Consider the following 275,200-nt stretch of genomic DNA (forward strand, 5'->3'; position numbering starts at 1 on the left):
GCTACGTATTCATTGCCTTTTTGTTCATATTTTTTATCTTTTTCTTCAAGAAGACCCTTCAACATTTCATATAATAATGGTTTGGTGGTGATGAACTCCTTTAGCTTTTCCTTGTCTGGGAAACTATATGGCCATCGATTCTAAGTGATAGCTTTGCAGGATAGAGTAATCTTGGTTGTAGGTTCTTGCTTTTCATCATTCTGAATATTTCTTGCCATTCCCTTCTGACCTGCAAAGTTTCTTTCGAGAAATCAGCTGACAGTCTAATGGGAACTCCCTTGTAGGTAACTAACTGCTTTTCTCTTGCTGCTTTTAACATTCTCTCTTTGGCCCTGACCAGTTTGGCTCAGCGGTTAGAGCATCGGCCTGCGGTCCAGAGAGACCCGGGTTTGGTGCTAAGGGCACATACCTCGGTCGCAGTTTGTCCCCAGCCCTGGTTGTGTCGTGTGGGTGGCAACCACTGGATGTGTTCCTTTCGCGTCTATGTCTCTCTCTCTCTCTCTCTCACTCTATCTGAACAAAAAATTAAAAAAAAAAAAAAAGTCCTCAGGTGAGGATAAAAAAAAAAAAAAGATTCTCTCTTTGTCTTGAACCTTTTGCATTTTGATGATGATGTGTCTTGGTGTGGGCCTCTTGGGGTTCATCTTGTTTGGGACTCTGTGCTTCCTGGACGTGTATGTCTGTTTTCTTCACCAAATTAGGGAAGTTTTCTGCCATTATTGTTTCAAATAGTTTTTGATTTCTACTTCCAGGACGTCATAAGAAAGACCTTTAAAATACTTCCTCATGTGCCACAGCAGGCACCCAAGTTTGTGTTGTAAGTGTGAAACAAGCTACAAAAGTGGGAGTCGTAATATAAAAGCACTGGAGTTAGGAAATGGGATGATGTAACCATAGTGTTTGAGGGGCACAGACCCCGAAGCTGGGCTGTGCGGGTGTGAGTCTGCGTAGCTGTGAAGGGAAGAGTTTCGACCTCAGGGTGCTGCACTCAAGTGTGTGGAGCCCGAAGCACAGTTTCTGGAGGGGCTGGAACCAGAGTGGCTGACTTTCAGGAGGCTGACGGTCCTGGGAAGAGATGGACTCCAGGCATTCAGAGATGGTAGACAGCCCTTGCCCATCAAAGAAGTTACAGATGCATAGCTGTAGAGTCCTATTTGTGAGTTTTTCTTTTCTTTTTAGGTTTTTTTATTTTTGAGAAAAAGATATTTGGTGCTTAAATGTTGACAATTAGACTGTATTTCAAACTCCTGAATATTTGTTGAAGACAAAGATTGAATGTGTGGGCCTTGGGGTGAGATCAAGGTTCAAATGATGGTGCCTCTACTTAAGAGCTATGTGACCTTGGGCAAAGTAGTGAACCGAACTGAGCCTTCTCATTTGCAAAGTGGAGGTTTTGGACAAGGCTGTACTGGTCAGAGGGGGCAAGTACAGTCAGTAGGAGGCATCAAGATGCATTGGTAGGAGTAAACGTGAATTTCTAAGTTCAGGTGTAACTGTGAAGACCAGCTAGGCCTCGGGGGAGGTACAAAACAACAATGTAGGATGGCCCCCACTCTTGGACCACTAAAGTGAGGGGTGCCAGAAACGTGGGCTCTTCACAGGTGCACTGCACACCCACTACTCCTGAAACTGGACTCCACTCCCACCCACCAATGAGACCACCCAGAAAACCACCAGTAAAGAAGTAGCCACTAGAGGCAGGGCCAGCCTTAGTCTGCACAGCTCCACTCGGGAGGTTCTGGGGAGTTTAGAGGGAGTCAAGAGGGAAAGGATTTGGATTATGTCCAAGTCTCTCACTTGTTTTGTGAGCATCTCCATTCGGAAGGAGCCGTGGGCTGAAGGAGGAGGAAGCCCTTTCCCTGGTATCCTGGACAAGCTGCTGTCTATGCAGAGACTAAATGTTCCCAGCAAGAGACTCCCAGCCCTCCTTGCAATTGAGACCACGTGCTTAACTTCTGGCCAGGAGTATGAATAGACATGGTGTGTGCACTTTGCAGGGAGCATCCTTTATTTTATTATTATTTTTTAAAGTTTTCTTTATTGATTTTAGAGAGAGAGGAAGGGAGAGGGAGAGAGAAATAGAAACATCGATGAGAGAGAACATTGATTGGCCACCTGCATGCCCTCCACTGGGGATCAGGGTCACAACCTGGACATGTGCCCTGACTGGGAATTGAACCAGCGACCTCTTGGTGAATGGGTGGACACTCAACCACTGAGCCACACTGGCTGGGTGGGAACATCCTTTAAAAGGAAACCGCCCTCATCCCTTTTCAGCCTTCATGGGGCTGGACTTGGTAATGGTGGTGAGTCCTGTTTGATGAGATGGGCTGGGACAGTGCCCTGGGATGTGGGTGGTTTGCACTCTGTTGGTGGGGCAGCAAGCTCATGAAAAGGTTTCACCCTTGGTCCTCTGCATGGGTGTCATTCTTGCTTCCCTAAGAACTGCGGAGTGATGGCCCTTTTGCACAATGCTTTCAGAGTCAGTTGTTCTCCCTGCTGCACTCCATTTACTCCTCTGGCTGTTCTCGAAAAGTGGCCTGGGGACTCTTTCAATAAGTCTGTGAGGTCAAAATTATTATTTTTTTCTCCAATTTTTTTTGGTATGTGCCCCTAGTGGGAACTGAACCCAGGACTCTCTGGTCCACACGCCAATGCTCCAACCGCTGAGCCAAACTGGCCAGGGCTTCCCTCCAATTTCTATTAATTTATTTTTGTTACAGATGTTTCTCCTTTTCCCTCCCTAGACCCCCTTCTCCCACTCCCACCCCCCCACCCCCCTAGCATTGTTGTCTATGTCCATTGGTTATGCATACATGCATATAAGTTCTTTGGTTCATCTAATCCATCCCCCGCCCCCCTACTCTGAGGTTTGTCAATCTGAACCATACTCCTTTCTATGTCTCTGGGTCTGTTTTGTTTATCCGCCCACCTTGTTCATTATATTCCAAAATTAAGTGAGATATGATATTTGTCTTTCTCTGATTGGTGTATTTCACTTAGCATAATACTCTCGAGGTCCCTCCATGTGGTCTCAAAGGATAAGAGATCTTTCTTTCTTACAGCTGCATAGTATTCCATTGTGTATATGTACCACTGCTTTTTTATCCACTCATCTATTGATGGACACTTGGGCTGTTTCCAGATCTTAGCTATTGTAAATAGTGCTGCTATGAACATGGGGGTACATATATTCTTCCTGATTGGTGTTTCAGACTTCTTAGGGAGTATTTCTAGAAGTGAGATCACTGGGTCAAAATGGTAGTTCAATTTTTAATTTTTTGAGGAAACACCATACTGTTTTCCACAGTAGCTGCACCAGTCTGCATTCCCACCAGCGGTGTACTAGAGTCCCCTTTTCTCCACACCCTCGCCAACACTTGTCTGATGATTTGTTGATGGGGCCATTCTGGCAGGTGTGAGGTGATACCTCATTGTTGTTTTAATTTGCATCTCTCTGATGATTAGTGACGTTGAGCATTTTTTCATGTCTCTTGGCCATTTGTATGTCCTATTTGGAGAGGTGTCTCTTTAGCTCCTCTGCCCATTTTTAATTGGGTTGTCTTCCTTTTGTTGAGTTGTATGAGTACTCTGTTTTGGAAATTAACCCCTTATCTGATGTATCATTGGCGATTATGCTCTCCCATACAGTGTTCCCTTTCCATTTTGATGGTTGTTTCTTTTTCTGTGCAGAAGATTTTAGTTTGATGTAGTCCCATGTGTTCATTTTTTCCTTTGTTTCTGTTGCCTTAGGTGATGTATCAGTGAAAATTCTGCTGTGTATGATGTCTGAAATTTTGTTACTTACTTTTTTTCTAAAACTATTTTCATCCTAGGGTATTATTTGCTTTTTCTCACTCTAGTCCTGTGAGTAGCACATGGTGGAATCTTCCAGAGACTACATAATGCGATATCAGTGGCAGTTAGTAGAATGTGTTTATTGGTATTTTAAAATTTCCTGTTGGAATTTCTAATATTGTGAATACTGACAGCTATCACTGACAAAACAGAACTCTTTGAGGTCCTCAGTAACGTTGAGGCGTGCAAAGGGGTCCCGAGGCCAAAGGGTTTGAGAACTGCTGGTTTTGTCGAACACCTGCCCGAGAGCCCACCTTCAGGTGTACTCACTGGTTCTTGGTTACTTTAAATCTTCGGTTTGCCTTAACAAAGCACCACAGGCTGGTGGTTAGTGACAGAGACTTACGGTCTTTTAGTTGTGGAGGCCAGATGTCTGAGACCCAGGTGTTGGCAAGGTTGGCTCCTTCTGCAGGAAGGACCTGCTCCCGACCCCTCTCCTTGGCTTGTAGCTGGCTGACTCCACATCCTCTTCTCTGAGTCTCGCTCTGTGTCCACATTTCCCTTTTATGGGGACACCAGTTATAGTGGATTAGGGCGCATCCTAATGACTTCATTTTAACTTGATTACGTCTGTAAAGAACCCATTTCCAGATAAGGTCATATACGGAGGTACTGAGGGTTAGGACTGCAAACTATCTTTTTGGGGAGATGTGGACACAATTCAACCCATAATAATGTCAAGAAAGAACAAGGGGGTTCAGTGATTCCTTTATTTATTAGGAGGTAAGGGGAGGGACGCAGAGGAAATCACCTGTGGGGAACGGGTTGGGAGGGGCTTGCGGGACGGAGCTAGAAAGCAGTAACACTGATCTATAGCGGAAGAGGAGTAGTGCACATCTGTAAGTACCTGGTGCGAGTTTGGTAATCAACCTACCTTATGAGTAAGTACAGTGGAATACTACTTAGTACATTCATACATGTTTCTACCATGTTGAGATTTTTTATATATACAGTATATGATCTGTTTTTATAAATGTACAGCTTGAAAAAAAAGGAGCCCCTTCTAGTAATAGGTACAGCATTAACACAAAACCAACATGGGCCAGCCACATTCCCACTGAAGGCCCAGAGAAAGCAAGGCCCCCAGCCCATCCCCCAGCCCCGCCCAGCCCAGCAGCCAGATGGTCCCAGCAAGTGTAAACCAGTGCCCCCAACCCCACGCCTATGGGTTCAGCAGGCCGCGCCAGCCCTTGACGGTTGCACAGGAAGTACCCAGTCGTGCCAAGCCCAGCCTGCAGAGAGCGGGTCCTCTGAGGGGAGGTGGCAGAGGGGAATGCTGTGTGTCAGGTAAGGAAAGAGGGATGAAAGAAATGTGCTCTTCAACTAAAGGCACTTGTCAGCGGCCGCCTACAGCCATTCCCCGGCCTGGTGAGTGAGCGGGGTGCTGTTTTGGTAGAGCCAACAGGTCTGAGGGGACCTCGCCTGTCCTCTCACCAGGTTTAAATAGAATAAATAAATCTTGGTGGGTGGTGGTTTGCCCTCCTGGGTTCCTATGAGTAGGCTATCTTGTAGGATCATTTATGGAGAGACACTCCCTTTCTCCAGCCCAGCTTTTCAATGTCCTGGGGAAGGTGCCAGAATAACTCCAGGCCTTGGAGAAGCAGTTGCTCGCTATAAATCAGAAGGAGAGCTCCAAATGTCCCCCTTGTCTGTGCCTGGAGCTCCCTCGCCCGTGCGCCAGAGTCTCTGTGCAACTCAGATCTTGGTCACGTAGTTGTTGGGGAACAGGCCCTGCTTGCCTCGTAGCCGGCCCGTCCACCAGCCAGAAGGATCTGTAGGGAGACAGATGGCAAAAGTGAGGGGAGCTAGGCCGTTCTACCCGCGGCCAAATACCCCGCTCCCTGCTGCATTCCAGGGGCAAGGGTGGCGCGGCTCCAGCCCCGCTCTATTTCCTTCTTTCTTTTCTTTTCAACAAAAGCATCTGGCCCTGGCTGGTTTGGCTCAGCGGTTAGACTGGAGAGTCTTGGGTTTGATTCCGGTTAAGGGCATGTACCTCGGTTGCAGTCGATGTTTCTCTCCCTTTCCCTCTCTCTACCTCCCTCCCACTCTATCTGAAGATAAATAGAAAAATATCCTCGGATGAGGATTAAAAAATAACAAATAAAGAAAGCTTGTGGTGAAAAGTAACCCCTCCCCTGTAGCAGACACAGATGGGCCCTCTTCAGGGAAGGGCCCGAGCCAGCCGAGGGGTTCTGACAGCCTCCAGCCATTGGCCCTTAGCACTGAGGGGAGGCAGACGGTTCTTCAGAGCAGCCTGGGCCCTCGCAGAGCCAGGGCCTCGGCATTTCGGGCTCTGCAACAAGAGTCCTCTCTCTGGAGCAGCTGGGCTGGCAGAGACTACCTGGTGTCCTGTCTCCTGGCCCAGTCCTCCTTCCTCCCCTTTCCTTCACACTCCTAACTCCATCTGAGAGTTCCGGGAGAACCCAGCCTGCAACACGGCCCATCCGCCTTCCCACCGGAACCCCAGGCCTTTCCCCAGTAATACGTGTTTGCTATATATTCTTCATGACCTTTTTCTCTGAAGTACGTTCATTTCAAACAGAAATGGGCTATTCTACATCTTACTACTTACTCTGTGTCTTGCTTTGTAATACTTCATAGATATAACCTTTCCATGTCTGCATCTCACTTTTTTAAGAGGCATTATTTAAAAAAATTTTTTCCCTTTATTGATTTATTTATTATTATTGTTTATCCTCACTTGAGGACTTTTTTTTGACATTTATCTTCAGATAGAGCAGGAAAGAGAGCGGGGGAAGAGAGAGAGAGAGAAACATGGATTGAGAGAGACACAGTGACTGGTCGCCACCCACACGACCCCAACTGGGGCTGGGGACAAACTGCAACCAAGGTACGTGCCCCTAGCGGGAACAGAACCTGGGACTCTCTGGTCTGTGGGCTGACGCTCTAACTGCTGAGCCAAACTAGCCAGGGCTCCTTTATTGGTTTTAGAGAGAGAGAAAGTGAGAGGGGGAGAGAGAGAGAGAAACATCCATGAGAGGGAACATTGATTGGCCACCTCCTGCATCCCCCCCCCCCCGCCCCCCGGGGATCGGGCCCACAACCAGGGCATGTGTCCTGACCAGGAATCAAACCAGTGACCTCTTGGTACATGGGTTGATGCTCAATCACTGAACCACACCGGTGGGGCTCTATCTCATTTTTTAACCACCTACACTGTATTCCAAAATTTATGTAGCCACACCCTTACCAGTGGACGTGTGTTCCCAATTTTCACTATTGCAATAAATGCCCATACATATCTTTTTTTTTTTTAATCCTCACCCGAGGACATTTTTCCATTTTTTGTTCAGATAGAGTAGGAGGGAAAGAGAGGAAGAGAGAGAGAGAGAGAAACATTGACGTGAAAGGGACACATCGAGTGGCTGCCTCCTGCACGACCCAGCGGGGGCCGGGGACAAACTGCAACCCAGGTATGTGCCCTTAGCGGGAACCGAACCCGGGTCTCTCTGGACCGCAGGCTGATGCTCCAACCGCTGAGCCAAACCGGCCAGGGCACATATATCTTTATGCCTATGTGCAAGTAGTTCTACATCAGAAATTCCTGGGTCAAAGAATGTGGACCTTTTATTATCCTTTGTAAGAAAAATATGTTATTTTTTGTAATAGGTAACACTTTCATACATACTTTCAAAAGTACAAAAGGATAAACGGTGGAAACGGCCACCCAGATGCCTCCTTTGAGGGCGAGCAGTGTTACCGATTTCTTGCATGTTCTTCCGGAGACGTTTCATGGACATGCAAGCAAGTATTTATAAGAATAACCCCCTTTTCTACACAATGGTAGCATGCCATGCATAATACATATTCTGCACTTTTAAAACCTTAAAAATACATACTAATGGCCTTTTCACATCAGTACATAAAGAGCTTCTGGATTCCAGAGCTGCTGTACGCCACTGTTCCTATCACTGGCCTCGTTTTCTACCGGTTGTCGACTAGGAGTTCTTAATCTTACGATGAGGAGTCCTTTATATATTGTTCTTTATGTATTTCTGAATTTGTCATATGAGTTGCAAATAGCCTTCTTCCTAGTTTTATTATATTGTACTATATTAGCTTTTTATGATATTTTAGTATTTGAGTAGTTGAATCAAATGATGTATTATTTTATGGTTTCTTGGTTCTCTATCGCATCTAAAATCCTCTCTCACACTGATATTATTAAAGAAAACTTGCCTCTACTTACTTATAGTACTTCTATGTTTATTTAGTACATTTAAATATTTATTTGAGATTTATCTTGGTGGAAGGGGTTAAATATAAATCCATGACATGGGGATTTAAAAATGGTGATAAATATTATTGAATTTCCTCCCAAAAGTCAATTTCAGCAAGAAACAGTGAAAAACAGTTACCTATGTCCCTCACCAATCACAGATATTATAGTCCACACTTTATTTTGCAATGACAAAATCCAGAATGTTCTGAAAATGAAGTTTTCTGTAACTCATCTGATGGCAAAACTTGACCTGACCTGACCTGCGTTTACGACGCCCCTTCGCACGGAGTGTGACTGCTCATGTCCACAGCCGGGACTCCGGCTTTGTCCAGGGTGCTGCCCTGCGACCCTCCAGGGTGTTATACACACACCCCGTTAATAACTTCCTAAAAGCTCCCATCTCTGATTTCTGAAACTCATTTAGCTCTAAGGATTTGGATAAGGGAATGGGTACGTGTCCCATTTTAATCTTCGCTGGTGTCACAGGTGAAATGTTTTGTGTTGCTTTTCATTGGTGACTTGGGAGGCTCTGCTACTTAATGCCTCCCTAGCCCTTGTCCACTGCCGGACTCAACTGCTTATCTTATTCCTGTGGAGGAGTTATTTACATGTGTAAAACAATTGTTCCTAGTCTGTTTTCTATAATTTAACTTTGCTCCTGGTGCTGTTCACCATACAGAGGTCTTAATCTAGCCTTTTTATGAGGTTAAACCCTGTATGGTTTGGGGCTTGATGTCTTCCATTGAGAGGTTTTTCCCACCCAAAGATTAATATAATAGTCTAGGTATCTTTCTAACACTTTTATAATTTAGTTACATAGTTTTAAATGTTTAATTCACTTGATTTTTTCTGTGTATGAGGTAGATATCTAATTTTATTTCTTATCAAAATATAAAGGAGTTGTCTATTGGTTCCCCTGATATCAAAGCGACATTGATCATATATGAATATATGTGAATACACACAGGGATGTTTCTGGATTATTCTCCCCCATTTATCTACATGTCTATTTCTGCACTCACACCGCACTGTTTCAGTTACAGTGGTAGCTTATGATATGTTTTGATAACATCTAGGCCTCTACTTTTTTTTTTTTTAATCCTTACCCGAGGATATATTTTTCCATTTATCTTCAGATAGAGTGGAGGGAGGGAGGAGGAGAGGGAGGGAGAGAGAGAGAGAGAGAGAGAGAGAGAAAGAGGAGAGGAGAGAGAAACATTGACATGAGAGAGACACATTGGACACACTGACTGGTTGCCTCCTGCACGACCCTGACCAGGGCCAGGGACCGAATTGCAACTGAAGTATGTGCCCTTGACCGGAGTCGAATCCTCGACTCTTTGGCCCACGGCTGATGCTCTAACCACAAAGCCAAACAAGGGCTAGAACTCTATATTTTATGTAAATATGCAATTGTTTTAATTATACTGTATACATGTCATTTCTTGAAAAATGTGAAAGTATTGAGAAATGAAAAGAAAGTAATACTTATTTAAAATTCAATTCAACATTTTCTATAATACCTCTATAATATATATACATACACACATATAACCATAACCTAACTTTTTCCTTTTCCCCATGAACATGTTTCCATTTCAATACTGTCTTTTTTATTTATTTATTTATTTTTTTATCCTCACCCGAGGATATTTTTCCATTTTTTGTACAGATAGAGTGGGAGGGAGAGAGAGGAAGGGAGAGAGAGAGAGAAACATCGATGTGAAGGGACACATCGAGTGGCTGCCACCCGCACGACCAACCAGGGCCGGGGACAAACTGCAACCGAAGTACGTGCCCTTAGCGGGAACCAAACCCGGGTCTCTCCGGACCGCAGGCCGACGCTCTAACCGCTGAGCCAAACTGGCCAGGGCTCAATACTGTCTTTTTATATCATCTTTTTCTTTTTTTTAATCTTCACCTGAGGATATTTTCCCATTTTTGTTCAGACAGAGTAGAAGGGAGAGAGAGGAACAGAGAGAGAGAGAGATAGATATTGACGTGAGAGGGACACATCGAGTGGTCGCCTCCTGCATGACCCCAATCAGGGCCGGGGACAAATCACAAGCGAGGCACCTGCCCTTGACGGGAATCGAACCTGTGACTCATTGGTCTGCGGGCTGACGCTCTACCGCTGAGCCAAACCTACCAGGGCTGTATCATTATCTTTAATAAAATAATTTGGCATCAAAATTCACTGAATGGATATAGCAAAGCTCTTTTTTAACCAGTTTCTTTACTGGATATTAGGTTATTTCCAATATTTTTGCTGAACAAAGCTGGTAATAAAAATCCTGTTTGTGCTTTACTAGAGTTTATTTCAACACTTATTTTTACTTCAACACTTTTGAAGAATACTAAATGGCTTAAAACTGTTAAAACCTATGGAAAACTAGATGGTTAAAAAAGATTAAAACAAACAAACAAAAAACCGCCAAGAGACCAGTTAGAAGGAGGATGGCCCAGGACCTAGACTTCTCCTGAGTGAGCCCATGTAGTGACGGGACCTGTTAAAGATACCATTCCTGGAACTGTCCTTGGCCATCTCCTCCTGAGAGCTAACCTCGCCAAGGACCGCCGTGCGCTCGGCTGTCTCGCTCTGGCCTCAGCCTTGGATGGTTCCGCGGTGTCTCCAGCAAGCAGTGCCCCTGAGCCTGACACTCAGGGCCTTCCATGAGCAGGCCAGTCCCGTGTCGTCTCGCCTCCCACGTCATCTCTTTGGGGATTCTGCTCCGCGGTTTTGCATCGACTCTTTTTCCCTAAAATGACCTGCTCTTTCCTAGCCTCGGTGGCTTCTCTCTCTGTCTGCCCACCCCTCACCACAAACGCCATTTCCTTCAGAGTGCTTTTCCTAACACCCTAAGCCAGGAGTTCTCTTTATTTTTTATGCTTCCATAGGCACTAACGTTTGATGATTTGTATATTATATTCTAACTTGTCTCTTCAGCCACTTTTATAGTGGGTGTTCCAGGCTGCCTCCCTGGCTTCCATTCCATCACCTTCATTAGGGGGAGGCCATGAAGTCTGGGTGGGATAGACCTAACTCCCATTTCTCGGCAGTCCCTGCTGTATCTAACCCACTCGGGTAAGCCTTTGTCTTACTGTAGAGATTGGTTCAGGGATGAGCACATGACCAATCTGACCCAATCCGAGTGAAACAGGACTGTGTCCAATGGCCACAGGAAGATGTCTCAAGGACAAAGCAGCTTTCAGATCTGGGTTGACCTGTTGGTACTGAGGCAGCCATTTTGCTACCAGGAGGAAAACCAGCCTGAGAAGGGAGCAGCTACAAAGAAGAGTTGAAAGAAGCTTTAAAAAAATGAAGCTGGAGTCTGGATCAAACTGAGCCTGAAATGTGGCTTACCTTGGCAAGTTTCAGAGGGGCCCATGCATTCCCTTCATATTTAAACTAGGTTTTAGAGCAATGTGAGTACCTGCTCCCAGGCAACCGGCCACGCACTTACCTTCTTTGATAATATCGATAATGTCATTGGCATTGAAGCTGAGTTCGTCCGTGTCCTGAGCATCATAGGCATACAGAGCCTTGCACTGCGGCACCTGAGGCTTGGGCTTGGGCTGGGGCTTGGGTCTGCCCCCTGCTGGGGTGGGCCTGCTGGTCGTTTGTCTCCGGACCCTGTGGAGAAGAGAGTGGAGGCAGATGAGAGAGGTTACCCAACAGGCGGCGGCAGCTCCATGTAGGGGTCTGGACCATGGCCTGTTCAAGTTCAAATCTGGCTCCACCCTTAAAAGGATATGCCACTCCCTAAACTTTCTCTGAGAATAAAATAGCCTCTTTGACAAGGTCCTCGCAAAACACAGCTCTTAGTAAACAGTAGCTGCCAATACTGCATCCCCAGCATATAGTGGAACAGATATAATCACATAAATGTTTATAAAGCGTGTATGTATACAATGATAATAAAACAGATCGTCACGAATCTACCCCTCCACCAACTTTGGAAACAGAACTTCTGCCCGTGCTGTAGAAACCTCTCCTCAGCTGCCATCCCTCCCAAATGAACCGTCCTTGCTCTTCGTATTAGTAATTCTGCTTTTCTTTGTCGTTTTACCACGCATCGCCCTAACCGGTCCACGTGGTTCGCCTGTCTTAATTGCATGAAAGGAATCCCATTCTACTACCACTCGCTCCGTTTTTTGAGATGTGCCCTGTTGGTGTACGAAGTTTTAGTTCATTCATTCTCATTGCTTTATACTATTCCACTGCACGAACATGCCACAGTGCACTCAGCCACTGCCATGATCATTTGGGAGGATTCCAGCTTTCTTACAGAAAATGCCACTGTAATGTTCCCGTGCAGGAGTTTATCCAGAGCAGCTTGTCCACATCCTCTCTACCGAGACTTGGGGCCACTTTTCTTTGTTGAGGGGCTGCCCTAGGCACTGTAGGGTGTTTGGCAACACCCTGGCCTATTTACTCACTGGATGCCAGTAGCTCCTCCTCCCCTTGGTCACGATCATCACAAATATCTCCAGCACTAGAACCCTACTCCAGGATGTATTCTTTCAACATCCTACACTGCCGCCTGTCACCGTGCACACAGTGTCTCAGGCACACAACTATGGCTTGTTCCGATGTAGTGAGATCTTCAAACTTGTATCTGAAACAACTGTTATTAAATAGGTTCATAGAAACATTAGACAAAAAGGAGATGGAGATATAGAAAACATTTCTCCCCTCTTTGCTTAAGGACAAAACAAAGCAAAACTTCAGATTTCTTCTAAGAGGGGCTGGGCTGAAGCCAGCACAGTGGGGCTGGCTGCTGGGTCAGGCTTGGTCTGTGAACACCGGCTAACACCCGTGGGAGGAAGGAGGAAAGGGAGGGTCTTCCCTGGGGCCCGAGTTCTGGAAGGAAAAAGCACTCCCAGTTTTGGGTCGTGCTCACAGGCCAGAGCTCCACAGTCCTCGCTGAGGTTCTGTGATGCTAGATGCTAACTGGGTGCTGAAGAGCACGTTGGATGATGAGGAGGTGGCTTGGTAGGGCTGTTCCCAGGAGGGGCAGGTGTTCCTTGGTGCTGCCTGCGGCTCCCGTCCTTCATGGGAGGGAGCCAGCCCCAAGGCTGTAAGGCTCCAATCTTCAGTCAGGTCAACCATGTCCCCACCCCCCACCCCCACCAAGCCCTTTTATCACTGATGAAAGGTGTTTGATAGATAGTTAGCATGACATCATTTCCTCCTGGTCTATTGGAAATCCCCAGTCTCTGCTGGAGAAGTGCTGGCTTCTCTGAAAGCTGGCCAGGCACACAGGCTTTTAATTAAGCAACCTATGTATTAGGGATGTCAGCATTTGGTTAATAAGAGCCTTTAGCCTGCATACCAGCAGTCAGCTGATTTCCCAGCAACAGGGAGTGGGGTGGAGGGGCGGGGTGTGTGTGTTACGACACCCTGTGAGGGAGGGAAGCCTCCAGCCTGGTAGTTCCAGGGAGCAAGGCTGGGAGGGACTGTGCACGCGCGCGTGCACACACACACACACACACACACGCACACTCCCCGAAGACTCACAGATGGAGATTTCGCCTCTTTCATGCCCAGGGGGAAACCTGCCATCAGAGTGGGTTGATGAGGTGTCTGGAGCCAAGAATATAGGGACTCAGGCGTGGTCCCCAGACCGGGGCCCCTGAGTGGAGGCAAAGCTGGATGACTCTGAAAGGTAGGATAATCCTCCGCAGCCGTCCCAGCAGTCACCCCTCCCTGGCTCCTGTGCCCATCCAGCTGTGACAGCCCCAGTTCCTCCTCCTTCATTTCTTCCCTACCAGCTGCATCCTTTCCGAGCTCCCTGAACATCACCCTAGCTCAGCACTAGTTCACCTCACGCCCGACTACAAACCCTTCTAATAGCTTCTCTCTGCTCTTGGGAACTGAACCAAAATCCTTCATGGGGGCCAAAAAAGTCCCTGCCAGGTGTAGCCCCTGCTGGCCCCCAGGCTCATGTCTTGCCACAGGCCACACTGGTGCCTCCCCACCTTTCATCGTGGAAGCCCCTGAGCCCTGATGGGGTGGGAGCCCGTCCACACGCTCCTGGTGAAAGACAGCGCCCTCTCCCTCAGATCCGGAACAAACAGGCTCCAGCTCTCCCCAGCTTTGCTCAGGATTGCTCTGGAAGCTCGAGGCAGAGCAACTGGTCAACAGTAAAAGGCACACAGGTGGGAAAAGGGAAAATACCTCTATTTGCACACGAGATAATCTGCACATAGAAAATCCAAAGGAAGCCTGGCTGGTGTGGCTCAATGTGAATGTCGTCCCATGGACGGAGAGGTCCTGGTTTGATTCCCGGTCAGGGCACATGCCCGAATCCCCAGTAGGGGGCATGCAGGAGGCAATCAATCAGTGTTTCTCACATTGATGTTTCTATCTTTCTCTCCCTTCCTCTCTCTAAATAATCAATAAAAACATATTTAAAACAAAAGAAAATCCTAAGGAATACACTAAAAAACTATTTGAACTAATAAACAAGTTTAGCAAATTATAGACTATGAGTCAGGCCAATCCATAAAAATCAGCTTTATCTCTATGCATTAGCAATGAAGCATGCAAATGAAACAAGATGTAAAAAAGAATGTGATACTGCCCTGGCCGGTTTGGCTCAGTGGTTTAGAGCGTCGGCCCGCAGACCAGCGACCAGGGTTCTGTTCCTGCTAAGGGCACGTACCTCAGTTGCAGTTTGTCCCTGGCCCTGGTTGGGTTGTGGGGGTGGCAGCCGCTTGATGTGTCCCTTTCACGTTGATGTTTTTCTCTCTCTCTCCCTTCCCTTCTCTCCCTCCCACTCTATCTGAAGATACATGCAAAAATGTCCTCGAATGAGGATAAAATAAAAAAAAGAATGTGATACTTAGGACTAACTTTAACAAAAAAAGGACGATTCTACTTATGTGAAATGTGCAGAAAAGGCTAGTTTATATTGACAGAAAGTTGATTAGTATGGATATCAAGGGCTGGGGGTGGGGAATGACTGCTAATGGCAAGAAGCTTTGTTTTGGGGATGATGAAATGTTAAAAAACTGCTGAATTGTACTTCCTTTTTTTTTAATCCTCACCCAAGGACATTTTTGCATTTATCTTCAGATAGAGCGGGAGGAAGAGGAAGAGAGAAACGTTGATGCAAGAGACACATCAAGTGGTTGCCACCCACACGACTCCAACTGGGGCCGGGGACAAACTACAACCGAGGTACGTGCCCTTAGCGGGAACCAAACCTGGGCCTCTCTGGTCTGTGGGCTGACGCTCTAACCACTGAGCAACCAGCTAGGGCTGTGGAATTATACTTTAAAATGGTGTTTTTTTTAAATATATATATCTCAAAAAAAAGGGCTGGTTTTAAAAAATACACCAAATGAGTACATTGCATGGGCCCCGGCAGGCAGTGCACTGCTACTAGTGACCCTGGTGGCCAGCTGTCTGTAGCAGCCGCTGGGTGTCCCAGGAACCAGAGTGAAGGGGGTGATGGAGGCAAGAGGACTGTTTAAACCAAACACCTGTGTGAGCATAGCCACTGCATGGTCTTTGATCCCAGGCATGGTGCTACTTCCTTGGGAAAGTCAAAGTCAAACCTTGGGGATTACAGGGCATTTGGGTTCCCAGACAGACCCTAGGTCTGACCGTCCCAGGCCCTGGACGGCTGCAAGTGGGGAGGGTCCAGGCGGCTTGGAGATGGGCGTTGTTGCTGGGGAAGAGAGTGTTTGATGGGGAATGGGTATGGAGAACAGCTCTGCACTATGCACAGGGAAGGGGTCTGTTTAGGGAACCCCGGGGTCACCATTGTCTGGCTCTTTCCTGTTTAAATGTCCTCTGTCAGCAGGAAGGGGTGGCACCACTCCAGTAAGGCAGCATCTTCCCAAAGAGCCGGATAAGTCAAGCCCTCCTCTCCTCACGTCACTCCCGCCTCATTGTCACATCTGGGCATGTCTCCACTCTTCTTGCAAGTGTCTAGAGATGGGATGCCATCTGGGACCCCTGCCTGTGGAAGTATGAGATGCAGATAAACCTGCCGGGCTCAGCCTGCTCTGGGCAAGGCACCAGACATCGTCCCCTAGCGTTTCGGACATCGCTTCATCTAACCTCACAACGCTTCCGTGAAATGACCAAGGCAGGGTGCTGGGCTTTCCTGCTGGTCTCATCAGTGATGACATGATGGCACGTGCGTAAGGCCCCGGAGCTCTAGCCACGCGACTCTTCTGGTCCCTCGCCTGCCCATGCTTCTCTGGACTTCCTCCAGCTGCCCCCAGTGCTGCCGATTCCCATTCAGCCTTCCTCTCGTTTCCAGCCCCTGCTCAGAGCAGGGGACCAGCGGAGTGGAGCGGGGGACTTGCGTCACGTTAGGCAGCAGGCCCCGGGGGGACGGGGCCTGGTGCGTGGCCTCGGCCCGCACGTTCCGATGGAGTGACAGTGTGCACGCTGGCTTAGTGCCTGGGAGGTGCCTCACTTCACCTCTTCAGGGGTCTTCATGTATTAAAAAGAGAGGCTCAGGCAATGGCCCAGTCCTTTTTCTAAGTCTAAGAGAGCTTTATAGAGCGCTCCCAACAGAATTTCTACGTCAGCTGTGGCATGGAACACAGGAAGTCAGTGCCCGGGAAACGACCCGGCTCTCCGTTTCACTGCACAGCGGGCTTGGAAACCACCATAGAAAAGGGTCAGCGAGAACGGCCCTTTTCCAGCTTTCTCCACAGACAAGCTCGGCCTTAAACCCAGGCGCTCCCCTTTGCATCACTAGGTGGCGATCCTGTGTAATCAATAATGAGGAGAGACAATGACTGTCTGGGAACTGCCAGACACTGATTAATGAAGGCTTTTAGGTGCTTGGAGCCCTCCACTGGCAGCCAAGAGCCAACGCAGTGAAGAAAGGGTTCAGACTTGCTCACACAGCAAACAAGACCGGCGCCCAGGGAGCTGGAGCTGGCTCAGTCCAGCCGTGAGGGCAGGTTGCTTTTGTGGGCCAGTTGTTAAACAGCCCGTACTCCAGTGAAATAGAACACACTTCTCATGCACTACATTATAATACAGCAAAGGTAATAAACGCTCATAACAACCCTTCTTAATTATATTACTACCGTTTACTTCTGTCCAGGCTCTTGCAGTTCTCATCCGTTGCTTGTGGATGGTGGCAATGCTACAGCACAATGGTGTGCGACTGGGCCGCTCTTCCAGCCGAGGCCGGTGTGGTCATGCTGGAAACGGGCCATGGCGAGGGGACAGGCACACGCGAGAGTCCAGACAGCCAGCTGCGCACCAGCCACCGCCGTCCCCATGCTGCCCTCGCGACAGCTCAGTCACTCATCCAAAGCAGTAAAAGTGACACAGCCTCGACTTTTGTAATGGAAAGGCAGAATTTAGATAATTTTGTCATGTCTGGGATTTTATAATATTTGCATTCCTAATAAACCTGACACAATGGGAAATTGTGTTGTTGGGATCATGAGGGTTGGAGCAAGCATTTCAGACTCACAATACCCAAATTCTTTTTCCCGTTGCCATTTCAGTAACAAAGGTTCGCTCCCTACACGTACTAGTTTATAGTTATAAAACTCCACATTGCTGAGCAAATCCAGTGTTTCATGGTATGTAATTGGCACAATGCAATTTAATTTTCCTATTACTAATTGACCCAAATCTTAGGCTAATTTGTACATATTTACTACTTTGTCATGCCTATTCCCCACTAAGAAAACAAACACAGGAAGGAGCTGAGCTACAACCACTTACTTGGACAGCGGGTGCTTTTTCTGAACAGGGCATTAGACCTCTAATGCCTTCACATTATAACCCACACAGTGGCCACCGGAGTGACCGAGCGCGCTGCGTCAGTTTGCTTTGTGAAGACTCGCCCTGCTGGAGAAGTCCTGTGGCGGCGATGGGGGGCAGAGCAAAGGGAGCCTTTGCCCTGAGACACTGGGATGCCGACTGACATTTGAACCCTTGTGGACAGCTGTCCAGTCTCACGAGACGCCAAAGGCCCGCAAAGAAACAAAACCCCAGATGACATCAGTGACAAGGAAGCTCTCTGCAGTGAGGGTTTGTTCACTTGCGCTCTCTGGGAATGCCCGTCACCTTCCTGGGGTGTGAGTTGTTTCGGTGATCGGAGCAAAGGATGTTTAACTAGAAGACGACTGGGGAAGAGTAGAGAGGGAGGAGTTTGGGGCTTTATTTACAGTGTCTGTTGCAATGTTACCTCACAGCTCCCTGCTCTGCTGTTGCTTTGAGCCTACAGACGGCAGTATAGCCATTGCGTGCGTGCGTGCGTGTGTGTGTGTGTGTGTGTGTGGCTGGGAGGGGGGGGTGGTTGTTTCCCTGCCTGGTCCCCTTGTTTTGGCTTCTGCAGGCTGTCCATTCCCCATTAAGGCTAGCAATGCCTAAAGCTCAGACCCTCCCGGAGTCCAGAGCTCTGTGCAGGTCAGAGACTGGAGTTCCTGTGAAAAAGCCACGGGACCAGGGGACACCCACTTTTCAGTCCTGGTAGAACATTACTATTTCCCTGCGAGATCAAAGCACATGAATAATAGTCATAAAACAAATACAAATACGTGTCCAAGCTGCAATGTGCTTTACCATTTACAAAGCCCTCATTTCATCTCCAAGAAACCCTGAGGTGTGAGTTTTAAAATGATAGTATCATCCCTCTTATACAGGTGAGGACACCAAGGTGTAGAAAGAGGGGGGCAGCGTGGCGGGTGATTAGCGAGATGACCCGTGCCCAGCGTGCGGCACACAGAAGGCACGTGGCCCCGTCTGTAGTCAGTGAAGCCATGAACCAATCACCGAGGGAACAAACACAGGAACCGGGACTCACACCCCGTCCCTGCAGCTGCTACACCTGTGGGGCAGCGGGCAACACCTGCTTTATGCCAGGGCTAGATATCACTTCTCTGTTCCGCAGATGTGAAAGTTATGTCTTGAAATTCCAAGAAGGAAAATAATGGCATTTCATTTCACTGGCTCTTTAAAATGTGGTCTGTTCCAAAAGGTTGAAACTGTAAACACTACTGGAGATGTGGGAACGGACGCCAGGAATTCCTGAGCTCCACGCTGCGGGGGCTGGGATGCGGCTGCAGCCCCTGTAGCCCACGGGTTGGGAAATATTGCCACTGGACACTTGGAAATTTTAAGCCCCTTGAAAATATGACTCTACTAGGAGAATCTTGTCAAGAGACACAGAGGCAGCATTTCAGTTTTTCTGTTGGTCCCTCCTTTTGGTTGTGGCCAGAAACCCCACCACTGAGCACTCCCAATATTTTCTTGTTTCTCTGACCACTAGTTAGACAAATCTCTGGAGTATCCTGACATCTCCTGAAGTTGTCCTCACATGAAATGGACCACCGGATGAAAAAGGCCAACAGAAACGACACCTCCAGTCTGGGTTTTGATACTCCCAGTGACGAGGCGCAGGCAGATTATGTGCATCTCAGCTGCAGGAGGGGAAGTAAAAAGCGCACCCGACGGGCACATCCCGTGTGCCCATGAAGTCAGAGCAAGGGCTGGTGAATGAGCTGCTTACACGACTCTTGCTTAACCTGTTCTCTTTCCCTGAGAATCAAAAAGAGCTCTCAGCCCTGGCCGGTTTGGCTCAGCGGTAGAGTGTCGACCCACGAATCAAAGAGTCGCGGGTTTAATTCCAGCCAAGGGCACACACCCTGGTTGTGGTTTTTCCCTGACCCTGGTCGGGGTCGTGCGGGAGGCAACCAGGTGATGTGTCTCTCTCTCACCCTTTCTCTCCCTCCCACTCTATCCGAAGATAAATGGAAAAATATCCTCAAGTGAGGATTAAAAAAAAAAAAAAAAAAAACAGAAAAAGAAAAAGAGCTTTCACCTACGCAGACTTTCCCCAAGGTGTGCTAGACTGTAGGATAACGAGCCCTCTCCGTCTCTCAGTTTTCTTGGACGAGGGTGACAATGACGATGAGACAGTGAGCAGGCCGCTCATGACAGGCAAGGGTAAAGAGTCCGGTTGGGGTGGTAATTAACTTAGTGAAGGCTTCATGCTCTCTGCCCCCCAAAACCTGACTGAACCCAAAAGAAAGTGACAAAGACTTTCTTGGGTTAACTTGAGGTGCTAATTACACCGTTTGATTTTCTCCACATTGCATGATCCAAAAGAAATGCTTGCTTCTGCTCAGTGTGTCTATAGGGAAAAGGGCCCTGGGCTGGGAGAGGGGAAGGAAGGTAAGCCCAAGGGCGGACAGCCCAGGGGAGAAGGACGGCTAGTCTTGTTTTTCTAGATTGGCAAAGCCAAGGCCACTGCCTGGAACTGTGACGTACACGCCAATGTTCGTGTTTATGGAAAGGCACAAGCTTGGGATCCCAGAGCTCCCTGCCGGCTCCAGCACCCTCCTGTGGAATAGAGCAGTTCATGTCTTTTGGCAAAGAGGAGCCATTAAATGCGTGGAACCACAAGGTTCCTGAGATGCACATCTAAGGTCTCTGGCCACATAAGAAATTATTTGCAACTTCACTTTTATGTGTCTAGAAAATTAATACAAAGAGAAAGCTCAGCTCTTTGACCAGAGTACAATCCTCGGTTAAGACACAATGTTCCTCAATTGCCTGCTTCTGGCTGGCTGGTGTGCAAACCTAAACTTGCAAAAGCAGGCTGGAGAGGTGGCTCTGCTGCCAGACCAAAGCGAGCAGGACGCCTGCAGGGAGCCCAGAGATTTGGTGCATTCTGTTCAATGGTTTCAACCCCCTGCCTTCTTTGGGACATCCACCGGGGCCCAGGAAGGGTTGCTTGATGACTTTAGTGATAGCCATCCCTCCGAACAGTGTAGGTCTGGATTACGGAGTAATCCTGTTGCCTCAACATCACCCTTTCAATTCGTCTTTACTCAGAGCCTTCCTGACTTGAGCAATCAGACTTTAGACCAGTGGTTTTCAAATGTGGCCCCTGGTTCAGCAGCGGCATCTGAGAACTTGGAAGAAACGCCAGTTCTTGGGTTCCACCCCCGACCTACTGAATCAGAAACTCTGGAAACAGGCCAGTAAGTTCTCTAGGGACTCCGGTGCTTTCAAGTTTGAGGACTACTGCTTTAGACCAAGCCAATCAGGTGGATCACGGCCATCAGAACTGATGGAATACAGCTGCTTATACAAGAGCTGGGGGAGGTGGGGAGAGAGATCTAATGAAGGGGTGGCATCCACTCTACCGATGGCCATCTGTATGAAACCCAGGGGCTTTCTTATCTCAAATGAGGTAAGACTTGCCAGAGAAAAGGGAACACCAGGAGAGAACATGGTCAAGTTCCTCAGAACTTTGTGGTCTTCTGAAGGAAGCTGCCGAGGCAGGGAAAACATCTCACCACGGGCACGGAGGTGAATGGGAGCTGCGTGCCCAGAGGGGGCGGCTGCTGTCTCTCTCCCAGCACCGCTCACCTTGTACACAAGTCTCCTGACCCCGTTAGAAACTTTTTCATCATTCTAGAGACAGTGGAAAACCGAGGAGGGCTTGAGAGAGGGGAAGGGGGTGCTGAAGCAGGCCCATCGTTGGGTTCAGCAGAGAGCGCTATCCCACTACTGAGAAGCACGCTGAGTTGGAAGATTCCTTAAAAGTCATGAGGTCGAGCCCGGCCGGTGTAGCTCAGTGGACTGGGGGTAGTCCCATGGACTGAGGGTTCCAATTCGATTCCCGGTCAGGGCACATGCCCGGGTTGTGGACTCGATCCCCAGTAGGGGGCGTGCAGGAGGCCGCTGATCGATGTTTCTCTCTCACATCAGTGTTTCTATCTCTCTCTCCCTAAAAAATCAATAAACATATTTTTTTAAAAAGTCACGCAGTCGACCACCATGAGATAATGGCTGTATCATCATCACCATTGTCAACACCATTGTCAGCAAGCTACAGTTGACTGAGCAGCCTCCTCCATGCCCGGTACCACGCCAGGCATTGGGCGTGTAACGCCGAGTCCTCCCAACCACCCTGCCAGCTCGGGGGCCTGACATCGGTGCACAGGTGAGGGCAATGAAGCTCAGAGAGGGGAGCGCAGGTCCAGTGTTACATAATCGGAGCTGAAATAGGGTTCTCATCCTTTTCTGCTATTAGACAACATCACTCTACAGTATTTCTGCCCGATTTCCATCCACCCTGCGCCTGAATAGTTCCAGGGACAAGGTGCTCCTTACATCCTGGGCGCTTGATCTTCAGGTGGTTTTCTGTTTCCTGGTTCTGATACCCACCTCCTGGCAGTGTTCACTCACTTGTCTTGAAGTTGGCCCTAGTCACAAGCCTGGACTCCACAGAACATATCCAACCCCCTTTCCACACGGATGACTCTGAATATCTACAGAATTTCAGGGATCTCCACTTCCTCTAGGTACAAAGACTGGGTTTCTTTTTGCTACTCTTCATGTTCTGTTCTAGGCAGAAAGGCTCTCATTTCAAGGCCCCAAAGCTCTGTGCTCGTCAACTAACATCCACATCGCACAGAATTCTGGATTCAGTCTCAGTGCTCCTGATGACTCTGAGCTGCTGTACTTACGCAACCGCAGGCACAGACATCCGTCAAAGCCCCATTATTCCTCAACCAGGCCACAGAGCAAACCGGTCTCGGAGTAACTGAATCTCAGGGCTGGAGGGGACCCCCTTCTGATGTTTCTAAGATAAGCCCTCTCTGGAGAATGAGTTGTGTGTTCTCAGGTTGGTCATACATTTAGAAATGCCAACCAAGGGCCTCCTGGCTTTCTTTGGGTTTTGGATTACAATGTGTGGGTGGAAAACCGAACTTTAGAATCACGCACGGACAGCCCACGGAGATCTGTGAGCCTCGGTGTGGTGGATGGAGATGAGGTCATGGGCTTTCCCCATAAGAGGTGGGCGTCTTACCCTGCAGCACCCTGGTCTGGGACCTTGAGGAAATCCAAGCTCTCCGGTGTCTGCGACACTCGATCCGAGCCTGTGGACTGTTGTCGTGGCAAGGGTGGCCGGGCCATGGAGGTGTACAGGCCTTTCTGATTTGACCTCTGGTTTCCAGGAGCGTGGTGGGGATGCGGCACAAACTGGTTTCTGATGGCTCCGTTCTGGTGGTATTCTGGAGAGAGGACAGGAGGACAAATACAGCTTCAGTTCTGTGATCCTTTGCCAAAAGGCTCTCCAAATGTCTTCCACTTATTAACCAAGAGCAACTTACTTACCATCTCAGGCCTCAGTTTCCCCATCTGAAAACAGCATGGGAAATAGAGCCAATACATTGCAAACTGCCCAGCAAGTGCCTGGAATATGGCAGACTCTCACGCGTGCTTGCTGAATTTAATGGCAGAACCATCAGATGGTCAGGGGTTCAAAGCCCACAGTCAAGGAAAGGTAAGCTCGAAACTACCTTTCAAGGGAGGAGGCAGGCACATTCTTGGGTCTAAGAAATATATGGTTATGATGCAAGACGGCTGGCAGGCAGCTGTAAACTGTTGGACACCCGCTTTCAAGGGGTCAGTCTTGGGTGTCCTCCGCAGGAACCGTTAGGAGAGGCGCAGGGAGCACCCCACATAGGCAGGGGAAGAGTGGCTGCTGCGGGGACCAATCGGGACAGAGCTCGCGCGCTCAGCCTCATGCCTGACCCTAGTCAAGAGCTCGCGACCGGGTGAGGAAGGGCTGTCTGGGGCGCTCCGGACCGCAGGCCCTGGCGGAAAGGGGCACTACCAGCTCATGCTGGGTGTGAAGAAGCCCCGATCACTTCTCCCACAGGCAGATCGGGGCAGCCGCGACGAACAAGACTCCTGCAGGCACACTTTGGGGAACCCACCATAAAGCCTCTTCCCACGGAATTAGGGAGAAGCTCTCGGTGCCAGCGGGATGATCTTAGTTTGTACGAGGGACTAGGGGTTCAGTTTTGGCTCTGCCTCTGATAGCTGCATTGACCTCGAGCAAGACACATGAGCCTTTAGAGTGTCAATTTCTTCATTAAAGAATCAAGGAGCTTGGTGAGGCCCCGACTGCAGCCGCGGTTGCCAAGGGCGGGCGTGGGGCACGCAGAGAGGGCTCTGCCAGCGCCCACAGGGGCGGGCTCGGGAGGCCTCTCCAGGCTGCTTGTAACCCACTCACCTGCCATAAATTCAGAAGTTAAGGATAAGCATTTAGAAGTATTCACAGCAGTTTCGTGCCCTGGCCGGTAGCTCAGTGGTTAGAGCACTGGTCCGCAGAGCAGAGTCGCGGGTTCGATTTCGGCCAAGGGCACGTACCTTGGCTGCGGTTTGTCCCGGGCCCTGGCCGGGTCGTGCGGGAGGCAACCAGTCGACGTGGTTCTATCATGTCAATGTTTCTCTGTCTCTGTCTCTCTGTCCCCCCCCCACACACTCTATCTGATGATAAATGGAAAAGTATCCTCGGATAAGGAATAAAAAATAATAATTTAGGAGTGATCATAGTAGTTTCACAGGCATATTTCATATCTGTTAAATCTAATAAGAAATGTTGAGATATCATTTTGAATGCTTTTAAAATTCTATTCTTCTAGTAATTATTTTACCTTAAAGAAAAAGAGTGACAACCACCACCCAGGCCTTTCACCACAGACAGTGAGGTGGGCTGAGCTCAGGGATTCGGGTCCAGCTGCCTCACTGTACTGATGAAGAAACTGTCACGTACAGAGGTTGGGTGCCATGCTCAAGGTCAGAGACTTGGTCTGAGGTGACTTTGGACAACCTCGCCGAGGCAAGTGAGCTTTCCGGGTGGCCTGGCCAGGATTTCACATGGGGGCTGGTGCATTTAGTAACACGACACGACACTGGTTCCCTTAGGTTACTGTGTGCTTGGATGTTCTTCAAGGATAAAGGCAGAGGCGAGGACAGACAGCTGGGCCGGCAGGATGGGGGCCCCAGGAAGTGAGAATTAGCTTCTCACAGCTGGGCACAGTGGCCATATTTTTAGCACAGGAAACTAAATAAATGCTTATTACTGCTTATCTCCCTGGTTTCCGTGGTGGTTTTCCTTCTTGAGTCTCTGCTCCAATAAGCCACGACCCCTGTGTTGGCCTGTGTGGCTCTCTGGTACTGGGGTCAGTGGTTTCCACTGTATCTTTGTCACTCATTTTTTGGTTAATCTTGAGGATTTTTTTCCCCATTGATTTTTAAAGAGAGTGGAAGGGAGTGAGAGGCAAAGGGGGTTGTTTAGTGAGAGAGAGACACACACACATCAACTGGTTGCCTCCTGTGTGCACCTCGACCAGGGCAGGGGATCGAACCTGCAACCCTTCGGTGCCCAGGCTGATGCTCTAACTACTGAGCCACATGAGCCTGAGTGGGGCAGTTTTATTATTAACTGAATTTGGTGAGAGATGGGAAAACATCTTTGTGAATTTTGAGAGTGCTCTTCAAACACTAAACAGATTATTAAGGGCAAAAATTCTCACATGTATTTGGGTTTGGATTTCATTGTCCTGCATATTATATTTTACCACAAAACTTGAGAAATATGAAACATAAAGTCTAAACATTTTTTTTTTTGGTATTAAAAAATAAAATAAAATTAAATTAATTTTCTATCAATTTTGTACCTCAGATATTACTTTATTTGGGAGCAGTTCTCCTAGAGCCTATGTGACTGAGAATAAACACTTTCAACTCCCTCATTAAGCTGTAAACTAGCTATTGTCATGGGTGATGATCATGAGGACGTACCCGGCGAACTCCTGTTTCTGTGCAGGCAGCATCCCACGACTTAAAAGCTGACAACATTCTGGTTGTCATGGACAAGGAACCCCTCCGCTCTTACTGATGGAGGAAGTCTTTCCTAAGGGAGTGATTAATGCCAGGTAATAAAATCCAGATCATTAACTCAGACACAGTTCAGTCTCCCCAGCTCATACTTCCCCAGGATTTTGGGGTCACAAGTAGCTCAATTGTGCTGGGAGTACACCTGCCGCCGAAAAGGCTCAGGGCTGGTGAACGTGCACTTATTTGCTAACAGTTTCTGCCCAAATATGTTTTACAAGTTATGGGTTGAGGTTAATGGTCCTAGTCTATGGCACATGCTGTGCTTACCCGGTGGGGGAGGGGCCGCTCTCATTGGGTAGTTGGCATTGTGAGTGTCACGGGAATAACCTCTGCTTTGAATGATGTTCCTCCTGGTAGGACCTGAAATAAACAAGCAAGACAGAGTTACAGTCAGTACTACTGGTTGGTTTTATGAGTCCTGATGGTTTTTTGCTAATGTAAAACTTGTGAGACGTTTGGAATCCAGGTCTCAGCTGGATCTGCAGGAGACTGGCTGTGGTGGAGGAGGGATTCGAGGGAAACACTGTCCTGGCAGCTGCTGGCCGAAGGGGTGGAGGACATGTGGATGGAGGTACGGTTTTGACATGTCAGAGACAATAACTGTGCAAAGAGGTATTCATCTTACAGAGGTGTTTCTCTTTCCAAAGACAGAGGGGACATTCTAACGTTCACACTCATGTTCTGAACAGAGCACAGGAGCTGAACACACAAGTGACACAGACATCGAGGTCCCTGGCGTGAGGCACATGCCGGCACTAACCGGACATCTGCATATGTCGAGAGCCCTGCACGAAGCGTTTGTGTTCTACGGTCTTCCCAGTAGGTGCAGAGACCACGAAGAGTAGAAGCAGACCTGTACCCTGGACCTGCAGAGTTAGAAATGAGCTGGTGCTAAATGGATCATTGCGGGCCAGCGCTGGGGCTGGAGCACCAAGGCCACGGTGGCCACAGGAGACACATGTACCAGAAAGGAAAACAAGCAGGAGGGCCTCAGAGGAGGGCGGGACTGAACCAGCCGGAAGCGGGGTGCAGAGGGGGTTCCTTGTCAGGAGAAGCGCAGGCAGTGGCAGGCAGGTAGAGCACGCAGCACAGGAGCTGGACGCCGGGTCCTGGGGCAGTGTCGCCGTGTGGGACGGAGGCAATGTTCCACTCTGGGGCCTACCGGACATCGCTCACACTCTTCCTGCTGTGCTCCGCAGCCCTCTTTGCCATCTCCGTGTCCTGGCATCTGAGCCCAGTGCCTCCTTCACCTGAGCCACTGGTCTCCGCATCCCAGCTGGGCCGGGCCAGCGGAGGCCCTGGCAGGGGGCTGGAGTGCCAGAGGGCAGAGAAGTTGGGGTACCCAGCCTGCTTCCTGCCTGCATCTTTCAGCCCAATCCTTTCCTCCTTCTGTCCCTTCGGGCTCGGGGGAGTGACAGCGTCCTGCTGTGCTTTGTCCCTGGTCCCCACTGTGCTCCCTCAACCTTGCCCACCTCTCTGCAAAGAATCCGTTTATTTAGAAATATCATCAAAACCCTCCCCTTGATATGCTGTCTGTTTTCTGCAGTGCTGAGTAATATACAGACACACACCGACGTTTTCTGATTGGCTCTTTATCTGTATTTATCTGTCCTGTATTAGTGAGTCCCAGGGCCTGTCAATGTGTACCTCTGTAGACAGGTTTCAGAAAGGCCTCTTCTATCCGGCGTACTCTCCACTGACCACACGTATGGACTGCATTTTACAGACCTAGCTCCTTTCCATATGATTGCTCTATGCTGTGCATTGTAAACATAGTTTTATAAATATCACTTACAGACAGCAAGGACTCAGGCAGTGAAGGTGTCAGACGGGGGTGTCAGTGCACACACCCCGCCCTCAGCAGAGGCGGGAGGGGCCGAGTGTGCCGCAGTAACAGCGGATCCACGCAGGGAGCGGGCCTGGGGCCAGTGTCTTCCACACTGACAGGAAGAGTAAGTTTTGTATTGTTGACAAGACCTGACTGGAAAGGGCTGGGACATTTGAAGCCAACGAAGTGATGTGTTTGAAACACGATTAATATCGTGATGCCAGGAGTACCAGACAGCACTACTAGGCCACTCAGAAAGGCTGACGCTGCATTTGCCTTGCCGTTGTTCAGTGTGAGATGTCCGAGGGAAGAAAACCCAGCACGGGGAGCAGGAGCCGCGCGGGCCGGCGGAGGGAGGCAGGCGGGAAGCCCGCAGCACACTTACGGGAGTTCTTGGGCAGCCCGGGTCCGATGCTGACCTGCAGCACCTTGTTACTGGGCTTGAGGATGGCCAGGTCACCGAAGCCTTGGTGGAACTGCACCTGCCGCGAGCCCCCAGCACTCCAGGGGCCCCAGTTCTCTTTTTTCAACTTGAGTTCAAGCCTGCGACAAGCACATTTGTTGGAGTTAACGAGTCAGAATGAGGCGGTGAGGACACGGAGCTCACGGGGCCCAGGCCAGGTAGACCGGCGCAGGCCCTGCGGTAAGTCTGCTGGCCACGTGGCCGGACGGGGTGGTGCGCCCTGTGAGGGACCAGGTGGTGAGAGGGGTACCCCATTCCAGGTGCCAACGTCACTCCGCAGGCGGACTCAGGTAGGACTGCCCCGGGGACAGACGGGGACAGCGCCAGCCACACCTGCTGTGGTGTGTCCCTGTGCCCCGCTCCGATATCCCTGGGTCTGTCTGCGGAGGACTGGGCGATGCCAGACGCAGGCTAGCCTGTCTTTAGCATAGAATGTGGTTATTATTTACCTACGTTCTGTTCCTCCACCATTACCCCGCCCCAGGGAGAGGAAAAGCCAACACTCAGCCACCAAAGTTGGGGGAGGTTTACCCCCAACTCCCAAACTGCCCACCTGGTTGCTAGTTCTCATATTGCCTATATGCCTATGGAATTCAATTCCATGTTCTGATTTTTAATGTATATTTTTTCATGCCGTCAGACTAAAAAAATCATAATTTTCTAAGTAGCTGCCTATAATTCTGCCAAGTGGCCTGGCTCTTCATAGTCTCCCTTGTTTTGTTATCCTCTTATTACAAATTCCCAGACAAAAATTACGGCGCTGGGTACTAATAGCCAAATGGACCCCTGGAAAAGCAGCTATGAGCCCACACGGTTACGGTGTCTATGTCCATGCAACCACAGCAGCCGTGACCGTGGTAATCTCCCCTCACCTGGGAAGTAAGGCTTTTCTTCCGCCTCATTCTCGTGGGCAGTTAGAGATGGGAGATAGCTCCATACTATAGATGGACGTTTAAGAAAAAATGTAACTCTCACTTGGCAAATATGAGATTAGAAGCTTGACAGGTTACCAGTATCTGGTCCATGACCCTGTCGTTAAAGCAAAGGAAGGTGAGCCAAGACCTAAGACTTGGGCCACCTGCCGCCCCAGTGCCCCACCTGTAGGCTTCGTTATGCATTGACTGGGGACTTAAGTTCCCACTCTGTTCACTTTCTTCTTCTGCTTCTGGCCGTTCTGCTAAATAAAGTCCTCTTTTATTGGGAATACACAAAAATCTGTCTTTTCCTGCCTCACTTTGGTGACCTTTGTCCAAATGACAAAACACACCCTTTGATGAAGTCATTGTTTCACAGAAATGCAAAAGTGACCTTTTCAAAGTCTGTGACTGCACAGGGGAAGAAGCTGAGGCAGCCAGAGCTGGGTGCTGCTGAAGCCACCGGAGTGAGCCAGATGCCCACCCCCCAACCAGGCCTCCCCTCCCAGCCTGGACCCCAGCAGTGAGCTCAAGGGCCCCAGATCCCAACTTACGTATTGCTAAATTTCAGAGGTAGTTGCTTCTGAGTTTTTTCCTCATAACGCTTTGCTAAGAGGCTTAAGAATTCAGTTTTGAAAACGGATTCAAGCAAACTGTCATACTCTTGCTCATGAAGAATAAAAATGTCATCTTGCATAGTACTGCAACGAAATAGAAAGACAATAAAAGTTACACTTTTGTTTATTCCATTCTTTTTTCATTCATTTTTAAAATTCTGTCAGACAGTGCTAGGTTTCTAGTCTTTCTTTCTGTGATAATCTTTAAAACACAGCACAGCAATGAATCACATGATAAAATCACAGAAATCCGCTTTTGAAGAAAGTGGACAGCCCACCAAAAACACACACAAACATACTTCTCCCACGTGACTTCTAAAACCAGGAGTTTACGGACGATCTAGTCTGTCTTTTAAAAAAAACCATTTTCAAATCCAATTTCTATGTTAAGATCATGTAAACCCAGAATGAGATGAGTAGAAAGTGGCTGAAAGGAACCAGTCCATGTAAGTCCAAGTTAGTAGGACTAATGACATGTTGCAGCTACTGTGATAAATCCTCATTTGAAGAATTAGAAGCTCGGCTACCAAAAGGGCAGCTGATGTCCTGGGCTTCCTATGCACCTAGTATGAGGAGTCCTGGGGTATTTGGTGCCCGGCTTGTAACGCGTGCCAGGCGCTGCTGAAGGTGCACCCCCGCAGCACGGAGATAAGCTGACGCGTGTACAGACAGCAAGCGCGCACGTCACGTTCAAGCCGACACATCTCGCGGGACCGGGAAAGACACGGCTGCGGGAACGCTCGGACAGGGCGCAGCCGGGGCAAACTCGTGTCTGGAGGGAGAGTGGAAACAAGAGGCTGCGGCCAAGGCAAACCCAGTCCCGGGGCAGAACCTCCTGGTAGTGGGGAACTGACTGTACATAGTTCCATCTCCAAGCCCTGCTAAACGTCGTGGAAATTACAACACACCTGTCACTGAGGATCTTTGTCCCCTTGCTGGTAGGTGTCCAGTTGAAGGAGAATACCACCCCAAAGGCTTCCTAATGTGTAGGTTTACAATGACTCCCCAACACCACTGTCAAATATATAAGACAACCCTCTAAAATGACATTTCATTAGAGATGGTGTTTTTCCAGGTGTTAAAAGCAAAGTGAACCCTCTTTGATGAATTGACCACAGAAATATTCCAATCCCTCCAAGCACAGGAAATGCCAACGACATGGCTTTTCAGTAAGCAGAGCTGCACTGTGTCACACGGGAGCCGTGACAAAGCCAGGTGGAGGCCAGTATGGAGGGCTGGGGTGTGGAGAATCTCTGCGATGGGAGATCCTTCTTCCAGGTGGAATCTGATCCACTTGCACTGCAACTCCTGCGGTCTCTGTGCTCAGTCCCATGAATGGAAGGTCAGGGTGGGCAGAGGTCTTGCTCGGGCAGACAGCCTTGTTGGACAATCCTAGGCGTGCCAGGAACCTGTTTTCTCCAGGCTGAGGCAGGGGGCGAAGGACCCGAACCTGATCAAGCCAGCAGCTGCAGCCACAGCCTCTCTCCCTGCAACCTCAGCCCCCAGTTTCCTACAGGAAAGGGTACCACAGCACAGGTGGAACCCTAAGGCACAGAGTGGCAGCGTAAACAACCCACAGGGAGAGTGGGGTAAACTGGATGGTATCCCAGGGGAACAGAGCTGGCCCCTCACAACCTGAGTATTAGACAAGTACCCTGAGGAGTTCTCCTTGGATGTGATGTCAGAATACTTTACAGGTACTTTTGGGCACATAATGGCCATCTGGTGGGGCACTTGGTGATTATTATCCCCTCAAGAGTTTATTTTCAAATATCCCTACATGGCAACCAGGCTTCCAGCACACTCTTGTGATAGTTGAGATATAGGTCTTTCTGTTGTGATGAAGGCCCTGACAACCAGTGGTTTAAATCACACAGCTTTTTCATCCATCACTCAACAGCATGTGCAAAATCGACATTCAGGGCCAACATGACGGTTCTACAGCGCCAGGGAGCCAAGCACCTGTCCCCTCCTTCCCTTTACAGACAGGCCCAGGAAGCCATACAAGTCGCTTCTCCTCACTGGCCAGCACGATGTCACATGGTTACACCTGGCTGCAAGGAAGCCTGGGAAATGTAGTCTTTGGGTAGCTGCCAGTCATTAATAGGTAGAGGAGAGAATGGGTATTGCAGGAGAGCTCACAATCTCCACTGCACCTCCTTGTTCACAAACTTTTCCAAACTAGGAATTGGAAACTTTCTTAAAGTTTGAGAAGAATATACCTCTGAGGATTGAGGCCATATAGCGACTATCGTCTTCCTATTTCTAGGAAAATTCTGGAACTGTCTTAATCACGTCAATTATAGCAATTCAAAACTCCAAAAGGCCCTTACGTAAAAGTTGCTCAGGACAGCTCTCCCAAGTCACCTGGAGTTGTGATCGGAGCCCCAGCACCCCAGCCAGGCACGAGGGGACTGCGGCACCAGGAAAGGAGCCCACGCAGTGGGGAAGGGCGCACACACGAAGCACCCCTTTCTGGTCTGTGGGGGAGACAGAACTCTCCTGCTGAGGAGTGTGATTCAAAGCATTCTTGGATATGTCTGGACGTGTCTGTTTGTCTGGCTGTACTGTAGGCGGGACTGACTATTCACAGGCTAAATGAGCCCAGCACAAGTAACCTTGAGTAATTTTATGTGCTTAGATTTATTACTATACAGAAAAAAAAACCCCAAAAAACAAGCAGGCCAAAACTTTAAGGTCAACTATCAGCATGAATCTGGAAATGAGAAGAGATTGTTTGGACACTTTGACTCCAACCATCAGATTCAAAAACCGCTCCCCCGCATGACCCAGGCATGGGAGTAGCGAATCCACCTTCGTCCAGGCCTGAGTTCCAGCTCATTCCTTTGCCTGCAGCCCATGCTCCTAGACCTGGAAACAAAGCTTTTACATTTATTTATTCTTCTTTTTAAAAAAATCAGACTTATCTTTGGATTTCACCCTTGTCTTGTTCATATGATCAAGCTGCAATTCCTTACAGATGTTTGTACCCTGTGTCGAAAGATCCCTTAGCAGTCCAGTCCCTGCTTTGGCTTTTTATTTGTTTTTATCCCCTCATCTTTGTGGCTTTCTGTGGTATTGCTGACAACACTAGAAAATCTCGTTTAACTCCCTTAACCAGAATCTTCTTAAAAAAATGTCAGTTATAAAACACTGAGTAAAGTCTTAAAGGAGTTTTTTTTCCCCTTAAAGCTGAAAAGGCAATTAGCTGGGACCGCCCTGCCTTTATAAAAATGTTTCCTGACTATGAAATATATGTTCCTTTTAGCAACCTAGAAAGTGCAGAGAGAAATCAAGAAGAAAATCAACCTTCTCGAGTCCTGCTGTGCAGGGAGACCAGTGGTGCCAGGCCGGGACCCTTTCCAATTGCTCTGCGGAAGGGCAGGTATAGGGGGACCAGGCCTCCTAACAGGCCTCCCAGGAGAATGTCACGGCTGCAGGTGCAAAGGCCCCCTCCCGTCTTCGCTAACCTGTGTGTCCCTCCCTCTCTGAACACTCGGAACCTGTGGCACATGTTGATTCAGGGGTCTGCTCCCCTTCCAGGTGGGGAGGGAGTTCCTTGAGGCAGTGACTATGTCTCTTTCACCTTTGAATCCCAGGGCTGAACACAAGGCCGGTGGTCAGTTCCAAAAAGCCGACGGTTCCCAAAGCTCAAAGGCCACAACACGTCCAGGTGTCAGTAGGCTTCAGGTCAGCCGAGCGGGGGGAAGCAGGCTGTTCTGACCACCAGAGGCACAGGGCGACGGGGCAACAAAGCTTCGAGGCGCGAATGCTGTGACCAAGGAAACCGGCGCCGCTGTCCAAAGCCCCTCTCCCAGGCAGCTTTTCCCACCGCACACAAAGACAGGCGAATCTGACCCACAGAGCAGCCACAGCTTTGGGTCTTAGGCTTCTGATGGTCAGCTACTGGAAGGAGAAGTACTCCCGGAAGCTTCATCAGAGAGAGCCCCAAAGAGGAGATTTTATGGTGCCAATCTCATCGCCTAAAAGCAGGAGAGGAAAGAGCACAGGCTATGACACCGTGTGGCCCCCCTTCCCACAAATCGAGCTTCTCAAATAAGAGCGAGGCCAGGTCAGTACTTGGACAAGAAGCAGCTCTTCAAGGATCCTTCAAAAACGGAGGCTTCTGTCAGCAGACTCCACGCCTCAGAAATCCAACATCTCAACTAGATACTGTGTGCCGTCTGCTGAGACTCAGCGTCCCCAGGGGAGGCAGAAACCAGGCATCAGGCTCTGTCTACGTCTCCTCAGATAGGGCTTTCCCTGTCCAAATGATGCTGAGTCCCTCTGGACCCCGCAGTCTTCGCATCCCTCCAAGCCTCGGGCCTATCCCATTTTTTCTTCTAAGTTAAATTTTTTTAAAAATTTCAATTATAATTCAACTATATATAGTTCAGTATATTTATAAATGGTAAAGACGTCTAGTGGAGGTTTAAAAACCTTTTTATTATGGAAAATTTCAAATACACATAGAATAGTAGAATGAACCTCCACACGTTCTATTACTTTACCCTTAAATATTTCAGTATCTGTGAAAGATAAAGCCTCTTTAAAAATTATTTTTTTGTTTATTGATTTTAGAGAGAGAGGAAGGAAGAGGGAGAGAGAGATAGAAACATGGATGAGAGAGAACATTGATTGGCCGCCTTCTGCACGCCCCCCGCTGGGGACCAGGCCCACAACCTGGGCATGTGCCCTGAGCGGGAATCGAACTGATGACCTTTTGGTGCATGGGTCGACGCTCAACCACTGAGCCACACCAGCTGGGTAATAAGGCCTCTTTAAATAAGAATAACCACAATACCATCATGACGCTTAAAGAAATGACCAATCAATCCTTCCTCTCAAATATTTAGTCAGGTTCACATTTCCCAAACTGTCTCATAATTGTTTTGAATGGTCCCTTTGTTTGAACAGGCAGCTGTGAGTCCATTTTGCTTTGACAGTAGTTACAAGACTTGAGAGATGTGCTGAAAGATCACGTCTGTGGGGCCCTTTGATGGTCTTAACTAGAGATCATTAGCTGGTCATTTCAGTCAACAGTCAAGTAGCAAGCCCTTCAAAACACACACACACACCTTACAACGGTTTTTCTGAAGTGTAAGACAACTGTTAAAATCTCTCTCTATCCCCGTATTAAAATAGTTTGAACACACACACACACGTTTGGTGGTCTGGTACCACAACCAATTTCTACTCTGGGTTTGATTCTATGCACAGCATCACCCATCTGGTTGAAGGCCTAACTTGGTTTAGATGACCGGTTAGCCCAGTGAATGGAGACAAGGGAACAGGACTAATGGTGGTGACTGTGAGGCTCAGTGACAACAACATGCCGAGATCACAAGTTGAAAGGCCTCGAGCTGCTTTCTCCCCATGGTGTCAGGCTGCGTCCAGACCGTGACCACCAGAGAGGAAGCAGAAAGAGAAGCTGGCTTCACCGTGAGCCCCTGGCCCCCAAAAGCTGTGAGAAGACAAAGACAGAGGAAGACAGCTGAGAGTGACTGTCCCACACCTTGATAAGCCTCAAGGACTTGCTTGACAATAAGGGTCACAGTGTGTGAAACAAAGGTAGGGACGGTCACCTATGATCAAGCACTCTTAGTGGTGCGATGTGAAGACAGCCCTGGGCGACCACCGGAAGAAGAACCATCATCCTCAGCCTAACGAGCACATGTGCTCCGGGCCTGGGACGCAAACCCAGCTCAGCCCAGGTCTGGCTGGTCCCCGTGCCAGAGAAAAAGAGAAACTTCGGCCGGGTTCCTCAGAACACCAAGGGCAGCCCCAGGTCCCAGCCAGCAGGAGTGCGGCCAGGCTGTGCCCCAGCCAGTGGGCCGAGTTCTCAGGAAAACCTGAAACCAGACAGCGTCTGAAGCTTTTCCTTGAAATTCACGCACCGAGACCTTTCCGAGGCGGGGCTGCCCAAAGGCTGCAGAGGGACTGGGCTGCTTAGAAGCCTTACCACATCCTGAGTGGAAACGCTTTCAACGCCTAACCTCACTGCACCCCCTGGTCCTGTATCGGGAAAACTGGGAGAGGCGGAGTCGGAAAGCAGGTGACACGGGCTGGAAGGGAGCGGCAGGCCATCTGCTTTGGATTATCACCGGAGCGGCTCTCCAGCCTGGCTGGTCGGGCGCCGAGCGTGCAGATCCCCGCTTTGTCCTGAGAGCAGCGGTGGTTTCTGTGTGGAGTAAGTGCTCAGAGGTGCGCCAGTTCCAGGGACACATGTTCACAAGCAACCGAAACGTCGCGATTTCGATGCAACGGAGCCCGAAGGCCGCCGGAGAGCAGTGGGACCCTCGGAAGGGCCCAGGGCTGCGACTCAAGGAGGAAGCCAGTGGCCTCAAAGGGGCCCTTCTTCCTCTTTTCTGAGCCTTCTGTGGACTCGGCGGATTTCCTCTGATCAGAGGGAACGGTCTGGGAGTCTCAGCATGGAGGGTTTAGGGAAGTCTCCCACGTGCAGAAGCCGCTCTGCCAAAACAAAGGCAGGGTGCTGACAGGAAGAGCGGCCCGGCCTGTGGACTTGGGAGCACTTGGCCATGGCTCCAGGGCTGCAGATCATAGAAGCCAATTTGTATTCCCTCCCTTGCAAGAACAGGCACAAAGAACCATAAGGAGTCCAAAGAAACTTCCCTTCCTGGACAATCAGAGGCCACAGCAAACTGAAAAACAGTATCGATGACCTAACGGCCATCTCTGCTTGGACTTTGCTGGTGAAACGGGGTACATCGTCCACGTGGGCGAGGTGGGCAGGGGACTGGGCTCTGGACCTGCGGCCCCGCTTCCGTAAGAGCAGTTACAGTTTGTTTCATATATTAGGTTTATTTCTCAGATTTCCTGGGAACAAAGGACCTGCTGAGAGGAGCGAACCAGAATGGGTCTTTTCCTTGGTATCATTCCTGTCATCTCAGGATCCCTGAGACCAATGATGATCAGGTCTTCTTAGGGAAGATGAAGAAATTCAATTTTCTTCATCAGTGATGGTGACAACTGGGGAACCTAACGAGGCCTGTCATCGGGCTGTTTGGAAAAGCAATGACAGTGCGGAGACATGGGCACCCCCACCTCCACCCCCACTCACCTGAGGGACACAGACAGGATCCTCTCCATCTCGACCCTCCGCTTCAGCACCTCCTTCACCAGGCCTTTGTCGGGGCCCTGCTTCACCTTTTCTCGGCCAATTAGGTACAAGCACTTCGGAGTGAGAAGCAAGTCTCGCTTTACACCCTGGAAGGAGAGGCGCTTTCAGAGGTGGACAGACACGTCCACGTGACAGCTGCCCACAGACGGGCATGTTACCCGAGAAGGGAGGCTGCCTTGGGAGGCAAATGGGGACATCGTTAATAATTATTAGGGTGGCCCTGGCCAGTTTGGCTCAGCAGTTAAAGCACTGGCTCGTGGACCACTGAGACCTGGGTTCGATTCTGGCCAAGGGCAGGTACCTCAGTTGCGGTTCGTCCCCAGCCCCGGTTGGGGTCATGCAGGAGGCAGCCAATGGATGTGTCTCTCTCACATCAACATTTCTCTCTCTCTCTTCCTCCTTTTCTCCCTCCCACTCTATCTGAAGATGAATGGAAAAATATCCTCAGATGAGGATTAAAAAAAAATAGTAATACTAAAATAATTATTAGGGTGACATATATGGAATAAATGACATTTGACTCTCTAACTCACAAAAATGGCAAACTCATATGGATCCACCGAAGGTACGGAGACAACAGGTGTACAGGGACAGTCCTGGGCAGGCCAATGCACACGGTGACCCTGCTGTTATTCGCTACAGAACGTTTCTCAAACAGGCCCCTCAAGTGTCTACCTATGCATGTTTTTGTGTCCATGACATTTTTACTTTTGAAAATGGATAAATTTTCATTTTAATGATAAGCCTTAAAAATCAAATATGAGGCCCTGGCCAGGAAGCTCAGTTGGTTAGAGTGTCGTCCCCATACGCCAAGGTTTCAGGTTTGATCCCCAGTCAGGGCACATACAAGAATCGACCAATGAATACATAAATAAGTGGAACAACAAATCGATGCCTTTCTCTCTCTCTCTCAAGAATCATTACAAAAATTGTTTTTAATTGGACATGAGCAGACTTTGGACCATATGGGTTACCAACCGCCACGGAGAGGCGTAAGCGCTCTGCCTGCACTCGTGCGGTGCCGGACGGCTGGCCATAGTCAGGGTGTAAGAGATGACTTGGCTTCAGCAAGACAGCATCCCTCTTGTTAAGCTAGCATTGTTATTTATTTCATCTTCTACCTGACCGAGAAACAAATAAACAACAACAACAAAACTCTCCGTGGATCCACGAGCGGCAGTGGCTTCAGGTTTCGCGTTTCGGGCCCCGGCTCTATGAGGCAGCAGGACGAGAGTGGAGGGAACAGGTGGAACATCGGCTGTGCCTCCAGTGGCTGCGGGAAGCCCTGCTGGCCACTCCCTCGGGAGGGTGAGTCAGGACGCCCTGCAGTGTGGCTCGATACTCTGCATCTTTTGACCCAACAATTCCATTCCCACAATTTGTTCTGAAAGCACCAGCAGACAGATGCAGAAAGATGTGCACGAGAGGGTGCTCACTGCACCCTTTCAAAAAGATAGTAAAAAATGGATTAATGAGAAATCGGCTAAAAATATAGCATCCGTTGAATGGAATACTATTTCATTATACACAAAACAAATTATAGCCCTGGCCAGTTTGGCTCAGCGGTTAGAGCGTCAGCCTGTGGTCCGGAGAGACCCGGGTTCGGTTCCCGCTAAGGGCATGTACTCGGTTGCAGTTTGTCCCCGGTCCTGGTTGGGTCATACGGGTGGCAGCCACTCGATGTGTCCCTTTCACATCGATGTTTCTCTCTCTCTCTCTCTCTCTCCCTCCCTCTCTATCTGAATAAAAAATGGAAAAATGTCCTCAGGTGAGGTTTAAAAAAAAAAATTGTAAATCAAATATTTATATTGACACATCTGTTAATCTGTAAAGTTCTCCCTACATATATATATATATATATATATATATATATATTTTAAATATATATATATTTAAATATATATATATTTTTTAAATTCTCACCTAGGGCTATTATTTCTATTTATCTTCAGATAGAGTGGAAGGGAGAGACAGAGCCAGACAGACATACATCGACTGGCTGTGTCTTGCATGACCCTGACCAGGGCCAGGGACCAAACTACAGCTGAGGTATGTGCCCTTGACTGGAATCAAACCCGCGACTCTTTGGTCTGCGGGCCGACACTCCAACTGCTGAGCCAAACTGGCCAGGGCCTCCCTGGCATGTTTTTTTAAAAAAAACCCGGAAAGATAAACCAGCATGTAATGTAGATCTCATTTTTATAAAACTAGATTTACAGACTTGTGTCTGGATAAGAAAGTTCTAAAGGACACACACAAAACATTAACATGGTGTCTGGGTATGAGTAGCTATTTGTCTTTTGGCTTCTCTGTATTTTCTAAAGTTACAATGAACACGTTCTGTTGTGGTAGTAAGAAAAGCAAAATTATGAGTTATTTTTACGACTAAGGGATCCGCTTAGTGACTCCGCGGTGGGCAGCCAGCATGTACCTTGAACCTCCTGTCGTACTTGGTCACCGTGTCTGCAAAATCGATCTTCTCCCTCTTGCCCACAAACTGCTGGAGTTCTGGGTGCTCCTCCATCCCGATGTAATCCCCAATGAAGTTCCTGTTAATGCTGTTTCTCCTCCTCTCCTTCTTGTTCAGCAGGAGGTCTGAGGCTGCAATTCCCGCAAAGGCAGAAAGGATTAGTCCTCCAGAGAAAGGAGGAAACTGCTTACACCGAGAACGTGAAAGGAATGCAAGATTTTCCACACACGACACTATATGCAAAGTAAAATAAACTCGTAACTTTCACCCAAGCACAACATGATTCTTGAGATTTGTTAAATGCACGAAACAAAATGACTAAATTACCTTCTTCCCTCATTTGGACATATTTCTTTCGGGCCACGAATTTCCTCCATGTTTTCTGTATCACTCGGGCGTACCCATCATACTTCCTCTCTCGCATTTCCTCCAGAAGAAACAGCTGTGGATGTAAAGAAGACACACGTGAAGCAGTTCAGAAGACCTGAGAGCATCACTTTTTTTTGTTATTTCAGGGGCACTTGGTTTAGTCTCGGCCACACATGGAAAGTGCTTCTCAGACTCAGGAACAAATGAAAAAATAATTAGTAGGGGATGTAGTTTATGATCACTATAACTTTTTTTTCTTTATTGAGTTTTAGAGAGAGAGGAAGGGAGAAGGAGAGAGATAGAAACATCTATGAGAAAGAACACTGACTGGCCACCTCCTGCATGCCCCCCTCTGGGGATCGGGCCCACAACCTGGGCATGTGCCCTGACCGGGAATCGAACCAGCAACCTCTTGATGCATGAGTCAATGCTCAATCACTGAGGCACACTGGCCAGGCTGATCACTATAACTTTCATCTCTATATTTTTTTTCTTTGAACAACAACAACAAAAATCCCCAACATAATGGACAATAGCTGGATCTGAGTGTATTTGGTGGACCTTCATACTGGTATCTGCTCCGAATCTCTGTGAGAGTCAAATGAATGACTCAGAATGTATCCCCTTCTTCCCCACCTTGATGCAAGAGGATGCCAGGTGGCTAGATCAGGTGAGTCGGTGGAGGCTGCTGCTGAGTGCTGCAGAGAGAGGACCGCCCTGCTTTGAGCTCCCTGCAGTGCAGACCCCCTGCCTCGCAGACCTGTCCAGGGGCAGAGGGTGATAGCCACAGCGATGAGCATGACTTATGAAGTGCTGGTTGGGATCTGAATTCAGCAAGAGGGACCAAAACTGTTCTGTCAAAGGGCCCATATCGGACACTGGCAGGTCTTGAGATGTGGGCATTTTTTTTTTTTTTTATCCTCACCCGAGGACATTTTTCCATTTTTTGCACAGATAGAATGGGAGGGAGAGAAAGGAAGAGAGAGAGAGAGAGAAACATTGATGTGAAAGGGACACATCGAGTGGCTGCCACCCGCACGACCAACCAGGGCCGGGGACAAACTGCAACCGAGGTACTTGCCCTTAGCGGGAACTGAACCCGGGTCTCTCCGGACCGCAGGTCGATGCTCTAACCGCTGAGCCAAACCGGCCAGGGCGAGACATGGGCATTTTAACAATTAATACTGATGGCTGTACCCCACTTAACGAAGCTCTGGAGCAACAAAGGTGACAACAATGAGCTGTGATGGACCGCGTGCCTGCCCTGGGTCAGGAATCATTCTAGAAGCTCTGCGTGCATTTCTTTCATTCAACCCCTCGACAACCACACGGACCACAGACTTCTGTCCTCTCATCTCGCAGATGCGCTTCCTCACTTCGACACAGGAGCCTTTCTCCGCAACCTGCACTTGATCAACTCGAACAATGGCGGGCGCTTTTGCATTTACCTAGGAAGTGGTTTACATGACTCTCTAGGAAAAAATAAATAAAATGCACCGATAAAAACTCAAAGTAAAAGATGATGAACAATCGCTGCAAAAATGTTCCAGAAGCAAATGGAGCAAATTTGGTTTGAAGGCAGCTGGGCTTGATTTGTTGTCTCTGTTTATCTGGATGATTTGTTGTCTCTGTTTATCTGGGTCTATACCCAGGAGCCACATCTACCCTCTCCTGTCACTCAACTCCTTCCCACAGCCCCAGCTGTGCACAAACCACGTCTCCAGTGAAACTCCGGAGGGAGGGGCCGCCGCCCCGCAGCCTACAGTGCCGCGCACAGCCGCGTGGGAAGCGTGTTTCCAGAACAGGAGGATACTTGGGTCACACCAGACACTACGTGTACAGTGTTGGCCTGCGGCTGCCTGTTGGAAGAACGTTCGTGTTTCTGATCTGTGTGCTGGGTGTTTGTGTAAGTCTTGATTTCTCCTTCTTTCCCAGCACTGTTTTGGGAGGGCCGTGGAAAAGACACCCGGGACTCAGAAAGGATGACGAGGCAACGGTTCCAAGCTCCCTATGGATGACCTCAGAGGTTAGCTAGGTCGTAGGTTCTCTTCAAAGGCCATGTGGGTTTGAAGGCCAGGGAGGTTGAAGAAAAAGAGAGAGAAAAAAACAAAACAAAAACAGAAACCCCAAATCATGGAACAGGAAAACCAAACTGTTTGGTGCCTGATGTCTAATGTGGGTTCTTAAAACAAATGGATTCTTTTGTATATTCCGCACGTTCACTATAAGAGTCAAGGCAAAAATCACCAAGTGGATTTTTAAAAACCAATTTTGTAAAAGTATTTGCAATGTCAGAGCTAAATGTGGATGGATGAGTGATGGGGGAGGAGACAGGAGATGGTGTGTGTGTGTTTGTGTGTGTGTGTGTTAAAAGATGGGGGAAAGGGCCCTGGCCAGTTTGGCTCAGCGGTTAGAGCATCGGCCTGCGGCCCAGAGAGACCCGGGTTCGGTTCCCACTAAAGGCATGTACCTCGGTTGCAGTTTGTCTCTGGCCCCGGTTGGGGTCGTGTGGGTGGCGGCCAATCGATGTGTCTCTCTCACATTGATGTTTTTCTCTCTTTCTCTTCCTCCCTCTCTCCCTAGATGTTCTTCTCTTTCTGTTCCTCCTTCTCTCTCTACAACTCTATCTGAAGATAAATGCAAAAATGTCCTTGGGTGAGGATAACAAAAAAAAGATGAGGGAAAGGAGTCAAGCGATGATGAAAGGAATTGGGAGGAAGACAAGGAAAAGAAAAACCAAAAATAAATCTTGATTTTGGCACTAAAACCCCAAAGTTCCACTAAATTAAAATAAAAAGTCTGCAAAATATTAAGGCTGTTTTAATTATAGGTGAAAAATTAACAAGTCAAAAAAGTAAGAGCGGGTGTGAACCACAGGAGCCCTGGTTGTACTGCTCAGTCACTCCATCCCGTTTTAGAAAGAACAGGAACTGTTCTGTGGGCTGCTTAATGGTGTATGACACAACATTTTCATTTTATATTTGGAAATGAAATCGTTGTGAAGCTACAAATAACTCCAAGTGGAAAATGCTACCACAAACTTTTCATAAACAGGTTCTATTGATATGTGCCATTTATTTATTTAATAGCCTCTACGGTCCAGAAAGCCATTCACTTACAGCTTCTGCCACCTGTGGGCGTCAGGCTGACCCCCTGGGGCCGGCAGAACAGCAGCTGCGGCCCCTTCTTCCAAAGAAGAAAACTCACTGCGAGACCAGGATTTGCCTAAGGTCAAGTGTTTCCGTTATTACCAACACTGCAAGTTCTCAAGTTATTTCCCCCTGACGGAATGACTCATTTTGCTAAGATCATAGACTCCTGACATGGAGTCTTGTGATTGTTATAGGAACCTCAAGAGATGACGATGCCGAACCCGGGGAGTTCCAGCAGTTCCTCCGACTTCAAGAGCAAGTGGGGCCCTCATTCCGCAGCCCCGGAGCCGGCGGAGGGCAGAGGGGCTGTGCTGGAGTCCTGCTCACCGGGGACTCCCTGCGGATCCCCATGGTGCTCACGGTGACCACACCCTGGTCAGCCGAGATAAAGAAGTTCCTCCAAATTGATCTGTGGAGGCTGAATAAGCTTGTGAATCGTAACATTTTTGAGTTCCTCACCGGCAAGTTTCTCCTCCTACCTAGTCACCTCTTCACTGCCTTTCCAGGCTCCCTCTTGGACTTCAAGGTCCATCCTGGGAATGCTCGTTCCTGAGCACGGCTCCCCCTTCAGGGAGGAACCTGGGCCTGGGTGGTGTCAACGGTTCACCCAAGCCTCCTCTGTGGGACAAAGAAGCCCCTTTAGCGCAGACACTGCTGGACACTAAACAACACTGGGCACCTCCCTGCTGTCTACTTGAGGCTCTGGGTACACAACGGCACACGAAACAGACAAGGGTCCCTGGCCTCAAGGAGACGACCATCGAGAATGAGAGAGAGACACTAAGAAAAAGCATTATAGGATGCCTTTTTTCATACATATCGAGTGCTCTGAAGGCCGAGGGAGCAGGGGTGAGGGAAGACCCACACTTAGACTGGAGCAGAGGAAACCCTCGGAGGAGGCGGCACCGAGGATGAACCAGAGGAGCAGGAGAAGCGGGTGGGGAGGGCTCGGCAGCACACTCACAGACTCGGGGGCTTTGATGAACACTTTGCTCCTCCCGAGCTGGAACTGGTCACTGTCCATGTTGACGGACTGCAGCAAGTGGAGGACACCTTGTTTCTCGTCTCCTCTCCACGAGGGCCAGGTGGCTTTGGTCAGAATGGCATACCTGTAGGACAATCGCAGAGAGAGGGATCAGGGCAGACTCGACCGCCACTCAGAGGCACCTGGTGTTGCTGGGTCCTGGCGACCCATTTGGATGGATCTCAATAAGCGCAAAGTCCATTGGGTCTGGGATGCCCCGTCCTCCCTCCCTGGCTGACCGTGTGCAGGTTAACACCCTCCTAAAACTCTGCCCTTCCTTCCTATCACCGTCTAAAAATAGCATTGCTGAAGGTCACCAGTGATACTCTTCAGGCAAAAACCAAATGGCCTTTTCTCAATACTGATTTCTTCAGAGCACTTAACAGTGACAGCAGAGTTTTATAAAACTCCCTCTAAGTAGCTGTCATTATGACAATGTATTCACCTTCCTCTTTGGAATTCTGTCATCGTGGGTCACAGGGCTGTTCTCTAGTCTATTCTCTCCGCTCGCCTGTCACTCACCATGTTCTTGGGAGGACGGGCCCTTTCTCAGGCACACTCAGCTCTCTCCTTCCTCAGAGCCTTTGCTCGCGCTGTTCCCTCTGCCAGGTGTGCTGTTCCCAAACTCCTCACGTGGCTGCTCCTGCTCAGGGGGACTCCCCTTCAGGGACACCTCCAGAGAGGCCTTTTTGGACTACCCATGCAAAAACACCCCCTTGCTACCACCCGTCATATAAAACCTTTTTCTTTCAGACCATGTATCATCATTTGTGTTATTTGGTTTGCGCTTATTTTGGTTTGTGCTTATTTGGTTAATGTATGCCTCCTCCATGAGGACTAGAGCTCTGTGAGTGGGTGTGCACACCCCGCACCTCACAGCACGCATGGCCCTCGGTGGCGGGGAGCACTGTCGCTAAGGGCTAACACTCAGGGGTGCTCGCTGCATCAGGTGCTGTTCGTGGTGCTTAAATGTATGATCTCATTAGATTCGTACAGCAACCTGATCAGGTTGGTCTTTCCACTTTGCAGAGTAGAAAGAGAAGGCAGATAAAGACTCGCCAAAGCTACTTAGTAGTAAGTGTCAGAGCTGGGATTTAATCCCAATCTGTTTCATTCATCAAGGCACTACATGTTAGCCATGAACTGGTTGATGTGTAAATGTTTCTTTTAAAGAATTATACACTTCTACACACGTCAATGTTAGGAACATCAGGCAGACATACGTGAGAGGCTGATATAACAAAGGAGAGAGAAGCACATTACAGGATGTCAATTACAGACGACACCAAAGACTTGAGATGGCAGAAGGGAGAGCAGGGTGGATGGAGAAATCGGAGGAGTTGGAGGCTGTGGTCTATATACAGGCACATCTAGAACACAGCCAGTAAATGAGCCCCAGGCCTCTAGAGAAGCTAGTTCTTCCTTTGTTCCCGGAAGCTACTGTGATCATACTGATTTGCGGCATCCAAGGGAGAAGGATGCTGGCGGGAAGAGTAGTCTGCCTTCAGGATCCAGGGCTCCGCAGAGGACAGAACCAGGAATCATTGTACCCTCAGGGCCAGCTGACTGGGAGGTGATTCTAGGGGCCCTCTCTGCTCCTCCCAGATACTCACATCTTGCTTGATAATGTTATAATAAATTTCCTGGAGGCACAAATCCTCCTATTCCATGATTAAAGACAAAACATTTAAAAATGAAAATGTCTAGTTAAAGCGACACATTAGCACAAATACATTTCATATATGGTGTAATAAAGTCAGTCAAACAACTGAAACCACATACAAATGACTGATAGCTGAGCCTTTCTAGATGCCACTGGGGGACCTGTTGGAAAAGAAGCAAAGTACCTGCAGTCTCAACGGATGAGGGAGAGAAGCCCATACAGAGTATGGGTGAGAAAGGAAACACTACACCTCCAAGATGACAAGTTTCTACGAGTGCAATTTTACCTGCATTGATCTAATAAAAAAAATAACAAACAACAAAATATCTTTATTGTGCAATTGCAAATAGAGAGCTCTTTGCAATTAACACCCTTAAAATGATGCTGTATTTCTCATTCGATTTACTTATTTTTATAGCAAGGGACTTGTTTTGCAGAGACTCTCTCTCCTTTTTCCCTGACAAGTCCCCCTACCAGTTTGGGTCTGGGTAAGACAAGACTACAGCCTGGCATTTCCGGGGCCCCCGACCATGGGCCACTGGTGGTGATGCCCTCTGCTTTCACCAAGCCCGGGGCAGCCTCCTCATTGCCTCTCCTTTCCTCTGGAGAGGACAGGGCATATAATTCTGGTTCAATGCTCTCCTACTGAGTAAGTGTGTCCTGTTCACCTGTTTATTTCAATACACACGCTGGTGGGGACAGGTTGCACACGGCAATGGTGCACTGCCTAATGGGTGCCTGTGCTCATTTGAGAGGTGAGCATAATAATTTATGCTCCTTTCATCAAGTATTTTCAGTTGAAGACTCAAATATGCCAATATTTCATATCAAGGCCGTTCTACCAGCTGTATTCTTTGCCTGGAGTTCTATTCGTTCCCTGCCCTTAGAGATGCCCTTGTTCTCTCTCAGACGACCAATGTAATGTGTCCTCCTCAGAGGAAATGCAGCCCAGACCCCAGGGACCTCTAGCTGCTGGCACTTGGAGTTAAGGAAGTTTCTGACCCCCATAGGACACAAAAGTCCTGGCAGCCAGTCAGAGGTGGTCTACCTTTCACGCTTTGCTGAGCTTCCTGTTCTGTCTTCTCTGTTGCCTATGACATGGAATGCCTCTGCTCCTAAGCATCCTTTCTCTGGCCCCATATTCTGAGGGGCAGGGTCAAGGTCAAGGGAAGTATGAGAAGAAGTTTAAATGGTGCTATCAGATAAATTTTGCAAATCTTTTATGTTTCTATCACATTTTCTTCCTAAGAATCAGAATCAACATTTAGGCTTATTTCTTCCAATCACAGCAAGGAGCACATGCTGCCCAGTTCATAAGGTGTTTTCTAAGGATTTACAGATACTTTCCCGATCTGAGACTCATAAAGTAGCTGCCATTTATCACAGCTTTTTGACACTTGGTGGGCATGAAAATTGTACTGGACAAGTGTTAAGTTGGGATCCTCCCTCTACTGCTTAAAGTAGAGAAGGATTTATTTCAAGAGCAAATGACCCACCAGTGGGAAAATTAAGGCATCTTTGATTAACAGTCTCTAATCTCAGTCAAGAGGGATGATTTTGATAAATGTAAAGGATTTTTAGCAAAATAATAAACACACACAAAAAGCCCCCATTTCCTATTTTTTAAGCTCTAGGTAGTGTCTGAACGACAAGTCTGTTTAGACCTGTGGGCTTTCTTCCCAGGGAGGAGTGTATGGTGCATGCATCTGTGGATAGTTGTGCTGGGTATTGATACATCCTTTCCCTTCAGATTGTTACTCCTGTTTCTCACTGGGCAGCCTTTCTGTGGACACCTAGAAAACAACTTTATAAACAAAGCCTTTTCTCTCAGCCATGGAGACAGTAAACATACGAGATGGTTCAGAGGCTTACATGTTGAGATAGTCAGGGGCAGACTCTGTTATGACCAAAATCCCAGACTCACACATCTATGGAAAACTGTGTTGACTCTGGAGAAATATTCCCTGCCCACTGACATATATGGCCTTCTAGCTATTTTTGAGTGGGAGACTAAAACTGTACTTTTTACTGAAAAATAAATTTCCTTCCAAATTTTATTATCCTCTCAGTCTTCTCAAATCACAGTAAGCATGACATCAAAAAAGCCTGCTTTTCATAAGACAGGACTGTCCACTTGTCTTTTTGGAATGAAAAAGCTCACAGCAGGAGAGCTAAGTAGGGAGGCATCTAGGATAGAATCATTTCAACGAATGTCCCTCAATATAAAGGGTATAAGAGGCATTCACTGTATGTTTACGCTGCGTAAGGTACAGAAGAAAGTGCCATGCATAGATTCATGACGCTAGCGTGGTACTTGAGAGAGGTCAGGATATTATAACCAACGAGGTCATCTCACAGCTCGTTTAAGGAGCTGCTGCAAATAGTAACGGCCTGCTCAGGGCACCTCAGACATTCCTGGGAGGAGAGCGTGGATTTCCTGCTCTTCCCGGTGCTGGGAGCTCACGGCATGGCTATGAAAGCCAGGTTAGAGCTTTGTTTTTAAATAATATGGAAGGAAGGAAGTCTTTCAGAATTGGTTTCTCAAAAATAAAAATCAAGGTTAGATGTTAAAAAAGATTTGATTATTCTTCAACAGTAATGCCAATCAGAGAGAACTTGCAAGGATCATATAAAGAGTTTTTAAGTACAGGAAAAATATTGGAGAACAAAATTATAAGTGTTGAGGAATTATTGTGGCAGACTTTTCTGAATTAGGAAAAGATGGAGGAAATATTATTTTTTCATACAATATTTTCTGCATTTTATTGTTTTCTCTTAAATGAAAAAAGGTATTTTAAAAAATGCAGTTTTGCAAAATTTTAAATAATTACATAAGCTGTCTCTTAACTGGCTTGCCTCCTCGCCCCCACCCTGGGACATTAGGTAATTGGCTATATTACTTGGGGGAGGAAGTAAGGCGTCTAGTGGTGAGAGGCCAAGGAGGTTGCTAAACATCCTACAACGCACAGGACAGCCCTCACAATGAAGACTCATTCAGCCCCAGATGTCAATAGCTGAGGCTGAGAAACCACGTGCTAAGATAGTGTTACTGATCTGATTAAAACGTCTTTCAGCCCTGGCCAGTTTGACTCAGTGTTTAGAGCATCGGCCCGTGGACTAGAGAGTCCCAGGTTCGGTTCCTGCTAAGGGTACGTACCTAGGTTGCAGTTTGTCCCCAGCCCTGGTTGGGGTCGTGTGGGTGGCAGCCAGTCGATGTGACTCTCTCACACCAATGTTTCTCTCTCTCTCTTCCTCCTGCTCTATCTGTAGATGCAAAAGTGTCCTCAGGTAAGGATAAAAAAAAGTCTTTCACAATTAACATCTCAGTTGCCCATCAAAGGGATGCTATTATAGCAAAGCAAGGGCTCTACAAATTCATTTTCTCAGCTTCCTACATACTTCTTTTCATACAGCTCTGCTTACATGATAGATGTAGTAGCCCCTTTAATTTAGAGAGCCATGAGGGTGAATTTATTCATAGTCTAATCCACTTCCAAAATTGTCAGGAATCTTGAAAGACTGCGATCTACCTTTGTGTTAGATCATTTCTGTTACCCCTCCTGGCCTTCCACATCAGTGACCTGCACAGACGACCGGTGGGTCTGCCATCTCAAGCTCACAGCCCAGGAAACAACAGCCCCAAAGGGAAAATTATTTTGTTAGATGCACTAGATTTCAAATACAACTAAGCTCTTCTTCAGCCTGCTACCTCTTTGATACAGAAAACTTGAATTAAAAAAATTCTAACCTCCTGCTCTTGTATCATAAGAAAAACATAATTATTTTCTGATTAAGATGCTAAAAATGGTTTCTTTCTTTCTTAAAGGAAGTTAAATAAATATACAAAATACAGTGAAACTCCACTAATTTAGAATCATTAGAAATTAGAATCATATAATATTTTAAGGACACTAAATTTTATCATTTTCAAAAACAAATATCACAAAATAAGAACAATATAAGTACAAGTCTGCCAAATAGACTCTAATGGCAATATAAAAATCAGTTTAAATTTATATACGAACTGTCCAAAAATTTTGAGGTTAAATACTTTAAGCTTCTCCTAGGAGACATAGCAACTCTACCTAATACATAGAAACAAACACAGAGAGGCAGCCAAAATGAGGAGACAGAGAAACAGGTCCCAAATGAAAGAACAGAACAAAACTCCAGGAAAAGAACTAAACAAAATGGAGATAAGCAATCTAACAGATGTAGAGTTCAAAACACTGGTTATAAGGATGCTCAATGATCTTAGAGAAGGCCTCAAGAGCATGAAAAAGGACAGTAAAAAATGAAGGATGTATAGTCAGAAATGAAGGAGGCACTAACTGAAATGAAAAATAATTTACAAGGAATCAAAAGTAGAGCAGGTAAAGCCAAGAAGCAAACCACTGATTTGGAATATAAGGAAGAAAGAAACACTCAATCAGAATGGCAAAAAGAAAAAAGAATCCAAAACAAAAAAAAATGAGGAAAGTGTAAGGAGCCTCTGGGACAACTTCAAGTGTACAACCATTTGCATCATGGGGGTGCCAGAAGAAGAGAGAGAATAAGAAATTGAAAACCTATTTGAAAAAATAATGACAGAAAACTTCTTTAACTTGGTGAAGGAAACAGACATACAAGTTCAGAAAGCACAGAGAGTCCCAAACAAGATGAATCCAAAGAGGCCCACACCAAGACACATCATCATCACAATGCAAAAGGTTCAAGACAAAGAGAGAATCTTAAAAGCAGCAAGAGAAAAGCAGTTTGTTACCTACAAAGGAGCTCCCATAAAACTGTTTCCTGATTTCTCAAAAGAAACTTTGCAGGCCAGAAGAGAGTGGCAAGAAATATTCAAAGTGATGAAAAGCAAGAACCTACAACCAAGATCACTCAATCCTGCAAAGCTATCATTTAGAATTGATGGACACATCAAGAGTTTCCCAGACAAGAAAAAGCTAAAGGAATTCATTATCACCTAACCAGTATTATATGAAATTTTGAAGGGTCTTCTTGAAGAAAAAGAAGATAAAAAATATGAACAATAAAATGGCAATAAATACATATCTACCAACAATGAAATCTACAAACAAAATGAGCAAACAGAACAGACACAGACACAGACATAGACAGAGAGAACTTTTTGTTGGCTGCCAGATGGGAGGGGTGTAGGGAGAATGGGTGAACAAGGTGAAGGCATTAAGAAGTACAACTTGGTTGTTAGGCGGATGAAACTCAAAGGGAAGGGGGGAGGGAGAGCGGGAAGAGATAAAACCAAAAAACTTCTATGCATATATGCATGACCAATGGACACTGACAATAGTGTGGGGAAAGCGGGAGGGGGGTGAGAATGGGGAGGAGGGGGTCAATAGGAAAAAAAGTAAGGACATCTGGAATATATTCAACAATAACGATAGGTTAAAAATTTTTCTGAATTCGTCTTCATACTATTAATTTGCACAGTTAAGTTAACCCTCAGCTCTTCCCGAGTCAAAATTTTCACGAATTCCTGAACTTGTGTGACTCTAAACAGACCAATTACTTAGGGCTACTGATTCATTCTACAATAAATGATGACAAAAAGAATTCTGCTACAAACTTAATAGTAAAAGAACAACTCAATTAAAAAATGGGAAAAGGACCTGAACACACATTTCCCTTATGGCCAATGCCACATGAAAAGATGCTCAATATCATTTCCCCTGAGGGAGCCACGATGATATACCACTTCCTACCCATTAGGATGGCCAGAATAAAAAAGTCAGATAATGACAAATGTTGGCAAGGGTGCAGACAAACTGGAACCCTCAAACACTGCTGGTGGGCATGAAAACATGGTATAGCTATTTTGGGGAAAAAAAATCTAGCAGTTCATCAAAAAAGGTTAAACATAGAGTTGCCACATGACCCAGCAATTCCATTTTTAGGTATGAAAGAAACAAAAACACATGTCCACACAAAAACGTGTGTGTGAATGTGGATAGCAGTATTATTTGTTATTCTTAACAGCCAAAATGTGGAAACAACTGATGTCTCTATCAACTGATGAATGAACAGCAAAATGTGGTCTACTGAAATACTGGTCCACTACTGGAATATTATTCAGCAATGAAAAGAAATGAAGTGCAGCCCTGACTGGTTTTGCTCAGTGGTTAGAGCATCCGCCCATGACCAACGAGTCACAGGTTTGATTCCCAGTCAAAGGCATGTATCTCGGTTTCAGGTTTGATCCCTGGCCTTGGTTGTTGGGGTCATGCTGGAGGCAACCAATCGATGTGTTCCTCTCACATCGATGTTTTTCTCTCTCTCCCTCCCTTGCATTCCATCTAAAAATCAATGGAAAATTGTCCTCCGGTGAGGATAAAAATAAATGAAGTGCAGACTTCGAAAACATGCTGAGTGGAAGAAGCCAGACACAAATGACACCTGTTGTGTGACTCTATTTATATGCAATGCCCAGAATGGGCAAATCTACAGAGACAGAAAGCAGTGTGTGCCTAACTGGGGGGTGACCACCAGAGAACTGGGATTTCTTCTTGGGGTGATGGAAATGTCCTAAAGTTAGTTGTGGTGACAGAGGCACAACTCTCTATATTAAAAGCCAACGAACTACATGCTTTACATGGGTGAATTGTACGATATTTGAATTCTATTTTGATAAACCTGTTTAAAGCAAAGTCGCCAGCTCATTACCTTTGCAGGAATTTTTGGAAGATGCGCCGATAGGCGTAACCAGCTCTTCTCACCCGAATGTTTTCCTTCAGACCCAGGTATTCTACTTGGTGCTTTACCCTGCGAAGGAGACAGGCACGACATGACTGGGGATTCTTTCACCCACTCTCTTCCCCAGCAGCCCACAACCCCTCAAGTCTAAGACGCAGGGAAACAGGCTGAGAAGACGACAACTTACAGTGTTCAAGTTCGAGCTGACCCTCAGGTTATACACTAGCTTTAAAAATATTTTATTATGGCCCTGGCCAGTTTGGCTCAGCGGTTAGAGCGTCGGCCTGCGGTCTGGAGAGACCCAGGTTCAGTTCCCGCTAAGGGCATGTACTTCGGTTGCAGTTTGTCCCCGGCCCTGGTTGGTCGTGCGGGTGGCAGCCACTCGATGTGTCCCTTTCACATCGATGTTTCTCTCTCTCTGTTCCCCTCTCTCCCTCCCACTCTACCTGAACAAAAAATGGAAAAATGTCCTCGGGTGAGGATAAAAATATATATATATATTTTATTATGAATTACAGCAATGACAGAAGAGACTTTACATGTCTATTTTAAAAGACTGTAAAACCAAAAGCCATATACTATCACCCAGATTGCGAACAAAAATATCAGTTTTTCAAAAGACTAAAGGCAAGAGCTGTAACTTTTTTTCAAAGATTTTTTTCTTTATGGATTTTAGAGAGAGAGGAAGAGAGACAGAGAGAGAGATAGAAACATCGATGAGAGAGAACATCGACTGGTCACCTCCTGCATGCCCCCCACTGGGGATTGGGCCCACAATCTGGGCATGTGTCCTGACCGGGAATCAAACCGGTGACCTCTTGGTGCATGGGTCGATGCTCAACCACTGAGCCACACCAGCTGGGCAAGAGCTGTAACTTTTGAATTAAACGATACTGGAGCTGGTTTCATTATCGACCTTAAGTTCGGTAGTGATTCTAGAGGTAATGAGATTACCCTTCGAGGTTTTTAAAATACAAGGCAAGAAAGGGCATATAAAACCATTCATTTCAAATGTCTAAGTTAAAAATGTTCTAAAAGTATGTACGTTATGGTTTGAGTTCGGGTTTGCAACAGTGGGACCTGGCAGTGTGGGCTGGCGAGCGGACGCAGGGCAGGACCGCACGGACGCTCTTACACAGGGACCTTCCCGACGGAGAAACGCCCGGGCCCTTTTCTGCACCCTGGGTTCTGTTTGTAGGCCTGAATGTTTGGGGTGGTGCATGAACACATGAACTGTGATCCCCTCCACCCCTGGAGCAGTGTCCTGCAAGCTGAGTGACAGATCCTGGACACCAGCTTCTGATCGTCCCCTCGGGGAGGTAAATAGGGCCTCGGCTGCGTACTCTGCAGACTGGTTGAATACAGACACTCGGAAACGTGACGAGAAATAAAGAGTAAGTTCCCTCGTTCTTTTGAGACGGATGACAGAACTGTGCTGTGACATCAAGGCCACTCCCCATTCCCCCCATTTAGTACATTTTGGATGAACTGTGCTACTGCTGATGAAGGGAACGGGCCCCTCATGAACCTGCCGTGCAGAGCGGCTGGTTAGCAGCGTGCTCCTTGCAACTGCACACAGGTTCCCCACAGCTGTCCCCCAGCAAGGCTCTCCTGAAACCCGCCCTTTCCAATCAGGCCGCGGGCCTGCTGACACCCACTCTGGGCCGCTCTGCACCACACTACGCAAGGCGCCAGGGACAGTTCCCGCTGAAGACCTCCCCGAAGACACAGTGGCCAGAGCCAGCTACACCCCGGGCTCTGCCACTGCCACTTCTCTGGCCTCAGTTTTCACTTCTGTGAAATGGGATGGTGATGTTGGTTCTTTCTCCTATTGGGTACCTTCCATGTAAAGCACACAGTCAGCTCCGGGCACGAGCCATGAAAAGCTGTTATTATTCTAACTTAGCCACAGCTACCACAAGTAAACCAGCAGAGGAGACTTGAGAGAAAAATATTTCTCACAGCGAGAGGATTCTCAGAAGTGGTGATGTGTTCCCGGGCCTGGGAGGCTGTGCTGAATTCACCCGGCACAGCGGAGGAGTGGGGACATCAAGCTGGAAGAGAGGGTGGAGCCCTGGCTGCCCTGGGAGGACGAGGTCACACAGGGAGGGGTATTTGAAATGTCTCAAGTCCAACTGGTCTTACTTGAACCAGCATCCAGCAATGTCAGCTCTCCAAGATAATTACTTAAAAAAAAACAAAAAACTTTATCTAAATAATCGATATTCAATATCCACATTTGATTGATGGCACATGTCTGGTTAACTAAGGGAGGGGGTGCTGATTCAGGAAAGTAGTTTTCCTTTGCCCATGCTCAGAACCTGAAACTCAGACTGGCCTTTCCCGCACTAAGTAAAATGCACACGAGGCTGCCAGTTCGAGACACGTGTTCATTTTAAGTACTTTACATAAATACTGGCGTCATCCCAGGCTTTGAGGCAGGGAATGCATCGCCCATTGATTCAAGTAGGAATGTTCCTTGCCCATGAATTGCCTCATGTTAAAACACGGTTTCCTTCCTTTTAACTTCCATCACCAGGAAATTTCTCATAGATATTTTTCTTTAATAGTACAATCCGTTCTGTAAATTTCATAATGTTTAAAATTTCGTCATGTTAAAACATTGTTTTCTTCATTATCATTTCCATCGTCAGAGAATTTCTCATGGAAATTTTCTTTAACAAGACAATCCGTTTAGGACATTTTTAAATGTTTAAAATGCCATGTAATCAAAGCATCCGCCTTCATTTCTGCAGTCTTGGATGCTATCATCTCTGCAGCCAACACCAGCCAGGCTGGCAATGCACACTAGTCGGTCGTTGTGCTAGCTCCGCCCCCCACAGGGAGGTAGGAAGTCCTCTTCCTGAGTGTCTTTGGCCATTCACACAAGTAGGTCAAGGCCTGAGAACCCTGCTTGGGCAGCAATTTAGAATCCAGGGCAGGCAACTTTGCAAGAGCCAAACAAAAACACATTTCCAACAGGAGAAGAAAAATAAACCACACTCCATAAACTTGCGGAATGAATAACCCTGTCCATCAAGAGTGTCAACTGACCATGTAATCTCCGCCAATTAAGCACACTTTCCTTTCATGGACCCCGCCGCTCCCCACTCACGGATGAATGGAACCATCTGTCACTGAATAAACCCGAACTAGGACTGGGGGGACGACCCCCAGAAGCAACCCTAGTGAAAATATAAATCAGCACCTGACCAACAAAAACCTTAGAGTTCTTAAAACCAGTTTACATGAATGTATGTAGTCAAATAAGGGATGTGATAAACAAACAAACAAACAAAAAACAGCTTGGGGAAGTTCTGTGGGGATTTAATGAATACATATACCACTGTTTTAACTTCTCCCTTTTCTGATCTTCCAATGCATCGGCTTGGATTTCATGAGAAGGTAGTTGCATCAGGGTTGGGGATCCTCCAACCAGTAGCTCTTGCAAAATCTCTATATTAGAGAGACTTTCAGCAGAGAATCTATGCATGGTAGGGGCTGGTATGCTGGGGAAGTATTGCATTTGAAGGGTGAGTGAGATTGTGATTCTGTGTGTTTAAGATCTATTTGTTGGGAAGGGAAGCTGGATGAAATCTGAAGTGGGGAACGGTGGACTAAAGCACCCATTAGTAATACCTCTGCTTCTAAGACTTGTACAATCTATCTCTGCGGTTGCCTGTGACACTACCTTCGTACCGCGTGCATATGTGCATGAGTGTGGTGTGTATTCGGCTGAACATGACGGGGAATGTAGGAGAGACAGGCAGAGGCAGGCTGACAGACACGGGGAACAGACCTGGGAGAGTTCATTCAGTCAGACTGAAGGATACCCCATTCTGGATGGACTCTCATCGTTGAAAGAGGAAGAAACCGAGGACGGAGATCAAGTATTTCACTTAGGTGAGGGGCCAGCACCAGGGCACAGTTCTTTAAAATCCCAGTCCAGTCCTTTGTTCTAGATCAGCTGCCCTCAAAATACAATGCCTGGATCAGCATCACCTGGGAGCTTCTTAAAAATGCGCATTCTTGGACTCCATCAAGGAAGCCAAGATATGATCTACCGGAGCTGGGCAGGGCCGTTGAAGACACGACCTGGTGGGTATCACTCATTCAAAGGGTCACCAGGAGCCAGAGCCGACGCCATGGCACGCGACATACACAGGGCTCGAGTATCAGCTATCTGCTGTGGGCCAGAAAGGGTCTTGCTGGCCGGGAGGGGAACAACCTCTCAGAGGAGGCCATTAGCAGCTATTAATTTTACTCCCGGTCTTCCTGTTCAAGTTTAACTTTAAGTCACTCGATACCTAAGAGTCTATCTACAAGAGAGTGAAGAAAAAAGGTATGTTCAAGTCCAGGGACTTGATTATCTGAGGACAGTGGTGGGGTCCACTTTCCAGTCCAACTCATCCACAAGGTCTGTCCCCAGTTCTGCTCCCCATGTCCCCATGGACATGGGATCAGGCCTCTTAGGAATGTGTGTCTGGGTCCCCCGTCTGGATGCAAAACTGTATTCTCTAGTTAGCATCTTAACATTTTCCGACTCAACACCCCGGTTCCATCCCGCACAGGCCACGCCCTACATGCCAGCTGTGGGAGGAGCCGTGATGAGCTTCCCCCAGCCAGGCTGGGCAGGGCCGCACCTGCGTGTTCCTCCTGTCTCCTTCCACTAGTTCCCTCCCAGAGGGTCAGCGTCACTCTGCTCATCAGCACAGTCGGGGGGGGAACAACACAAGCTGGAGCATGTCCCAGCATCCTCATGAGCAACAACAGTAAACGAGGGATTGCTTTTTAACCAGCACTTTGGACCTTCACTTTCAACCCCGAGCCAAGCATTCTAGGCCACATCCTGTGGGTGCCGATGAGGAGCCGAGTGCTAAGAATGTCTACACAGAGCCCCAAGCTAATTTAAAAACCATTCTGACTCTGCGGTATAAAGAGTTTTTTTTCCATCTGCCCCCAGACAAGCCAAGATAAACATTATAAATTGCTAATTCTGAACCGAATGGCACTGCTAACATTTTAGAAAAAGGCAAGGAGGGGAAAAAAACATATATATATATAGTCTTTGTCCTGAAAAAGTTAAAGACCCAGGGACATGAAACACATCTGACGGAAATTTAAACTGCTCTGCCTTTGGCGTCGGACAGCCTATCTCGAGAAGAGGGAAAAATGTGTGGGGGCCCTCGGGAACCGGTGGGGACCTCCTGGTCCACTGTCGCCACCGTACCTGCTTTCCTCCCAGTCCTTGGGCTTCTTGGTTTCGTTTGGTTTTATGCAGCGAATGTAGTGAGGGGTACATTTCATCAGGGTGCTCACGAGGTCATTGGCTTGTTTCTGGAAAGGAAGAATAACATCGGTTAAAAACAGGGAAATTTCCCTGAAGCACACCAGCTTTCCAAGGAGGACTGTGCAAATGTATAGCCAGAGAGTACTCTGGGACAGTTTGCTCCTCAGGCTCAACTCGGGTCTGCCATACTGTCTTAAAGCTCTCCTGACTTTTACGGTGATTTTAACTCTCGTATGGGTTTGAAATTAAGAGTTTTGAAAGCAACGCAGGCCTTTTTAGTACAGTTAATAAAACAAAACAAAACATAAACACTAAAATCCAGTAAACCTTCATATACAATTTTTTTGTTGTTGTTAATCCTCACCCAAGGATATTTTCCCATTGATTTTTAGACAAAGTGGGAGGGAGGGAGGGAAAGTGAGTGAAATATTGATGTGAGAGAGACACATTGATTGGTTGCCTCCTGCATGACCCAGACTGGGGCTGGGATCAAACCTGCAACCCAGGTATGTGCCCTTGACCGGGAATCAAACCGGTGAGCCTTCGGTCCACAAACTGACACTCTAACCGCTGAGCCAAAATGGCCAGGACTCCGCATACAATTTTTAAACTGAGAAATAAAGAAGCCTCCCAGTTACCAACAAATTAAGTAAATTTTACAAATACACTGTCCTCAAAAATTTTTGGACGGGTGGAGAGGCAAACTATTTTTAAGGATAAATCATCAAAATCCTCTGTACTTTCTTTTCTGGCAACACAATCAATAAAGCATCACCTATTAAAGTGATGTAAATTCATAGTTAAAATCTCGGAACTTATAAACCTTTTATATGCCATTTCATTCACCTTCCTTCTCAGCATGTCCTTTTACAAATCTGCAGCCTCTGAGCTCCTTCCGCCTGTAGGTAACGCCCACCTTCACAAAGCTCCGATTTTCAACATGAAATCATCTCTCCCACCCACGTACTGGGTACCCAGAGTGGAACTGGGTTTAAGCAGAAAAAGCCACATAACGCTGAAATTGCTGATGAAGTATTTCAAGTCATAAGAATCAGAAACATCATTTGCAGCAATAGGGGCAGAGCCCACATCAGCACCCACACCACCCCACGGCTGAGCACGCCCAAGGGTGCAAGGCCGGGCACACAGGCACACGCCCCTTCCAGGCACATCAGTGAGAAGAGAGAAAATCTCTGAAGGAAGGTGGAGAAAAGGGATCTCCGAAGCCAGAAAACCACCACAAAGTCAGCAGAAGGGATGTGCCTGCGACAACCCTCTCTCAATGAGGGCTTTTCTGTTCCCATGGGTTTGGGAAATCTGAAACCCTTGGGGAAAACTCTTGGGTGGATTCAAAGCAAGATGTTCGCCGGTGAATCGAGCTGTCTGTTTAGATGTGCAGAATATAGATTCTTGGCAATGCTGGGAGGCAAGGGCAAAGCTGCAGAGGTGACATGACCAAAGTCAAGCCCGAGGAGGAAGAAGTAAACCGACTCTTGTCTTCTGTGTTGACGCAGATTGTACTTGAGAACAAATCTGATGATCTTTGCAACACATAAGGTGAAGCTGGGGAGGGACTGCTTATAATGAAGCCTTTTTTTTAAAAGTCCCCAAACTCTTACTTTTTATTAAAATACATTTTTTCAATTTAATTTAAATTTTTTCATTTCCAAGAATAGCTTGGCAGACTCTTTAGTCCTAAGTATTTAACGGCATATATGTACTTTTCACCTTAGCGTAAGAAAACACAGGGGCAGGTATGACGTTAGGTTATGTGCCACCTGACATGGTTCTCTCTAGAGAGCCATGGGTGACATTACTGAATATGCATCACGGCTACACGCATGGATTTTCTCATTCATGCCTCACAATTCTAAGAGGCAGCTCCTGTTCTTCTTCTTCTCATTTCTTAGGTGAGAAAATGGGGCCTTAAAAAAATTGCCCTGGCCAATTGGCTCAGTGGTTAGGGCGTCGGCCCACAGACCAAAGAGTCGCAGGTTTGATTCCAGTCGAGGGCACGTACCTGGGTTGCAGTTAGGTCCCTGGCCCTGGTCGGGGTCGTGCAGGAAGCAACCAGTCGATGTGTCTCCCTCACATCGATGTTTCTTTCTCTTACTCTCCCTTCCACTCTATTAAAGATAAACAGAAAAATATGCCTGGGGGGGATTAAAAAAAAAAGTATTGCTCAAAATGACACAAGTAGTAAGCAACAGAATTGAGGCTTGAACCCAGGTTTGTGAGCTACCAAGTCTGATTCTTAACACATGCCGTCCTGCCTTCCTGAGGAAGACAGGGCATGATTTAGTGTGAGACAAAGGATTAGACAGAGCCTTTAGGTTGTAGGATAACCAGTTTTAGCAACCAGGAATACATCTTATTGTAATCAATAAAATTATCCTGAGTTTAGCTGTGAGTCAACTTTAGGTGCCCTGAGGTGGTTAGGTAGCAGTAGTTGGATTTGCCCTGACTCCAGGGGAGAAGAGTCCATGAGTCATGAACTACCAAAGGCACTTGCTCAACAAAAGTACAAGACAGGACAGTGAGAAAAGGCTAAGGTTTCCTTGTGCTCCTGCAACACAGACTACTAGCAAGACCGAGTTTGGTCCTGGCTTTGCTATTTGCAAGCTACATGACAGATCACTAAATTTCTCTGGGCCTCAGTTTCCCCATCTATAAACTAATTAGACTGAATTAGAAGACCTCTAACACCTTAACCTAAAGGTTGGAATAGATGGTAAAAGTCAAGCAGTCCAATCACCGCATGATGCTTGCATCTATCACATCCACTCCTTTACTTTTTGTTTTCCTCTATTGATTTTAGAGAGAGAGAAAGTGAGAGGGAGAGATAGAAACATCGATGAGAGAGAACATCGATTGGTTACCTCCTGCACGCCCCACACTGGGGATCGGGCCCACAACCTGGGCATATGTCCTGACCAGGAATCGAACCCGCAACCTCTTGGTGCATGGGTTGATGCTCAACCACTGAGCCACATCGACTGGACTCACATCCACTCCTTTAAAAGCCAAGTCTCACTTAGATACAGCTGCAGTTCAGTCTACATTGCCAGCTCTGAGCTCAATTATTTCCCTATAGCATCAATCTTTGGCTCTAATTTCAAAACTGGTCACTCCAGCCATGATGGAGAATTTAGTGAAGCCTCAACATCAAGTGTTATTAAATACAGAATACTTTGACTTATAAACAAGATAAGGAGACTTCTCACCAAATGCATATTCTATTAATCAAACCTTATAGATCAGTTTTATAGTTTGTTTGTTTTTTATCCTCACCCAAGGACATTTTTCCAATTTTTGTTCAGACAGAGCAGGAGGGAGAGAGAGGAAGAAAGAGAGAGAGAGAAACATCAACGTGAAAGGGACACATCAAGTGGCTGCCACCCACACGACCCAACCAGGGCCGGGGACAAACTGCAACCGAGGTACATGTCCTCAGCGGGAACCGAACCCGGGTCTCTCTGGACCGCAGGCCGACGCTCTAACCGCTGAGCCAAACCGGCCAGGGCTATAGATCAGTTTTAAATATTGAAGAATTAGAATACAATAAAATACCCAACACTAAAAGTACCTTACATTTAATTTTTCTTCCCAGGAACTCAGGATCCCTTTAAATGCTTACACCTCAGAGATATCATTAAAATGATAATGAACTTCTGCAAAATACTGTGGATATGCAAAGTATAAGAGATGGAGCCATGGCTGTGTATCTCCGAGGTGTCTCAGAGGGGACATATAAAACTCCTGTGTGGAGGCCGAGCGTCAGATAGACACAGGTCACACAGTCCACCACGGAGGGTACCACTGGGGGTGAGAATATGTACAGTAAAGTCCCCCAGGTAAGCTCGCTGACTTCCAGGTTGACCACCCCAGAGGACTGCAATCCTTGCGGGCCTTGAAAGCCTGAACATTGTGAGTCTATCCAGAAGGTGGCAATTTTGAGCATTCCACTAGACAAGAAAATGAAGGAAAAGGAGTCAAGTCTTCCAAGAAGAAAAAAGGCTCCTAACCCTGCCCTCCTTTTTTATAGGAAATAAGCTCCATGAGAATCCAGATCGCTGGAAAGTGAGTCACTGCAACCTTGATGATCTGGGCCCCTTGGATCTGAATGTGACAGTCTTATGACCAGATTTTCCAACCCAGAGCTAATCCTTATCCTTGAAGTGAAGGCATGAGTCAGAAGCTTCACGAGACATTAATATCTGGGGTCTCATGAGAATTGCATCTGCTCTCTGCTCTCAACGCTTTGCTCCAGGGAACTCAGTCCAGAAATTTAAATTTCTCTAGTTCTTTGAACATGATTGCCCCTAATCCCAGAGGACTGTACCCTTCAGCTCAAAGCCCAGCTTGTATCTGACTTCCTCCTCAAAACCCGAAGGCTCCCCTTGGCTGGAATCTTCTCATTGCTATGAGGTTTCAGAGATGGGTTCCTTTATCCCGGCCAGTGTTCTCGCCCTCCAGGGCACGGAAGGCAAGCTTCCACACACAAACACTCAGAAAAGAAAGAGCGAGTGAACAGAACAGTAGCAGTGACCACGGTGTCCATGAGGCTGGGGTCAATCCTGGAGGACACAGTGAGAGGGACACGTAGGAATGAACAGTCTAGGCAGGACCCAGCACATATATATAAGTGTCCACAAAATCAAGCAGAGAAGAATAAGCATGGCCTTTGGGGAGGGGATTGACAGAGCAGAATGTAGTAGGAGATAATATACATTCTGCGTTTATTGTTTCAGGCAGTGTGCTAAAGGCCCTACATGGATCATTATAATTATTATTTTTTAAATATGTTTTTATTGATTTTTTTAGAGGGAGAGGAAGGGAGAAACAGGAACATCAATGTGAGAGAGAAAGATCGATCACTGCCTCCTGCATGCCCCCTACTGGGGATCGAGCCTGCAACCCAGGAATCGAACCAGGACCTCTCGGTCCATGGGATGACGCTCAGTCCACTGAGCCACACTGGTTGGGTGCTACTTGGATTATTGAATTTAATCAACACAGTACCCCCTTGAGATAGGTACTAGGATCTCCGTCTTACAGATGAAGCAAGAGAGGCACTGAGAGTTTAGGCAACTTGCTGGTACCCACAGTGAGGAAGAGCCAAAGCCGGGATGTGAACACAGGCGATGGAACCCCAGAGTCCTACTGTTAATCACTCGCTGAGCCTGTCCATTATAAAATTGGGGTGGCCTTTCACTGGCATGATTTTTAAAAAAATGTTTTTAGCTGATATGATTTTTAAAAAACAGTGTAGTGACTATTTCTCGAAGAATCACATGACTAAGTGTGTTTGACAGCGTCTAAGTTTGTCACACAGCTGCTCAGGTAACAGTGCACTGTCCCCACGGGGCTCTCCAGAAACACTCAGAACTCCTCCTGCCCCGACACCCGGGCGGGTGTGCCTGTGCTCAGAAAGGAGGGGCCCTCTAGAGCCAGCAAGGAGGAAGAGGCACAGTTTGCCCCATAAGTCCCAGCAGAATATGAAGTACATATAGTTCCATAATTGGCAAGTTTAAGGTCTGGTCTGGAGAACGGTCATCAAAGTCCAAAATGTGGCTCAGAATCATAAAGTTTCTGATAGTTTAATGGGAATTCTTCCAAGTTTCGTTTAAAGCCGTTTCTTCTAAGAAAAGGAGCGGATTACCATCTGCTGACTGTTAAGCTCTGGGGTCCCTAACATCCATCTGGGGTTTCAGTGCGGCCAAGGCGAATTCAGCGAGCATCCTGCAGCTTGTGCTCACGGCGACCTTGCTTCTGGGCCCCGCGACGCACCGCTGATCGCACCGAGCTGTGGCGGGTGCCGCGCCCTCTCCTAGCAAACTCTGCCTCCTACGGGATCTACAAACGTCCTCGCACAGAACAAACCTTTATTTTGCTTCCGGCAGTAGTTGGGCGCCCTTTCTTGTCGGCTTGCAGATTTTCCGGAAATAAAGACTTTATAAAAGGTCTGGAAAAGGAGAAAGAATGGATTAGCATCGGAGGGGGAGGGCCGCTTCCGCAGAGCGAGGGGAGGGGCCGGGACGGCTGCGAGGACGCAGCCTCGCAGCACAGGCCACCGCGGGACGGGGACAAGAGCAGCAGACAGCAAAGCAAACCAAACACAAGCACAAAACGAAACAAGAAAAACAGGAACAATTCTAAGAGACATGCATTTTGGAGCTTCAACCTGAAAAATATTTTTTATTTTATTATTTATTTAGTTAGTTTTAAAATATTTTTTCTATATTGATTTTAGAGAGAGAGGAGGGAGAGGGAGAGAGAGATAGAAACATCGATGAGAGAGAACATCAACTGGCCGCCTCCTGCATGCCCCCCACTGGGGATCGGGCCCACAACCTGGGCATGTGCCCTGACTGGGAATCAAACCAGCGACCTCTTGGTGCTTGGGTCAAGGCTCAACCAGTGAGCCACACCAGCTGGGCTGAAAAATGTATTTTAAAACTCTGCTTTTGAATCCCCTACTCCTGGAATCGAGGTCCAGGACAATGGGACATGACACAGTGTGGGTTTGCTACCACGAGACAGACAGACCAGAGCTCAGGGACTTGTATGCACTGTTTGGTTCCAATGCAGGTTCTGCTTTGCTCTAAAGCAGGGTTTCTCCTCCTCAGCACTATCGCTATTTGGAATTTAGTCTTTGGACAAGTCTTTGTTGGGGGGTCACAGGGGGCTGCCCTACACATTGTAGGATATTTTATAGCATTAGTGACCTTTGCTCCCTAGATGCCAGTAGTAAGTACACTGCAGGGCAGGGACAATGCCCTAGACACCTTAGTGCCCCTTCTGTCTGGCACAGAGCCTGGTACACATTAGGTGCTCAATAAATATTTGCTGACTCACTGAATAAAGTGATTCATGTAAATGAGCAATCAAATTCAATTCCTCCTAAATGGCTCTTTGGGCATCTTGAATTTTCTAGAAATTCTATCCTGCAAGCTATTTTTAACTCAATCAGACACAATTATAGATTTTTGCACCAAATGTGTTTAGTAAACAATAAACCATGTCTATAGGATAGGCGTTTACACAGAAGCATTAATAGCTCTCAAACTTGGCAGTAATTTTAATACTTAAAAAAAAGAATCTCTGGAAGCATGTCTGCACCTGACTGTCATAAAACCTACCAGCCAGGGCTCGTGGCTTACCTGACCTTTGAAGAGAGAAATAAATAGATTTCATGTGTTTTCAAATGGAAAGACATTCAGAATGTCCAAAGTGGGGCGGTGTGAGTACAGGGACGTGCGCACATGTGCACATGAGGGCCCGGGAGGAGCGGGAGGTTGTGCGGAAAGGGGTAGAGCATTAAATGGAGCGGAACACGGCTGACCAGGGCCGGGAAAGGATACTCAGTTTTGCTTTCATTGTAGTTAGGCATTCCTTAGACAATTCAGACGTCCTGCTGTTGCTCACAGTAGTTACCCACGATATTATGACAGTTGAAGTAACAGAGACGAAAAGGGCAGTTATTTCTTGGAGGCAGCTCTAATATTGTAAATCTGGAAGACTGCAATATTGTACGTGCCTGGCCTGTACAGCCCTGAAATCATGTCCCTTACCTGTTACCCAGGATCTCGGGAACCTTCACAGGGAAGAGGGGAGGGAAGGACACCGCAGCGCTGGTCCTGAGAACTCCAGCAGCTTCCAAGGGGTGAGCCTTACTGCTGCCCCTCTGTGATTTCGACAGGGTCTTGGGCGTGGAAATGGCTCTCGGAGGCAATCCCTCTAGACTTGTCCCTCCCAGAGTTCTTGAGCCCTTTCTCAAGCCCTTCAGGGACTCAGGTTAACTTAGGTCTTTTTAAGCCATTAGCCATTAAAAAAAATTGAGTGACCACAAAAAATTCTCGGGATGATGTTCCAAGGGCAAAGTATCATAGAACCAGACTATTCCACTCTTAGGTGGTCAGACACGGCCATCCCAACCCAGCGCCAGGCTGGTCACCTCTCCCTGATGATACTGGAGAAGATGACGAAGCTAGGGGCCCGGAAAGGCATGCAGACTGCACTTGGAATGTGGGGCAGGAAGTGTTAGGGACTGAGATTGGAAAAAGAAAGGCTATTCTGAAAAAACCAAATTGTCCAATAACCCAGACCCAACAGCTCAAAGAAACAAAATGCTGAGCGCTCCACAAGTTTGTTTTAATACTGAAAACCTGACCAAACCCATATCCCATGTCAGAGAAGGCGAGGACACTTACAGCTCACTGCTCTGCATAAGCTCTATCAGATCCATGAAGAGCACATCACGGTTCCTTTCGCAAAAGCCGTCCATGTCATAGGACACCTGGCCAAGAATGGAAAGAAATCCACTTTTATCCTTTAAGTATTTTATTGAAGGAAAAACACCCAAGTAGACATGACTGTTCTGACCGGAATGTGTATATCTCCAGATTTCATCATGAACTGTCACAGTAGAGCTGTGCATATTTTACTTGTTAGCTTCTTAGTTGGTGATGGTCTGTGGATGCTGATGAATGGGCTTTGGCTGCCTACATGGCCCAGAGGACCTAGATCTCACGTACCCCTTCTTCAGTGGATTAACAGGCATGTCTAAGAAATAAACTGAATTATTTTCCTAAATTTTAGCTCAGCTGGAATAAAATAAAAAACTCCTGCCCTGGCCGGTTTGGCTCAGCGGTTAGAGCGTTGGCCTGCGGTCCAGAGAGACCCGGGTTCGGTTTCCACTAAGGGCACGTACTCGGTTGCAGTTTGTCCCCGGCCCTGGTCGGTCGTGCGGGTGGCAGCCACTCGATGTGTCCCTTTCACATCGATGTTTCTCTCTCTCTCTGTTCTTCTCCCTCCCTCCCACTCTACCTGAACAAAAAATGGAAAAATGTCCTCAGGTGAGGATAAAAAAATAAAAAAAAATAAAAAACTCCTTTTGCTCATTAATCCATTGCAATGGGCCTTGTCATCTGAGGCTTTGCAATTTCTCCTTACAGATGGTGTCAAAACGGCTAAAAACTCATGCTTGGTGATTTGGGTTAACAAAAGATTAGTTGGGATGAAAGGTGAGACCAGGGGATTTCCACAGGACTACGAAATCCCTAAATATCATGACCTCAACTTCCTTTTATCTTTGTATCACCAGCACCCACACAAAGCCAGAAGCCAGTACGCACCCCATAGTCATCTGTTTTAGGAGAACAAACACTAAATGCGAACCTTTGTCCTTATTTCTATCCCCAGTGGGCATGGCAGGTAAGGAATGAAGGCTTGTGAGCACAGCAAGAGGCAAGGCTAAAGTCCACTCCTTCAGCAGTTGCTCTCTGTACCAGGGTGATTCGTGATTAGAAAGTATGCAGTAGTGTATACTGCTTTTTGTATTGCCTCCCCAAATGCTTCGTAGGTCTCATGTTGTTGAGTGAATGAGTCAATGTTGAATGAATAAAACACGCTGAGGCAGATGAAACTATATGGACTATTGTTTTCAGTTGCCTCATGAGAAAACAGATGACAGACCCAGAGGTTTTAACAGGTAGACATTAAAAAGGATAACTGCCCCTTTCCTGTTGACCCGTTCCCCGGCCATACCTTCCCAGCATAATGGTGAATGATGAAGCCTTGGTTCCAGCTGTTGAAGTGCTCATGATTCCCGATCTGCATCTGGAGCTTCTGCAGCAGTGTCTGGTCCGCCCCCTCCCCCACCGCGTGCATGGTGGCACACACGTCATCCAGGATGCTCATGATCCCAGGAGGGTTCTGATGGGACCAAGAAGCCAAAGGCCCGATTCGGTGACTGTTCTCAAACACATATAATGCTTATCGGGTCTTTTCTTAAGGAAGGAAATAGCTCCCTAGATTCAAGATACCATCTTGAAAGTCAGTCTTGCCCTTTAAGCAAGAATGCCATGAATAATCCCTAATGGGAGTCACCACTTGGAATTAACGATAAAGGAGAAGTCCATTTTCCAAAAAAATTGTTTAACTCCCCAACGTTCTATTCAAAGTCATACCCAGATCATTATCTGCATAATCTTATTTGTACTAAGTTGATTTTAAAAACCCAAAAGAAAAAGTAAGCCATATTCCTTTGACTTTAGTTCATTTCTTAATGTTCACTTTGAGCCGATGACTCCGATAGGCATGGTTTACACAGTTCCACAGTGTACACATTCTATCATGCATTATTTTTTTCTACACAGCACTATTTTATAAACAATCCTCATATTTCATATAGTCTCCAGACTTATTATTTTAATGGCTGTATTTCCCTGCTCTGATATGCTCTAGTCTACAATGACTCTTGTCTATGGATGTTTTCAATGTTTCTAGTTTTGAGTTTTATTTTTTTAAAAAAATGGTACTGTAGAGATCTCTGTCTACATCCTTTTTGTTTTCTTCTGAATAATTTCAGGAATAATTTCTTCTGAATAATTTCAGTTTTATGTCTCTCTGTGCACTAGGCCATCAACACAAATGATAGCTGTCTTCTCTTATAATGAATTCAACCACAACTTCTATTTGTAAATTGACATTTTACTCATGTACACATGTTCGTATTTATAAAAATAAAGCCCTGCTGTCTGATTTTCTAATATACACAAATACACAAAATTAATGTCATTGCCAAAATTCTGTGCAAACTAGAGTTGTCACTTTGCCTATTCTAAAATAATGACCCAGAGGAGAAAAGACTCGCTTCGTTTGAACCTGTGAGCTGTGAGGAGACACACCAGACTGATACTTACAACTTTGTTCTCGATGAGGTCACACACGATTTTGTTATTAAAGTACTCAATGGGCGTCCATCGGATCCCCTCTTGAACATATTCTTCCTGTAGGACAGAAAGCGGCAACTCACATGATTACCCAGTGAAGACGAGCCAAACTCTGCATATACGCACATCAAAGGCACGTAAATCACCATGAAAGAAAAACTTGAATGCCCTTTGACAAAAACTTGGAACTTTAATTGCTTTTTTCCCCCTAAGAGGGATAGAAAAGGAACATTCCGTTGCTTGGTAATGTAATTTTTTATTCAGTTTGAACCGTATTGTTACCACATAGTCATTTCTAATGACCACTGAATATGGCTTACACGACAGAACCTCTGACTTCCACACAGGACAGTAGCACCGGCGGCCATCGAGGCACTGGCCAGGAAGGGCCCTCACTCATCAAGTCCGATGAGCTCACACGCTCCTGCTTTGCCTCCTTCCTCCCCAGTCTCGCTTTGTTAGCTTCTTTCCAGATCTTTCCAGGATGCAGAACCTTAGGGCTCAGTCTTCCAGCCTTCTCATTTCCTCAGCCCTCCTTCTCTAGGTGATTTCAATTAACCCCAAGGCTTTAAATAGCACCTATAGGCTAGTGACCTCTGAATTAACTTCTCTCCTCGAGACCTCCCCACTGAGTTCCAGACTCACGTATGCCTGATTTGGAATCTGCATGTGGATGTACCACGAGCCTCTCCAATGTAACTTTTCAGGAGTTCTGACTCTCTATTCCCCGCTGTCTCCAACCAACTGCTCGCCTAATCGTACCTTCAGTAAAGAGTCTACCATGCCCTGTTACTCAACTACAAAGGTAGAAATCATCCTTAATTCCCTTTCCTTCTCAGATTATTGCTAATTACTTTGAGTAATCATGCTGACTCAGTCTCCAAAATACACCTGACTCTGACCTTGGCGCCACGCCTCTGATGGTCCACGCTCCCACCATTTCGTGCCCAGTTTCCTGCGGTCGTCTGCTAACTGGTTTCTCAACTTCCATTCCTGTTTGCTTTCCCAGTTTCACCCCACTCCGTATGTCTATAAAGCCAGAGCAGTAACCTTTTCAAAAACACAGCACATGCCTGGCAGGTGTGGCTCGGTGGCTGAGCATTGACCCATGCACCAAGAAGTCACTGGTTTGATTTCTGGTCAGGGCACGTGCCCAGGTTGTGGGCCAAATCCCCGGTGGGGGGCCTGCAGGAGGCGGCCAATCGATGTTCTCGCTCATCGATGTTTCTATCTCTCTCTCCCTCTCCCTTCCTCTCTCTCTAAAAACAAACAGACAAACAAAAACCAGCACACAAATCAGACCAGGTCACTCACTCTCTGCTCAAAACACCTCAGTGGTTTCCCATCCTACTTGCTATAAAATCAGAAGTTTCTGCTGTGCCCTTCAAAGTTCCCATTTGGTCTCGCCGATGCCTACATTTCCCCGTCGCAGCCCATCCCACGCTTTCCCTTGGTTGTTTTGCTCTAGCTAATCTGAGCTGGTGGAAGCTCTAGACTTCCAGGCCCGAGGGCTCTGGGAAACCTCTGGTCACTGGGGATCCTAAGCAGAGGCATGAAACCTTCATGACTAAACATGCCCCAAACAGCTGTTCATATGTGGAGTGGGTTGAACATGCCCCCAAGAGTTCATGTCCACCTAAAATCTCAAAATTCGAGGTGTGGAAATAGAACTTGTGTAGATGAAATCATCTTGAATTTAGGGTGAGGCCTCATCCACCCACACATGTCTCTACAAGGCAAAGGAGAGAAACGTTTGGAAACACATTGGAAAAGGCCACGTGAGGAACTGATGCTGCCACAAAACCAGGACAGGATCCACCAGAAGCTGGAGGAGCCAAGGCAGGGTTCTCCCCCAGGCCCTTCGAAAGGAGCGCGGCTCTGCGGGCACTGATTGCCGGGACTCTGGGGGAAGACATCTCTGTCATTTTAAGCCTCCCAGTTTGTGGTACTTTGTTACAGAGACCCTAAAATCGGAAAACAATGTGCTATCCAGAATAAAAGGGACCTGCCCTGAACTTTCAGAAGAAACTATAAGTCAGATGTCACCTCAAGCCAGCATGGAAATATCAGTTCTGTCAAATGCACATTTATCTCTACGGGAAACTGGAAGTAGAGCAATTCTGAGAAAGCCACGCTTTTCTTTGGAGCCCAGCATATGCCATGGACACCTGAGGGAGGAACGAGGTTCCATCCCGCACTTGGCCAGTGAGTCAGAGAGCAGCCAGCCCTCAGCCCAACTTCACAGCATCATTTGCTTAAAGGAGACAGAAAATGCAGCACATAGTGCTTATATTTTACAGACCGAAAGGTCACTGTGGCATGTGGTTTTTTCTGCCCGACACTATTAAGTACATTTCCTAAGACAAGACTCAAATCTGAGTCTATTACCAAAAGAGAAATCTATACCCTTTCAAAGACAACGAACTAGAAGCAGAACAAGGTGAAAGAAGACAGGATGCTTACCTGTTCTGCCTTTAATGTCAGTTCGATAAAGATCTGCTGTAGTTTTTCATTAACAAAATTGATACAAAACTGTTCAAAGCCATTTTTCTGGGGGAAAAAAAAGTAAATGTCACTTCTGTTAATTATTTCTGCAAAAACATTTTGAAGTCATTTCTTGAGTGAGATGTTTCAATGTCAAAAGCCTTAACAGAAATGTTGGAGGCATCTGTTGTATAGTTTCTATTTGGGAGAAACTAATTTGGTAAGGGTACCAAAAAAACTCACAAAGGCAAAAGCTGGGCCATAGTGGGTTTTTTATTAATTGCCTAGAATTAATTATTTCTTCAAGCCAGAGGAAATGCATCACCCACTCCATCCCCAATGATGTAAACTGGTCCTACCTGGAATATTTCAAAGCCATAGATGTCCAGGACGCCAATGTTGTATTCTTCATGGTCCTTCTCCATCGCTTTGTTGATGGACTAGGAAAAAGTAACCGGCATGTAAATTAACTCCTTTTCTTTCACGTTAAAAATGGGCACGCAAGAGGGAAAGAGAAGCAATTCTGTACACAGCAAACAGACTACACACAGCACATACTAGAGCCTGCTGGAAACAGAGAACAAGAGGACAGGGGAGCCCTGGCCAGTTTGGCTCAGCGGTTAGAGCGTCGGCCTGCGGTCCGTAGAGACCCGGGTTCGGTTCCCGCTAAGGGCACGTACCTCGGTTGCAGTTTGTCCCCGGCCCTGGTTGGTCGTGCGGGTGGCAGCCACTCGATGTGTCCCTTCACGTCGATGTTTCTCTCTCTCTCTCCCTTCCTCTCTCTCCCTCCCACTCTGTCTGTACAAAAAATGGAAAAATATCCTCGGGTGAGGATTAAAAAAAAAAAAAAAAGAGGACAGGGGATTTACAGCTTTAACAAAGTCCCAGGGCCACATCAAGTACTTTGGAAAATGACTAGGATCCCAAAACACTATTATGGTAGGAAAAAACAATGCTTGCTTCATGATGGAAACCATGAAATCCTGGCAGAGTTGGTTTTCTTCGGGAAGTCTTGAGAACGGGAAGAAAATGCCATCTCGGACGATTGAGGTAAAACTTATTTCACATAAAGAAGCCCATTCAGCAGTCATTCCATGATGACCTCACACAGTATACCAGGGACGTCAAGAAGACACTCTTTGTACCCAGGAGCTTACAGAGAGGGAGAGCCGACTATAGGTAAGAACACCAGTAATTATCATTGAAGTGATGATAATAAAAGCAGCTCATGTGTATTTAACATTCGCCTGTTCTGGGCTTTGCTAAGCGCCTTCCATGTGTTGTTTGACTGAATGCTCACTGCGGTTCTCATAACAACAGTGTTAACATTATAATCCCTGAGATCACACTGGGCAGGAGGGAGGGCCTGGGATTACATTTAAATGGTGTGATGCCTAAACCTGCATTCTCGGTCACTGTGACAAGAGATGTGCCATTCAATGGAATGGCTTCATGACAGGAGTACAGGTTAGAGGTGGTTAGTGAAGGCTGCAGGGGAGGAAAGAACATGGGAGAGAAATTCCTGGGGGCGGTGAATGCCTGGATGAACCCCGAAGTACCAGGACTGTTTTCCAGGCCAACAACAACAACAACGAATCATCTTCTGCAAGCTAATGAGTAATACTATGTACAGCACTTGGCCCAGTACCTGGTACATAGTGCTCAGTAAATGTCAGCTCTAATTAGTATCACTCACATCAGGCATCCATCCCTTTTACCACACCAAAAATTAGGGAAGATGGGAAGGAAATAAGGTGGGAAGCCCAGTGCTGGAGGATACACTGAACAAAGAGACAGGAGATGTGGGTTCTGGTTCCGGTTCAGCATGGCCCTCTTGCCGAATGGCCTTGGGCACACACACCAACACTGGGGCCTAACAATGCCCTTGTCGGTAAAATGAGGGCTCTGGACAAGTTAAAAACATGGCTAATGTTTGGCATGACCTTGACCTTCCCAAGCAATCTTACCCTTAAAATAACCACAAGGAGTACACAGAATAATTACCTTAGGCTGCCCTGCCCTACCCACCCCTAACCACACCTAATCATACTTTAACCCTTACAGATGTTGCTGTCCAGGTGCAAACAGACTTTTTTTGGGGGGGTCTAATGGCCATGCTGCTGCCCTTGACCAAGGTTTCCCAGGGTTCTTTCTGCCTTGATCATATAAAAGGCAGAGAAGCAGACAGCTGGAGCGCTGCCAAATTACCTGGGCTTAGTTCCTTGATCTATGACTTAATAGCAGTGTGGCCTTGGGTAAGTCCCTTAACTCCTCTGGGCCGCAGCTCATCTGAGTCGCAGGGCTGTTGTAAGAATTAAATGAGGTACTTTTTTTCTAAAATACTCGGAACAGTGGCTGGCACACAGGAGGGGCCATGTAAGTGTTCGCTATCATCGTTCTCCCCCTCAGGCTGCAGAGACGAACACAGACTGCCCCTGGCAGAGCTGCACGGCAGAAAGACTGATTTTCAGGACCGATATGTGGTATACACATATATATGTATATCTATATCTATATCTATATCTATATATGCAAATGTGTATGTAAGTATCTGTGGTAGTTTTAAAAAACAGACATCCCTTGATATCTTGAGGGAGTGGTTCCAGGACCCCCGTGGATATCAAAATCCATGAGTGCTCAAGTCCCTTATAGAAAAAGTCATAGTATTTGCATATAACCTACACACATCCTCTCATAAACTTTAAATCATCTCTGTATTACTCAAAATATCTCACACAATGTAAATGCTATGTAAATAGTTCTTAAGCCGTATTGTTTGGGGAATAATAACAAGAAAAAAAAATCATCCGTACACGTCCAGTACACACAACCATCATAGGCCTAACTACACAGTCAGTAGCAACATAACATTTATTCATTTTTTGAACATTTTCGATCCGCGGATGATTGAGCCCACCGACATGGAGCCCACCGATGTGGGGGGGCTGATGGTACAAAAAGCCTCTGATATGCTTCCTTCAGAAGCGGAGCCCAATTTCTCTCCCCTTCCACGTGGGCTGCACTCTGTGACTTGCTTCTAATGAGCAGAATACTGCAGAGTGGCGACACTTGAGCCTAAGATGAGGACAATAAAAGCTTGGTGACTTCTGCCTTGTGCGCTCTCTCTCTGAGATCACTCACTCTGGGGGAAACCAGCTTCCAAGTTGGGAGAAGATTCAAGCAGCTCAGAAGGACCTGAGGTGTCCTAACTGCCATGTGAGTGTGTCATTGGGGAACGAGATCCTCCAGCCCCAATCAAGCCTTGGGAGACTGCACCCCCCCAGCATCCTGGCTACAGCCTCGTCCCGGAATCAGAACTATCACCCGAAGCCATTGCCAAACGAGAGAATTATGTTTATTGTTTTAGGCCACTAAGTTTTGGACTAATCAGTACCACAGTGATAAATGACAAATACAATGTTCCTAAATCTTTAGGCTCAAAACTCAAGACAGCTTCATGACCACGGATTTCCTCTTTTCCTGGCCTTCAGTAGTCCTGCTTCTATACAATAAAAGTAGGTTTGCAGTTGTAAGTACGTGAAACACAGAGTTTATTCTTATATTATTATTAATTATTGTGTTCTTTTCCATACGAGCATCTATAAACCTACTTTTGCCCCACCCTGCATTTATTTTGTCCATAAGGGACTGTTACTGGATTAGTGTCTTAGTGGGGAATTCTAGAAGTAAGAGCAGGATTCAGGGTCCCAGGATGAGAGGGTACAGAGTGGAGGAGCAAGATGAAGGTCACAAGGAATGAGCCAAAACACAAGTTCAAAACCCTTAGTGGTTTCACTCTTCACAGCTACAGTGTAAAGCACTCCCGTGCCACCCGTGTTTACTTACATCTACTAGGAAATCGAAGACTCGGGAGTGCAGGGCCTTGGCCAGCGCGTCCCTGGTGTAACAGGCCTGCTCCACGTTGAGGGTCACGTGGATGGACTCCGACTTGCCTCCCCACTTGCTATCCATCTGCCGGCTCGTTAGCTTTTCTTTCAGCCGGTCCTGGTTTATCCCCAGGAGATACGCAGGAAAAGCCAAAACTAGAGAAAACAAAATAAACCATAATCGTCTTTCAGAATTTTAACAGTGCATCTCACAAACGCGGAGGCCCGGGTGCATGCACTTGTACACATGTGCACGTGTGTGTACACACACACACACACACACACACACGGCGCCATCTTCAGTCCCTAAGAACTTTCAGTCTAGTGAAGACCGCTTATCAGCAATCCCACACACATCCATCTGCTTTGTCTTTCCCGTTGTTCTATTACATGAATCAATTCCTATGATGATTGAGACTTCCAATAACACTAATCAGTGAACCGAGAAGGGTGGCAAACCAATCCCCCCTCCTGAGATCACAGCTGAAGGCCTAAAATGGACATCTGCCCAAGCTTGCAGCAAGACAGCCGGAAGGAACTAAATCAAGAAACATTTCTTTGGCTCCAAATAGTGTTTTCTTCCTTTTTGGTACAGTGTTTTCATAGCATCGTTCCCAAAGAGCTTGAAGCACCTGATATCATCCAACTGATAATCACAGCCAATCAAATATTTTTTGAGTAGTTACCATGCATTATTCAAGAGAGAGGGCAGGACACAAAATATTGAAGAAATCCTGAAGACAGTCTAGGGGAGGCGAAAGTGCTTTGCCAAATAAAGAAGCCTGGTAAAAGCTAAATGTGTGACACAGATAGACATTAAAGTCCTGCAGGAATTTAAAACAGAAAGATATTAACTACTTGCTAGGGTGATTGAGGAAGAAGAGGGATTTGGGCGGAGTCTAAAAGAATGGACAGGATTTGTGTAGATGCAGAGGACGAGAAGAGAATGGAATGTGTAAAGGTGAGGAGGCAGGAATGCAAGAGACATGGCCCAGGTGCAGTGAGCAGACCAACCTTGGCTACAGCTGAACGTTAAGGCAGATGATTAAAAGGTTAGGGCAGATCTCAATAGTGGGGAGGATTGAGTGGTCTGAGATATTCAGGCTGGAGTCAAAGGGGCCTGAATGGCTTCTGGGGAGGAGTGTTACAAGATTTCTCTGGGCGTGGTGCATGGCATGAGATGGAGGGTGTTGGTGTTAGTGACATCACAGCATACCCACCCCATCCTGAGGACAGTGGTTGTCAATCTGATAGTAGATTCACCAGGGCAGTGGTGTAGTGGGGTAGTCCCATGGCTTGGCAACTTACTTCTGGCTATGAAACTCCCCAAGAGGAGGGCTGGTGATATAAATGGGAATTTTTCCTGGTCAAACATTCTAATGTGAATAAGTGACACCATCCTTGGGCATGAAAGGATGCTTAGATTTCCCCCAATATTAATGAAAGATTTTTATGGACACAAATCAGAATGCTAAACTGGACTATGAGTCTTCTTTTTCTGCACAAAGCTGTACCAAAATTCTCTGATAAAAGGATTTTGTTAAAGACCTTATTATGATAATGCTCAAAAATCATAAGCCTCCCAATAAAGGACAATGTGTTTGAATTTCACAGACGGTGTTAGAATGAACAGGTCGACATTTCTCAGTACACACCTTCCAATGAGGAGTGACTGCATTTCGAGAAAGTGTGATGCCAGACAAGGCACACGTGCTCCAGGGAGTGTCCACAGAGACGCTGACTGGCAGAGAGCTGCTTTTCACAAAGGGCAGTGAGCACAATCAGACGCACTAATCTGCCAATGGTCATTTCCTTCAGCTTAGTTTTCATACTTGTTCTTAGCCAAAAGGCCGAGAAGCAATGATTTTAGTTTGTTTTTTTAAAACCAAATTTATTGGGGTGACATTGGTTAATAACATCATGTAAGTTTTGAGTGTACAAGTCTATAAGACCTCATTTGTATATTGCACCGTGTGCTCATCACCCCAAGTCTAGTCTCTCTCCGTCACCATCTATTCGACCCCCTTTACCTTTTCTTCTTCCTCACACCCCCTTTAGTTTAGTGTTCGTGTTAACACGTATGTTTAGGATTCTGGATGTGTCTTTCACTAAACAGACACTTACCTTTGCACAGAGCAAAGACATAAGACACCTGTAAATCAGGATGGACACGCAGGGGTGTTGTGAGAATCAAGACTGACATACAAGAGGTCCAGTGAGGGAAGCCGTAATGCTGTCATCACGAGGCACGTAGTCAGGTACACGCATATCTCACTTGACACAGTCAATGGTTTATAGTAAATTCACCAGCGCCCCTCACTCTTCATGGTAGCTACACAGTGACTATTTGGATACAACACATAATTAGCCCCACTTTGTTTTGTAACTGTGAGCTTCTGCCAAGCCCATAACCATGCTAACATGGGAACATGGTTCAAATATTTGGTGAAAAAGTTTGTGCCATTATCTTTATGATACAGCTACAGAAATACAACAAAACAGACTAAGTCCTTGGGTCCTGGAGACAGAACAGTCTGAGACTGAAAAAGCAACATGCCCTGCATGCTTCCACCGCTCACACCTCTGGGCAGAGAGCAGGAGCAAGGGCCGCGGGCACTCGGAAAACAAGGCACGGAGCCCGGCCAAGAAGCAGAGCCACGCGCTTAGGGGAACAGCTCAGTCTAGAGAGCAAATCCAGTACTGGCTTTGAAACAAAATCCATACCATGTTTTTCAAGTATAACCTTTTATGACCTCATATTTTCTTCAGTGGCTGCCCAGGTGCTGAAATTATAGGGCCCCTCATACGGACTTCCTTTAGGCTGTGAATTTCCAGGAGGGTGTGAGTGTGGCCGCAGGAGGCCTGTTGGGGGGGGGGGCACTAATTTAAGAATGCTGATGTCACTCTGGTCTAGTGCATCAGAGTTATGTAGAACACAAAAGAACCCGCTAGAAAGTAATGTTTCAGCACATTTTGATAATGAAGATATATTTCTATTAGTGCATTAAAGAGTAAAGCCAGTCAGAGAAAGACAAGTACCACATGGTCTCACTTATTTGTGGAACATAATGAACACAATAAGCTGTCGACCAAAAGAGATCGAGAGCCATGGAAGGAGGGAACAGACTGACAGACCTCAGAGGGAGGGGGGAGGGGTGGGAAGAGAGAAACCGAAGGACTTCTACGCATATACGCACAAGCCTTGGGCATAGGCAGGTTGGGGAGGACAGAAGGAGGGTGGGAACTGGAAGTGGAGGGGTCAATGGGGAAAAAGGGGGGACATCTGTAATACTTTCAACAATGAAAATAGATAAAAGCTTAAAACTAAAATAATAATAATAATAATAAAGCCAGATTTAATTTTTCTGTTTACATATGACATGTAGAGAAGAGAGAGAAACCAATAAGACACAACAGCACAAAATTCCATTTTACAAATTTAAAATAATTGGCAAGGTAAAATTTTTTTTTTTAAATAAAAACTAATGGGGCAAAGGAGGGGCATCGCCACTTGTACTCCCCATTGGCATTTATGTTGTACTATTTTCCTTCAACAAAATTTTTAGGTTAATTTGGATTTCACATCTTTTGAGCAAGACTTGTTTCCAAAACACTATATTACTCTATTGATACCGACAGGTACACTGGGGCCCAAGCTGAGGTTCGCTCGACTTCTCAGCAATGCAAGGGTTTGGCTCAGGAAATCCTATAGCTCCATTAGTCTAAGGTCAGGTAACAACATTTGTTCTTCTTAATGGCTATTTTGCTTTAGCTGTGATGGGAATCTTACCATTTTCCCCCTACAATAGCTAGAGAAAATTGGCTTTCTTCCACTAAAAAAACACGGGCTAGCATTTCCTTCTAGAGATGTATCTCACCGATATACGCAAATACGGGAAAGACAACACAAACCAGTGGTTCATTTTAGTAGTGTCCATCCAGTACTTAATAGCAGAAGATCCAAACCCACCCTAATGGCCATCCTCAGATGATGATTGTCTCAATGAACTAAAATAGAGCCAATCAATGGAATGCTATGCAGCTGTAGAAAGGAAGAAGCTCCTCGGTGAACTGATATACAATAATCTTCGCGATATAATGCTAAGTGAAAAGGCAACTGTGGATTGTTAGCTGCTTCCATTAATGCACAAGAGTGAAAAAAACGAGTGGATGTGTATCATTGCTCTGGAACGCACACCCCCTGAAAGGAATACAAGAGACTGGAAACATTGGTTTCCTCTGGGGAAGGGAACACGTTGACAGCAAAGGGTAGTCTGGAAGCTTTGACAGGGCACCCATCTGAACCATGTTCCGGTATTAACAGGTGAATAGGAAACAAATTATTGGAAGGAGCACACGTTTCTTTGTTAGACCTCTTTGGTTTCAAGCACAACTTTTCCTGGTCTCCACCACTCCACCACCTCCCACCGGGGAGTTTCCCCGGCAGTTGCCAATCCTGGGCCTCATCCAGCTGGCTGAGGAGGCTACTTCTTGGCCCAAGCACATGGGGAAATGCTAGCTGTGTCCGAGTCGTGACTGTTCTCCGGCATAAAAGAGTAGTAAAGGGCTGTGCTATCCAAGGAGGGGAGAGAAATCCAGGGGACGTTCACAGAAATCACCAAGACACCGAAACTGTCAATGTTAAAAGGCCAAGTGGTAACGACCCTCCTGTATATGCATTTGTTAATGTGAACAGTAATGTCCACAACGTCTAGAAGCATAGTTATTACTATTGTTTTTATTTTTAATTATAATTTTTTGGGTTAATCCTCACCTGAGGATCTTTTTCCATGGATTTTTTTAGAGAGAGTGGAAGAAAGAGAGAGAGAGACCCATCGACCAACTGCCTCCCACTTAACCCTGACCTGGGCCGGGATCGAACCTGCAACCCAGGCACATGCCCTTGACCAGGAACAGAACCTGAGACCCTGCGGTCTGTGGGCTGACGCTCTAACCACTGAGCCAAACCAGCCAGGGCTAGAAACATAGTTATTATTATTATTGTTATTTTTTAGGTTGTGTTTGTGGACTCTACGGACACCCTGTATATTTATTGTTTTCTACCCCATTCCTTTCCCTGGTAAACATATTTCATCTTGCTCTTTATCAGACAGACATCACAAGTTAGCAGAACTTCCCTTTTTATCACAAAAGAAAACAAAAATATAAAAAGAACCTTATTTGGAATGGAAATAGCCTCCCTGCATTGTCAGCAATGAGTGGGATACTATTTATTACTAAGCGTCTAAATTTATCACCCTGGAAGAATGCTGAGAAAGGAAGAAATGTCTCTCTGGGTGGCTGAAGGGTGGGTGGCTGAAAGCAGCCTGGAAAGGCGTCTGCCGCCTCAGAGGCTGCACCACACGCGGTGGCGCTTGTGGTGCACTGTGCCGTGCGCAACCGGTAATGTCTGCAGGAAGGACTCGATTCCTTCTCAAAGAGTGAAGACGGTTGCTTAACTCCTCATGCTCTGACTACTGCAGAGGTGACCATTAAAGGTGATGATCAGCAATCTCGACACAATAGTCCCTGCCCCCGCCCCCATTTTCAGAAATCCAATGTAATCCAACCCATGGGGCAAACTGAATCTGTGAGCTTTCCATATTTACATAAAACCGACCATTCGCACTTCATGAGTTTTCATTTTAGGTGAGTATAGACCCTAAAGATCAGTTACAGAAAAGACTTTTATTAGGAGACAAATCTTTCGAGTCAGTGTAATTCTGCCAGACTTCCTCAAGGTTAATGATGAATCGAAACCAAGTCCTTAGCGGTCTATGGGTGTAACTCTGGTACAGGCCATGTGGGAGGCGGTAGGTGAGGGGCAGGTGCCCAGAAGAGGTTTGGACTCTCAGGGGCCCCTTTGTTCTGCCACAGCAGGACACACAAGACTTCTCCTCTCTTCCCCAAATACCCTGGTTGAGATCTAAGCAAAGGAAAGCGGTGGGTTATTTTTGATGGTGCTAAACAACAGCTTCCCCTTGTTCAACAACCATGGGCCAGAGCTACTCACATTCTTCACTCTCCACAGCGGCATAATTGCCAACTTCTTTGAAGCTGATGTTTCCCAGGTGGAGAACGCCAGCCACTATCTGCAGCACCAGCGTCTGCTCCTCCGCGAAGATCCCGATCACATTCATCGCGTGCTGGAAGCGAAGAGAGAAACTGTCCACACGAGCTGGTCACCAACTTTATAAGCACAAGCTTAGATGGGGTGGTGCAGTTACATGTGGCTTAGCTTGCGAGGGCAGCTGGGAGGCCGGGTAAGACATTATCCCTGACCAATGCACACGCACGCATCCTACTCAAGTCTCAAAATCGTGCTGGGAAGGCAGTTCTGTCCTTAAACAGAGCATGCAACCCTCCAGGAATAAGGGCCAAGAGCTGCAGGAGGAAGGACCCTCAGCTGGAGCAGCAGCTGTGCACAAAGCCAGCAAGTCCATCCTCATCCCTCGGTGCCCATGTCCAGCATTTCCAAATGACTCAGGTCTTTCCCTTCACTGGGAGGACTGAAACCAGACTGTACTTGCAAAAAGATCTCCATCAAAAATCTCCAGGAAATCAAATAATAATATCACCAGGGAAGTCTTATTTCTGAGGTCTATAAAACCTAATAAAAGCAGCTGAAAGGCTTGTCTTCGATATCCATCTTATTTTTTTAATCCTCACCTGAGGATATTTTTCCATTTATCTTCAGATAGAATGGGAGGGAGGGAGGGAAGGTGGGAAAGGGAGAGGGAGAGGGACAGAGAGAGAGAGATGTGAGAGAGACACATTGATCAGTTGCTTCCCACACGACCCCGACCAGGGCCAGGGATGAACTGAGACTGAGGTACGTGCCCTTGGCCAGAAGCGAACTCTTTGGTGCATGGGCTGATGCTCCAACCACTGAGCCAAAATGGCCAGGGCCGGTATCCACACCTTAAAGGAACTTGACTCCGGGACCAGTGCAGGCCCCTGATCTGCATGGCTTCAGCTAGTTCCCTCAGGGCCACGGGGCCTCCTGGTGTCTTCTGTTTTCCTGGTACCTAGGAAAAATATCCTGCCCCTTTCAAGAACAAATATCAGCTTCCTTCAAACTGTACCTCCAAATGTCCATTTAGGGTCTCCCACTGGGTTCTGAATCTGGGCTGGAAGCTGACTCGAAAGGTGATGCATTTCTTTGAGGCTAAATGGGTGACCAGCCCGCCTCCAGAAAGTTCTAGATGGATTTATTAAGTTGTTTCCCGAGGATGTGACCCGGGTTCCCCCTTTGTACTGTAACATACACACCACGTGATGAGTGTGGGGAGAGGGTGGCACTCTGACCTGAACGGTACAGGTGAAGGGCCAGTGGGTGGAGGAAAGCCTGAAGGTGCTCTAAAGCCCGATTAGGGTCGCAAGCGCGCTCTGCTTTGCCTTTCTAAAGAGACAGCTCAAGCCCTGGCCCGTTTGGCTCAGCGGTTAGAGCGTCGGCCTGTGGTCCGGAGAGACCCGGATTCGGTTCCCGCTAAGGGTACGTACCTTGGTTGCAGTTTGTCCCCGGCCCTGGTTGGGTTGTATGGGTGGCAACCTCTCGATGTGTCCCCTTGACATCGATGTTTCTCTCTCTCTCTCTCTCTCCCTCCCACTCTATCTGAACAAAATATCAAAAAATGTCCTCGGGTGAGGATAAAAAAAAAAAAGAAACAGCTCAACAATTGTGCCAGCTGTCAGTAAGCAGGAAAGGTAAATGCACTACTCACAACAGTTTTTATCTGCTAATCAGAACTCTTGCAGGGGGTACTGACAGTCACTTTTTTTAAACCCATCTCAGATCATTAAGTGGTCGTCTGGCAGCTGGGCAGGTGCTGTTGCAAGGTGCTTTAAACGTGTGTTTTGCGAAACAGACCGCTTATAGCAGAAGGAGGTGGAAATTTCATGCTGCTCTTGGCTTTGCTAACATTCACTGCCTTCTCTGCTGGTGGCAACATCCCGTCTGCAGAGCAGAACCTGCCTGGCCCCACGCCAGCACTTACCAGGGTTTCCTGAAACTCCCGCCTGTCATCGATGTCATCCACCTTGTAGGACCCAGAGAGGCTCAGGTAGTAATAATAGTCCATGCTGGTGATGCCGAGGCTGTGCTTCTGCTCCGCAGAGGCGCCCTCGATGAGCTGGGGCAAGAGAAAGTGGGGTGTGTGTGATGTGGCCCTCAAAGTAGTCAAAGGCACCTCATGGTTCCTGCCGCCACCACCCCTGAGCACGGGCGATGGGACTTTCCAGCCCTGCTTTCTAAAAGGATCGGTGGTCCTGTCTCCCACCTGACGGGGCCTCAGGATTTCTGCTCTACTTGTGATAGCCCAAGGTCTTCTCTGCAAATTCTAGTTCTTAACTCCCTGGTCAGACCTGCAAGAGCTGAGAAGTTCCCCTCGTCCAGTGAGGTGAGCACACTGCAGTGCTGCGGCGGGGCCATCCCACAGCGGAGTGGGAACCAGGCCAGGTTGTAATGACGTCATTCCTGCTCAACCTGCTTAGGGCTTTTCAGAGTGCAGCTGGCCCTCCCCGCTTCTCACTGCTGGGTGCGTGTGCAGAGACCGCCTCAGGTCCCGCACTCGGGCGTTCTGAAACCAAATGAGTGTCCCTGGCTTTTGTTCCACCTCTGATACCTGCCTTAGGTCTGAGCAAGACCCTCTTAAAGGGCTCCCACCAGTGAGGCGCGGGACATGTTTAACCATCAGCTCTTGGGGGCGGGGGAAATCGATGAGTAGTGTTTGCCAGTTTCCATGGTGTAAATACACCGACTCTGACTGACTGCAAACCGATAAGAGAATGTCACTGAAGGAAGAGGTAGGAAGGGACACACACAGCCCACATGGCCCGTGCAGCCAGCTCCAGCACCCTGCTGGCTCCAAACCCACAGGACTTAGGAAACTGGAGACAGTTCCTATCCACACTTCTCCACTGTGGTCAAGTTCCTCATGTCAACTCAACAACACATCCCCCAAACAGAAAACTCATCTCCACTGCCGAGAAGTTCTAAGTCATCCCATGACATTAGGTTCCCTTAGTTCTCGTCCTACTCTGTTTGAAATCGTGTTGTACCACCTCTTTCTGTCTTTCCCTTCCGTGTTTTTATTTCTTTGGTCTCAGAAAAAGCGTTCCTTACCCTTCCTCAGCCTTCTCCCCACCCACCTCGCAAAAGCCCTCACGTGCATTGTCACAACCCCCACCCCCAACTTTCTTCTATCTACAAACACGTGGTGCCCTTTTGCCTCTTTAAAAACTTTCCTTTCACTCGGTGACTCCTTCAAGCTGCAGGCTCTACTTTCTCACCACGACTGAACCACCTGTTCTGGCTTCTCCCCTCACCATTCTGAGGAAGTGAGTCTCGTGACTACTCTTCCCGGTGGCTAAGTTCAGCAGCCCCGCCCAGCACCTGCGAGAGCTCCGAGCGCTCGGTCCCGCGGCCCATCCTCCTGACGTCCCCTGGCTTTGGTGACTCTGCAGGTTCCTGGCTGTCCTCCCTGACTGACCCCTGGGTTCCGCAATGCCTGCTCAACCTGCACACAGTCCCCAGGCCCCCAGTCCTGCACAGACATGGTTTTTCTTTCCACGCTCACTCCCACGGGAGTCTCTTCTGTTCACAGCTTCAACTTGATGTCAGAATCTTTGCCTCCATCATCTCCTAAGCTCATCCCTTCCAAGGCCCTTAGTCTGCTGGGTTCACACCTGTGGGCAGAGGGCTTCTGGGGGCAGGGAATGGGGCTGCATTTGTTGACAGGAGTTCTGGAAACAATTATGAATTTCGCTCTAGTGCTTCATAAGCGATATACTACGGGTGTGATGCATAAAATTATTTTTCTATCATCTGTACATATTGCTTTGATTAACACAATGAAAAGCATTACTGAATTCACAAAAGCTTTTGGTCATTCATGTATTCTTTCAGCCAACATATACCAACTAGAAGAACTATTTGCCATCATCTTAGACATCTATGTAATTGATGAGACTGAATGTGAGCTACCAACACAGATTAACTTCCTTCTAATCCAGTGATCTTCAATCGGAACACAAAAATAGTTGCAGCCCTTTCTTCAAGGAAAATCTAATGTGGGTCCCCAATATATGAAACACTAATCTATAAACTCATACAAGAAGAAATTGTCTATGGTATCATTATATATTTTAAATCCTTAAAAACATTTTTCAAAACAGCTGAGTCCGGTGATTACTGAAGACTGGAACATAATTTAAAAGCATCCTCCACCCTGCTCTAGCCCCAGAGTCTCCATGCTTCTGAGTGTCTAAGTCAGAACTTTTTGACCTGACATTAAGATCCACAGCCAATGGAGGAAGGCAGGAGAGGGTAAAGGGAGTATAAATGGTGATGGGGTGGGGGAGGATCTGTAGCCTATTTCGAGTCTTTCGTCCAATGGTTCACCTTTTGGCGACTTCTGGGAGGCCTGGCTCCCACCTCCACGCTGCGCCCAGGCCTCCTGACCTGCCCGAGCAGGCTCCCCTCGGTGCCCTGCACCTCCTTAACGTCCCTCTCCTGACCATCCCAGTCAATCTCCCCACGAGAATTTCTATTTGGCAAAGAATAAAATTTTCGTTTGGAAGTTATAGCAACACTTTCTTGGTTATTTAACTTTGGGGAATGTTTGTCTTCTTACCCCATCTAGAACTCGCTCTCCCTTGCAGTTAGGGACATTCATTCTTAAACTCTCTGCCCACTGCCTGACACGTGCTATTGGGATCAGTGCTCTGGGCTTGCAGACCAGAGTGTGTGAACCTGGAGAAGGAATAAAGAAGCAGGGAAGAAAAAACATAAAGGAAAACCTGGTAAAATATGTGAAAACTCCGCTCTCCAGGGTTCCTCATCACCACCCTAGATTTTTCCAGAAGGAAGTTGGAGATCTTTCCACCGTCTGGTTCCCCACCTGGACTGAACTGGATTTCAAAGTATTTTCCCTGCAAGAAAGTTAGGGATTTCCTTCAATGGTCAGTCAACAAAAACATGATGTTCCAAGTAGGCTTTAGATACAGTATATAATTCAAGGAAATTCATTAATGCTGGATACATTCTGAATTATTCCCAGATCTGGTCTAGATGGCCTCATTTTTTTTTTTTTTTTTTTTTTAATATCAGACAATAGCCTGTACTTTTGTCCAATCACACAATTTTGTATGGAGAGAGAAAATCTATCATTCTAGCCCGACTAAATAAGGACATGTTATACTCCTTGCTCATTTTCCTGCTAGGGGCTTGCTAAGCAGGAAGCTGTAAAGAATGGGACAGAAAACCCTGCGGCCCCGTTCGACCTACTGAGCCTGACCTCTAGCAGCCTCTTTCAGAAAAAGCACATTTCCCGCTGACAGACGGTACTGGCTCTGGGCAAAAGCCATCCCTTTTACTTCTGGAGTATCGAAAATTCTTATATAAAACAAAAACACTTGATTCTAAATAAAGTTCTTTGCAGCTCGTTGTGGGTGTGGAGTTTTTCATTACTGTGGTGGTTAATATTTCCTTCTAAATGACGGCAACTGGGGAACAAAGGAGAATAAAACCTTGGAATTTAGCTGGAAAAGGTGCCCAGATTGTTAAGTAAATGACATTTCCCACCCTTATTAGACACTAGCTTCTCTGCAGGCCTCAGAAAGGTCTAGAGGGGTAAACAAACATAAACGAAGGAGAAGATGGGACTGTGGACGTAAGGCGTGGTATGGCCTAGGGTCAAACTGGAAAGCATGCCCAGCCTGACTGTACTCACATGTAATATTTTTAAAATGTGTATGCTGATGAATTCCACCCATCTCAGAGCTGAATGCTGCCAGGCCGCAAGTCTGAGACTAGAACCATAAACTCATTAAGGACGAGGAAAGCACACTGTGTATTTTTCCTATTGCCCATAGCGCCCGGAACATGCTGTGTTTCTGTTATTTACTGATTCCAGGTATTCAAAAAGCTAAAAAGAAAGCTGCCCTCTAATGGTATATTTGTCTTAATGTGATGACTCCTCCCCACCCCTTCCCCAAAATAAACCCCCAAACAAGCACCCAGAGGCACCAGACAGAGAGGGAGCGCTGACCACTGCTCTCCCGAATGACAGTGGTCCCTGAGGAAAGCTTGCTGAGGAAGATCCCCTGAGCTTCCCGTGGCAGCCATCCTTCACCGCCTTTTGCTTTTAGCATGTTCTGGAGGGAGTAGTAATTCAGTGTCCATTCATGTTCCTCCCCAACCTCCACCATTCTCCATCAAGTGGGGGTGGGAATGAAACCAAACAGGACATCACATCTAGGAAGGGCAGATGCTGGAATAGAAACTCTCAAACCCTTCAAGTAGTGGTTGGAAACCTTGGCCGCCTATTAGAAAGCCATGGGAGCCTTTAAGAAATGCCGATGCTGCCTGGCTGGTGTGGCACAGTGGATGAGCGTCGACCCATGCACCAAGAGGTTGCCAGTTTGATCCCTGGTCAGGGCACATGCCCAGGTTGTGGGCCTGATCCCCAGTGGCAGGCGTGCAGGAGGCAGCCGATTGATGTTCTCTCTCATTGATGTTTCTCTCTCTTTCTCTCTCTCCCTTCCTCTCTCCCTAAAAGTCAATAAAGGTGGGGGGGGGGGGAGAAATGCCGATGCCCAGTGTCATCACAGATAAGTAAGTCAAAGCTTCTGGGGAATGGTGTCCAGACCCGAGCAGTTTTAAAAAACCCAGGTGTGCCCTGGCCAGTTTGGCTCAGTGGTTAAAGCATCAGCCCACGGACCAGAGAGTCCTGGGTTCGGTTCCCACTAAGGGCATGTACCCCGGCCCTGGTTGGGGTTGTGTGTGTGGCAACCAGTCGATGTGTCTCTCTCGCATCAGTGTTTCTCTCCCTCTCTCCCTCCCACTCTGTCTGAAGATAAATGCAAAAATGTCCTCGGGTGAGGATTAAAAAAAAAAAAATCCAGGTGAGCCCTGGTCAGTATGGCTCAATTGGTTAGAGCATCATCCTGTGCACCGAAGGGTTGTGGGTTCAATTCCAGGTCAGGGCACATACCTAGGTTGTGTGTCCGATTCCTGGTCTGGGTATGTACAGGAGGCAACTGATTAATGTTCTTTTTCACATCTCTCTTTCTGTCTCCCTGTCCCTCCCTCCCTTCCTTTCTCTAAAATCAATAGACATATCCTTGGGTAAGGATCAAAAACAAAGGGCATCTGGATTAACAGCTGTCTCCCATCTCAGCTGGGCAGATGGAATCCCCGCTGATTTTCACAGCCTGGTATCATGTGGGCTCCTCTTCCCGACACTGGTGCTCCAGGCTGGGGAGCCCGCACCCCTCAGGAGGGGCCTGTGCAGCTCAGAGACCCCTCTGGGAGCTCAACGGCCCCACGTGGCTGCGGGCCAGCCTTTAACCCTCTCCGCTCCTCCTACCAGCCTCCACGTGTTTCTTCTATAGAGCCTTAGTTCTAAAACCGTGTTTGACTACGCTAGCCTTCGGAGGTTATCCAGGTGATTGTTCTATAATTTAGCTGCAATTTTCATATGGTGCTGGGAGGACGTGAGTGTAACTTCCTCCTACTCTACTGCCATCTTGGATCCCCTGTTCTTTTAAAAAATATATGTTTTGATTGATTTAGAGAAAGAGGAAGGGAGAGAGAAACACACACATTGATGTGAGAGAGAAACATTGATCGGCTGCCTCCTCATTGGGGATCGAATCTGCAACCCAGGTATGTGCCCTGACTGGGAACCAGGACCTCTCAGTCCACGGGACGACGCTCAGTTCACTGAGCCACACCAGCTGGGCATTGGATCCTCTATTCTTAATTATGTTTTATATAATGTGCATTTTACAATAAACACTTGACCATATTGTAAATATTGTCCTTTAACCCTTTTTTTTCTTTTCTTTTTTTAAAATTTAACAATATACTATGGATATCTTTTTAAAAAGTCATTATTAAGAGAACTTAGATGTCTTACCCTAAAAGTATTGTTGGGTCAAAAACAATGAACATTTTCAATTTTGATAAAGATGACCAAATTGCTCTCCAGGAGAAATGTGTTCATTTTCAACCAATAGTGTCTTTTCTCTGGTATTATCAATCTCCCTAATGTTTGCCCACCTCAGAGACAGAAAACGATGTGTGGTTTTAATTTACATTTCTCTCATTCTTCGTGGAAATATCTTTTGATGTCCATTAGGTGTTATTCTGTGTGTATGAATTGCCCATACCTTTTCCTGTCTTTTCATTAGGACTGCAAGACATTATGTTCTAATCAGAAAAATTAAAATTGCTGAGTATTTTTGTTTTGTTTTGTTTTACAAAAACTGTCTGATGTATCATCCTTGTCCAAAGATAAAGAATAACTTCTATTGGGAAAAAAAAATCAAGAGTAATATTGATTTCATTGTTTTCTGCTCTCTAAGGAAGGCAAAAGAGGGAGGATGGGTAGCAAGAGAGTTAAATTTGGTCAAGTCCATTTTTACAAGGCAGATGGAGACTGAAAGGAAAAAACGGTCAAGTGGAAAATTCATTCACATCTCCTTTTCGGTCGTGCTACCTGGACTCTTCTTCAAGAGAACACAACCCAGGCATTGAACAAAAAATAAGACAGATCAACGAATGAATACACAGTGTGAATAATACTGAACCACAAGGAAAATAAGGGCAATTCTGACATATATAAACCACCGGAGAAACTTAACAGTTTCAGCAAGAGAACTTAATAAGAATTCTCTTGGAAAATAGAAGTTTCCTTACAAAAAAGAAGGGTGAAAAAGAAATCCCTTTTCTCCAAAATTGCCACTTATTTGTTTAAAAATGATCCAGAATCAGCCTCACAGATGGGCCCCCGAATGCTTCACTGCCAGACATAACCTGTGAGATAAGATGCAAAATCTACATAAATCAAAGCCACTGGGCAAATACTCCGTTTTTTGTACATGTGGCTTTTTGTCAAGGGGAACCTAGTTCTTCTCATCCTCGCCTCAGGAGACACACAGACAGAAAAGCGTTTTCATGGGCATTTGTGATCATGCATCCGGCCGGCACATTCATTACCTTGGGTAAGGGGGCCGGTCAGGAGGCAATCGGTCAGCTTAGGTCCCATCATTGGGGGGTGTTATTATGTTACATGAACACACATAAAACGAACACACCAAGCTATGGGGGAGGCGGCCGGCTCACACTGCCGACGGAGAGGAGGGTTCACTCCGAGGTGCTGGATGAATGTGTCTGTCCCCTGCATTTTCCACAGTCTGAGCACAAGCAGGGCAAGAAGGCCCTGGGACCTCGTCCCACTCACGTCTTTGTCTGGGAAAGAAGGTCTTTCCTTCAGGGCTCAAAGCAAACTCCTCCAGCACCAATTTTTATTTTCCTTAGTAAGGCAACCCAAGTTGAGAACTGTTTCCAAAAATTATCTGATTTCTATCCCAGCGTTCAAAAATAACTTCAGTTAAAGGGCACACTGAAGCCATCACGCTGCTGGAGGAAATGAAGAAAAGATGGAAAAGGCAGCCTCCTGATGACATGTGAAAAGCTCCCGTTTCCTTGGGGACACCGGACTTAAACCAGGAATATCCGCACCAGCAACCAGGTGGCACTCTCGGAACCGGGGGGAAGACTTACGAATCGGCTGGAGTTGTTGTTCCGGACCGTCTTGGCGTTCCCGAAGGCCTCCAGCAGCGGGTTGGACTGCAGGATGATGTCCTTGACGTGCTGTCGCAGCAAACAGACCAGGGGTTAGGAAGCTGCCAACACCTACCCGGTGGAAAGCCAAACTCTCCCTAAGGACCCGGCTCTCGCATGCGGTAGGGAGAGACCACAAATCCACGGGTCCCTGCGGTTTCTGGGGGGGGGGGGTATTCTTTTGTCTCAGAAGACTTGAACCTATGTGTGTGTTTGTGTTTTCCAACTCCCCTTTTAAAAAAAAATTTTTTTTTCTTTATTGATTTTAGAGAGAGAGGAAGGGAGAGGGAAAGAGAGAGATAGAAACATCGATCAGAGAGAACATCGATTGGCCACCTCCTCCTGCATGCCTCCCACTGGGAACTGGGCCCACAACCTCGGCATGTCTGTGTCCTGACCGGGAATCAAGCTGGTGACCTCCTGATGCATGGGTCAACGGTCAACCACTGAGCTATGCCAGCCTGGGCACCAACTCCCTTGACTCGATTCAAACAGGAGGCCTGGAGCCAGGATTCCACCGGTAAATCAGGATCTACAAACATTCCCGGACTGGACTTCCACACGAGATGCACTTCACCCCACACTTCCTGGGGTGCCGGGACTCCCAGCAGGAAGGGACTGAAGCAGTGCAGGGGCACCTCCTTGCTGTTCTGATCAAAACCTTTACTGTCACCATCCCTCCGCTCCCCAGCTGCTCGCCCTGCCTGTTGCATCCTCACCTCCACCCTGGTCACTGCGAGTGACAGGTACCTTAAAGGAAATTAAACAGTTCCTCCTCCTCACACAAGGTTGTAGACACAGTTTTGTGCTTCCCCAACTTTAATATGCGCCAGTCACCTTGGGATCTTGTTAAAATGCAGGTGGGGTTCATTCAGCAGGTCAGAGGCAGGGCCCGAGAGTCTGCGCTCCTAACCAGCCCGCGGGCGCAGCTGGTTCCGCCGGCTCAGAGCCACACTTTGAGCAGTAAGGGCGACGCTGGCTCGTACGCAACAGTCCTGGCCTACTGGAGGGGAAGACTCTGGGTTTCAAACACCCTAGTTCTGTGCCAGACTGAACCCCATGGGCAAGATAGCTCGATAGATAGGAGTTGATGTTGGAGAGGTCTTTCAACAAGTGAGTCATTCCTTGTACTTCTAATTATTCACATGCTGTGGTTAAACATGTTCCAGAAATAACAAGCCTTTGGTTTGTGCTCTGTAGCTACTGACTAATTTCAAGCCAAGAGCTCTGCATCATTGTCCTCATAGGAAAACAGGAAGAGAAAAGTCAACATTAAATGTCTGCAGTCGGGCCACTAAGTCATGGTCTGGAGAAAACAGGACTGGATTAAGGCACTGACTACTAATTGACTATGTAACAGGCAAAGTGTTGTTCCCTTTGGTACCCTCCTGAACACGCAAAAGAGGAAGGACTGGAATGACATGGACCAGGGGCATGTCATTAGCGATGGCACCACAGGCAAACCTGGGTGGTCCCTCTTTGGGGTTAGTTTCAAAGCTTAGGAATATTACTTCCAAGCCAACTTTTCTCCTTTAAAAACTCATGGATTTATATAAATCTTGCTGTTCTTTGGAAAATTAATTCTGACATGTGGATCTTCACTAATCCTTTGTATCTTGTCATTTGCCGGTCAGCCACGCCTACACCATTTATCAGCACTCAGCCTCTCGTAGGGAGAGAACAAAAGAAAGGCCTTCTCCTTATCTCTTGCCTTCTTTAATTACTGACTTGTTAATTGAGAATCTTTATGCATGTATCCATTCATCCATCCACCCATCCACCCACCCACCATCAAGATGTCCAATAGAATGTCGTGGTAAGTGTATTGGGCAAAGAGAAAGAGCAAATTCCGATAAAGGAACAGCCCACCCACAAAACAGCATCCTGGATCCCTGTCCTCATGTCCGTCTTCTAGGGAGAGGGTGTGATCACACGAACGGGGAAAAGCAATGACCGCGCCACTCCCATCGAGGTGCTGGAGGGCACCCCTGTCCACACGGAAGCCAGGTGCCACGCGTGACTCTGGCCAGCAGCACAGGAGTCCTGACTGAGCTGTGCTGCAGACTGAACACACCCTGGAGTTCAAAGATTCGGCACAGAAAGAGTATAAAATATGTCATCAATTTTTTTATATTGATCGTATGCTGAAATGATCATGTTTTAGATATATTGGGCTAAATAAAACGGAGTTGAAAAATTAATTTCACAGGCCTCTTTTAACTTTTTTGTTTTCACAGGGTTACTTGAAAATTTTAAAATTACGTATGTGACATGCACCCACTTCCTCCTGGACAGTGCCGCTCTAGGTTTTCCTTTCCTGCAGCACAGACAATTACGGACAGTACACAATAACTCGATAGTGATCAGAAATGACTATGTTACTGGTTTATGTATTTACTATACTTTTTGTTGTTCTTTTAGAGTATACTGTTTCTACTTATAGAAAAGGTTTGCTGTGAAGTATGCAGTGTTACCCCAGCAGAAGCCTCGTCTCTCGTGGTCATTACACATCTCTTAATGGCATCATGTTTCATGTGCTTGATTTAACCTCCTGTTGTTTTGCACAGTAACGTGCTGTGCAGGCTTGTAGCCCTGGAGCACCGGGCCTGATGCATTTCTCAGGACAGCTCCCCATGGGGAAGCAGCGCCTGCTGCAGAGTAGGGTAGAGCTGCGTCTGCCCCGTTCCTCGTGCTGTGCCCTCGGATGTGGTGCTTCTCTGCCTGGACTGTATTTCCCGCCTTAGCTTTTCACTTGTGAATCCTCTGGGTCTTCCCGCTTTCCTAATGTTTACTCTCCAAACTGTCCTTCTGCCTTTCTCTCTCTCCCTACCCATTTAAAACTTTTTGTAAATTTCCTGAACTGGAAATTTATCCACATAGTTCAACCATGAAAAGGGTCAAAGGGTATGCAGGGAGAGAATGCCCTTCCCTCAGCCTCCCAGAGTCCATCCCTGAAGAAATCATCATCAGTTTCTTATATAACCTTCTAGAGAAATGTTATACATATCCAAAAAAATACTGATATATGTGTGCTTCACCCTCCACAAATGGCAGAACATTAGGCAAAATGTCCTGAACCTCACTTTTTGTAATTCATGATGTATTTTGGAGATCATTCTCTATCAACACATGAAGCTTCATTTTTCATGGCTGTCTAATATTCAATTGTATTATGAACCATAAGCTATTTCACCAGTTGGCAACTGGTGAGCATTTAAGTTGTTTCCAGTGTTTTACACAACAAAAAAGTGCCACATCAAACAACTTTGTACAAGTATCGTTTTGCATACATTTCAGTACATCAAAAGAATACATTCTCTTAAGCAGAATTAACCAGTCAAAAGCTACAGGCACATAGATTTGATAGAGTTTGTTGAAATGATCTCCAGAATAGTTCCTGCTCCTACCAGGAATGTATGAGATGGATTATTCCCTCTTTTTTTTTAACCAACAGAAAGAATGTTTAAAACATTACAAAATTGTTGCCATTCTAACAGTTAGAAGTCATTTTTTAGTATAGTTTTTTTTTTTTTAATCCTCACCAGAGGACATTTTTGCATTTATCTTCAGATAGAGCGGGAGGGAGAGAGGGAGAAAGAGAGAAACATCTATGTGAGAGACACATCGAGTGGTTGCCACCCACACTACCCAACCTGGGGCCGGGGACAAATTGCAACCAAAGTACATGCCCTCAGCGGGAACCGAATCCGAGTATCTCTGGACTGCAGGCCGACACTCTAACCACTGAGCCAAACCGGCCAGGGCTGGTCAGGGCAATTTTTAATTTGCACTTCTCTTATTATCATGGGGTGAGCAAATCTTCATTTTATGAGTCATTTATATTTCCTTTTCTGAGTTGTCTTTCATGCTCTTTGTGTTTATTGTCCTTTTGGATTTTATTTTATTTTTTTATATTTACTGATTTGTAGGAGCTCATTCTACACTGGTATCTCCATCTCATAACATGCTATTTCTTTGCAGGTCTCAAGTTTCTTGGTTATAGAACCAATATCTTTTCAGTGGAAGAAAAATTCTTTTTGAAACAGCCAATGGAGCCCCTTACATTTTATGTAGGACAGGGTCTCAAAATTGCCTGTATCACCCACTCACCTGGACCTTGGGGCCGCCTCCAGACACTCTGGAGATGTAACCCATGATGTACTTGGCCGCCACCGTCTTTCCAGCACCACTTTCACCACTGAGGAAAGAAAGACAAAAATACCCGCCCATGATGTGGATTACAAACAGTTCCCTCTCCTCCGGACCCACCCCCTCCCTCACCAAACAAAAAAGAAAAGAGGCAGAAAGAAATTCAGTAAAAAAAGGACAACCCTGACTGAGAAAGGCAAGTCACGGCAGGATCAGGCCCCCTCGCGACCTGCACGAGTAGCATCAACATGACGTGTGGACTGGGGTCCTAGAGATAGATCATCACTGTGTACCAGATAGACAATTAAGCATTCTAAATGTCCGATCATAGGGAATTAACTTAGGAACACTATGGACTATCAGAAGAATGGAATGTTGTACAAAAATTACAACTGATGCCCTGGCCGGATTGGCTCAGCAGGTAGAGCATTGGCCGGTGGACCAGAGAGTTCCGGGTTTGATTCCAGCCAAGGGCGTGTACCTCGGTTGCGGTGTGTCCCTGGCCCCGGTTAGGGTTGTGTGGGAGGCAGCCAGTCAATGTGTCTTTCTCACATCGATGTTTCTCTCTCTCTTTCTCCCTCCCTCCCACTCTGTCTGAAGATAAAAAAATGTAAAATATCCTCGGGTGAGGATTAAAAAAACAAAAAATAAACAAAAATTACAACTGACATGAAGAGTGTAAACATAGGAAGAAAGCGCATAAAATAATGTTAAGTGAAATAAATCCAATTCAAATGATACCTAAAACAGGTTACAAAAACATAAAGAAAAAAGTGCATAAGAAAAAAGGACTGGAACTAACACAAAAATATTAGCAGACATTTTGATACAGAAAAATATATCATGAGAGACTTCTTTCAGTTTCTTGTTTACCAAATAGTTAGTAGTGCATATATTACTTTGATAATTAAAAAAAGAAAAAAGTAGGAACGCTCAGGTTTCAACCCATGAGCCTTGAGCTAACGCAAGCAACTTTAAAACTGAAGTTCTAAAATTAAATGATGAGGCAATGTTAATCATATCCTGAATAACAAAGACTGCCTTCCGTTTTGTGGCCTTGCTGGATGGGGAAACCCTTTTTTGAATGTAGCCTGCTTGAAAGAATACTGGCTCTTCCTTCAAAATCCCCTTGAATTGACGAGGACCTCAATTCAAAATACTTAATTCAAAACATGCGTAAGCCAGTCAGATATCTCCTCTCTCTGTTGGTAGCCTCTGCGTACTGTGATAGAATTAATTAAAGGAATCCATATCATGCAAGGTGGTAGAATTTAGTAGGAAAGATTCAGACCATAGTTTTGTTTGCAATTGGTGATCAGGAATTTTAGGGTGCAGAGCAAATGTTCTTTTATGAACCCCCAACCTAATAAACTGTTATCAATCGCTCAGTTACTTCAGACAAGAGGAAACATTTGCTTAGACTACAATCTAACCCAATGATCTCTACCCCTAAATGGAAATTGCAATATATTTTGGAATCATTTACTATTTCCAAACAAAACAAATAAATAATTAAAGTAGCCATCATAGCACAACTCAAAACTTTGTTCAGTTTTCTTGAACTAGTTAGAGAGATTACGGGGAAGAATGAGGAAACCATACTCTTTGAGAACCTCAAAGGTCTGAATCCATCTAAGCAACTCCTTCACCATCCTGGGACTCAGCTCCTGGCTTCCGGGTCACAGGACTAGGGAAACCAAACTGACATTGCACGGGGAGATGTGGTGGGCAAGTGGAAAATCAGGGGGCCTGGGATGATGTGCCACATCATTTACAGAGAACATACTCATTCACAGGCACAAATGCAGTATGTATGGTAAATATTTCAGCTCCATGAGGAAATTGTCTGTTTAAATGGTCCATATAAACAGATGATTTATATGCTAGATGCAGGGTCAAAACATACACTCTTGCTCATTTGAAGCACAGGTTTTGTCAACAATGAAACCCTTTTTTTTTTTTAACTTTGTAAATAATGTGAACATTCAAGAATATTGGAAAGTCTAAGAGTCCAATGGCGCAACCACCCAATATAATATCACACAGATATTTAAAACGATTAGAAACTACGTGGCAACATAAAGACAATGCAACTAAAGTGGCAACATAAGCAGAAGTTACTGTATCTCTAACCTATTTACAACTATGTACCAGTGATGCGTGGACAAGGATGGAAGCGGAACAAGAGAAATATATTTGACTTGTTGGGGGACTGGTATTTGGATGATGCTTCCATATATTTCAGATTTTTAAAAAGAGCATTTCCAGAAAAGTGGAATCACATATCACAAAGATAATCAACAAGGATCGATTCTTCTAGATTATTATTCAACTTCTTATATCAAGGTGAGTAAACATATTTTTGTTTTAGAGTTCCTTACAGCAAATTGTGTATGTGTGTGTTTGTGTGTGTAAGCACACATGCACATGCATGTGAAAGAAAAATAACAGATTCTATTAGAATTACGAAATGAAAATATAGCAATTCCCCCACTGTGTCTTTGGCTAATGATGTGGTCAGACAGGAAATATTTGGTCTCTTTTGTTGGAAGCAAAAGAAAAGAATAATAGAAAATAACTCATTTCATGTATTAAAATAAGTACGCTTGGTCCAGTAACAGGACATCTAGATTCTCAATAACTGTGATATTTTTCAGAGGATTTAAAATAATTAGTTTTAGCTGAACACTGATCGGAATTTTCATTTCTTGGTTTCAATTTACAGACACTTAAAAAGACGTTTTATTGATCAGAGGCCGGTAATTTGTCCAGAATACGGTACAGAAATGGAATGTTAGATAATTACTTGAAGCTTACAGTATATACAAACAGGATTATACTGGCCTTTCGGGATGGGAAAATATTGTTTCTTCCCCTGGACTAAAACCCAAGTATCAGACAAATTATATAGCACACCCAAAATTATTTGCTTTGCATCTCCCAGCAGTTGGGGCAATTTGCTTGGCTTATAGTTATAGGAAGCCTTTCTTAATTTAATTGCCTTCACTTGACTTCTAAAGCGAACAAAAAATTACCCTAGAACTGTATGTGCCTTAAATTAGAAAAATGTCCCCTGTTGGTGCCTAAACCCAGCAGCCTGTCACAATCCTCAAAGTACTTAATAAATGCCCATGTTTGGGCCCCTCTTGTGACCGCTGAATCCCAGTCTCTAAGGATGAGGCTTTGAAATAAGAATTTTAAACAAGGTCCCATGATCTTGTACAGCTAGTTGGAAATCAGCCAAGCAAATTTAAAACAAAGTTAAGACACTTCCTAGGAAATATGAATTCAAATAGGAAACAATGTAGTTTCTGTGTGCATTAGCTATAGAAATGAAAACATATGCTAAAATTCCAAAGAAATGGGAATAGTTGGGGGGGGGGGGTGGTACTTATACAAGGGCATAGTAATAACTGAATTCAAGGACTGTAATTGTTTTTCTTAGCCTGGCAGTTGTTCCTTACTTGAAAAATCAATGGTGTGTTCAATTCAGCTCAACTTCTTCTAGCAAATGTAGAAATATTTCAGTCATATTTTTTTCAGATTATCCCATAGAATAAGTAGAGTCAACCATTTCTACTGTAGAAGATTCAGACGTCTATTCCCAACTTCCCCTTCCTAGTCTCAAAATACGTCTTATGGCTCTTAACCACAATAGCTGTTGTTCATTTATAACTGATCAAGTTAATGTAATTAAAATGTTGCTTTTCCAACTTCATATTTGTCCATACATTAGAAAGGATAAAAATTTAAAGTAAAAATTGTATGTGCATTTGTCTACCCAACATGCACCGTCTAAGCCCTGCCATGTGCCAAGCTCTAGGCTGTGGCTCGTGCCCTGCAGAAGCTCACTGCCTGCGGGGAAAGAGAGTGCACAGCTGCTGTAACACTGTGGCGAGGGGGGTACTGTTGTGGGGACCCTGTGGGAGCACCTACCCTGACAGTGTGTGTTAGAAAAATATTCCTAAGGGAAGTTCACACTAGTTCAGTCAAATCACACTACTTAAGTCTCACTGAGACAGGTCAAGTTAGGTGGGAAAGTGGTGTGTGTGTGTGTGTGTGTGTGTGTGTGTGTGTGTGTATGAGAGAGAGAGAGAGAGAGAGAGAGAGAGAGAGAGAGAGGAGAGAAACACAGACAGAAACAGAGACAGAGAAAGAAACACAGACAGAGACAAAGAATCAGGATCAAAGGGTGGCATCCCTGCCCAGAATGAATGACATGGGGTCTGATCATGAAGAATCATCGGATGGCAGACTGAACTCCTTAAAACTGTAAAGGGTAGAAAACACTGCAAAAGTCTGAGGAACTGTTCCAAAATGAAGAAGTCTGAAGAGACATAATAACTAACACATATTCCTGGATAGGATACTGTATTGCACATTAGTAAGCTGCTAAGAGAATAGATCTTAATAGTTCTCATCACAAGAAAAAAAAAAGAACTATATATTGTGATGGATGTTAAGCAGACTTACTGTGGTGATCATTTCACAACATATACATTTATCAAATCATCTTATATACCTGAAGCTTATATGATATGTCAATTATACCTCAATGAAAAGAAAGAAGCAAACTAAAATATTCTGGATGCAATAATTGTAGCATGTATCCATCGCATGTCTAATGCATGTCAGGAACTGTTGTGAGGGCTTTACATATATCAATCATTTGATCCGAATAATAGCCCTGAAAGGTAGAGGCTATTCTTATCCCCATTCTTTTTTTTTTTTTTTTTTAATCCTCACCCGAGGACATTTTTTCCATTTTTTGTTCAGATAGAGTGGGAGGGAGAGAGAGGGAGAGAGAGGAAGAGAGAGAGAGAGAGAAACATCGATGTGAAGGGACACATCGAGTGGCTGCCACCCGCACGACCAACCAGGGCCGGGGACAAACTGCAACCGAGGTACATGCCCTTAGCGGGAACCGAACCCGGGTCTCTCTGTACCACAGGCTGACACTCCAACCGCTGAGCCAAACCAGCCAGGGCCTTATCCCCATTCTTTGCTGAGAAATGCTAAGCAACTTGACCAGGACACAAAGCTAGTGAGTGGCATTGCTAGGAAAGGACTTGAGACAGTCTGACTCAGTAGCTACCCTGCTTCAGATGAGGGCATGTATTTAAAGTCCACATATGGGTTAGTCAATTACAATCAGCAATATCTCCCAAAGTAACTCCATGAGTAGCACGGTTTGTATTATAATCAAACTTGTAACCAACTGTTCCTGAATCTTTCCTGATCACACCCCTTTAAGTAAGGCTTCTGCCAAAAACACTTATTATCTCACACACAGTTGGAACTAACAAATAATAGCCGGCCTGCACCGCTGTGATCACCGGACAAAATGAGATCGAGAATGAGAATCATATCAAAGCAGGTTCTGGACAGACTTCTCCAAAGACTCAGTTCACACACTCCTTCCTGGCAGCCTTGCTGGATTTGAGAAGGAAAGAAGTGTGAGGTGAAGCATCTCTTTGCCCAAAGAAAAAGGGGTGCTCTGGACCTTGTAAGGACACTGAAAAAGAATCCTCAAGAACATTCGATGCTTAAATGTACAAAATGCAAAATGAAAGAGTCACACCAAAGCTACTGAGTGAATGATAAAAATTCAGCCTTTAACATAATGAGCAAAGTGTGAATAAGACAAAGCTGTTATTTCTTCCCAGTTAGTGCTGTCAAGCAGATAAGATGTTCTCTACAGACTGCCAAGCAAATGGTCCACAGCAACACTCCTCATGGCCCGACCCAACGCAACAGGAAGAACCCGCTGTCTAGTATCGGCTAAGTCTGAGCCTTAGCTCAGCTACTTATTAGCTCTGAAATTCCTTTTAATGTTACTAGCAGATATTTTACACCACTTCTGAACAGTTTAAAAAAATGTTTACACATATTTCTTCATTCAGCTTTCCTTACATTCCTTTAAAGTATTAACTCCCATTTTGCAGATAAAGTGGCTAAGACCTACAGAGGTTGCACACATCAGACAGAATAGAATAAAGAATCCACCCTGTGACTCAACCCCAGAGACTCTTCCCCTCCACCACGTGACTGTGGGTGGTAAATGATTAGCAGTAGCTAACCTGACGCCTGCTGACTCAAAGCAGCAGAGAAGTGGGAAGAGGGTAACTGTGGACCAGGAGGCCCGAGCTTGGAGCATGGCTTTGCTACATTTCAGATGCAAGGTGTTTAACATGCTTTGTATGTCTCTAACACTCAGTTTCTTGGTCTGCAAAAAGGAGGGTAGTAACACCTAGTTCACCAGGTTATCAATGACATATAAGTCAAAGATGCTGAGACACAAACTTATCAAAAAACGGTTAACTATTATCATTAGAGATAATAGATTAACTAGCTAACACATCAGCCCTCCTGAGTAACACTTGGACTGATGATAAAGGAATCTCAGCAGTCACACAGGCCAGAAGGGAATATTTGCAGAGAGCTTGGGGGAATGGTAGACTGAGCCCTTGCTCTTCAAACCCACAGCGAGAGGGCAGTCTTCAAGCAGACTCCACGGTCAGCGTTGTGAACCGACGGGACCTCCCAAAGCCAGGCCAGAGGGACAGGGAGCCTCAAAGGCCAGTCAGTGCTGCTGGGATAAACAAGACATTGGGTGAACCAACAGAGACAGAAGAGAGTTCCAACACTAATAGGAAGGTTCCTGAACTACATCAAAGACAGGAAGACAACTTGAAAATCCGCGAGACACTCGGTACCTAGGTAGAGACGGGACACAAGCCAAATATTAGAGTTGCTCTGATTTTTAAATCTTTTACTTTTTAATCTTCGCTACTGCAAATATTAGGGATCCCAAATCCAAAATGGCTTTTGAAGCAGGTAGGTCAGAAATCTCAGATCCAAGAGTAAGGACTATCTCCTTTTCTGCTTCTAAAATTCTCATATTCAACGAGTCACCAAATCCTTTTGATGTACCTTCAAAATACCTTTCACGTCTTTCTTTATTCTTTTAACAAATACTTACTCAGCACGTCTTCAGGATACAATCTACAAGACTTTGCAGACTGCTGTTGGACATCAAAGACAGAATGCCCCACTCTGCAGAAAAACCTGCTGCAGAGTATTTCAAGCAAAAAAATCAAAACTGCACTAAATGCGATGCTTTCATATTGACATTACATTTTTTGAAAAAGGCTAGGACAGCAGGAGCTGATGCAGGGCAAAAGTGATAGAAATAAACTTTTGATGGCAGCAGTAAAACTGCCACATGAATATTCTCCAAGGCCTGGTGAGTCTCCATAGAGGTCGGTTGACAAGGGCTTCAAAAATGCCTCTGGCCACACTGCCAAGATCTTGTCTGGTGATGTAGAGAAACTTGCTGCTTCTCCTTCCCCTGTACCACACTGGATTATTTTATTAAACCGATTTGCATAGACGTCTCTGATAGATCCAACAATATAGCATAGGTAATCCTAAAACACAAATACAAATTCTGGATTTTGGAGCCAAAAACAAAAAGGCGATGAGCTAAGCAGATATGGTTGCTCCTTTACTGAGCTCACAGGTGTATCTACCCGTGTCTTCAGGTGCCCAGCACTGTCAACGACACCAACGCAGCTCTGGCTGTTGCATTTTTCTACCGGCACTGCCTGGAGTCCACATTCACTTCCTGTTCCTTTATTCCATCATAGGCTTATGGAATGTCACACATCAATTTCCTCTTTGCCTTTCCATCTCAGGCCAGGCCCTCCATAACCTCACTAGATATCTGTATTCTCTCAAGATCCCATCTCTTTTCTACCAATAGACTTATCTTTGGGAACCAACATTTTGTGGTATCTTGTCCCTGCTCAGAGATCAGCAAGACCTGCAGATTCACCTGCAGATCACTAACCTGTCACCCACAAAATCTTATCTCCCCATATCAACCTATCCTGCACTACTGTACAAATGCTATATGGCTGTAATAATATAGAAACTGAAGTGGAAACTCAGTTCCGGACTTTGAGTGACTGACACAGACCATTTGTCAACAGAAGTCTTTTTCAATGACCCCACTGAGATCCTCCTCTTTTCCCTCCATCACACAGTGTGGGTTCCAGAGGCTATCAAGCCATCCATGCTTTCTCCCTCCCACATATCCTAAAGGGAAGACCCAAATCAAGTCCCAATAGCTCATGGCACCTTTGCTGACTGTTTCAGTCTGAACGCATCTTCCCTTTTCCCAAATGCAGTAGCATGTTTAGCTTACTTCAAGCATTTCAGCTTCAAAATGATCATCAAACCATTTATTGTGTGTACCCAAGAAACAAAAAAGCACATACCAGTTTCCCATCAACAAAGATTGAAAAAAGGTACACATACAAATTTTTAAAATAATAATATTAAGAAGGTGCTGAAGACCAGCCAGTGTGGCTCAGTGGACTGAGTGTCGTCCCATGAACTGAGAGGTCCCGGTTCGAGTCCCAGTCAGGGCACATGCCCGGGTTGCGGACTCGATACCCAGTAGTGGGTGAACAGCAGCCGGTTGGTGTTTCTCTCTCACATTGATATTTCTATCTCTCTCTCACTTCTTCTCTCTCTAAAAAAATCAATTAAAAAAAAAGAAGGTGCTGAAAATGAGGGGTATATAAAGTGCTACTGAAATTCAGAGGACAGAGATCACGGGGTTGAGGTAGATGAGACAGGGGTAGGCGGGGGAAGTAACTCCAGACAGGTAGGCCAACCTGGGCAAGAACATGACTCATTCTAAGGAAAAGAGGAGAACAATTGGTTAGAGTATAAAAAAAAAATTTGGATGTGTCCCAAGCTAGGAACTTTGGGCTCTACTGGGCCATGGAGAGCCACTGAGGTCTTTTGGCAGAAGGGGGACACAGACTGAAAGATAGCGTCGTTAAGGAGCATTCATCTGGCAACTGTGGAAGAGACAGTTGGTGGGAGAATCAATTTTGGGGTAACATAAAAAGAACCATTATGAACTTGTTAGACTTGGGGTTATCACTGTGATCATTGGTTCTTAAGGCAGGAGCTGGCTAAGTTCCAGTAGAGGCTCTGCCATTCGGTAGTTTGAGACTCCTTCATTTTCTGGATGGAACCTCCAGAAATAACAATGCTCACACCCGGCGGCTGTGAGGATGCAAGGAGAGGGCCTAGATGGGAAGCCCTGACAGAGGGCAGGCACTCAGGAAGTGTATCTTGCCTGGAGCAGTTAATGGTGCTCAAGACAAGAGGTGACTAGGGCCCTGGCCGGTTTGGCTCAGCGGTTAGAGCGTCGGCCTGCGGTCCTGAGAGACCCGGGTTCGGTTCCCGCTAAGGACGCGTACCCCGGCTGCAGTTTGTCCCCGGCCCTGGTCGGTTGTGCGGGTGGCAGCCACTCGATGTGTTCCTTTCACATCGATGTTTCTCACTCTCTCTCTGTTCCTCTCTCTCCCTCCCACTCTACCTGAACAAAAAATGGAAAAATGTCCTCGGGTGAGGATAAAAAAAAAAAAAAGAGGTGACTAGGATATTAGGATTCCAGGAGCTGTCATCCTGGTTGTCAACTAGACTGAATTAGGGAGTTTGAAAAAAGATACTGATGCTCTGGGCTCACCATCAATCCGTTGAAACAAAACCTCTAGATGTACAGCCCAGACACATGTACAGTCACAGAGCTAATGAGGCCATAAGGGTCTGGAAACATTTATCCCTAGAAAGTTAATTAGTGAACACAAGGCACAGTGGATGAAATTAGCATCTATAACAGCCACGCGCTCTGCCCTGTCTGCTGGTGGACTGCTGGGGATAAATTTGGGGAAGATCTAAAGCTCACCCTGGGTGTTTATTCCTGACCAGATGGCTGGGGTTGACCTGATGGCTGGGGTTGGCCGGAGGAAGAGGAGGTTAACAAAAAGGGGTTGACCGCCCTGGCCGGTTTGGCTCAGCGGTTAGAGCGTCAGCCTGCGGTCTGGAGAGACCCGGGTTCGGTTCCCGCTAAGGGCATGTACCTGGGTTGCAGTTTGTCCCCGGCTCTGGTTGGTCGTGCGGGTGGCAGCCACTCGATGTGTCCCTTTCACATCGATGTTTCCCTCTCTCTCTCTTCCTCTCTCTCCCTCCCACTCTGTCTGTACAAAAAATTGAAAAATGTCCTGGGATGAGGATTAAAAAAAAAAAAAAAAAAAGGGGTTGACCTACATGGAGTCAGGACAGGAAAGCCAGAAATGGTGGATTTCCCCCAGTAAGGAGACTCTGAGGAACAGAGCAACACCCGGGGTTCACTGCCTCCAGATGGAGTTGGGGGCCATGATCTGATGACAGTGGCCAGTATGATCATCTGTCTGTTCTGACTTCCACTCTCCAGTGGTAATCTGGCTTCCTTGGTGGGCTGTGTTTCAGGGAAATAATCAGCTGAGCTGGCCACAGGCAGAATTCTCCTTAAAATCTCATGAAGTGGGATCTAATTCACACTCATCTGTGAGTCTGGTTGGCCAGAGTCAGTCTACTTGAAACTGCTCATCTCTAGCTATTTTGACAAAGCAAGTCTGTAAACATGCAAAACTCAGGATCGAGCCTTCGGTGGAGGCCTGTGCTTTAGAAAACAGCCCGTCTCCCTCCTTGATTTCTTTCTTTGTAAATTCAGATTATTAACTCGATTTCTAGTCCAGAAAGAGTCAGCTGCTAGCCCGCCCTGTCAGCATAGCCACCTCTTTAGAAAACACAGTAAGACTGGGAGGGAACTGACAACGCGGCCTCTCTGTACTGGGTTATCCCGTCTAAAGAGTGTGCATTTCATCTCGCAGACAAGGTCCCACCAGGGAAAACGGGACGTGATGGTCTGAAAAGATCACCAGAGAGATTAGGTCAATAATTTTTAATTTTCTAATTAAAAGACACTAACAATTACTAATTTTTCCAGCTGCGGCAAACGCCCGTAACCCAAGGAGTGAGTTTCTCCTCCAGCCCCAAGAGAGTGGGTCCTGTCTGTTTTCTGCACACACGCCTGCAGCAGTCTGCATTCGACGCCGCCCCAGCTGGACACGAGCCCAGCTCTCCCAGTGTCACTGGCTGCAAACTTGGGTCTCTGTCTACAATGGCATTACCCTGCCTTCCCTGCCCTCTGGCATTACTGTATTTGGAAGAAAGAGCTTCCCCAAACCAGGAGAGACCTCCGAGGTCATGTGGTCGATCAGTTCAGTCACAAACTCAGAGACCTAGCCCAGACAAGCGTCAGCTTTGCTGTCCGGGGTCCGAGAGCTGCTGGGATGAACAGTGGCCTGCCAAAGTGTCCTAGGTGATAAATGACGTGAAGAGCGGGTGGGTCCTAGCCTTGGGCTACTGGGAGGTAATCTCTAGAGCCCTGCAATGTCCTGCCTGATAGGAGTCCCTCTGTTTGCTGGGGGCTTTGAGCTAGTGTAACAACAGGATTTATGATGGAGGCTTGGAAAGCACCATATGGTTTCTGACCCCCCCACACACCCTGCACGCTGGAGGAACTGGAGACTTAAGGTCAGCTGCGCAATGACTGAGCCCAAATAAAAACTCTGGACACCGAAGGCCTGGGTGGACTTCCCTCGCTGGCGATGTTCCTGGCTGGCAATACTGCTGCATCTGGAAGGAAGTAACACCATTCATGGCTTCATGGGGGGAGGACAACCAGATGCTTCACAACTGGACCCCGCCCAGACATTGCCCGACGTGTCTCTCCTTTTTTCTGTTTCTGATTTGTATCCTTTTGCTATAATAAAATGGCAATCATAAGTTCAGAGCGTTCGTGAATTCTGTGAGTCATTCTAGTAAATTATTGAAACTGAGAAGGTGGTGGAAACCCCTCAATGTGCAGCTACCCCGTCAGAACAGAGAGTGGCCTGGGGGTCCCCCTGGTGTCTCAAGGAGGACTGTGCCCTTAACTTGTGACATGGGGCCCGACTCTGGGTAGTGAGTGTCAGAAGTCCAACCAGCTTCCCGGCCCTACCATCTCCTAAATTAAGGCGCAGCCAATGCAACAGAGGCGCTGGGAGCAGGGCCTTCAGGCCTTGGCCCCTGAACGGCTGGAGGGAAGGACTCTACCAGTGGGCACGTGTCCTGCTTCAGTGCAGTGTGTCCTGCAGGACAGATTCAGGGACGGATGTGTGCTAGGCAAGACAGGCAGCTTCCAGACTTGTGGAGCTCATGCAACAAGACCCTCCCCTCCGTTCTCATCTCACCAGAGGCTCAAGGAAGGAGGAAAGGCAAGGGACAGAAGGAGAAAACTCATCCTGCATTCTCATTTGACCTAGATAAGAAAAGTCTTCCACCTCTCGATTGGGCAGTGACCTTCACTTGGGGTCGAACAGAAGCATTTCCTGTTAAGCAACCCAACTCGTCATCACCCAAGCATTCCTTCCAAATGGGCTTAACCTGCATCTAAATAACTGTTTAGATCTAACTTCTGATTTACAAAAAATCCAGTTGAAGGAATTAGTGTAATGAGATCATGAGGAAGCAGTTAGATCATCTAAAAGGTGACTGACTATAGGAAAATCGGGTTGATGTCTTGACAAGTCAGTGTCACTAAAAAAACAAAAACAAAAACAAAAAACAAAAAAACAACCATGGTGGTACTAGGGAAACTGGTAGGATAAAAATGAAAAAGTAAAAGACTCATATGCAAATTAAACCACTATTCCTTGATTTACATAAACCAACAGGAAAGGACATGTTTGCAACAGAGAAGTCTGAATGTGCATTGCTTATTTTTAGATGATATTCAATTTTTATTAATTACTTAATTGTGATACTGGTTCTAGGGATAAGGGAAAAAATGTCATTTCCCAGAGATGTGTATGAAAATAATTAGCGGTAAAGTATCACGAAGTCAAAATTTACCTTGCGCTACGTCAGTGTTCTTTGTCTTATAGCTTTAACTTTGGAGCCACGTAAATATTTTATATAATTATAAAACAAAATGAAATTTAAAAGTGTTAAATCTCTAAAATCTGAAATGAAATAAATGAATCTAACTGTACGTCAAGTTGGAATGTTAATGACACAGAAAAGGATTATTTTAAGTGACTTTTAAGATCCAATATTTTGACAGTACATCCTAAGGACAAAAAGAACAACAAAGAAATTTTAGAGTTAATTCAGTATTGCTACCAATAACATTGGTATTGTTATTTTACATCATTAACAAAGTTAACAAAGTTACTTATTTGCTTTATCCCATTAAATATATGTGTATATGTTTACTTATAAGTATATACACACATATTTATTTCTACTTCTACATTTGTATTTACATTTATACACACACAGTATATAAACCAAATAATTGTGATGTCATTAGGATCCAAAGTTTTCAGCATTAAGAGAAACAAGATACAAATCTTAAAAAAATCAAAGCACTAAAAATCCTGTAATCTTAAAATGAACTGAAAATGATCAGTATGAACTTATGTTCCTTTTTTTTTTTTTTCTTTAGAAACTCCATATTCCTTTGTCCTCTGAAAAGAACTAGTAGCATTGACAACATATGGCAGGACACTCAGTGACTGGGCTGGTGGTCTTGAAATATCATTTCCCATTCAAATGAACCGGGGCTGCCCTGGCTGGTGTAGGTCGGCACACGCACCAAAAGGTCCCAGATACAATTGCTGGTCAAGGGCATGTACCTGGGTTGCAGGTTCGATCCTCGGCCCCAGTCAGAATGCATGCAGGAGGCAACAGATTGATGTGTCTCAATCACATCGATGTTTCTCTCTCTCCCCCTCCCTCCCTCTATTCCACTCTCTAAAAAAAGCAACGGAAATATATATATCTCTCCTCAGATGAGGATTAACAACAACAATAACAAAATGGGGGCTTTTTGTGAAATGGCTGATTCCGATTCCAGGGCTTGGCAGGAAATATACCAGATGAGTCTGGAATATCTTAAACAAGAAAACTATCAAAGACTACTGGGTCATATCAAAGGGACACAGAGACCAATACAAACAGCCCTCACTGGTCAAAGTTAGGACCTTTTCAGCCTGAAAGTAAAATAGCAATGTAATTAAACCGATAATATATTAAAAATCCACTAGTTTTGAATGATACTGAAAATAAAAACATATTACTTTGGGGGGTGGCTAGGGCATCAATTCATTGCTTTGAATTGGTCAAGACAATGAATCAAACTTTTTATGTAGCTCTCCCATACAGATTGTATTTTAAGTTAGCCAAATAAAAGAATCCCATCTAATAAATGTAGGATAATATAATTAGAAAATAACTATTTTTCAACCATTAATTGAAGAATGAGTGTGAAATAAGAATGTCTAATGGATGGACCCACTGGCAATCTGAACTTGACACAAAGAGAAACCTACAGGCATTATTCACCAATAAAAGCGTAAAGTGCAGAACATCACTGGTGAAGCATTTCTGCCAAAGAATTGAATCTGAACCCAATCAAGCTTTTAGCTAAAAATCCCAATTTACAGGAAATATAGGGGACCGTATACACTCAGCTAATCACAGACTGCAGAAATTCTGCAGGACAAAAGACCTTTTTCTTTAACAAAAAAATGCCAAGAAAACAAAAAGAGACTTAAGAGACATAGTCACCGAGGACAACGTGTGAGCTTTGTTTGGAATGAAAACAAATCTACCATTAAAAAAATGTTTACAAAACAGTTGTGGAATAGAGCTGATGATAGTAGATGATGTTAAAAGAATTATTTTTTTAGGTGTGATAAAAATGATGTTTTAGAAGTCCATAATAAATTACTGACAAAAAAAAAAACTTGCTCCCTAGGATTTGCTTTGAATGACCAAGCAGAAGCAGGATGGAAGGATGAGGTAGCGCAGGATTGGCCATATATAGGTTGCCCCCGCCCCAAAAATGTATACACAGCTTTCAATAATGATAAAGCCAGTGTTTATTAAAATACATTTCATTTTCAAAATGTAATAGACTCTACAGATACTCTGCACACATTTTTTGGGACACCTTGTATTAATGAAAGTACAAGCTGGATAATAGACATACAGGGGCTCATTATAACACTCTTTTTAATTTTGTGTATGTCTGTAAATATCAATAAAAATTTTTTTCAAAAGTGCTTCAGATAAAAAAATGAAATAACTAAAAAAATGAATGCAAATATGACAAAACGTTAACAGCTGTTAAGTTCTAAGTGATGGGAACTGAACGCTTACATTTTCTCTCTGTCTGAAAATGCTCATGAGCAAACAAAACTGTAAAAGCACTTAAACCCAGCAAAGATCCAGAGTTGGGTCAGGTTAAAAGAATTCTGCAATGTAGCTACAGACACCTAATACTGGCATTGACCACTAATGCCCGCAGAAAATTAAAAGCAAATGCCAAAGTACACCACGAAGTTCAGGGAAAGAAAAAAGAGCAATCTAGAGAAAAGGACTCCAGCCGACAGAACAGGGAAAGGTATGGCATAAAGGATCTTCAACTTGGGGAGGGGAGATGTTTTACAATGTTTAGTCCAGGGCCCCGATGGTGGTCAATAAAAGATCTGGCTAGCACCTTGTGCCCTGAAGCCTTAATGCCTTAAGTCACAGGATATACAGGGTAAGCCCCGGAAGCTCAAAAGCTTTTATGATTTGGAATTAGAAAACAAACCAGGACAAAGCAGATAGTGTGATTGTTACTCAGGTGCATCAGCAGCTATTGCGAAAGCACTGCTTCTCGATAGCATCTCGAACTACAGCACGATCGCTCGTCCTCTATACCTAATAAGGCTCTTTCCGTACCTGATGATGACGCATTGGTTCTCTCTGTCAATGATCATGTTTCTGTACATGTTATCTGCAAGAGCATAGATGTGGGGCGGGTTTTCGTACTGTGCCTAGAAAAGCAGAACAAAAACCAAAAACAAAACCATGGTCAGATAGAGCGACACATGACATTTCTTTTCTTGGCCTTGGCCTATACCACTGCCTATACTTACGTCTTATAGGTTACATAACACAGGAATTCATGAACTTGTCTAGGTCATGAGGAATTATGCCTAACAAAATGAAGATGGAATTTGGAAGGACCCTTCTGCAGGTATTCGTGTGATTCAGCCCGCAGACATGACCTGTCTTCAGACGCTCCGGCGCACACCCTTCCACCCAAGCGCGCCTCTGCAGATGACATTCCCTTTAAACCTTTCTAAGGACCCTTGGGCAACAGGCCTACTAAAAACCTGAGTCAGACTTCACTAGGATTCCAAATTCCTACCTAATTTGTTTCTAAGAGGCAAGTTGAAGATGACTATGAGGAGGAAAACTAAAAATTTTCCATAAGCAGAGAACGAGAGGTGTGGTTCTGTAAAGTGACAGACTGGTTTGATCAGTTCATTTCAGCTCAGTAGGGAAAACAAATCCTACCACCGGAAGATGTTCCCCTGGGCTTTAGTTTCGTGGACGATCTTAGCTGCGCACAAATATAAACCCACCAGTCAATTCACTGCGTCAGGGGACTTCAGCTCTGCTTTCTTCAGTTCCTTGGCACTCACCTCCACCATTCCCTCATAAGAAAAATACTGAAAAAAACCTCAAAACTTCAGGTGGTGTAAAGCTATTGAAAGAACACTCCTTCAATTTAAGGCTATCTAACATAAAAATGCAAAAACAATGCCCAGCCTGTGTGGCTCCGCGGACTGAGAGGTCTCAGTTCGATTCCCAGTCAGGTCACATGCCCCGGCTGCGGGCTTGCACCCCAGTAGGGGGCATGCTGGAGGCAGCTGATCTATATTTCTCTCTTGCATCAATGTTTCTATCTCTCTCTTCCTAAAAAAAAAATTAAAAACAACAACAACAACAAAACATAAAAAAAAAAAAAAAGTGAAAACAATACCAGATCCAGAGGAGAAGACATTTAAATTCTGTCTACCTTCACTGGTGCCCATCCCTAAAGCAGGGACAATAATGCCCATGCTACAAATGTCACAAGGTGACAGATGATGGATGGGAAAGTAATTTGAAAAGGTAGAGTATTATGCAAAGGGACAGCATCAGTTACCAATGCAGCTTTGGGCTTTATTATCCAATGACTTACTACAGAAAAAGGGGGCTGGCCCAGAAATCGCCATTCGTGGCCAGATCTGGCAGATGAGAGTGGAGCGATGAGAGGGGATGAAAGAGGGACCTGGGGTGCTTGCACACATATGGGAAATTGGTGTATCCAGTGTCCTGCGTCCCCTCACGTTGTGAGCAGAGACTCACAAGGGAACTGCCAGAGAGGGCCAGAGGCTATTCCTGGGACTCGTCGACTGGACAATTCCAAACAGGAACAAGAATGCATCCCTGCCTTCACCTTGCAGTCAGAAGGGGAAGCATGGATGGACCTCAGCACATAGTGTTTAAATGGCCTTCAAGACTAGATTGCTCATGCAGGATTGTTTATAACCTTTTTGAAAACAGTGACATAGATTATATGAAAGATAAAAGGATGGAAAATAGAAGAGAATGGAGTGGAGAGAAAGCCGTAGACGTGGGGAAAGGTGTGGGAAGTCACTGCCCAATAAGGCCTGAAAGCTGGTAACTAGTTATACTTGGCCTTTGCACGTGATTGTGTTTCAAACCTGTTTCCAATCGATGATCTCCTGGAACCGCTCAGCTACCTGTGAGAGTATGGGGTAGGTATTTCCTCTGCCTGATTCTTCCCCCCCCCCTGAAGCCCCTGAAAGTCATTAGGACCTGGCTTTAGCTCCTACACTCAATAAATTTTAGTACTTCACCTCTCTGAGCCTCAGTTTCGTCATCTGTGAAATAGGGGTGGAGAGCAATACACAGCCAGGCTCCAGGGCTGTTTTACTATTGTCACAAGGGTAACATAGCGCCAGGCACTCAGTAAGTACCAATTTTACACCTGGTTAACATTAGCAGTTAAAATAAATATATACATTTTAAAATTCTAGGGCATTTCGCCCAGCCGGTGTGGCTTAGTTGAGCATCGACCCATGCACCCAGAGGTCACCGGTTCGATTCCCGGTCGGGGCACATGCCCAGGTTGTGGGCCAAATCCCAAGTGGGGGGCATGCAGGAGGCAACCAATTGATGTTCTCTCTCATCGATGTTTCTATCTCTCTCTCCCTCTCCCTTTCTTTCTCTAAAAATCAATACAAAATAAATAAGTAAATAAATAAAATAAAAACCAATAACAAAAAATAATAAAATAACATTCTAGAGCATTTCTTTAAAGAGACTCTTCAAAAGATGAGTAGTCTCAAAGGGATCACGTAGAACTAGGGAGAAACAACCGGAGAGCCCAGCAGTCGCACCCACCCCGCCTGGCTGTCACTGAGGATGCCCGGCCGGCTCCGCCTGCTGCCCCGGGCCCGCTGATCAGGGCGCCAGGGCAGGGCCCGGCCTCCGCGGACAGTGCTCCCCTTGTGCTGGGCTCCCATAAAGGCAGCATTATCAAAGGTCTTTCGCGTGGCAGCCTCCTTCGGCTCTAGCGACCAGCGCCATTCATCTGGCCACAATGGGGTGGGCTCTTGCTCTGGGTAAATCGCCTTCCACTTCAACTGATGAATTTGTGTGGGCTCCCTTCTGTTTGTTTTCCAGGGTCAGGACTAATGAATGCTGCGGTTCTGCTGCACAGGGAAGCGGAGGGGAAAGCGGCAGAGATGGGGAGGCCTGGGACGTGATGAACCACGTAATGATCCACATTAATTAGGATCACACTTTCTATTTTTATCACACAATGCAAGTGGTTATGGAGCTGGGTCTGAATAGGGACCAGAGTCTCATTAACAAATAAAGTAATCAAAGATTCATTTTTCATGTTCCAGTCATAGCCACAGCTTAAGTGTCTGTTTCGGACCGAATGATTCCCATCTCCCCATTTATTTTTTACCCATTACTGGTTTTTTAGACCTTAGAATTTTGCGGCATGTGTGGAAGGAGGAAGATTCCCAAGCTGTAGGTCTCACATCCCATTTCACTAATTTTTGTGTATAATGTTCCAATGTTAAATAGTCCTATGCTACTATGAGCAGCACTCATAAAAATCAAACAATGTCACCTACTTGAGCTTCCCCCAATAATAATTCATAATAAGAAAATGCAAATGTATTGCCGACATCGAGAAAAATTACTCATGCATCAAAGAAGCCAGAAATACTACAATTATCTCTGTGGCATGTTACTTACCGCTCCTTGGTACATTTCAATTTCCTTATCCCCAAAATATGGCATCTGCTTAAAAGGGTTGACTGAGATTAATACAGATCCTATATATGTCTGAATTGATATCCAGTTAAGGTTCATTGTTAATCTTCAGAGCTACACATTCTTGAAAAATTAAGTAACCAGATATTATAAAAAACTCATGATCGTCCAACGCAAAGCTCATGTACTTGTTTTCTAAAAGATTACAAATAAAGACAAAGGCAATTACCAACTAGCTCAGATTTTGTTCCTTTCCAGGAAGAATAATGAGCTTAATTACCCAGGTGTTACAAACAGAAATATTGTTTTAAATGAACGGAAGCACATTCCTTTAACACTGGTGACATGTACAGTAGAAAACAACAACAATAAAAACAAAACAGAAATGACCCAGGAGTGAAAAGAGCAGTTATTATTCCTCTTTTCAAATGTTATTATTTTTTTCCTTGTAACTTTCTTATCTCTTAAGTATACAAAGTAAATGTATTCATTTACTTATTTAACAAATAGAGAGATACAAGGTGAATGTAACAGTCTTGCTCTCTAAGAGGTTAGGGAGCTGAGTTGTATCTAGATTATTTAGGGCGGAAAATCACAAACCGATACAGATCAGGTTTAGAAGAAGAGGTGTTATTTCTGCGTGGAGAATCCAAGAAAGCCTCTCAGAAGAGAATGTGTTCAGACTCCATCTTAACTGTTTTATACAACACCTTTTAATGTGCTCAAATAAATTGTGTAATTATCACAAAACATATTTGCATGCATACTTTCAATAATCAACTAGGTTGAACTGGTGTCTACAAAATGCCAGGCACTGTTCTAGACGCTGGGGAGGAAAAAATAGTCATATTAAAAAAAAGGGATAAAAACAAAACAATATTCAAAATTGTTTCTTTTAATCAATGCTTTTAAAATGTTTAGAAATGTTGCAGTTGAAGGTGTTAAGCTATGAGATTTCCTCCCCTAAGGAGACATTTACAGATTTATAGGTTAGGGTCCAGGTGTCACATAGAGCAGCGCGGTGAATCTGGTCAGACTGCCTCGTCCCCAAGTCCACTTCTTCTCTGACCTTGGGTAAGTCCTATCTGTAAGCTGCGGTTAATGAATGATGGGGTAAAACAGGACCTACTTCACAGGGTTGCTATGAGAATTCAATGTTAAAAAACGCTTAGCCCAGTGTCTGGCACGTCACTGATGCAATTTCCTTAATTCCTATACGTCCAGATGCATGCTTTGTCCCATGTTCACACCACTGAAATGCAGCATAGGGACTATTATTGAGGACAAATGAGCCAAGTATTGGATAAATCATATAATATTTAAAAAGTGGTATTTATACACAAAGGTGTGAATGAGGAATGATTTGGTGGCAATTTTGCTTCTTTTTTCACTGACCAGAAACATTTCAGACTTGAAAGGATTGAACCTGAAATGATAGTAGAGCAGATGGGGTGGTTTAAGAGCACACCCAGATGTACCCAGTGCTGGCCTGGGGGCAGTCTATGGCCTGGGAGAAATGTGAGTGACACTGAATCCTAACCGAAAATTGCCAGTCACTAAAGAAGGGCCGAGAGCAAGGGTCATTCCAAATACCAAAGTCGGATGAGGCCGCCAACAGATTAATGTCCTATTAAAATGATTAAGCTGCCTGGCCGGTGTGGCTCAGTGGTTGAGCATCGACCCATGCACCAAGAGGTCGCCAGTTCGATTCCTGGTCAGGACACATGCCTAGGTTGTGGGCCCAATCCCCAGTGGGGGGCATGCAGGAGGCGGCCAATCGATGTTCTCTCTCATCGATGTTTCCATCTCTCTCTCTCCCTCTCCCTTCCTCTCTCTCTCAAATCAATAAAGAAAAATTTTTTTAATAAAAAGTAAGAAATAAATAAAATGATTAAGTACATAAGATCTATAATGCTGTAGACTATTATTAACAGTTAGTCTGACCAAATACATATATGTTTACATGGTACTCATCTAACTAAGTCTCTAATCACAATCCTATTATTTTAATCCTATTTTACTATGAAGAAACTGGGGCATAGAGAAATTTTAAAACTTGCCCAAAGTCACAAGCTAGAAAGTGGCAGAGCTATGACTCAAACTCAAGCAGTCTGATTCTAGAGTCCACACTTGTCACAACAAGCTATACTGTCTCTCTAAGATCAGCAGGTATTGCCACTATTGTTGTTGTTATTATTATTGGTAGAGTTGCCAGATTTAGGGAATAAAATAAACAATGCCTAAGTAAATTTGAAGTTCAGATACACAATAAACAATTTATGCATATGTATTCCAAGAAGTATGCCCCAAGCAATATTTGGGACACACTTGTACTAAGATGCTATTTGTTGGTTATCTGAGGTTCACATTTAAACAGCCATCTTGGCCCTGCCTAGTTTGGCTCAGCAGTTAGAGCCTTGGCCCGTGGACCAGAGAGACCAGGGTTCAGTTCCCCCTAAGGGTATGTACTTCGGTTGCAGTTTGTCCCAGCCCTGGTTGGGGTCATGTGGTTGGCAACCAATCGATGTGTCTCTCTCACATTGATGTTTCTCTCTCTCTCTTCCTCCCTCTCTCCCTCCTGCTCTATCTCAAGATGGATGCAAACATGTCCTTGGGTGAGGATAAAAACAAAAAAACAAAACAAAATAAGCAGGCATCTTGTATTTTACTGTAACCCTAAACTGGCAGTACAAACATCTTATGCAGGACTGAGAGGTCTTTGATTACAGAGCCTGTGGTCTCTTTTAAACTGGATTCTGTGATGCTTTGAGAACTCACACTCTTCTATCTCCCTCAGTTGATTTTTTTCAGTATCCTTTCCACATGGTAGAGACCAAATCGAAACAGAATAAATGAGGTGTGGCCCTCATTCTGATTCTCATAATAAATATAGTAATTCTTACAGTAAACCCAATTTTCAAGAAATAATGCCCTGCTGTGACCGTCGTCATTTCAGAAGAAGAGGATATCTGTCCACATTTACCTCTAGTTAAAAACAGACTTGGGCAAGTCTGATGTTCTGGGGAGGAGGGTGCTCCTTGCCCTAGTTATAAAGGGAATGCCGTGACTGCCACCGGCCCTGGACACAGTGATCACTGCGCTCAAAGAGAAACAGCCGCCTGGGGACACAAGCCACAGGAGGCACCTCCTCGGCAACCCCTCCTTCCCACCAAGCCCCTGGTGATCCAACGAATATGGGTTGGGTCGATGAGAGCTCCTACCGGAGCCAACATTTCCCCACTACTAACAATCTGTGTAAAGAGAAATCTTGTACAGTCTTGACTCAGTAATCTATGAAATTCTGGTAAGGAGAATTTAAATTCTGGGAAGGAGACACTTGGAAAAAAAAAAAAAAAACAAACTTATTTCAGGCCACTCTGGGCCAATCCTGAATCAATGGCTGAGGTTGAAAGAGGAAAAACTGTAGCTGTTCCCTGAATTTCCTAGTTGGGTTCTCGGGGGCCATATTATTTGGGAGGATTCCTGAAAAATACAGTTTGGTTTGAAATAGAAGAACTGAGACAAGAGATTATAACTTAGATTTAAAGGAAACAAATGTATTTCAGATGAGAGTTTGGCTTCATCGTTTCTCTCACTTCCCATTTTTGATCACCTGGCTGGGTCTGCAGAGACCTCAGCTGCTTCCCTGCCTGCCGGGTCACTTCTCCAGAGCTCGACACTCGCGCCCACTCCCTGCTACATAATTCAGGTGTGCCTTTGGGAACAGCCGTTCCCGTCATTGTCTCTACCACATAATCTTTGGCTAGGAAGGTGTGGACTAAGGTTAATTTTGAAAATGTGTGGAGCTACAAGGCTACGATACAAAACAGAAACAAACCAAAAAAACCATCAAGAAAAAACAAATAATATAAATGCCATCTTATTGAGTAGAATTTGCAAGACAAATTCCCAAGTGCTTGTTGGGGCTCTTTGAGTTGTCATTGATCTGTGGCAAGAATGACAAAAGGAGAAACAATGTCCCGGATTGTCCATAAAGCTCAATTTGTTCAATATAAAAGACTGTCCTTCGTGCTTGAATTATTTTCTACTTTGGGGGTTTAAAATATTCTTTCTCCTACGAAATGTGATGGTAGTGCAGCTTCTGTAAGTTTGTTTTATTTTTATTATTATTATAATATTTTAAATCCTCATCCAAGGATATTTTTCCTTTTTAGATAGAGTGGGAGGGCTGGAGGGGGGTAGTTTGAGAGGAGAAATAATTGATGTGAGAAAGACACAGTGGATGGTTGCCGCCAGGCCAGGTCAAACCCACAAGCAAGGTACGTGCAAGAGTATCAAACAGCTCGACCGGCCCACGGGCTGACACTCTAACCGCTGAGCCAAACTGGCCAGCGCATAAGTTTGTTTTTAATGGTCTTCTTAGTTAAAGATATGAGTTTAACTTAAAAAAAATTTCAAGCCCAGCCAGTGTGGCTCAGTGAATTGGGTGTTGTCCCATAGACTGAGAGGTCCCAGTTCAGTTCCTGGTCAGGGCACATGCCTGGGTTGTGAGTTCGATCCACAGTAGGGGGCGTGCAGGAGGCAGCCAATCAATGTATCTCTCTCACATCAATATTTCTCTCTTCCTTCCTCTTTCTCTCTCTCTTTTTTTTATCCTCACCTGAGGACATTTTTCCATTTTTTTTTGTTCAGATAGAGTGGGAGGGAGAGAGGGACAGAGAGAGAGAGAGAAACACTGACCTGTACGGGACACATCGAGTGGCTGCCACCCACACAACCCAACCAGGGCCGGGGACAAACTGCAACTGAGGTACGTGCCCTTAGTGGGAACCGAACCTGGGTCTCTCTGGACCATAGGCCGACGCTCTAACCACTGAGCAAAACTGCCCAGGGCCATTCCTCTTTCTCTAAGAAATCAATAAAAACTTATTTTTAAAAATTTCAATAATCAATGAATTCCCCCAAGCCACCCACACTGATGGAATGGACTTCCCTGATTTTATCACTGAGTGGGGCGGGGAGCTGGGTGACGTGCTTGAAGACACAGGTGGAGAATGGTCAAGTTGGAACTTCGGCTTCTGGCTCCCGCGGACCAACCTCCCTCCATGTCCCTCACCATGCTGCCCCCACCCCCAGCGTGAACTCACTGCCCAGCCTTGAGCTCGGGCTGGTCTGACACGCAAGTCTCAACCCCTAATTCAAGGACCAAGGATGCCAAACACACTTGAGTGTGGTCTTTGAGTGGAAAGAATTTTGGAGAAGGCCGGACCAAATGAGCATGGAGGGCTTTTGCACAAGAAATATTTCCGTCAGCCAAGTGGTTCTGAAGGATGTCTCACTGGGCATGAGAGCAGGTACTGCAATGTTTTCCTGATATATTTTCAAGTGTAATTGTATGGAGTGTGGCAACGGTCAGGAAAAATGGATGGTTAATTAAACCTTTCTTGTCGTAGGGTAAATAGCTGAAAAATACGGGTGGTTTTTTATTGGTAAAAGCCGTGTTAGCATTTCTAATGTATGACAAAGAAATGTCCATTCGGCCCGACTGCATTAACAATCGATCGTTCCAAATACTGACCTTCAATACAAGACAAGGTGCTGGGATGAGGTGTAGAAGAGGTGAAATGAGCAATTTTATAATTTAATTGTGAAATCGAATCTCTTCTTGCCTTAATTATTAAGCTTAGGATAGAGAGAGGAAAAAAAACCACTTTTATTTAAAATAATGCTACTCTATTATAATAACATCCCCTTAGCATTGCACTGATAAAGAAGGCTTTTATCACTTAGGAGAGGGAAAGATTTTGCAGCTCCACCCTTGGTTATTTCATAAGCATCCAACAGACCCACAAGCCTCCTCGAAGCTGAAAGCTGCTCTGTGCTACTGAGGGAGAGCACACTGAGGCCGAGTTTCTCATCCATCGAGTGGGCAGAGATTTCCAAAACACGCAGTCATTAGTGGTCAACTAACTCATTTCCTTGGTGGCACACATGATTAGTCAGTCACTGATTCAAAGGCATTAATTCAGAGGCTCGTAATCAGCCCCCTCTGTGTGAGTCACTAAAAAATTCTGTTGTCTGAATATAAAAAGCAAGTCTTGATAGTGAACAAATTTTCAATGAATGCGTAATGCCATGCACCATGTCAAGAATTATGCAGGAAATGAAAATGCATGATGCAAGAGGATCCTGTTTTCTAAAAAATTAACAAGACAGCGCATCTATATGCATGTCTGTATGTGGATAAGTGGGAAAATATACAGCAAGAGGTTATATAAGAACTAACCCCTGTACAGTGGGGTTCTAGGTGATTTAAGGGTTTTCCTTTCTGCTCGACTCTGCTTTACAAATCATGTTAAGTGAAAATGTATTTCTTTAAAGGGCTTTTTAAACTTTGTTTTTTAAAAGAAGACATACAAGACACAGTCCTTGTCCGCAAGGAATCTCTGGTGTTTTAGGGGTAAATAATCTTTGTGGGGAGAAATGAGTATGTCTGGGTTGACTGCTGAGAACCACTGGCATCACTTTTTTCTTTTCTTATCCAGCTTAACAAAACCCATGTTTCTATGTAAATAATGTAATAAGCTGAGCCTGCAATCTAAGAACATTCCAATAAATAATTTGTTCAATTACGTTCAGTGGAAGTGAGCCTTTAATGGGCTTGTCAATAAACCAATCCTCCATTTAGAAGTTTCCAGGATAAAATGCATTTGAATTTCCAATAAGCATCTTTACAACTGAATTTTTGGAATACAAGTCAGAAATATGGGAGGAACTTACATACTTGCCTTAGCCTATGATAATAATAGCTAATGCTTATTGTGTATTTATTGCATTTATTATTTCATTTAACCCTACAAGAGCTCATGTGGGAGCTTTTATTGTTACTCAAATTTTACAGGTGAGGAAATCAAGGCAGAGTAGGTTGGAAAACAGGCAGTCCAGACCCACTTCCTGCACCCAACCTTTTCTACTCTATCACCTGCCTGTTTCCATGGGCCATGCCTCTCGCACATGAAAGTGATTTCAATGTTTTGATGATGATAAGTCCAGATAAAGTGAGCGTATTTCAATTTTGCGACCAAATAAAATTAAATCTTCTAGCTGAATACAACTGCTTCCATACAATTACATTAAAGGAAGTTCTATACAGGTATCTAGGAGTCAGCCAAGAGTTTCCTGTGAAGGGCCACAAAAGTATTTATTTTAGGCTTTGGGGGTTACCTGGTCTGTCGCAAGCACTCAGCTCTGGCATTGTATCATGGAAGCAGCCGCAGACATGAAGAAAACAACTGAGCATGGCTGTGTTCCAAGAAAACGTTTTTTATGAAATGGGCGGGGCACAGGATTTTGTCTGCAGGCGATAGGCTGTCACCCCTGATCGATACAGCCGACAAATCCCAATATAGCTGTTAACACTTAAAAACAGGGGCTCAGGGGTTTAACTACCCAGATATTTTGTAAAAAAAAAAAAAATCTTCTCTGGTAAAGAAGAAACAGCACAGTATTGAAAAGAACCATCCAAGTGCCTCAGAATAATGCATTGCTCGATCAATACCTGGTGAGTTGAACTCTCCTAATGATGAGACAGGCAGACCCTGCAAAAGTATTGTTGTAGAGGCACAGGTGCTTTTAACTAATAGTCATATGAGCAGTGTAAATAATAAGCAGAAGCTCCTATTGTGAAAACTATTCTCCCCGTGCTTTTGGGGTTAAAATCTAAAATGTATATTATAGGGGTTGCAGAGACTCCACCTGTAATGGTCCTCCATAACACCATACCTTCAGAAGTCACCAACAGCATTCAAGCTAAACTTGCTAATGCCACTATACAGAGTTTACACAAAAGTTCGCCTGTCTGTCACCACCTCTGCAATAATTCCACTAAGAGGTCTTTACCTAGCTGCACTATACCAAACTATTGAATCCTGTAAGGACTTAGGTAAGTATCTCAGGTCTCTCTTTATAAAGAAGTCAACACACATTTGAATCCAATTTCTATTCTGAAATTTTTAAAGCCCCATAAAATGGCATCTGGCAGCTAAAATGGAAACACAAAGGGCAAGTCAAGAATGTCAGGCATTTTCAGTAGCTGGTCTTCACGTCTCAGGTTTCCTTTAGTAAACATAAGAATGCAGAAACACTGACCAAATCGCACATTTTTTGCATGAGGCAATCTTTTCTAAACCTTTTAAGTCTGGATGTAACTGCTTTGCAATTAGGGAGCACTATCGACAGCTCTCTGCAAGTCAGGACTTTCTCTGGGACCAGCAGGGGTGGCAGACACCACGTGCGTGGCTGGAGGACGTCGAAGGTACAGGGCCAATGGGTTAAAATAGATGGATACTGGCTGCATCTTGATTATGTGAAATGCCAGGAAAGTACTTTAGCATCATCTTTGCCCTTCCCACCACCTGAATCAAGGGACAAAAAAGTACACAGCCACATTCTGCAAGGTTGAAAATGATGTGAGCCCAAAGCCTTCAGGTGGATCTTCTTACACCAGGAATAAAGCCACATTTTACCGTGGACACTGTCACCTCATTTAGAAATGTCCAGAGGAACCCAAAAAGGATACAAAAATGTAGTCATCCATGTATCTCTTCTTTAGATTCTCCACGATGGCATTCTCTGTGATCTTGGAGAGAAGGACCATGTCGTCCACACCACTCTGCTTGACATTGTGGCTCTGCCAGTGGTACCGGTAGGCACCTTTGCTTCCCTGCAAATGGAAAACACACAATTATTAGGATAGTTTATTTTCTCCTAGAGTTTAAAAAAAAATGCCACTAACTTTCCCAATGTTCCTCCTATCAAATGCAGCAGAGTGAACAGAGATTTTGCTATCAATAGACCTGGTTCAAGTTTCAGCTTTGCCACCCATAGACTAAATGGAGTGGGGGGAAAGTTATCTAAGCTCACGGTGCCAGGTCAGCTTTTTTCTCATTTGAACATGGGAGAGATAAGACCCACTTTATAGAGTTGTGATCAGGATGAAATAAAATGACCCATCTAAAGCGCTGATCAGGTCTAGAGTGTAGCACAGTAAACGATAGATGGTCTCCAATAATTTCTTCAACCTTACTATTTTATAATATTTATCAATGAAAATGAGCAGTGAAGCAGAAACGTTCTAGACTTGTTTTGCCAGTTATATGCCAACTCAGAAGTGGAAAGAATATGTATCGTACGGCTAGCTCACATCAACACTGTTTTCCCTCTGTACACTTATCACTCGCAATGGAACTCTGGCCTTCCACATTCAAACCCTAAGCTACATTGTGATGGCTGATCACGGCTGTATGAATGAGGAAAGGGACAGGAGCCAAAGCATGATTGCAGAACGTGCTATGGGCAGGAGGACCTCATCTGGCCCCACGGCCTCCTTGGACACATGACGCTGTGGCCCTTGTCTGCTTATCGGAGTTAACAACTCAACAACAGGCGTGGCTTCTGAACACCCTGTGGCTGGCAGGGGTTCCGTTTACTTGGCATTTCTGCAGTGGAATCCCCGTAGGTTTAGCCAAGTGCCAGGCCCTGGATGAGGGGAGGATGGGAGCACCATCCATGGTGGCCACACCTGGGGAGTTCACCACCCGTGGAAGGGCACCTAGATATCGACAGTATGTGGTTCGTGCATCAGCAACAGTCAATATATCAATACAAGCAAACCGGATGTTCCAGCAGCAGGGACTCTCCTTTGTCCTGGGAGAGAGAGAAATCACTTCCTGGAGAAGGTGCCATTTGACGTGGATCGAAAATACTTTAAATTTTCCAGAAGGGTAGAGGAGGAAGGCTATTCTTTATCATTTACATTCATGGCGGCCAGAACAGTTAATACATATAAAATAATAGCAAATAACTCATGACTGGATATTGGCGGATTCTCCTTCTCTTCAAACCCTTCATGCATCCTACTGGACAAGACACACAGCAAGACTCAGCTCTGGCCCCCTATCCCAGGAGTTCACATTTTGGAGGAGTTTGGACAAAAGAGAAAAAATTTCTGAATAAGGGTGTTTAGAAAGGCCGCCTGACTGACTGGATGTCAAAAGTAGTATGAGAAAAGGTCATAGAGGCTCTTTGGGGCGGGGGTGGGGTGGGGTGGCGGGACAAGACAGATGCCACTTTAAATTTCACTTTAAAAAATTGTTTTCACCCGGCCAGGGTGGCTAAATAATTGAGCTTTGACCCCATGCATCCAGAAGTCACTGGTTTGATTCCCGGTCAGGGCACATGCCCAGGTTGTGGGCCTGATCCCCAGTGGGGGGCGTGCAGGAGGCGGCCAGTCAATGTTCTTTCTCATCGATGTTTCTCCTTCTCCATCTCCCTCCCTCTTTCTCTAAAATCAATATTAAAAAAAAAAAATTGTTTGTTTTCAGGAGACATGGGTCCTTCGATAAAAGCAAACTCTAAAAGGCTCTGGGAAAAGCAATTTTTAAAAAGCAACCAGTGCTGTGGCTCAGGCTCCGGGATGGGGTTCTGGAAGTCTCGCCACCCATGCGGCCCTGCACAGGGAAACCGTTCATTCGATATATTTGGCTTTCTCAGAACCACATGCAGCATCAGTTCTGCAGAATAACCTCAGACCTCACCCCTCCTCCTTCCTCTTGTGGCGAAGCCGAGCGAGAGAAGAGCACTGGCCACAGCATGACTCACTGGCTCTCCGTCCAGTGTCCACGGTTTCCCTCCAACCAGATCCAGACTCCCGGGGACTCCTCCCTGACTGTTCTTTCTGGGCGCCCACAGAAATTACTCTGCATAGGAAACTGAAGTTCCAGAGTAACTAACCAGTAGGTGTGTTTGTTTATTTGCTTTTAACCCCAATAAATATCCACCCACCTAAAAGAGGGGGAAAAAAAGTTACTTTCTCTTTGGATAAGGTAAGCACAGCTGATGGAAACAGAGGGGCTATTAGTAAGTTGTTATTTAACTTCTGCTAAGGATAAAAAATGGAGGGGCTCTGTGTCCGCATGTATGTGGTCATCCTGGCCACGAGACTGCCTTCTCAAGGTAACCCGAGTCAGTCTTGGGGTCCAATCCACCGCCTTTCTCTGTGTCACTGGAGAGTGACACATGCCTCTGTCCCATTTCAGAGGTGGTGGGTGCCCTCCCTTGTGGAGTTCATTGAGTCTCATGGTCCCAAATGTCCCTCAACACTGCAGAGTCCCACCCCTGGTCTCCAGACCTCCATCTACAAGAGAATAAGGAAACACCGTGAGCCATTTGATTTGTGGTGGTTGCTCCCTTTACTATTCCAAACCACCACGGAGAGAGACGTTAACATTCTCATGCTACAACAGAAGGGAACAGGCTTCCCAAGTAGTTGTGTAGCAAAGGGAAGGTAGAACCGAAGTCTCTGGACTATAAACTCATCCAAACATTGTGGTTTCTTCACATTTTCTCCCTTGTGATTTATTAGCTACCTCCACCTGTTACGTTTAAGATAGGAACAGAAGGCTAGACTGGCTACAAAACATCATTGAACATATGTTCTTTGTTAATGACCACCTTCTCTTAGCATCAAAGATGAAAACACTGGAGTTATTTTTTATTTGACACATTTTCTATATCCAATTGGTCATAAAACTCGCTCTCACTCTCCCTACTTCCTCCCTTCACCTCTCCCTGCCCCTCCTCCCAGGCAATTATAGTTATATATGTGAGCTCATTCACTGCACAACCACTCCCCACACTATGTGTTATTATCTCTATTTTACTGGCGAAAAAAAACTACGCAAGGTATTTCAGTTGTAACCTCTCTGTCCTTATTGACCACCCCTTTTTATGTCTTTCTCCTCCCTCCACCCCCCAAAAGAAACCCCGGAATTCAGATGAGGTAAAGGGAGGGAGGGTGGGAGCAAACAGCTTTTTGGGGGAGGCTGATCTGCCCAGATCGTCAAGGACAAAGTGAGAGCCCAGCCCAGGTGTGTGGAAGCCGGGCCAGGAAGTTTCCGTGGAGGGTGCGAGCTTGATCAGCTCAATGTAAACTCTCAGCCCAGCCCAGGGGAGCTTGAAAGTCCCCACAGTGAAACAGAAACGCTCCTTTCTGCTTTGCTCTAGGGGGCGGCACACTCTGATCACAGCAGGACTTTGCAGAGTCCTTCCTTGGAGCACAGCTGCGCCTGGGAGCACGTGCAGAACAGGGTGGGAAGCAGTCTCCGCGGAAGCAGAAGCCTGCGTTTGGGCCCACGACTGTCCCAGAACTGCGAGAACATGAATTATGTGCCTGGGACGAATAACCCTGACCGGTTCGCTTCCTCGCACTCCTGACAGAGAGGGTAGGGGCAGAGCTGGCTGCCATGCCTGCTGGGCGGGGCCAGGGCAGTGCCGGGGACCCCCGTCTGTGAGAGGCGGGCACTTCCCTCGGGTGGCCAAGACCCAGGTTACCAGGCTGTCACCTCCGCAAGGGCCAGCTTCCTTCCCTCCTGTGGGCTTCTTTTTGGTTGGGAAACTCCTCTGTTTCCCCACTAAAAGTAGTAACTTTGAAACAAGTAGGGTGCTCAGCCAGGGACTTCTTTGGCCAGCAGTCCGGGATGAGCGAGGCATCGCTGTGCCGAGGGAGGGGCGCAGCTGCCAGCCGGCTGAGAGCCCATAGGGAAAACACTGAGCAATGACAACTGCGGGAGCGACAGGAACATCCCTCTTCCAGGACCACTAGTCCACATTCCCGGGAGACACTCAGTAGATGAGGCTTCAGTGCAGACCTGCTCGAGTCCACATTCATTTTCAATTCAGTTAATTAAAAAGCAACGGATCCACACACAAGTTCTAGAGAGTGGGGTATGCCCCTATCCACACAATGGCCTGGTTTGTTCCCCACATTTAGGAGGTGGCACCAAGACACAGGAGTCCCTCACACGGAGAGGAACCCGGCTCACCGGTGCTCGGGCTGATCGGAGGAGGGGGTCACTCACTGGTGTGTGTTTACCAGGGTGGGGACAAGGAAGAGCCAAGGGGAGTCAGCACAGAGCCGGCCTGTTTCCTCCTGAACGCCGACCTTCCCTGGAGACGGCCCGAGCCGCGCCTGCCCGGCCCCGCTCTGCACACTCTCACCAGCGTCTCAGTGACATTTCCCTCCTCGGTTCATCCAGGAGCGGAGGAGGGCCTACCCGGGGTGACTACCATCTCCAAATGCCCAGGGAAGGGAGGAATTAAAGGTGCCGTGTCAACACAACAGGCCCAGTGTGGGGCAGAGCCTGGGAACGGGTGATCCCCCACATTCGTACACCCTTCAGCACAGTATTTTCGGACGGCAGCGTGGAAATAGGTACCAGCCTTTTAGTCCCAGAGACCTGTATGTATCCAGTGAACCAAATGCAAACGACATTCACAACCTCTTTGATGCAGCTGTTGCGTTTTTAAGAATCTCCCTCTAGATACACCAAGATGTGTGGACAAGGTTGTTCGCCGTAGCCAAGTGTGTCATGGACAGAAGTCGGGGCGGTGGTGGGTTGACTGGAATGGCACAGCGCCCCCACAGAGGGGTGCCGGGCGCTCGTCCTTCAGAACCGCCGGTGCCACGTGGGAAGAGCTTCAGGACCCACTGCTTCGTGAAACTAGCAATCAATATGTGGATGAAGTAAAGAATGATGGCATTTGTCTACATTTTTTAAAAGGCATGTTTTCATTGTTTTCTTGAAAAGATACACAAGGTTTTCACTGGGCAGAAGGGGTTTCAGGAGCAGGGTGACTTTGACTTTCCATTTTAAACTTTTCTGTCCAGTTTACATTTTTTAAAAAACCATAAGAATGTCTTAAGAAGATGTAAAAATAAATGAAAACATCGGACATGATGCCAAGACAATCAAGCATCCTCTGGGGGTGGTGTTGGGTGGTGGCTGATCTATCCCAAAGCCGGGACCATCGACGTAAGCCTGGGTTCTGTGTGGGTTCAAGGTTCGAGAGATGGACTGGGTGTTGCCTGGATGAGAAGACAGCATGTCTGGGATGGTTGGCTGGCCCATGAATGCAGCAGGACAGCAGATCTGATCTCCAGAAAACCTGGGGCTAGACTGTTACGCTATGAGCGCATCACCCCGAGAAGCAGATAAAGTACGTTCCTGTTGTGAAAATGGACCACGGGTAACCCTGGCCTGCCACTGAACTGGGCTTGTCTTTTTGTCCCAGTGAGTCATCACAGGAAAGGCACACAACTATCTGTTAGATTTTAATCTTCTAATTGACAGTCTGGGAATTCTACCTTTTGCAGTTCTGCTATTTGACTGGAACGAAACCCTTACTTCCATTGCAAATGATGGGGGGAGGCGAGGGGGAGGTGTCATCATCTATAAATATTTACTTGTCTCCTATGTGCCAGGCTCAACAAACCAGTTTTGGGCTTGCAATGTAGCTCAACTTTATGGGATTTAGCTCCCTCTCCCCACTGTCGTGGTGATGTGAAGGTATGTGTTTGAAGCAAGTGTGTGTGTGTGTGTGTGTGTGTGTGCGCGCGCGCACGCTAAAGTTCAGTGAACAGAACGTGAGAAAAGAGTGTTTCTGGAAGAGTGGGGGGCAGTCAGTAGACAACCAACACTCCCACTCCCCTCAACCCTTGAGGTAATTGGAACTAACACTTACCAAACCCATAAACATGTGCCAATGCTTGACATGATCTCATTTAATTCACACACCACCTACAAGACATGCATATTACAATCCCTCTATTATTTTACAAATGGGTAAAGTTGAGGTCTGGGACTATAACGTCCCAAGTTGCCTCCGCTCGGAGGAGCTGGGGATGGGAAAGAACTTTGTGGGGTTGGCACACAACGTGGGGTGAGGGTGGTGGGAGGTTCCATGAATGCATTAGTTTCCTTCAGGTACGTATATGTGATCCAAACAAAAGTTTGATATTTGTGTGCCATTTCCACACACGTCTCAGTTAACCCCTGGAACAAAGGGCCAGAGCTGAGACTTGCCATCAGGATTTCTGACTTCCTTCTCTCTGCTCTTTTCTGCTATATATACCACATCTCACTTCCAGCACCACGGAGGCCGTGTATAGATGCCGGGTCCAGGACGGCGAGGTCCAGTGCTCAGTCTCCTAGCCACGGTTGGCCAGATTTCAACCTTCCTGGAAGCAACTAAATCAAACATTGCCCAAACGGGGACACTCTCAGTGCAGAAGAAAATGTTGTTAATAATAAAGCTGGGACAAGAGGCATAAACTCAGGGTCTCAGGTACATGGTTGTACTTGTGACCAACCTGATCTCAGAAAAGTCATGGACAACTCAAAAACCAACCCTCCTAGCCGAGATCGTGGGCTCCCTTCACTGCAGGGTCTCTCAGATCCCTCTGCCTGTCTGGGCCTCTCAACCAGCTGCCCAGAAAGAGGTTCCTAGCATTACTCTGCTCCCAGAAGCTACTACACAGATCAGATAAGACTGACAACCCCCAATCCCACCAGGGGAGAGTTAGTTTTCTATAATGATCTGACCAGGGGCAAAGTGTGGATGTTACATGCCAGGCTGGCAACACTGGTTTGACTCAATGAGTGAGGAAGGGAAAAGAGGTTTGTAAAAAAAAAACACAAGAGATGCTAAGGTGCCCTAATTTTGTTTTAATTGCATATACGATGCTGTTTGTGAAAAAAGATATCCCTGTACGGAAATGTGGTTTGTTTATCTCTAAGTGTACTTTCTATGTGGTTTGTTTCTACTGAGCATTTGTTTAGAAAATGTGCACACACGTATCGAGCTGTTGTCATGGAAAAGGAGGTTAAACAAGATACGGGACGTGAAAACACTCCGTCAGGTGACAGTTTTGCTGTTATTTGTTATTCCAGGTTAGCTTAGGCCTCCATTCTTGTTGCTCATGCCAGCTTCCAGCTTGAGTCCACTCTTCTTTAAATAACCATGGGCCCCAAGCAGGAAAAACCAAACCAAACCAAAACCAAAAAACCCCAGCCTTTTACTTTCTCTGCCTGAAATATGGCTCCCCAAAGGAACATTTTCTACTATTATGAAAAGATATCTAAGATGTTATAAATGAACAGTTAATCTTTAACGGTTCTCAACCTGTAGGTCGCGACCCCTTTGGGGGGTGTCGCCTAAGACATAACAGTAGCAAAATTACAGTTATGAAGTAGCAACAAAAATAATTTGATGGTCGGGGGTCACCGCACCATGAGGAACTGTATTAAAGGGTCGCGGCATTAGGAAGGTTGAGAACCACTGACAGGTTCCATCAATACTAAAGTGCATTTTTTTCTTCTTCTTCTGCCAACATTCTGAAATTCGAAAGTGTCTTATAGCTGTGCCACAGCTTAACGGGCAGTAGCTTTTTTTTTTGTTCAGACAGAGCGGGAGGGAGAGAGGAAGAGAGAGAGAGAGAAACATCGACGTGAAGGGACACATCGAGTGGCTGCCACCCGCACGACCAACCAGGGCCGGGGACAAACTGCAACCAAGGTATGTGCCCTTAGCGGGAACCGAACCCGGGTCTCTCTGTACCGCAGGCCGACGCTCCAACTGCTGAGCCAAACCGGCCAGGGCTGTTTTTTGTTTTTAAACGGAAAAGTAAAATGATGGTGTCTCTCTTCCCACCGGGGCACCCGAGGCTCGATGAACCATGGCTCGGACATGACGACACTCATGAGGACACAGGCGCCGTTCTATGCACTTCACAAACATTAAGTCAATGTTTAATATCATTGAAGATACAACGCATTAGGAAGATTGTGATTACTCTGGAAGCATCGTGCCATGTATTACTGCCCCTTCAGAACCTGGGCAGTGGTTTCTGCTGGTGAGGTTGATGACCGCCCAGTCCTAGAAGCTTTGCTGTGAAAGTTTTTGTGGTTGTGCCCCCTGACCCCATCCTAAACAGGATGAGGGTGAGTGACCTGGCTGAGGAGCTGCTGGTAAGAGCTGCCGATCACCAGACCACAAGTTTGCAAAGCAAGGCAATTTCCTCTTGAATTTGTAAAGGTGCATTCAGACTTGTATCTCTTTCAACCTCAAAGGTCCTTCGGTGCTGAGACCATCTGAAGCAGGAACGGGGGCACCCCACCCCTGATGTATATACCACCCCAGGAAATCATGAGTTCTGATCTTCATTTACTTCTGTGTTTCCTAAACTTTAGTCATTTTCAACTACTTTTATAACTTTTTATAACTTTATCTATAGGACAAATCCCACCAGCCCTATACTTCAAATTTTCCTATAAACTGTCCTTTTTAATGTAGATAAATCCTAAAGTAATCGTCTCCAGAAAAACCCTACTTTGGCATCAGTTTTAATTCTTCGACATGTGCTAAAATAATAAGGGATACATGCCATTTAAAATACACAACATGAGCATGTACAACCTGACCTTACCATCCACCTTGGTGCCCTGTCCCACACGTGGGGACCCGCTGCCATTCTCTACGGGGTCTGTTCCCATCAATGTCAAGTCAGCCCTATGGAGTTTCAATGACTTCTAGTGCATTTCCCAAACATTTTTTTCTCTGCTGTGGAAAATCTCACATGGCGAGACCAGATTCCCCGTCAGACAGTAGGTGAGAGCCTAGGTTTTGTTGTCACCAGTAGAAACTACTGTGTTCATGTTCGGCATCCCCTGCATGTTCCATTGGGGGTCCCAAGAGCCCTCCTGAAGTCCTTTCTCCTCAGAAAACCCTCCCAGCCACTGGGGGACATCTTAGTGGTCCCCAGGGTGAGGGCCTGTCCTGAGGCCGAGGAGCCAATTCTCTCTGGGGCACCTGTCATTCATGTCACAAATCAGCACCGTTGTAACATTTCATACACGCAGATTGACTTAATTCTCACACGTAGCAGGCAGGTAACTGGAGCAGAGAGAGGTTCAGGAACGTGCCCGGCTCCAGCAGCTGGGCTTCAAACCCAGGCTGCCTGGCTCGAGGCGCTGGACTTCGCCATTCCGCTCACCGCCCCCAGCAATAAGCTCAGTGGCCACTGAAAACAGCAATACTTGGTCCTACATCTGCCTCTGTCTGTGGTGCCATCACACAAACGATGAAGAGCCACACCCGACGTCAGTCTGTCTCTTCCGCTGTGGCTCTGCTGGTCTGACCGCATCGCCAGCACTTACCAATCCCTCAGGGACTCCCGGGTCGTCGCCTCCGTTTTCAAGTCCGAAGGTTGGGAGATGCAATTCCATTTGCTAATCCAGCAGCAGATTAGAATCAACAGACGCGGGATCAAGCCCAAGGCTCACCGCAGTGACCTCGGGCAAGTTTCATGGGCTTTCATCCTTTACGATTACGGCAACCAGTTCAATATACACCTAAATGTGATTCAGGTTGTACCTCCACTGACGGGATTTTCATTAATAAATAGATTCATGAGCCAAGAAAACAAAACCCTATCAGACTATGGGTCCTACTTTTTCTTTGGAAAATCACAGTCCCCGGAGCAATGGCAGCTGTTCTGTGAATGGCTTTAACTGACTTAAGAAGTCAAAGTAATGAGGCAGGCAGATTAGTTATAGAAATATCACAACCGGCCGCTCTCGTTCATATTATTAATTAAAATGGGAATAAAAACCGAGGGGCAATTGAACAGTTCCTTGGGACATAAAACGAACTCCTGCTCTGACTGTGGAAGAAAGAAACACAGGCACACACTTATCAGCAGAGGCAGCAGACATGACCGCGACCCGACCAGCGACCCGACCGAAACAGCCTCCCCGGACTCACTATCAGTTATGGCATCTTTATAGTGATTGTAAAATACGCATTATTTAGGTCATGCGGGAATGGTGAAGGTAAAAAGATAATCAACTCATTTTATGGTTTTTAAAAATATTCCTTAATTTTCCTGAAAGACGAGCAGTTGGCATATCTGAATGAGAAAACTCAACCTAAAAAGTTTTGTAAGGTTGATGGAATTCTTTTCTTGCATATGTATTTTTTTTTTTTATCCTCACCTGAGGATACTTTTTTTCCCATTTATCTTCAGACAGAGTGAGAGGGAGAGAGAGAGAGTGAGAGAAACAGCAATGTGAGAGAGACACACTGACTGGTCACCGTCCGCACATCCCTGGCCAGGGCCAGGAACTGAACTGCAACCGAGGCATGTGCCCTTGACCGGAATTGAACCCGAGACTCTCGTCTTCGGGCCAATGCTCTAACCACCGAGCCAAACCGACCAAGGCACTTAACTATTTTATTATTTATTTTAATCTTCACCCAAGGATATTTTCTCATTTATCTTCAGGTAGAGTAGGAGGAAGGGAAGGATGGAGGGGGGAGGGAGGGAGGGGGGAAAAGAGAGAGAAATATCGATGTGAGAGAGACACATCGACTGGTTGCCACCCGCACAACCCCAACCGGGGCCAGGGATGAACCACAATCGAGGTACATGTCTTTGGCTGGAATTGAACCCGGGACTCCTTAGTCCAGAGGCGGATGCTCTAAGTGCTAAGCCAAACCGGCCAGGGCTACCTATGTATTTTTTAAGCCGGGATGGAAGCACGGAGAGAGTATAGAGTAGGATGTTAGATGGAGGTGCAACAGGTAGTGTTGACATGTCATCTCCCTTAGGGCCATCGGTCAGGGTGTGCTGAGTGGGAGAAGGGCCTGGAATGTGAGCAGGGCCGTCGCAGAGCAGGGGCAGTCTGCGTCACGGGTTAGCCATGGGGATACTGAGCCCAGGACAGAAGCTGAGCTCTGGGGTGAGGTGTGTCCCCTGAGCACCGGTCACTAGCCAACACTGAGCACAGCACAGACGTGAGATGTGCCTTCCACGCCTTCTCCTGCGTTTGGCACGGGCACCTGTGGACCCTCTGCCCGCTTGATTTGGCCTGATCTATGGCACCGGGTGCCACATTTGTCTGGAGGCAAATGTAGCTTAAGGCCAGTTGGTCTGGGAGATTTCAGGGCGTAAACGAGACCTGTTTACCGGATCCACAGAGATCTCGGGCCACAGAGAAGCAGGCTGACAGGGTGGGAGGCCACCAGAGCAGCCACTAATCCATACCAAGGATCAGTGTCACCAAAGGTCCTGCAGGACAGCCTTGTGTGTGAAGATCAACACCTGGTCCATCCTGTCACTCACTCCCTTTCATCCCCTGGCCATTTCTTCCCACAACCCACACCGTGGGCTCCTCCAGGAATGGAACAAAAACAGGGCTGAACTGAAGGAATTTAGAGGAGGGGGCACGTGTGCACTTGATGATTCAATGAAAAGCCCCAGGACAGACAGGAAAGCAAGCCTTTGCCTCCCCTGTTATCAGCTCATCTCTCAGAAGCCACACCCGGACACCGAATCTTACCTTGTTGGTACGTGTTCCTGCCTACAGAAATCCCAAGGGTTCTTACCGCCTACCTGCTGTGACCCCACACGCCCAAGTTCAGTTAGCAAGTCATGGGGAAGAACTGGCGATAAAGCCAATTAGGGACATCAGCAGGGCTTCCGTGTGAACTTACCCAGGACCCTCCTTATTATATTCTATTAGGTTTGGGGAGGCCACCTAACAGGTAGACTTTGCCTCCCTTTGGCTAGCTTGATCCTGACTAAAGTTTCATTTGCAAGCGAATACAGATCTTTAAAAATACAGAAATTGGAAAGGAAGCTAAAGAGATGTTATGCAGAGGGAGAGAGAAGACCCTCTCTCTCTGAGAAGGGATTCTAATTGAACACCTACAACTAAAAAGACTTAAGGCAGGTAAATGTTTCAAGGATCTTTAGTCAAGGCGGCACTGCAAGGATCCCAACTTCTAAGCCTCGGTTTCTTTTTCTGACAAATGAGGATAATAACAGTATCTGGGGCTTCTGAGGGTATCAAATCAGGAAATGCATGAAGAGTCCATAGTACACGCCGGGCCCACCATGAGTGCTGAGTAAAGTTGTTGTTAATTATAAGTGACTGGAAACTCTGATAGCTGGGAATAGTGTCTTGATTAGATACCTGACATTTCAAGAAAGAATCAGAGAACCATCATCTCACCTGGCCAATAAGAAGATAACAGCACGCCCTGGCCAATTTGGCTCAGCGGTTAGAGTGTTGGCCTGCAGACCAGAGAGTCCCGGGTCTGGTTCCCACTAAGGGCACGTATTTTGGTTGCAGTTTGTCCCTGGCCCCGGGTGGGGTAGTGTGGGTGGCAACCACTCGATGTGTCTCTCTCACATCAATGTTTCTCTCTCTGCCTCCCTCTCTCCCTCCAGCTCTGTCTGAAGATGAATGCACAAGTATCCTCGGGTGAGGATAAAAAAAAAAAAAAAGAAGGAGAAGAAGAAGATAATAGCAGGGATAGGATTCAGTAAAGAAATATTAACGTTTTGCCCAGCAGGTGTGGCTCAGTGGTTGAGCATTGACCCATGCACCAAGAGGTCGCCAGTTCTATTCCCGGTCAGGACACATGCCCAGGTTGTGGGCCCGATCCCCAGTGGGGGGCATGCAGGAGGCAGCCAATCGATATTCTCTCTCATCAATGTCTCTCTCTCTCTCTCTCTCTCTCTCTCCCTCTCTCTCAAATCAATAAAGAAAAGAAATTTAAAAAAAGGAAAGAAATATTAACGTTTGAAGTTTCATGATGTTCAAGTGATGCATACTCGCACGACCTGCGAGACGGCAAGCCCAGGATTCTCTGAGACTAGAGATCTAAGCAGAGTAGGAGAAAGATCGTTGTTGCAGAAAAAGCATGTAGGGAAGTTAAGAGACTAAAGAGGAAGCCAGGAATGAAGAATTACAGTAAGGACCATCTTGAGTTACTGACTGATGTCTTATCAAATTAGGAAATGCATGGAGAGGCCAAAAAAAAAAGTGAAGGTGTTTAAACAAACTACAAAGGAAGTGGGATAAAGAAGGGGCAAGGATATTTCTCTATTTACATTCTGAATCTTAAAGTTTTACGGCCAGGAGGGGGCCTTGCCGATTGATGGATCGGGCCAAAGCTCTTACTCTACAGATGTGGAATCTGAGGCCCAGAAAGGTGACACATGTCCATGGTGCCAGCTACTTCATAGAAGATACAGGACTAGAACTCGGGTCTCCCAGCTCTGGGGCCGGCACTGGGCAGCTCCTTACCGTCAGCCCCTGCTGGGCAAACCTGTAGGGAAGGCTTTTATCACCCACGAAAGTTCCCGGAAGAACAGTCCAATGAGTCTAGGCATTTAAATATTTTAATTTCTCAAACAATAATCATTATTATTTGTGAACCTTGACCCTCTGGCAATCAGACTGCATGGGGGCACTGGTGTCCGTCCAAATACTAAATAATGGAAGAGCTTAGTTTCCTCCTTCTTTTTTTTAATCCTCACCCAAGGACATTTTTGCATTTATCTTCAGATAGAGCAAGAGGGAGAAAGGGAGGAAGAAAGAGAGAGAGAAAATCGACGTGGGAGAGACACATCGACTGGTTGCCACCCATACAATCCCAACTGGGGCCAGGGACAAACTATAACCGAAGTATGTGCCCTTAGCAGGAACCGAACCCGGGACTCTCTGGTCCACAGGCTGACACTCTAACCGCTGAGCCAAACGGGCTGGGGCTCTTCCTTGTTTTTAATATTAAGACAAATATAACAGAAGTTTCTTTTTTCTTTATTGATATTTTTTTAGAGAGAGAGGAAGGGAGAGGGAGAGATAGAAACATCAATGAGAGAGAACATCAATTGGCCATCTCCCACATGCTCCCAACTGGGGATCTGGCCCACACGTGACCTGGGCATGTGCCCTGACTAGGAATCGAACCAGCAACCCTGGGTTGACACTCAAACACTGAGCCACACTGGCCGGGCTATAAACAGAAATTTTAATATTTGCTACCTGTGGGTTATCTTGCATGCAAAGGTGCACAGACCACACATTTTGGGGACCACTTTCCTAGATCCCCTTGCCAAGATATAGGCCTACTGTTTGGGAAGGGGGCAGGATAAGAGTCAAGGCTTTGGCTTAAAAATCAGAAACAAGTGCCTGGCCAGTGTGGCTCAGTGGTTGAGCATCAACCCACGCACCAAGAGGTTACTGGTCCGATTCCTGGTCAGGGCACATGCCCAGATTGTGGGCCAAAACCCCAGAGGGGGGCATGCAGGAGGCAGCCAATCGATGTTCTCTCTCATTGATGTTTCTAGCTCTCTGTCCCCCCTCCTTCCCTCTCTCTCTAAAATCAATAAAGAAAAAAAATCAGAAATAAGTAGGTAAAGGAGAAAGGCAGTCTCCAGAAGATAATGGAAAATGTCAGCAGAAATTAGAAAACTATAATCTAACTAGAGATCTCTAGCTGGAGAATTCCATGGTGCTCTTTCCAAGAGTAACTTTTTTTCTGCCGGAGTCACTAAACTTGAAAACAAAACACAAGCTAACCATGTCTGATGCGATTATGGGTCATGGGTGAGTCACACCAGCTTAACGCTCAGAGCTCCATAGAAAATCCAAAAAAAATTGTGGTGATGGCTGGCACATTGCTTATTATATTCTGTGAAATATAATACAGCATCTCAAAGGCAACCCACATCAAGAAGTATGCTCCACAATGTTTAGGGAACAGGGCACGGACATTGCTTTTCTTGAGCACCTACTATGTGCCCAACACTATGTTAGGTGCTTTGCTTCATTTGGTCTCAAAAGAATTGCATGAGGTACTACGATCCCATGGAGCTGATGAAAACATTGGCCAGAAGGCATGGAGTCCAGGTCTGTACTCGGGTTTGGTGGGTTTCGAAATCCACAGCAGCTCTCACTGAAGCTATGGTGGAAGACAGAAGAAATGGATGCCTTACTCCGCGAACACATCTCAAGGGAGACGGTCTCTGGCAGTCAGATTTCAACTAGAGCCCCCGAAGCTGCCTTTAGGCCCCATGTGGCAAACTAAATGGATTACCTTGGCCAAGGAACAGAGGTTGCCACTGTAAACGGAGGGGCACTGTAGGCACACTGACACGGTCTCCTTCAAAGTACTCCTCACAGCCAGTTTCAAAGACAGAGCCCCGCACCCAGGTCTTCAGGAAGTGCAGGCTTCTCCTCCAAAATTTTTTGGGAATAGATGATGATTTCCCTTGGTGGCAAAGATACCTCTTAGCACAATTAGAACATTCAAATATGTTAAACCTCACATATTTGTCAATATGTCAAATATGTTAACCTCACAGAAATTCTTACTTGGACAAAATAGGCAAGAAAAACGTCAGCTGCCAAAACAGTCCCAGGTAGGGATCCGATGGAGGAACCCGTTACGTAAACTTCCAAAGTCAAACCACATGGTGCTCTCGGCCCCGCGAAGTCGAGAGTGGGAAGTGAACTCTGGTCTTTACAGTTAAGGACAGGAATGGGAGTCCAGGGGGTCGGAACACATACACAAATGATCCCAAAGCAGGAGTAACAGAAATCACTTTCTGCAAGGAATTGCGACAAACCGACCAGCTCTCTGTGCTAAGTAGAAAGACCATCGTGCCCACCCCATCCTAGAGAAAACAGTGTGCTGTGGGGCAGAGTAGAAAATGGATGTCCATTATCACCGCCTCCCAAAGAGGGCTTGCTCAAACACTGCCGGGCAAGACCACATGTGGATTTGCAAAAACATTTGCATGGTTTCTGGTTGCAAAAATGCTGAAAGGATTTGTACCACACTCTGCTCCCAAGTGCACAAAAGTCCCTTTCTACCTGAGCCCCGAGACCCAAAATATGAGAGAAAGTAGCGCCAACAGTCCTAATATCCTCCCTGGCTGTGACTCCTTCTCTTCCTGGGAGCTCGGCCAAAAGCACAGTACAACTTACTGGTCAAATAACCGACACCGAGACACCTGGGAGTGGCCACTCGGTCATTGGAATCAAAAGCAGGAGGTTTGACCCTATGCGTGATGACGGCGTTTGGCTGGGTGTAAGGTACAGACGTAGCTTTGCACTTAGGAGAAAACACCACCTCAATTTATTTTTTAAATTCAGTGCAGCAAGAGAGTACAAAGGTTAGAAAAGAGAGAAATCGCTTGAGATCCAGAGGAAGATAAAGGCCAATGATTTAAATTAAACATGCGGGAAACATTAAAGAGGGAAAGGAAATAAAACAACTCTAGAGATCTAAATACACAACAAAGAAAAGTTGCACGATCGCAGGGCAAGCAGTGCAAATAAAATACCGTAAATGGTCTAAAGGAAACAAATGTAAAGAAGAAAAATGTTTCCTTCCAACTTTCATTCTGATGAAACCCTGGTTCTTTTGGCATAACTACAGTTCACAGGCTAAATGGCTACTAAATGGCTTTGAAAAACCTAGGTGACATTCTCTAGTTCAGAAAAAAATGTAAGTGAACCGATCATTTCCCATCGGTGGGCAGATTCTGTTTCCTGGGTGTGTTTGTTTTGAGTGGCAGTGAATAAGGGCAAGGGCGCGTGTATTTTACTTTATTTTTGTCATTTAAATTTTTCTCCATTAAAAAAAAAAAAAAAATCTGTGGTTGTTTTACAGGCCTTCAAGGCCAGTTGAACAGTTTTGAAGAGTGGTCTGAATATTTAAAAACATACCCAGTTGGTGTTTCCAAATAAAAAAACCTGTACCACCTTTTCTTAGAGGTGTTTCTGTAGTGCTTCTGGCTGTGAGCTTGTGCACGGCTATAGAGCGATTAGGATTTACACTTCTGTGAAGTGCACTTCCACCGGCAGGCATGTGAGTCGTGAAATTAAAGTGTATAATGGCAGAAACAAAACCAGAGTTGGGCTCAAGGAGGGACAACAATGCACCACGCCACAGATGGCAAGGGGAGGCCTAAACACAATTCCCGGTTCCTTTCTATTCTGTTTTGCCCCATTGTGTTTCGAATAGACTGAATCGTTGCCCAGCTCCGGGGGCCAGCCTCTGAAAGGGCCCATTGTGAGGGATATGCTTTCCAGAGCAGAGTTAAGGTTGCTGTAGTAACCTTCACTATGAATTTCCTGACCAGTGTGATGAAAATCTCAACTGAATTGTGACATTACTATAGTTACAAACAAGACCGCAAAATGAGCATGGGCCTACCCATTTAGGGGGTCTTATCGGAACATAACCCGCTATCTGCTGCCTAAATCATTCTCACAGCCAAAGAAGAGACTGAATTTCTAAGCCAGAGCCTGAGAAGCGAACCTGTCCTGGGGTGGGGTGGGGGGCAGTCTCTCCTGCGGGCTTGCCGGTGGTGGGCAAATGGGAGTTCGCAGACCAAGGACAGGCCTCACAGCTCGGGAGCTGTTTCAACCATTAAGCTGCAGGGTCGGGAAAACCACTTTTTCTGGAGCTGACCTGGGAGGTGTGGATACCCATGGTCCAAATGTCAGAAGCAAAGAGTAAGTCTGCACTTCACTGGGAGAAGAGAGTTCAGGATTCAGCAGAGTCCCCTTTATTTTACCATGAAAAGAAGGCAGAAGGCCATCACCCGGATTTACCAGGTGGAAGAGTAAGCGAGAATGAAACCTTGTCCCGTGACCTCTGCTGGGGGCTCACTGTGCACTAGGCAACCCTCTAGGCTCTTTATGTACATGAACTCATTTAATTGTCCTAACAAACCAGTATGATTGGCATTACCGTCGGCCCTCGTTTATCACGGTCGATCAGTTCCAGCCTCTACTGCGATCAAGGAATTTCCGCGAAGTGGGACTCTCTCTTCGCAGTCGTCCCTCGCCACTTCGCGCTTGGACGTTAGCAGCTTCACTCTATCGCGGTCTTTTCAAATATAGTATGTATTATTAATCCCCCTGTAAGGATGAGGAAGCCTTAGCACAGAGAAGTTATATCACTTGCCCCAGATCAACTGCCAGGAAGCAAATATTCTGGTTCCAGAATGCTCATGAGCGTTCTTTGTCTTTTCCACGTAGGCACTGGTGTTCGGACTGGAGCTGTGGAGCTCAGGAGCCAGACATGGGCCAGAAACACCAATCTGGGAGTCTTCCATTAATGAGATTGTGCAGAACAAGGAGCAAATGGGAGAGAAAAAAAACCAAGGATGGGAACTCCTTCCTTCCTTCCTTCCTTCCTTCCTTCCTTCCTTCCTTCCTTCCTTCCTTCCTCCCTCCCTCCCTCCCTCCCTCCCTCCCACCCTCCCAATATTTATGCCCCTACAAGGAGCCAAGGACTGTTCTAGGCGCAGGGGTAACACTTGCAGACCACACGGACAAGGCTCCTGGTTCATCAAGCTTATGTTCTCATGGTTGAGGCAGAAAACAAACAGAGAATGGATAGGCAGGGAAAACCGAGGCAGCTGAGAGAAGGCCAGGAGGGCAAGGTTGAGTACTTAGCAGTGGAGACAGGAAGCAGGCAGCCAAAATGGAATCCCCATCAGAGTGCAGCCCAGGTCACACAGAAAGACTCTTCTTTCCAAAGGGAACGGGCCCAGCTACTTTAGCGAGATCCCCACCCAGTAAAAGAAATAGCACCTCTTCTTCGTGCACTGCGTCCATGTCTCACTACTAGCTGTTTATCATCCCATGTGAGGCGGGCGGGGGTAGCAGGTAAAACTGTCGCTATTCTGTAGCTTAGACAGGCTGGCAAAAAAATCCCCAATACTTTGGAGGATCCCCAAGGAGTGGCGGAGATGGGAGAGGCCTGAAGAGCAAATATTCTGTTGGGCTCATCAGCTTTGGGGCATGTTCCTCTGGTTAGCTGTCTAGTATGGTAATGCTGAGCCACTGATTGCTGGGTTATTATTTTTTATTTTTTTATTTTTTTAATCCTCACCCGAGGACATTTTTCCATTTTTTGTTCAGATAGAGCGGGAGGGAGAGAGAGAGAGAAACATTGATGTGAAGGGACACATCGAGTGGCTGCCACCTGCACGACCAACCAGGGCCAGGGACAAACTGCAACCGAGGTACATGCCCTTAGCGGGAACTGAACCCGGGTCTCTCTGCACCGCAGGCCGACGCTCTAACCGCTGAGCCAAACCGGCCAGGGCTGCTGGGTTATTATTAAGCTGGGCTGCGAGTCTCTGTGCTCTGGATCTCGCCTACTTAGAAATAAAGAGGGGGCAGCAGGCGGGAACCAGACCCAGAGACAGGGCTAGACTGCTTTTAACCTAGAGACAGGGAAAACACAAAAACAGCTCGGTAAAAACACAATTTCTAAGCATACTTAAAGGTAGCAATTCCAGCAGAAAAGCCTCTCAGCTTGGTAACGCACCACCCCAAAGTAAAGAAAGGGCGAAATTATCCAGGCAGAGAAAAGTGGAGACGGAGACTGCGGATGAAGGCCCGAGGCCATGCCAACTTCTAAGCACGATGAGGAATTACAGTAATTCAGCCCACAGCAATTTCCCATTTGAACTGATGTTTCCTGTTTTCTACGCTGGGCATCGTAACAATATTCAGAACTAAACCCGGCGCTCACAGGCCGTCCCTTCACTGGGGGACATTCTTTTCTGTCCACTCATCGCATTATGTGTGCAACATGACAACCCAGAACAGATCTGTTTTCTTACTGACCTCAAACGGTGGCCACTATTACTGTTGCTGAGAGAATTCTTGGCTCTGCGGGGCTGAGACGCAGGGCAGCCTAGGAGTTCTCCGGACTCCTGCCCTTGAAACCGAGTCGGGGCCTGCTGGTGGGCATCCCTGCGGGCATCGTCCGCGTCCTCCTGGGCTTGCTCTGACTCAGGGGTAAGGATGAGGGGCAGATAGGGGGTAGATTTCTCTCTCCAGTCATTTCAGCTGATTGCTGACCGGTTGCCGGGTAGATGGACAGCTGAGGGTTTTGTTTATTTTTTTATTGTAGGCTGACATTTTACAGCTTTCTTTTTGAAATAATTTCAACATCTCAGAAAAGTTACAAAAAATATACCAAGAATTCTTACATTTGTTACCAATTTGTAACACTTTGCCACATTTGCTTCCTTTCTCTATCTCCCTCCCATCCTCTCTATTTTTTTTTATCTAAACCATTTGAAAATAGATTGTATACCTCATACCCATTTACTCCTTAATACTTAAACGTGACTTCCTAAGAAGGCAATTTTCTTATACAACCAGGGTAAACAACTTCAGGAAATGTAGCATGAATACTTTTTATCCACAGCAATATTCCGATTTCATCAATGATCTCAATAATGTCTGTAGACAAGATTTTTCTCCCTACTGCGGGATCACCTATCGCATTTAGTCTTCAAATGTCTTCCATCTCTTTTCATTTCTAACAACTCTTCAGCTTTCCTTTGTCCTTTACGATGTTGACATTTAAAAAAAATTCAGGCTAGTTATTTTATAGCATTTCCCTCAGTTTGGGTTTGTCTGATGTTTCTTGATCATTAAACCCAGCTTTTGCAGTTCCTTGGCTAGAATTCTGGTCCAGAGATTGTGTGTCCTTCTCAGGGTGTCTGTCACGTCTGGAGGTACATGATGTGTGCTGGAGATATTCATTTTTTTCACTTGGTTAAGTACCATTTCCCCACTGCATAATTCTATCTGTTTCCTGTTGTAAGTGCTAAGCAATGTGTGGGGAGATACCTTTGTACTATGTAAAAATCCTGCTCCTCCTCAAACTTTGACAACCAACTTTGATAGGATTAAAATGTAAAGCCCAGCATCCAGGGAGAACGCGTTCCTCTCAGAAGCGGGCTGTTTCAGACACAGGCTATGGAGCACGTGTGTGGGCCTCTCAGGGACATGGTAGCTGGTTTCCTCACACCTGCAGGTTCCAGACAGGCTGGGTGGCTGGATGGCTGTGCCCCTCAGGTGACACCTATTTCCACCTCCACAGGGTGTGAAATAATGCATTCCTAGAAGCTGAACTGAAAACCAGAAGTATGAGTCAGGGCGATTCTTAATGGCCTCGTCAGCACCGTGGAAAGAGGTAGACAGGGAGATCAGGTCTGTCCATATGCAAAGCTGTTTGTGTGGGACATTTCCTCTCTGGTTCCCCCTCCAGCAGTGCGCCCACGAGCCTCCCCCCACCCAGTCCCAGCCGTCAACTCTTCTTTAGCTACATGCTGGTGAATGAGTGTCTACTGGCAAGGTGGCGGTGGGGGAAGTGTTTTTGGGCCAGAGAGCTAAAACCAGATGGGGATAAGTGGGTTGAGGGGTAAGAACAATGGGAGTGAAAAGGAAGAAGTTCAACCAGTCTGTTGAAAGAGTTTGCCCAGAATTGTTCTTGAGCCCCAGACAGGAGAGACCTCTTTGTCCAACCTTCGATCCCGGCCATTCTGGTTCCCACAGGGGAGAGTCGTCAAATACTTTCACCTTGTTAAAAATTACTGTGTGGAAATATGACCTCAGGGGCCTTATTAGACAAGAACCACCAAGTAGATGGCCACGTCCATCTGTCCTGGCAACCAAAGAGGCCAGGACAAAATGGTGGAAAGAAGCCCAAACCATCTCTTCAGCAAATTATCACAGAAATGGGGACCACTGAGCTGATCTGGAGACGGAGGTTTCTCCCGGCCCTGTCAGCATCACCGCACGTGTTACAAGCCTGGCGCCCACCCGTGGAAGGTTTGTGTGGGTTAGTGATTTCAATAGCTACTGCTGAAATGACAGGAAAAATAAGTTTTACACTTTTTAGGTAAACAGTTTACATTAAAGATTCTTTTCTCTCTCTCTCTCTTCTAGCTAGACTATGGAGGCAGAAAGTACTGGTAGTGCACTCCAAATCTCCCAAGGATTCATAAACAAACAGGAGTTGGCATCAATAACAGTGATTTCGGGGATGGCACTGTTTTCATTACAACTGTGCTCGTGTGGTCTTTTCCTGAACCACATCCTATGTTTTCCACGTACTCGGTCATTGCCTGAGTTACTCGCTAAGCCCGGTCAACAAAACCTGTGCCAGGTACTGTGCCAGGCCCTGGGGATATAATTTTTTTTTTTTTTTAAAGATTCAAAGGTTTACAAATTAATCACTTAAGTCTGCAGCAGTAGTTCCAGTGCGAAGAATGAATTCTGTGGACATAAGATTCAATTCTTTCATTTATAAAAATGCGGAATGGGCTGTTCACACCGAATGGTGAAATAGCAGCCCTGGGGGCCAGGTAAGCTGAGAAGACGTGCGTTCACACAAATCAGTGATTTTCATGGACCACTGAATTCGAACCCGAATGACCCCATTTTAAGAACTCTGTAGTTAATTTCATTTTAGAAACCTAGCTCTGGCAGACAATGATCCTCTCTAACCATCATTCATTCCATTTCAGTGAACTTGGTTAGACGTTTTTCTTAAAAAAAAAAGAAAAAAAGAAAAAAAAATCCCCACCTTAAACGCTGCCTTTTTATTTTATTTGTTTATTTAATTAATTTATTTATTTATCTTGGTACCCATTTATGTATCTATTTTGTTTTATTTATTTTTTAAATTAATTTATTTTTGTTACAGATGTCCCCCCCCCACACTGATTCCCCCCACCCCCTGACCGCTGCCTTTTTGAAAATCTCAATGCCCAGCTGTGAGACTCAGAAATGTGGTGTGAGGTCTGTGGCACCAGCTCCCCCTGGCAGGAGGTTTTAAGTATCCTAACTGGACTCCCTACGTCTTTAACACAACGTAAGATCTTGATCTGACTTTGTTGCCACCGAGAAACTGAAAAGGCGCCTGAGCAACTGTTTACTACAGACCAGTTAGTTATCTGCTCTCGGGTTCACCACCAGGTAAAGCGCTAAGTGGGACATGCCCGGGTTTGGGCCCTCTTGAATCTCTTCTAGATGAAAATCTAGGGCAGCCCTTCCCAACCAGTAGGTTGGGCAAAAGCAGTGCTTGGAGATAGGCTGAGGGTGGACCAGGTTTCCCTGTTCCCAAGGCTCTGCCTGCTGGATCCCCGCCGAAGGCCGGCCCTTTCCTCCCTCTTTATCGGCAGAAGGTACCACCAGCACCTTTCCCAGCCACCCACCCTCCCACCACCCCTCCCTCCCACCACCCCACCCTCCCACCACCCCTCCCTCTCACACTGAATCATGGGAGGAAGTGAATCTACCCTGATGCTGTCACAACCTTTGGAACCTGGAAGTGGGTCACATGATATCAAGGAACACTGGTTGCCCACAGTGAGCTAGAAACCCGAAATCTAGAAACCCGTCATCGCCTTCTCGCTAGCAATCATTCAGGGTTCACATTTAGAAGCACATGCCAGGAATATGCGCATTCCTGTGTTTTAAAAATACAACTAAGAATAACTACTTAAAATATGTTAAGGGGAAAAAAAAAAAAGCCATTCCAAATATGACCCTCTTTGACTGGGGCTATGCTTATGAAGCATTTTGGCAGCTTTCTTAAAGGGATCGTAGCCTAGCTCTAACAGAATATCGAAACGATAAAATCACAGTCATAATACGAGTGATAGAGATAACAAACTCTTTGAGAGCAGGCTTATTTTATACCTTTTTTTGTTTGCTTTAAATTTTAGCAGTGACAGCCTATGAATCCTCAGGGTTTGTTTAAAATGCCTCCTTAGTTAATGACCTGCATTAGTTAATGCACCCACAGCCCAGGAAGCCTCCTCTCTGGAGGGAGACGTGGACTCCGAACGAGGATGTGTGTTTACATCTAAGCACTTTAAAATAGATAAATCCCCCAGTTACATACGGAAACTCGTAGTCACCAGAGTTCACCTTCTTTCCTCAGAAATGTCCTCACTCCCGGGAAATGTCACCACACGGCTGCAGTCCTGAAGGCTGCCCCCCTCCGTGATGCCCTCACCCCCCTCACAGGCTGGTCCGCAGGGGCCCCACGTCCACGGAAAGCACGTAGGATCCTAGGCAGCGTCTCGGGCGGAAGCCAGCGGCTGCAATTTATCATGGAGAAGATTCTCTTGGACGCTGCGAGGGATAAAGTGCATCTCAGCCACTCTCAGTACTTGAGCCAACCTTGTTATCACCCGCCCGTGTTCTGCCATGACCTGGCACAGGGCAAAAGCCCAGGATGGGAGCCTGAGGCCGGGGCCTCACCAACCGTCCTCCTCTCTGACTTCCCCACTGTTGGTGAGGGACCCGTGAGCTACAGTGCCATAAAAATGAGTTATTTTGATAACGTCAAGAGAGAATCAGGGATGCTATTACTTTATAAATGTACGCCCTTGCACTAATTGTGATACACGTCACAGAACTTATCCTCCCTGTCCTCAACTCTGTTCCCCAATGTGTAAGGAGAACAGCTACGTAAAGGTGAACGTGTCCACCACCTGGCGGAGGTTCGATCTCTGTTGGAGATCATGAGAGCGAAGGGATCTGGCTGAGACCCCAGTGAAGTCCCGGGCAGGACGAGCATCAGGTGTGACAAAAGGTGAAACAAGAGCAGGTTAGAAACAGTCACCTCGAAGCCAAAGGAAGCCAGCCTGGCAACGAGCGAGATTCGTTAGCGACTAACGAAAGATCGGGGGATATGTCCCAGTAACTAAGGCACTTTCTTAAATGTCTGGAGAGAACAGTCAACACAAAATATAATTTCTTAATCAACAGAAATTAATCTGTCACCTTGATATGGCAACATTCTATAAAGAATGCTGATTAGGCCCGGCTGGTGTGGCTCAGTGGTTGAGCACTGACCCATGCACAGGAGGTCACCGGTTCGATTCCCGGTCAGGACACATGCCCAAGCTGTGGGCCAAATCCCCAGAGGGGGGCACACAGGAGGTGGCCAGTCAATGTTCTCTCTCATTGATGTTTCTCTCTCTCACTCTCCCTTCCTATCTCTGAAATCAATAAAGAAAAAAAAATTTTTTTTTAAAGGGAAAAAAAGAATGCTGATTAGGCCGGAAGGACGGGCAGTATGTTGGGGCCGAAAAGGCTGGTGCTCAGAAGTCAGACCACCTGTGTTGGGTGGCCCCAGCAGCCACTGAAGGCCCCTTGGTCTCATATCCTCCTCCATGAAGAGACTGTCACCATCAAACTCACAGGAACGTTAAGAAAAATGTGCAGTACCCGGGACCCATCTCAATCATTGGGTTTGACATGCTGTCCTGACATTAATTAGACATTAATGATTCTCTGACTGGACCCTGAGTGCCGCTGGGCAGAGACATCTATGTTCTTATCTCTGAATGCCCAGGAGGGACAAGGCAGGCGTCCCTACTGCCATTTTCTAAATGAGGAAAGTGATGGTCAGGTACTTGGCCAAGGTCACACATAAAGCAAAAGGCAGAGTTGGATTCTTACTCTACTTAACTCCTCTTCAGGTCTTGGCTTTTTTCATCTTTTCACAAAACTAGGGGGGTAAGGACAATGAGAAATAACGAGCTGAACCGCGTCTTGGCTGTCAGTTCCCTTTAGGCTTCTGACGCCCACTGAAAACTTCACAGAGGCTGTTGGCACAAAGGGCTGTCGGCCAACTATTTAGGTATTCGCAAAATAAGTCATGATGGGCTTTTGCCTTTTTTGTTTTCTCCATTCAAACGAATGTTGCATCTTCTTTCCAGAATAACTTTCTTTTCAAGAAACCACCCTGGTTTAGGTAGAAATGCCCAGGGCTGAGGCTTTTGGATCAGAGTTCCTTCCCAAGCACAGGTAAGGGCGTTACCATGAATGAAACATCACCTACTGATGGAAATGAAGCTATGACTTGAGCTAGTCATTGACCTCGGTTCAAACCAAACCTTAGAAAAACAGAATGTCCTTATTTTTCCTGTCATAATCAGAATTAGGCGCCTCAGAGATACACAGTGCTTTGCATCTCTAAGAAGCACTCGTTCACGTGTTCCTTCAGTTAATCTCCACAATGCTGTGAAGTTGATCTCACCATCCTTGATCAGGAAACTGAAGCTTTTAGAGGTTAAGAAACCAGCCCAGGGTTGCAGTGAGGTCTCTTCTAAGTGAACCCAGCTTTTCTGAATTTATAGGACCCCTTGTCTATAGGACACACACAGCATGTTGGTGTCTTCCAGCCAAAGACCACAAGGAACACCTGTAGTTGCACAAGTTGGGTTCATTATTCATTGCAGCGAGGGAGAGCGTGCACCACGGGGTACCAGGGGCCTCCACAGTAAGGGGGTGTTAGGACCCATTACAGGATTTGGGCTTTGGTTGGGTGGATTGGGGGGAGGTATAAGGAAGCAGGGGTTTGCTCCAGGTTGGGTGGTATCAGTACGTGGGCAGTTCTATGATGGGTATTTCAGTAACTGTTATGTACAGGATGAGCTGACTAGCACAGGGAGAGCCGTAAAATGGTCAAGAAGAAGTGGTCACATCTATCAGCTGGGCGAGAGGACGCTGGGAGGCATTTGTGTGGTTCGTACAGGAGCCTTGTCTGCTTAGACGAAAGAATGCAGTAGGCTTGCCTGGTCTCACTCGATCATGGTTTCAGGGGGACATAGTCTGAGGCTGGCGTTGGGTGAATGTGCTCACGTCCAACAGAACCACAGTGAGTGTCGGGCCAGCCTCCAGCACTGAGGCCGAGCTGCGCCAGCCCAGAGGATGTCAGGGCTTCCTTTTCTCTGAGCAACTGCCTCTGAGCGGCCTTCCCATCGAACAGAACCTCAGGAAGAGCATTCAATGCAATTGAATTGGAATGAAACCTTTACTTGGTGAAACCAAAAATACAATCAGCTAAACTAACAGCTGTGATAAGCTCTGAGTCACAATCTTCTTGCATGGACTTGTCCCTTCCTCCATTCCCACATCTTCCTGTCTGAACAGGCAGCCGGTCCGTGGGCAGACAGGAGGCTGATCTGTGACAGCACCTACGAGCTGTTCCCCAATGACAGCACTTCTGTCCTTGAGTAATATAATCTCTGGCTTTTAATGGGCACATGGCTACTCAGAATAAAGAATTCGCTCCTGGATTCTAGAGCAGCTAGGTGTGGCCAGGTAATGCAGGTGGAAGGGGTGTGTGCCTGTTCTTGGACGTTATGATGGGAGGGAGGGGGTGTGGTCCCACTTATCACTCCCTTGCTCCAAATTGGCAGGTTGTAGGCAGAGTGTGACGTGGGCAGGGCCATAAGCACCAGGGCCACACCCTGGGAGTGGCAGAGCAGAGAACGGGAAGCAGCCTGCGGACCAGGCAACTGCAGAGCCCCACACCAGCCCTGCACTGTCTACGGCCAGAATGTCAAGTGGAGAGAAATAAACACTCACACCACAGTAGCAATCAATAAAATGCACTCATCATTGGAGCTGCGTGTTGTCAGGTGGAAATTCTTTCCACTTAAATGGGATAAAATTAAATTTAACCCTGGAGTCCCATGGCACCTTACACCAATCTCCCCTGACTTAAATCCCTTTGCTGCGTCGCAGTCCTCCCTTCTTCACAGTGCACGGTCCAGGGAGCAGTCTGTTTACATCCCTGCTGTGTACTGCTGTGCTCACCAATTGTTTTATGAGTGTGTTTATGGTTTATCCAGTTATACAGTCTAGTTCTAATTTTTACTCTTTTGTCTCACTCCTTCCCAGTATGCCAGAGCCTCCTAACAGGGGCATAAAAGATATTGAACAAATGTCTATCTTAATGAGCTTTTAAAGACTCTATAATGTAATCATATATCTATCTATCCATATAGATATGGATAGATAGATAGATAGATATTTAATGCTCACCTGAGGCTATTTTCCCATTGATTTTCAGATAGAGTGGGAGGGAGGGAGGGAGGGAGGGAGAGAGAAAGAGAGAGAGAGAGAGAGAGAGAGAGCGCGAAATATCGATGTGAGAGAGGCACATCAATTGGTTGCCTCCCACATGACCCCAACCAGGGCTGGGGATAGAATTGCAACCGAGGTAGGTGCCCTTGACCAGAATCGAACCCTCGACTCTTTATTCCGAAGGCCGGCACTCTAACCACCGAGTCAAACTGGCCAGGGCATGTAATCGTATTCTAACCTCTACCACATCTCTTATTCACGTCTCCTCCCATGTGAGATATTCGTGTTCATGGATGGACGAAACTCTATATCTCAGCTAAACTGCAAATTGCTAAGGGACGGCTCCACAGGTTGGCAAAAACTCAAATGTTCAATGTGTGAGTGCCAAGAGTTTAAATACATAACATGCTTTATTTGTAAAAGGTCTCAAAGGATTTTTTTCACTGTTGATTCATCATATCCCTTACATTTGTAAAACCATTTGCAATTTTCCAAAGTGCTTTCATAATCATCATCTCACGGTTCTTACTTATAGTCAGGCTGGATATTAGTGATTTACAAGTTACAAACAGGAGCTAGAAGTTCTGAGATGGTAAGTCACTGGCTCCTGGTGCCATTTATCTAAAAACCCCTGTGAACGGCCCTCTGGGCTGCACTCCTGGTTTCCGTTCTGAGCAATGCCGCGGGAGCCTTCAGGAGCCTTCGCAGGCCTGTTTTCTCTGCGCCCCAGGCTAACCCGTCTGGGGAAAGGACTCCTGAGTGAAACTCTCTGGTCAGGGGTTTGAGGACAGGATATGAGTAGGGGGAGGGGGCGCTGGGAAGGCATTCTGGCAGGGAATTGAAGGCAAGCACAGGGACGGAAGGTCGAGGAGCAGGCCTCACCGGATCATCGTCCCAGTTTTATTTAGCTAGAAATGTAGGCCACTGCTCTCTAACTTCAGAGTGAAACCAAGTCCAAGCGGATGCCACCCAGGGGAGCTGCTGGGATGACCTGGGCAGTGGCCCCTCTCCAGCGTCTCGGGTGGCACTTGAGCACGGGTTAGCCAACCAGGTCTGCCAGCTGCTGCATCAGCAACTTGGGTCCCGGGAGGATGAGGTTCAGCAAAGCTGTTCTTTACTGGAAAGACGGCTCACGGGCGTGGGGTCGGCCCGTGTGGGAAGAGAGAGAGCGAGAAGCAGATTCTGTCTCTCAAACTTGACCTACGTGAATCCAATTGATTATTCTGACATTTCTTCTCACCTTCCTCAGCATTTCCTTCAAGACCCCTCATCTTTGGGTGAGGATGCAATTTATGACAGGTTTCGATGTGTTGAAAACATATCCTCGAGAGCAAGTTATAATTTATTTATTTATGTTTTATTTCCAGAGGGACAGAGTCACACAGAGTCCTAAGAGTCAAAAACCCGGACGAAGAAAGAGCAAGAAGATTGAAGAGGCGAGGGGGGTGGGGGGGAGGATACAGGGTGGGGCAAAAGGTCTGCATTGCAGAGTTTATTCTTGTCTTATTATTCATTAATTATTGTATTGTTTTCCATATGAACCACTGTAAACCTACATTTGCCCCACCCTGTATGTATTAAGCACTAGCTCTGAGCCAGGCACTTTCCGTACATTAATTGATGTTTATCCAATAGTCCCGTAAGAATGGAGTTTTTTGTCCCTGACCAATAAAAAAATGGAGCTTTGCCCTGGCTGGTTTGGCTCAGCGGTTGGAGTGTTGGCCTGTGGACCAGAGAGTCCCGGATTCGGTTCCTGGTAGGGGCACATACCAAAAAACAAATTGGAGCTTTGAGAAGTTAAGAAGTTGAGAATCTTGTCCAAGCACACACACACACACACACACACACAGACACACACACACACACACACACCCCGGACTTGACTTCGGTTCTTCTGATCCGTCAGGGGATTTTCCCTGGTTCCAAGGTTGTAAACATGAGATCATGGAGGGAGAGGCTCAGGAAGGGTAGAGAGCATTGGGGTGATGACGCTGGGCGCTGGTCACTTCTGTCGGCTGGGAAGGCTCGAGTGTCCCTGGAGGAGACAAGAAGCCCCGCCTCAGGCGGACAATGGCCTAGAACTGACCTGAACTCGGGGCTTGTAGGGTTGTGTCAGGTTGAGCAAGTTATTGGTGGCCATTCCCTTAGACAAAGACACTCATTTAGAGGAACCTCTGCAGAAGGCCGTGGGCCAAAATTTGTGGGGTTTTGTCCATTTTTCCTTTTATCCTTATTTTTTATCCTCACCCGAGGACATCTTTGCATATGTCTTCAGACAGCAGGAGGGAGAGAGAGAGAAAGAGAGAGAGAGAAACATCGATGTGAGAGACATACATCAAGTGGTTGCCACCCACACAACCCCAACAGGGGCTGGGGACAAACTGCAACCGAGGTACATGTCCATAGTGGGAACCGAGCCCAGGACTCTGGTCCACAGGCCGACGCTCTAACCACTTAGCAAACTGGCCAGGGCTCCTTTTAAAATATCTTTATTTTCCAGATTGCTCTCACTTTCTTCCATATAATTTCCACTTATTATTCTCCTTTCCAACACAATAAAGTGTAATTCAAGTTTACTGGCCAGAGGCAAAGAGAAGGCTGTCTAAAAGCCTAATCTTCACAAAAATATATGTACACATATAATACGAACATAGCCATTATAAACTCACACACCCACTCACATTTCCCAATAGGCTAAGAGTACCCTTGACTCCTGCCTCCCCTACACCCAACGCTCTTGGCTCCACCTCAGACCTGTTCCTCAACTCCCCCTCCTCTCTCCCCCAGGCCACTGCCTTACGTGAAGGCTCATGACTTCTCACCTGCACCAGCACCTTACCTGGTCTTTTTGGTGTACCCCTCCCGGTGTGTTGGTCCTGTGTACCCTCCTGTCGTAATTACATAAGTGAGCTGCTAGTATTACTGGCGGGCGAAGGCAGCTTCCTAACCCTCCCCAAGAGCACATCGCACAGGTGAGTTGACCCACTGGGGGATAACGGCCAGCTCACCACCACCTTGAGCCCTAAAATAATAAGGTGCAGCGAAGAAAGTGTCTGTTATGGTTGAACTGTGTCCCCCTCAAAAAGCAGATGTGTTGCAGTGCTAACCCCATTACCTGTCCATGAGCCCTTCTTTGGAAATAGGATCTTTTGTAGATAGAATCAAGTTAAGATGAGGTCTTTAGGGTGAACCTTAATCCAACATGTCTGATGTTCTTTTTTCTTTTTTTGGAATGTGCCCCTAGCGGGAACCGAACACAAGATTCTCTGGTCTGCAGGCCGATGCTCCAGCTGTTGAGCCAAACTGGCCAGGACTGTCTGACATTCTTATAAAAAGAAGAGAAGATGCCCTGGCCAGTTTGGCTCAGCGGTTAGAGCGTCGGCTTGCGGACCGGAGAGTCCCGGGTTCGGTTCCCGCTAAGGGCATGTACCTCGGTTGCAGTTTGTCCCTGCCTCGGTTGGGTCGTGCGGAGGTTGCCACTCGATGTGTCTCTCTCACATCAATGTTTCTCTCTCTCTCTCTTCCCCCTTCTCTTCCTCCTGCTCTATCTAAATATAAATGCAAAAATGTCCTTGGGTTAGGATTAAAAAAGAGAAGAAGAGGAGAAGAGACACAGGGAGAAAGACAGGTGAGGATGGAGGCAGACACTGGGCATGACTACAAACCAGGGGCAACAAGGATGCTGGCAACACCAGAACCAGGATGAGCGCACAGGGGAGATCCTGTCCCAGGACCTTCAGAGAGAGCATGGTCCCACTGACACCTTGATCTTGGATTCTAGCCTCCAGGACTGTGAGAGAATAAACTTGCGTGGTTTTCACCTGAGTGTTGAGTACTTTGTTATGGCAGCCCCAAGAAACTAATAAAGGAGCTAAAGAAGGGTAAGAAGAGTTGACCATTAAGAAAGGTTTTTTTTGTTTGTTTTTTTTTTTTATCCTCACCCAAGGACTCTTTTCCATTTTTTGTTCAGGTAGAGTGGGAGGGAGAGAGAGGAACAGAGAGAGAGAGAGAAACATCGATGTGAAAGGAACACATCGAGTGGCTGCCACCCGCACAACCGTCCAGGGCCGGGGACAAACTGCAACCGAGGTCCGCGCCCTTAGTGGGAACCGAACCCGGGTCTCTCAGGACCGCAGGCCGATGCTCTAACCGCTGAGCCAAACCGGCCAGGGCAGAAAGAAGGTTTTTATACCTACTCCATAAGCAGCCAGTGGCCCCCAGAATCACGGTTCTAAAGAACAAACATGACGGCCATCCCTTTTTAAAAAATCCTCCACTTTCTATAGGACAAAGTCTAAATCCCTAACAGGCCACGTGAGGCCTTCAGAGTCTGGCCCAGCCTACCTTTCCAGCCCGATCACCATCCTTCCCCTCCTCTCCTTGCACGCTGACCTCCAGCCATCACAGTGCCCTGGAGTTCGCTGAGCAGTTACCATTCACAGTAGGCAACCAGGATACTGGGCCTGGGTGTCCACTGTGCTGAGCAAGCCCACGACAGCCTTTCTCTAGAAGACCAAAAAGTCTGGGCAATGCTGATACAGGCAGAAAGACCTGTGGCTTTAGACACAGAAATCACAGGGGTTTACCCTGTCAGAAGCATAATTTGGTGGGTGGATCAGTTGGTGGTAGATGCGGCATTTTATTTCCTCTCTGAATGCACTGTGATCCTCATCAGTCAATAAAGTATTGAGTTATTTACAGTGGGCTGAGCCCCAGGTGCAGGGACACACAGAAGAGCAGGTGAGGCCTGCCAAGTTCACTAACCGACTTAGTTCAGTCTGGCTGGGGAAAGGACTCACAGGCAATGTGCACACGATACAAAGAAGCAGATTCAATTTTAGGGCTTAATTTAAAAACTGGAAGAGTTCAGAGAAGGGAAGCAACCACGGTGAACTGGAACAGTCTGGAAAGAGTGGGTGGAGGAATGGGAACTCTGGCTGGGCCTGGAGACGCAAAAGACTTAGCTGGCCACTTTCCAGGGGCAACACCAAAGGAGGGACAGAAGCAGAAGGGGCAGTGACCACCACTCCTGGGGAGACCCAATGCTTAAAGCACCATCCTTGATTCGCCTAGTTCTTGATTAGTTTAGGGGCCTCCAGACCAGCACATCAGCAACACCCAGACACTTGTTAGGCCTGCAAAGTCTTAGCTGCACTCCTGGCCTATTGAAGGAGATGCTCTGGGGTTGGGTGGGGCCCAGCAATCTGTTTTCACAAATTCTCCAGGTGATTCTGGTGCAGGCTAACTTATTTGGAGAACCATAGATCTAGGGAGAAGCCATGTTATAAATAAGCTCATAATATCTATTCCTACAGAAGAAACTTTCAAGTCACCTCTAATCAGAATTCATTTCATTTAGTTCTAGATAGCACTTCAACGGCGGTCCAGCAACATGGGCCAACAGAGAGGCCGTGTGTGCACGCGTGAGTGTGTGTGTGCGCGCGCGCATGGTCCAAATCAGCCATCTGACTGCCAGGAAGTAACAGTTAATACACATCTGAGAAAGAGCTAGAAAAATTTATTATTTAAGGCAGCAGCACAGGTCTGATATCACAGTCCTACGGGACAGGAAATTCTATGCAATGAAGATAAAGAAAGTGATTTCACTGTGGTTACCTAGGACCCAGAAATAATAATAGGAGAGTAGATGCAACTGCTTCCCTTGTCACCCCATCATCTTTTTGTGACCATTTGCGGCCAGTTCTCATATTCCCACACGCCAGAGATAAGATCGGCGCACTCTTTGTGTTTGAAGCTTCTGTATTTGAGCACCTCTGACTTGTCCCACTTCCACCGGGGCCCAGGGAGGGCTGGGTTTGTTTTGACTTGAGCTGGGCTGGGACTGCGCATCTGGCCCATGCCTTGGAGGAGAGAGAAGCAGAAGGCTTCAAAGTGAACTGTGGGGAGAGAGGCAGGGGGAAGTTCCCGGGAAGTCTAAAAGTAGGAAGCAAGGACAGTATTTTTGGCTTGGGACTTTCTGTGCCACATGAAATTATGAGAATGGCTTAATTGTTCCTGTGACCCGAGAGCGACCACAATGGCTGGGTTACACCCAGACAGGCTGCAGCAGGAGTTCGACAGGGTGGCCTCCCGCCAACGGACCCTGCTCTGCAGACATGAGTGGCTGCGTCCGTCCTGTTTTCAGGGCCGGTGAGTGCCCACCGCTGCCTTGGCTTTTTCTCACAATCTCCCCAGAGTATAGAGGGGGGCGGGTTACAGAGGGCTCCCGTTTCAGGGGTAACCAGAGGGGCAGGGCAGGCTCCAGAAACAGGCAACAGTTTCGACTTTTCCCTGAACCCCAGATGTCTACTGAATGAGAGAGGCAGTGAGGTGTCTCAGCTGTTTCACAGAGGTGGGGGGCACAAAACGAGGAGACGGACACAAAGACCATCCTCTGGAAAGTGGAGATCATCGTACTGTTGAGTGTTACTCTGGGACTCTCTCTCTCGCTGTCACGTGTCCTGTTTGCATCCCTCTCTCTGATCTCTTAGGATGGATGCCTCTTGGGTTTCCTGAGTGCTTCCCTTTCGGAAGGAAGTGGCAGTCATGGGGGCCCGTGCACCTTGCCACCTGGCCACAGGAGGCCCCTGACCCAGGCCAGAGCCATCAGATTCTCGGTCCCCGGAATGTATATTAGAGAGGTGTAGAGAGCGAGTCGGTGGTGGTTCCGGCCCATTAATCACACTACCTCTGTGGTTCTCATGGTGGGGGTGGCGGATGGGGAGGAATGTACTCCCCAGGGGGCATTTGGCAACATCAAGATTTATTTTAATTTGTCACACGGAGGAGGGGGTACTATTGGCTCCTACTGGGTAGAAACCTGGGACCTGCTCACATCTTCCACTGCACAGGGTAACCCCTGACAACACAGAACGCCCTGGCCCAGAAGGTCCCATCAAGATTGAGGATCCCTGCAGCAGGGAAGTTTGCCAGACAGATGCCTGCAGGGTCAGGAAGACGCTAAAGGAATGACTCAGGCACTGGGAACCAGGGCTGCCTGGAGGGGAGGGTCTGAGGGGGGGCTCTGAAGGAGGGGGGCTCTGAAGGAGGGGGGATCTGAAGGAGGGGAGGGTCTGAAGGAGGGAGGGTCTGAAGGAGGGGGGCTCTGAAGGAGGGAGGGTCTGAAAGAGGGGGGCTCTGAAGGAGGGGGGATCTGAAGGAGGGGAGGGTCTGAAGGAGGGGGAGGGTCTGAAGGAGGGGGTCTGAAGGAGGGGAGGGTCTGAAGGAGGGAGGGTCTGAAGGAGGGGGGCTCTGAAGGAGGGGAGGGTCTGAAGGAGGGGAGGGTCTGAAGGAGGGGGAGGGTCTGAAGGAGGGGAGGGTCTGAAGGAGGGGGATCTGAAGGAGGGGAGGGTCTGAAGGAGGGGGAGGGTCTGAAGGAGGGGAGGGTCTGAAGGAGGGGGGATTTGAAGGAGGGGGGATCTGAAGGAGGGGAGGGTCTGAAGGAGGAAGGGTCTGAAAGAGGCGGGCCTGAAGGAGGGGGGATCTGAAGGAGGGGAGGGTCTGAAGGAGGGGGGTCTGAAGGAGGGGAGGGTCTGAAGGAGGGGAGGGTCTGAAGGAGGGGGTCTGAAGGAGGGGGGTCTGAAGGAGGGGGGATCTGAAGGAGGGGAGGGTCTGAAGGAGGGAGTGTCTGAAAGAGGCGGGCCTGAAGGAGGGGTTCTGAAGGAGGGAGCAGCCACTGCAGAGCTTCAGCCAATTGTTACCACAGGAAACAGACTCAGCGTGGCCAGGGCTGATATTTCTAGAGAAGTATAAATCTGAATTTTCATGTGAAATCTTTTGATTTTGAAATGCTGGCTCAAAAATATTTTTTAATGTATGGGCCAAATACATACATCCCCAGGCCTCATGAAGCCCAGGAGGTCACTAGCTTGCAACCTATGATCTGGAGAGAAGATCCAAAGTCTCTATTGGGCAAACTTCCTGAAGCTACTTAGTTCCTCCCTTCTCTGCCTTGGATGTTGTGAGGCATCCCGGGATGTACATGCACCCTAAAAGTCCTTTTCTTTTTTCAGTTGGACTGAGTTTTATTTTTATTATTTTAAAATTTTTATTGAATTTGTTGGGGTAACCCTGTTTAATAAAGTTATATAGGTTTCAAGTGTACAGTTCTCCAAAAGTTATCTTAACTATTCCACACCGCTCTCTCTCCCCCTCACCCTCTCCATCTCTCTCTCTCACCTCCAGTTACATCTTTGATCCCCTGTGCGTGCAATCTCCATCCAAATAAGAATTTGAATCTCTAGGGGTTAGAAGCGACCTCAGAATAGGTCTAGTCCTGACCTCCCACGAGACATATTTGACAAGTTACTTAGCTTCTCTGTGCCTCAGCTTCCTCATTTATACAATGATAATATTTCATCGGGCCACTGAATGAGTTCACATACCACCTGCCCTCCTCGAATCCCCTGCCTGGGGAAATCACACCCCACTACTGCTGCTCTAATACAAATAACAAGACCAGCACCCTCAGACCAGGAGTCAAGTTAGTATTCATGTGAGGCTTAGCGTAAAAACTCACACAGCGTGGAAGTTGGACGTTAAATCAGTCTTTCCCAGGACCAATAAGCCATGTCTCATCGGTTACTTAGACACATTTTTGGAACACTTTGCAGACGCCAGAGAATACTTTGTGCGCTGACGCTCGGTGGGCCAAGAAGCGCCAGAGTAATGTGGTGTAGGATGATTCTGAGACGGGGCATGAACAGCAGGAGAGGGCGGCTGTCAACCACCAAACTCCACTCACACACACACAAGGAAAAAAGGATATATAGTACAAGAAGTTCTGGGGCCAGAGTGCAACAGTTTCTCACCATCTCAAGAATGTAGTGAGTTCAGGTTTATGGGAAATCTAACCTGTCACAAGGGCTGCGGCGTTCCCTCCAGCAGCCGACTCATTCTGGCCTTGCTTCTTGCCAAGGCTACTTGACCCTCATAAAAATCCTTGACAGTGGAGTGGGTGCCATTTCTCCTCTGCTTTGAAACGCTTCCCTGATGGCACCCATTACAAAGAGAACAGGGTCTGCTCTCCAGACTGGAGGCCAAAATGCTAATGAACTTATCCCCAAGACTGCCAAGGAAATCCGTGGGCAGCTCTCTTTCCAGCGGTATTGCAGACAGAAGAGAAAGAAATAAGAGGAAATGGAAATGAATAAAATCCAGAAAGAATTCTGATATTAAGACCAAATGATCACATCTGCTTTTTCCACATTTGTCCTTCCTACTTTATTTCTGATCACTTTTGCCAACAGAAATTGGTCTTTCAATAACGAAATTCATTTCATCATGTGTGGATGGGATACTGGTTTTCCATAGCAGACTCCGCAGAGGATTTATGTGAGGTCTGGGTTCATTAGCAACTGTTTTTCACTATTTCTAGGAAAGCACTGTGCTAGGTAAGGAAGACGTACAAAGCAAACAAAGCATACTCAAAATTAAAACTATACTAGGGAAGTACATCTGAATTCAGTCTAAGTACCTGTAGAAGTTGCTATTATTAAGATACTACTCATAAATGCTAATAACTAACTTCCCACAGTATTATCAGCAGCAAAGTTAAAATAATAATAATAATCACCTCAGCAGCCTAAGAGTATTCTAAAAGCATTGAGTTGCATTCTTCCTAGAAGTGGTTTCCTCTCTAGGCAGAGAAGAAAGTACATCTGATGTTTTGCAATTTGGAAATGGCAAAAGGGGCATTATACTTTTCCATGTTCCTCCAACCATCCACCCGCCCAACATATATCTGTTGAGTGCCTATTATGTGTCAGACACTTTGCCATGAACTGGGAGGCAGAGACAAACAAGACCGTCCTCACAGCTTACTGTCCAATGAGGCAATGGGACAGGTCAACAAGCAATTCCAAGAGTTTTTTGAGTCATGTAAAGTAAGACATGCCTCTCTCTCCTCCCCAGAGAAAACTGGAATGAGGGACTGAGGCACTTTAATCTGACGTGAAGCATGGAAACAGTCAAGATTCTTAGGGGCAAACTCTACACTCACAATCACCAACGTAAATGAACAGAGGAAATACTTCGGGAAGAGAGCAGCAGTAGAGATCTCCATAAAGAAGGCCAGTGGCACGCAAAAGATGACCACTTATGGGTTTCATATCCCGAAATACAGCATGCCTACCTCAGAATGACTACGCTGTCTGTTTTCAGCGGGCAGCCCTGGGTTTTGGTACCTGTCCCACATGGCTGAGAAGCCTGGGAACAGCTGGAGGAGTTCCCATTCACCAAAGCAGTGAACCTGTGTGAGGGGAGGCCGAAGTGAGGGGCAGGCCCTGGTAGCTCAGTTGGTTAGAGCGTCATTCCAATGCAAGGTTGTAGGTTTGATTTCTGATCAGGACACATACAAGAAGCAACCAATGAATGCATAGATAAGTGGAACAACAAATCTCTCTCTCTAAAAATCCATTTAAAATTTTTTTAGAAGAACTGAGGGACAGATTTGGGAGAACAAGCTGTCTGGCCCACTGGGAGCCCAGGAATGCTACAGAAGAGCAATGAGAAGGCAGGGATGTGCAGGGAAGAAGGTTGGTGTGACATCAGGAAGGGCACGGGGTCATTACTACCTCTTCTACCTCTTCTTCTACCTCTCCCTACTCACCGAACTCTATATTTTCCCTATCTTACAGATGAGGAAAACGAGTAAGTTACCCAGGATCACACCGTGAGTAGACTGCAGGTCTGTTGAACCTCGTGTCTCATAGGAGCTGGACATTCCTGTCTCAGAGGAGATAGGAAACAATGGTTGAGACAGACCTGCATGGCTGGGTGATTCTAGAGAAGCAAAACCAACATGAATGGATACATGTCATGACAATACATTTTAGCTCACACGTGAATTTTCTGTCATCACCTATATTTCTTCTAATTTCAAAAGAAAATAAATGGATTAGATACATTTTTTTAAAAAAAGAGACACAATTGCCCTGACGTTTCAAAAATGAACAGGCTCGCTTCCGAGACAATGAGCTCCTAATCACCGGAACTCTTCGGGGATTCCGGCGGACACTGGCGGAAGGTTCCTGGGCAAGGCAGGGCTGAAGGTAAGAACACTGAGAGAGTCATCTTTGAACTTGAGGAGTTTCCTGCCTTTTCCTTTCACTGGTCACCGCTCCAGAGCCTCTTCTGACTGAATGATGTTTCTGACTCGACAGAGAAATGCAGCTGTATCTATACCTACAAATTGCTGGGACCACTTGGACCTTAAAAGCTATTTCTTAGTTTTGAGAAATACAAGTAAAAGAAAAAAGAAACCCACAGCATTTTAAAATATAAAAGCCCAAACCTTTTGTGGTTAAACAATCCAGACCACTTGAGAGTATGGTCAAGTGTTTTTCAAGTTCAAAATGCTTACCTAGCAGGGACAAGAAGGATCTGAGAGCTGAGGAAGGGCTAACAGGAAACCGTCCTGCTTACCTGGCTCTTTAAAAAAAACGTATGTAGCTCAGTCAGATGGAAAGTGAAATCTAATCAAGTCCTGACCCAGATTGTATCAATTCTAAGAAACACGGGAGAGAAAAGAAAGCACATGTTCTGTTTTGTTGTTTCATTTTAACATATCTGAAACCAGAATATATCTTACGACTGATGACATGTCTTAATTTCGTGAACAGCATGTTTCTTTCTTCAAGGCACATAAGAAATGGTACTTCTTAAAAATCAACGGCGCTCTGGCCAGTCTGGCTCAGTGGTTAGAGCGTCGGCCCTCGCACAGGAGAGTTCCGGGTTCGGTTCCCACCAAGGGCATGTACCTTGGTTGCAGTTGGTCCCTGGCCCCTACAGGGCCGTGTGGGTGGCAACCAGTCGATGTGTCTCTCTGACATTGATGTTTCTCTCTCTCTCTTCCCCCCTCTCTCCCTCCCGCTCTATCTGAAGATAAATGCAAAAATGTCCTCAGGTGAGGATTAAAAAAAAAAAAAAAAATCAATGGCAACAGAAAATGGAAATAAGGTTGATGAAAAATAAACAGCAGCTTCTTAAAAAAATAAACCAACCAATGGAGTCCTAGGTTTGATGGAATATAGTAATTTCTGAACGTGACACAAAAATAAACAATTTTGACATGAGAATTAAAATCCACACTTCAGAATTCAGGGCGATGTGGAGAATGTCTGTGTCTGGTCTGATGATTCTATCCATGTCGGTGTGAGCGGGGGGCCCCACCATGCTGAAGGGAGGGGACCTCCAGGGTAAGGGAGAGCAGCAGGCTTGGGACCCGGCTGGCCCATGAAAGCATCTGGGGGCTGTCACCTATTGTCACTAAAACTTTTGGGGCTCTGCTGTTCTAAGTTTGGAGCAACAAAGACCCTCCCATGTGCCCACCGTGACTTCTCCAGCCCCAGGTGCACGGTTGTCTGTCTGGAGACAGAGGAAGCCTCCAAAGGCAGGATAAAAACAGAATCCTAGAGAAACCTGAGGTTCAGACCTAAGGGTGGAGTGGGCGGGTCCGGGGAGGAAATCTCTCTCTGCCCCAGCTATGTGCTTGGATGAAGTGGACTTCCCGTGGCCCTCAGTCCTAGAGGGCAGGACCCAACTTGGCCACAAATCACAGACAGCCGTCCCTCGCCACTTTGCGCTTCGACTTTAGCGGCTTCACTCCATCATGGTTTTTTCAAATATATTCATTAAAAAGTCGATCGAGACAGTGAAAATGATACAGCGCGTGCTCAGTTCTCTGAGTCAATGATTTACCACTGTATTACAATTAAAATTACAATTACTGTACATGTGGATTGTAGGCCTATGTACTCGAGCACCCTAGGAATCCTTCAACGCCAGGTGCAACCCCTAGAGTCTGGAACGGATTGACCGCGATAAAAGAGGGACGACAGTATAGGAAAACACAGCTTAGCTGGGACAAGGTGGGGTAACGAGATTTTCTGAAGTCAAAGAGCATGGCACAGAGAGAGTGTATGAGATGTGGCCAATAAGGCTCAGTATATATTTGAATTGTTAAAGAATCCAGACTTTGCTAGGCAGTGTCTTTAGTGTATAAACACAAGAAAGTGCAAGCGCAGGTCAAATCAGTTACCTCCCAAATTATATAAGAGAGACTAAGGCCCTGGCCAGGTAGCTCAGTTGGTTAGAGCATCGTCCCCATACACCAAGGTTGCGGGTTTGATCCCCGCTCAGGGCACATACAAGAAGCAACTAATAAATGCGTAAGTAAATGGAACAACACATCGATCTTTCTCTTTCTCTTTCCCTTCCTTTCTCTCTCTCGCTCTCTCTATCTCTCTCTCTCTCTCAAATCAATAAATTAAAATGTATTTATTTTAAAAAAGAGAGAGAATAGTTTTTTAACTTAAAAAGAAAAAGAACATTAGAAAATCAGGCTATCTTGGAAACTGGGAAGGTTAGGTAGGGGGCGATCAGGGATGCTAGAGAAGCTGGGTTGATTCACGGTGAGGAAGACGGGAAGAAGCGTCTCAGAGACGCCCAGATCGAGCTCCCCAAGCCCGAGGTGAGAGAGCTGTGTCCGCCTGTGTTTATCCCCAGCCAAGCACCTCACATGAAAGCAGCTCAGGGCAGAATCCAGATGATCTCAACTGCAAGCTGCAAATTTAAAATAAGAGTTGGGTTTGTTTTTATTTTTAGCATTCTAAGGCTTTTGGGAAAGAAACGGCTGGTCTGCAGAACTATTTACCCCTTTAGGACCTAAACTAATTCAATTTTTCTTTTCTATGGGGTGGGGGTGGGGTCCTCCAAATTACATAACCAGGGACTTTTGTGGAAATGATCACAGCTTGACCGAAGGCCTTGCGTCCCTGTAGCGAACGCCAGTCGGCAGGGGTGAGATCAGCTGACCAGCGCGTGCTCCACGAGACGGCTGACACATTTCAGCTCCGGAGTTTGTGGAGCTCTGATAGCACAGCCCAATGCTACCGCCTTTAAAAAAAATGAACATCAAAATGTACATGTCCAATCACTTTAACTTTTTTACATGAAGGTATACTGAGTTATTTTTTAAATGAATCTCAATTTCCTCCTTATTAAAAAAAAAAAAAAAAGTTAACTAAATGCGTGAAAATTCAACAGCATTTCCTTCTGAAGCTGACCTAGGCTGGGAAACAGCTGCTGAGTGTAGAAGCAGATGTCTGTTCCCACAGCACCTGGAGTGGCCCTGTGTGGGCTTGGCAAGTCTGCAGATTCTCCTTGCCTGCTCTTGATGTTCTCACCTGACAAATGGGGACATGGATCGACTTCCACCACCCCTTCCAGTTCTGACCTTCACGGCCAATGACCAGGGCTGTCCAGTGAATCAGAAAGTGAAGGCATCAAGCATCTTCTCACATTGCAAAAAGCACCAACTGAACTTCCAAAGTAATGAGAAATGGAAAAGTCACCACACATTCTTCATGGTCTACTTCTTTAGAAGCCCAACGCTAATCAAACTTAAAAGTCTGGTTCCTCTTCCACTGGGTACATTTTTTTATGATCAGGTGCTCACATGGCGGGGGGTGGAGGGGGGCAGGTGGTTATATATTTCTCTCAATACACAAATAATTTTCACTTCCTCCGGAAAATTGCACAGTAGAATTAATTGGGTGGTCAGCCTGAACCCACCTTCCCATTTAAAATCACATGTTTTTCAATGGCACATCAATGAATGAGATCTGTTGGTTTTAAAAATATCCCTTTGGGTCTAAATCACTTTAACACAATGAATTTATTTGTCTACGGATCTTTCTTTTGTGTTAAAATATGCACTCTCCTTGTGTATTTTAAAGCTATGCTTTAATTAAAGATGATATAATCGATACACCAATTACTCCCTTTCAAACTATAATAGAATAAACACTGGAAAATGACTCAAAAGCATCCAGTTCAGAATCCACCTCTTATTGGCTGAGTGGCCAAGATCCCACCCACCTCCCACGTACGTAAAACTGCAAGTCAGGGCACCTGTCAGAGGACAGCAGGAAGGTCCTAAGCATCAGGGTGGAGGAGGCAATTAACTACATGCCCCGCCAGGACCTGGGACCTGGGTGGGGTCTCAGCAAAAGAAGGACATGTCGATGATATCATCTCCCTTTGCAGGGAAGGTATTTTCCTTGCCTATTTCATTGAGCACACAGCTCTACGCAGCAACCTCCACTCTGGTCCTCCCCGTGGGGGACAAGACTTTGCCTCTCCACCCCACTGCCAGGCTCCAGCAGCTCACCTGCCCCGATACCTATGCCATTTGGTATTTTCAGGACATCTGGGCCTAAATACGGCTTTACATGCAGGCACATGGTACGCGTTATGTAAACACTTACAATTACCTAAAAAACAGCACCACTGTGTGGAGAGTGCGGGAGGGCAAGTGCGGAGGCAGAGAGACCACATGGGAATACCCTGTGTCATCCCAGGTGAGACACGGTGGTCTCTGGCTTCCGGCAGCAGCAGGGAGTGCGGTGAAGCTGTCAGATTGGAGGTATACCTGCCTCACAAGGAGAAATGTAAGGTGTTCTCATGGCTAGGATGTGGTGGGTGAGGGGAAGAGGGAGGTCAAGAAAAGGCTAGGTTGGGTTGGCATTGCCAGTCATACCCTGGGCAAGGCGGAGATGCCTGTCCGTGGGCAAAGGAATGTCAGCCACGTGGACACCCTCCTCCCCTCTTCCTGCCATGGTGGGAGCTGTGTTAAGAGGGAAGGTGTTGGGCAGGAGTGAGCCGGGAAGGCTCACCCTTGCTGAAGGAGGCGGAGAAGGCAAAGCCCCGTGGAGGTTCCTACCTCTGAAGGAGATGGAGCTGGGTGGGGGGACTGAGGTGATGTGGGGCTGGTACACAGGGACAGCTGTGGGGGCGACAGTTCAGGTTCCACTGTGCTCTACCCAGCAGTCAGAGGGCCAGTGAGAGAGTGCACCCCTGGGCATTCACGGGGCCGTAAGTCCTCGTGGAAGTGGCCTTTGCTCAAAGATGGGGTGGGGGCAGAGCGGTGCCTTTTCCTGCACTGGGCAAGTGGCTTCTTCGTGGACCTGTGCCAGCTCCCAGGGAGTGGAAGAGACTCTACAGGAGGAAGACCGCCACCCCTCCTCAGACTCAAACTGGCAAGGCCCTGTAAGCTCGGAAAAGGAGCCAGCCAGCAGTGGGTTGGTGACCAGACACTGGACCGAAGGGATGTTGGGGGACAGAACAGGCGACGTGGTTAGAAAGTTAATTTTACAACGTCTGGGAACTCCCAGACAGGCTGTTGCTGCTCTTGGTCTCTCTCCAATCCCTCTGACACCGAGCAGTAGTATTTTATGAAGACAAATCAGGGAAACTTAGAGGAGAGCCACCAATCCAGCTGTTCAGTGATAAGCCTGATCAAAACACAGATGCTTGATCAGTGTGGAGGGGAAACCTGGCCGCTCGTGACAAATCTTCTCAACTCGACTGTCCCTGGGGAGAGGCCGTCCCCAGACCTGCACATACTGGGCATTCTGCCCTCGGCCCGGTGTGGGGTCCTCAGCACCTATGGGTTAAGCCGTTAGGGCAAGTGACTATCCAGCACGGGGGGGGGGGGGGGGGGGGGGGAGCAGCTGCCGGAGCTGTTTCTATGTTTTCTCGAGAAAACTAAGGCAGAGACAGAGTGCCCACTTCAGCTCTGCGAGAGGGCACGATTAGCCCAATTCACAGGCGATGAGCTAGCTCAGCAAGCAAGCAACTTTGCCCGTGAGCTAATCAGGAAAGACCAGGATTGGAACCCAGCATTCTGCTGACACCACAGCTGCTTCGAAACGTCACTGTCGCCCTGGCCGGGTTTGCTCAGCGGTTAGAGTGTTGGCCCTCGGACCAAAGAGCCGTGGGTTCAATTCCAGTCAAGGGCACATACCTCGGTTGAGGTTCGGTCCCTGGCCCAGTAGGGGTCCTTCAGGAGGCAACCAATCGATGTGTCTCTCTCACATCCATGTTTTTTTCTCTCTCCCCCCTCCCTCCCACTCTATCTGAAAATAGATGGACAAATATCCTAGGGTGAAGATTTCAAATACAAAAACAAACAAAACAAAAACGTCACTGTCATTGGCAGAAGGCATGGAGAGTGACTCAAAATGAAACTTGAGCTAAGGGTAACGTAAGTAATAATAAATATGAGAATACTATTAATAATGACAGTGATAACTGACATTTACAGAGCTTTTAGTATTAATTTCTTTAACAAATCCTTATCGAGCTCCTTCTGCGTGCCAGGCACGGCTAGACGCACTGGGAACACAGCTGCCCCAAGGAGCTGACATCCTTGCGGAGGAGACCTCATGCCAGGCCTGAGCCACTCCTCTTAGCCCTCAAGCAATACTGTGATGGACGTACTGCCACGACCTTCATGCAGTGAGGCAATCAGAGAGGTTAAGTGACTTACCTAATGTGTCATAGCTAGAAAGGGGTGTGGAGCCAAGGCCGGAGCTGTCTAGAGTCTGTGACCCGTGCATCAGATGCCTCAACAGTGACCCTAAATGAGCCTTTTCGGAGGAAATGGACCAAAGACTCAGAATATAAACATTTGGGGTAACTCCAAACCAAAAGAGATTTTGACATCTGTTCAAAAGAACTGCAGAAACACTTTAAAGGACATTCAAGGACCTCTGCAAACCAGGGGGAGGGGAAGCCCACCCATACGTTCCCACAGTTCAGTGTTCCTTCCAAGTTCATGGCATCATATGACTGAGCACGGAGACCGCCAGCTGTCAACCACTGGGCAGGCCTGCTTCCTGCATAACTACAGCTTTTTGAGTCTCTCTCAAAGCCTGTAAAAGAGCAAACCACAGCCATTCCCACTTCCCAGAACCCTCTCCTGAGCACAGCGTGAGATCAAATCCCCCATGGGCAGGAGGACTGGTATTTCAAACATGAAACACTGGAACGCAGATTAATAATTTACCAATGACTAAACAAATATTGTTCAGGGGGTGGAGGACTCACTCTCAGAAGGGAAGTCAGTCAGATTACCTCAGTACTTTAAAAAGCAAACTGCAAAAGAACCTTCTTAGAGCTCAATATTTATTAATGCTGATGGTTCGTGTTTTTAAGAATTAATCATTCCCAGCTTCAATATTCAGCTTCAGCATAAAGTTCACTTTATTCTGCAAGTGGATTCCTATGCTCTCTGCCCAGATAAATTAATACATATTCCAGAGTTGGGGCCGCGATCAATGAACAACCACAGTAAATTCCTGAGCGGTGATAGATATTCCACATGGCTTGACATGGCTGAAGGAGAATTTTTTTAAGGTTGGGAATCAAAGTACTGTAATTGAAGAACTTACAAACCCAGCAGCCTTAGCTTCTCAAGGTATCTGATGTTGACTTCAAGGACCATTTGAGGTGAACTCGCCTCTCCCAGCCCTTCCTGCTCTCCCTTCCACTTTCCAGCTCTGAGTGGTATATTTTACATTAGGTCAGTGGCATCCATTTAAAAGGACAGTGCGATGTGAAAAACGGCAGGCAAAGTGTGTAGAAAAGTAAACACTTGAGAAAAGTAAATATTCCCGAAGTCTGTTGGCAGGCCTTAGCTGAACTCCATCTAGAGGTATGTAGTGTAAAGGGCTGAAAATTGTGATAACACAGTCTTTTGTAGATATATTTCTACACAAACTTTTAAAACTCTATCTCTTTTTGTCCCTTTAGTGATTTTGGAGAGAGAGGAAGAAAGAGGGAGAGAGAGCTAAAAACATCGATGAGAGAGAACATCGATTGGCCGCCTCCTGCATGCCCCCCCCACTAGGGATTTGGCCCATCCTGGGCATGTGCCCTGACCGGGAATCGAACCAGCAACCTCTTGGTGCATGGGTCGACGCTCAACCACTGAGCCACAGCAGCAGGGCTTAAAACTTTATCTTTGATTCAACTTTAGGTTTTTATAAATTAACAATCTAAATTAATTAAATGCATTCCACTTAATATTACAAATGCATCTGCCTTGTCTTTATGGAAATGATGTAGAACAGGGGTCAGCAACTTATAGGCTATTGGCCAAGTCTGGCCCACTGCTTGTTTTTGTGAATAAAGTTCTATTAGACTGCACGTTCATTCTTTACACATTGTATATGGCTGATTTCACAGCACAGTGGCAGAATTGAGGAGTTTTAAAGTGAGTATATGGTCCACTGAAATATTTACTAGCTAGACCTTTATTTATTTATGTATTTTTAATTTATTAATTTGTTTTAGTTACAGATGTTTCTCATTTTCTCCCCATTGACACCCTCATCTCCTTCCCCCTCGCCCCATCCCCAGCTTTGTTGTCTTACTAGCTGGACCTTTAGAGGAGTTTGTTGACCTGATATAGACAGACAAATTGAGGAAATCCCCTAAACTATGACAGCAGCCTTGCACAGTCCACTGTCATGCTCACTATATTGTGGACGAACTATGGGGAGAGTGAAATATCTGGAGAAGTGGCAAGCCTTTGTTGTTGTTTTTAACTGATTTGAGAGAGAGAGGAAGGGGTGTGTGGGGTGGGGGAGAAACATGAATGTGGATCGGTTGCCTCCCTTATGCACCCCAATCAGGGATCAAACCTGCAACCTAGGAATAAGCCCCGACCGGGATTTGAACCGACAACCTTTCAGTGCATGGGGTGATGCTCCACCAACTGAGCCACACCAGGCAGGGTGTGGCAAGCCTTGTAAATCACAACCACCTTTCTTTCAAGCTCTAATCTACAAATAAAAGAAGCGCATCCTTGAACTAAGGGAAGAACACTATGTAGAATTAGAGGCCAGCAACCTGTCAGAAAGGGGAACATTTTTTTTTTTTTTTGGAATCCAGTAATTCCCTATTTTAGGATGAGATGGAAGAGGTGAAATAATATATACAAATGGCAAGAAAAAGACAGGACAGACTTCCTCTTCTATGAATTGCAATCAATTTGGCTTTCAACATCAGCCCCAAATAGTTCCTTAATGGGAAAGTATGTACACATCACTCCTCCACCCCCAAACACACTGAGCTAAACGAAATTTGAGTTCCAAATTAATCAAACCTCATGTCTTACACAATTTTTTTTTTTTTTTTTTTTTTTTTTATCCTCACCCGAGGATATTTTTTCCATTTTTGGTACAGATAGAATGGGAGGGAGAGAGAGGAAGGGAGAGAGAGTGAGAAACATCGACGTGAAGGGACACATCGAGTGGCTGCCACCCGCACGACCAACCAGGGCCGGGGACAAACTGCAACCAAGGTACGTGCCCTTAGCGGGAACCGAACCCGGGTCTCTCCAGACCGCAGGCCAACGCTCTAACCGCTGAGCCAAACCGGCCAGGGCCATGTCTTACACAATTTGAAATTTACTTCGATAGAAGTACATCTCTAAAAATGTAAGTCATCCTGCTAGAGCTATGCCTGTTGGTCATTTTCACCTTGATGAGAGTTATTTAATCAGGTTGCTTTTCTCTGTGCCTGTGGTTAGTTCTGGCTTTACAACTCTAGTTTCAGTTTGATTTCACTACTTAAGGATGGAGTGATGTTCAAAAGAGATGAAAGGAAATAGAAAGACTAATTCTAAAGTAAGGATAAAGCAGGGCTAATTCAAGTACAATGAAGCCCAAGAGCTGCCTTAGCCCAGGATCTAGGCCTTAGAACAAAAGGACATATGAGTACAAATTAATTTAAAAGCAAAAAAGTACTCTACAATTTTGCATTACTTCCCCTCCTTTCCTATTTTGAGCCCTCAAACAACCCTGTGATTGGAAGTAGACATAATTTCCGTTTTGCAGGTTAGGGTCTGTGTTTTCAGAGAGGCTAAATCACCTGCTCAAAGTCATGGGTGAAGAATTCAAAGTCTTTTCATTGCTGCTACTTTTGTGACATAAAGTGTGTGATAGGATTACAATGTCCAAGAATGTAGCCAATTTGATGGAAATGAATTCTCACAGCTCTTACATATTTATATTCTCAAAATTAAAAGTAAAGCTAATATTTCCAAATTACAAGTTACAGTTGACAGGAATTAGTGAACACACCGGTCCGAGATGCCCATTACTTGGTCGTCACTGGGGAGGTGAGATGCGTCCTCCCTAGAATAGAAATTAATCTGAACAATAGCAGCAGTCTAGGTACAGCTATTTTAGATATATTTCCTGTTCTACAAATCCACAGCACTACTGTCATTGACTCTGTCTAATGCTAAAGCCACATAAACTAAATTTCCCCATCACTCAGGTCACGCCTTCATGTTACCACTGAACAGAAGAGATTTAAGAAATTCACTCTGTTGGCTTTTACTGGATGCAGCCAATTAGACTGTCAAGACTGGCTCCATATTGTTTTTTAATCAAGTGTTTCCCATCATGTAGACAAACCTAACAGTATTCCCTCCTTCCCTGCCTGACTGTACCCCTACAAAAGGAGCCGAGCTAGGCAGAGGTATGAGTCCCATTTTTTTTTCCTTTCCATAAAGACTTGCTGGTCTTCAAGTATCATATGATCTCACTTATTTGTGCAATATAGAACATAACAGTCTGAGGAATGGGGTAGTCCCAGAGACGTGGAAGTGGGGTACAGACTGACAATACCCAGAAGAAGGGGGTGGTGGAGTAGAGATAAACCACAGAACTTATATGCATGAACAATGGACATGGACAAGAAAGCTGGGGACAGGGCAGGGAGGGAGGGGGAGGGGGGACTCAGTGGGGGGAAAAGGAGAAACATCTGTAACAAAAATTAATTAAAAAAAAAAAAAGACTTGCTGGTCTTGTCTGGATTGGCCATATATAGTAAATTTGCTAGGTGGTTGTTGCATAGTAACAACCTAAGTACAATCTACTAAGAAATGTCACATTTCTTTTACATTCTGAAATCATACATTCCAATTCCACATCTTGCTTTTCAAGGTTCTGCTTTAATTACCCAGTGTCATTGCTGTCTACTTTTGAATAGCCCACCCGCTTACCAACCTTCTCACACTGTGAGACCTGCTGCCACCACCCACTCCCCGCCCCCCACACTACACCTCCATCCCATTGGGGGCGTTTCCCTCTTCCTCTGAAGAAACCAATTCCTCACTTCCTTCTAGATCTACTCTCTCTTCCTGCCTGCATTTCAGCCTCCAGTTTTTCTTCCTTTTTTTCTTTATTCACATAATGTTTATACTTGAAAGCTGAACCACAAGAGTTCAATAACTACGTTTTGTAATTCCACCCTGTATCCAGCATGTCCTCATAGGAAAGAGCTACTTTTTCATTCTCTGAAACACCCCGGAAATATGCCCAGGTAATGGGGAAGAGTATAAAAGGTAGAGACTTCCTGACTGAATAGGTCAACTACATTCATCAGTTAACTGTGTGCTGGTGGGTGGAACAAAATCTGTTGCCCTCAAAATTTTTGTGAGCTTACAGGCAGTAAGCTCTTAATTACTCCACCTTATTTTTCATAACCCCTCTCATGTATGCCCTTGATGAATATGTAAATAGGAAAAACTTTTCTGGAAGCCAGTTATGGAGTTCCTCTCAAAGTGTTTCTGCATATACACTATGAATCAGCAATCCTGCTTCACAGGAACACCAGGTAGGAATGTTGAGCAAAAATGGGAAGAATCTAGCCCAGCCGGTGTGGCTCAGTGCATTGAGTGCTGTCTCTTGGACTGAGAGGTCCTGGTTCAATGGCGGGCTCGATCCCCAGTGGGGGGAGTGCAGGAGGCAGCTGATCGATGTTTCTCTCTCTCTCTCCCTTCCTCCCTCTCTAAAAAATCAATAAAAACATATTTTTAAAAAATGGAAAGAATCTAAATGTCCCCCAATATTGAGATCTCTGAGTAGCAGAAGATAGCAGCAACGAGGAGACAAAGGGGGTGGTTGATGGTGACACCCATCGACAGGACAGTTGTGGTGCTAGAGTGGAAAAGGACACCTTCACTCCATCCATCACTCCATAAAGAAACCACCGTATGGAGACTGGGGTCTGGTGGGATTTTCCCTATATTCTTGGCCTTCCAAAACCCACCAGCCAACCAAACCACCCATACAAACTGCAACTGATTAGGTAATTGTTTTGCAGTTGTTCCCAGGATTTCCTTTTTCTACTTGATTTTTCATTCACTTAATTCAATAAACTGAGCTCCTTCTCTACACCACACACAGCACTGAGTGCTAGGGAAGAAGTGGTGAGTGAGACAGACCCTCTGCTTCCCTCGGGCCCACAGCCTGGTGAGACTACAGACCAAAACGGAAGTTGGAGCCCAGGGAACCTCCACATTTCCCCACTGCTAGCTTCTGCTGCTTCATCCTCCTCATTCTTAGGACAGATAGTATAACTTATAATTAGAAGAAGTAATCAATGTCTTAAAGCCCATCAACATCAACAAAATGCTTGGCTCTTCAAAATATGACCATTTTAGACAATTTCTCAGATGATATAGGAAAATGCTACCAAAGGTCATCTTTTTCCACTATGGTAACTGCATTTTTAAAGTGGCAGAAACTGCTACAGGCCCAAAGCAGAGTCAGATAATAGCAATAAATTGCCACCAACTTCACCCCAATATTCTTCAAGGCCTGTTTGGTTTCCGTAGGATGATTATACAGAAATCAGTGGGCAGCCACGGCCAGTTTTGCTCAGTGGTTAGAGCGTCAGCCTGCGGACCAAAGAGTTGCAGGTTCAACTCCAGTCAAGGACATGTACCTCCGATGCGGTTAGGAGGCAACCAATCAATGTGTCTCTCTCACATCGATGTTTCTTTCTCTCTCTCTCTCTCTCTCCCTCCCTCCCTCCCTCCCACTCTATTTGAAGATAAATGGAAAAATATCCTTGGGTGAGAATTAAAAATAAAAGAAGTCAGTTGGCAGAGTTCAGCAGCCTCTTCTTGTCACATTGCCAGGTCTTTTAGTTCAGTCTGGAGGGTCAGAAATACTAGGAATCCCAGAGACACTTGCCAACTCTTTAACATTGACTGTAAGCATTATATTTTTTTATTTTATTTATTTAAAATTTAGAACAGTTTATTACTAATGTAAGGATATAGACATGAGAAAAATAGTTCCCAAATAGCCTCCCAGGTTAAGTACAAATGTAGTGACTTATGAAGGTAGCATTATATTATATTAGAAAAAGATTGGCCAATAAATAGTACTAGGGCAATTGGCTAGTTGTTTACCCAATTTTACATAGTCGGTTATCTCCAGTCACCAAAACATGGGTTATAGAGTTAAATATTTAATGAATATCTAAATCATTTTTACCTTTTTTATTTAAAAAATTATTTTCAATTACAGTTTATATTTAATATTATTTTAGCATTATTTTCTTATCAGATTGGCACAAACGTCTCCATCATTTTGCTCCATCCACCCACAGGTGTCATCTATGGGTGACACTTTCAGAAACCTGGAAGGAAATTACTAAGCAGACAAAAGCTTATTTGTAAAAAACACATCCACCAACCCCTTCTTGGATACTGCTGAGGAAGTTTTAAAAAATAGTGTAAAGATTTAAGTCTTTGCCCTGGCTGGTTTGGCTCATTGGTTAGAGCATCGGCCTACGAACTAATGGGTCTTGGTTGGATTCCAGTCAAGGGCATGTACCTTGGTTGCGGTTCGTCCCCAGGCCTGGTTGAGGTGGTGCGGGAGGCAGCCACTCGATGTGTCTCTCCCTCCCTCCCGCTCTATCTGAAGATAAATGGAAAAATATCAGTGGGACTTCTGGTCAAGATGGTGGGTAGGTAAACATGGTATTGCCTCCTCCCACAACCACATTAAAATTACAACTAAACTGCAGAACAACAAGCATTCAGAACCACCTGACATTGAGCTGAACGGAAGTCCTACAACTACAGAATTAAAGAAGCTGCATCCAGACTGGTAGGAGGGGCGGAGGGGGAGGGGCTGGTCCCACACCCACGTGTGGCGGATAGAAATCAGGAGGGCACCTCGGCTGGGAAGGGCCTCCCTAAGGACTGAGGGGTCCTCGTCCCACACCAGGCCCCTCAGCTCAGGGTTCCAGTGCCAGGAAGAGAAGTCCCCATAACTTTTGGCTGGAAAACCAGTAGGAACTGAGGCTCAGGGAGGCTGCGGCTGCTGGAGCCCCAGGCAGCTCCTCTTAAAGGGCCCGTGCACGGACTTACTTGGACTTGCTCCTTCTGACCTCCAGCTCGAAAGGCACCAGAGGCATACAGGGAAGAACTGAGTTGTTTGGCACTGGGGAGAGAGCTGGAGAGGCAGCTTTCTCCTGGACAGACTTGCTGTCAGAGGCCGTTGTTCCTTTGGTGAACCCTTCCCCCAAAAGGCCAGCAGACAGCCACCATACCTGGGACTCCAGAAACCTGGCTCACACTGTTTGCCCTGCCATAGTGATTCCCTGAGGCCCTGACCCACCCTATTTTCGGGCCTACCCAAGCTGTTTCTAATAGCTTTACCATAGGATTAGCCTGTTTTGGATCCTGCTTTAGATTTTCCTAAAATCTCTCAAACAAGCAGCATCTGTTCTCAGGGAGCCCCATACCTCTCGTTAAGTGGCCCCAGGCCTGGCACTAGAAGCAGCCAGCCTTGGTTCACAACTTGGCTTTTCCTGGGCACCTCCAAGCCCAGTACAGGAAACAACCATCAGCAAATCACTTTGTAGCTTATGCCGGGTGACCCGGGATAGAACACAGGCAGTGGCTGACCTTGCCCCAGAGCCAGCACACCCAGTGGACAGCTTCAGACCACATCCAAGCATCAACACCCAACCACCTCCACAAGTGACAGACTTAATGAGTAGACTCAGGGGGTACCAGAGCCCTGCTGAAGTAAGTCTTGCTCTGTGTGGTGGGCCCCTACACAGCTGATCCTCCAAGGTAGTCAGAGGCCAGTGGGCACAGCCAGTCTCTGCAGCTGATCAGCCTGAGTAAATCCCTCCCATTGATGTGCCAACAGCAATCAAGACTCAATTACAACAGAAGTGTGTACAATCCACACAAGGGTGCACCTCGAGGGCCCAGTTGCAGTGATCAGGGAGGCTGTGCTACTGGATCCTACAGGACACCTACAATAATAGACCACCCTACAAAGCCTAGGAGACATAGCAACTCTACCTAATACATAGAAACAATCTTAGGGAAGCAGTCAAAATGAGGAGACAAAGAAATATGTCCCAAATGAAAGAACAGAACAAAACTTCAGGAAAAGAACTAAACAAAATGGAGATAAGCAATCAATCAGATGCAAAGTTCAAACACTGGCTATACGAATGCTAAAGGAACTTAGTGAGAACTTCAAGGAACTTAAGGAGAACTCCAAGGAACTAAGTGAGAACATCAACAACATAAAAAAAGGACCAGTCAGAAATGAAGGTAGATAAAGCCAAGAAGCAAGTTAGAATATAAGAAAGCAAAAAAACACCCAATCAGAACAGCAAAATGAAAAAAGAATCCAAAAAAATGAGAATAGTGTAAGGAGCCTCTGGGACAACCTCAAGCGTGTCAACATTTGCATCATGGGGGTGCCAGAAGGAGAGAGAGCAAGAAATTGAAAACCTATTTGAAACAATAATGAAAGAAAACTTCCCTAACTTGGTGAAGGAATCAGATATACAAGTCCAGGACGCAGAGTCTTAAAGATGAACCCGAAGAGGCCCACACCAAGACACATCATCATCAAAATGCCAAAGGTTAACAACAAGAGAGAATCTTAAAAGCAGCAAGAGAAAAGCAGTTTGTTACCTACAAAGGAGCTCCCTGTAGATTGTCAGCTGATTTATCAAAAGAAACTTTGCAGGACAGAAAGGAGTGGCAAGAGATATTCAAGGTCATGAAAAGCAATGACCCACAACCAAGATTACTCTATCTTGCAAAGCTATCATTTAGAATCAATGGACATATAAAGAGTTTCTCAGACAAGAAAAAGCTAAAGGAGTTCATCACCACCAAACCAGTATTATATGAAATGTTGAAGTTGTCTTCTTGAAGGAGAAGAACAAAAATATGAACAATATAATGGCAATTACTACATATCTATCAACAATTTAAGCTACAAACAAAATGAGCAAGAAGAACAGAAACAGACTCCTAGATACGTACAGAGAACTTTTTTTGCTTGCCAGATGGGAGGGGACTAGGGGGATGGGTGAAAAAGATGAAGGAATTAAGAAATACAAATTGGTTGTTAGACTGATGAACTTTAAAGGGAAAGGGGGAGGGAGGGTTGGGTGAGATAAACCAAAGAACTTATATGCATAACCAATGGACAGAGACAATAGTGTGGGGAAGGCAGCAGGGGAGGGGGATTGGAGAGGAGGAGGTCAATGACGGAGAAGGGGGGAGACATCTGTAATACATTCAACAGTAAAGATAAGTTAAAAAAAGAAAAGAAAAATATCCTCGGGTGATGATAAAAAAACACAAAACTTAAGTCTTTAATATCTTTTGTAAGAAAAATGTAATATAATAAAAAAACTATCGAAAAGAATATTCACATCACAATGGGTCAAACTATGCAAGAGAAAAACTAGGGCATTCATGTGGGACACAACCCTACTCAGATCATCTTTATTCATTCCTCACATAGGTTTTATACTTTTATTATTAAACAAAGTACAATTTTGACATTAAAATGAGAAAAGAAAACAAAACAAAAGATTTGGCAAACCTGGGTGGGTACATGTCGCCTCCATGTGTACTGAAAGGTGGACTGTCATCTGAGTTTGTTAAACTTACCGGAAACCACGTTCAGACACTTCACTGGCAAGCACCGGCTGTAGTGTGAGATGTGATCCACCCAATACCATCAGAATACAAGATTTGAGGGATTTTGAAAGCAGCAAGTAGTGATTCAGTGGCCACATCAGGAGACTGTGTTTTCTGTATCAACAGATCTGTGCTGAATATGAATAGTAAATAAAGCTCACTTGGTTCTGTGTGGAGGGCTGCTTTTCAGTTGTCCCACGCACATGCCACGTGATGCTCAGGGCTGGGAAAGGGGGAGGGGCCTGACCGAGCTCACTCCCAGATCCCTCTGACGTCCAGCACCTGTTTTTTCTAGCTGCTCAGAGGTGAGGATGCACTTGAAATGTATATACACTTCCGGCCTCAGAGAATAGCCACTGCTGAGCAGTCTGCATTTTTATTTACCAGCCAACTTTGGCAGACACAATGGGGAAAAAAACCCTAATAAATTCAAATGACTTCCCTTGAGAATAGTGGGAGAGAACCTTTATCATTTGAAACTGTGTGGCCCTAACTTATGTGAGGAATGTTACAAGTGTCACTTAGAACACACGCAGCGCTGTGTGCACACATGCCTGGTGCCTCTGTGTGCGAACAGCCTCCTGGTTGCGTGGTGTGGGGATTTCTCTGGTCACGCAAAAGGACCAGCCCCGCAGTGACTCCTCTTTGCTATTCCTCTCCGCTGCTACACTCCATAAACACCAAAAGCAAAAGAAAATCTTGAAGCTTTTTCCTGGATTGAAGAAAATTGTTCAATGTTTATGTTCTTTTAAACCTGGATCTCTGAATGCCATGACAAGTGTCTTTTATTTTTAAAATATGTGTCTTTAATAGGACTTGAATTTTGGACACGTTGGACCATCTGGAAAATTCTGTGGTACCTCCAGTAATCCATACAGCCCACCCCCCTAAGAGCCCCCTAGTTTTAAAGCAAATCTATGCCTTATAGTTATTAAACCATTTCCAGTTATTAAACTATTTACAGTTTACATGACGCATCCAGGTACTTTATTTGATTTGATCTTTACAACAATTCCAGGAGGGGATTCATTATTATGAACGTTGTCAACATTTCCACTACAGATGTGAAAATTGAGGGAATTGCTTTAAAATTACAAGAGCCAGGACTCCGACCAGGCCCATGCTACAAAGTTTCACTGAATAGTTTGAAAGCACAACCAAACTGAGTTCACTACAGATTTAAAAATAAAATCCGTAAAGGCAAGCAATTACGATGAAACCGACGATGGCAAAGGAGTCGTGTTATCCATATTTATAAATGATGAGCTTGATCATGATTTTTCTAAATGGGAACATCTATCAGATATAATTTTTATAATGTAAAGCACATGGTTTGATTCTACTCTCCTATTTCACATTAGGCAGAAAACAGAGCGTTAGCCTGCAGTATCAGACTTAAGAGATCATTGAACGGACCGTAGACTAAAGTATCTTGCTCAGAAAGTTCCTATAGGGCAAGGTAGAACTCAGGTTGAAAACATCTTCACTCAAGTAATAAGACAAATAAATCACTTACTTAAATCACAAATAAAACATGCTTCCTCCATTTCACCATCCATGATGTGGCTGGTGTGGTTAAATTAAGTATTTTCCTCCTACTCGACTGGGAAATGTCACCCAAGACTGTAAATTAATCAAACTCAATCCTGCTCACAGAAGTGAGCTCTGTGGTATTTGCAGATTCAGCTACTGGGTGTATCAGAAGTAATCCCGTAGCAACAACTGCATTGTGAGGCAATGCAAACGGGATTATGTTTGGGGGGAAAAAAGTAATAGACGGCTTAGGAATTTGGTAGCCTCTTCCATACACATCTGAATTTCTATTTTCATTAACAAGATTTTTTTTTTTTTTTCAAATAATAGCCACGTAAGCCTGGTCAGTTTTGAAATGTTTTTTGCTTCAGGGAGGAGTTGAAACAGTCTGCTTGGCACACAGTACATTCCTGACTCCCAGGTCTGTGCCAAGAAAATTCTCTTTCTCAACCTGTCGGTTAGGGAGAGAACTCTATTACCAGTCTGGGAAGGCAAATTGTCTGCTGAATTATGATGTGGGAAACAGAAAATTGTTTCCTCTGTGGCTCCAGAACACCTCCCCCTAAGCTGGCTCCCTACAAAACTGAGCCTAAGCTGCTCCCAAGCACACTGAGCTGCCACCCAGGACCGTCTCTCGAGGATCCCAGGAGCGTTGGAGTGGTGACCACCTAGTCTGCTGACCAGGGAAAGGCAACAGGGGAGTTTCAACCCTCTGCAGCCTGTAACCACTTCCCACTGGCTGGAGGGGCAGGTTCCCACAAACCGCTGTGGCTGAGAATCGAGGATGCAGCGAGATGCACTGTGCAAGAGGACCAAAGCCAGAAGTGAAACTGCACAAATTTCAAAAGTGTTTTAAAATACACACTTAAATAATAAAGACAGCACCCTGTAAAGATGTCAGTAGGACTTATGTTAATCAGTGAAATAAGTCTTTAGTTTTCCTGTGCCGCCCTTGTCTAGTGTTTATAACCGAGGTTGATTAACCTCGTCGAAAAAAATTTCAAAATCTTTTTTTCCCTCTGCTCTGAAACTACTTATTAGATAAAACTCTGTGTCTCTTAAAAGTGTTGCAGAACTCAGCAGTTAAAACCATTTTGACATCTACGTTCACTTGAGTATACCACAGTATAGAAATATACACGAGAATAGAACCTAAAGATCCTAAATAAAATATCAGTTCCAGGAATTCCTAGTCGTTTCTATATTACGAAATCTCTAATTGTTATTTTCTCCTCCCCTTACTCCTCCCAGTAATGACAAACAGGTCTTTTGGTTCACAGATAGTTTCTATTTTAAAATATACATTGTTTTCCTAACTTTTTCTGTAAAGAGAAAAACAGCATTCCAAAGAAAAAATCTCACATCTTACTTCCTTCAAAGCAGCAGAATATAGTGTGAAAATATGAAGATAAGAAAAGTAATATAATTTCTTGGGTATATAGAATACTTAATCCTTGTACATGAAACTCTTGTTGTTAGAACCCAACCGATTAAGCATTCATCTTTAACTATGGCTTTTATCTTACTGTCAGAAAATAGGATCGCTTAACTACTTTTTATATTCTTGGTGATACAAAATGATTGAGGAGACATGGGCCAATGTAAACAAAGAGGTGCCATGAATGGGACATTATTAATTATTAATAATGGGACATTATTCTCCTGAAAATAGAGGGGTATTTAGCCGGTGGATGCTAAAAGTAGATAGCACACTCACCAATTACCAGAATCCCCAAGGCTTTCTATGTGTTATTCATGATTTAGACATATATCTGGATGAAAGAGTTATTTTACAATCTCATTTGCTTTCACATAAAACTTCCTTTAAAGCCATAACAAGAATCCTGGGATAGATGGACCAGGTTTTATCCAGCAATGACACTGTTTTCTGTCTATAAGTCGCAAATGGCACTAAAACATACGGAGTTAGTATTCCCCAAAACATTTGAATATCACTTTATAGTCTGAAAAACACTTTTATATCATTAGTTCTTATTTGATTCCTGGGGTTATTTTTTTTTCCTACTGAGACTCAAAGCAAAAGCCTGGCTCCCACTTCTGAATCTCTCATTCTGCTAAACAAAATTAAAACACTTCTCTCCTCTTTCCACTTTTAACTGTGCTTCCTTGACCATTAGGAAGAGGAGGTACATCACTGCACATCTGGCCACCATTCAGAGCACAGGGTGTGTCCTGCTACCAACACATTGAGTCCAGCTTCTGCCTCTCCTGCACCCAAGGGCCATTCAGAATGATGACTCAGAGCTACAAGCCACTCTATTAATACAGGACTGGAACTAGGAAGAATGCACTAGACTATTTGGGGGGGAAATTGTTTTGTTTTGTTTCATATATATTTTTTTTACACAAGAAAAGAAACATTCATTTATTTAAAAATGGAGTGAACCAGAATGCCACAATCCCTACATAGTCAGATCAATGAGATTCTTATTTTAATTCTGGGGGTTTTGACATGATATCTATTAAATTAAAAGAAAAAGTTATAACAATATTTTCTTTTCTTTTTAAAATTTTTTCCTTATTGATTTTAGAGAGAAAGGAAGGGAGAGGGAGAGATAGAAACATCTATGAAAGAGAACATAGATTGGCCGCCTCCTGCATGCCCCGCACTGGGGATTTGGTGCCCTGATCTGGAATCAAACCGGCCACCTCTTGGTGCATGGGTCGATGCTCAACCACTGAGCCACACTGGCCAGGCCATAACAACATTTTCAAAAGAAATGTAGAAAAGATCCCATTCAAACTAGGAACAGGAAGTTATAAAATGCCAGTAATAAACTTAATAAGAAATGTTAAGAATTGTGTAAGGAGTGCTGGCCGGTTTGGCTCAGTGGTTAGAACGTCAGCCCGCGAACCAGAGAGTCCAGGGTTCGGTTCCCGCTAAGGGCACGTACCTTGGTTGTAGTTTGTCCCTGGTCCCAGTTGGGGTTGTGTGGGTGGCAACCAGTTGATGTGTCTCTCTCATATCGATGTCTCTCTCTCTCTCTCTTTCTCCCTCTCCCCCTCCCGCTCTATCTGAATATAAATGCAAAAGTGTCCTCGGATGAGGATAAAAAAAAAAAAAAAAAGAATTGTGTAAGAAAAAGCCTAATTAATGATCTTGAAGGTCCTAAAAAGAAGAGCTGATGGAGATGGTGGATAAAATGACTCAATTATAAACACGTTCACCTTCTCAAATGGCTCTATGGAGTCTATCCAACCGCAATCTAAGTTCTAAAGAACTTCCGTGTTGGAACTTTGACATTGGCCCTAAATATTATCTGAAAGAGTAAAGGAATATAAATTGCCAAGAACTCATTTTAAAAGGAATGAGTTCTAGGAAGGTCTTGCCCAAACAAACCTAAACACGTTCTAAAACTAGAGGAATTACACAGTATGGCACTGATACCTGGTTCAGGAATAGAGAAAAGAATCAGTGCATTTAGACGAGGCCAGAAACATATCAGAGATGTGACTTTCGTACAGGATAAAGGCAGCACTTTAAAACAGAGGATGAAGAATGCATTATTTAATAAACTATGTTTAGGACCATTTGGGAAAATTCATGTGGTGCAGTCCCTCACACCAGAAAAATAAATTTCAGATGATATAAGAAGATAACTTTTAAAAATACATAAAAAGTGTAGCAAAAGCAAGTATGTGATTACAGTCACATACCACTTAACAGCAGGGACCCGTTCTGAGCCGTGTCATTGGGCGATCTCGCCGGGGCGCGACCATCTGAGATGCACTTCCACAGAGCTGCACGGTATGGCTCACAAACCCAGCCCGCACCTAGGTATGGCCTACTGTTCCTGGGCTACAAGCCAATGCAGCATGTTACTGCCCAAGACAGGAGATTAAATCAAGCACAAGAGAAATTATGCAATCAAGAGATGCCGTAAACATGAGAGGTCTGAGGCTGCTGCCGTCATCACACCGCAAACTGTTTACAGCAAACTTTTTTGGTAAGGAGAAAGGGTACATTCTAAAAGAACAATAAAAAGTATAGTACAGTAAAGACATAAACCAATAAAAATTGTTTGTTATCATCAAATATCATAAAAGGTACATAATTATATGGACTGTATGGACTTTTATACGACTGAGCACAGTAGGGTTGTTTACAGCAGCGTCTCCACAAACAGGTAGGTAATGAGTTGGTCTAGGGCATCAGGATGGCCACGTCACTAGGCGGTAGGAACTTTTCAGCTCCATTATAATCTTGTGGGATCATATATTCGGTCCATCACTGATGGAAATGCCATGTGGCTCAGGACTGCACCTGACTCAAGGGTAAGAAAGACACACAAAAGAACCACTGCTTCTGACACAAGACCCGGGTCATTTCTGCACTGCACAGCGGGGGTTCTCAGCTATCCGTTTTCCCCACCGGAACCACCTGGAACCCTTGTGAACAAAGAGATTCCTGAGCCTCATCCCAAACCTGCCGAATCACCTGCCCAGGTGGACTGAGACCCAGCCGTGTGTGGGGGACTCTGGTCCAGGGTACAATACCAAAGTGGGGAGGGGCAGGGGGATTCCTGTTGCAAGGCATTAGCCAGCCTGCTGAAGCCTTGTCAGGACTAATGGCCCCCAGGTGCTGTTCACACAAATATTCGTCTTTTGTAAAGTCTCCTGGGAACTAATCTCTCTCTCTTTTTTTAAAGAAGTCAGCTGTATTAAATAAATACCCTCTGCTATCCCTCCCCCGACCCCTGCCAACCCCCCCCCCCAAAGCCTCCTAAGTTCAGCGGTTTGCTGCAGCTCGGCAGAGTACACCCTGCTCAGTGTGCACGTGGGGTTACACGGACCGCACAGTCAGCCATTCTTACATGCCTACCAACAGAGGCTCTCAGCCCTGGCTGCTGTCAGGAACCACCAGGAACTCTGACTTCAGCTGGTCTAGGATGGAGTCCAGGATTGACATTTTATAAAAGCTCCACAGGTGCTCCTAAATTAGATCGAGACCACTGGCTAGTGTCCAGAAACAAGCCCTGCTCCCTCAAGTTCCACATCTTACTGAGACCCAGAATCCTGATGGTTCTAACACGAGGTAGACCATGATGTACGAGGTAAGAGCATTTCACACGAGGGGCCACGAACATGGGGAGGAGAAAGGCATGTCTGATGGGATGGGGTTTTGTTAGCCTAGATCTAAAATGTTATCTAAGACGGGCATGGAGGGAGTGCAACCCAGGCAGAGGAGGTAAAAAAAAAGAAAGAAAAAGAAATCATTAGAAACCTTAGTTTGGTTAATAATTGATTATTTCATTCTTCTCCTATAACTTCTCATGTAAGTAAATATATATATACACATATATATGTATATATATGTGTGTGTGTATATATACATATATATACATACATACACACACACACACACACACACGCTTCCTTTTTGTTTCTACTTGCAATTATAATTCTTTAAGTAACAGATTTGTCACACTGCATAGGAGACGAATATAATCGTATGTTTAGCACGCTTCTAGACAAGGCTGTGCTTCCGCCAGCCCGGGGTAGGGCAGACATGGTTCTTTCCCCACAGGAACGCACTCCGAACAACCCACCATATACAAAGGGTAAACTGAACTCACTCTATTCAGAAAGGTCAAATGCAATAAGCCTGCTTTAAAGTACCCAGCCAGTTAGGAGGAGGAGGAGGAGAAGGAGGAGGAGGAGGAGGAGGAGGAGGAGGAGGAGGAGGAGGAGGAGGAGGAGGAGGAGAAACTTTGCCAAGAATTTTTCAATGGATAAACTACCCTGCTCAAATTCAATGACTACATTGCTAATTCATTTCATTCTGGGATTTCTCTTTGCTGTTTGTTCCTCCCCAAACCAGTGCTGTGCAAGGTTGAAGCCGGGCACATCAAGCAGACATGTGTCTGTTTTCTTGAAACGTTTCTAACCTTACTCAACGGATTCCAATTTTCATGTATTTCCTTAACAGGCAACATGTAACTCAAAGACTGTTAAAAGACTGGATGAAGATACATGGTACAGTTTCCCTAAAGTTTAGTGAGACAGGATTTGAACAAATTTGTTAGAAAAATGTGAATGTAGCCTTGGCTGGGTATCTCAGTTGGTTGGCATGTCCTCCTATACACATAAGGGTTTCGGGTTTGATTACTGGTTGGGGCATGTACCTAGGTTGCAGGTCCAATCCTTGGTCGGGGCAACTGGTCGATGTGTCTCACTCACATGGGTGTTTTTCTCTTTCTCTCCCAAATCAATAAAAACATATCCTCTGGTGAGGATTTTTTTTTAATGCCAAAGTAGCCCTGGCTGGTTTGACTCAGTGGTTAGAGCATTGGCCCGTGGACCAATGAGTTGTGGGTTCAATTCTAGTCAAGGGCAGTACCTTGGTTGCGGTTCACCCCCTCCCACCCTGGTTGAGGTTGTGTGGGAGGCAACCAGTCGATGTGGCTCTATCACATTGATGTTTTTCTGTCTATCTCTCTTCCTCCCTCCCACTCTATCTGATAATAAGTAGAAAAATCCTCGGGTGAGGAATAAAAAGAAAAAGTAAATGCCAATGTACTCTCTGTACCGGGATTAGTTGCCTCCAACTTTGGGGCGAGGCAAGGGAGCCAAGAGGAGCCGCGTGCAGTGCAGAATTTCAGTGGTGATCGGTTGTGGTACTTCACCTGTCTCAATGACTGGATTCAAACCATTCTGTGATCTTATTAATACTCAAGGCAGCACCCTAGGACGCAGGATGTAAATGACCTTACTTCCTTTTTCTAAAGAATAAAATGGATGTACAGAGAGTTAAGTAATTTGTTACTCAGTTCCAGGAAACAATGAGAAGGGGGAAAACCAGGTAGCCCTGAGCACCAGTCAGCCCCCCCGCTCCCGTCAGGGTGGCTCAGATCCACCGGTGCGGTCTGCGCAGCTCCTGACCCCCCTTCACACCCTCACTGCAGGTGACACTGAGTCACCGCGGCATGAACTTCTACTCACTACAATAGCACTTGCAGAAATCAACAAAGGGGAGTTCCAAGGACTGAGCAGAAGCAAACCAAGAGAGATACAATTCAAAAGGACAAAGTTTGTAGCATCCGTCATTCAATAAACCATAGATGACCATGACTCAAAGACAAACTAGAGGATATAGGACCTGCCTCCAGGGACCACAGGCAGTCCTGGGGAGGGGGGCGTACCTGGTCCACAGCAACCATAATACACAACACAAGTGTTATGGAAGAGCTGCTTGATGGCCAGGAATGAGGAGGTATATAGGAATGAGAAAAGGTCAAAGGGAAATATGGCAAATTCTGCAAAGTATAAAGAAATGTAAACCAATCCCGACTTCATGGGGCTTACATTCTCTCTGGGCAGTGTCACTCATACACAAACAGATAACAATTTAAGATCACATATGATTAAGTACCAAATAACAACTCCAGGACAAGGACTATGGAGGTAAAGGACAAATAACCTCTGTGAGCTAATTTAAAGGTTTCCAGGAAATGAGCCTTTATTTGGACTTCAGAGGATTCTGATAAATGGCGAAAAAGGGAAGGGAAGTCCAGTCATGGAAAATGGCCTGACCAAGGGGTGTATACCAGCTGGGCTGTAAAACGTCACCATGAGAATCAGCTCATTCATTCAATCGATCAATCTTTCCTGAGAACCTATTGTGTGCAGGCACATTGCCATGATCCGATAGTGAGGACAATGGAGTTCGCATATTCCAGGACTGCTGGACAGAAGCAGCCTGGAATGGGTTTAATTGAGACAGTACTGCATTTGGGTTTTAGTCTGTTCTCAGTAAAAGCTGAGATTTTGAGTGACAGTGACAGGTGCAAAGCTGCATTACTGGGAAGAGGATTCCGGCAATACTGTTTCTGTGAATTACAGGGGAAGGGAGTGAAGATCACTTAAGAAACTCTTGCGATGGTCCCAGTGAAAGACGATGTGGATTCAAGCTGTGTAAAGGAAGGGAGAGCACCGTGAGCACGAGCTCATGGGGCTTGGGGGCCAGCAGGAGTCTGGAAGGAAGGACAGACAGCCTAGATGTCTGGGGGAATTCTAAAAGGAAAACCAGTCAGGAGGAGGTGATGCACTTTCTCCAGCCCCAGGACTGGGATGTTCTGGAGGTTGGGCTCTTCTCAATGCCCTTCTCTCTTTTCATGCTATTGATATTCCCCTGTCTGGACCTGTTTCTTCCTTCCTCAGCCTGACAAAATCTGCTCTTGGCTGCTTTAAGAGTCAACAGACTAGTTCACAGTGAGGTGTTACTAACTGAGAAGCCAGCAGCATTTTATGAACAATGCAGTAGCTCAGAGGGTTCAGTAATGGTAGAAAGCTTGGCATGAATAGCAGCCATGGAGGAGACATTCTGGGTCGAGAGCTTTCCAAGCACGCGGCAGACAGTCACCTACCTGGTGCCTCTAACTACAGCCGACTCCAGAACTGCCTGGGAGAAAACTTTCCCTCTATCCCACTCCTGAGCTTTGCCCTGTCATTTTCATTTGGGCATCATAATTGGAGATGATTGATTGATTGCATCCCTAGAAGCTCAGGATGCTTAGTTGCATCCCTGTCCTTGGAAGATGACATCCTGAGGACAAACGTGTCTGGGGACACATTTTGAGTCATGTTACTTTGCTTGGACCACAGTGTTCCTATGCACTAGTGCTTTGCAATCAATCACCTGGGGATCTTGTTGAAAGTCAGGTTTGGAATCAGTAGGTCTGGGATGGAGCCTGATGTTCTGTGGTTGTAATAACACCCCAGGCGGTGCCCATGCTGCTGGCCCATGGATGCACAACTTGAATATGGATGTGCCTGGGAAAAGAGAGCCCCTCTCCAAAGCAGACCTGAGGTTCAGGTGGTGCTGAATTTAAATCCTTCCTCTGCTACCTAACTCATGTATGGTTTCCTCTTCTGCAAACCATGACAAATGGTACCTACCACTAAGGAGGTACAAATGCTGGATAATGCAAAGTGGGCCCTTTGTCATTGGTCATTGGTTTATTCCAGTAGCAGATTCTTTTCTCTTCGATGGAGTGGAAAACTTAAATTCGCAGAAGCATACCCCTGCCCCCCCACCCCCGCGCCCCCAGGTGAAGGTCTCCAGAGGTCTTACTGAGAATGCAAAGCACAGAACACCCTCAGAAAGGGGAGAAGGCACGGAAAACTCTTTACCATCACGTAACCCTGCTTAATTACAAACAGGACCAAAAATAGCACCATCCTGTATTTGTCCGAGTGATTTATAACATCAGGACCTACTACATGATTTCCCAGCTCTGCACTTCCCAAACTCCAGCTGGCAGGAAAAGGAGGGCAGCTTATCTGGAGTAAATCAACATCAGGGCACCCACGCTTCAAGCTTCACATTTCCCCGTAGAAGTCAGATGCCCCCGCACTGAGAATTACTGTCTTGGAGCATTATAGTTACTTGATCTAAAATGTGTCACTGACACCGAACTTACAAAAATGCATTTGCTACATGAACCAGAATAGTCTTATACTTGAATTGTCATAGGTGAAAAAACAAACCTTGCCTGCATTTCTACATTGTGAAAAGCAAACCACGGCTCTGTAAATGCGTAGTTTTTGTCAGGCTAACTAGCAACATTCCCTTGCATGCATGAATCTTTTAACCCCCAACACTAAAGTATGTGAGCCAAGTGAACATAACTGCAGAAATACCAGGCTCCAAAATAAACCACACTTTGTTGTAGTGTATATAATCTTTTTTTTTTAATCCTTTCCCTTTCTTCACTTTCTCCATCCCACACCCAGAAAAACTTCTGTTGGGAGAAAGCCACACCTATCACTAAGGGCTAACCGCCCTTTCACAGAAACATTAAGAGCACACATTAAGAGCCATTCAAAACCAAAAGCAAAGCCCAGACAGTGGAAAGAAGTTCTGCTCTCAATGCAAATGAAGCTACTGGAATTTGTGAGGGGCAGAATCAGCAAAACAATTAAGCTATTAGTAAATCTCCTTGGAGATAATCTGGCCTTTGGAGAGCAAAACCAGACCTCACTTGGGCAGGTGAGTGGTTAGGCTGCTTAAGGAAAAACGCAGGCAGTAAATTCTCCTCTTCAAAACAGCGCAGATAGAAACTTGGTCAGGATTTTTTGCATTCGGAGGAGCCACACAACTGAACAAGGGAAATCGTCTCGTTGATCCTTCTACCTCCTTATCTTCTTATCATCTACGGGGGTCCACAGTGGAAAAAAACCCTGAAGTTCACACCTGATTTGGAAAGATTCCATTTGGTGTTGGGAACTTTTCATTGGAAAGGGTCCTGGGGAATTTTGTTTTCATTTTGTCTGGAGAGTTGCATCAGCCCTTGAGGGGACAGATTGGGACTTGTGTATGGCCTTGGGCAGTCACTTCGCTTCTCCAGGTCTCTGTTGCAGGAGGGTTGGAAGGAAGAGAGCGAGAGTCGCTGTGAGAGCCACTGCAGCCCACCCAGCTCCCCTCTGCTTGTCCGCCTTCTGCAGGAGCTGAGCCGGACTTGCTACGATCCTGGCTCCATTAAAACAAAACTCAAAGGAAGCTCTCCAGGTTTTATGTGAGGGGGCTATTTTTATCTTTGAAAAACATTTCCAGTTTACAATTAGTTAGCTGTCTACTTTCATCCACCCGCTCTCATCAATCACTCATTCACTGGAGGCTGCGTTTCTACTACTCAGCTGCACTGAAATGTCTCAGCCCTCCCTGGGGAGGCTCGGTCAATTCAGCAGAGGATGACAGATCCCGCACTCGGTGATGGAAACGCGAAAACCGAGCCTAACAAAGTGTCCCCTTTAGGAATTCACAGCCTACGAGGACAGAATAATAAACTAATATTTAATGAATTAATATCACTCAAAAAACTCCCATTGGCAGGAGGACCCCAACTTGTCTTGCCTGTCCCAACTCCTCCATTCCTGGTCTGCAAGCCACTCAAAATTGCTCGCTGAAAAGGTTCTAAATGAAGATGTTACATAGCTTTCCGCCCCCATGAGTTACCTGAACTTTTCCACTTCCCTCTGGCCTCACCTTAAAGGCCATTTTTCTGATGTGTTGGAGAGCTCAGAATACCTCACCCAGCCACCCAGAGCTGAGCTTGGAACACTGTCTCCAAAAAGCTCCAAAAGTGCAAATCTGCCCATTTTGTTAGTTGATGAGTTCCAGTTCAAATATTTCCCGAGGACAGTTTGACTTTACCGGTATTTGGATTTCCTGTGAAATTTAAACATCTGAATTCAATCTGTCCTCCGAAACCACCAACAATTATTAAAAAGCAGATTGTCTACTTCAAAAACCCCATTTCAATTCTCTCGATTCCTTCTTCTCGCTATTATCTCAGCCTATTTCTGAAATAGCCACCCTTGTGAAAATCACTGGCAACATATACGGGAGATTCCACTTTCTGGGAGAACTATCCTTCCTGCACAGATTCCAAACAGTTGCAGGCAAAGGGTAGCAGGCGGACTGGTTTCCACAGTCCAGCCGATTGACGAGTGAAGAGAGCTCCGATGATGGGCAGACTGATTCTCCTGCCTTTCGTGAAAGAGCGGCTTGGCTTTCAGATGCCCTTTTAAGTATATTTATCCTTCTCTCTGTCCTCACCACTCACCACTCCATCTCTCCAAAGGGCAAGCTAACTGGAGTGACAGTGACACCCACATCAGACGACTGCATCATTCCCACTAAAATCAAAGGCTCGGTGACATTTGCATCACAGGGTGCTTTCACTGGTCAGCTCCTTGCCTGTTTCATGCCATCGGCCGAGTAACCAAGAACAGCAGGTTACTGGAGTGGGCTTTCAGAGAGCTGCTCTGTCCTAGGCGACAAGTGCTCCTCTGTGCTGGCAGTTCTACTCTACTTTTGTCCCTCAAGACAGAGCCCGGGGGGGGGGGTGGGGCAGTTGTTTTAAAGAAGGTACACACACACACACACACACACAGTGAAGGAAATGCATACATTTTTCCTCCAGGATGCTTAAAAATAGTTCTGTATACTTAGTATGGCAAGTCACAATAGGGCAGAGGGTGGGATGTGACATGAACAAGAAAGGTCTCTATCTGAGGGGAGGATGAAATGGGCATCAACAATCATAAAATCACACACGAAGAGCCAGGGAAGTTAAGGTAACTTCCAACTGTTGAGACTCAAGAAGGTGCATTTGGGTCTGGCTTACAAGGAGAATTAGTCCGTTGGAATGGGGGAGGGAAGGGAACTGATAGCAGCCAGGCATCAGCCAAAGGTGAGAACGGCCAAAACTGTAAGGGGCACAGCAAGTAGTTGAACTTGGCTAGTTGATCTGGGTGAGAGAAAAGGTAGGTGGAAGTCACACTGCAGAGATGGAATCCACAGGACTCAGTGGGTGGTGGAATCTTGCAATTCACTACATCTTATATCTGGAGCATCTAAAATATACCTTTTGCCAGCAGACAAATACAACTGCTGCAAAAAACTGAAGACTTCAATTTATAGCCCCTAAGAGGACAATGCCTTATTGTCTCTGTAGAGCAGACGACGCTTGGCACACGGGTGCACCAAATTCACTGGGGAGGTGCTAAGCAGGGTTCCACGGAGGAGGGGAAAGAGGGCCCATCTTCTCTTGGCAGTCTATATGTCCTCACTTCTGAACAGGTGCAAACTATGTTTCCCGCCTTCTCCCACCCTCCTACTCACGCCCCCTGCTTCTAGAACAGCGGTTCTCAACCTGTGGGTGGCGACCCCTTTGGGGGTCAAACGACCCTTTCATAGGGGTCGCCTGACATAACAGTAGCAAACCTACAGTTATGAAGTAGCAACAAAAATAATTTTATGTCTGGGGGCCACCACAACATGAGGAACTGTACTAAAGGGCCACGGCATTATGAAGGCTGAGAACCACTGTTTTAGAAGGACATGAGGCTTGTAGGGAAAGAACAGAATGCTAGATAGATGGAGGATGTAGCTGGGACTTGGAGCAGGGGAGAGAAAGAACGAGAAGCAAGAGGCTATCCCAGTTCCATTTTTTATTCTACATCCCGAGCCCGAGCCCTAGGTAATATAAACAGAGCACAGGAATCTGCCCCCGAGCCCAGCACTTTCCCTCCTATTATGTCTTCAATTAGTAAATACGAATTTTATAATTAATAACAATAAACTCTCACCAGGGAAAGGAGATTTCAATTATTTACAAAGTCAAAACCTTATGCCCTTGATTTATATTTGAAGCCTGTATTAGACATATTCCTCTTTGTGATCACAGGAGAATATAAAAACGTAATAACCCTAAGATCAATGCTGTGACTGTTTTTACTATTCTGAAAAACCAAGTTAGTTGTCAACAAATAATACCTACCATTACCTCATGGTAACTTATATTGGCTTAGTGTCTCTGGGCATCTTACCAAAAAAAAATTGTTTTAACTTATAACTTTCAACCTCCTTTCTCTCTAATGCTTTACTATGTTTGATTTTCAAATATTTCCAGTAATAGCAGACTGAGGACCAAGATCTTTGGATTGTGGGTCAAGAGAGTTGTATTCTGGGGCCACCTCTAGTAACTTTCCAGGTGAACTTAGGCTGCTTAAATTCTCTGGACCTTTGAGAGACATTAGGGAAGGCCATAGACCACACTGGGGACTTATGAATCTTCTTCCCAGGAAAAAATGCACACATGAACACAGACACAAACTTCAGCTTACAGTTTCATAGAACCCCCCCAAGTAGTGTCTAGGGTATTTCTCATTTTGACATATTTCTATGTTCAAGGTATCTGATCACTGAAAGAAACAAGTATTCTTTGTATAGTTATCATCATGATACAGGTAGGTAGGAGAAGGAATGAAGAGTTTAATAGCCATGAACTGGTTCTATCTATCATCCCTAAAGGCAGTGCCTGAGTAGAGCTGGGACTGTAGGGTGGGAAGCCACCCGTGTCCTGCACACCAAGACAACAGATGTCAAGATATCACTTCCAGAGACTCCTGTGGAAGAGACTGTACCAAACTTTAAGAAGTCCACCCAGTGACTAAAGTTGTCTACATTATTCTGTAAAACAAAAGCCTTTACTGTTAAAAATCAAAGGGAAGCTACTTGCTTTGATTCTCCGAGACACACCTCTTTTTCCTGCCCAAAGAGTAGTTGGTGCCAAGAGCAGAGTTTTGCTTTATTTAAAAGCCAATGTAATATGGACAGAGGATGAAATTATATGATATGTAGCATTTGCTTTGGAATAAACCAAGGGATGGTGAAAAGAGAGAAAACAAGATTGGAACAATTATATGGAACAAATTAGTCAACCTAGAAAAAATAGATCAACTTCTGGAAATATACAACCTACCAAGACTAAATCATGAAGGAATAGAAAATCTGAACAGACCAATCACTAGTAAGGAGATTGGATCACTAATCAAAAATCTCCCAATAAAGAAAGTCCAGGACCAGATGGCTTCAAGGGTGAATTCTACCAAATATTTAAAGAAGAATTAATACTAATGCTTCTCAGGCTCTTCCAAAAAAAAAAAAAAAGAAGAGGAGGGAATGCTTCCAAACTCATTTTACAAGGCCAGCATTACCCTGACACCAAAACCAGACAAGGACACCACAAGAAAATCTCAGGCCAACATCTCGGATGAACCTCTGATGAACATAGATGCAAAAATCCTCAACAAAACACCAGCAAACCAAATTCAATAATACATTAAAGGATGATACACCATGATCAAGTGGGATTTATTTCAGGGATGCAAGGATGGTTCAACATCCACAAATCAATCAATGTGATTCACCAAATAACAAAATGGAGAAAATAAGATTGGCCCTGAGTTTTCAACTGTCAAAGTTGGGGGATGAGTTTTCTCCCCATTTGTCTAGTTTTAATATTTTTCATTTAAAAAGCGAGACGGAGAAAGTCAAAGTGAAAGAGCCAGAAGTTAATGGATTTTTTGAGACCTGAGCAGAAAGCTAAATTCATCCTATTCCATTTACATCCTGTTGAGGATAATAGCACAGTGTGGCGCCCAGAATATGGAATTGACACACTGTTATTTTGGGAAACCAGCTTACAGTCCAAAAGACATGACTTTCAACCAAGACAAAAAAAGTATTTTTGTGTGTGAGAGGAATATCTTTCTCTCAGGGGTGGGGAAAGTCCGGCTCCCAAAATCAATACATCACAGCTTCACCAAATACAGCAGGCTAATTTTGTTTGTTTGTTTGTTTTTTGAGAGAGAGAGAAACATTGATGTGAGAGACACATCGACTGGTTGCGACCCACATGACCCCAACCAGGGCCAGGGACAAACTGCAACCAAGGTACATGCCCTTAGTAGGAACCAAACCCGGGATTCTCTGGTCTGTGGGCCGACGCTCCAACCACTGTGCCAAACCGGCCAGGGCCAGGCTAATTTTTAAGTTGATAATTTTGTAGGGCCCACGAATAATGTTATAAATATCCAAATGGCCCTTGGCAGAAAAAAAGCTCCCCACCCCTGCCATGAACAGCTAGCTCAGTGCTGGCTGAAAAGAGAGAATTAGGCAATGAGCGGTATTGTCCCCACCTGCTCCAGCAGTATTATTCCACCCTTATGTCCAACAGGCCATGTAGCCCCGTCTTGTTTGGCATGATTCACTGCTGTCTCAGTTTGGACTTAATTATAAAATGTTTGTTATTTTCACAAAGCTCCCATTAACAGATAGAAATGAATTTTCTTCTTCTTGTTTGCTTCTGCTTTTACTTTTCCCCCCAACAAAAACTGATTTAAAAATCACACTGAGTCTCCATTCTGCAATTACAAAACTGCAGCTCCAATGCCTCATTCTTTGGGAAAACTGCCTTGGACGTTTCAGGAACCATGGGAGCTTCCATCATACACAGGGGCTCTGAGGGTCAGCTAGGGAAAACTGGTGCTGCCACTGAATCTATCCCTGCCTCAGTGTATTCCCCCAACCAAGGCAAGCTGAAGGAGAAGGCTGGGGGTGGAGAACTGCATCTGAGCCTCCAGGTCTTCCTGTCCCATGTGATCTGCCTTGGCCAATGGGACAACAGCAAGCATGATGCAAGCAGAGGTTTAAAAGATGCTTGTGCAGTGGGACTTGCTTTCTCTTTTGCTGTGCTTGGGAACTCTACGACCACTGCTATGTAAATAAGCCAGGACTAGCCTGTTGTGACAAGAGATACAGGGCCAAGTCATCTCTATTGCCCCAACTGAAATTGTGCCAACTATCACATAAGTGAGTGAGGTCATCCTAGATCCTCCATCCCCAGCCAAGCCACCAGCTGACCACAGGGATCTGAACAGCCCAGAACTGTTCAGCTGATGCACAAAATCATAGGAAATAATAAATGTTTATTAGTTACGCCACCAAGTTTGGGATGGCTTGTTATACTAAAAGCTAACAGGCACAATAGGGTAAGAAAAGATGACTAAAAGATGCTAAGATGTGCTGAACCTCCTGGGGCGTAACCACTAATGACACTTTACGTAACACTCAATGGGACTTAACTATTGGTTTGATTATATTCAACTCCCAATAAAATAACATGACATAGATCCAAAACTGAACATACTCCCTAGTATTCATCTCAAGGCAATGTTCGCTACAGCTTTTGGAAGAACATCGTATAGGCTTTGGAAGTTTATGTACCTCCTAAAATTATATGAAGAATTGTATGTTTATGTGTTTTTTCTTCTTAATTGGAAAAAGGTATTGAAAGTATGGAGAACATCCCAGCAAGTGTAGCTCAGTGGCTGAGTGGGGACCAAGAGTTCACGGGTTTGAATCCCTATCAGGGCACATGCCCGGGCTGTGGGCCTGATCCCCAGTGGGGGCGTGTGGGAGGCGGCCGATTGATGTTCTTTCTCATCAATGTCTCTCTCTCTCTCTCCCTAAAATCAATAAGTAAAAAAATTTAAAAAAAAAAAACAAACTTTGGAGAACAACACAAATGTCTATGTTCACACTGCCCAGAATGAATGATACTATTTTATCACATACACTGGATTTTTAAAAATATAAAGCAAATAAAACAGTACTAATTACATTAAAGTCAGTCCACCAACTGGTCCTCTTGCCTTTCTCCTTCCCCCTTCAGCAGCTTGAACTGGGTATCTTTCTAGTCCACTGAATATTTTGAAAAGACTATACACATAAGTATATACATATATGAATATATATCCCCAAACATATACAGTCTTCTTTTGTGTTTTGAAATTTTTTCTTTCTTGTTTTTTTTTTAGTTTTATTTGTCCTAGTTTCAGGTGTACAGCATAGTGGTTAGACAATCATGTACTTGACAAAGTGGTCCCCTAATATTTCCAGTAACCACCTGGCACTATACATAGTTATTACAATATTATTGACTATATTCCCTACTGTACTTTATACCCCTGGGACTATTTTGTAACTACCAATCTGTACTTTTCAATCCCTTCACCTTTTTCACTCAGTCCCCCAAATCCCCTCCCCTAATTTTTTTCTTAAATGGTTTTATATTATATGCATCTTTCTACAACTTGCTTCTCCACCAAACACTATCTTTGTGAGATCTATCCATATCGATACTCTATTATCAATAAGTCACATCTTTATGCATTTCTCTACCAATAGACATTTAAATGTATCCCTTTTGTTTGTTTTTGCTATTAACAAACACTATCAAGGAACAGGTCAATAGCTTCCAACATGTTTCCAAAGGACCTCAGGACACCTGCAAATATTAGAAATCTCCGACAATCCGACGGGGGAAAGGCGAACTGCTATCATTTTGCAGACATAATTCTGAATCAGCACATTCCCAAGTTTTGGAGGAAGCTGTCTTTCCTTACACCCTAAAACAGTTTAATGGATGCTATGACATTCAAATCCAAAATTTCCTGTCACCAAGGTCTGCATCTACTTGGGGACACTGAAAACAACCTTATATTTTTGTTGTTGTTGAAAATTCCTCAAAATCAGACAATGATACTGTCCAAAACATGGCGATCCATGTTAAATCTTGCTTCTACACATTACTGTTACCAGGTAATACTATACTAAACTACTGTCAACAACAAGTGCCGGTCACGCCAATTAAATTAGTAAGAGACTAATGATATATTCTACTTGTTTTCTTTCATGTATATATGAACTAACTGGCCGAATTTCTTGTGGTTATCTCATTTCCCTTATTATTTTTTTTAATCTTTTAAATCTAATTGAGATCAAAGAGCTTTCTAGCATGACTTTCATTTCATGCTTGTTTCCAGTGTGATGTCATCTAGTCCCCAAACTGTAATATGCAAAGCCCCAAAACAAGGAAATTAAAACCCGACCGTTACTAGTCATAATAGACAATGCTGTTAGGTCTAAATTACCCCACCCTGGTATTATTGAGTAAAAAGAGCTAAAATAGATGACTTTTTAAATCAAGCTTGCCTTCCCTCAGGAGTATGTGAAATGGTGAAGTGTTACACAGATACTTGGACTCAGAATTTCAACTTTAGAAATAATAAATTGCTTTTGAAAGAGCATAAAGTTAGCAGGCTTGGTTCATTATGTACACACAGTACGGCTCAGTGCAATTCTCTTTACCTGGCTAGACTTCAGTTTTTGTTTTGTTTTGTTTTGTTTTTACCCATGAAATGGCAACAAAAACCATCACTGGTGCAAGAATGAAACAAAATTACTCCTATGAAAACCTTTGCTCTTTCCCCACTAGACTGTGAGCTCATGGTAAGCAGAGGCAGTACTTCATTCACGCTGGGTCTCCCAGTGGTTGCCATCGTATTTGGTAAGAATGCTTACATATCAAGCATGTATGCTAACCTCCTTGGTAGCTGCTGTGTCTTCTCCGCCTTAGTACCAAAGCTCTCCATCTCCAACCACTTACGTCCTCTGACAAGACCACTCCTATCTGCCAAGTCGGAGCCAGAGGCTTGAGCGCCCACTGGTGTCACACGTTTGCTGGCCAACACCATCATCTAGAGGCAGCACCAACAGTTCCCACCTTTGGGCCAGGACTTGGGAGTGTGTAGTGTATCCCAAAACTGCCTGTCTTGCTCCAGACTCTACACCAAAGATGGGCTCCATGTCTGAGGAGGGACAGGGGGCCGAGCAGCACATTACTGACCAGAGCAGCTCTAGCTGGTGCAGGAGGAACTCTTGCCAACACAGCACACAACGACGCTGTCCAAAGCTGGAGAAGTCTCTGTACAGTTATGACTCAGATTGGGTAATCAGGTGACATAGGATTATTATACCACCACCAAAATATGATAAATATGCTTACTAAGGAAAAGGATTTACAAAATAAGTGGAAAAATACAGAGCACATATTGTTTATTTGCCCTATAGTTACAACTACATAAAATGATGTGCTTTGGATAGACTAGAAAGAAACACAAAGACATGGAAACAATACCATTAGGGTAGTGTTATTATGGGTGAATTATTCTTACATATTTCCTTTAATTTTTAAAAAGTTAATCTAGTAATGAATCAAAAATAAGTAACAATTTTCTATCTCCAAGCAGGCATTTCTGAATGGTCCCGGAAAGAAAATTACCTGGTCATGTCTAGACTAAGGAAACAGACCCTAATCCACCATCGTGGTTTGGTGGGAAACCGGTACCAGCTCGGCCAAAATCTAGCTCTAACGCCTCTGACCTCTGTGAAGTTGAGGACAGAATTCTTAAGTTCTCTTCTGGGCTTTCTACATTTGGCGTGTGTTTTACTTGTTACAATGCAGCATATCATTATAATATGAGTGAATTTTTAACTAACACATCAAACTCAGAACATGCAAGACAGTGTGGCCCCTTCCGAGCAGTTCCTAGACTTATTCCTGGAAAAAGCCACCTCCTTTTTGGCCTCCCCAGCCTGTTCTGTGTGACATCGTCAGTAGGGCCGACTTTGCCTCCACTGAGGCAGATCGTAACTTCCAGAAACAGCTCAGACAAACCTGGCGCTAATTCTGGTGAGTTAGATGGGTGATCAGGCTGGACACAAACATTTTAGGTCATCAAGGAAGTAAAAAACAAAACACAACCAGCATTTTTAAAAGTGACCATTCTAAAGTGCTTTGAACCATGTTAATGACATTGTTCTCATGGCAGCAACTCAGAAAGAAGGCTAACAGGCGTCCAGTGTAAGTTCCTCCGTTGGCCAAAGCCAACGTCACTATGGTAGGAAAGACTCTTCTGAGCTCTCTCCTCAATTGTAGCTGTCATAAAGATGTTTAAAAAAATACTTTGCTAGGATGCCCCCAAACCTTTAGTCTCTGCCAAATAAATTCTGAAGTTGAAATTCAAAACATAATCTGTTTACCATTATTACAGAATGTGCTTATAAGGCTGAGATGTTTATTTTTAATACCTTTGGCATTTAACCTTTAACCCCTAATTTGCTCTTAAATATTAAGTCTCAGCAAGGTTAAAAAAAATTAAGAACTCACCAACAAGAAACTCATCTTCATCACATATTAATAAAAACATAAGTTGTTGCATCTTTGCAAAAAAATAATAGATGACTCAAACTCGGAAAAATGATGACTGCACGTAATTTCTATACATGCCATCATGAAGTTCATAATGCCCTGCACATGTACAGAGGTTTCAAAATATTTCTGTTTTTTTATTTTTTTAAATCTTCACCCAAGGATATGTTTTATTCATTTTTAAAGAGAGAGGAAGGGAGAGAGAAAGAAACATCAATGAAGGGGAAACCTCAATTGGTTGCCTTTCGTATGCACCCCGACCAGAGATCGAACTCACAACCTAAGTATGTGCCCTGACCAGGGATCGAATCCACAACCTTTTGGTGCATGGGACATGCTCAAACTAACTGGGCAAAATATCTCTGTTTTTTGAAGCCGATAAAAAGAGCCTTCAGAACTTCCCACAGAGTAATAAGACTCAATCCTCTGCTCATTAGGAAATGCAAAGTCCCACATGCTCTCTTTCATTTAGTCTCACATGAGTTCATGACATTAACACTAAATAAGGAGCAAAAAGTCACATTCCAAGTCATATTTACCAAAATGCTCATTATCTAGCCCCAAGAATAACCCCTGAAACAGACCTCATATTCATGAGATTCAATTGGGAAAAGACTAATAAAAGAGGTGCATCCTACAATATTGGGGAGCTGACTGTTTTCACTGGAGGAGGAAGTTGATGGGTTAAGAGAGGTTCAGTGTAATTTCCACCACTCCCAGAACTCTCACCGGTGTTTAGATAGCTCCAAATAGTAGCAGCTGGATGCTGATGTTCCCTGTTGAATAGCTTAGAGATGCCACAGGCCCAGGTACTAACTCGCTCTCAAGGAAAACCCAGTGGGAAGGTGTGGATGTATCAGTAAAAATCTAACACTATTACTGGGTATGTGGTTAAAGTTTAGACGCTTCTGCTGGTGAGTAAGAAGAAAGCACTGTGGTTCACAGGCCACCACTTTGAGATTTACAACGGAATGGCTGCAAACAGCTGACCTGCAGGTGTTTGGCCTCCTAGTGATGATCGGAACACTGAAAAATTGGCCGGCCTGGCATTAAAATCTGGATTTTCAGCTGCTCTTCAAAAAAAAAGATAATTTGGTAATATGGTCAAAATAACCATGGCCTAGCCTCAAGTAATGGTGCCTGTTTAAATGGGGCATGTTTCATATTTACTCTCTAGAGGCCAACCTCACTCCATCAAAAACTATCCTGGCCTCCCTAGACAGCTCAGTTTGCAGCCACTGATAGAGCTGGAGTCCGGGCAAAATGGTAGAGGAGGTGGCTTTCAGCTTCTACAAATGTCTGCTTCCTCCACTTTTCCACCCCTCTCCATCCGCTGCCCCACTCCATGCCCTGGGCTGGCCAAACATCTCCCACTAGGCTGGCCCACCCACACTCGTCCCTGGATAATGTCCTGGACTCCAGCTCTTTCCCTAATCCCTCTGCCTCCATCAACACTTGTTTGTACTTTATCCCATTCTTTCTGGTTTTGTTTTGTCGTATTGTGTTGTTTCGGCCAGGAAACTACTTAGCAATCTGATAAACTAATCAGTGGGGATGGACGAGGTCACCTTCCCACAGAAAATATTTGAATTCCAGACTTTCTAAATACATGGCATGCCTTCAAGACCCAAAGGAACTTACCTACTTTGTAATCAGCTATCATATTTATAAGTTTATAAGTATATTCTGTGTATTTAAAAAAAAATTTTTTTTTAATCCTCATCTGAGGGTATTTTTCTATTTATCTTCAGATAGAGTGGGAGGGGGAGAGAGGGAGAGAAAGGGAGCGAGAGAGAAACATTGATATGAGAGAGACACACAGACTGGTTGCCTCCCGCACGACCCTGACCAGGGCTGGGGACAAATCAAACCCAAGTACGTGCCCTTGGCCAGAACTGAACGGGCTACTCGTTGATCCACGGGCCGACACTCCACTGCTGAGCCAAACCAGCCAGCGCTATTCTGTGTATTTTTATGTGTAACATCTGCAGTTTACTCACTAGTAATATGCAAGTAAGGACAAGGAAACATATTTTGAATATATTCTGAGGTGATGGCCAATTCAGATTACTCAGATATTTCAGTCTAAGTCACGGAAGATCTATGAATCCTAATTTCTGGGTCCAAAGTATCCAGCAGAGTTACAGACATGGATTCCGGTCCATCAGCAGCCCAAACTGGTCATGGCCACAAAAGCAGAGCTTCCTTTGTGGACGATGATAAAGCCAGATTCTATGAAGGAAACCTTACATTTTTAAATTAAAAAATTGAACCCTTGACTTTAATTAAAGTCAGAAGAGATTGCTGTACCCTCCTAACTAGTGTACACTAAATTATATAGCAGAGATTTTTATTTTTCAGTTCTTCAAGTCTCCTAAAAATTTCTATTGCCTGGCAGTAGTGTTCTTGGTTCTCCAAAGATGGAGAAAAGTGTCTCAAAGTGAGTTTTCAGAAGGAAGATGTCAGGTAAATAAAAACTGTATGGTGTGTTCATAAGTCAGAAGATGGCAATATCTTCCTTATGAGTCATAGCTGAATGCGTCGTGGTTGGGCCTTCGGTACAGGTGGACAGCCTTCCTAATGGAGAGCTGCCAGACTTCCTAAAAGACCACACACACACACAGACATCCACAGTACAGGTGCTCTCCTTATACCCCAGCCAGGGGCCTGATAAGTTATATTCTCCATGTTAACCCTCAGGCACACCCCCGGAAGGCAATGCCCCTTCTCTTCCTGTTCTAAGCAGCTGAGGGATGCAGCTGGACAGACCCAAACAGATATGAAGCCTTCTTTGGCTCAAAGGGGTCGTATACAAACAGTAAACATCATAACACAGGTTGCTGCCTATTTAAGAGGCTGGTGCTCTGTTCTAAGGCAACTTCACCCACCTACTGCACAAATTTATTTTTTCAAGCCAGTAAAGAAATGATTTGTTGAAAATTTGCCAAATTACTCTAGATCCAGAAGTTCGAGCAACGGCGCATCTCCTATTTCAGGACAGCCAGCTGTTTCAACTTTTCTGTCAGGGAATTGTGGCCTCAGCAACCGTATCTGATGCACTGATAGTCTCCGGGCAGCTCACAACATGGCCATCTGTGCTGTTGGCAGGGAAGCCATCCGATAGGTAAGTCCCGCCCTGTCCTCCGATAGACATGCACAACTCTGAAACTACTCTTCCTCAACATTCTCCTTTGCGTCCATTTGACTGATCATCTATTTCAACAGCTGCAGGGCGAATTAAGCACCAAATTTCTGAAGTCACCAAAAAAGTATCCTAGACTAGTTTTTGGCCTGCCTAGATGAAAAATAAGTTAACTAAAGGAAAGTGAATTTTCTCAAGGTACCACTTTTTCGAGTATTCAGTAAGATTCTTTAAGCTCTTGACAAAAACACACTTTCTTCTTTTTCTTTTTTTACAACTATTAAGCCATGAAAAATAATTATAGCAATTCTAAACTACCAGGACTATCATATTGCTTAAGTTCAAGTGGCCAATTAGGCAGTGGCCCAATTAGGTAGCCCCACCCAGACACACTCAGCATAAGCAAATGGTTCTCTATAGGTGTTCCAAAAATAATGTGGGGCAGACTGACTTCTTACACCCTAAAACTGAAAAGAGGAAATGTATTTACAGATCAAGTGCCTTCTTCGGTGGGGGCAAAGGTGATATAATTTGGAACTACATAAAAAAAAAAAATCTTTGGCCGAGGCTGTCCTTTGAAATATTTTGTTTGTTTTTAATTATGCTTTTGAACAAACAGCCCTGGGTCAAGGGCTTCTTTAGAGTTTTGTGTGTAGGTTCCGATGGGCCTCAGCTCCATGCCCCTCAGGCGGGTAGATTGTTCAGTTAGTGCTGTGCTGGTTATCATTGTGACTTAGCTCCACTTTCACAGTCATTAAAAACCAAACCAACCAGAAGAGGACCAGTTCGTCCACCTAAGCAGGATTGTTTGAAGAGACGAGTGTGGAAACTATGAAGCCCTGCAGTAGAACTTCATCGTTCGGACGGACTGCCAGTCGCTTCAAAACAGAGCCCTAGCTTCGGTGCCCGGGCAAGTAAAGTACACCGAAGCCCAAGGGGTGCGGCCAAGGTTGTTGGGGGCGGGGTGGCTGGGGCGGGGAGTTGGGGCAAAGGAGGAAGAGTCAAAACCGAGTGAGAGAAAAAGCCGGCCACTTCCAGGTATTCCCAAAGTGCCAACGGAAAAGGAACAAAAACCTCCACTTCCTCCGGTGCGAACCGTTCACGGTACACCCGAAAAGGGCCAGTCCCCTCGCACCGGGGAAGGGGTGGGAGTGGGGCGGGGGTGTTTACTTCGCCTCTGGAGCGCAGACCCTCGGGGCCGGCAGAGCTCGGAGCTGCACCCGGTCACTTTCGCTCTCGGGCGCCTGCCCTCCGCCAGGTGCTTGCCCTACCTGGCGCCCCCCCTCCACCCCCGGCCTTTGTGCGGCCCGCGCGGGCCCCGCCAGCGAGCCGAGCGCCGGCGGCCGGGCGGAGGGGAGAGGGAGGCAGCCCGCACCGGTGCCCGCGGGTGGGAGGGGCGCGCGGACTGAGGGGCGCAGCCGGCCGGCTCCCGCGCCAACGTGCCGGCGATCCGCGCCCCGGCCGGCGGGACCAGAGGAGCACAGGCGGCCGCCCCGTCTGCCCAGTAGGAAGAAAGGGACCCCTCCGAGGGCCGTGCCCCTGAACACACATCGCCCCACACTCTGGCTTCCGACAGCTGGCAGCCATCGCAACCCGGCCACAAAAAGTTTCGCGACGCCGAAACCGACTTAAAAGAAAGTTTTCCTTGGCCTCTCGCTCCCTCTCCCCAGCCCTGGGTTAAGGAAAGCAGCAGGAAATAAGAGATCGCGACGTGCCGACTCCGGCGTCCACCTTCTCCACCCCTGGCCTGGGCAGGGCGCCCAAGGTGGGTGCCCGGCGCGGGGCTTCCTGTCCCAGCCCAGGGTCAAGCGTCCTGGGACGCTGCGCGGCCAACTCACCATGGTGACTCGCACCGCTGTAGCGCCTTTGCCGGTCCGCCTGCCGGGGAGCTGGGGCTGCTGGAACGCAGTCTCCTGGGCGAACTTCAAAAGTTGGTTCCCTTCGCCAAAAACGGGCTCTCGACACCCAAGCACTCACAGGAGCCAATGGGAACCCTAGGGGGACTCCATCCAGGCGGGATCGGCGGCGCTAGGTGAGGGCGACAGGGAGGCTACTTAGCAATGGGGGCGCATGCTGCCAAGGGCTGGGGTCCACTCGGACCGGGCGCTCGCCGCCCGCCTAGATGAGTCAGATGCTCTTCGCGCGTCTTCCTAGCTGCCCTGCCTCGCTCCTCTTTCTTCGGCCACTTACTCCGTACTCCTCTGGCTGAGTCTCGGCTCGGGCTGGGCAATCTGTCCATAAATGGAGAATTCAGTTCAGGCCTGACCAATCAGGGTTTGTTTTCACAGCGTCACTCCTTAGGGAAACCGTAGTAGCCAACAAGCTTGGAGCTGTTGGAGTTTCCAAAGACCTCTGGATCCTGTAGTTCTCCTCCACGCCAGCCTCGGAACAGCGCTGCTGACCCAGCTCGCTCCCGGTTGCCAGACTTGAACTGTCAGGAAGAAAACTGTGAAAGAGAAGTAAACCTCTACCCCATCACCCCCGCCCCAACTCTTTTTAACGCGAAAGTTAGAGTAGGTGTAGCTTCCAAGCTGAAGTGGTATGATTTTCCCATAACTTTTTTCTTTAGAAGGAAATATTTTATCAGCATAAAAGATCAGAGTCGTGGCAGCAGCCCAAAGGAAATCCTTTTTCTTTCCAACGTCTGGATTGTGAGGAAAGTCAAAAATACCATTGCCCCCACCCCTCCTTTTACCTGAATTTCCTTGGAAAACAAAGGAAGACTTTTTTTTTTTTTTTTTTTTGGACGTTTTGACGAAGCTGCACATTCAGTGAGCAGAAACGGGAGAGAGAAGTGGGGAACACGCACCATCCAACCTCAGTCTACCGATTCTGTTGAGAGCAATTAGCAGGACAATCAGAACTGTAGAAGTACATTATTCTGGAATGGGGAGTTTCAAGAAATCAGGTGGGCAGTGAGGAGAGCAGAATCCTGAAATAAAGGTAGGAGTCTGATTTTAGTGTTTTAAGGGTTCAGGAATTAAACTTGGTGGATTATAACTGGATTTTGCTCCTGGGGTCTGTGGTAAGATTTGAAAACTTCAGGGCACAGGAAAACAATGAAGCATAATGATTTACTGGTTTACTTTAGAACTGTGGTGGTGGCCATTCACTTGATTATAGGATCCTAAAGTTGGAATGGATGTTTAAAATTATATTGTCTAGAATGGTAAACAAAATGCAATATATCCCTACAATGGAATATTACTTGGCCATTAAAAAGGAAGGAACTACTAATACATGCTACAACATGGATAAACCGTGAAAACATGTTAAGTGAAAGAAGCCATGCACAAAAGACTGCATATTATATGATTCCACTTATATGAAAGTAGAGAATGGGGGAAATCGATGGAGACAAAGTAAATTAGTGATTGGCAGGGGCTGAGAGGAGGGGAGGATAGGGGTAACTGCTACAGGGTATGCGTCTTCTTACTGGGGCAATGAAAATATTCTGGAATTAGATAGTAGTGATGATTGCACAACTTTGTATATATACTAAAAATCACTGAATTCTACATTTTAAAAGGGTGTATTTATGGTGTGCAATATCTTTATTTTAAAAATTGAAAAAAAAATCATGTTGACAAAATTCTTGTAGTAATCATCCACACAGTTCGGCAGTAGATATAACTGAATGCCTACTGTATGGGTTAGCACAGCAACTGTGAGTATAATGGATTCTGCCTCCACTGAGCTTATGATTTTAGATTAAGGGAGAGAGAAGATAAATTTTAAAACAATAAATAATTACGGGAAAAGTGCAAATATAATGAGAAGTAGCAGTTGTTTTGTGGGAGGAACTGCCATTCGGAGCTATAGCTTAGGTTAGAACATTCATCTGGCAGTGGTCTGTCGTACATAGACTATAAAGGAAACAGAGAGACATCTGTTGAGCACTCACTATATACTAGGCATTGTTAGGTATATACAGATGTGATTCACCAAGTTCTCAGGTAAATCTGATGTCATGTCTTAGGGGCACATCAGCTTCAGAATACAATCAGGCATTTTAGGAACTAATGACCAGAGGTGACCAAGAGGGAAGTTTGAGCTCACCAACACAAGAAACACCACTTAGGCTGAAAATAACACATTGCCGGTGCCATCATGGTCCACCCTGATCAGTAGCTGGATAGACATGGGCTTGAAGTGATACAGGTCAAGACGTAGTTGTTTTCCCCAAGGTTAACCCAGGGATATAATGAGACACTGAAAAACACTTAATAATCTATGAACAGCTTAATCAATTTTGGATTTACCTGAAACTACCTTGACACTATTTGTTGGTCGAGATTTTTTTTAAATGCTTACTTTTATTTGCCCTAGTAATCTCTTTCCAGTTTCAAGACACATTACTAACTCTAATAGGTAGGACTTTAATGAAGATCTAGGCTCTATTTGTTTTTCATGATTTTTGTAATAACATTTCTTTCCAGATTGAAATATAAAAATATATTAATTTTTATACCTAAGGAGTACTTAGATTATGAGACTTAGTGACCCAAAAGCCTGAATTTGAAGTTTGCCTTTTCTATTTAACTAGCTGTGAGATCTGAATTTTCTGAACTTCAGTTCCCTTATCTGTAAAATAATTGCTATGACTATGAAGTGACATTTGTGTAAAGATGGTCAACAAAAGTTGGTTCCTTTTCCCCTTCACTCATACTATGTGTTCCTCGGTTAGAGATTCAGACCTGGGTCCCTGGGTGAGACCAGACAGACCGTGGCCCTCTGGGTTGCATGCCAAGTGGCAGGGCTGTGTGTGTGCCCTTTTCCTTTAGGGAGAGTTAATTGCTTTCATCAAACTCTCAAAGGTGCCGTAAATGCCAAAACCTTAGAACCCACAGCTCTGGGTCATGTTGGTTATGCCTCCGTGGGTCTTGTGTCCATTACTGTGTTTTCTTCAGGGGTTGGGATTAGAACCAAGTCTGATAGTATGAGGGCAGAAGTTCAGCTTGGATTCTCAAAACAGAACCCACTAATTCAGTCTGAACATAGAACATAGTGTGTGATCATTTGGTAGAACCTGTAATTTCTTGGAGGATCCCTTTAAGCCTACCTTATTACATTCCCATCTTAGGGAGGTGCATTGTCAGTTTTGGCCAGGGTGATGGTATGTTCTGGTTTACCTGGGAGGGTCCTGGTTTATGCCTTTTGCTCAGTGAAATAATGAACTCTACCTCTCTTGCATTCCCCAAAAGATCTAGTTTGAATGATACATTATGGATACCCTAGATTTTTTACCAAACTCACCCCCCTCAAATTCTCACTTTTTAAAATGAAATATTTTCAACTTTCTTGATTTACACTTATTTTTCAGAGGACTCAGTAATATGTTACCAGATATTTATTCTTATTCGAGGTCATAGTAGCAATGAAGGGAAATCAGCTTTACAGTTGTAGAACTCATTCCAGACACATGATGGAGCTAGTCAGATGAGACTTCATACATTTGTTGGCATGATTAACTGAATTTAGCTGGGGCTGCATGAAAAGGAAAAAAGAAAAATATCAAGATGATACGAAGCACAATTTCCCATATGAATCTGTCAGTGAAAAAGAAAAACCACGGCTTATACGATTTGGAAAACAATCAGTAAGAAGATTATGTAAGGCAATGAAATTCCTTTCCATTCAGTACCATAAAAGAACATCAGAGCCCTGGCCGGTTTGGCTCAGCGTTGGCCCGCAGACCAAAGAGTCTCGGGTTCAATTCCAGTCAAGGGCATGTACCTCGGTTGTGGTTAGTCCCCAGCCTTGGTCGAGATTGTGCGGGAGGCAACCAGTTGATATGTCTCTCTCACATCGATGTTTCTTCTCTCTCTCTCTCTTCCCAACTCTATCTGAAGATAAATGGAAAAAAAGGTATTCTTGGGTGAGGATTTTTTTAAAAAGAACATCAGAATACATTCACAATAACACAAAGAAAAATGTGGTATTGAGGTAAGGAGGCCAGAGATCTTTAACAAGACACCGAGGAAAGAGAGACTTGTATCACATCAGTGTGAAATGTCCCGGGTCATCAGTTCTATTAGAACAGGCATCATGTATTAGGTTCAGTAGGTATCAGCTACTTAGCTAAGTGCTTCCTGTACAATATCTTATTTAATCTTCCATACAACCCTACTAACTTTTTTTCGTAGTTAAGAAACTAGAGAGTTTACAGTAACTTGCCCAAGCTATCACTCAGCTACTATACATCAGGTCTATCTGTTTGCCTGACTCTGAAGCCCAAACTCTTACTTCTAAGCAGAGACGCTGTGGTAGGAATGTGCATCCGAAGAAATTCCCTACTGTGGGTCCAGTGTGAATAGGAACACACTTATTAACACCCTGGACGCCGCTCCAAACCAGCACTCCTGGAAAAATTCTTGCTATTTTAGGGAACATAATTACATTTGTGTAGAGAACGTAACTCAACTTTAAACATCTTTGTTCTTCACTTAATATGTTAAAATTGATTTGTAAAAAGGATATTGCAGAGAGTTTTCAAGGGATAGGCAATGTCATAGGATGCTGATTAATATTACATTTTTTTTGCTATAATGTAACAATTATTTTACCAAAATAAAGGAACAGAAAATGTTCAGCTTATTAAATGCAAGTTTATATACATGTATTAATATTTTTCTCTGACTTATGCCAATATTTTCTTTCTTCCAGTTTCAGTTTGATTTTTTACATCCAGAAGATAAGTCCTGACTTGTCTCCAGTTTTAACAATAATTAAATAATGAGTGATATCCGGGATAGACCCGGATCTATCCAGGTCTGAAGTGTCCCACGGAAGTGATCTTTGCATACATCTGCATGGCCTGCACTACCTCTGTGTCCGCACCCTGGTTGTCTTTCTTCTTCCCCGTCAGTTATGCTCTCTGCTTGGATTTTGTGTATTCTTATAAGTCATCCTTAATCTTTGCTGGAACAAGGCAAGGCATGCATAAGCACACACACACGCTTGCAAAAAACAAAGAGATAACAAATAACTGCATGAACCTTGCCTTACTTATTAAAGCACCAAAACTTCCTTAACTTGAAGGAAAATTTTTCTGAAGGAAACTACACGCTTCAGTGTTTTTGGAAATATTGACTCAGGTCATTTGTATAAATATCAATTATCTCACCGGGTCGCCCTAAGCCGAGGTCCTGGGGACTACTGGATGGAACGACTGTTTGCCGCTATACGTCATGGCCCTGGACCCCTGTGTTTGTATACTTCTGTCTTGTTTGGTTTCGTTTTTGTTTATATCCTTCATTGTCAGAAACTTTTTTTTTCTGCTGTTTGCTGTTCCAATTTAGTTTCTCTTTAGTAACCAGAAGAACTTAAAAAAAAAAAAAAAAAAGGCACCTGGGTTGCTTCATGGGAAAAAAATGTTAAAAGGAGATATGCCCAGGGGCCCGGGGAAGGCAGAACACAGGGGCAGGTAGGGTTGTGCAGGCTCTCAGTCCTTGTCTAGCTTCCGGCTTCTCCGCATGGATGGGTGTTCTCCGTCTCTTCCAGCTTCTCCGTCACTCACAGTGGCCCCTCCTCCCGTAATTTCAGCTTTCAGAGTGTCTAGTTTGTCATGATCCTGACTCAGGCCCCCACACTACCTTTCAGCAGTGCTGCCCACAGCTCACTGGAAACTTGCCTCTAAGTTTCTTGAATCAAGTTGCAGAGAGAAAGGGAGGGAGAGAGAGAAAGAAAGAGAGACTCTGACTCACCCAGCTCACGATTCAAACCACGCCACCCAGGTGACAGGTCACCAGCAAGCCTATGGAAGGCCCTGCTTGAACAAGGTGTGTGTACAGCTGCATTCCAAGCACATGTGGACACAGGTTTGGTGTCTTAAAGCTACTGCCCCATTAAAAAAGAGATGTGAATAGGGCCCTGGCTGGGTAGCCCAGTTGTTAGAGTGTTGTTCCAATACTCAAGGTTTCGGGTTTAATCCCCTGTCAGGGTGCATACAAGAATCAGCCAATGAATGCATCAGTAAGTGGAACAACAAACTGATCTCTATCTACCTGTCTGCTGTCTGTCTGTCTATCTATCTATCTATCTATCTATCTATCTATCTATCTATCTATCTATCTATCATCTCTCCCTTCTCTTTCTCTCAAACCAATAAATAAGATGTTTTTTAAAAACAGAGAGATGGTGAATAGGGACACAATCTCTGATGGGGGAGGACACGGCAGGCACTCCAAATTTGGGGCACTCAGCAGTTTGCCAAATGTATTTGTCTGGGCCCTTAATTTATGCACAGTTGTCTTGGTGAGGCCGCAGGGGCAGTCTCATTCACCCCTTCGACAGAAAGCAACGCACGGGTTCTGCAACAATCATTGTCATTTCAACTTCATCATTATACACCTATTAGTGTATTTATATATTTAACATGTGACATATGTTTTGCTTTTATTATCGTGCACTTATAAGTGTGTTTCTATATGACTGTAAATATTTGTATATACACATAGGTGTGTATATGTGTGTAAGATGACATATTCTTCAAGGTCCTGTTGCAAACACTTGGGGGATTTACTTTTTTAAAAAATAGATTTTATTTTTTAGAGCAGTTTTAGATTCACAGAGAAATTGACGAAAAGAACAGAGATTTCCCCTGTATCTCCTGCCCCCACACATGCACAGCCTCCCCCTTATCAACGGGGGATTTATTTGAGTGGAGTGTCTCTTGGTGTTTGTGCTCGGCATGTTGGCAGCCTGGTTTCCAAAACATCCCTGTCTCACTCACCACCACCACGAACGTTTGCTGGGCACTGTTGTGGGCACGCACATCTGGGCATGTGCTTCAAAAGCAAATGCTACACAAGGGCTTCCAACTTCTGTCTGTTTTTTGTTAATCCTCACCTGAGGATATTTTTCCATTGATTTTTTTAGATAGAGTGGAAGGGAGGAAGGGAGGAAGAGAGACAGAGAGAAATATCAGTGTGAGAGAGCCACATCAACTGGCTGCCTCCCTCACGACCCTGACCTGAACTGGGGATCAAACCTGCAGCCCAAGTTCATGCCTTTGATCAGGAATCAAACCAGTGACCCTTTGGTCCACGGGCCGATGCGCCCACCGCTGAGCCAAATCAGCTAGGGTTGGGCTTCCTACTTTTATACACATGTTCCTGAAAATACATCTCACTGTCAGATGTATTAACTTCAAAACCAGGTTTGTGTCTTTTAAGGAGAGGTTTTTATTTTCCGAGAGGTAAAATATAGTACAAAATTCCTATAGCAAATAGTATAAAAAGTGCCTTGTCTCTTAGATATAATCTTAAGTTATAATTCCAAAATATAGTAGATGTTCTTTAAATTTGGGCTTCTCTATCCCAGGTTAGCAGAGTTGACCATCTAAAGTCTAAAAGGTGCCTGGTTGGTGTGGCTCAGTGGCTGAGCGTCGACCCATGCACCAAGGGGGTACCGGTCAATTCCCGGTCAGGGCACATGCCCAGGTTGTGGGCCCGATCCCCAGTGGGGGGCATGCAGGAGGTGGCCAGTCGATGTTCCTGCTCATCGATGTTTCCATCTCTCTCTAAAATCAATAAAGAAAAAAATTTTTTAAATAAAGTGTAAAAGGCAGCTTTCTGATTTGGGGGAGTCTATTTACCTCTCATGAATCGTGAATTGTTTTCCTTATCTGTAAAAACAGAGATAATGATATACCTCTATCATTTATTTCTCACATAGTATTGTGAGAATCCAATAAACTATGTCCTATAAAGTGATTAGAACAGTGACTGACGCAGCTCTCAGTGTGAGTTGGTGTTACTGAGGCTCAAGACTCAGCACCTTCTGCACACCTATGATCTCCTTCTTTGTCTCTACTGTTCTACGTACATGAGAACTATACTTCTGTTTACTGGTGTTTGCATTTATATTTTCCCCATATTTCACTAACTTTAATAAAACAATGAGGCTAAGCGCAACTTGGTTGGAACGTAGTTGAAGAAATGCTGCTAGGTTGACAAAGACGGAGTTGAACTGTGAGCTGAGCTGGCAGGAAGCCTGTCCATGAGATCAATAAAATGCTCCTTTGTTACCTGGCTTTTTGCCTGATGCTGTGTCGGAACAATTGCCCAGGTGCATTAATGTGTAATGTCCTTATCTGTATAAAAGTGAACGTACGAAGGTCAAGGGCGTCAGGATATGACCCTCCCTTTTACTGTATGAAACTTCTGGGAATCCCCAAATACAGCCAACTGGGACCAAGTTGTGATAGTTTCCCATAGGCGGGTACTTTGATAAGGCATTGGTAACAAAAGAAATCTATATTTGACCAAGAATGTGATTCTAAAAGCAGCTATAACATTTACAAGCTTCTCTAAGTTAAGTACAATTTCATTTCAAAGGAAATAAAATGGATATAAATTTGCACTTAAATAAGGGAGCTCAGTGGACTGAAAAGTGCACTATAGCTCATAAAAATACCACCACAGCTATCATAAATCCTACATATATAAATTTGCCCTAAAATAGTATCCCAGTTCCAATAACTATTTTTCCAATAACTATTACTTAAATATTTCATTAAGAGTGGTGGCTGGGGTTGGGGAGGGTAATGCTTAGGAATAATTTATAAAGATATAGAAGTAATTTTTTTCTTGATAAATTTTTCTATAAAGTTATTTAAAACCATTCCCCTTGGCACCTGCCAGGGGGAAAACACTACTGGAATAAAAAGTGATTGAATGGATAAATAAAAGCCAAGGGAAAGTGACCAGATTTCCAATTTTTCTGAAGTGCATTACCATTGATTTAAAATCACAAAAGACGTATGCACTCCTTGTTATAGAATAAAGCATACAAATATATAGTTTGTAAACTAAAAAGTGGAAGTCTACTTGCATACACTCTCTCTCCTACAAGATTTTAAACGTGAGGACATAGTGATTCCATTGGTAGAAACGGAGAAGCCAAGGCGAGGCTCCGGGTTCAGGGAGTTCCCTGTTTGATGCTTCAGCTGAAGTTAACAGAGGTTCCCAGGCAGCTCTGGAAGAGACTGGGTGAGCCTCAGGGGAGATGTCTGGTCTGATATTGTCTGTGCCTTTGGTAGTTTTCATCTAGTTGTCCTCTTGTTGCTTTTTTTGTTTTTTGTATGTGCCCCTAGCAGGAACCGAACCCGGGACTCTGGTCCGCAGGCCAACGCTCCAAACGCTGAGCCAAACCGGCCAGGGCTCTTGTTGCTTTTGATGCCAAATGACTCCTTCCTAAATTTCTCTCCCACCTATCTCTCTATTGGCAAGGCTGTGGGGAAACAGGTTTCTTCCATATCTTTGGTGGGAGTATAAATAGGTAAAAGCTCTATGGGAAGCAATTTGACACCTTTTAGCAACATCACAGCATTTGCAGTCTCTGGCCCAGCCACTCTGCCTTTGGGAATTTAGCCAAAGATGTACATGCACAATGCAACTTAACATATGTCTACAAAGCATCACTGGCGTAGCAAAAGATTGGAAACAACCCAAATGTTTATCATTAGTGGAACTGGTTAAATTCATTAGAAGACACCATAAAATAATTTATTTTTAAATTTTAAAGAGCTTTTAAAACAGAATGAGGAATTTCTCTATGAACTGACGTGGAAAGATTTTTGTGATGTTTGTTAAGTTAAAATTAAAAGAGCAAAGTACAGCCCAGGCTGGTACACCAAAATGTTGCAGGTTTGATTCTCAGTCAGGGCACATACCCAGGTTTTGGGTTCGATCCCTGGTTGGGGCAAGTGTACAGGAGGCAACCAATCATTGTTTCTCTCTTTCATCAATGTTTTCCTCTCTCTCTCTCTCTCCCTTTCTCCCTTCCTCTCTGTAAAATCAACAAAAAAAGTAAAATAAAATAAAAGAGCAAAGTACAAATGTTCAGGCAGCACATATACTAAAATTGGACAATACAGAGAAGATTAGCATGGCCTCTGCATAAGGATGACATGAGAACTCCTGAAGTGTTCCATATTAGGGGAAAAAAGCAAAGTACAGAATAGTATGTATATCAAACAATATTATGTATGTGGAGCAACAGTATAGATACCAAGAATAGTATGTAGAAACACCACTCAGAAAGAATATATGTATCCCTATGTTTATTATAGCAGCGCTATTTACAATAGCTAAGGTTTGGAAACAGCTCAAGTGCCCACCAGTAGATGAGTGGATAAAAAAGCTGTGGTAGCCCTGGCCAGTTTGGCTCAGCGATTGAGCGTTGGCCTGCGGGCCAGAGAGTCCCGGGTTTGGTTCCTGCTAGGGGCACGTACCACAAAAAAAAAAAAAAAAAAGCTGTGGTAAATTTACACAGTGGAGTACTATGCAGCTATAAAAAAGAAGGATCTCTTACCCTTTGAGACAGCATGGATGGACCTGGAGATCATTATGTTAAGTGGAACAAGCCAGTCAGAGAAAGGCAAATATCACATGATCTAACTTATTTGTGGAATCTAATGAACAAAATAAATTGATCAACAAAGTAAGTCCCAAGGCATGGAGGCATGGAATAGACTGACATCTTGGAGATGGGGAAGGGGGATGAGAAGAGATAAACCAAAGAATTCATACCCTTATATTCATAGTCCATGGACACAGAGAATAGTGTGGTGAAGGCCCGGGCAGGGCTAGGGGTGAGGCAGAGAATAAAGGGGGCAGAGAAAGGGGGACATCTGTAATACTGTCAACAATAAAAATACATATATATTTTTTAAAAATAGTATGTAGATTAAGTTATCTTTTGTGTGAGAAAATAGGGACAGGGAAATAACAGATTAGTATTTATGTATATATGAAGACATTTTGGAAAAGACACAAAGAATCTGAAACACAAGTAATGTTTGAGATTGTATGCTGGAAATGTTTTGTATGCTGGATTTGTGAAGCATTGTAAACATATTACTCAGAAACATTAAAAAATACTGTTATCGCCCTGGCTGGTTTGGCTCAGCGGTTGGAGCGTCGGCCTGCGGTCCTGAGAGGCCCGGGTTCGGTTCCCGCTAAGGGCACGTACCTCGGTTGCAGTTTGTCCCCGGCCCTGGTCGGTCGTGCGGGTAGCAGCCACTCGATGTGTCCCTTCATGTCGATGTTTCTCTTTCTCTCTCTGTTCCTCTCTCTCCCTCCCACTCTACCTGAACAAAAAATGGAAAAATGTCCTCGGGTGAGGATAAAAAAAAAAAAAATACTGTTATCAAACAAAATACGTTCTCACATATGGCAGAATAATACAAGGGCAAATGGAGATCATGTAAACAGAGACGTGGAAAGTACAAGAAGGGCTTCCTAGAGGCGCTGGTGGGCCCTCGTGATCAGTTAGAAGGCTGCGGGATTAACACAGGATCTCCTAGATAAGCCCAGGGGTTGGGAAGCTTATTGAGTTGACTAGAAATGCTTCTCCCTGGGACACTTTCTCAAACTCATTGAGAAAATAATGAGCTAAGACTCCACTTTTGTGTCTTTGGGACAAGAGCAAAATTTGGTTCCGCAGTCTCTGCTCAACGTAAAATGTAATTTACTATGCATTGTATATATTATTGATATTCCGTCCTTCGATATGTCAGATTTTATCCATTGTTCATCTTGGAGAAAAGTCACCAAGTAACTGTGAAGTTACCTATGCCATGAAAACAGAATCCTAATCCATTCTAGGACAGGACTTATCAGAAAATTCAAACAATTAAACCTTAGTCAGAAATAGGTCTATTGTGACCGAGGACTCAGGTATGTGAAATAATTTATTTAAGTGTTGAAGTCATCGTAGTATATGCCTTAGTTATATTTCTTATCTTTACATTTCTTGATTTATATCCTGTTATCCTTTCCAGGGTACATGAGGGGAACAGTTGATTCCTGATGACAAGATAAAGAAAAGTCGACTTCGTTTTTACCAAACCCCATGAGGTTGCTCAATAATCCTAAAATGACTCATTTCAGCACTTAAAAAAAATCACATTAATCCTGTTACATTGAAAAGAGTGCTTTAGGGAAGTGGATCCAATTATGTTAAAATCAATCTCTCTCTCTCTCTGTGACACACACACACACACACACACACACACTTCATCTATGCAAAGAACAAAAAAGGCTCGAGGGAAATATAACTAATGTTTACATTGATGGCATTCAGATGGTATGGTAATGGATGATTTTTCTTTTCCTTTCAGTTCTTCTGTATTTCCCAAGTTCCATTTAATGAGCATGAACTACTTGAATAGCAAAAACAGAAAAGCAAAACAACCAAAGCACGTATTTACGTGCAGAGTTTGGTGAACATGCAGCTTGTAGCTCTCTTAGCTCACCCTCCGTGAGCCTCAGCTCCGTCTCGGGCTCCGCCATCTGTTCTGCCACCTTCACACAGTCAGCGCTGGGACAGAGAAACCGGTGCCTGACATTCCTCTTACTTAGTTAACCCACCTGCACCTAGGCCCTCGTAGCTCTTGCTGTCCCTCTCAGGTCATCTTCAGGCCAGAGTCAGCACTTGGTCCCATCCCTCAGTCACCCTCCTCCAAAACAAACGCACAGATCCAAATCTATAAGCAGTCTCGAATAAGGTAGACGTCACTGACCTTTCTTTGGGAAAGTTAGGCAAGTTCTTCATATGACATAGTAAAACTTCTCCTAAAATACCTGTCTATGCTTCTGCTTTTCCCCAAGTCTCCCTCCTAACAGCCGCTTCAGACCCTTTGTTGCCCAAATTGCTGCCTGGGAACTCTGGTGCCTGACACTGTCCCCTTCCTCCTCGGCTGGCACCCGCCACCTGGCACCCACCACCCAGTGAAAAGAAGTCAGTTGTCAGCTGGATTTGAACCACCGCATCATTTCCAGACATGTCTCCAAGGCCCCTAGTTCAATTGAATCAAGTTTAATGCTTCCTGGAACCTAGATACGACGTATCTGTTTAATACCCTAAGCAACATGGATGGGGAAGCTGGTATGAGGTCTGTGCAAGACGTGGCCATAGGACAAACTCTTCGCTCAGTGCCCTGTGAGGCAGGGCCACTCGGAGGGGCCAGACCAGGGCGGTTTCGAGAGTGGGACGGATGTGCGGCTGTTCGGCATGTGGGTTCGGCTGGACCGCTGAGCCAGGGAGGCTTAGAGCCTTCCTGGAGGTGGCAGCTTGGGGGTGGAGTGTCATTGGCCCCAAGACAAGAGCAGAAATGGAGATCCACAAACCGTACGTCTAAATATTATAAAGTTATAAATCAAGCTGACAATTAATTAAATAAAATATGTTCTGTCTTTCTGCCTTGACAAAAACACCTTCAGGACGACCTGGAAGTCCAGGTTAAGCGTAGACTTCTTGGACCCCTTCAAGTTTCCTGCCAGAGCACGGCAGCCTGGGGAGAGCCAGCGTGCCGGGGCCTCCTCCGCCTGCCCTTTCTCTGCCCCTCTCAACAGGGGTCTCTTGTATCCACATGGATTCCCCAGCTCACGCATCCAAGTTCCTTCCCTGCCCCCTTTCCAACACCCACTCTTAGTTGACTCCGCAAGCCTGGGGTACCCATGTCGGCACCCGAGTCATCCTTGGGAGGATGGGCCTGGAAAAGGTCTGCTCTGGGCCCGGAAGGAAGACTGGGGATGTTTGGGCAGAGAATCCTGGGGCCCCATGCATTGTCCAAAAAAGGGGGGTGCCATGTTGTTCACCCCTAACTCATGAACTTCGAAGGCCCGCCCCTGGGTGACTTGGGAGAGACAAGGGTAAGCCCCTGCGTGCTCACTGCCATTCCTGCTCGGAGGCGGGGGTCATGACTTCCGGAGGTCACGGTGCCACCTCAGCATCCTCCCGGAGCAGGGTGCTGGGGAGCTCAGCGGACCGTGAGTGCCCTTTGGCCAGCTTCTGACATGACGCGAAGTGTCCCTCTGTTCCTCACAGCTGTCTGCACTGTCGGGTGAGGACCAAGGGAATCTTTTTCTTTTAATCCTCTCTCGAGGACATTTTTCCATTTTTGTTTTCAGATGGGGGGGGGCATCGATGTGAAAGGAACACATCGACAAATCGCAACCGAGGTACATGCCCTTGACTGGAATCAAACCCGCGACTCAATGGTCCACAGGCCGACGCTCTAACTGCTGAGCCAAACCGGCCAGGGCAAGAGGGATCTTTACAGGCAGAGCATGTCAGCAGAAAACTTGAGTTTTCCTGATACCTAGGCTGGGGGCAGAGGGGTGTACGAGGAGAAGTTAGAGATTTCTGAGGACTGGAGAGGGGCCACGGTGCATGTCGCCTCTGCATCTGTGGTTCAGGTGCAGTCAGTTCTGTTGGGAGGCAGGGAGACAACCTATAGCACCCCAAAGCCTTCTGACCCTTGTCAGAGTGTGTAGGCCCAACCAAAAAGCAGGCTGGGCAGTTCTGCAGGCCGTAGTTCAGAACTTCAGAACTGCAAAGAACATGGGCAGGGCCCAGAAGCTGAGCACGATGCCCTGGGGCTGAGGTGCCCCTACAGTCTGCTCCCCCTTGACTCAGGCTGCCAGGGAGCCGGTACCAAGGCTCTTATCCCCCATCGCAGCTACTAGTCGGAAAGTCTCTGCCGGGAAGGCTGCTAGTTCCATGTGATCTCAGCCAGAAACGGCATCAGGATGGACACAAAAAGTCCAGAGAGGGGTACACACACACACACACACACACACACACACACACACACAGGGCCTGACATCAAGGCTTACCTTGCAGAATAAAGTGTTTTAGGGAAGGGCAGCTGGTGAGAAGTCAGAGGGAGTCCGTAACAACTGACCTTCCTGTGAAGTATATTCCTCTCATCTCCAGCAAAAACACACACTTTGATGTAAGTTCGCTGTCTTGGTTTTGAGCTAACTGTCATTAACTTGATACTTGCTCTGCCACCTGCCTTTTTACTTCAAAAGTAAAGTCGCTGGGAAATGCCACTGGAGTTTGGAAAGAGAAATGATGAACCCCTGAACACCAGGGGCTGAACACAATGGAGCCCAGGAGGCCAGGCTTGCAATGGGCTGACCCAAACTCCCCCTGGGAACCCTGCCCTGAGAGACAGCATTGTCGGCCAGGGAGCGGGGAGGGCGCAGCGTTCCGCTGACAGCGACAGGAAGTAAGAATGAAGAGCGGCCTTGAAGAAGTTATTCTAGGGCCTTTACACTGGGGTCTAACCTTCAAGATCCACTTTGCTTCTGTGTGTGTCCAACACGACTCATGGGAGAAGATCCCCTGAGACATCCTGAGACATCCGATGGAAGTTCTGAAGCATCTTCCTGAGATGACCTCAAACTTGACATCTGTGACATCACGGAAAGTCACAAAACACACATCGACCCCAACTTGGATTTTATAAGAAGAGAAGTTGGCATCAGGAAAGACTGCCAGATAACATACGGGGCACTTTTATTCTTATTTGCTAAATCCGACAGCCACGAGTCCCCACATCATCAATCTTCTCTGATTTCTTCAAAAATAAAAGCACCTTAATGCGTGGCACTTCTGGGGTCTTAGGGACATGTCACTCGGGGCTATACAGACAATGACAAGAGAAACTCCCATCAAAAACTAGAGTGTCTCTTGCGGTAGACGTTTCCAGTGGGTGCGCTGTGGTGTCGTCCTTCATGGTCACACACCTGTGCTAGAATACCTGCCTTGGCTATGAATCAACACAGGAAAGCTCTGAAAACCAGCAGGAAATGACACCCCTCCATGAGCACCTGCTATTTGCTGAGCATCGTGTTAGGTGCTGTAGGCGCATCGTCTTGTTTTATCGTCACTACGTCCTTGAAGACGACTGTTTTTATCTTAAATATAAAAGGAATCTGAAACTTAGTGATATTAAACAACTTGTCCCAGGTCACACACATGGTATGTGGAAGAGCCAGGATGATGATGGTGGCGGTAATGATGAAGACAGCTGACATTTTTCGAGAATATATTATGTGCCGGCCAACACATAGATGTGCTGTATTCCTGACTCCGTCTGGTTATCACTGTTGTTTCTGATGGGCACGCTGGTTAACTCCATCGTAAAGAGGAGGAAAACTCATTCGCTCTCGGGCCGCTGACTCTGAAACGCGGGCTCTACAGTTAGCCAGCGTGCTTTCGATCTTGCCTCTGTTCCTACTGGGTCCTGACATCCCACGTGCGCTCCTCCGGTGGTGGGCTGCCGAACACACCTGGAGGCCCAGCCACTTCCTAAAATGTTAACCTCGGACCTGACTTACTGGTTCTTGGAAGGTGACGCAGGATAAACTCGTAGCAGACAAATGTCTGGTCAACCAGAGTCCCTGCCTCAAATCTGGCAAGTTTTATGTTTTTAGGCCTTGAAAAATACACTTCTTTCAAGTTTCAAGCAAATTACCTCCAGGAGCTGACACATAGCCAGAAAAACAGCCTCAGCAAAAACTTTCTCAGTCTGACCTCCCGGAAACACTTGATTTCTGCTGACCTCAGTCTTAGAGAAACTTACTGCCAGTCAAATAGACACATCCAGCCTTCCAACAATGTGATCAGTCTGGTTCCTGTCCAATGGTGCTGATGACACAGATCCGAGTTAGGGGAGGTGCTTGACCCATTGCCTCAGATGCAAGATCAACACTGAGCGAGAAGTGGAGGAATGAGCCCCAAACTTCCACCCGCCCACTTTCTTTTTAGACTAAGCAATGTAATCTCCCTCCCCCAAAAGGGAATACAATTCAAACATATCCTCTTGACTTCTTCTTCTAGAAAGACATTTCTTTCGCCTCATTCTTGTCTCTGTCTTCAAAAGATGCTTCCGCTTTGCCTGAGTTATCCCACACCCTCCCCCTGCTTCCAGAGCAGGCGCGTTGGGAGGTCGTGGAGATGGGGCTGGGCATAATAGTTAGGAGAGCAGGCTCCAGGCTCAGGCTGCCTGGGCTCAACCCCAGCTACCATATGTGTTTGCATGAAAACTTGGCACTTAGCCCTTCCTCTGCCTCGACGTCCTCATCTGTAAAGTGGGATGCTAGTAGCCTTCTGCTTTACAGAGCTGAGATTAGGTGAGGTAATGCGTATAGCACATTCAGCACCTGGTCAATCAGCATTAGCTATTGTCGTCGGTGGGCTTTAACTCCCTGAGAGCAGGAACCCCATTTTTTAAAAAAATCACATTTATCCCCAGTACCCACCACAGTGTCTGGCATAGAATAAGCACCCTCCAAATATCTGGTCAATGTTAAGTGACTGTGTGAGAAGGACCTGGAGTGCCAAGAGTCCTTGCTGGGATCCTCCTACAGGTACGACCCGTCCCTGCATGGAGGCTGAGTGAACAGGAGAGCCCTTCCACCGTGGACACAATGTGACCCCTGGAGCCCTGTGGGTGCAGCCTGTCACCAGAGTAATACAAGCAAAATCAGTGACAGAGGGGGAGACGGTTTCACATAACCTGAGGGAGAGAAGTCATTTTATTTGGGATACTGCAGCATCATTATTTTGACATTCATTTATTTTACATGAATTCTCTGGTGACCACACATAAATGGATGTTGCCAAGTTGGATTTTCTGACCCCTGTGGTAGAGACTAAACTTGCATAAACCCTCGTGGGCATCCTTTGGGGAGTGAAGCTACTTTATGAGTCCTTTTGCAGGAGCCCTAGACGAGAGATTCTTTTCTTGTTCCAAGCTGTGGCATGTGACTGTGGCTTTGGAGCTGGAAAAGCAGAATCCAGTGGAAAACTATGTAGTCAATTAGCTAGTCAGTTTAGTTAGTAAACATTCTGCATTGAATAAGAGTTACTATTGTAGCTCCTTCTGGCTTAAGACAGTGAAGGTTTAGAAAGCCAGCATAATGGGGACCTCAACTCTGGAAGATGGTCAGATTTGTCCAGACATTTGCACATTATTCTATCTCTATTGTGTAATTATTTTTACTTCAGATTGTGAAGATGCTATCGGGGTTTTGTGCTTCTTCTGGGCCATTATTATTTTCACTTATACTTTGAAGACTTTATCAATTGCAAGGGAGCCAATTAAAGCAGAAGCCCTTGGTGTAAGGGTCTAAAGCACCATCACACTACACTTGACCTCTGAAAGGCTCTGGGGCAAAAAGGTGAGTTCATCAGCATAGACTCAGTGCTGGAGTCTGTTAAAGAGTGTGTCACCAAAACTCATTAATGCTGCTACAAATGAGCGGATCTCCCGAGATACACTCACTCCTCTGATCTTCCTGAAATCCATCCTGACAATCTGTTTCTGCAGCTAGTGACAGAGACACAAATGCTGGGTATCGGGATTTTCCAGATTGCTTTCAACATTCCAAATGCCAGACCGTCAGAGTTTTAAAAATTACTTTTGATTTGCCAAATACCACCACATCAGAACATGTAGACTAGGAGATGCCAGTTTAAGACATTTCTGTGTGTGCCTTTTCGCCCTGTTGTTTTCTGTGGGTTTATTGGTGGTAGTATTTGACTGTTCAGTCCAAGAGAGAGAAGTTGCACCACAGGGGAAATGGACACTATCTTTTTTCTTTTCACTCTATTTTGGGCATCCTGGGCATATTCTAGGTGATGTGGATCTGACAGTGAGCAGGATGGTCCTCTAACTGTAGAACAACATCCTTTCACGCCTGCATCCCCCACTGATATGATGTAATTTCATTTATTTATTTTTATTTGTCAATTTAGTTGACATTCAATATTACTTTATATTAGTTTCAGGTGTACAGCATAGTGATTGGACACATATAATTTACAAAATGATCCCCTGATAAGTCTAGTACCCACCTGGCACCATACATAGTTATTACAATATTACTGACTATATGGAAATGGACACATCTTAACCATGGCATCTCCTAGGCGCTATAAGCCCTGAGACAGGAGCAGCATCTGGGATGGTTCCACAGCATCGCCTTTGCATAGCTGGGCCTGGCTTTCCAGTTCTTCTGGGCACTTGCAGATACCCGAGTGATGGGTTACATTAGGTGGGGGCTACTTACGTCGCCATCTGCATATGAAGAAGAGTGTTAACTCTGGTAGGGCAGATTTTGTTTCACTCTCATGAATAGCTGCAGTGATAATATGAGTGTGAATGTTTTCATGGGGAAAACACATGTGTGAGAGGGGCAAAGGATAAGTTAGGATTAAGTTTGGCTGTGAGTTACCAAACTCCAAAATGATAGTGCTTTACACAAGTTGGAAGTTTATTTTTCACTCTCTCTCTCGTTTTTTGTTTTTTTGTTTTGTTGTTGTTAATCCTCACCTGATGATATTTTTTCCATTGATTTTTAGAGAGAGTGGGAGGGAAGGAAAGAGAGAGAGACAGAAACATTGATGTGAGAGAGACACACACTAGGACGGGGATTGAAACCGAAACCCAGGTATATACCCTTGACTAGATGCTCTAACCGCTGTGCCAGGGCTATTTCTTTTTCTCATAAGTAAAAGTAGGAGGAAGGCAGTGCAAGATGTATAGGAGCTTTATGAAATCAATAGGAAATAAACCCAATCTCTCCAGTTCAAAGCTCTACCATCCCTGGGGTATTGCTAGAGAATCAGCCGTCATATTTAAATGAAGGAAGGAGAGGAAAAGCATGTCCCCTCCATGTAAGATCACCTCCCAGAAGTTGCAAACATTTCCACTCTCATATCACTGGCCAGAACTTAGACAAATGGCCACCTCTAGCTACAAAAGATGCTGGAAATTGTAGTCTTTATCCCAAGCACCATATGCTCAGCTTAAAAATGAGGGATTCCGGCACAAGGAGAAAAAGGAGTGACTGGATGCCGGGTGTCTGCTATTAGCAGTCTCTGCCACAGGCACTGAACATCACTGGCATGGACATCAGAAAAGGCCTCCCGGAGGAGGTGATGTCTGAGCACAGAATGAAGGACGATTGGGGACTCACCCAGATGACAGGGATGCAGGAAAGCAGGAAGGGAAAGGGGCAGCGTGTGTGGGGACATACGGGACACGAAGCATAGTACATTGGAGGACCTGAAAGATGCTCCTGGCTGCATCGTAGAGGCAGGAGAACTCGCTCCCTAGACTAGGCTCAGGTCCTCATTCTCCAGAGATATTCTCAGGGTCCGGCTCTCTCCCTTATCACCTGCTTTGTCTGATTCTCCATGTTTGAAGTGAGTGGCCAGCCCCTCCAGGGCAGGAGGGGGAAGAGTAGGTAGAACACCATAGCAACGTTAAGAAGGCTCCTGCTTTTTTCTCCAAATAGGAGAATTGAGTTTCTTCTTCAACCAGAATGAAAAACAAAGCATCTTAAGTGGCCTCCTTGGAGAAGCTCCAGGGTGGAGGAGGTGGAGAGGGAACATCACCACGTGGCTCCTTCTGCCCTGCCACACCTTGGAGATAACCTTCTTCCACTACGATGCAACAGTTACAGGTGGGGATCTGTGAACTGGGAAACCAGGGGTCACTGTGTCTAAGACTGACTCATGCTCTCACCCCCACAGTTCATTCCTCTTCCGGTGTCCCCTGCCTCCATCAACACACCTCCATGCATCCCAGTGCTCAGTGAGAACTAAGTTAGCTGAGCATCTCCTTCTCCTTCACCCTCACGCAACCACTCACGAGCCTCAGTAGCCCTCACATCTGCCTCCCCTCTCCGTCTCCACTGCCCCTCGCTAGGCTAAGCTCCCGTCTCCTCTCCTGACTTACAGCAGTGGTTACCAGTCTGCCCTGCACCTGCTCAGACCCCTCTACTATCTGGCCACACCCAGCGTCATCATTTCACAGCATAAGATGATCGTGGTCTCCCCCCTTGCCACTTACCACCCAACAGGGGGTCTCTCAGTGTGGCCCACGCAGCGCTGAGCCACCAGGTCCACCGCTCCTGCTTCATCAGGTGTCATTCCCCCCAGTCCTCCCTCCGGTCCAGCACTGCGGTCACCTTTCAGCTCCGCCCACGGCCTGCAGGCCTCTCTGCTCCTGCCTGCTCCCCCAGTGCCGAAATCTTCCCGCTCTCGCCCCTGTCGTTTGCTTGGGGAAGTCCGTTCCTAAGCTCCAGTCGGTAAGACTCCCCTTCTCACATGTCGCATGTTTCTTCTCTCTACGGCACACGCTGCCTTGGGATTCACGTGCGCTGGCTGTCGGGTCAACATCTCCGTTGCGGGACCACCCTGGGGTCTGCGGGTCCCGGACCAGGAGCACCAGCATACACTCAGGTCAGGGGACGCGGGGCTCAGAGCGGTGTTCCGTGTCACTGGTCAAATACAATGTGGTCGAGTTTCTAGTTCCTTTTACTACGAAGCCCAAAGACTGGGAAAATGTTCTCTAACTTTACTTCTTCATTAAATAATTTCCTATGTCTCTCAATTTCTAGCCACAATGGAAAATGAAAATACCTGGGAGACACAAGTGGGAATTTAATATTTTATTAACATTTTTTTTTCTTTATTAATTTTAGAGAGAGAGGAAGGGAGAGAAACAGAAACATCGATGAGAAAGAACATCGACTGGCCGCCTCCTGCCTGCCCCCCTCTGGGGATGGGGCCACAAACTGGGCATGTGCCCTGACCGGAACCGAACCGGCAACCTCTTGGTGCATGGGTAGATACTCAACCACTGAGCCATACCAGCCAGGCAGGGAATTTAATATTTTAAAGACAGAGATAAATCTCAAAACCCTAAAGAAGTCTGCTTCTTTTAAGGAGATGCATAAGAAAGGGCTTCAGACCCGTTTTCCATCTCAGCCCCAAATCCTAACTGAACAATGTCGGCTTCTGTGCTGGGGTCTCTCAGGCCACTGGAGGCTGTTGTCAGGGGTGGCCTCGGACATCCTGGCCTCTTGTGTCTCTGGCCTCCAGTCCTGTGTTTAAGGCCCACAGTGTCAAAATGTAACAGAGGAACTTTTAGGAGGTGATCCTTCCAGCCAACAGCTACAGAGGTCTCAGATTAATTCTGGAAACATTTCCTCTTTGCGTATTTAGAGGGAAAGTAACCTTTTAAGCTAGGATCCTAAAGAATTATTATTTTCTATTAACTTTGCTATTGCTTTATCCTGCTATACAGTAATGAACCCCAATTTCTCTGTGTGAGTGGAAAATAGGGTGATGTTATTTTAATGTTCCTTAACTTTTATGAGACTCAGAACATTTCTGCCTCAGCTTCAGCAGGGGTTTGAGGGTCCGGGGTCTTAGGAGAGCCGCCCATGGAGAGGAGAGGGGTCAGTTTGCATTCCTCTGTCTCCCATGTTCCCACATTTAGAAACAAACATCATTATACTCACCAGAGGCTGCAAGCTAAATTCGTCATTTAGATGTATTTTGCTTGGCTAGACGGATGTTTAAATTAGTTTTGTACCATTTGAAAATGTTAAATGTATTTGAATGCTCTCTGGCAGATAATGTCTGCTTCTGTTGAAATGCATGTCATCTGCCTGGCTCCTGGGGACGCTGAGTGGGAGCCCCCACGTGCCTGTGCCTTACGGAGGGGGCGCTGACCACCTGGAGACTTCTCGAGTGTGGGGCATTGGATGAATGGATCTTGGGTTAAATGAATAGATGGGTGGAAATGAGCAGGCACAGACCTAGGGTCCTCAGGTGAGAGGCCAGAGCGCTGGAGCGCACACACACTCAGAAGAAAGGGGGGAGGCCGTGTGGGGCACAGCAGATACCTAAGTGGGGGAGAGAGGCCTTGCCAGAACCCAGCCTGGCTGGCACCTTGATCTTGGTCTCCGCCTCCTGAACTGTGAGAAAGAAATGTCTGTTGTTTAAGCCTCCCAGTCTGTGGTATTTTGTTATGGTAGCCCAAGCTGACTAATGCTACCTTTCTCCACTCTGGGGTCTCTAGGTTATTTTATGGAAAGTTTTCTCTAGCTAGAAAGCTTCCTCTAGGGTTGTCTTTCAGTCCAGACCGTGGAGATCTGGTTAGAGTTGTAGAGATGTTTCAAAAAAAAAGAAATAATTAGCATGCGTGGCACACGAGGAGGTAACACAATCTTTCCAGGTTGAAACATTGTATGTAGTACATTCCCTCCATATCTTAATAAATGTTTTCTTCAATGCCTTGAAGAATCAATGTCAGAGAATTAGTGCAGGTTGAACTATTTCTAAAGGTAAACCTCTTTTTTATCTTTTTTTATAATTTTATTTTTGTTACAGATGTTTCTCCTTTTTTACCCCATTGACACCCTCCTCCCCCGCCCCCCGCCCCACTCCGTCCCAGCTTTGTTGTCCATGTCCATTGTTCATGCATACATGCATATAAGTTCTGTGGTTTATCTCTTCCCACCCCCCACACCCTCTCTTCTGAGGGTTGTCCGTCAGTACCCTACTTCTGTGTTTCTGGGTCTACCCTATTCCTCAGACTGTTATATTCATTATATTCAATATATAAGTGGGATCATGTGGCATTTGTCTTTTTCTGCTTGGCTTGTTTCACTTAGGATAATACTTTCCAGGTCCCTCCATGTCGTCTCAAAGGATAAGAGATCTTTCTTTCTTATAGCTGCATAGTACTCCATTGTGTATATGTACCACAGCTTTGACCTCCGGAAACAGACAGACAAGTAAACCCATTTGTTCCTGGGGCTGGAGACGGATGGGGAGGCACATCCGTTTGGGAGCCTGGACTGAAAACAGAAGACCTACTGGGAAGAGAAAATGGGAGGAGAGACCCTCTCCTCATTCTGATAATGTGAGGTCCCTAGTTCTTATTTCTTCTCATCTGAGAGAGGACAGGGTTTCTCAGGTGGAAGGGGCTATTCACTGTGGTATGAAATTCTGTATTAACAGTTTGATGAGAAAGTTTCTACACCCAGACGTCTATCTCCAAACAGCCAGAATAATCTTTTATAAATCAGATTCCTTGCCCAAAATGCTCCAAACAGCTTCCCATCACCCCTAGAATTAAATCCATGTTTCCCGTGGCCAGAAGGCCAACAGGTCTGGGTCCTGACACCGCCCTGAACTAACCTCCTACCCCCAAGACTGCCTTGCACTCTGCTCTTTGAAGAGACAGAACTCACACCTGGCCCACAGCCTTTGCAAATTCTCTTCCTTCTGCCTCGTTGCCCTTCTTCCAGACCTTTACTTCCTTTGATCCCTCAAGGCTCTGCTAAATTGTCACTTTCTCAGAGAGGTCTTCCCTGACCACCCAATCTAAACCAGCCTCCCGGCCTCCTGCATATCCGATCTTGTTAGCATTTGTAGGTAGATTCCCTTGATTCATTGCTCTCCTGCTAGAATACAAGATCCGTGAGGGCAAGGGCCTTGTCTGGAATAGCCTCAGGCACATAGCAGAAGTTCAGGATATATATGTTAAATGAATGAATGAGCAGGTAAGCCTGCCAAGGACAGAATGGGAATGGGGTATGTGAGGATGTAGAATATCATAAGTGTATGCTTTTTTCCTCCAACAGTGACTGATACTTCATTCTGTCCACCCATGGCCCCTAAAGACTTCAGAATAAAGTGTCCTCCACATACAAGGAGAGAACAAGCTGCCCCAACTGGTCTTAGGACCAGCCCCCTCCCTCCCACACTGCCTCTTTCTAGAGGCAAACTCCAGTGATCCCATTTTGCTTCTAACAGTGAGACTTGACATTTCTGAGCTCATCTGGTGTCTCTCAGGAGGCGGGACCTGTGTCCACATCTAGCTGCCTAGTTCGTACCTACCTTAGAGCATCTCCTAAGGGCAGCCAGCCTGGGACAGTCACCAACAGGCCTGGAGCACCTGCAGCCTCTGCTCTCTCCGTGGGCCTCACAACAAACCTCACTTCCTTCATCCTCACAATTGACCCAGGAGGAGGTGAAACTCAATATCCAGGGACCCCCGGAAAGGGAGAGTAGAACTCTGGGACCTCTGGACACAGGGCATTGGTGGGCTCAGGAGGCTGGAAACAATACAATCACATGATCTTTCCAGAACCTTCTCAGTGGAAAATCCAGAATGAAGTTGCCTTCCCAAGTCAAGAAATGATCACCGCTCCCCCTCCCTGCAGGGCATCCCCACATTGCTGGTTCTAGGATAAAGTATAATACTATCAGCAGCAGTGGCTTCGTGCCAGCTGCCGAGCTAAGTGCTTTCTGCAAGTTGTCTCATTTAATTGTCATTCTGCTGTAGAGGTATGTGCTACCACCTCCCACTGCACGCCAGGAGCTGGAGGCTGGGGCTGCGAAGCGATTTTCTCCAACTCACATGGTTTGCAAATGGTCAGGACTCTAATGTAGGCACCAACCACTCTGTTATTTGGCCAATTTAAACCAATTTGGCCAAATTTTATAAAACTGTATCTTTATTGTTGTATCCCACCAATCAGAAAGAACATGTGCACCCCTATGTTCATAGCAGCACTATTTATAATAGCTAAGATCTGGAATCTAATGAACAATTTGGCCCATTTAAACCAGTTACCTACATAACTTAAAAAAAAAAAACAACCCACAGCTTTATTGAGGCATAATTTACATATCATAAAATTCACCTACTATAAGTGTGCAACTCTGATTTTGGTAACTTATGAAGGTTGTGCAACCATCACCACAATCCAGTTTTAGAACATTTCCACTCCCCCAAAATGCTTTTCATACCCATCTGCAGCTAATGCCCACTCCCACCCTCAGTGTGAGGAAACGGCTGATCTGTTTTCTGTCTCTAGAAATGAAATCATCCTGCATTATCTCTTATTTTATGAAAAGCTGCGTTTGTTTGGTGAAGACTCTTAAGCCGGTTCTCAACTTTCAGCTCAGAGGTGTGCTTTGGGTGAACACAAGAAGGAAGCATCGCACCTCCACTTTCTAGCAGGCCTGGAAGTCGATTTTTATATTCTTTTGCCTCTTAAAACATGTAAAATAATTGATCTTGATTTATGGGCTTCCAGTCCAAATAGTTTCAGGAATAGCTCCATTTTAAAGAAAATGCAGAGAGCCCTGGCCAGTTTGGCTCAGCGGTTAGAGCGTCGGCCTGCGGTCCGGAGAGACCCGGGTTTGGTTCCCGCTAAGGGCACGTACTTCGGTTGCAGTTTGTCCCCGGCCCTGGTTGGTCGTGCGGGTGGCAGCCACTCGATGTGTCCCTTTCACGTCGATGTTTCTCTCTCTCTCTCCCTTTCTCTCTCTCCCTCCCACTCTATCTGTACAAAAAATGGAAAAATATCCTATGGTGAGGATTAAAAAAAAAAAAAAGAAAAGAAAAGAAAATGCAGAGAGTAAAATGAAGCCCTACAAATCTGGTTGAAAAAATGTAACCCAAAGGACCAAGCTAACGCAGTATCAACCTCTTCTACTGGGTAAAGGAGCGCCTCCCGCCAGGGGGTGAGGAAGACAGCGGCGAAGGGCCCACCCTCATGCCCTTCCCTCAATACCACTCACTGTGGCCATGAAAACATGCAGATTCCTTTCTGCTCCAGACCCAGGTCTCTCTAAGAGTGTTTTCCTGCCTCAGACCCCACCCCCATTCCTTCTGAGATGCCTTTTTCTGGGACATGGCCCAAGTTACCTCCTTATGGTGGAGACAAAGGAGGGGCTGGACCCCTTCCTTCCTCCAGCATCCCCCTTCCTCTAAATGAAATTTCTCTTCCACCCAGAGGGAGAACAAAAACCCTACTTCATGACCATGCTGCCTATTCCCACCCTTCTCATACCCGCTTCTCTTCGTACCGGGAACAATGATCCGCACAGGTGCGGAGGAGGCACCCAGGGCGAGGTGATGGGTCCCTCCCGCGTTCACTCCCGGGGGCCACCTTTCCTTTGCTCAGACCTGAAAACAAGCCAGTTTTAAGTTTCATTCGCAAGGTTCCCTGGTGCAAGAGCTGAGCAGGAGACTACGTGGAAGCCTAACAACAATAACAATAATAGCTAACCTTTATTATGCACATAGTACATGTCATGCCCTGTGGGTTTTACCTGTTTTTTTTTTTTTCTCATATAATGCTCAGAATAACTACGAGATTATTAGTATTGTTCGCCTAATTTTATAGAACACTACTAGTATTATTAGTACAGATATTATTAACAAAGGTATTATATAGAATTATTGTCATTATTAAATTAGTAGTAGTACAAATATTTTATACTTGTATTATTAGCACAGACATTATTAAAGTGTAGAAATTACTAGTAAAGGAAGTTGTATCAGTACTCTTATTATAGTGCCGAAATTATTATTATCATATTATGGAAATTAGTACAAAAATAGTATCATGCTATTATAGTACAGAAATTACTGCTATAGAAAATGGTATCATGCCCGGCCGGTCTGGTTCAGGGATTGAGCATCGACCCATGCACCAAGAGGTTGCTGGTTTGATTCCCGGTCAGGGCACATGCCCAGGTTGTGGGCCAAATCCCCAGTGGGAGGCATGCAGGAGGCGGCTAATCGATGTTCTCTCTCATTGATGTTTCTATCTCTCTCTCCCTCTCCCTTCCTTTCTCTCTAAAATCAATAAAGAAAAAATATTTAAAAAAAAGAAAATGGAGCCCTGGCCGGTTTGGCTCAGCGGTTAGAGCGTCGACCTGCGGTCCGGAGAGACCCGGGTTCGGTTCCCGCTAAGGGCATGTACCTCGGTTGCAGTTTGTCCCCGGCCCTGGTCGGTCGTGCGGGTGGCAACCACTCGATGTATCCCTTTCACATCGATGTTTCTCTCTCTCTCTGTTCCTCTCTCTCCCTCCCACTCTACCTGAACAAAAAATGGAAAAATGTCCTCCGGTGAGGATAAAAAAATAAAAAAGAAAAAAAAAATAAAAAAGAAAAAAAAGAAAATGGTATCAGTACCATTAATATAGTGCATCGATTATTAATTATTATAATACAGAAATTATTAGTATAAAAATGATATCCATATTATTAGTATAGTATAGAAATTATTAGTACAGAAAATAGTACCAGTACTATTTTAATACTGGTCCCATTTTTCAGAAAGCTGAGTCTTAGAGAGGTTAAGCAAAATCACCCAAGGTTACAGGCTTGGCGGTGCAGCTAGTTGAATTCACTCGGACATTCACCATCAAGCAGGCCTCGCTGGCTCCACCCCCGCGGCCCCAGGCCAGGGGATGAGTGTGGGGAGGAGGAGGAGGATCTAAGCTGTAACTATGAGAAAAGCACAGTGACAGAATGAGGAAGAACTCCAGGTACTTTCTGGTAACTTAGATCCAACAGGAAAGTGGGTCACTAATTAACCTGGAAAATATTCCCACATCCCGTGTTCGGAAAAAAGAAACCATTTTCTTTTTTTTAAGTTTTATTTATTTATTTATTTATTTATTAATTTGTTTTTGTTACAGATGTTTCTCATTTTTCCCCCATTGACACCCTCCTTCCCTCCCCGCCCCATTCCCAGCTTTGTTGTCCATGTTCATTGGTCATGCGTATTTGCATGTAAGTTCTGAGGTTTATCTCCCCACCCCAACCCCCTCTCCTCTGAGGCTTGTCAGTCTGTACCCCACCTCTATGTCTTTGGGTTAATTTTGTTCAGCAGTTTGTTTAGTTCATTATATTCCACAAATAAGTGAGATCATGTGATATTTGTCTTTCTCTGCTTGGCTTGTTTTGCTTAGCATAATACTCTCCAGGTCCTTCCATATCGTCTCAAAGGATAAGAGATCTTTCTTTCTTACAGCTGCATAATACTCCATTGTGTACATGTACCACTGCTTTTTAATCCACTCATCTACTGATGGACACCTGGGTTGTTTCCAGATCTTAGCTGTTGTAAATAGTGCTGCTATGCACATAGGAGTACATATGTTCCTTCTGATTGGTGTTTCAGGTTTCTTAGGGTATATTCCTAATAGTGGGATCACTGTCAAATGGCAATTCAACTTTTAACTTTTTGAGGTAACACCATAGTGTTTTCCACAGTGGCTGCACCAGTCTGCATTCCCACCAGCAGGGTACTAGAGTCCCCTTTTCTCCACACCCTCGCCAGCACTTGTTTGATGATTTGTTGATGGCGGCCATTCTGACAGGTGTGAGGTGATACCTCATAGTTGTTTTAAGAAAGAAACCATTTTCAAAGTCAGAAATGAGTTGGAACAATGCTGCATTTAAGCTAAGCTCAAGCAATAGGCAATTGTTGGGTGTAGATTTTACACTAGGCTATTCAGTTTGCTTTTGACAGTGATGTTAAACTATATTAGCTCTAGAATTACTTTATTCTAGGGTTTTGCTCAGTGAATGAGCCCAAATCTCAGTCCCAGAGGTCAAGGAAGTGGACGGAGCACAGGCTGGGATTTGCTTTGGGAACAGTCCCCAGGGCAGAGGACGTACTGGAGGGGAGAGGCTCTTTCCCGGTGATGCTGTGGGGATCCCAGGGCTGGACTGGAAGGACTGGAAGGACTGGAAGAACGGGACTGGGTGAACCTGGATCCGCAGCGGAAGCCACGTGGCATGTGTGCGTCTTCCAGGAGAGACCACTGAAGTCCCACTAGAAGTTTACCGGCAGGTGAGCTCGAAGTGCAGGCGGGCATGCTAGTACTCGGCGTGGTAATGGGGCTTTTCTACAGCAGCTCCCCAACTCCACACAACTGCACCCCCTCTGCGGGGCCATGGACCACGCAGGGGAACCGTTTTCATCCTCTCGCCCCCAGAGGGATGAAATCACCTCCCTCCACCAGAGGAGTGAGATGCTCTGTCTGATCTCTCGTGGGTCCACACCTCTGGGCGGAATGGCTGCAGCCCTTGCTGAGCGGGCGGGAGGAGAAGCGCCGGACAGGGAGAGCCGGGGCTGCGGGAGCGGGCAGGGGACCCAGCTCCACACTCCTCCCTGCGTGGAGAGCGAGCGGGACAGTGAGGCTCCCGAGCGGAAAGGGGACTGCGACCCACTAGATGAGGATACGGTTGGAACTTCCGGACGCCTGGGGCAGCCTTTCCGTGGTAAAGGTGATTTCCCAGCTTGTCAGGAACAGAAAAGACTGGCTGGAGCCCTGTGGGTCTGACAAGCAGTTTCCCGTTATCAGGGAGGCTGTTTCTCCTGGTCAGGATTCCTGTTTCTACCCTGGAGGCTGGCTTCCAGGCCGATCAAAAGACTCAAAGAGCCTGGCCAGTGTGGCTCAGTGGTTGAGCATCGACCCAGGCACCAAGAGGTTGCTGGTTCGAGTCAGATCAGGGCCCATGCCCAGCTTGTGGGCCTGGTCCCCAGCGAGGGGCATGCAGGAGGCGGCCAATCGATGTTCTCTCTCATCGATATTTCTCTCTCTCCCTTCCTCTCTCTAAAAAAGTCAATAAAGAAAATATTGAAAACAAAGCAGACAATAAAAAACAACAACAAAAGACTCAGAAACAGTGTTGGAGTCGGTCCCCTTCTCTGCCTTCCTCCGCTTCCACCAAGCGTGCGGCGGCCAGGGCATCTGGAGGCACGGGGCTGAGAGGGCAGAGGGCCCTCAGGGGCGCTGGGTGAGGCCTGCCTGGGTTTTCCTCTGTGGGCATTCAAATGAGTGTTAAGTCGATTTTCTTCTCTTCCCTGAGCCCTTTGCAGAGAGGAAACTCAGCCGAGAATTTACGAGTGAGGAGCATTCATTAAGCACACTATCACCATGTTTCAGTGGTGAGGCGGGTGAGGCCAGATCAGGGCAGGGGGAGCAAGGGGGAGACTGTGACAGGTTTGCTGTGCTCACAGCTCCCGGGGGAGTCACAGGGCCCGGCGGGCCACTGAGGGGAAGCACCGGGTCAGGTGTGATGCAGGAGAAAGGGGAACCTTGGGCAAGTACCTTATTGTGGTTTCTGTGGGAAGGAGCAGGGACGCAGGGTGAGAAGGCTTAGCGTGGACTCATCTGAATGATTTCAGAGGTCTCTGGGACGCAGGGGTCGTCCCCGTTGTCTGGTACCTGCCCTGGGGCAGTTTGAGTGGGTCTCTAGGGCCCAGAGTGTGTGAGCCTGATAAGGAAGGTGGAAGGTGTACTCAATTGGCTGCTGAAGAAAGGGGAACAGCCCTGCCGGTGTGGCTCAGCGGATTGAGCATTGTCCCGTGGACTAAGAGGTCCCGGTTCAATTCCCAGTCGGGGCACATTCAGATGGCGGGCTCAGTCTCCAGAAGGGTGCGTGCAGGAGGCGGCCTATCGATGTATCTCTCTCACATCGATGTTTCTCTCTCTCCCTTCCTCTCTCTAAAAAATCAATAAAAACATATTAAAAAAAGAAAAAGAAAAAAAAAAAGGGGAACTGACTTGTCTCTAGCCAGGCCCTCAAAACTTAGTCACGGTGGCATGCAAATAAACTAGATTCACCTTGTGAACATAGGAATGACTATTTCATTTTCATATTTTAGGGAACATAAACCTGGGAACATCAAAGTCTCCCCACTTACACCTGAATGCGCAGAGCTCAAGGCATAATCTCCTGTCCCTTATTTGCATGTGAGCATGCTTATTTAAGCTACTGGTAGATATCTGTCTACATTTCTCAGGAAAGGGGCTGAGAACCTGTTTGCTTGGAAGCCACAGCTTGCCCCCAGGTGTTCCCGTCGTCCTCAGAGAGGGAGAGGTGCAGGTCAGGCTGTGGCAAGGCTCTGGTCAGTGGAATAATGGCTCTCCCATAGATGGCCACATCCTGAGCCCTGAACTTGGGAATGTTACCTTATATGGCAAAAGGGACTTAAGGTTGCAGATGCAATTAAGGTTGCTAATCAGCTGATCTTAAGATGGGGTCAATCTAATCAGGATTCCTTAAAAGGGAAAGAGGGAAGCAGAGAGGGGATCAGAGAGACACCACGTGAGAGGGGCTCATCCGCTGTTGCTGGCGTTGAAGATGGAGGAAGTGACCTCAAGCCAAAGAATGAGGGCAGCCCTGGCCAGTTTGGCTCAGAGGTTAGAGCATCGGCCTTGAAGACCAGTGAGTCTTGGGTTCCATTTGGTTGTGGTTCGCCCCCGGCCCTGGTCTTGTCGAGAAGGAGGCAACTAGTCGATGTGGCTCTATCACATCGATGTTTCTTTCTGTCTCTCTCTCCCTCCCTCCCTCCCTTCCATTCTATCTGATGATAAATAGAAAAATATCCTCAGGGTGAGGAATGAAAAACAAGAAAAAGACCAAGAGTGAGGGCAGCCTCTAGGAGCTGACGACAAGGAAACGGAGCTTTTTTGGAGCCTCCAAAGGAATGCAGAGGCGCGATTTCAGCCCAATGAGACCTGAACTGGACCTCAGGCATACAGAACTGTAAGATATTCAGTCTGTACTGTTACAAGCAACCACATCGTGCTAATTTGTGTGTGTGCATGTGTGAGTGTGTGTGTGACAGTAGCAGGACCAGGAGAGAGGCCGAGAGGAGTCCTGGGTGACAGAGGGATTCCCCCGTTGAGATTCAGCCCCCTGTACCTCTTGCTACTAATCACATTTAATACCAAAGATTTGCTTTTATTAAAAAAAAAAATTTTTTTTTGTTAATCCTCACCTGAGGATATTTTTTCCATTGATTCTTTTTTATTTATTTTTTTCTTTATTGATTTTAGAGAGAGAAAAAGGAAGATGGAGATAGAAAGAGAAACATTAATGACAGAGAACATCAATTGGCCGCCTCCTGCATGCCCCCCACTGGTGATCGGGCCCACAACCTGGGCATGCGCCCTGACAGGAATGGAACCAGCAACCTCTTGGTGCATGGGTCAATGCTCAACCACCGAGCCACACTGGCCGGGCTCCATTGATTCTTAGAGAAAGTAGGAGGGATGGATAATGGAGAGAGAAAGAGAGAGAGAGAGAGAGAGAAAGAGAGAGAGAGAGATGTGAGACACATGGATTGGTTGCCTCCCATACCTGCCCCCGACTGGAACCAGGGATCAAGCCTACAACCCAGGTACATGTCCTTGACTAGGAATTGAACCTGCAATGCTTTAGTCCCCTGATTGATGCTCCAACCACTTAGCCACACTGGCCAGGGCCCAGAGATTTGTTTTTAAACAGAAATAATTTTTTAAGGGACCTTCAGTAGCTTACAGAATCTCTGGGACGGCCATAGACCAGGCTTGGAACACAGCCAAGAACAATACCCAACCATGCCATGGAGCTGCTTTTCTGAAACATTTCTAAAAGCTACTTATCTGCTATGAAAATGGCAGGAAGAGGAAAAACAGCAATAATGTGTGCTTCATAGGAGAGCCAGCACTGCAAGCCACCAGGCCTCGGCCCTGCTGGGGATCTTCTGGGAAACTGCATAAGCTTCCGAGCATCAACGGATGGGGAGACTGGGGCTTTTCCCCACCACCTCCTGTCCCCCATTAGTTGAGGGTTGACCCTGAGGGAGTCAAGTGCCTCAGTTTCTAGGTTGTGCATCAGCACACTCCTTTGCACTGGAGAAAGCCCTCCGACAGGGAAATGGGAGATACATCACTTGAGATGTAAATTCTTCAGTGCGTCAGAAACTGTGACCCACAGCTGTGAGCAGACTCAGACATGGGTTGAGGCCATGTGTCCCAGGCCATCAACATCGCCTGCTACCCCCCTCCTAAGACTGACTGCGAACATCTTGCCGCCACTCTCCATCTCCCCACACGCCCACGTGCACAGCGAAGACAAGGGCTCGTCACGTGCAGGGCACTGAGCATCGAGTTCTAGCGTCTTCATGATGACCCTGTGGGGCGTGTTTCAAGTAGCTGTGGTGCTTGGACATTGGAATTATTCTGAAGTGTGTTGGAACAGTTAGATTTTTAAAATATCATCATGTCAGGAATGACATCTTTTACAATTATTTGAACTTATGGTGAAAAATTTAGATGTCAACTGTAAAATGTACACTGGGATGCATAATTTGCAAAACTTCTGCGAGTAAGGAGCTCTAGTTTGTCAACGACCACGCTAGACTTTTGCAGGTGTGTCTCCCCCAGGTGATGTGCCCAGGATCAGTAAAGAGGTTGGGGGCTGGAGGAGTGTAGGGTGAAGCAGTTAGAGGAGATTCCATCCTTATCCTGAAAGAATCCTGGGAAACAACTTAAAGGAAAATCAAAACAAGAGATTCTAAGTAAAAAGTGAGTTCAGCTCACGGAAGGTCCAGATGGACGAACACTGAGTAGCCAGGCTGTGCTCTCCAGCATCCTGATTTGGACCCTCTCTCAAATGCCATCCCAACCTATCACCTCCCCTTTGATATTTACTCGATGCTCTTACTGCTATCTCCTCCTTAATGTCAAACACCAAGTGTTAAACTTATTCTATGATCTATATAGCAATGTAAAAACATTTTACAAAGACTCATTCTGCTTTACCAGAAATGCATTAAGCAAGCAGACACTTTTTTTCTCTTTTGGGAACCAAATGAATGTCATAGCAGAAGATTCATGGCACATTGGGGACACGAAATGAGCTGGGACGTAGTTCTAAGATCTTGCTCATGGACAAGCGTGGAGATGAGGCACAAAGAGCGGCAACGGGGAATCTACCACGTGTAGAAAAGACGTGCCCCGGATGTAATTTGTCCAAACTGATTTTTATGACCAATCAAATCCATTAGTTGTAATCCCAGCTTTCACCTTTCACCTTTCACCTTTCAGAAAACAACATTCCTTAACTACAGGGATAAGCAGGTTGGTTCTATGGTCTCTCTCGAATCTAGTCTCTCCATGAGTGAGTAAAGAAAGCTTAGAAATGTTAGAATTTGGTCTGATCAATAACTCAACGGAAATTGCAAAAATGCCTTTTAAGGGTGGTACAATGTTCACGTCAGTGCACTTATTTGGCTATTTTTTCTTCCAAATGTTCACACTAATACTTGGCCTGATAGGAAAAAGTCTTAATGAGCAACTTTTCTTGCTCTGATTCCTTTTCAAACCTAGTAGCACAGGGATACGAGGTTGGGCTTTGAAGCCAGAAGGGCATGAGGTTAAGACATCATTAGTTCTTAGTTGTGAAGAGTGGGGATGATGCCCCCTCCTCCCAGAACGGTGTGAGGAATCAACAAGCCCATGTGTGCGGAGAGCTCAGAACACGGGTCTACAGTACATGGTGGCCAATATTATCTTTTCGATCTGTAATTTGGTTTCTGAATAGACTGACGGCAGGCAAAAATCTTATGCAGAAGACGGATACAAATCTTTTTGGCTGTTTTTTCTTCAGCTGTCAAATCAGAATTTGATATTCTGGTTTTAAACCACTACTGGTAGGTTTGGTTACTGAAACCATTTCATCAGTTTGATTAACTTTTTACAAACACCATCTCATGAGAACCTACGTGTCAACCCAAACAAACAGTATTATCTTTCTTTCTATTTAGGGAAGTGAAAAATAAGTTTAAGGGATATTAAATAACTCTCACCTTTTCCTCTCTAGGAACTGCCCCTCCTCCCCCTTCTAAGTGCCAAAGTGGACACGCTCACAGGGCTCCTTGTAAATGTTCCTCTTCTCTTTTCAGAGGAAAAGAACTCGTTCTTCTTAGACCTAAAGCACTTGAAGTGTGAACCATCTAATTTAGCATTTTATTACGCTTTCATTTCTTTCCAATGGGGTGTGTGTGTGTGTGATATAAAATATATAAATGTAACTTAACTCTGTCCAGCAAGACAGGAAAGGTCTCAAGGCCAGGGATCGTGCAGCTTAAATAGATCTGGGGTCTTACTACCCAGAGCCCTTTCCCTCGAAATGCTGAGGAGTGTGCTAGTACAGACTGGACTGATCACAGAAAGTTTACCTGAAAGATGGCCTAGAAAATCCATTGCAGGACAAAAACGGAGAATCACTCCTTAGGGACTGTCATCTAAGAAGCAGAACAAAATGTTCCTGGGCATTGAAATGCAAAAGGCAAACATAAGCAGGAAACACATCACTTATATGCAGCTTCCAGCGCTGATCCTGGCAATCCCCATCATGCACCTGTAAGTTCATGTGATCAGGACATGCCTTTAGTCACAAGGTCCCCCTGTCATGCCACTGACCCTGTGCAGGTGGGGGCAGCCTTCTGTGGCTTCATGACACTCTGTTTCCCCCCCTGTAGTGATGAGAATCAACTTCATCGTCTAAAAGATTAGACAACTCTTAACGGAGGGAAGCTAAATATCAACTGATATTTTTGGAGGCTCTCTTAAATTAGGACAGCTGAGTTTAATAGAAAAATAAACACGTTTCATACTGAATATCAGCTACATATTGTTGCATCTGAAAATCAGCCTAGAGAGAACTTAGCCTGTCATCACATTTCTTCCTGGTTGTTTATATGGTTTATTATATAATCAAATAGCTATTCCTTATAAATTCCAGATGGCAAGGCATTACTGAGGTTCTTTTGTAACAAAATTCCAGACTTTCCCCAGTGATTCCAGCGACCAGGATTCCTACCTTTCCGACCAGTGTTGCCCACACGGTGAGGAACTGTCAGGCTCTGTCGCAGTCGTGTTCTTCAGGGAGACTGAGGTGAATAGGAATCTTGTTAAAATGCAGGTTCTGTTTCGTAGATCTGGTGAGGGACCGATGAATCTGCATTTTAACACAGAAGGGGTGTCTGTGGTCCACAGACTATACTTGGAGTCGCAATGTTTTAGAACTGGGACTCAGTGCAAAGGTAGGACCCCGGGAGTTTGGCCAAAGACTCTTACGTGGCAACAAATGTGGTCCCCATCACTGGAGGCCAGAAAAGTCTTTAGTCCTAGATGTCCTTGCTTTAAAGGCAGGACAAGCTGGGGAAGACCTGAGTTTTTGAAGGAAAAATGAGGAGCAGCTCTTCCTCTTCCTCCTCCTCTTTTTTTTTGTGCCCGATAGAGACCAAGGGATCAATAAGTATTCATATTCTTTCCTTCTGCCGTTACTCTTATCTCTGTGACTATCTAGTTGTGTGACCTTAGGTAAATCAGTGGAGATGTTGGACTAGGCAATGAACATATACTGCATGCGATCTGTATGGCATCTGGTCCACCTCACTGCCTTTTGCCCTAGATGTCCTTAGAACCCATGTCATTGTGAGGCAGAGCTTGTTTGTCCCCGGGGATGCTTTAAGGGGGGACCACCTTCCTGTCCAAGAACTTGTCATTCATGGTATCACGTGGACATGGATAGGTCATGTGAGACAAGCTGTGGTTTGTCCTCTGCAACCATGTAGAACAGGAGCTTCTGGTTCCAGAGGAGGAGCCCCGGGACTTCGGAGCTGGAGGGGCGGTAGCTTCTTGGGGAATGCTAGGAAACGTCTATTGCCTGGGAGCTCTCCCTGGTGCTGCTTAAGGCTTCTCCCAAGTCCGCTTTGCTCACAGAATCCTCTCTTGAATTTCTGCTCTCTTCTCTAAAACGTCCATCTAAATCCTTGCTTGTAAATGTGCCCTACTTAGACTTTTCTGCTTGCCCAGATCTCATATTTATTTCTGGCCAATACTTGGAGCCTTTTGTCTTGCCTGAGGAAAAAGTATTGAGGTCTTTTAGCTCTTTCCATGGGGACAGATTTTCTAAACCATTAAATCCTGTCTGTCTGTCTATCTATCTACCTACCTACCTACCTACCTATCATCTGTCCTCTCTGCTTTAATTTTATGTTCTTGTCAAAAAAATAAAGTTCAGTGGGGCCATATCTTCATAAACAAAATAAGGCAGAGGCACATAGTAGGTGTTAATGTACTTTTTAATATTTGCATAAGAGTTACATAAAATAAAATCAGCTGTTTAAAAGTGTACAGTTCAGTGGCATTTAGTACTACAGTCACACTGTTGTACAACCACCACCTCTATCTAGTTCCAAAAAACACACAAAAATCCTCATTTAATGTATACCTTTGAAAGCAAAGATTACTTGGGTGATTCAGAAGGAATTTCTGCCACTTATTGGATTCACTCACATGCCGTTTATTGACTCTCACAATTGTAAATCTCTTAATTATGTGAAAATGTTTTTCCCTTTGTTTTGTATTTGCCTATGCGGTGATGATGATAATAATGATAACATCAGCTATTCTTCATGGAATGCCTACCATATGCCGGACACTTTACGTATATTTCCTATTTAAGCCTCAGAACTATCTAATGAAATGAGTATTGTTATTAACTTTTGACAGAAAAGAATGCTGAAACTCAGAGAATTTAATTAACTTGCCCAAGGCCACACAGCTATCAAATGGCAGAGTGGAGGCTTAATCCAAGGCAGTTCCTTCTGCCTGTAATTCATTTCTCCTAGGCTTTTACATAGCTGACTTTAGGTCATTCAGGTGTCAGTCAAAAAACACCTTCCTGGAGAAGTCCATACTAACCATCCTTTCTGACCGAGCCACCGAGCCACCGAGCTCCATGCCAGTCATTAGCATATGACTTGTTTTTTGTTTTCTCGAAGATCCTCACCATTATCTGAAGTTGCTTTGCTTACTTGTTTATTATCTTACCCACTTAAAATATAAGCTCCATGAGGGTAGAGACCACACTAACAACTATACCCTTCATCCTAACACAGTGTCTGGCACAGTCTAGGTGCTCAACAGATGAGGGAATTGAGGCTTAAAAAAAGAAAAAAAAAATGAAGTAACTTGCCCCAAATTATCCAGTTACTAGAAGAATCCAAAATTTGAACCCAGGTCTTTTGACTTTGAATTCTGGAATTCTTCTATTACATGATAATTCATGTAACATATATGTTGTATAAAAAGGTCACCTCGCTTTTTGTTATTCATAATTGTGAGATAATAGAAAATATATATATGGGTCTCTGCTCTTAGTTCCTGGCACAGAACTCCTAACACCCTTGCTATTTCTGAAGCTATAAAAATGCTAGGGGAATCTTTTGTTCTAATGTATTTGGTTTTTGATCCTTGTACCTAAAACAAAGCTCCTGAAACCCTTGTAATTTTCTCCAATGGAACAATTGTGGTTTGCTAACCACACATTTTGAGTGTGCCCGAAATAGAAATACAGAAATTATGTTCTAGGAAAAAAGGCAGTAATAAGACTCAAATAAATAACCTGAGGATTTTCAAAATAATAGGTACATGTACTTAAAAAATACTCTATGATTTTCCCCCCTCATAACTCTGGGTTTCTTTTTTTTAACTTTTTGCATCAAAGAAATACATGTACTTAGTTTATAAAGTCAAATATGCTTATACTGATGTTTCTTGATCTTTCACTGTTAAACATTATCTGTTGACTTCTGACTCTGGAAGGTGAGGATTCAGCCTTCTTAGGTGCTTCTGGCTACCTTCTGCCCCGCCCCCCGCCCCCCCCCCCCCTTCTCAATGCAGTGACATGACAACTCTTGATTAAACTAATGATGTTTACATTGTGTCTATTGTTCACAGCTGAGCCAAGCAAGTATGATTGTATAACTTTTTTTTTCCCCCTTGGCATTAATAATTGCCTCTTTTGGCCATTGCTTAGTTCTTTTTCCCCCTTTTCCCCCCCATCGACACCCTCCTCCCTATCCTGCACCCCCCCCCTTGCTTAGTTCTTTTTGTACCTCTCACTAATTCATCTACAAACTTTCTGAATGAACTATAATTTCCCTCACTATGATCAAGCATATGGGTCACCTGTTTCTCTCTTTCCTCCTTTTCTTGGGCTAGCCTCCCTGGGGCGTTCTCCTTCTGCCCGGTGCGGGTTGCTCTCCGAAAGACCTGTGGACAATAGCCCCGGGATGCCTCTTACCGTATTCCTCAGAATCCCCGTGCCCTTACCGTGGGGTGGATCTCCCACTCCCTGGACCCGTGTTTATTTCTTTTGGGTTTACATTCTCATATGGCTCACATTTTTCCAGTAAATTCCTGAAAGGGGTGCATGTGGGATACATTTGGGGGAATGAGCATATATAAAAATGTCCTTATTTTGCCCTCAGACTTGATGGCTAGTTTAACTGGGTGTAGAGTTCTAGAATGGAAATAAGTTTCTCTCAGAGTTTTAAACGTACTGGTTTTTCTTCCAGTGTTACTATTGAGAAATCTGATGTCATTCTGACTCCTAATTCTTTGTATGGGATATAGTTCCAGTCTGGAAGATTTTAGGATCTCCTCTTTATCTTCAGTGTTCTAAAAATTTTTAAATGATTTGCCTTGGTATGGTCCCCCCCCCCCCCAATTTACTATACCAGGTTCAATTTAAACACTCATGTTTCTTCAGTTAAAATACTTTTTTTGGGGTATGATTTCTACGAGTTTAGGGGGCTCATTATGGGCCATTTTATTTGTTGTCCTGAACTTCAATATTGCTTATGAGAAATGCTTGTGTTGAAGATTTTTAAAAAGCTTTGTTTATACCTTTCTCTCCTTAAACTTAATAAAAGCTGATAGCTCTTGTGGAAATTTTGTTGTGGAAATAATAATACCATTATTATTTTCTCCCCTTGGAAAAAGGGTAGACTCTTCCTTGGAAAAAATAGGAGTCCAATTGATTATGTTAAAGTTTATATACTGGGTATGCTTGGGTTTTAAACTTAAAATGAATTAGCAATAATTTTGTACTTGTTACTGAGACCCAGCCAAAAAATATATTCTGACTTTTAAGCACTGGAATCACCAAACTGTGTCTCCATGTGTAAAATAATATTAATTGGTCACTCACTGTCCTGAACTAGATTTGGGAGAAAATATGCCCTAACTTCTGATGTAAGAGACTTGGGCAGAGCCACTCTCAGGAATAGGGCGACATCTGCTCTTGATGCTGAGATCAGGGTGAACAGGGGATAAAAAGTCTTAAAGAGCAGAACTCAGGTCAGGTGTGGTGGGACTAGGGAGATGGAAGTCTTCCTTATTCCGATGATCTTATTTTATAGTTCATGACTGTAAACCAAACAACTAAAAGCAGGGGCCAGCTCATTGTCTGTGGTGGTGGCAGCAGTGGTGGTCATTGATTCCACAGTCATCGCTGGCTACATTCATCCTCAGAGATGTTCATTGTAAGAAGAATGATTTCAACTGTCAGTGGGAGGAAGGAGGATGGGCCAGTGACGTCATTTCTACCTTTCCCTTGGCACCAAATACAAAAGCCTTTCCCCTTTTTAAGGGCCTGGCTGGATACTTAATTAGTTGAATCATATAGGTGGGGCAGGAAGAATTCAGATAAATAAGGCAGAAGCCATACTGTGACAATCTCACTCATTGTTCCTGAGGAAGAGAGATCTTGTCATTTGTGTTAGGTGCAGCCAAAAATGGTCCAGGATCTTAGGAGCTGGATACATATGTTGACTAGGATATTGATAAATACATGCAAAGGAAAGAGATGGTTTTGGGGTGTGGCTGACGCCAGAAGGATACTTAGAATTGTTCCAAGATAAGCAACATCATTAATAATGTGAGGAATGAGTCAAGCAGATTAATTACCAAATTCTGTTCCATAAGATAAAATAGTTGAGCCAATATAAATTAGACCTCCACTGTTCTGATTGGGTCTCAGGAGAAAGTAATAAAATGTATATGCTATTAGATAATAAATAATATTAAAATAGTAACTAAAATGTCATTCTAAGCTTTTTACATGAATTGGTCCCTTTGCTCTTTATTAGAACCCGATGAAGTAGGCACTACATTATTCCCATTCTTATAGATAAAATTGAGTCAGAGACAGGTTAGGTGATTTGCCTAAGCACATGCCAATAGTTTCCAACAACTTCACAGCATGGGTTCTTCAAAGGAAAAAAAAATGTGTCAAATTTATTATTGTAAGGGAAAGAGAAAGGTACTTCCTGAGTGTGTAGTGATGATAACCTACTACATGACTATGTGGGGCTCCAGGTCCTGATAGACAATCCTACAACTCAGCCCTGGCAAGTTTGGTTCAGCGGTTAGAGCATCGGCCTGTGGACCAATGGATCTTGGGTTCGATTCCAGTCAAGGGTACGTATCTCAGCTGCAGTTTGTCCCTGGCCCTGGTAGGGTCGTGCGGGAGGCAACCAGTCGATGTGGCTCTATCATGTCGATGTTTCTCTCTGTCTCTGTCTCTCTCCTCCTTCCCACTCTATCTGATAATAAATAGAAAAATATCCTTGGGCGAGGACCAAAAAAAAAAAAAAAATCCTACAACTCATTCACATTGCCTTAGGAAATCTCTTATATGTGCATGAAAATGGTTAAAGTGTATCTAAATGCTGGAGGGGAAACAAATAGAAATACTTGATATCATCTTAGAGCTACTACATAATATTAGTTTCATTTTGAGTGCAGGATATGTATTGTCTATTAATTATGATCTGTCACTCTATACACCTTTTGCTAACAAGCATGCACTCATAAAGAACTTGCTTCTGTTTCATCATCTAAGGAGATGCTCAAATCCCCAAACATTTTTAGCTTTTCATATTTCAAAATAAAGATTCTTTTATTAGATTCATTTGGAAGATTATGCTACATCTTCACTCTTTTGTTTGTGTAGACCTGATATAAAGGTTTTGAAATCAGATAGCATGTTAAAATTAACTTGCTGTCTCAAAATACATTTTAAATATGTTTTTATTCACATTCTTTGATATTTGCTATCCTTGGGGGAAGGAAAGGGGAAAGGAAACAACATTTATTTAGGTCTCACTATGCCACACATTTTACATATTGAAATTTGTGATACATTTTTCCTCTCTAGTCTCATGTGGTCACAGGTTAAAGCACAGGCTGTGGCATCAGAGGTGCTCAGGTTCAAATTCAAGCTCTAGCACTTAACAGCTTTGGGACACTGGACAAGCCAGCCATGTAATGCCTCTAAGCCTCAGTTTTACTCATAGATTGTTGCAACAAACAAACAAACATACACACTATAGGGACAGCATTTATCACAGGGCCTGATACATAAACACTGGCTATTATACCAAGAGAGTCAAGGTCAAGGTGAGGTGAGTGAGCCACTTGTCTCAACTGCAAAATTTAAGGGGGTTCCCAAAAAACTCAGTCACAAAGATATTTTAATGCAGTATTTTAAAAATCAAAATCAATGCAAAGATCTATGCTAAGCAAAACATTGGGTTTTTTTTAACCCTCACCCAAGGATATTTTTTTATGTATCTTCTAATAGAGTTGGAGGAAGGGAGAGAAAGGGAGCGAGAAAGAGAAACATCAATGTGAGAGAGACACATCAACTGATTGTCTCCTGCAACCGAGGTACGTGCCCTTGACCAGAATCAAACCTTGGACTCACTGGTCCGTGACTGATGCTCTACTACTGAGCCAAACCGGCCAGGGCAGCAAAACATTTTTAAAGGACGGGACTGATAGTCTCGATGTTTTCTTCTCCTAGTTCCAGTGTGGCTTGGCATGGCACTGTATCCTGTAACATGTATGTTGTATGTATCATTCTGCACTGGTTACTGCCATTTGTTGTTGAACAGGAGTAAAAATTGTCTGTTAATATTCCTACCTGTTAGGATCACTGTCCAGTTATGTACCACTTGGCAGAGAAGCTGAAACGAAAATGTCAGTTTACGTGCGGCTTCATTGCCTAACCTGTGGTGTTCACAGGCTAGGACAAGGTAAATAAACACAAATGTTTGCTGAACTGTATTAAACTGAGCCATCATGACATGAACTTTCAGAATAAAGACATACATAGTTCGTATGGAAAATAATACAATAATTAAACAATTAAACAATACAAGAATAAACTCTGTGTTTTGAGTACTCACAACTGTAAACTAATTTTGCCCCACCCCATGTATCTCCTATTTTCTGAAGCTTGTTGGAAACAAATATTTTCTAAAATCAATGTGCAATGGAATTTTTTATACTGCTCCCCTGCACTAACCTGGGGCTTGAATGAATCCATTTTATTATAAGGTTGGCCTAGGATTTCTGCCTGCAAACTCTTTGGACAAATCTTGCTTTGTTCCAGATTTCACTCTCTAGAGAGTAGTGTTTTGTTTGTGTATGTGATTTCAACACAACCGAGGCTGACTCTGCCTACTCTGACTTTGCATACACCAGCAACGATCTAAGGTAAGACGTAAACAACACTTTCTAGGTGAACACTACTAGGAAGACTCTTTTAATATTTTATGCTTTCCCTCCTGATTGTGCCTTAATGATCGTTTCTTTTAAAATCTTTGTGAGATAGATAAGATAAATGTAATAATTTAAGAGAACTGGCCAACACATGAAGGGGATTTATTAGTAAAAACAGGTAAGTCAATTACAGTTGACTCAAAACATATGAAAAATACATTCTTTTTATGTCAAAAAGAGGAAAAAAGGGATTTTTCTCAATTCTAAGGTGTTACTACTAGCAACAAAGAAAAGCTGTAAAGAATTACATATATCGTGTTAACTGATTGTTAATCCAAGTTTTTAGTTGGTTATTAAGAGAATAATATCCCAAGGTCTGAACCCCACACCCTGGCTCAATGTAAGTTTTCTCTTATTTGATGAAACATTCATAAAAAGGAAATGGATGTGGTGATTATGAAATTAATGGCAGGATTTAGAGTGAATTAATGCAAAATGATATATTGTGCTCTCAATTTCTTTACGACTACAACAGTACATGTAGACACAGACTATTTACTCCTATCTTGAAAATGTCCACTTGGCACTAGAAACCTCTCTGTTGATCTTATTTTTCACCTTCCCTACACTGCCAAACTTCTCTAAAGAGTGACCCACCCTGCTCTTGCATTTATCCAGCAGCGAATCATTTTTTTTTACCCCACAGCAATCTGATAACTAAGGAATACTCATGAGGTTCACTAGTGACCTTCACTAAATTTTCCTAACATCTGGTAGGACTTGTCACCTTGAACCTTTCTCTGACATGGTGCTTATTCTTATGTCTCTGGTTCTTCCTCATTGTTCCCTTTGTAGGACCCCTCTTCCTCTTTTTGGTCCCTATATATGCCCATTCTTTGCAGGCCAAACCCTTGGCACCCTATTACTAATGAGGAACACTGTATGACATCATGTGACAGACTGCATAAGGGGTCTTGACATCCCACTGAGTTATAAGCCTTGGTTGAGAATTGCTGACTATAAGATAAAGTGTTAATTTTTTATCTACCCTGCAGCGCTCACCACCTTATTGGCCTGCTTTCCAGCCTTTTTATGAATACCACTTTTGACCTATACAAGCCCTTGACCTTTACCTAATGAGCCTTCTTGCTGGCCTCACTGATGCCCTGTACATCACACCTTCATGACCAGTAGTGGTGCTGAGACACAGGTTGGATCAGCACTCAGCTGTGCAATAAATCACTTTCTAAAAATTCTCCACAATATACTGCACAGGTTATTTGTATTTAATGATTGGTTAGTGAAGAGTATGACAGCTATCAAGTTTATAAAATTACTCTCTTTGATGAACTATTTTTGGTATCCTTTGCCAGTGTAAAATAATTTGTGATAAACCATAGCTTTTAAAATAAAGTAACACACAAAAAATCTATTTTCTGTAATGAGTCATTATCAAACGATTCTGGAAAAAACAGTTCTTTGAAATTTATTCTACAGAAATAGTGTAAGAGTTGGAGAAACTAGGGTAGGCTTAAATCATCATGCACTAAATTTCGTCCCCTCAGATTCAAAACAAATTCTCTGGAAAGGAAAAAAAAAGTCAGAAGTGGGAAGTCGTGGGTCTGATTTAAGCTACTGTAAAACTTCAGGGTTCCTACTGAGGAATTCGGTTTGAAAGAGCTACAGTTTGTCTTCTTGTTAATGAATCTTTTTTAATTTTGGATTTTGCTTATGTTAATTGGTGTGCTTTTTGAGAAGGAAACGAAAGCCAACCGACATAGAAGGGTGTATGTAGATGACAATGGCCCCTCACCTCCCAGCTCCTCTCCTTCCCTTCCCATGAGAGCTCTGAAGGCCAGCAGAAGAAGCAGGAAGGAGTTTCCTGTTTTACTAATGCTCTGCTCCGAGGACTCTAAGGATCCACTGTTACCCTCCTAGGAATCCAGGAATGGGTGCCCTGAGGTTCTGACTCAAGGAGGAGTGGCAGGACAGAGCTGGGACCTGGGGAGAGAGTGGAATAGTTAAGCAGAGAGGGGACATGAGGCAGGGGTCTTTCATGGGCCCATCTGAGTTGCCCACCCTGCACGCTGGAAGGCAACCTGATTGAGGACGGGCAAGAAATATTTGAACGCTTATTGATGGGCTGATGGGCTCTGTGTTTGAATAGGCACTTTCCGGTAAAGCCTGCATACCTACCCTTCCAGACATAGTGGCAAGTTACATGTTTCAAATCTATTTTCAGCAGCAAAAAGTTACCTGGAAACTGAGTGATACTGTTACCACTATGACATAGAATTCAGTTCAATACATGTATATTTACTGAGTGCATACCAGGTAACAGGCAATGGGCAGATAGGGGAGAACAGAAAAGAATAATCACTGAGCTAGAGGGATGCTGTTAGGTCTCACCTCCACATCACAGGTCTCAAGGTCATGAACTCTCCTTAGCACAGTGGCAGTTTCATATGTGTTTGTGATTATTTGATTAATGTGTCTCAGGCTGTAGGCTCTATGAGAGCAGAGAACAATGTCTTTTTCTTCTTCACCATTGTGTCTTGGCTTAGAGCAAGGCACAGTTTCTAGTTTTTGGCAGGCATCCAACAAATACGTTGGCTGAAAGGACGTTAGGGATGCACGAACCTTTTGTAGGGGAGAGTATTATCCTGTTTTAGAGGTGTGAAACAGCCATAGAATACCCAAGACCACACAGAAATAACTGCTGGAGAGAGGTTTCCAAAACAGCTCAGCCTAACTGCACAACCCAGGGTCTTTCTACCATGTCATGCCCCTTCCCCTGGGTAGGGGGGCTCAGGCTGGTGGGGGAAACAGACAGGAAAACCCAGGCTGGGTAAATACGAGCAACAGGAAAAAGGTATGAACCGGAGGCGGTCAAAGGTGGGGGGTACTCTGCTTACACTAAAGCCCGCCCACCGAGAGGAAGCAACATTATGAGTGGATTGGCTTGTGCACCCTGCTTAGAATCCAAATAGGAAGGTGGAAATCGGATGCCCTGGGAGGGGGGATGAGGCGAAAGGGAGGGGAGAAAGAGGGCTGGTGGCGGTTCTTCCCTGCGTCTGTCTGTTGCAGGGAGGCACACTCTTGGGTCCCAGCTGCGGGTATCAAGTTGCTTCATCAAATGACACTTGGTGGCCGCGAGGGTTAGTTCACCTACACAGGTGGGGCGTCGACACCGAGCTGTTTCCCAGATGGTGGGCTAATAAAATAACTTCTCCCAATTTGGAAGAGTGGGTGGAAATCAATAACGCTGTTTGTGGGAAAAGGGTTTGTAAATAAGGGATGTTCGAGCTCCGAAGAGAATTACAGTGCAACCACCACGGCGGTTATCTTAATCAGGCACCATTTCAACACCTCTCCCTTCAAGTCAACCAGCCCCAGATTAGGATTTATTTTCCAGTAAGCGAAACAGCGACCCGCCAACTCCGGCGGCTGGGAGAGCTCCGCGGCGGCGGCGGCAGCGAGGAGGCTATTTTGGGTGTGGGAACGCGGCGGGAGGAGGGGCGGAGCCGCCGGGCGGGGCGCGGGCGCGAGGGGAAAGCCTCCAGCTCGGGCTGCCACGGCAACCGCGTCCAGGCAACGCGCCCGGAAGCGGCTAGGGCGGCGCGCGGCAGCTCGCGTCCCCCGGGAGCCGCGAACCGGGCCGGGCCGCGCGCCGGGCCAGGCGGCAGGCGCGCGCTGATTGGACGGCGCTCCCCGCGGCGCGGGCTCGCAGCCGGGCTCCTCGCACAGCCCGCGCCAGCGGCCACCGCACCCAGCCGCGCCCGCGAGGACATGGGGAGCCGCGGCGCGCCCGCCCCCCGCGAGGGTGAGTGCCGCGCCCCGGGCCCCCGACTGGGCATCGGCCGTCCCCGGCGGTGGGAGCTCCCTGGAACTGCCGGTGACCTTGGGGCAGCCCCCGGGGAGATAGGCTCGGGGAATACACCGAGACGCGCGTGGCCCATGTGACCTGCGGCTGGCGAGAGGGTTAACTGCATGCTGACGCGCAGGCATGAAGTTGGGCACAGAGCGCAACTGACATTGCGTTTTTGCGGGGGCTGGGGAGAGGTTGCAAGCTAGCAAACCAACAGAAGCCCCGAGGGACTGTTTGGAGGAGCTGGGGTGGTGCACAGATTGCCAGAGGGTAGTGGTTAAGTCAGCCGTCCCACTACTCAGAGCTCAGTGACCTTGGACAGGTCAACCTCCCCCACCCCTATCGTTAAAAGGAGAGGCTTGGGTTCTTTGCAGTTCCACAGTGCTGTTGTGCCATTGTACTCTGAGATGACGAAGGGCTCCAAAGTACTGGCTCTGCAGGTACTGGATATACAAGGCTTCACCACGTATATTGTAGAAGGGTTTCCATTAATTGGTTCTCAAGTGGCAAGAAATGTTACAGTTTTATAGAAGATTAAGGAGAGAAAGCAGTGGGTGGTCCAGAGAGTGACTTCTCAAGATGTCCAGGTTAAAACCTCTTGGGTGCTCTAAAGTCATGAACGAAATCAGGGTTAATACTCCTGAGTTCTTTCCCGTAGTTAATCTAATAGGAAACTTTGTATTTGAATAGGTAGAATCAAAACCCAACAGTGGCAGGCAGCAGCAAATTAAGTGAGTCATTTCTTCAATATGCATGAGGTTGTGTGTGTGTGTGTGTGTGTGTGTGTGTGTGTGGTGGAGTGGAGCGCCTGGCTGCGATCACACCCTCTTATTGTCTGTGTATGGCAGAGTTAGAAGTTATTTCATAGGGGTCACCAGAAACAATGCTAGAACGATTTGAATCCATAGCCGTGCAGCTCTCTCAGCAGCAGGGGCAAACATTTGCAGCTTGCTCTTAAATAAGAGTTGGGTTTGTGAAAGTAAACACATTCTTTACTGAGAACCATCCATAGGATTTGCACATGTCCCAGCCTTCAGGACTCTGGCCTTGTGTGTGTGTGTAGGGTGCTTCTGAGACCCAGTAGGCTGTGACACCTTTTTTATTTTTAGCATTGGCTGATGCTAAAAAAGACACTCAGGCCTCTTTCTATATTCTCAGTTTGTACACTTCTGTCTTCCAAAGAGAAGGAAGGGAGGAAATCCCTGTTCCCTCTCATGGCCTCGGGGGTTGACCCTTCTGGATTTCTGCTCCAAGGCTATCCTTGATATTTATTCCAGTCTGACTTCATCTGTATAAAAAGGTTGGCTGGGAAAACAGCATTTTCAATGTTAATGAATAAGCTTCTGCAAGCTTGTTTACCTGAGGGTTTAATAATCTTTAATGGTTTACATGTTAGAAAACTGGTAGCATCCAGATAGAAAAATTCTTACTCTCCAATAATTCAACCACTAAACCCACAAACCCTTAATGAGTCACACCTTATTACATTGGGAACCCTGATGAACTTTGACCACCTCTCTCTGTAGGCCACTAACCTGCATGTCTCCAGCCTGCCTTTCTGTCTCTTGTTTCTTACACCTTGCAGCCATACTCCTGTATTTTCATTTCTGAGGTGGAGTCCTTCCCCTGACCCTCCTTGAGCACCAGAGCCCTCTCCCATCCCAGTGGAGCACGGACTGGGCTTCCCCTGGCTTCTCAGAGCCACCTCCACACCATGAACCCATGACTGACAAAGTCTCTTTAGAAGATCATGCCGTCTGCTTGTGCTCCACGCCGTCCTTGTCTCTGGCTCAGTGCTTGTCAGACCTGCTGGCGCCTCAGAACCACCTGGAGCATTGAGAAAAATGTGCTCTTTAGACTCTCCCAAACATACCAAATTAGAATCATCAAGGTGGGCAAGACCTGTGAATCTTTATTTTAAAAGCGAACCCAGAAAGAAGAAGGAGGAGGATGGAAAATGGGGGAGAAAACAGTTCCCCGGTAACTCTGATGTGCACCCAGGTTTGGGAATCACTTCACTGGATGCTGCAAAAAAGTAACAAACATGAGCAATGGGCTTGGTTCTCTTTTCTACCTTGTCTCTAGCCAGTGACTTTGGGGTTTATATTGAGGCTCTGTTAATTCATCGACCTGAAGTTCCTCAAGGTTTTTTTTTGTTTGTTTGTTTGTTTTTTATCCTCACCCGAGGACATTTTTGCATTTATCTTCAGATAGAGGGAGAGAGTGAGGAAGAGAGAGAGAAACATCGATGTGAGAGAGACACATTCGACTGGTTGCCACCCACACGACCCCCACAAGGGCTGGGGACGAACTGCAACTGAGGTTCATGCCCTTAGCGGAAACCAAACCCGGGAGTCTCTTGCCAGCAGGCTGACACTCTAACCGCTGACCCAAACCAGCCAGGGCCCTCAAGGTCTTTAACATCAACTCCCATGGCTTTAGTTTCTACTGCAACCACGCACATCTTGTTTAGTCTTGGGAATGTTTTCCACCTTTAAGATCTGCGCTTCGACTTGGACTTCAGCCTAGTTCACTGATTTTCCCTCACCTACTGCACCAAGTTTCAACCACTACTGACGACTCTGCTCCTTTAATTGCTAGCTGTTCACTCCCTTTATGGCTCCATTCCTCCGTTTGGAGCTTGGATGTTGCCAGCCATTTCAGCTCTGTCTGGAGTCCCAGAATCTTTCGTCTTAACACGTTGGACTTCCCATATTCCAGTCCTCAATCCAAAATCACCCTCATTATCTGCCTTTTCTTTTTCTAGCCTGCCAAGTTAGCTAGGATAAAGCCACAGAGACGTTCAGACTGATGCCATTCAAAATTTATGCTGGCTGTACTCTGATTTCACCTAGGTCTTGCTTTTCTCCGAAAAATAAATAAATTTCTTTTCTTCTTAGCTCCAGACTGCATTCTTTTAGAGGTTATGCCAGACTTTTCCATTCCTTAAGCTTCTGGTCAGCAGCCTTTTTCATTGATAAGATTACAGATGTCCACGTCCCAGGTTAGGGCTCTCTCCCTCAGTCAGTATAAGCTCTCAGTATACCCTCCTCACCACCCCAAGTGTTTTTCTTTGCCCATTTTTGTCCTTTATTTTCTTTCTCCAAGGAAGAAAATGTCCCTCATTCCCCTCCCAAAATTAACCCACATGCACTCCACACCCTCCAGATTCTGGAGTTCTTCCCTTCCTTCTTGTCTCTTTTGGAAACTGGCTCCATTTCTTATTCCCTTTCTCTAGTTTCTTTCGTCCATCCTTCCCCTGCCCCAGCCTTCCCCCACCCCAGCTCTGTCTAGTAGAACTTTCTGCGATGATGCAAATATTTTATATCTGTGCTGTTCGATGTGGGAGTCACTAGCCACATGTAACTGCTGGGCAAGTGACATGTGGCTAGTGTGACTAAGGAATTGAATTTCTAATTTGTTTTTATTTAAAATGAATTCAAATTCCATTTATTTATTTATTCCTCGCCCAAGGACATTTTCCCATTTTTTTTTGTTTAAATAAAGTTGGAGGAAGAGAGAGGAAGAGCGAGCGAGAGAGAAACATCTACGTGAAAAGGATATAGCGAATGGCTGCCTCCTGCACCACCCAACCAGGGCTGGGTACGACCGAGGTACGTGCCCTTGACCGGAATTGAACCCACGATTCATGGGTCTGCAGGCTGATGTTCTAACCGCTGAGCCAAACTGGCCAGGGCTCAAATTCCATTTAGATAGTCACATGGGGCAGCAGTTCAGTACTCTGCCACTGTGTTCAGCCTCCCTCCTTTGGCTGCCCACGGATTCTCTGGTCTCACCCTCACCTTTCTGTTGAAACTGCTTTCTTGTAAGTTTCCAGTGGAAGGGTGCTGGATGCAGAGCTGAGCCCTCTCCCCGCCTTCATTTCTGCCCCTGTGTCTGCTGCCCGTAGTCACCTTCCCAAGGCGCTCTCTTTTCTTGTCTCCAGGTGCAACTGTACCTCATTGATCTTCCTCTTCCTGACTTCCGACGGGGGCATTATGTGGGATCCGGGGCACCTTTTTCTCTTCCTATCCTCTCAGCCAACATTAGTTGTTCACTGACACTTAGTTACCTGGTGCCATAGTAGGCACCGCGGTTCGCTTGTGTTTTGTCCTTTAATCCTCTCTTCAGATCGGTGAGGCAGATGGTCTGATCATTCCTGTTCTGCAGGTGAGGGAATTGAGGCAGAGAGAAATGAGAACAACCTAAGGAGTTGTTAAAGGAGCAGACCTGAGAAGGCAATACTGGCCGCCTGACCTTTGAGCCCTGCTTTTAACCAGGTTTTACTCAGACCTCTCAGACGCCTTCAAATCTACATGTCTGGCTCTGCCCTCCCCCCAATTCCATTCAGAATCTGACACCCAGAAGCCTGACTATTTTGTCTCTAAACTGCTCTTCACCCTTGCTTCCTTAGTCATGTTTCCTTTTTAAAACTTCTTATTTTGAAGTAAGTTCGATTTACAGAAAAGTTACAAGAATAATTTAAATAATTCCCAAATACCTAGTGTCCAAATTCTACAAATATTAACTATTTACCACACTTGCTTTATCCTTCCGGCTCTATGACCTTCTCTCTCTCCATACACACATGCACACATGTACACACACACACACGCGTACATTTTTCTTGAACCATTTCAGAGTTAGTTGTAGACACTATTCCCTTTCCTCCCCACTTCAAATGCTTTAGTGTATATGTCCTAAAAAAACAAAGACCTTTTCTTGTGTAACAAGCATCCAAAATCAAGAAATTAACATGGATTCTGTATAGTTATCTAACCTACAGATTTTGTTCAGGTGTCACCAATAGTTATAATAATGTCTTTTATAGCAAAAAGGGGATACATATTTTTCTAAAAAGTCTCTTCCTGGCCCAGGATCCAGTCCAGGGCCTTGGGCTGTGCTAGTTGTGCCTCTTTGGTGGCCTGCTGTCTAGTGGGTTCCTTAGTTGTTCTTTGTCTTCCATGACCTTGTCCCTTTGGAAGGGTACAGGGGGTTCTTCTGGTGTTTTCTCCTGACAGATCCAGGTTATCCATTATTAGGGAGGCGTCCTCTAGGGGATACCATGTCCACAGTGCGGCCTTAATGACGTGTGTCATCATTTGTCTTTCTGGAACCCGCTCTCGATCACTTGGGTTATTCTGACCTTTCTCCTCTTCTTCACACTCCCACCTCCAGCTGGTCATTGAGTGTTGAGGCGCTGTGCCGCTTGCACAGTCTCCCTCAAAGTGTCCCTTCTTTTCCAGTCCTACTGCCTCTGTCCTGTGTCAGACTGTGGTGAAGTCCAGGTCTCTGAGCGCAGTCCCAGCGACTGTCCCAGCCTTGCCTTCACTGCTCACCAACAGGAACCCGCGTGCCCGGTAACTTTCACTAGTCGATACTTCCTCTGCTTTGTCCTCCCTCCACCCTTTCTCATCTGCCTGCATTTTCCTAACCCACCCCTTTGAATATCCAGCTCCAACACTTGCCCCTCGAATGCTTTTCCAGGTGGCCCAGTTCAGACTGACCCTGCCTTCCATCCAGAGGCAGTGCCGTCTGCAGCACTCATGTGGCGTGTACCGGCCTCTCCAAGCTTGCACTGTGGTCTGCCGTATTTCCCTGTTGGACTGAAGCTCCTGCGTGTGGGGGCTGTGTCTTGTTCAGTACTGTAGAGGCTCCGTGAATCTCTGTTGATTGCACTAAATTACTTGATTAAAACCATTGAGCAAATGCACAGGATGACCATAGAGTGGTCTGCTAGCATCTGGTACCTGATGGTGATGGTGGGCATGAGACCCTGACTTCCTCCAAAGGAAGGAGACAGAGAGGCTGGTGATTCAAAATAGGGCCGTTTAGCCTAACGATTGATGGGTGATTCAAAAAGGTATATCCAGCCCTGGCCGGTTTGGCTCAGCAGTTAGAGCGTCGGCCTGCAGTCCAGGGAGAACCGGGTTCGGTTCCTGCTGAGGGCATGTACCTGGGTTGTAGTTTGTCCCCGGCCCTGGTTGATCGTGCGGGTGGCGACCACTCGATGTGTCTCTTTCATGTCGATGTTTCTCTCTCTCTCTCTTCCTCTCTCTCCCTCCCACTCTATCTGAACAACAACAAAAAAAGGTATATCCATGTTGTAAGTAGAATAAATTCTTTTCCCCTGATGACATCTTGATTTTGTGTAATTGTGTCAAAACAAAGAAAGCACATATCTGCTTTTTTAAAAAAGGCAGAGAAACCTAACATAGTACATTGCAAGTGGCCCATCTATTTCTTCCATTCGGAAATGAGCAGCTGAACGTGTGAAGAGCCGTTTCCCAGGCTCACATCCCCCTCCGGAGCCCTGGGCCGCCTGTCTCTCTTCATCGACTGGCCACCCCACTCTGCCAGCAGCCACCGTGCCTTCTCCTCCTGCTTCACGCTTCCTCGTCGTCTTCATTTCACTCTTCTGTCTGTTCCTGTCTCTCGGTGACTCTTCTGTTTTTCTCCCTCCCCTTATAGTGATTATTTTTTTACTTATTAGCTATGGTTATGTGCTATGGTTTTTTTTTTTTAAATCCTCACCCATGGACATGCTTAGAGAGAGGAAGGGAGAGGAAGAGAGAGAGAAATGCTTCCCAACTGGGAATCAAACCTGCAACCCAGGTATGTGCGCCGACCAGGAATCGAACCGGCCACCTTTTGTACATGGGTGGAGGCTTAACCAACTGAGCCACCCCGGCAGAGCTGTGGGTTTTTAACATAAAAGCAGGTGAAAGCAGATAAAGCAATTGCTTTTTATTACTTGGTGGTCCTTTAATGACACCCCCCCACACACACACCCCGAGTTCAGTGATATTTTTGGTATTTTACAAAACGCATGACAATAAAATGGTGTATTTGATTACCTTTCTGGCACATCAGGAAAGTTACTGGGAACGTGCTGGCTGACAAACATCAAAAGGCCTGAATTTTCCAGTCTCTGTGCAGGCACAGTTGGCATTTGCGATCAGAAATCAGACTGGAGGGTGGTGAGTTGTCGGGTTATTAGAACGACCATATTCTTCCTCCAGATGTGCGGGAACTTGGCTGCTGGAGGTCAACTTTTCTCCCTCTGACAAATGCTTTTGTGCAGATAGCATCTTCTCTGGTAGAGTAGCTACAGCGAAGGCAAGAGATTGTGCTGCCTCGCTGAGTGGGGCTCAAATAAAAAGCGTGTTTATGTGGGCGAGAATGTGTGGGGGCTGCTTTTGCATTATGGGATTCTTAAAATTGTTTAACTGGGAAGATATTATTCAGAAACCCCTGATGCCTTCAGCTTGTTTTGTTTATTTCAGTTTTTTTCCTCCCATTTTTAATTATCTCTGGAAGGACTTAAGAGGCCTCCCCTGCTATCTCTAAAATAGTAATAAAATTGATGCATTGAACTCAAGCCATTACTCCAAATGAAAGAGTCTCTCATAGACTCCCATGTTCAGCAGAGAGGTCCAGCCCCCTCCCACTGTGTAAAAGGGCAGAGGCTGGAGGCTGGGTCTTTCTTCCAAGGCCAAATCCTTAGCTTTTTATTGTTGTTAATTCTCACCCAAGGATATTTTTTCCATTGATTTTCAGAGAGCGTGGAAGGGAGGTGGGGGAGAGACAGAGAGAAAGAGGGAAAGAGAGAGCAACATCAATGTGAGAGAGACACATCAATTGGTTGCCTCTCGCGCTCCTCTGACCAGGGCCAGGGATTGACCCTGCAATCCAGGTATGCGTGCCTTTGACCAGGAATCGAACCCACCACCTTTCAGCATGTGGGCTGGTGCTCTGATCACCCAGCAACACAGGCCAGGGTCCAAATCCTTAGCTTTTCAGTTAGAAACTCATACAGGCTAGAACCCCAAAGTCACAATCAGCAGTCTGTCTGCATGAGTATACCAAGTCATGCCTCCCCTGCTCTGTGCGATCGGTGGTGCATCTGGGGGTGTTGGTAGTTTAGTAGGTAGTTTGCATCACCTTTTATTTTTATTTTTTTTTATCCTCACTCGAGGATATTTTTTCTATTTATCATCAGAAAGAGTGGGAGGGAGGAAAAGAGAGGGAGAGAGAAACATCGACTGGTTGCCTCCTGTACAACCTAACCAGGGCCGGGGACAAACCGCAACCTAGGTACGTGCCCTTGACCGGAATCGAACCCACGGCTCATTGGTCCACGGGCCGATGCTCCAACCACTGTGCCAAACCGGTCAGAGCTGCACCAGCTTTTAATAATATTTTTTTCTGTTCCAGCTGTTGCACTTGGCAGGCTTCTTTTCCAACATTTGGTAATGTGTCTTCTCTAATGCTGGGAAGAAAAGGTGCCTCGTGTAGTTGTGGATCAGAATAACACGCCCTAACAGTGATACAAGACATTCTGTGTGCATACATCTGTGAGTGCCCGCACGGGGCAGCCGACACGCGCGGTCCACCAAGCTCCCAAGCTCACAGCTGGAGGGAACCTTGAGTCAGCCATCGATACGTCATGTGGGCAGAGCAACCCAGTAATCCAAACAATGGGACTTACCAAATTAGAAAAACAAGCAAATGAACACACATTTAGGGGTGTCTGTGAAAAGATGCTGTGCTGCGTCCACAGGGTTAGAGATTCATAGTGTATGTGGCCCTTGCTGTTCCAAAGCAGCTCAGTTTGGAGGCATAATCCATGAAATCTTCAAATAACAATAGAAGACTTAAATAGCATTTCAAAATAACTAATTAGTAGATGGGAACAAAAACGATCTGTTTTTGCAGGGGTTCTCTTAAAAATGTTAACATCATTCTAAGCTGTAGAGTAGATTAGAATATCAGTTGCTCTGGCTGGTGAGCAGTGGTTAGAGCATCATTTCACACACCAAAGGGCTTCAGGTTTGATTCCCAGTCAGGGTCACAATCTGGGTTGTGTGTGGGAGGCAACCAATCATTGTGTCTCACATCAATATTTCTTTCTCTCTCCCCCCCCCCTTCCTCCCTCCCTTCCACTCTCTCTAAAAATCAATGGAAAAAATATCCTTGGGTGAGGATTAAAAAAAAAAACAAACACATCCAAACAACAAAACACATCAGTGACCATTGGGTTCCAGGGGTCTGGATGATGCCAGCCCATTTGTGACTCCCTGCAGACCTGACATGTACGTTGCAGATTTCCAGATCCCATCAGTCACGCAGTAACCCCTACACTGGCTGGAAGGCCACCGTGAATGTTTGGAGCATTTTGAAATTAATTCTTTTCTTTTTGGGGGGTGAGAAATACAGACCCCCTTCACCTTCTTCCTCGAACAGAATGCCCCTTGTGAAAGTGACAGACTGGAGGGGAAGGAAAACAAATCTTGCAAAGAGGAATTAAGGTCATTTTCACAGAAGGCCTTAGACATCTCTGCCTTGGGGCCCTATAGCGGGACTCACTGTGCAGGTGGCTTTGCACGAGGGCGGCCTGAGCCCCTGGGCCTGTGCACCACGTCTGATACCCCGACCGCGGGCAATCCAGGGCTTCCGTGAGGGTGTCAGGGAGGGTACGTGGCTCAGGCCTCACAATGAGCCTCGAGGGAATGAGTAAAATTAACAGCAAACTGGGAGTCCGTCGTTCCCAGTTGGTCCAGAGTTTCAGTTTTAGAGGATGAAAAAATTCTAGAGATCTTTTTTGCACAACAATGTACATGTAGGTAACACTACTGTACTGTGCACTTAAAATGTGTAAGGTGGTCAATTTTATGGTATATGTCCCCCCCCCAGCTTTATTGAGGTATAAATTTTTCCAGCTTTATTGAGATATAATTGACATATAACACTGTATATGTTTAAGGTGCACAGCACGTTGATATAGTATAGGTATATATTGTGAGATTATCACCACCATAAAGTTAGCTAACATAACATGGTTATGTGTTTTTAACCACAGTAAAAAAAAAAAAATTCTCAGCAAACTTATTTTAACTGAATTATATCATCTGTTTTTTTTTTTACCCTCACCCAAGGACATTTTTTCATTCTTTGTTCAGGTAGAGTGGGAGGGAGAGAGAGGAACAGAGAGAGAGAGAGACGTCGATGTGAAAGGGACACATCAAGTGGCTGCCACCTGCACGACCAACCAGGGCCGGGAACAAACTGCAACCGAGGTATGCGCCCTTAGCGGGAACTGAACCAGGGTCTCTTGGGGCCGTAGGCCGACGCTCTAACCACTTAGCAAACCGGCCAGGGCTCATATCATCTTTTAAACCCAGAATCAGCCTTGTCTCTCAGTTCTGATAGCTGTAAACGGGCAATTTCTTTACTTTCTTTTTTATTGGTTCATTCTTTTATTCAAGAAATTTTTATTTAAATTTTTGTCATCGTGAAAATAGCACACTTTATTAAAATATTTTGAAAATTAGGAAAAGTAGAATAAAAATGGATCCATTGCCATTGTTTATATTTTGATTTCTTTTTCTTTCTGCTGTTTTTTAAAAATATTTTAACAGTACTTCTGGTACTGGAGCCCTTGCCACTCTCCCTAGGCTGGGTGAGGGCGTTCTGGGTTGCTAGGGCAATGGACGACTGAAAAAAAATGTCAAGGTGTGTCAGGTAAGCTTCATTTCCACAGACCTAATGTGCTCAAGGAAGGACATTTTGGAGGGAGGAGGCCCAGCAGCTTGGAGGCTGTGTGAGGCTTTATGTCACCTTGTTTGATGACGTACCCCGATTCCCCCCAGATCCAGCATATAGCCATAATGCCAAGCACATGCTAGCCCAGTGTCAGCCCTGTATATTTCTTGTTCATCTAGTCTCCAAAATTCTGACCAAGGGTAGGGAGAGGGGAGCTGCCTGTTGAGGCGACAGGGTGAGCTTATTTGCGCTGTTTTATTTCCTAGGTGTATAATTTGGCGGCACTCCCCCAATCCGAGCCCTGGGGTTAATTTACGGAGAGCTCCTGCTGTTACCAGTGGTCCTTCTTATCAATCTAGATACTTTGACTTTGGAATTGTCCCTGGCCTCAGCTGCACAACCCTCTTCCTCCTCCCGGTACTGAAAACACTGATTTACCCAGACACCAGCTATTCACACCACAGCGCAAGTCTGCCAATTTGGCACGGGATGGGGGGCAGCATTAAAGAGAATCATAAATCCAAGGAAACACCCATTCATGGAGAGAGGGGTCCAGTGGTGGGTCCCGTAGGAGAGGGAAGGAAAGCTTGTGAACACAGAGGTATAGTGGTTGGTCTGTCCTTGACCTTGGCCGCTCCATCCGTCTCTGCTGGCCTAGGTTCTGGTGAGCTCCTTACCTTGAGGAGGAGGAGGAGGAAGAGGAGAGGGTAGGGCAAGGATGGAACTTCAAATTTTGTTGGGTTCTTTTAAATTTGTAAGTTAAAATATTTGTGCCACAGCCCGGTTAGTGTGGCTCAGTGTATTGAGCGTCATCCCATGGACTGAGAGGTCCTGGTTCAATTCCGGCTCAGGGCACGTGCCCGGGTGTTGGGCGCCATCCCCGGGGGGGGTGGGGGGGAGTGTGTGTGTGCAGGAGGCGGCCGATAGCTGTTTCTCTCTCACAGCAATATTTCTACCTCTCTCTCCCTTAAAAAAAATCAATAAAAACATATTAAAAAAAAAAAATGTTTGCACCACCTAAATTGTGGTGCCCTTGGAGCAAAGCTCCGGCTTCCAGGCTCCGACTGTGGTTCTATATAGTACTATAAATCTCTTTTCAGATCTTGTTCTTTTTAAAAAACCTTAACATTATAGCCAGCAGGTAAATATTTTCTGCTACTTCATAGCCTTTGTAACCATCATTTCAAATAGTTATTGATGTTCTTTTGAGTGGGCATGCCATGTTTTACTAACTGTTCTTCTATTGTTGGACATTTAACCAGTAGTCATTTATAGAAATATTAACAGCTAGATAAGATCACATATTAAGTATGGATACCATGCTTTCAGGGTGAAGAGTTGATGAAAATTAGTTACTGTTGCCCTGTAGTTCCAATTCTGTGGTCCCCAGAATGTACCGGGCAAGACAGAGAGCTGTGTGTGCCCTGCTGAGGCCGACCGTGTGAGCGACCCCCTTTGGGCTCATGGCCTTTACATATTTGGTGGGGATTTATTTATTTATTTACTGTATAAGTGGGGGTGGGAAGAAGCAATTTTCTCTATCTTTTTTTTTTTTTTAATAATATAATGAAAAACTATTTGAAGAAGTAAAACATACGGGAATACAGGAAGCCCCCTGTATTTCTCTGTATGATCCCCTCTGTTTCCTTCTCAGAGCTTAATTGGACCCTGATTTGGTGTGTGGCATTTTCATATTCATCTGTAAATGTTACAGATTTGGCATATTATTGGCATATATTAAACCTTTGTAATAAATGTCATCATAGTGTCCATATCCTTCTTCAGCATGCTTTTTTACTTAATATATTTATGAGATGCATTCACACTGGGAATTATAATTCTAATTTACTTAATTCCACAACCATTTATTCTTTCATTGCGTGAGTGTGTCATGGCGTATTCATTCATTTGCCTAACGATGAGTATTCAGTCCTCCGTAGCCCGCTGCCTGGCTCTTGGAAACTGTGCTGCCTCGTGTGCTCTTGTGTTTTCCTTGTGAACAGGTTTGTGAAGTTTGGGGGGCATTTCTTTACACTGGATTATTGGGTCATGGGGTTTGTGCACCTGTAGCTCTTCTAGATGTTGAAGATTGCGTTCCAGTGTGGTGGTGCCGATTCACATTCGCACCTGGTGTTCTTGTTCGGCATCTGTTCCCGGCGAGGCCTGGTCTTGCCACTCTTCATGTTTGCCCACCTGATGGGATGAAGTGGTGTCTCTTGTGATAAGTTAGATTTCTTTTATAATTTGCTTCTTCCGGCCAGAGCAGAGCACCTGTTAGGAAAGAATTGTTGTTGCCCTGGCCGGTTTGGTTCCTGAGAGACCCGGGTTCGGTTCCCGCTAAGGGCACGTACCTCGGTTGCAGTTTGTCCCCGGCCCTGGTCGGTCGTGCGGGTGGCAGCCACTCGATGTGTTCCTTTCACATCGATGTTTCTCTCTCTCTCGGTTTCTCTCTCTCCCTCCTACTCTACCTGAATAAAAAATGGAAAAATGTCCTCGCGTGAGGATAAAAAAAAAAAAAAAGAAAAGAATTGTTAACGTTCTTATTCTGTCTTCAATATTCTTTTGAGATGCTTTTCTAAGCAAGGCAATCATTTAGAATTCTATTAAATGACTTGAAAGTTAGATTAGAAAATAATTAAAAATTTAAAAATAAATAAAACTATTCCTAGTAAGCAGAACTATACCCTATATGATGTTGTGTCAGAATCCCAGCTGACTACAACTGCCAAATGAGTGCAGATAATTGCCCCTTGGCTGATTTCTGCTGTAGTCTGTCGGTGAAGAGTAAGTCACAGGTCACACCTAACTCAAGGGGAGGGGATCACACAAGGTGTAAACTCCAGAAGGTGGGGATCATGGGGGCCACCTTATGCAAGAGTCTGTCCGCCACAACAGATACCACGTTGTGATCATCACCTTTCAGTGTCATGGGTTTAGATATTCATCACTATCAGAACTGTCAATGATCAGATTTCAGGAGACCGACTTGCCCAAACCCAGTTCCCATCAGAAATATAATTCCAATTGTTAATTTACAATGAGAAAGTAGCTGGCAGACAAACCGGGACTTCAGTTTGCTGATTCCCGCATATTCCCTTTTTATGTCCATCCACCTGGGGAGCTAAATGATGTGTCTGGTGAGTGTGGGCTCAGGACAAGAGTTGTGAGTTGGATTATCTTAGTGGGTAATGTCACTGGACCACGAGAGCTTAATTCTCCCTCTCCGCTATAGAACTCTTCCTGTTGCCTCGGATTCGCAGCTTCTTGGAAACACTGATAAATCTTACTTCTTCAAACTGCTTTTACTGGACCTGCTGTGTACACCATCCCCCTTTCTGGTTGCACAGTCATTCTCTTGTCAGCATATAATTCAGATGATTAAATTCAACATTATGAAATGACTTCATTTCAGTCACCTCTCCTTGAGATTCATTCATTCAGCAAACATTTATTGATCAGCTACCATGTGCCAGGTGTTTGGGATCCAGCTGTGGACAGTGCAGCTCCTCATGGAGCTCACGGTGTAGAGCCAGAGACTGGCACTGAACCAGGAATCACACGTGTGCTGACTGTTTGCCTTGTTTTAGTTGTGAGTCCCAGTAGTGTCTTGGATTATTCTTACAGATACGCTGGTTTCACCCCCTTCGATTCTTTAGGTTTCATTGTCAGAGTCTCACCATCTGCCCCATTGACTTTTTGTTGTTGTTAATCCTCACCCAAGGATATTTTTCCATTGATTTTTAGATAGAGTGGAAGGGAAGGGGGGAGAGAGGGAAGGAGAGCGAGAGGAAGAGAGAAACATTGATGTGAGAGAGACACATCAATTGGTTGTCTCCCAAACGACCCTGACTAGGGATGGGATCGAACCTGAAACCCTGGTATGTGCCCTTGACTGGAAATCAAACCCCAAACCCTTCAGTCCACAGGCCAACACTCTAACCACTGAGCCAAATGAGCCAGGGCTGTCCCATTGACTTTTTATACTATCTGTGTCATTTCATAGAACAAAGGAAAGGAAAATAAGAAACCAAAAAGTTGAACTATAAAACCATGATTATAAATAGTATTTCAGTGTAAATGTCTGTCAGTTAGAGGCTGACTAACAATAATGGCATGTCCATTCAGTGGAATATTATGCAGGCATTAAACTTGTGATGTGAGCCCTGGCTGCATCACAGGCCTGTGGACCAAAGGGTTAGCGCATTGGCCTGTGGACCAAAGGGTCGCAGGTTCTATCCCTGGTCAAGGGCACATACTTGGGTTGCAGGTTCCATGCCCGGCTCGGTTGGGGCGCGTTCAAGAGGCAACCAATTGATGTGTCTCTCACATCGATGTCTCTCTCTCTCTCTCTCTCATTCTCTCTCTTTCCCTCCCTTCCCCTCCCTCTCTTCCACTTTCTCTAAATAAATCAATGGAAAAAATATCCTCAGGTGGGGATTAACCAAAAAAACAAGTGACAAGAGAATTGTTTCCGTCCAGCTGTAGGTGCAGCACACGTTGGCACTGGGAGGAGCAGCTTTGACCAAATGAAAGGGTTATAGCAAGTGCCTAATAATTTCCCCACTAACCCCACACAGTAAACGATATAACAGCTCTTGGAACAAATGAATACTATTTGCTGAACCTTTTATATAAAGATTTATTTAAAAAAATTTTTTCTTTATTGATTCTAGAGAGAGAGGAAGGGAGAGGGAGAGATAGAAACATCGATGAGAGAGAACATCGATTGGCCGCCTCCTACATGCCCCCCACTGGGGATCAGGCCCACAACCCACTGGGGATCGGGCCCACAACCATGGCCTGTGCCATGACCAGGAGTCAAACTGGCGATCTCTTGGTGCATGGGTCGACACTCAACCACTGAGCCACACCAGCCGGGCTAAAGATTTATTTTAAAAATAGATATCTTTTCTATTATTAGGTATGATGAAAGGACATTAAGCAAGAAAGGGAAAGGAACCAGCTCTTTTTGGAAGCAGAGCCAGTGCCCTAAGGCCAGACACTGTCTGGATACCCCATAGCCTCTCTGAGGGTAATGCCTGGTGATGTTCCTTCCTGGTCACGTGATACTGGGCCAGTTGAACATTTCTAAGTTTCAGTTTCCTCTGGTTGAATGGAGATACTGAGAGTAGTCAATTCACAGTTATGAGGATGAATTCAGTTAATGCACGTAAGTGGACTCCATGAGTGCCTAACACAGGGTAAACACTCCGTAAGAGTGAGTAGCTGTTATTTGTATGGTCCCAACCCGACTAACTAAAGCCAGCCTGCTAGGATCACACAGGTAATGGGAAAGCCAGGATTCAAAGAAGGGCTTTTCTGGTCCCACCACCCATGTTTTCCAAGACAGAATAGTATGTCAGACCGTGGTTGTGAAGAGCGAGAAGGGGTGCAAGGGAGACGGCAGAGGGGAGGGAATGGAAAGTGAAAGTGGGAATTTCAGAGAAGAAGGGCAAAGGAAAATGAATGGGAAGTAATTAGTAGTAGGAAAAGAAAAAGAAAATCAGAAGGAGGCAGAGAGAGGTGAGGGAGAAGAGCCGGAGAAGATTTGGGGGGAGAGGAATGAAGAAGCTCTGGGGGACCCACAGCCCCCCCCCCCCCAGGCCCTGCGCATCCAGCTGGCTGAATTCCCCATCTGATCTGCGCTGCCCCCTCTGGCCTCCTCTGTGCTCTGCCCGCCCCACCCTATCAGCTTGCCTCCCGCTGACCTCGGTCTCAGCTCCCGGACCACTCCGCCTGCCCCAACGGAGCCCGGAGCCCGCGGGCCTGAGCATGGTGTTGGAGATGCTGGAGAAGGACCCGACCTGTCTTTCTAGACAAACCTTGAACTACTCTCCACCCTCTATCCTTTCACTCTGTTTTTAACTGTAAGGAAATAGGCTCCCCCGCCCCCCACCAAATTACAACCACTTTATTCATAAATGCTTTGCCTATGTTTTTAAATCTGACACTCAGCAGAACACATCAGCGCTCTATTTTAATAGTGAACTGGAGAACTAAATTTGTACGATTGGTATTTAATTTTTCAGTATAAATTATCATCTTATTAAGTTCATGTGTCATTAACATTAAAATACCGTAGGTATTTCTGCCCAGTGTCATTTTACTTATGAAATATAATCATTGATTGGTGTTAACGTCTCCTTGTATCTTTAAAATATATTTTATATATATATACACACACATTTATACACACACACACACACGTATCAGAATCCTCATGATCACAAATAAGTATTTTGATTTAGATAATAGCATTTCCCTTAAATTCTACTGATATATAGCATATTTGGGGCAGTTGTGATTTGACTTTTTCTTATATCTTTCCATTCTTTTCTCCTGTTTTACCTACTAATTACTGTTCCACTAATTGCACCTCTATTTTTTAAACTCATCAACTGGAGATTGATATTATAACCGTGATACGTGGCACAATCAGAATGGTACGCACCCGGACCTGCCTGACAGAGTTGTAGGCCCACTGCCAGAGGTCAGGTTGATAACGGTGCAGGAGCCGACGACCTCAGGCAGGTGATCCAGAGTGGACAACCGGAAGATCTGGACATGATCTTTGAGAAGTTATTTAAACCAGCAACTTATTTATTTTTGATCCCTATTCATTTGCCATAGAGATCCCATTGTTCTGGCCAAGAATCATGATACTAACCAACCAAGCGACCCAACAGATAAACCTTCATGAACAAAGGGCACCGATTCTGCACAGACCTGAGTGCATTGTGAACTCATGCCGCGTGGCATTTCCCGTCAGACTGCGTGGCGCTCGGCAGCAGGGCTTGTTGTTGAGGAGTCCCAGACGAGGGGCGGGTGGACTCCTTTGTCGGAAGGTTGATGTGGCAGGGCTTCTGTGCCTCAGGCGGGATAATGCCAGGCGGATGAAAGGGGATTCCAAAAGTCTCCCTTCATTCACACACGTTATACCAAGTGCTGATGTTTGGCGCGCAGTCTCAGTAAAGAACCATGCTTTTTAAATAAACCATATTCTCGACTGCCCTTATTGCTGCAATTTCTGATCGTGGATCACGGTCATGCTCTTACAAACATGCGTGGGGTCTCCCAGGTCAGCCCTATGTCTATAAGGTTTGGAAGGCACCCTTAAGGAGCATCTAGTTTTGTAGAGGAGACAGACTGCTAAACAGCTAAAAATGATGAAATGTTATAAGTAGTATATAACAGAATAAAGAACTGAAGAAATATAGACAAGGGAGCCAATTTATCGAACCCAGGGGCTGGTGGGGCCTCAAGGGATGAATACAAGTTTTCTAGGCGGGCAGGGACGGGAAGGGCCTTTCTGTTAGAGCTCACAGGCAAAGGTCTCACGGCAGCAAAGCACACGGCATGTTCAAGGACCGTGGTGGGTGAGTGGCAGCGGGAGGGTTGGAGTTGACTGGAGCAGGGGAGTCTGTGAGGGCGACATGGATGAGGCTGGAAGAGTGGGGGAGGCCAGAGTGTGCTGAGAGTAAAGGAAGTGGAGGAAGTGTTGGAGTGTGGAGGAGAACAGCCGGGAACAGTCTCTCTGTTCTCTGCTTTGGAACTCTTACTCATTCTCAAGGGTGCCTCCTGACCTAGCTGCTACCCAAGAAAAATGAAGCCCTCTCTTCTCCTCCTCATGTGGTTTTTTTATGTTAAAATGTTTTTAATTGAGGTGTAATTGACATGTAATATTTTATTAATTTCAGGTGTACAACATAATGATTTGGGAGTTGTATATATTGCTAAATCACCGTAATAAATCTAGTTGACATCTGGCATGATTATAAAAATGCTTTTTGTGGCCCAGCTGGTGTGGCTCAGTGGTTGAGCATCGACCCATGCACCAAGAGGTTGCTGGTTCGATTCCTGGTCAGGGCACATGCTCAGGTTGTGGGCCAAATCCTCAGTGAGGGGCATGCAGGAGGCAGCCAGTTTGATGTTCTCTCTCATCAGTGTTTCTCTCTCTCTCTACTTCTCCCTTCCTCTCTCTAAAAATCAATAAAGAAAAAAAAAGATTAAAAAAACTTTTTGTGTGGTAAGAACTTTGAAGATTTACTTTCTTAGCAACTATCAGAAAGCAACGCGGTGTTGTTAACTGGAGTCACCATGCCGCCGCACCTCAAAGCCCCAAGACTTCATTTTACAACTGGACGCCTGTGCAGTTTGACCACCTTCACCAATTTTGCACCCACCAAAGCCCGCCCCTGGAAACCACCAGCCTGTTCTCTGTATTTATGAACGTGGCGTTTTGTTTGTTTAATTTTTGTTTTTAGATCCCACATATAAATGAGATCATATGGTAATTGTTTTTCTCTGCTTGACTTATTATACTTACCATAATACCCTTGAGGTCCATTCATGTCGCAAGTGGCAAGATTTTATTCTTTTTTATGGCCGAGTAAAATTTCATTCTGTGTATATAGCACATTTTCTTTATCTGTTCATTAGCTGATGGACACTTAGGTTACTTCCATATTTTGGCTATTGTAAATAACACTGCACTAAATATGGGTTGCATATATCTTTTCCATTTAGTGTTTTCTTCCCATGTTTTTTTGTCCATATGGTTTCTAAGCCACTACCCCCTTGTTTCTTGGTTGGTATAGAGGTCTACCTGTCTCTGTAGGTTGTGAAGCCCTTGAGGGAGGGGATTTTTGTCTTACCTGTTTAGATTATTGGCTACATAATAGATGCCAAATAAGTATTTTTTAAGTTAAGTTATTCTGTAGATTAATATTTCAACTAAGGTATTTTACAGCTTTAAAATTATAGAGATAATATGATCTGAATATTAACATCTTCCACACTGTTCTAATTTTATTTAGTAAATGGCAGAAATTATTTACCTTTTATTTATTTATTTATTTATTTATAATTAATTTATTTTTGTTACAGATGTTTCTCCTTTTTCCCTCACTGATTCCTCCCTCCCACTCCCTCCCTACCCTGTCCCCAGCTTTGTTGTCCATGTCCATTGTTCATGCACACATGCATATAAGTTCTGTGGTTTATCTCTCCCCCACCACCCCCTCTTCTGGGTATTGTAAGTCTGTACCTCACTTCCCCATCTCTGGGACTACCCCATTCCTCAGATGTTATGTTTATTATATTCCACAAATAAGTGAGATCATATGGTACTTGTCTTTCTCTGCTTGGCTCGTTTCACTTAGGATGACACTTTCCAGGTCCCTCCATATTGTCTCAAAGGATAAGAGATCTTTTTTTCTTACAGTTGCATAGTACTCCATTGTGTATATGTACTACAGCTTTTTTATCCATTTGTCTACTGATGGACATTTGGGCTGTTTCCAGATCTTAGCTATTGTAAATAGTGCTGCTATGAACATGGGGATACATATATTCTTTCTGATTGGTGTTTCAGGCTTCTTAGGGTATATTCCTAGAAGTGGGATCACTGGGTCAAATGGAAGTTCAATTTTTAATTTTTTGAGGTAACACCATAGTGTTTTCCATAGTGGCTGTACCAGTGTGCATTCCCACCAGCAGTGTACTAGAGTCCCCCTTTCTCCACATCCTCACCAACACTTGTTGTTTGATGAATTGTTGATGGCGGCCATTCTGACAGGTGTGAGGTGATACCTCATAGTTGTTTTAATTTCCATCTCTCTGATGATTAGTGATGTTTAACATTTCTTCATATGTCTCTTAGTCATTTGTATGTCCTGTTTGGAGAGGTGTCTATTTAGTTCCTCTGCCCATTTTTTAATTGGGTTCTTTGTCTTCCTTTTGTTGAGCTGTACAAGAATTCTATATATATTGGAAATTAACCCTTTATCTGATGTATCATTGGCTATAGTACTCACCCATACAGTGGGTCACCTTTCCATTTTGGTGGTTGTTTCTTTTGCTGTGCAGAAGCTTTTGAGTTTGATGTAGTCCCATATGTTCATTTTCTCCTTTGTTTCTGTTGCCTTAGGTGATGTATCGGTGAAAATTCTGCTGCGTATGATGTCTGAAATTTTGTTGCCTACATTTTCTTCTAGGATTTTTATGGATTCATGAGTCACATTTAAGTCCTTTATTCATTTTGAGTTTATTCTTGTGTGGGGTGTAAGTTGATGATCTAGTTTCATTTTTTTGCATGTAGCTGTCCAATTTTCCCCAACACCATTTATTAAAGAGGCTGTCTTTACTCCACCATATGCCCTTGACCCTTTTGTCAAATATTAATTGAGCATATTGCCTTGGATCCACTTCTGGGTTCTCTATTCTGTTCCATTGATCTCTGCCTGTTCCTGTGCCAGTACCAGGCTGTTTTGATTACAGTAGCTTTGTAGTATAACCTAAAATCTGGTAATGTGATCCCTCCAACTTTGTTCTTCTTTTTCAAGATTGCTGTGGCTCTTCGAGGTCTTTTTTAGTTCTATATGAAGTTTTGGAGTATTTGTTCTAGTTCTGTGAATTATGTCATTGGTATTTTGATGGAGATTGCATTGAATCTATAGATTGCTTTGGGTAGTATGGACATTTTAATGATGTTAATTCTCCCAATCCATGAACAAGGTATGTGCTTCCATTTTTTTATATCTTCCTCTATTTCTTTTTGCAATGACCTGTAGTTTTCTGTGAATAGGTCCTTTGTTTCTTTGGTTAAGTTTATTCCTAGGTATCTTATTTTTTTGCTGTGATGGTAAATGAGATTGTTTTTTTAGTTTCTCTTTCTGTGAGTTTATCATTGGTGTATAAGAATGCCATAGATTTCTTAACATTAATTTTGTATCCTGCTACTTTGCCAAATCCATTTATTAAGTCTAGTAGATTTTTGATAGAGTCTTTGGGGTTTTCTACGTATAGTATTATGTCATCTGCAAATAATGACAGTTTCACTTCCTTGTTTCCAATTTGGATCCCTTTTATTTTTTCTTCCTGTCTGATTGCTGTGGCTAAGACTTCTAGTACTATGTGAAATAAGAGTGGCGAAAGTGGGCATCCTTGTCTTGTTTCTGTTCTTAAGGGAAATGCTTTTAATTTTTTCCCATTGAGTATGATGTTGGCTGTAGGTCTTTCACATATGGCCTTTATTATGTCGAGATATGATCCCTCTATTCCCAGATTGCTGAGCGTTTTTATCAGAAATGGGTGCTGGATTTTGTCGAATGCTTTCTGCGCATCTATTGATATGATCATATGATTTTTATCTTTCATTTTGTTTATGTGGTGTATCACATTTATTGATTTGCCAATATTGTAACAGCCTTGCATCCCTGGGATGAATCCCACTTGGTCATGGTGAATAATTTTTTTGATGTATTGCTGGATTTGATTTGCTAGTATTTTGTTCAGGATTTTGGCATCTATGTTCATCAGGGATTTTGGCCTGTGGTTTTCTTTCTTTGTAGTGTCTTCTCTGGTTTTGGAATTAGAATTATGTTGGCTTCATAAAACGAGTTTGGAAGTCTTCCTTCTTCTTGAATTTTTTGAAATAATTTGAGGAGGATGGGTATAAGTTCTTCTTTGAATGTTCGGTAAAATTCCCCTGTGAAGCCGTCCGGGCCTGGGCTTTTGTTTGCTGGGAGAGTCTTGATTACATCTTCAATTTCTTCTGTTGTTATTGGTTTGTTCAAGTTTTCTATCTCTTCCTGGTCCAGTTTTGGGGAACTATGTGTTTCTAGAAATTTGTCCATTTCACTTAGATTGTCGAATTTGTTGCAAATTGTTTACCTTTTAAAAAATATATGTCTTTATTGATTTTAGAAAGAGGAAGGGAAAAGGAGACAGAAACATTGATGAAAGAAACATCAATCAGCTGCCTCCTGCACATCCCCTACTGGGGATGGACCCTGCAACCCAGGCATGTGCCCTGATCAGGAATCAAACTGGCAACCTCTCAGCGTACGGGACAACGCCTGACCAACTGAGCCAATATACCCAGGGCAGAAATTATTTATCTTTACTGAAGAACTCCTTTGGCATCATAGTTTGTTTAGCATGAACCTTTTTTGTTTATTTGTTTTATCCTCACCTGAGGACATTTATTTATTTTTTTGCATTTATCTTCAGATAGAGTGGGAGGGAGAGAGGGAGGAAGAGAGAGAGAGAGAAACATCGATATGAGAGAGACACATCGACTGGTCGCCACCCACACAACCCCAACTGGGGCCGGGGACAAACTGCACCCGAGGTACATGCCCTTAGCGAGAACCAGATCCAGGATCCTCCGGTTCGCGGGCCAACGCTCTAACCGCTGAGCCAAAGTGGCCAGGGCCTTTTTTTTTTCTTAAACGTAATTTGTTTAAATTTAAAGTTCTGTGTCTAGGAAAGTGAAATGTTCACATTGCGAAACTCTAAAAATAATACTGGAGAGATGATGCCAAATCAGTGGTTAAAATCAGAAATGCTTTCTGTATCCAGCATCTAAATGAGAACTAATTACTGAATCAGATCACAGTTACTAGGCATTCATTGTTTTTAGGCAATTAACAACAGTACTGAGAAATCTAAGTAATGAAATATTTTTAACACTCTCCAGTTTTGTTTAGAGTTCTCATGCGTTGTGATGATCAAGTGTTCCTTATATGCAAGATGTAATATGAATGATTTTATCTTACAATAAAGTTTGAATGACGAATATCACTCTCATTCTCTTAGTTGGTAGATAGGTTCCCTCAAATCAGATCCCACTGCTCATATATTGTTT

At 45.5% G+C, this 275,200-nt stretch overlaps 1 protein-coding gene and 1 non-coding gene across 2 annotated transcripts; one reads left to right on the plus strand and one right to left on the minus strand.

The window, feature by feature from the left end:
• Positions 1-4,148: 4,148 nt before the first annotated feature.
• On the minus strand, positions 4,149-204,732 carry MYO1E (myosin IE). Its single transcript, XM_036269692.1, has 28 exons — positions 204,356-204,732; positions 121,960-122,103; positions 113,403-113,492; positions 110,013-110,107; positions 94,293-94,380; positions 90,123-90,212; positions 85,352-85,483; positions 82,549-82,683; positions 80,565-80,697; positions 74,511-74,707; positions 71,024-71,104; positions 70,644-70,730; positions 68,151-68,237; positions 66,994-67,161; positions 65,658-65,743; positions 63,328-63,409; positions 57,385-57,491; positions 52,125-52,223; positions 43,721-43,865; positions 39,563-39,677; positions 39,197-39,366; positions 36,706-36,851; positions 29,562-29,708; positions 28,016-28,173; positions 26,070-26,162; positions 22,921-23,125; positions 11,566-11,735; positions 4,149-5,630 (listed from the first exon to the last, which is right to left on the minus strand). The coding sequence occupies exons 1-28, from the start codon at positions 204,356-204,358 to the stop codon at positions 5,554-5,556; spliced, it is 3,330 nt and encodes a 1,109-aa protein (XP_036125585.1). The 5' UTR covers positions 204,359-204,732; the 3' UTR covers positions 4,149-5,553.
• A 9,627-nt stretch (positions 204,733-214,359) lies between these two features.
• Positions 214,360-214,461, plus strand: LOC118621636. The gene has a single exon (XR_004957747.1). It is a non-coding gene; the product is annotated as a U6 spliceosomal RNA (small nuclear RNA).
• Positions 214,462-275,200: the final 60,739 nt, after the last annotated feature.

This window comes from Molossus molossus, unplaced genomic scaffold (assembly GCF_014108415.1).
Source record: "Molossus molossus isolate mMolMol1 unplaced genomic scaffold, mMolMol1.p scaffold_m16_p_1, whole genome shotgun sequence".
Lineage (NCBI taxonomy): Eukaryota > Metazoa > Chordata > Mammalia > Chiroptera > Molossidae > Molossus > Molossus molossus.

Bases quoted from the DNA above. Each gene is read 5' to 3' on its own strand.
- MYO1E (XM_036269692.1), bottom strand. The intron at 39,367-39,562 runs GTAATTTAGTCA...CGGGAATTGCAG, and splicing joins TGTCCAAATGAGGGAAGAAG to CCTCAGACCTCCTGCTGAAC. The intron at 11,736-22,920 runs GTAAGACGCCCA...TCTTCTCCACAG, and splicing joins CCAGACCAGGGTGCTGCAGG to GGTCCGGAGACAAACGACCA.